At 35.2% G+C, this 244,558-nt stretch overlaps 3 protein-coding genes across 3 annotated transcripts; 1 reads left to right on the plus strand and 2 right to left on the minus strand.

Moving 5' to 3' along the window:
- Positions 1-5,601: 5,601 nt before the first annotated feature.
- On the minus strand, positions 5,602-56,323 carry LOC149787665 (retinol dehydrogenase 7-like). Its single transcript, XM_089973867.1, has 6 exons — positions 55,924-56,323; positions 40,547-40,673; positions 35,967-36,052; positions 31,735-31,917; positions 17,386-17,523; positions 5,602-16,447 (listed from the first exon to the last, which is right to left on the minus strand). Exons 1-6 carry the CDS (start codon positions 56,228-56,230, stop codon positions 16,110-16,112), a joined length of 1,179 nt encoding a protein of 392 aa, XP_089829993.1. The 5' UTR covers positions 56,231-56,323; the 3' UTR covers positions 5,602-16,109.
- A 56-nt stretch (positions 56,324-56,379) lies between these two features.
- Positions 56,380-222,016, plus strand: LOC149787666 (ER membrane protein complex subunit 10-like). Its single transcript, XM_089973868.1, has 7 exons — positions 56,380-56,493; positions 63,124-63,181; positions 69,819-69,934; positions 73,363-73,455; positions 79,272-79,453; positions 92,773-92,869; positions 213,022-222,016. The coding sequence occupies exons 1-7, from the start codon at positions 56,422-56,424 to the stop codon at positions 213,124-213,126; spliced, it is 723 nt and encodes a 240-aa protein (XP_089829994.1). The 5' UTR covers positions 56,380-56,421; the 3' UTR covers positions 213,127-222,016.
- Positions 128,419-195,250, minus strand: LOC149787667 (allatostatin-A receptor-like). Its single transcript, XM_089973866.1, has 3 exons — positions 195,109-195,250; positions 138,475-138,760; positions 128,419-133,326 (listed from the first exon to the last, which is right to left on the minus strand). Exon 3 carries the CDS (start codon positions 133,281-133,283, stop codon positions 131,868-131,870), a length of 1,416 nt encoding a protein of 471 aa, XP_089829992.1. The 5' UTR covers positions 133,284-133,326; positions 138,475-138,760; positions 195,109-195,250; the 3' UTR covers positions 128,419-131,867.
- Positions 222,017-244,558: the final 22,542 nt, after the last annotated feature.

The following is a 244,558-nucleotide window of genomic DNA, read 5'->3' on the forward strand; positions in this document are numbered from 1 at the left end:
CGTAGCACAGAGAACAAATTTTGTGTTTGATTCTGGATCGAATGGATAGCCAGTGTAGGGTACAGAGCAGCGGGGAGGTGTGCTCTGATCGTGGTACTCTAAATATGATCCGAGCAGCTGTGTTTTGAACTTTTTTAAGTTTCTGGAGTAGATATTGAGATGAACCAGACAGAACTGAGTTACAGCAGTCCAATCTTGAAAGTACTAATGAGCACACAAGTGTTTTAGTGGCATCAGCTGAAAGATATATGCGAATGGAACTGATGCATCTCAGCTCAAGATATGCAGCCTTGCATATGTTCATGACATGTTGGTGCAATGTGAGAGCACATTTTATATTCTCATAATTTTTTAAAATTACAAATAATTAATATAAAAGGGACAGCACGAAAGTGAAATGTGACTGATAAAAACCGTATCAACCATCTTGAACTTTGCAATTCATCATAATAGTAGATTTACCCATATTTTATATTTGCATTCTCTCTTTATATCGTGTTATTTCATTCTCTCTTTATATCGTGTTATTTCATTCTCTCTTTATATCGTGTTATTTCATTCTTTCTTTATATCGTGTTATTTCATTCTCTCTTTATATCGTGTTATTTCATTCTCTCTTTATATCGTGTTATTTCATTCTTTCTTTTCAGCTCATATTATGTAACAGAGAAGAAATAAAATTCAAGCGTACACTGACATGAAAGAGCAGTGGGCATGATTCATATTCTGCAGTTCAACATTCCAGTTATACGAACGTGGAAAGAGACGGAACCCCAAACTGGAGTCAGGGGACACTAAAAAAAAAAACGTATCCACAGACGGACAATAACGAACCCCAGACTGGAGTTAGGGTACGCTAAAAATAACGTATCCACAGACGGACAATAGCGAACCCCAGACTGGAGTCAGGGGACACTAAAAATAACGTATCCACAGACGGACAATAACGAACCCCAGACTGAAGTCAGGGGACACACAAAAAAGTATCTATAGACGGACAATAACAAACCCCAGACTGGAGTCAGGGGACACTAAAAAAAAAATTATCCACAGACGGACAATAACGAATTAAAAAAAACCCCGCCTTAACCCCCCCCCCACCCCGGGATATTTTTAGGAGTAGTCTCACTTCGACATAGTCTTCGTACAATTTGTACACCCAGTACAAATAATCTCAAAAATAGACTTGACAAGAACTGTGATAACTATCTGAATACACGCGATGATGTCAGGACAAAACTTAAATGAAGCGACGCGATGCCAAAAGTCTGAGAAGATAAAGCCAAGGAGTTCAGTTGCCAGGGTGCTGACATTTATTATGTGGCGTTGGTTTGGTTATCGTCATCTAGGAGACAATCGACCAAGATGTTATTGCCCGGATCGAGTAAATAATAAAATTAATGTTTGGAGTAACAAAGATCTGAGCAGAAATATAAAATAGAACAACACGAGTCCCCGTATGTAAAATATAACAATTTAATAAATTACATACATAAAATGTAATTGAACATGCAATTTTAAAAACAAGAGAAATTCAAGATAAGACCATTTCTACTTCTGAACTGCTGAGTGTCGAAACCATGTCTGAGTGACAAAAGATTTTTACGATGGCCACTGTGGTAACCATATTGGATGTAAGATCGGCCCAATTTTGGTTCAAGTCTTAAGCATTTATCATACAAAATCCACTGATGAAAACGGAATATTGATATGACCAAACATTCAAGAGGATTAAGAATACAAAGAATTCCAAGACGGCTACCATTAGAAGATTTTCAGATATACTGGATGTTCAGATAGCATCATTTTTTCATTTAGGACCAACTAGACCTTGAGATGAATGGGTGTGCAAAGTTTCATGGCAATCCACCAAGTAGTTTTGGAGGAGTATTGACAACAAACGTGTGGATGTCAGTCATATGATGAACAATATACCATCTCATAAGATTTCTGGTCCGTGACCAGTATAGTTTAATTAATACAATTCAATAAAATATATTTTGCCTCCAGATGAAATAGTTTTATTTAAATATTGTATGGTTCGATAGTCTGTCAGAAAGGAATCTTATTTTGAGTGGATTATGACCATAGCATTCGTTTCCACAATGACTAAATTTTGATCTTAGAATAAACATCATAGGCCTGACAAAATCAAGGGAAATGTCTGTCTCAAGTGATACTAGACAAGTGTCCATACACCACAAATGCCCCCCCCCCCCCCCCGTATAATGTAATTAAAGGCAAGGTTGTAGGGCAAACAGTGATAACTCCATACAATTTTATAGGAAAATCGTGAAAACCAAATGTTACCTTGATCTTCATGAAGGTAAAATTTTAGTGAAATCCCTTATGTCCTTCAGAAGTTACTGAATGGAATTTAAATGAAAAGAGAGAGAGAGAGTCAGTTAACCTATTCAAACAAATAACCACATACTTTTTCCGCAACATGTTTATTCATGATGATAAGCATTCCATTGACTTTTTATAAAGCAGGGCCATATTGCATTGCAGATGTACAGTTTAGAACATATCTGGATTATGACAATGAACAACACCATGAAGCTTCAACAGTGTACAATGATGAATCCAACCAAATGCTAGACAGATGGCAGATATTGTTTAAATTTGCATTCATGATGATGATTTCTGAATAAGTCATAACAGATTTAAATCATACGTATGTTTTCTTTATTATAGTAATATTCTATGGACTTGGAACGAAAATGAATGATTCAGTATTTGTGTTCATTTTTACCGAATATGAATCAATAAAAAAAATGTATAATGCAATTCAATATTTATGTACTTTGCTTTTTTGGTGGGTTTAGGTAAAAGTTAATTAATATTAAAAATACAATAAAAAATGCCAACAAGAACAGTATTAAAACTTTTTTATATATCAAATTACTGTTTTTTTTTTTGGTGTGTGTGTGCATGTGAAATTATATCCTAAGATTTCTTGCCGACACATTAGGAATACCAAACAGAGTCAATGTGGGAAATGTAGGAGTATTATACATGGTAGTAATGATTAATAAATGAGATCATGGCATGAAATTAAACAGTTGTGAATTTAAACCCAAGAAAACTTCACATGTACTAACTTTTGAGGAAGGGTTTTATTACAGATTAGGGCAATAACTTGTATTATCAGGATAAGGTTATACATACACACACAGCCCTCCTGGATGTGTAGGGATAAGGTTATACATACACACACAGCCCTCCTGGATGTGTAGGGATAAGGTTATACATACACACACAGCCCTCCTGGATGTGTAGGGATAAGGTTATACATACACACACAGCCCTCCTGGATGTGTAGGGATAAGGTTATACATACACACACAGCCCTCCTGGATGTGTAGGGATAAGGTTATACATACACACACAGCCCTCCCGGATGTGTAGGTTAATTGATAAACAGTGTTACAGCTTCAAACAAAGTAACATATGTAAAATCTCAATTTTGTTTGGTTTCAATTTGAATCACATAAAAATGCCAAAACTAGCGCTTAAGTAAACACAAAATGCAAGTGTTGTATTTTAAGGCTTACAATTAATTTCATTTTATTAACTATGGAACAAATGTTTTGGCCAAGTAGGAGAAACAGGATGGTAAAAAAATGATGATAATGATTAACATATGATTGAATCATATGGTGTGGGTTAACAGAAATTAAAGGAAAAAAAAAAATGATAAAATGAAATAAATATAATATACAAAACAAATTCTTTTCAGACAATTAGAAACATGTCCCAAAAAGGATACCCCATGCCCCTCTTTCTTTATTATTTTGAGTTGCCAATGATGTTTGAATGCAATTCATTGAAAGTGATGTGGTTAGTTGTGTACTTAAGATTAATCATAAAGTATATACTTATATATATATATATATATATATATATATATATATATATATATATATATATATATATATATATATATATATATATATATATATATATATTATATGACACCAAAAAGGGGCAATAGTCTGGAAAATTTCATCAGACTATGGCTACAAAGTGATATATGCATTATAACCTTGCATCAAAAAAGTTAATCAAGTTCCAAGTCAATTCTTTAAACGTATTGGGACTAGTTGTGTATTATGTATTATGTACAATCAACACAAAAGGAGCATAATCCTGGAGAAAATAATCTGATTGTGACAGAAAAATATGCCCATCATGTCATCAATATCTGCCAAGGTTATAGGCAATTAATAAAAAAAACCCAACAATTATCTGCCCAAACAAGTATGTTCACACATAAAATACATACATTTAAGGGGAATGAACCTGGAAAAATGAGTCGGAGCACATGTGCATGTTCATCTCATTTCGTTAATATCTGATCTGCCATGTTTCAGGACAATAAATCAAAAGCTGTGGGACAACTTGCACGCCCATGACTTATCATACACAAGTATATACATTTCACACAAAAAAGGGGCATAACTCTAGAAAAATGGAATAGAGTTTGATAACATATTCCCGATGTTGACTAAATGTTAATGTCTGGCAAGATTTGGGGTAACTCACTGAAAGCTGTGGGACAGGTGCCAAGTTTTGGGATAACTCAATGAAAGCTGTGGAAGAATTATCATATATATACCATATGTAGTCAACTATAAGTCAAATCCAACTTCATACATAGACTGTGCTCTACTGTTGCATAATGTGGCAGCAGATCAGGATCTATTTTTGTTTCAATGATTACTCCTAACAAACTGCATAGACCCATGTCTGTCAGCTCATATGCCAGGTCTGTGCAGTTTACAGATGGACTCGTGATATAAGCAAGGATATGCGGTAGTATATGCACACGCCACCAAAAAGATGCATAAAATATGTTCATCAGACGGAGATGACAGAATCATAAGCTGATCTCATGTCAATAATAGTCACATATACCTAATGAATGTGTATCCCCAAATTCTGTTCATAACTTTAAACACTTCAATGCTGATAGCAGGGGTCTAACGACAACCATTTTGATGAATTTCATAAAATATGCAAGCAGCTATTTGCTAATGTCAGTGATCCTGTAATCGCCTGGCACTCGCTCTAACTTTTCTATGACAACCATAGTTTGCATGAATCAGCTGATGCATGGTTACAATTCTGGGTGCTTATTTCCTCTTCCTAACCACTGTCTTATCCATTATCTGTAGTGATAATTGTGGATGGACCTGTAGGAAAATTTTGCCACGGCTGGGTAAACAGCCAGGTAAATTTTTCTGGGTTGGGTTTCTCCACTTTCATTTTGTTTGGTTTTTACCCCCTCTTCCACCTCCCATTTTTTTCAACCATAAAACTTTTTTTTTAAATTGATGCTGGGGAGAAGGGCAGACCCAGCAAGATGATTTTTTGTATCTTCAACCTGGTCAGGTCTCTGGGTGGTGCAAAACCCAGGTGGGTCCAGGTCTGGCACCCATCCATTGCTTTTATTTGTCAGTTCATCAAAACATCAAGCTCTGAGGCTTCAAATAAAATGACCGTGCTCATAAACATACAGATGCTTGAACTGAGTGCAATTAAACATTCTCAGGCTCTTCAGTGATAGAGCTGAATCAATGAAAATAATTGGCAAAAGACTGGATAAGATTTATTAAGTACTGATTATAAAAGAATGAAATTCAAAATAAAACTTGAATGTATGCATGATCTTTGTGAATAAAGACTTTGCTCATATAAGTGATACCTTGAACTACTGTCTATTTTTGGGGGAATTTCTGTAGAAACTACAGTGAAACTGCACTAGTAAAATAGAGTCTGCTTAGTTTATACACAGTTCAATGAAAGATGTGGGATACCATAAATTGTACAGACAAGAATTTTGGCATGTCCGTACATATGGGTCCGACAGACATACCAAACATTATATGTCTCTGCCATATTCATGGTGGAAGCATAATTAAAATGAACACTCCTTCACTATAAGGTCTTTCATCAGAGCAAAATTTCTGTTATAAGGCAAGGATGGTCATGAGTCCCAGTTGGAGCAAAATTGTGTTTTATGTTCTTCATAATAGGGCAGTCTTGCTATAAGGTGGTATACTCTATGGCTCTCATAGACAACATTATAATAAGAGAGTACTGTATTATGTATTCCATTATAAGGCTGTATCATTGATGGGTCACAAAGACAGTGTTATAAAGATAGAGTATAGAGCAGTCTTGGATACTCTATGGCTCTCATAGTGTTACAATAAGAGAGTACTGTATTATGTATTCCATTATAAGGCTGTATCCTCGATGGGTCACAAAGACAGTGTTATAAAGATAGAGCAGTCTTGGATACTCTATGGCTCTCATAGTGTTACAATAAGAGAGTACTGTATTATGTATTCCATTATAAGGCTGTATCCTCTATGGGTCTCATAGACAGAGTTATAATGACAGAGTATAGAGCAGTCTCACTACAAGGCAGTATCCTCTATGGCTCTAATAGACAGTGTTATAATGACAGAGTATTGGGCAGTCTTACTATAAGGCAGTATACTCCATGACTCACAGTGTTATAAAGATAGAGTATAGGGCAGTCTTACTATAAGGCAGTATTCTCTAAGGCTCTCATAGACAGTGTTATAATGATAGAGTATAGGGCAGTCTTACTATAAGGCAGTATTCTCAACGACTCACAGTGTTATAGAGTATAGGGCAGTCTTACTATAAGGCAGTACACTCTATGACACACAGTGTTATAATGATAGAGTATAGGGCAGTCTTACTATAAGGCAGTATACTCTATGACACACAGTGTTATAATGATAGAGTATAGGGCAGTCTTACTATAAGGCAGTATACTCTATGACACACAGTGCTATAAAGATAGAGTATAGGGCAGTCTTACTATAAGGCAGTATACTCCATGACTCACTGTGTTATAAAGATAGAGTATAGGGCAGTCTTACTATAAGGCAGTATACTCTATGACACACAGTGTTATAATGATAGAGTACTGTAACTATCATTACAATTACCAAAACTTGCAGCTGAAATAGTCATTAAAAACAAGTAGGTCACCAGAAGGGTCAACAATTAGATAGCCATTATAATAAATTATTTAGTGAAAACCCCATCCATATAGAAGTAGTAGCTTTAAGTACTGAAAACCCCATGCCAATATGATCATAAAGGCATATCAACATTAAGAGTTTTAAGATGGCCAACATAGTGGCCATTTTGGATATCAGAAATGGTACAATGTTCACCCAGGACCAAGTAAACCAAGGTATGCATGTATCTGTAAAGCTTCATGGCAATCCTCCATGTAGTTTAGTCATATTAGTAATAACAAGCTTGATGGCAATCCTCCATGTAGTTTAGTGGTAGTAGTAATAACATGCTTGATGGCAATCCTCCATGTAGTTTAGTGGTAGTAGTAATAACATGCTTGATGGCAATCCTCCATGTAGTTTAGTGGTAGTAGTAATAACAAGCTTGATGGCAATCCTCAATGTAGTTTAGTGGTAGTAGTAATAACAAGCTTGACGGCAATCCTCCATGTAGTTTAGTCATAGTAGTAATAACAAGCTTGATGGCAATCCTCCATGTAATTTAGTCATAGTAGTAATAACAAGCTTGATGGCAATCCTCCATGTAGTTTAGTGGTAGCAGTAATAACAAGCTTGATGGCAATCCTCCATGTAGTTTAGTGGTAGCAGTAATAACATGCTTGATGGCAATCCTCCATGTAGTTTAGTGGTAGCAGTAATAACAAGCTTGATGGCAATCCTCCATGTAGTTTAGTCATAGTAGTAATAACAAGCTTGATGGCAATCCTCCATGTAGTTTAGTGGTAGTAGTAATAACATGCTTGATGGCAATCCTCCATGTAGTTTAGTGGTAGTAGTAATAACAAGCTTGATGGCAATCCTCCATGTAGTTTAGTGGTAGTAGTAATAACAAGTTTGATGGCAATCCTCCATGTAGTTTAGTGGTAGCAGTAATAACAAGCTTGATGGCAATCCTCCATGTAGTTTAGTGGTAGTAGTAATAACAAGCTTGATGGCAATCCTCCATGTAGTTTAGTGGTAGCAGTAATAACAAGCTTGATGGCAATCCTCCATGTAGTTTAGTGGTAGCAGTAATAACAAGCTTGATGGCAATCCTCCATGTAGTTTAGTCATAGTAGTAATAACAAGCTTGATGGCAATCCTCCATGTAGTTTAGTGGTAGTAGTAATAACAAGCTTGATGGCAATCCTCCATGTAGTTTAGTGGTAGTAGTAATAACATGCTTGATGGCAATCCTCCATGTAGTTTAGTGGTAGTAGTAATAACAAGCTTGATGGCAATCCTCCATGTAGTTTAGTGGTAGTAGTAATAACAAGTTTGATGGCAATCCTCCATGTAGTTTAGTGGTAGCAGTAATAACAAGCTTGATGGCAATCCTCCATGTAGTTTAGTGGTAGTAGTAATAACAAGCTTGATGGCAATCCTCCATGTAGTTTAGTCATAATAGTAATAACAAGCTTGATGGCAATCCTCCATGTAGTTTAGTGGTAGCAGTAATAACAAGCTTGATGGCAATCCTCCATGTAGTTTAGTGGTAGCAGTAATAACAAGCTTGATGGTAATCCTCCATGTAGTTTAGTGGTAGTAGTAATAACAAGCTTGATGGCAATCCTCCATGTAGTTTAGTCATAGTAGTAATAACAAGCTTGATGGCAATCCTCCATGTAGTTTAGTCATAGTAGTAATAACAAGCTTGATGGCAATCCTCCATGTAGTTTAGTGGTAGTAGTAATAACATGCTTGATGGCAATCCTCCATGTAGTTTAGTGGTAGTAGTAATAACATGCTTCATGGCAATCCTCCATGTTGTGTTGTTGTTGTGGGGTTTAATGTCATTTTTCAACACACAATAGGCTATGCATGGCGGCCAGTATTAGTGGTGGAGGAAGAACCCGGGAAAACCCTGGGAAGAACTGACCCACGAGAAGCTACTGGCAAGCTTTCTTATGTACCCACTTTAGTCGAACCTGAGACTTGAACCCACGCAGACAGAGGTGAGATGGCAGGGATCTGTAATGGTGAGTGCTTTAGACCACTCAGCCACTCGGGGCCCCTTGACATAATGTAACAAAACAAATAATCAATGAAGAAAATGTAAGAAAAGTATCAACAGACATCTCTATGCAACTTGCTTGATATCTGCACCAGGTTTGGTTGGAATATCTTGAATGGTGCAGTGTTCATGTCTGAAATGGTGGAATCCAATGGAGCCAACCATACCAACAAGTGGTGTTATTTAGAAACAAAAACAGGGGTCACAAAAAAGCTTATGCATTTCTTGTTTACTTAAGAAATTCAAACAGATCTAATTATCACATGCACTTGAGTCATGGATTTACTAATTTCTGCAATAAATATTCCATTTTCCAGCACTATATACTTTGAATCAGTCATTGTTAAGTCAAACTATAGCATGGTTGTCTGTATTTTCCTCATAACTGGCCAGGACATGATTATTTCATGCAGAAATTAAAAAATTCACAACCCGAGTGTGTATGATCATTATCAGACTCCCACCATAAGCCTTGCATACTGTGATTTAAATTTCTCATGTCCGAGTAACGATTCCCCTCTAGAGTTTATTTTGGACACCTGAAGACATTATTTTTCTCGATGTACACCACTACAGAAGACTAAAAAATCCTGAAGAGCAAAATGCACATATGAAGCACTAGTCCAATATGTGTGCCACGTTTAATACAGAAGCCATGAATGGTTTGAGAGTATGCAAAGAGAAATGTTTAATGGCAGAGAGAAATAGCAATAGGTATATCCGCCTATATTATGAATTGGCAGTAGGAAAAAAGTTCTGGTCATACCCCTACATAAATAATGTAGATTTAAATAGATTTATGACTTAGCCAAACATTCACTTACCATACAAAATATGGTATAAGTAAGATTCATGAAATATGTTCATGTTATGATACAAAGGATGACTACCATTATAGTGATGGGATGTAAATAAAATGATAATACATTTTTGTAAATCAGAATATACCTTGTACATAGATAATTGCATTGTTACATTTTATTGCATTGATACAAAAATCTTGATTGAAGTTACAAGTAAATTACATTTATTTGCTTTGTGTGCGTAATATTATTCACATAATGAGTAGCTAGCTGAAAAAGAACAAGAACTGCAAAATGACCCAAAGACCAATTTTTAGGTTTAAAGGGAAGGAGTAGCGTTACCGTGTTGTTCATGAGGTCAACAAAGTCATACACAAAGTCCAAATTTATTCATTACAGGACTACTGTGTTTCTGACATTAATATAGAGGGGATATTTGCCTGAAACCAGTGAATAATGGATATATTTTATTGAGTGGGTGAAGAACTAAGTTTGTCACTCATGAGATAAAATATTTCCTTTATTCACTTGTAGCAAGCAAATTTTCTTTCCATTTTATGCTCAAACGTATTGGTTAGCAATATGTACAACAGACTGAAATAGCTGATTTTTTACTGGATCCCACATGTCAGCAGTATATTGTTTATGTTCTGCTGTGTTTTGTGAATATGTGTACAAAAATATAACCAGTAATATAGTTCTACCCAATTCAACGTAAGAGCACATTAAAAAGAAAAAAGAATCTGCACCTTTTGGATTTAAACTCATTTTGTCTTCAGCAGGAAGCAGTCATACTTACTATTAAAAAGTATGCAGACATCTAAGAATAACTTAAAATTTCTTTATCATAATGTTATCTGTATCTATTGATGGGCAGTGAAAAATATATTTTTTCACTCCAGTGAATTATCAAAGTTATTTTCCTCAGAAAATCCAGTAAATTCATCCATAAAATAAATCCATGTCATAATTTCATATATCTAACATATGCAATAACACCTCATAACAACAGAGATGATGACATGCCATCATGCAAAGGAAAGGCATAACAATTGAAACATTCAAATGTATTATGCGTTTTGGTCAAATAAAATCAGCAATTTTTATCATGCAATGAATATAATCTTATATCTGTGCACATTTTCAATGAAATTTATGAAACTCATCAAATAATTTCAATTGTTCTTCGTCAAGGCTTGCAAATATATAGAAATAATTAGACTTGACTCATAAGTTTCCTTTGAAATAGGCACTCATGATAGATACTCTGTCTTGAAAGTCTAACAATATATATGTATTCTTTAAATATGATCAACAAACAATATTTACCTACCTAGAATTATTATGAAATAGTCTGACCCAAAAAAATCAAACTGTACTTAATAAAATGTAGAACAAATGAAACTGTCAAATAAGAAATGAATAATCAAGAAAATCAACAAATATCTACTGTTAAAACAAGTACACAATTGCATTGATTGATACAGATACAAATAAATATAAAGGAAGCTGCATTTTAACAAGAAACACTAATATGTGAAATATGAGACCCAGATTTCATTACTAACACATCTGGTAAAGTAACATGATTTATAATTCGCTGAATGCCAATTTTTTTTTGCAGCAACTATACCATAAAATTCACTATCAAAACTCTTGAGACATGATGATATCAGGACTTTGTGGGTGATATAATTTTCTGGTTTCTAAAATATATTAAATTGATAACAATTTCATATTAGAGAATGTTAATATTGGTTATAATGTTGTCAATATCTATTGGCAAAACTTTGAAACTCCATTTGCAACAGTAAAATATGATATCGTAAAATATAGGGCTGGAGTGAATGTTATGTAATTTATTTCTAAATGTATCCAAAATAAAAGAGGGATGACCCTTATCTTGAACTCAGTGAGCATAAAACACACCTTGATTTTTTAGGCAAATGGAGAGAAAGCAATGTAAAAATGGGGAGAAAGCAATGTAAAAATGGGGAGAAAGCTATTTAACCAATATTGAAACAAATTCTACAAAGTTTTCTTAAGAACTATATCTGAGACTGACCTATCTATGAAATAGTTGGTGGCATTCAGAGACGAACATAGCAAAATGGCATAGAATGCTGGCAAATTTAACAATTTAAATTCTTAACGTTATTCTGTGAAAATAAACAAAATTCTTTTTAAACATTTTAGGATGTAAAAACTTTATTTTTACAATTCCTTGATAAATATTTATCCAAATTTCGTTATCATAAATTTAAAACAATAACAAACAAAAAAGATATACACTGAAAAATCAAAATATCTGATTTTCCAAGGAATCTGTCCCCATAGTCACAGACCCATCTAAGCATAACAAATTAACCAAAATTAAAAACTACAAATTAAAACCATCTGGGGTAAAAAAATTTAATTTGAAGAAAAAATATTTTCATGAAAACAATATGAGAGTTTTGTAATCTTGCTCAAAAATGATAAAATGTAATTCCAGGAAAAATTATATCCCTGTTTTGATTGGACAGAAATGGAAGTTGGCAAGTCCATCAACCAGGGGCCATAACTTGGCAAACAGATAATGCTGAAAGCTGAACATGTACCTAAGCAACATTGACAATTAAATTCAGCCTACTTCATTTGTTTTAATGGAGTCATTTGCTGAAATAAAAGTGGGTGGACCTGACTATCAGGTACCATAACTCTGTCAAATCGCATTGGATACTGACTAAGGTCTGGTTTGGTGCTTTACAGCAACATGTTGTATTGACTTTAAAAACATTGACACAAACTCTAAACAATGTTTATGCAATCAACGTTGTTGTCATAACCAGAAAAAGTGATACTTATTACCCTACTGACTGCTAATGTGGGTGATACAAGAACATTTATAAATTTGAAAAATTTCAAAAACAATTCCTTTACAAATGAATCTCATTTTTCAACAATACCCTATAAAGGATGATAAATGAATAAACATCAGCTAGCATTAAGTCATTAAACCACCCTTTCATAAATCTGCATACATACATGTATATCTTAAATAATATTTTACATCTAACCCCTCAGCAGCTTGTACCCCTAACCAAGTTTAAAAACAAACATCATCAAAATGCACGAAAATCTTAATCATTTCATTTATTAATCTATAACTTCTAACTTGATTGCCATGAAGCAGTCCATAACAGTATCACCTTCTCTGCATTTCAAACTAAAATGGAACGTCAACACTAACATGGCATCCAGTTTTTCCCCCCGCAAATCTACTTTCTTTTAACAAAAGGCGTGATGTATTTCACAGTGTTCCACAAGCTTTGGCTAATTACGTATTGTTGAGATGTAAAGGCATAATTTTTCCCCCTTTTCTAAATTTTCAAATATTAGAATTAGACGTTGCCTTCATTAGATGATGAAAACATAGTCATTACTGTCTATGTATGTGTAGACATTGCATCCACTCCTTCACTAATATAGACTATTAAAGCAACCAGAAAATGACAGTGAGCAGTCTCCTCATTTGCACTGAAATCTTCCATTTGGTTTGAAACACAAAGATGACAATCTTATGGACTGTTTGGTGACAACTGCGTAAGAATTTATAAATCAATAATATGCATTTTTGATTCCATGAAGCTTTTCATTTTTAAACTGATAAGCAGATACAAACTGCCTGGGGTGGAGGGTGGGTGTGGTGGGGGTATGTGGAAACTATAAGACTTTGTAAGGCCAAGCCTCATACCAAATTTGACTTGCAAAGCTGTAATTGAAAATACAGACATTCTGCTGACACTGTACCCTAGATAAATAAATATTACACCAAACAATATGCCTCAACAGATATGTTTTGAAATAAATCAGAAATCCATAACAACTTAGAGGCAAATGTTAAACATTTCTTTTTTATTGTGCAAAAATGTTGAAAGATTTTGTACAGCTGCCTAGCAGTTTTCCTGTCAACTGATAAATAAGAATTTTGCAAGCATTCTCTTAGAATTAATTAGTTTTCGAGATCCACAATAAACTGCCAAACAGTCTACAACACATAGTACAAGTTTATGTGTATAGCCAAACAGTCTACTACACATAGTACAAGTTTATGTGTATAGCCAAACGTCTACTACACATAATACAAATTTATGTGTATAGCCAAACAGTCTACTACACATAGTACAAGTTTATGTGTATAGCCAAACAGTCTGCTACACATAGTACAAGTTTATGTGTATAGCCAAACAGTCTACTACACATAGTACAAGTTTATGTGTATAGCCAAACAGTCTACTACACATAGTACAAGTTTATGTGTATAGCCAAACAGTCTACTACACATAGTACAAGTTTATGTGTATAGCCAAACAGTCTACTACACATAGTACAAGTTTATGTGTATAGCCAAACAGTCTACTACACATAGTACAAATTTATGTGTATAGCCAAACAGTCTACTACACATAGTACAAGTTTATGTGTATAGCCAAACAGTCTACTACACATAGTACAAGTTTATGTGTATTGTGCAAGACATAAACCACAATCTCTAGTTAGTTGTGAATGAGATTTTTCCTTGAAAACTTATCTATGTCTAGAAAATACCTATCCCTGCCCATACATGAAATTATTAGCATCAAGGTATGCCTTGTATTGATTAAAAAAGCACAGAAAATACAAAAACACTGTACAAAGTCAAACTTTCTCTAGATGCAATGCAAGTGAATGTTTAAATGTTGGTATGATCGTTGGGAAGGAGTCACTTAAATTGATCGGAATGTGACCATCTCCTATTGGCTGTGAGATCATTTTCTGAACGTAATGTTTTCTTCATATGACTAAAAAAATAGAATGATTTAAAATGTAGTCAAATATGAAGAAACAAAAAAAAAATGACCCATAAAAACACTCAAATAAGAAATATATTAAGAAGAGTGCCATAAGTAAAGTTTAAATGCAGTTTGTAGCTATGAGGCTTTTATTTTATTATTGAATGTTCTATTCTCAGATATAAATAATTAAGAGATGAAAACAGCTGGTAATGCAGAAATCATAAAAAAAATTTGAAGTTAAAACATTGGCCAGTAAAATGGGGGGGGGGGGGCTGAAGACTGAAGTGTTACAGCAAATCTTTTGAACATTATATTCATTCTTCCATATTATCAACAAATGAACGAAAAATGCCAAATGATGCAAGCAGACATCACATACCTCAAGCCAATGAAACTGTCTTAATTACAGTAAAACGAGGATCACACACACCATGAAGATAAGTAGATAACAAATACACATGAGCAATGCAGTGTTTGTGAGAAAAGTATATGCATGCTAGTAAAATAACAATGTCTTGGACATAAAATTTGTTCCTCTGATGATTATTTTTTTACTAATTGTTCCTAATACATTGCTTATAAAAAAAATGTGCACATGGCCTTAAAGTTATGAAAACATTGAAATTTGAGAGGGTTATATTGATGCTAATTTACATGAGATCATGACTCCAAAGGTATTGATATTATGGTGTTTTTACTTTTATAAACATACAGCACTAAAAAGTCTTTAATCATATTATTAAGAATTCTGCTTTGTTTATGTCACTTCAAAATTCATATTGACATCTGAAACAATTATTTGAGGAATTATTGTGGTCATTTCCATTTAAATGCATTTTCTACAACTGTAGTATTACCATTTGTGAAACAATATCCATTGGAGATGATTACTATAAAGTCTAATCAATAACCTAAATCTGAGTTGTCTTTCTTGATAAATGAAAATGACCAAGTCAGTGGAGCTACACTTTGTTACTAATTTTAGTAACATCACAGTCTGTTACTATTATTAGTAATATAAAGTACAACTGCTTAAAATGAATGGAGATTAGACCATAAGCATGAAGGGGAAATCACTCTAAGCCAAAATATAAATATATGCACTTATTATTTAGATTTTCCAGTGCTAAAGAAAATATGCAAGAGTTTTCAAGGGACAAAATAGAATATTGTTTGAAACGTGTATTAACCAAGATATATTTAAGAGTCAAAATATGCAACAGAACTTGATGGTCTCTGCTGCAATAAAGTCATCATATATCTTAAACACAATATAGCTTTTAGGTTTTAACTGACTGTCTTAAAATTTTAATGTTGCACAATATCATGGGGCAGTAGTGGTGCAGAAAATAAGTTTGAATGAATTCCTGGTAGGTCATTCCTGAAACAAAACAATAGAAAACAGCTGTTAATGCCTCAGTGCTGCTGGCTGAATATCTCTTGGCATCAGCCCTAAAGATACTGAAATTTTATCCGAAAGCCAAGTTGGTAAAATACTGTATAAGATCGTTAGTGTCTCTGCCCCCACTCCACAAGGGTATCGCTCTCGTGGTCTTTTTGAGAGAAGTCCACTGCGCATGGCGCGCACTATTGGAGTTAAATCATCTGGATATCTATTGGATGTGCTGATTATGGTGTCATAGATTTTATCCAGGTAATCCCTCCCATAGGACTCCTGTGTTGAAGCATCAAGACTATTCCAAACCTCCTCACGCTTATTTATCAACGACTGTTCATGCATACTCGCTGAAAAATAGAAATTTGACACGGGTTAACAAAGAGTACCAAAAACAGTACCAAAAAAACTCATCATGTGGTAAATAGTATGCATACTTCTGTTATTAAGCAAAATAAAATATATTTTGACTTGCATGCTTTCACTGTAATATATACACTGTACATATAGACAACAACAGTATGCCTATGCCATATTCATGGCCATAGTTTAAAAACATGAAGGTTACAAACTGTCAAACACTAAAGAAAATATGGTCGTTCAATGCTGAAATGGTTCAAATTAACCAATCATTGTCTTTGTTTGATGTACAAATTATCCAATCACTGTCTTTGTTAATTTATCAGAGAGCTGGGTCAATCTGAAGCTTTTACCACACAATTTGAAAGGTATTCATAAGTCACAGACTTTAAACTGACAAACTAGAGATCCATAGTGAACCAGAAACAATAAGAAAACTTGCAATCATTTTAGGGTTGGCACATCAGTCTCGGAAAACAATCAAGAACAAGGGACACAAAAGGAGAAGAAACAACCTAAAAGATGAGGTATGGAATCCCAGAGGTATAAACATTGAGAATTATTACAAGTTATCCTTGTCCTTTTCTCATTTATTCACTTAAACTATCTCATTTATTCTCCAGCAATGCTAGTCCTACCGCTGTGGGACAGATTAAAATTTAAAAGCTGAGCTTGATTATGCAAAATTCTCAAGACAGAATTCAAGTTCTTAGGTTTCTTATTTACAGCGTTACGTATTCAGCAATATTAGTTACACTGTTATGTATCAATACAATATATACAATTCAAACATGCACACAGATGGTATAAACCAACAATGTTCAGTTCATAAGGATCACCAATCTTTATTTACAAAACACATCAATATAAATCCAGAAAGGCTATTATGTCGGATCTGGCTATCCAGTTTTCTAAAACCCTGCATTACCTGTACGAAAGCCGGTTGGTTCAATCATGGAAACATAAACTCCCCATTTCTTCATCTCCTGTCGCAGTGTGTCAGAGTAAGCTACGAGAGCATGTTTGGACATGCCATAAGCTCCATTCCCTTCCACTGAGATTCTACCTGAAAAGGCAAAGAACCAAAACGCTATATACCATCACTGTGATAAACACAAGCCAAAAAATTGACAACTTGCATAAACAGCTCTCTTTTATAGCCCATCATTTTAACTGGATCCTGATTATACTGCAACAAACCTATGGACCCACTGCCATTACTATAAAATCTACTTTAAAGAAAATACAAAATGTACATCAAAGCCACACCACAATGTGTTTGCACACCTGCCATTTGGTCTCTAATTAACTGTTGCTACATTCAGTGTCTGAGTGCATATTCCTACAGGCTACTGCATACATGAAATTACACAAGTCTCTAATTAGCCACTTATTGATTTGAAGGCTAGTGTGGCCAGCTGAAATTGCCTCAAGTACTAAAACCCATCCAGCAGGTCAGCCATTTAAACTCTGTAGACACACATCACTGAACATGCAGGTACATCCAACATACTCAGCCAACAATCAAGTTCTACAACACAAAGAGCAATAACTCTTGTCCATTACATCCCCTTGCCAACACCAGGTGTCACTAATTTTTTAGCTGAGCAATATACTAACAAGGATGCTCGCACGGCGGGGTGGTTGGAAGGGTTTTTAAGTAATGTGATTGGGTAAATATTTTTAGAGTACAATAATTTTGTTATTTAAAAATTTGCTCTCTCCTTTAAATACGTTCCCCAATCACATTATGTTAGAATAGAGAATAGGAGGGAATGCTAAGCATCCAACCTCAACCTCAGGTATTCTTTTACGGAATGATGGCTAGATTCCCCATGTTAATAACATAAGCAAAGCAGCCTAGGGTCACTTGATCGGTGACCCCTACATACAGTTAAGAAGCTAATTAATGAAATCTTCTTACCTACAAAATTTCACTGGCGAATCCAGTGAAGCTGATAGGCTGTGTTGATTGTTTTAGTTGGCTCTGGTGGTCATCTGGGTTGCTGTTACCGAACCTACCAGTTTCAGGATTTGCCTCTGTGAAGCTAAATCTCTGAAGAAAAAAACTTCAGAAGGTTGTCTCTGCATGCCAGCCAACAGCTTCTACTATATCTGGAATCAAAATGTTGCATCTGAACGCAAAGCTTGCAGTGATTGCTCTTATGAGAGATAATCTTCATGAGGTGATTTTGATCTTGTGTGACCTTGGAGCATGCTGAGCGTATAACATATTGCAAGGGCTTGAGGGTGATATCCTGTTTCTGGCTTTCACTGCAAGAAAGAGGCACTTGTGTGTGCCACGATTTGTCTGTGCATTTCAAGCAGTGCTTGAGTGTGTGAACAGGATCTTGCATGGCCAATGCATGTCTATGGAAGAGAGTGAGTGAATGACTTTTTGATTAATGACAGACAGTAACCTTTTTTGGCTACAAACACTGGTTGTGTCAAGAGGACCAATGAACCATCCGATCTGAACTGAAGATTGTTCAGGTCAATAGAAAGTGCACGTAGCTCACTCATCCTGCATGCTGAACCTAAAGCTATCATGAATTATGTTCTGTATGATAGTGTGGGCTAAAGGCTCTAATTATTTCATTTGAGCCATGTTAAAACTCAAGACAGATTAAATTTTGGAAAAAAAGTGAAGAATTTTGTTCATTTGAGATGAAAATTGGCTAAAAGATCCGAAAGATATTTACCATACCTGATATAACATCTACCATGATGCCAGATTGTGTCTGATATTATGGAGTGGTTGCCTTTGATAATAATTCGGGCAAACTGTTTCTCCTCCATGAGCCAGAGAAAAAATTGGCCATTTGAAAGATTATGGCACTCAGACATATGATGTTACTGATATGGCACCAGTCCTTGAAAACATGCCACTTTCCCTTGCAAACCTTCAGAGTAGAGGGCTTTCTTGCTGTCGACATTTTCTCCACAATCGAAGGCTTAAATTATTTGTCTCGCAAGGCTGTCCTGACAAGAGACAATCATGAAAAATGAGACAGTCCAGGCAGGGATGGAACATTCATGACCGTGGTTGCTTGAGAAGATTTGTATTGGCCGGAATCTTCCTGGGCAGATATCTCACTAGATCGAGCAGGTCAGTAACCCAGGACTTGTCCCATCTAAGATGAGCTACCAGAATCATCTTGCATTTCTGACCCCATAACTTCTAGATTATTTGTTTTCACCATGAACGTGGGATGGGGGGGGTAGGCAAATGCAACCCCTCCCCAACTGATTGACAAAGCTTCTGGGTTTGAAACTGGAGAGACAAAGGTGTGATTCCACATTATTGCACAAGATCGATCATTGGACGCCCCCAAAGTGCATAGATCTGAATGAAGACCATTTGATACAAAGACCATTCTGTGAAGGACTTGACCTTTCCTGGAAAGAGTATCAGCCAAACCAGTCTGCTGGGAATGTGTCTTATTAGTATATTGATATGGAGATTGTCACAACAATGTAGAAACTGCCAAATCAGAACACATGAATGGATGATTTGGTACCCTGTTTGAGGAGGAAGGTCACAACCAGAGTTGTCGGACACAAAGAAGAATAATTTCCCTGAGAGATGGTTCTTCCAGAAGTGAAAGGTGTTGATAACAGCCTTCATTGCTAAATGGATGATGTGCAGAGGACACTCCCCTGGCTCCCAACATGACGCTGACAGTAGTGATGTCTGATAATAGGTGTGCAAGCCAACTGTACGTACTGGTGTTGGTACATACTTTATTTCCACTTGGAGCTTCTCCTGCTGGTCAGCCAAACAAGGGTGAACCAATGATGCGGGAATGGTCAAATCTCGGGTGTAATCGTGACTGTTTGATTGTGGGGGAAATGAAAATGGGAGCCATTGTGTTAGCAACATCATTTCTAAGGGGGGTGCATAAAAGTAGGGCAGAGTGGGATCAGGTCCACTGCTGCAATGAATAATTTAAGGAGTTGCACGAACTTTCTCAATGAAATCCTAGTCCTGCTGGAAATGGACTTTATGAGTTCAATGATCCTGATTACATAAACACCAGATTCAGGTTGGACAAAAGCTGGGATGGACAGAGGTCAGACTTTTCCCAGTAATTATAAAGCTTAGAAAATCTAAAAGTGAGAGAAGGTCATTTCTGGCTTGAAGTACTGGTAGAATAGAACTTATTATATATATCTGGGGGATATTGTCCAGGTACACTGCTGTCATTGTAGACAAAACTGATCAGTACAGGGTGACAATGCAATCCATAAGTTTGGTAGAAACCGAAGGTCTGATGTTGAGGCCAAAGAGTTGGACTTTGAATTGATAAGTCATTTTGTGGTAAACAAAACAGTAAAATTACTATGATGCAGGGTGAATAGGGATGTGAAAATATGTGTCGTCTGGATCAAGACTGAAGGCATACCTGTCCGGATGGATGGAGAGATGGATTGATCTCCAGCCTGAAAATCTGTTGCAAAATGTATTGGTTGAGGCGACTCAGATTGATGATCAGCCTCAACTTGCTATCCGGATAAGAAACTGTCTGGAATAATCTCCACTGCCTGTTTTTCAATGAGTGACGATCTCATTTTGTAGAAAGGTATCCTTCTCCAGGTCTGAGGGTGCGTCTTTTCTAGAGTGGAAAGGAGGAAAAGGAACGTGGCAGGATAAATGAAATCCAAAGCCTATCCAAAATGGTCTGAATCACCCAATTGTTCTGTGAGAATAGTGTGATCCAGCAAACCTGAAATTACAGGAGGCAACCAACCACAGGGAGGCTGTCTGCGGGCAGTTAGGAGGCTTGAAGGTGAAGAAACTTGATTTCTTGCTGCCTTGGTATGGTTACCTCCTAACTTGGTTAGACTGTTGTCTCCTGGCATTGGTCTGGGATCAATACTGCACCTCTGACTGAAAAGATTCCTTGTCCCTAGTCTGCTTATTGTCCCTTCGCAGTGGTAGAGGCTGATTGTTTCAAAAAGCCTGTGTGGGTTGAGCAGCGAGTTGTAGTGGCAGTTCTGCCTGCCTTTAAACTTCTTCAAATTTTTCTCCAAAGGGTAATGGTTACCCAAATAGGGTTATCTGTAAAGCCAGGGTATGATGTGAAGTGGTCTGTAGACATTCATCAGGTTGAAGTTGGCCAAAGCAGTCAATGCATTTCCCTTTAAATCTAACACTGAAGACATAGTGACTACATTCTGGACTTAAAACAGAGGAGCAGACATGTGAACTTTTTTTTTTTTGGTCTAGGACTAGGAGATCAGTACTGAAGACATCTGAGTGAGTGTTGTACCAGTGAGCCAAGAACATCACTGGTACCTGGCTTCCTGAAAAGAAAGCCTTAGAATTCTCTGAGTCAACAAATCTACCTGGTCATTGAGCACATTAATTTTAGCTGAATGGAGAAGGAGCTGAAAAGATGCATTTCTTCCTCCTGGTGAAAATCTCCCGATGCTTTAACTTTAAAGTCTTGAGTAGCAATTGGAGGTAGAGGGCATTCTGAAGTTGCCAACACCATAAAAATTTCCTCAACTGCAGCCTGAAAGCTAAATTCAATCAGTTCCATGATTGGATTGGAGTATGGTTGATTTGTAGGATCTGTCACACTCACTATGTGTTGAGTCCTGATCTGGTTATGCTTGCAGCTTTGGATAAGCCATAGCAGGTGGCATTGATGACTCAATTCCATCCTATTTGAAAATTACAACAAACACTCCCATGTGGATAAGCAGTGAACATATAGTAGTGCAGCACTGCCAGAACAGCTGTCCGGTTTGCCTGGTGTATTTTTGGCCTGGATACTGGCGGCATAGAAGAAGGTCAAGCTATCACTGGTATTGGATGCTCCAAAAGCCTGGCTTGCTGGACAGATTTCTCACTGAAATCTCTGTCATAGTAAGGGTATGTCACTGATGATATGGCTAAATGGATAAATCTATCATTAAGATCCCCACAAATCCTAGATGGGTGGACCATTTTGTCAAAAAGTCCCCTTGCTGGACAGCCATTGATGGTTGGATGGTTGGTGATGGCAAGGCTGTATTACAAAATGGATCCAATGGATACAGTACAAACTCCATGCATCCAGACTTACAGGCCTGAAGGCTTCTGACATGCAGGGAGGGGGGCTTATGCCCTAGGGACAGCCTTAAATTGGGGGGGGGGATGACACCACCCCAATTAGTCAGAAATGCAAGCTACGAACTTTAGATTGGGGTTGGACCCCAGTGTCTCCCACAGGACTTGCAATGGAGGATGACTTTGGATGTCTTTTCTCAACTTATCACATCTTTCCTTACCTTTGATGCATTCTGGACAATTGCTTTGAACTTTGCATTTCATGCAGTCAGTTGACATTTCTACTTAAACGACACAAGAAGAGAAAACAAAGCATAACTTAGCATTTCAGCATGTTACTAACTCACTAATACTGTAACCCAGACTGCTTCTGTCCATGCAGTACTCATGTACATGTCATTGCTTACATCAGACCTGTTACTAATGGAGTAAGTGAAAATAGTGTTGCATTTTAGATGTCATTAGATTAAGCTCTGAACTTGTGCATTTTATGCATTTAGCTGACATTTCTACTGCAACAACAAAAAAAGAAGAAGAAAAAAAACCAAAGCATAAATTAGCAATTCAGCATGTTATTTTAACTTGCTAATACCATCTCTGTTACTGAGTAAGTGAAAATAGTATCAGCTAACTCATAAACAACATCATGCAGTCAAAGATAGCATGGTATAATGTGGTCTTAAAAAGACAAAATCTATAAAGGTGACAAAGTCACTCAAATTTGTCAGAAATTATAAAAATGATGTACACAACCTGCAGAAGAAAGAAGAATGTCCAACAAAATAAATAAAAAATTAAAGTTAGATGGTCCAAGATGGTTTGGATTATCAGAGGTCAAATTTATAATGTTATCAGGACAGCAGTGAAGCTATACAACTTGCAGCACCTGGATGTGGCAAGGGAAGGTAATAGGCAAGAGTTATTTTCCTTTGTCAATGAGATAGAAAAAGACAATTTTTGCCTTTTATTAGGACTGGATTTGCAAGGTAGCAGACGAATGTTCCTAATGTAATGTGATTGGGGAAAATAGCTGAAGGAGAAACTGCTATTCTGCACTAAAAATTTACTTAACTTCATCCTTTTCATTTTAATATTTATGTCTTAGTTTTTAGCTTACCGGTATTTACAACTATTTTGAAAACTTGTGAGGCATTCTTTTTGAGGAGAATTTTTTGAAATGTTGTGGGGCATGCTCATTGAGGACAATTTGTATGACATTTTTGGAGCATGAGGACAATTTTAAAACTTTTGTGGGGCATGCTCACTGAGGACAAATGTACAACTTCTGTGGGGAATGCTCACTGAGGACAAATGAACAACTTTTTGGGGCATGCTCATTGAGGACAATTTTAAAACTTCTGTGGGGCATGCTCATTGAGGACAATGTATAACTTGTGGGGCATGCTCATTGAGGACAAATGTACAACTTTTTGGGGCAAGCTCATTGAGGACAATTTAAAAACTTTTGTGGGGCATGCTCATTGAGGACAAATGTATAACTTTTTGGGGCATGTTCATTGAGGACAATGTATAACTTTTTGGGGCAAGCTCATTGAGGACAATTTTAAAACTTTTGTGGGGCATGTTCATTGAGGACAAATGTACAACTTTTGTGGGGCATGTTCATTGAGGACAATGTATAACTTTTTGGGGCATGTTCATTGAGGACAAATGTACAACTTTTTGGGGCATGTTCATTGACGACAATTTTGAAACTTTTGTGGGGCATGCTCATTTAGGACAATTTGTAGGACATTTGTGGGGCATGAGGACAATTTTATAACTTTTGTGGGGCATGCTTATTGACGACAATTTTTTTGACAATTGTGGAGCATGCTTATTGACAGCAATATGCAGGACTTTTGTGAGGCATGCTTACTGAGTTAAATTTGTGGGGTGTGCTTATTTTTTGAAGGGCAAACATATTATAAACAATGATATATCTGTGGATATTTATCCAGTGTTAATATGGATTTTAATTTTATGTGACTTGTATAAACTTAACTTTCATATTTCGATCTGAAAATCTGGAAGTCTTCAGTTACATTTCCTATTTTATTAAAGAACATGTATATTCCTTTAATTAATCATGTTTTTATTAAAGAACATGTATATTCCTTTAATTATTCATGTTTTTATTAAAGAAAATGTATATTCCTTTAATTAATCATGTTTTTATTAAAAAACATGTATATTCCTTTAATCAATCATGTTTTTGTTTATGATAAATTTATTTAATCTACTTTGATCTTTACAAACACTGATATCAGAATGGTTGTTGTGTTATAGGATTTAATGCCATTTTTCAGCACAAGATAAGTGATACATGGTGGCCAGTATTAATGGTGGAGGAAGAACCTGGGACAACCCCAGAAAGAACCATCGACCCACAAGAAGCTATTGGCAAACTTTCTCACATACCCACGTTGGCCGAGCCAGAGACTCGAACCCACGCAGACAGAGGCGAGATGGCAGTGATCCGTAATGGTGAGTGCTTTAGACCACTTGGCCACTCTGGGCCCCTGATCACAGAATGGAAAAATAAATGAAACAAATGACATTTTGATCTGAGAGGAATGCATCAGTGTACAGCTCACATAATTTTAAATATTAGCAATGCAGTATTTAAGCATAAAAATCAATATGGTTACATTCCTTTTTCTTCAACATAAAAATATATATTATAAACCAAAGATTTTACTATGTCAGTCTTGATCTGTTAAGGGAATCAAGGTCATCATGGTTACATGTATATTTTGTATATTCTATTAGGTTCTTTAATTAATCCATATTTTTAAATGCCAGAATATATGCTTTGATTGATACACTGTTAATGTAAGAATAATTTTTAGTCAACCTTAATTTATGACACTAATTTTCAATCTTGATCTAGTAATGGGTAAAGGTTTACAATCACATTTCTTAAGATAACAAAATACATTTACCTTCTTTGAATAATGCATTATTTTTATTGTAATAATAATTTTAAACATCAACCTGGACTTCTGACTTCAATTTTCAAGATATTAAAAAAAAAGCAACAACAAAAACACGATCAATTTGTTTACTTGAGCTACTGTTTCATAAAATGAAGTAATTATTTAATTATGAATGTTTGTTGATTAAAATCCAACCTATTAATGACAAATGAAAACTAACAGAATCTATCTTGATTCTAAAATTTACATGGTTTGAGCTTATGTACTGTATATACTCGCGTATAAGCTGAATAATTTAGGAAAAAATAAAGACCTGGAAAAAGGGGTGGGGTCAGCTTATCTGTGGGCCAATGTGTAAACTTGACAGTTTTTAGGTAGTTTTGTTGACAGCTGTAATGGCTGTAAATCTTGGGACACGAAACAATAATTTTTTCCATGTCCTAACACATAGGCATGTAAAAAAAAGGTAACTTTTGGTGACCCGACAATTATTAAACTATTATAAAGTACCATGATTGATTTTGTTATTATTTTGCATGTGCATATTTTCTGATTTCTCCAACATGAAGTTAAATAAAGGTAAATACAGACTTCATAATTTGCAGGCTGGTTGAGTTTACCAGGGAGACCATGCTGAACTATAATGTACAGTACATACACAGTGCAAAGCATGCATAGTGTCACTTAAATCCTTACTTATTCCCAAACATAGATGTAGATTTTGCTTTATTCATTGTTTCAACCAAATTGCATTCTTCCAGGTAACATTTCAGCTAGTCCTTAATAGCTGTTTCATTTATGTTGAATCACGCGCTCATGAGTTACTCATTTTCAATGATATAAGTGATCCTACAAATTGAGGTAATATTTTAAAAAAGGTAAGCACGTTTAATTGTACAAAGCACGTAACCATTATAATTTACATGTTCAAAAACAGTGGTAATAACAAAGGCTAAAATTCTCATATAGATCAACTAAGATCAACATCAATCAATTTTAGTTTTGTGTTTTAGCTGAACAACATCGTATCTTTGCACATAATGGAAAGCTTGATGTTTCGGTGTCTCCTTTGTTGACAGTTGGCAAATTTGTCTTTCATTTTGCGACAGCAGTACAGGCCAGTTAATCATTAAAACCATGAAACTGACTTGTGATAAGATGGAATATTGACTGGTATCTATACCAGTTTTAACATTGGTATATACGGTATAAAAATGCCAGGTGTTCACTCATGCAAGTTTCTTTCATGGGAATGGAGTTATAGCATATGGAGCTACAGCATTTGTATTGATCACTCTTGGGATTGAAATTAATTGTGGATGATTTTATTGTTGTGGTTTATTTTTGTATTTTTGTATTACTGTAGCAGAAAAAAAAATCATTAATTTACGTGAATAATGTTTAAACTTAACATTCTACTAAGTGAAGCGAATTCTTTATACTAAAATAATTATTTCGTCACAACAATAAGTCAGGTGATACAACAGAACATGAAGGACTTTTCTTGTTTAGAAGAAATGAAAATCGAAGACATAATGTAATAATCAGGAGTTCTCTGCAAAAGTTGGAAGATATCATGAAATCAGGAGGTAGGCATAGAGTGACGCCAAAAATCAGGAGTTTTTTCCCCTCCTGGCGTGAAAGTTGACAGGTATGGTGTAAGGTTGCTAACAACAAAGCAAACTACAACTCCACTTTTACAGTATTAGCATAATTTTTGAAGCATTATTTCCAAAACTTTATTACTGTATTTTGGAGATATCATAAAAGTTGAGCGCAATGGTGCCCATGATTCAACTCCAACGGATGTACTTAATTTAGCGCATGATCAAACCTACAATGTCCATGTGGTGGCGCCATTATGTAAATACATTCAGTAGCCTAATTGTGAGCGTTGAATCAAACCGTATTGTTTGCTCATTGTGTTGTCATACTGGGATTACATTTTAATGAATTGAGGTATTTACAATTTCAAAGCAAAGTAAAAACGTAATTACCGGTGCAAAATGTCCAATGCAATAATGCATAAACAAACAATAATCAAGTCAAAAGGGAGAAGTAGTGTTACAGGAACTTGCGATTGCTAAATTCGATCAAATTATACACAAAGCTAATTTAGACAGAAACAATAAGAAAACAGAAAATTAAATAAATTACTTTTCAAACAAGTTTATATCATTTCTTTTTAATAATCATGCATGCCAACCGAGAGAAGTATATATGTATTTTTTTAAAATACAAGTTTGCCTAAATAAATGCATTTAGAACTTACCTCGTGCATCTTGAGATGCCTCAGAGTTGTAAGTCAGCTTATACGTAGGTCTTGTACTTTTTATTGTTTATACCTGTTCAGTTTGGGGGTCGGCTTATATGCTAATGGGCTTATGCACAAGCATATACAGTACTCAAAAACAGCATAAGGGATCATAAATGTAACTTAATTGCATGAAAATAAATTAACAAGGATGATCATCTCAAATCTGTCAATAAAAGTGGGATTTTGGCCCATCTTTATTAATTCCATATCTGTCAGAATCTGGAGTGTAATGTCTGAAGGTTTATAATAACTTATAATAAAAAGTCTTTTATTCAAGTAACAATAATGAAAATGGAGACTCAAACATTTTTTCATCCCACCTATCAACAGAATCTCACATTCATTTCTATGCACATGCAAGGGGAGGTAACCAAATGCATTCTCCCTTTCCTTTTTTTTTTACACTGAAATGGCCTATACAGACTTTAAACAATCCAAACATCTTGATACTAGTGAAAATGTAATCAGTTTGCAATATAATCCATCAGACATTGTGGATTAATTCAACCAGACAGCAAGTGATATTTGAAATGCAGTGTGGATTCATAAAATTAGAGAATAAGTGCTAGATGACAGCAGGAAATGCAGAATAGATTAATTAAGTTAGAAAGCAAGTACTTGATGACAGGAAATGCAGAATAGATTAATTAAGTTAGAAAGCAAGTACTTGATGACAGGAAATGCAGAATAGATTAATTAAGTTAGAAAGCAAGTACTTGATGACAGGAAATGGAGCATGCTTTTATTCATCCACAGAGCAAGTGATAGATTACTGCAGGAAATCTGACAAGGAATAACTCACATGAGAGCAAGTGATAGATGAGAACTGGAAATGCTGCTGGGACTAATTTAAAAAGGCAACAAGTGCTTGATGACAGCAAGAACTGCAGCATGAACTGATTCAAGTAGAGAGCAAGTGCTAGATGATGGCATGAAATGTATTGTTGATTAATTCAGCTAGACAGCAATGCTAGAGAACAACAGGAAAAGCAGCATGTATTCAGCTTGAGAGCAAATGCTATACAAAAGCAGGAAATGCCAAGTAAACAGCAAGTGCCAGGTGAAGATGAGAACAAGAAATGCAGCTGGATTAATTCAAAGTGAAAGCAGATGCTACAGGACAGCAGAAAATACAGCATAGAGTAAATGAGCTAGACAGCAAGCGATAGATGACAACAGCAAATGCAGCATGGATTAAGAGCAGGTGATGACAACAATTAATGCTTAAGTTTGAACACGAAAAATTGCATTGTGATAATATTATATTGAGACATGTGTGTTATGAAACATATGATATTGAGACTTCAGAGCAACTTGGCATACCTTGAATTCTGACACATTTTAGTGGGGTTTTACTATCCTACAGTACAAATGCCTAGAGCTGAAACAGATAACCAAACATTTGTAATTTCTGTGAATATCTCCAAGAAAACAGACATTCAAATGTTATTTGTCTGTCTATTGAGAAGTGACACCTGCAACCAGATTCAGCAGTTGTTGTTGTTGTTGTGGGGTTTAACGCCATTTTTCAGCACGATAGGGTATACATGGCGGCCAGTATTAATGGTGGAGGAAGAACCCGGAAAACCCCGGAAAGAACCACCGACCCACGAGAAGCTACTGGCAGGCTTTCTCACATGCCCACATTGGCTGAATCTTAGACTCGAACCGCCGCAGACAGAGGTGAGATGGCAGTGATCCGTAACGAAGAGCGCTTTAGACCACTCGGCCACTCGGGGCCCCCGATTGATTCAGCAGTTGACCATGCTGACCAATGATTACTGTAGCACTGCTTGGCAGCATTTTGTAAAAGAAACAAAGAAGGCAAAGTGTAAACTATGCAACACTGTATTAGTTTACAAGGGAACAACTTCAAACCAGCTAAAACACATGAAATTTAAACTCCCACTCACCAGGTAATCACAGCATTGCCATTTTCTACTCATTGTCATTTAGGTGCTCTTGAAAAGACAGCATGAAGTATGGCAAGTTGAGGGAGACCATACTATAGAAACAAGAGCATGTATTATGGCCAGTTGAGGGAGACCATACTATAGAAAACACAACATGAAATATGGCAAGTTGAGGTGACCATGTTATAGAAAAGACAGCATGTAGTATGGCCAGTTGAGGGAGACACCATGCTACAGAAAAGACAGCATGTAGTATGGCAAGTTAGGAAGACCATGCTACAGAAAAGAAGTCCTACTGAAGTCTGTACAGCCTTTGCATATTCATCCATTTTATCCACATTTCATGTTCTGCACACTATAAATAACATTCAAGGTTGTGATTCTGAAACCCAACATAGTAAACCAGCTCCAAACAATATTTTAATCATTACTTGTCTCATCACAGTGAAGAAGAACTCACACTTAATGGAAACAAATTATCAAAAGTTGCTCTCTTTTTTTCACTTTAAGTTCAGTTTCAGCACTAAATGAACATTTGTGGTCATGCAAGTTTGAAAATAAACACAGAGGGAAATAACACACTTACAGTCATTGGAATATTAGTCCTTCCTCACTCATACATGCCAACCGCTCAAGAAGTATAAAAATAATCATTGCTATTAAAAGTGGCAAACAAGCATAATTTAGGTGTAAAAAGTGTAATCTATATATTACATGCCAGAATTACAGCATGTATGAAAAAGATACATTTTTACTTCTAACCTGGTTCTCAGCTACTCAAAATCCATATGGATTAGAACCAGAATACAAACACAAAATATACTGAAAAATTAATAATTTTCAGCACTCACTTTGACTAGAATACATGTGTAACTTTCACTGAATGATTGTGAAATTGAATTCTGCAATGATCACAGTCTGGTGCTCAGAGTGCTGTATTACATTACTTTCATATTCTTCTTTTAAAGTTTGAAAAGATCCATCTGCTCTAACATTTCTGTTATATAACATCCACAATTCACACTGTGCGTGTGTGTGATTTGGATTTTTAACGTAGCTTTAACAAGTTTTCAGTCATATCGCTACAATGTCTGCAGTGTGACAGTTTATAGTGGTCTAGCACTGGGGCATCATGCTGCAGACATATAGCATGATGTCCCACCCAGTCACATTATCCTGAATTCAGGCCGACCAGTCCTAACATTAACCTCTTAATGCTGAGTGCCAAGCGAAGCAGCTGTTAGTACCATTTTTGTAAGTCGTTGGTATGACTCGGCTGGGGATTGAACCCACAACCTCCCACATCCGAGGCGGACGCTTTAACCACTAGGCCACCAGAGCGGTGAATTCACACTGGTGCAATTTGCTTAAAAAATATAGACTGGTTCACTAACTAGCTTATCAATAAAATGAATCTGTCACACAAAGTTCACTTTTGAAGAAACCTGTGTTTTCTTGGAAACATACAGTTGTCACAACAATGAGGAAAGTACTCTTACACTATTCTTATGCAGCAGTCACCTTTTTAAGAATATTCTAAAACTTATACAAGTAGAATTAAAGAGATGATAATAAAAATGACAAAATCAACATTTTATTGCTTTATTTTCTTTTTTAATGAAGCAAAAAGCATAATCCAAATAGTCAGAAGAAACCTTGGTTTGGTGGAAAAAAAGCATGATTACACCAAAAGTGTAATGGTTGGCATGTATGCTGACCCCCTGCAAATTAAATATAGACCCATAAATTAATTTAATTATATAATTTAGATGGCACAGTTAGCAGTGTTATCAATGAAGCTTGGCAGGGATTTTGTGTGTGTTTGTGTGTGTGGTCAATAAACATCAAAGTAGACCAAATAAATAAATTTTAAAGAGATATGAATTAAAGCTTTATTGGCAATGATGAGTTTTTGAATTCCATCCAAATACATTCAATGAAATTCAATAAGATGATTCAATATTTAGTTTTCGTTTCAGTTCAACATTTGATAGATTCTATTAGTCGATAATGTCTGTTACAGACATTATATAGTGAGATTTTAACTTACCCAATAAACTTGTAACATTAATGATTCTACCCTTGGCCTGGCGTATTAGGGGTAGCAGTGACCTGGTTAATCTGACAGTACCAAAAACATTTGTATCCATGACTTTTTGGAACACAGCATCTGATGTCATCTCCATTTCTGAGAAATACCAAACTCCTGCATTGTTCACCAACCCCCACAAACCTGCAGAAGAGGAAAGAAGTGAGTGACACAAGTATTTTTACCTGTGTTCAATGTTAGTAAATTTCCAATGTTCTTAATCATACCATGTTATGTAACCTGAAAGTTAGAAAAGATGTCAGCACTATGCAAATCAGGTGAATCTAGTTTTCTTGTTTTTTTCTCGAAATAAGGATGGCGGCAAAACTTCCAACAGGTGAGACATAGTTGAGACAGCATTTCTTCAACGACTTTATCTTTTGGGAAGAGAACTTGCACAAGTTACTGACTTTATCACTGCACAGTTAGGATCAGAAGAAAAACACAACTGTGCTGCATTATTTTATCTCTTATCCAGTGGTGTTTTGTTTTTTTGATCAATTAAATTTTACCCCAATTTATTTATTCCTTGATTATATTTGTAAATAATAAAAATTCTTAATTCACAGTGACTGGTTTCATTCACTTTAACTGGCTAACTTGAGCCCTTGCTTATGTTGGGTATAACTGGCTTAATTGTGCCCTTGCTTATGTTGGGTATAACTGGCTTAATTGTGCCCTTGCTTATGTTGGGTATAACTGGCTTAATTGTGCCCTTGCTTATGCTGAGGTTAACCTTCTTGAACACCATCATCTGTAATTTTGTTAGTCAATAATTGTATGCACATGTAATTATATCCAAAATATTCAAAGAAAACTGGAATGCTATAGATTATTCATTCAGATCCAGGCTGGACAGAACAGATAACCCAAAGCCTCGGACAAAACAAACCTTAATTCAGCCGAGTGAGATTTATATTTTCTCCAGGCTGGACGGAACGGATAACTCAATGCCTTGGACAAAACAAACCTAAATTCAGCCGAGTGAACTTTATATTTTCTCCAGGCTGGACGGAACAGATAACTCAATGCCTTGGACAAAACAAACCTAAATTCAGCCGAGTGAGCTTTATATTTGCTCCAGGCTGGATGGAACAGATAACCCAATGCCTTGGACAAAACAAACCTAAATTCAGCCAAGTGAGCTTTATATTTTCTCCAGGCTGGATGGAACAGATAACCCAATGCCTTGGACAAAACAAACCTAAATTCAGCCAAGTGAGCTTTATATTTTCTCCAGGCTGGATGGAACAGATAACCCAATGCCTTGGAGAAAACAAACCTAAATTCAGCTGGGTGAGCTTTATATTTTCTCCAGGCTGGACAGAACAGATAACCCAATGCCTCGGACAAAATAAACCTAAATTTAGCTGAGTGAGCTTTTTCTTTTCTCCAGGCTGGACAGAACAGATAACCCAATGCCTTGGAGAAAACAAACCTAAATTCAGCCGAGTGAGCTTTATATTTTCTCCAGGCTGGACAGAACAGATAACCCAATGCCTTGGACAAAACAAACCTAAATTCAGCCAAGTGAGCTTTATATTTTCTCCAGGCTGGACGGAACAGACAACCCAATGCCTTGGACAAAACAAACCTTAATTCAGCCAAGTGAGCTTTATATTTTCTCCAGGCTGGACGGAACAGACAACCCAATGCCTTGGACAAAACAAACCTAAATTCAGCCAAGTGAAATATGAAAAATAACTTGACTGCTATCGGTAGAACGATACACTTGTACCACATATCATTACTATACATAGTCTACAATATGGTACATTATCGATACACACTTTAACTTTGGAAGGTCCTTCAGTAGTAAGGTAGTGCTATATGTATTGTCATCTTGGTTGTATTTCCAGTATGCAGAATAGCATAGACTTATCACCTATTCATATGCCATTCTTATCCTTGACAAGATTAAAAAAACCTGTTCCAATCAGACTACCTGTTAGTTGTCAATGATTAATTTAGACTTTTAGGCTATTTCAGGCTGTTCCATTTGCTGAGATGCAGAACTTGTAATAGTTACCACACCCTTTGTTTTGCATAGTATGGATCCCTGGGTTTATCCTTACCCCACCTCCCATGTAATAACTTGGAAACCACTTAAATCTGCACTCATGGGAGCTCCAGTGGCTGATTGGTTGGACATGTGACCAGAAGGTTGCAGGTTTGAATCCCATGAACAGATCAGCCTAGATTAACTATCAAAATGTTTTTTGTTTTACTCTTAGAAATTGAATCTTGAAGTGTTTCAGGAGGAAAGCATAATGGGTTAATATTTTCTTTCTTCCATTAGAAGCACAAAATACAAAATCTGCATTTAAATTAATCTGTGAGTAATGGGACCAAATATATAAAATGCTTTGAAATAAAGCACAATGCATGAGATAACATAAAATTTTGGTCAAGTTCTATCCAAGCTGCTTAATGATTTTGATCCAGTCTGTGGCAACAGTGATCATGTATGTTGGTGGATTAGCTTCACATGAGCACAAACTTGAAATGCCAGGATGTGTTTTGTCAAGTTGGATTCAATTTTTTCAGTGTTTTTTGGGTCTAGAAGCCATTAAATTTTATTTGTTTTGTATTTTGTAACAGCAACCAAATTGATGGTTGATCAGAAGTGTTCGTACAAATCAAAGAGGTTGCCTTGCGAGGATACTTTCTGTCAAGTTAGTTCAAATTCAATTCAATAGATTTTGGAGAAGACATTTTTCAACTGTTTAGGAACAAGAGACTCACTTGAGTTGACTGGTATCATCCGTAAAAACTGGAATGGTTTCATACCAGGATTCTTTCTGCTAAGTTTGGTCAATTCTATTCAGTGGTTCTGTAGAAGTAATTTAAAGGCTTCTTGCATTTTTAGTACCCTAATTTGACAGAGAACTGGAATCATTGGTTCAGTTTGAAAGGTAATCATGCCAGAGTGCTTTCTGTCAATTTTGGGCAAATTTTTTAAAGTGGTTTTTGGAGAAATGGTCTAGTGTTTTTTTTTTAATGTTTAGCATTATTAACCATATCTGATGGCATATAATTTTTTCTTTTAAAAAGAATCTGAAAGTTTTTCACACAAGGACACTTTCTGTGAAATCTGTTCAACTTCTGTTAATCTGTTTGTTTTTTAAATTTAGTAATGGTGGCCATATTTGACATGGGATCATCATCATTTGCACAAATTTGTAAGGTCTTCTTGTAAAGATGCTTTCTGTCAAGTTTGCTCAAATTTTTTCACGGTTTCTCAGAAGAAATTAATCTGGTTTTTCTATCTTTATTAACAGTAGCCCTTTTTCAGGGCATTTTGGCATTTTGAAGAAGTTTTGAGGTGCCTTCCAGCAAGGATACTATCTGTCAAATTTGTTTAAGCTCTATTTGTTATTAGTTTTTAAAAAGGTCATTTAATGATTTTTATATTTTTCATTAAAGGTGGCCATATTTAATGACAAATCAGTATTCTTTGTATAAATCTGATAGGCCTTTATGCCAAAATGTTCTGTGCAAAGTTTGGATGAACACTGGTCAAGAGGTTTTAAGAAGAAACTGAAAATACCAAATACTGACAGGCAAAAAAAAGGTTTATCAAGTTTATAGGAATTTATTCCAGGATGCGAAATTTAGCTGAAACTGGTCTGGCAAGTTTTGTGAAGAAACTGAAAATACCAATAGTATATGGACAGCCACATAATCCCTGTAGGTCCAAAGCACAAGCTCACCCGACCTTATAGCCTGGTGGGCTACTTTTTTTTAAAATTCATGTTCATTCACTGATGTTCTTAAATGTATGGGTTTCATTCTTTTACTTTTTTGTTCTTTCTTTCATTTAATGTTTAATCGTTAATATAATTTTAGACTCTCATACTACAGCATGAAATAGGAAATGATCTAATGAAAATTTCACAGTAGAAACTTTACATTTCAATGGAATTCATCATGTGATTTATCAGGCTAAATCAATGAACGTGAATGGGATCATTTGTAAAAATAGTACAGATTCCATATTGCAACTGCTTTCAATCAATCCAACTTCACAACCCCTTTGCATGGATGTTATGTAACTGTCATGCTTTTTCAATTTACTACACAATGTCTATAGTTTCATTTTCAAAGGGAAATCTAACTGATGACAAGGTTCTGAGGATGACTGATTGATTTTTGTTTCCATGTCTTCTCTGATTGCTATAATTATAACATACCATCACTGGTAACTTTCTCCTGAATCACTTTAGTAACTGCTGCAATGTCCTCCTTTTTTGTGATATCAAGTTTAACTAATGTTACCCTGAAAAGATAAAACAGGTCACAAGTATGTCTGATGTAAAATGACTGATGTAAAAGCATTCAGATGCATTGTAGTATAGACACAAAAACTCTTTTCAGGATAATGTTAAATAACTTTATCTTTCTTTATTTAGGAGTAAATAATGATGATTTAGATAATGCTGTTTCTTCAGTAGACTCTACCAAGCACTGTATTAAGTGAACATAATATTCTTATTTTCCAAGAATGATAACAAAATTTCCAAAATTATTTGTCAACAGTTTAAAAATTACTGAATGCAATCTCTAAAGTGTTCATTACTTACAATAAGCCCTCTCAACAATGCAGATGAAGGATTTAGACAGTATACAAAGTCGAGGACATGGAAAACCAGGAGAAAATCACTGACCAAGGACGAAAGTTCAGAGTTCTGGACTTCTCTACTCAAGAGATTGAATTCTGGATGGCAGCAGTAAAAACAAGCGGCTGAGGCCCATAGAAAAGTGCAGTGTTTCAAAGATAAAAAAATCTTGGACAGCTCAATGCTGTCTAAATCTAGACCAAGTCATTCCTGTATTTTAAGGGAGTTGCCCATCATATTTGTCCAAAAAAGTTATCTAATATGACAGAAAACAGACCTAAAGTGTGCGGACAAAATGTTGCATTTTCATTTTGAAGTTCTCAAAAGACCTTGGTAAATAAATAATATTCAGCCCCCTGAAGGGGCTACTTTTGTACATCCCTCCACTTTATGAATATCATCATATCAAATGTACTAAAAGCTATAAACTTTGTATATAAAGCAAAAAAGGTGATCAATTAACACTAATTAATTAACGCGGCAACATTACTAATTCTGTCCTCCATATTTCATTAGTTACCGATGATCAGTCTTCACTTGTCCTGCATAAATACCATATATATACTTGCTTATAAGAATCAAATTGCAAACTGCACAGACCAAGATCTGCCCATACATAATGTGCTGGCAGATCTGGGTCTGTGCAGATTGTTCGGAATAAACAGTAGAACAAAGAAGACAGACCCTGATCTGCAAGTGCATTATGTTGTAGCAGATCAGGATCTTTGTTGTTTGCAATTTGTCCCTGTCTCTTGCTAATGCAGTACTGGTTAAATATATCCAGTGATACCAATGTAAATGTTTGATAAGTACGCTAAGCTAGGAGATTAGTAACTAATAAAGTCATCAATACAATGTTTCTCACCCTAAAGGAACTGAGATAATCGTGATACATCTACATACCATGACATGAACTCTGTGTGTGTGTGTGTGTGTGATTTGGATTTTTAACAAGTGTGACAGTTTATAGTGATGTCTGGCACTGAGGCATCATGCCACAGACACGTAGCATGATGTCCCACCCAGTCACATTATCCTGACATCAGGCCGACCAGTCCTAACACTAACCTCTTAATGCTGAGCGCCAAGCGAGGCAGCTGTTAGTACCAATTTTGTAAGTCTTTGGTATGACTCAGCCGGGGATTGAACCCATGACCCCCCTGCATCCGAGGCGGACACTCTAACCACTAGGCCACCGGAGCAGTTCATGACATGAACTAATTACATAACTTGAAGCAACTGTGTTTAGGTGGCGCTCTACAGTTTCGCATTTTCCATAGGGTTAGGATTTTAAAGAAAAAGAATTTCCCTAGCTTTCCTCACTGGTTATACTGGCTATTTAAAAAAGACCTTGTATATCTTAGGTATAATTAAAAGAACCTTTAATTCCCTTTAATTTGGTGTATAATTGATGGGTGTACTATAGGTTATAGAGTATACAGCTTGGCCTTACTTCAAATGTGCACCTTTCAAAAAAGTGCTAGCTCTACTTGGTCATTTTCACTTCCTGAACTTAAGAGGTAAACTGTATGAAAAAGAGCTGATAACTAGTCTGGAAAAATTCATTTTCATTATTTTAATAGCTGCTACGTATAGTGTACTTTAGACTAATTCAGGCTGATTTTTTAACACAAGGGAGCAGTCATTTTAGTTAGCAGTGTGCTTAAATCATGTAAAATTTCTAAAGTATAATAGCCAAAGAAATATCATCCACATTACATTACTGTAGCATATAGGTATGCCAACATTCTCTCCATTGTGCATGTTTAAATGCGAACTACTTCACCGTACATACGTCACTCTCTCTAAAGTACATATTAATTGGTGAGCGCCCCCTTACCGATTTAAAAAATAAAAACAATGCCTCTTTGACTTCTGTTTTCAACTTTGAGACACAGGCATTCAGAGACTGGTTTCAACTTTGAGAAACAGGTATTCAGAGACTGGTTTCAACTTTGAGAAACAGGTATTCAGAGACTGGTTTCAACTTTGAGAAACAGGCATTCAGAGACTGGTTTCAACTAAGACCTGGAAAAATCACTGTATTTAAAGAAATTAAATCAAATCAAAACTACGTAGACAAGGTCACACACAATTTGGTTTGGAAGTATACTATTATGAGAGGTAAATACACACAGAAAATGAGCAAATTTAAAACAGTGCCCTGTTATGGGTAAGTAGAGCTATGGTCCTGTTGGGCAAGTGGATTTTGAATGTGGCAAGAAATTTTTTTTTAAAGCCATTTGTTTGTGTCTGAGCATTGAGTAATATCCATAAATTACAACTCCCTAATTATTGGATTTAAAGAATGTATTAGAAAAAAAATCAAAAGCTATAATTTTATGCATATATTGCTACATTATATACTAATTTATAAATCGAGTCCAACCGCAAACAACAAAGACCACATAATACACCAGCAGACTAGGGTCTATGCTGTTTGTTCTATTGATTACTTTTAAAAAACTGCACATATATGGTATATACAGTATATATATTTTTGTACACTGACTAAACTGTACCGGCATATTCCTTTTTTTTGTATTACTTAAATACATCTTTATGTATGTTTTCATCATTGTTTAGCAACCTACTTATTTTTGAATGTTGTGTACATTTTGGTTACTAGGTACATGGTATATTTATGCATATTCATATATACTACTACAAACAGACAGCCTTTATAAAAAGAATCCTTCAGTGCCTATTAATGTAATCTTTAGAAGAAACCAGTCTGAAGGAATGTGGTTTCTTTATATGAAAAAAATTTGGAAAAAAAGGTTTTCTCCTGACAAGAATATCAGCTGGATTTGCTACTGTTTCTAATGCAAATACATCCTCTGATCCCATACCTTTATAACCACCTCTCTGACCCCTACCATTATTAACACCTGTCTGATCCCATACCATTATTAACACCTGTCTGATCCCATACCTTTATTAACACCTGTCTGACCTCATTCTATTATTAACACCTGTGAAAACTTCCAAGAACAGTTTATGATGTATTGTTTACACAAGGTTGACCAAAAGGTTAATCCCCACGACAACACATCTGCATTTATTCCATTGACAAGTTTGCATTACAAAGTTTGATTATCAGACACAAGAACAATCTCTATCATACTTTTTACTGTATTTTTTAAAAATATCTTGCAGGTGTGCAGAAGATATGCAGGGTAAACAGTACTATATATACTTTACTTTACTTATAAATTACATTGTGCATGTGTGAGTGCCAAGTGAGGTGGCTGTTAGTACCTTTCTTGTAAGTCTTTGGTATAACTCGGCCATGGTTTGAACCTGCGACTTCCCGCATCCGAGGCAGATGCTCTAACCAGTTTATAAATTACAGACACTTAGCAAAAACTGGTGTGCAGTACATTGTACAACTATATTCTTGCACTGATTTCCTACCATTTATGAAGTTCGGTTTTGAACTGGGAAACATCTGTGCATTATTGAGCTTAAACTGGGCATGTATGGAATAAAAGAAAAGCAAGACAGTATGTGTATCGGTGTGGTAAGTGCAGCATGTTTTAATGTTGGAAAGAAGTTGGTCTACATTGTTATAATGCAAGCTGAATTGTCATAAAGCTGGTACGGAGCTGTACAGCCCCATGCAGCATAACTATTCTACTTACCTTTAAAATAGCTGTGATGACTACAGATGTTTGTTTCTAATGGTTTTATTCTAATCAGTTTGCTTAGAAATGCTAGAATGGAACAAAAATACCGTACTCTCCAACCTAGCTCCTTTAAATTTGGAACTTTTAGGACAATAATGGGAAAATACATACATTTTGGAGGCCTGGGAATAAGGCCAAATTTAGCCCCCAAAACAGGCAAATTGTGAAAATCCCATTGTTGGCAAATGAAAATGGACAGTAAAGTTTGTGTCATCTACATATTAAACAGGTGGGATTTTTACAAATTTTATTATTAAACTTGAATGCTTTAAAGGAAAAATTAAGTGTTCACCCATTCATTAAAAACTTAAATGGTTAGTGGCTATGACAAAGGGTTACTGAGAACACTTAGCCTTATTATTTTTTCTCACCTTTCAAGGCCTCAATACCACTACTCTATCAAGCACTTTTGCACATTAGACACCCTCACCCCCCCAAAAAAATTCTCACTGCAGAAAATATAACCTCTTAGTGCAGCTATTGGAAAGGGCAATAGCTCCAGGGTTTAATGTATCCAGACAGCCAGCAAACACATGCATTCCTATGGAGTCCAGCTTCTTCACAAGGGCATTTCCAAAACCACTGTCACAGCCTGAAAAAGAAACCACTGTATGTCAAAATTTCACCACTATTCATTTTTTTAATTAAATTTACGATTGTCCTGGAACTTCTTGGATTCAGACATTAAAAATTCCATCTAAGAAGATTACTGATTTTTCCCATTGTGGTTTATTAGCAGATAAGGTGGTGAACAGGCTGTCCTAATTAAGTCTATCAAAATGTGCCATTTACAACATGGTGTACTGAATTTTAGGTAGGCTACAAGGTCTTTGCCCCATCAGCTCTGTAGACCACCTTCTTAATTTATAAATTAGTAGGACTCTAGAAATATCTTTAGTTGAATTTAAAACAAAGAACTCCGTCAGCTTATTACACAGCCAGTCCTGGATCCTCAGCCTCCTGAAATTGAGGATCATGAAAGAAAAACAGTGGTGCATTGGTAGACATTAAATCATGACAATGAAGCAAATCAAGAAAATACTATTACATTAAATTTTCACTTTTGTATATTAACACTCTCTGTTTCTGTTCAATGTAGTTACTTTTCTTGCAAACTACTTACTAGGGCTTTTTATCTTATTATCCATGGACTCTTAGGTTTTCAACAGTAAATTAATTTAAAAAATCAAGAGTCTAATAGATTTTAAATGTCCATGTGATAGCATAATTCTAGAAAATGTAATTCTTTTGGTGGTTGTATTAGTGAGGAAACTATTTTTTTTAATGCAATACTTACCCATCACTAATGTGCAGCTTTTGCTCTTTCATGCTGAAACACCACCATTTATTCGATGTGAATACATCTTCCCACAAGAGTGAAGAATTGTCAGAATGACACAATCACCTCTTGAACCTGGCCTCGGATATGAGTAGAATGATCATTTTTTTCACAGAAGATGAGTCAACCAGGACATCAGAGCTGGCTGGTAGGAGGGCATTCTACAGTAGCGATGGATAAGTATTGCATAATTAAAATTAGTTTTCTCCCTTCCCCAAAACCATTTTTATAATAGCAACTACTTACCTGTTGCTATTCTGCAGCTGAATTTGTCAGTCTACTCATGCAAACAAAATAACAACAAAAAAAACCCCCCAGAGAATATGGAAGGTACTCATTGTTGAGGGAGTGATCCATGCTTTTTATTATACAAGTTTTTCATTTATAGGATATTGGTATCTCTCTAGGCCACATACTGTGCTACAAAAAACAGGCCCAGAGAAAAATGCCCGTGCTTCTTAATGTTAATGAGCAGTGGTAAAATGAGGAGAAGGAACACCAAAATGCTGCCTTCATTATATCCTCCAAGAAGAAGATTTTAAGGCAGACTCATGAGCGAGAAATGGATCTAACCTTGTGGGCTTTAAGTTTCATAAAGGAGAGGGGCTGATGTGATCTTTTAACTGTCACAATCCACTGTGCGACGGCGGTAACCTGTCTTTTTTCCTTTAGAGGCATTAAGATAGAAACATACGGTCCTCACTGCGCATAATTCTATCTTGACCATCTCCAGCATAAACTAAACTGAGACTGGTGATCTCTACAGGCATGGAGCAATTGAAAGTAACTAAATTTTAGCTATAAATCCTGGTTGACAAAGGAGAGAAACAGCATTGTAATTTCCACTGAAATTGAGACAGCCTGTGTTGACTGACAAGGCATGAATCTCACCGTGTCTTCTTGCAGGCACTAGAGCAGTCTTGAGTGTGAGGTCCTAAAATGAGGCAACACTCCAAGGTTCATAAGGGGTCTTGGACAAAGACAACAAAACACAAGAAATATTCCATATGGATGCAAGAAGTCTCTGCAGATCAAATACTGTATAGGACTGACAAGGTGTGAATCTGAACTGACTGCCAGCCCCTTAGAGAATTTAAGAATGTTGAAAAAGGCAACTCTAAAGCCCTTGACAGTGAATACTGAACATCTCTTGTTCTCAACAGTAACAAAAGCAAATCAGCAACAGAAGTTACAGAGGGACAGCTAGGATCAATGAATTACCTACTGCATCAGTTACAAAAGATTCACCACCTGGCATCATAGATATTGGATGTAGAATCTCCTCTGGCCTAAATGATGCAACTGGAAACCTGGACCAGAAACTTGTTCTGGCAGAGAGATTGCTTGAGATAAGCCAAGCATGAACATGGAGAACCTGTAGGCTGTTGTGGAAGAGGGATATTCAGTGTTGCAACAGAAGGTCCCTCCTGTGAGGTAGAGACCCGGGTGAATTGATCAAATGGTCTAAAATATCAATGAACCATGATCACTGGGGTCACCTTGAGGTGATAAGAGTGATTTGGGAAGTGGAAATTCTGACTCTTTGCAGATTTTGAACCAGCAGACGGAACAGTGGGAAGGAATATGCAAATAATCAATCTCACTAAAGGTGTCCACCGCCCATGCTCCCTGATCTGGAAGAGGAGAAACATAAAGGAAGTCTGTTGCTGACCCTGGTTGCAAACTTGTCCACCAGGGGTCTTGCCCACAGCGTGAAAAGGGACTCTTTTATTGAGTGGTGAAGAGACTACACTGTGTAGATGGCTGTTTTCTAATGTTCTTCTTCCCCAGAATGTGTCAGTCTCTGAGGGTGATGTTCTCCCTGATGGCCCAGTGGATGAGGTTCTAGACCCCCATGCAAATAGAAAGGGCATGTGTGCCTCCCTGTCATCAGAGATCATGACACATAGACCCCTTACTCTGTCGATGCCCCCTTGTAATGCTAGAGATACTGCTTTCACTTCTAGGTTGTTGATATGGAAGGACGATTCTGCAGACCCTAAAGAATGCTGCCTCTGGCTCTAAATGAGTGCCCCAACTGGAATATGACATGGCGGCAAACAGGTGGGAGAGGGGCTCAGGTTCAAGCATGGGGATCTGTCCTAATTCATCCACCAGTGCAATCAGTGATGAAAATTGGACAATAGCGATCACGGTTGATAGAGAATCTCTGTTTGGTTTCCACCTTGCAAGAAGGAGAAACTGTAGAGGTTGCATATATATATATATATATATATATATATATCCAGGAGGAACCATGAGCAGCATTCAAGGTTCCCAAAGGGTTAAGTAAAGGCGAGTAAAAAAAAATTTTTTTCTTGCAATACCTCTAATAGTAGGGGAATTCAATCTGTCCTATCCAGTGGAACGCTAAGTTATGGTGAGTCAGGAACTGCATTCCCACATAAACAAAGTCCTACTGTGGAAGAAGTTCCAATTTAATAAGGTTAGGAAGAAACCCAATTGAGTTACTGTGGACCAACGTTGAGCGAGGGATGAGCCAGTCATGATGCTGCATTGTGATATTTTTGCCTGCTGAGAACTTCCAAGAGTCTTCGATCTTGATGGAATGAGAAAGAAGCAACAGGTCTGGCTGAGGCTGCATCCCCAAGATCTTTTTCAAAATGAATGGATATTCTTGGACTGTGTGCAAGATGGTTTCTGACACTATTCCAGAGGTAAGTGCAGGTAGACTTCATTTACTGCCTTAACAAGGGACCAGACCTTATTGGCATCACCCAACTGAGAAGGAGTGAGCCTGGTAGGAGGCATCACTGGTACTGCTGCTATCTTAAATTTATTGGAGTCAATGTAACTAGAAAGGGCATACTCTGACCTGGTGACTGGTTGGGCATCAAAGAGGGCATAGACACTCTCTGTTCTACATCCCATAATTCAGAGTAGTGAGTAGGGGGGAGATGAGATTGTCTGTTTGCCATGGATGTGACACCTTTAAAATTTGATGTGATCTGGTGAGGAGGTGATAGTGGAACATGAACCACAATATTACCTCTAATTAATGTGTGGGTAGGGTTCAGTGGCTGACGGGGACATACATCACCAATCACCCTGAGGGATGTGTGTCACACATATCGTAAATAGTAACTGGAAGAATAGGGAAGATGGAGAATACCAATTTTCCCTAGACTGAGCCTGGTAGGTGCTGGTTACTCAGATGGGTGCAGTGCTACTGAGGCAGCAATGGCTTAAACCTCATGGGGTTCAGTTTTATAAAAGAGAGGTCTCTATCAGTAAGGGACTGATAAGCTCTTTTAATTGTGGTGACAATCCACCTTGAGATACTGATATTTCCTAACTTATCTTTTTCCTTTCCGGGTATTTAGACAGAAATGCAGTGCCCTAACCTATTTTGATCATCTCCAGCACAGATCCAGTTCAGACCAGGAATTTCTATAGGTGATGGAGCTACTGAAGGTAACTGATTTTAAGCTAAAAATCAGTCTATAAAGGAGAGAAATGGATTCATGATTCCCATTAAACTAGATAAAGATGGTGTCAACAGACAATGCATAAATCTCACTGTGATTTTTTGTAGATGTCAGAGCCAGTAGAAACACAGTCTTGAGTGTGAGGTCCTGAAAGGTCTTGAGAATGGCGTACAGTATGTGAATAGACAATGACAATCTCAATGTCTACTGCACATGCTCTCTGTTCTGGGACTGGAGAGACATAAAAGGATTGTCTGTTCTTGAACTTGGTTGCAAAAAAGCTAACCTTGGGTTTTCCCCCCCGTGAGAAAAGGGAAATGAGTGGTGAGGAGTCCATTCTGAGAAAACTGTTTGACCTGGCCTGGACAGACTGTCTGCTAAAGTGTTATTCTTACCTAGAATGGCAAACTCAGAGGGTAATGTTCTCAGAAGTGAAGGATGTTCTAGACCTCCATGCAAAGAGAAGGGGCATGTGTGCCTCCTTGACATCAGAGATGCACTACGATGTGTTTGTCAAAGAAGACATGACAAACTTACCAATTACTCTGGTGATGCACCACTGCAGGGCCAGAAATATGGCTTTCATTTCCAGATCACTGACATGGAGAGGAGATTCATCTGGAGTTCAATAACCCTGGAGAATTACATCCTCTGGCTCTAAGTGAGCACCCTAACCAGAACCTGAGATATTGGTGAACAGATACAAGTGAGGTTCAGGTGCTTACATGGGTATCCCAGTCAGGAATCTGTCCAAATTCATCCACCAAATCAACTGGTGATAAAAGTCTGGTCTTAGATGAATCAGAGATGACTGAGAACCTCTGTGTGGTTTCCACCTTGTAAGAAGGAGAAACTGTGGAGGACACATATACAGAATGAGGTCTGCAGTGCGGATATGTAAAGGCAACCAGATAATGAGAATTTTACTCATTGTGCCTCTAGAAGTGCCAGAATTCGATCTGATCCGGTGGAACCAGACTTAGTTCTGGTTCCTATGAAAATTCATCCCCATGTAAGTGAAGTCCTGAAATGGAATGAGTTCAGACTTCTTGAGATTGGGAAATAGACCCAACTGAGTTTCTGTGGACCAACCAATGGAACAGATCCTGATGAAAAGACTGAACATGAACATTGTGGATCAGCCAGTTGTTGAAATACTAGAAAATTGGGTTCCCAGTAATGAGAGATGGGTCACTACTACTCCCATAATTCTGGTGAAGATTCTGGGTGTGGAAGAGATTCCAAATGGCAGAATCTGAAACTGAAAGACTTTCTGGTTTAAGGTAATGCAACAGAGGATGCATCACAATCTCTCCCCACTCAGTTATTTTGATTATTGTACAAAAAGATTGATTTATTATGAACACCAAAATAGTCACTGTGTGAGTACTAAAGATGAAAGAGGTTATTCTGGGACTCAAGTACCCATCCATTGAAAATAACCCGGGTAATAAAATGAGTCATATGGTACCCATTCAGAGGTATTAATTATCAACAAGTTTTATGCCAATAATTCCAAAGGCAGCACTCACTTTGTTGTCAAGGTGACAATCCTTCTGAAAGAGTCATGAATACATGTACTTTTTCAGTGCCAAGCAGAGGTCTTCCGAAAAATAATTGACCTTAATCCCACAGATTGTTTTCCCATGTGACAACCCTTTGATTGTGCCACAAGTATGGTACAGTCCCAAGTAACAGAGGGTGGTCATTTGATCTTGCCATACAACTGACATGTGAACAGTTGCAGCATTTAATAGATTTCAAAAACTGTATGAATAAAGTGTTACTTACAAAGCTCAAGCCTAAATAAATATCCACATATGACAGTGAGGCCAAGGAAAGGGAGTCAATCGATATTTATTATAACTAGACCATGATGAATAACTAGATGATGATGGAGGATTTTAGAACTTTATCAGGCAATGAATATGAATTATTGAACTTTGTACCTAATGAAATTAAGGAGTGATATTTATATGTTAGTGTGAATATAAAAAATGGGGATTTTTATACATTTAAGACAATTTCCCTTTGATTGGTTACCTGGGTAACTGATCATTAGGATCAATGGGTAATTGGTAGAAGTTGTCTAAAATTCTAACATCTTTAGTGAGTACTGTAGTTTTTGTTGATTTTGCATTTCTTAAGGTAACTATAAGAAGAGGTAAAGTCAACTTCACGGGAACAGCATAATACATATTAATGTTCCTTTGAACTTAATTGTAACAACAGTAGTTTCCCTTGCCATCCATCAGTGAATTGTGTGTGATATTTTTATTGCTTGGAATTTTGTGTTTTGTATCATGTCTAAATTACTTTTGATCTCACATAGTATAGCTTCTAATCCATCTTGACTTAACCACTGAAGCAGAACATACTTTGCAGAAAGAATCAAAATAATATTTACTGTTTTGTGATAACTGAGCTCTTTATTAACCCAGCCATAAATAATTAATTGTTTTAATCTTTTCAGATTTACTTGTGCCTTCAGCTCACACATAGTAAAATCCACAATGACAAACTTCATTTTATGAAGCCAGCTGACCCTGCCAACAGAATCAAAGGGTGACATATCAGCTCCATTGTCTTGCCCTGCATAAGCCAGTTCAGTCACATGATCAGACTACACCTCTCCCTTGATAACTCGCGCACGGGGTCCACAAATATAGACTGCACTATAAGCGAGGGTGCAAGTTAACAAGGGGCCACCAATTTTTTTTAAAAATCACTTTGACAGCAAGAAAACCATGGGGGGGGGCAGCATTAGGGAACTAGGCTGTTTAATGACTGAATCCTCATTTTACAATCACGTCGATAATAATTTTTTATGACGCGCTTTTTCTAATGAAGTTGTTCATTATTCTGCTTAAATAACATTTATTTTCAAAATGTCCAACATGTGAAAGATCGTTCCAACTGGTTTCAACAACCATCATGTGTAGGCAAAAGTTCTGTGTATTACGTCACTGCTTTTTGTTTTCTTGATGAGTCTGGTTCCTGTGGTGGTGTTTAATAGTATCCTGCCAAACTGAGAATCTTTTTTTTCAAAAACATGCGACATTTATTTCGTGAGACAATCATCTACGTTGAAACTCAAATTTTGTATTGTTCAATTAGTACAACATTCATGTCGTGATTTCATTGGAAGTAATAATGAAACTTCTTATCATCCTTGAGCATATCTCTAAGCACCAGTTCAAGAATTCTCTGAAACTTGCTTGCCCACAATGGTCTGTATCTGTGAAATCAAGCTCTTTATTTGACAAAGTATTCATTTCGTTTGGCTGCCTTGTTATATTTGATCACAGTTATGAAAGAGTCGGTTAATTTAAGGTAGTTTATGTTACATACATAGTAACATTTATAACAGTGTTCCATTGATCAAATGAAGTGAGTTCACCTGACATATGACCGAGGCTACTAGATTTTAAGTTTGTAGGATTTTCTTGCCTTTTAACATTATGTTTATTCCACCTTCTTTATTTGATTCAAAAGAAATAATTAACCTGATAATACAAAGGAGGCCAGCTTTTAATTCAGTGCAACAATACAACAAATACTTCCACAAGTCAGTTATCGAAACAAGATTGGCACTTAATCAGGTTTTCAGAGAAATGCTTGCGGACATAGCTGTAATGGTAGACTGACACATTTTACGTTTAATTACAGGAGGACACATTACATTTATGACGATTACACTTAAAAGTAACTAAAAGACAGAACTAGAACACAAATTTCAATTGATATGTCATTTGGAAAGAAAATGTAACAAATTATATGACCAATTTTTAAATTCGACATTTCATAATATTGATTAAAATTTCCATGTCCTATCTACCATTTTCGATGACAAAACCAGCGATATATCAAAGTTACTGTTACCAATTTTGATTGCAATTTTCTTCAAGTTCAACAAATTTGGAGCAATTTTTGGGATATTTTCTGGTTTAAAAAATGGGACCCAAGCCTGAATCCAAGTTATAAGTGGGTTCACGAATTATCAGGGTGCGAGTTATCAAGGAAGTGGTGTTTTACCATAAATATACTAATCCAGTACCAAAATGTGAAAAAATTGGAAATATTAATTTTTCAATGACAATTTTGTGTATGAGGGAGATTACAGTGAGTGAAAAAAAACCTTCCATGTAGGAGGTTGACATTTATGTATATCTTTGTTTGACCCTTAAAAACACATGACCGCTCTGGTGGCGTAGTGGTTAGAGCATCTGTCCCGGATTCGGGAGGTTGTGGGTTGGATCCCTGACCGAGTCATACCAAAGACTTTAAAAAAAGGGTACTAACAGCTGCCTCACTTGGCGCTCAGCATTAAGAGGTTAGTATTAGGACTAGTCAGCCTGGTGTCAAGATAATGTGACTGGGTGGGACATAATGCTACATGTCTGCGGCATGATGCCCCAGTGCTAGACATCACTATAAACTGTCACACTGCAGACATTGTAGCAATATGACTGAAAAATTATTAAAGCTACATTAAAAATCCAAATGATACACACACAAAGAAAACCACATGCTGATAATTACTATAAACAAAAATGATGTACATAGTACATGTATATAGATATATGGGTAAGAAGAAAATTAATGGTTAGAATTACAGTTAGAAAGACAAGAACAGACATACAGATAAACAGATCAAAGGATAGATAGATAAGGGTTTTGGAGTCGGATAGGGAGAGAGAGATTATTTTCTTCGAAATGGTTCATGAGATTATTTGAGAAAACTTTGTCAAGTTTCCATTTTTTGCCTAGATACATTAGCAGACTACATCAACCATAATGAAAGCTAGACTTTTGTCATAATTATAACTACTGTTGCAAGAACACAGTATAAAACATGCGCAACATTTACCATTGCAAACAGAACACAAGAAACCAACCCCCAATTTTGTGGATTTGCCCATGGGCAAGCACTTTGCGAACTTGAGCTTGCCCGAGTAGAATTTAAGTTTGTTAATCACCCCATATCTTTTTCATCCCGGTATCATTTTTATACCAAATCATTTTGTCAGGATCAATTCATCCTTTAATAATTTTCTTTTACATGAATTTATGTATTTTATGTCATGCATAAATTGTAATTTGATTAGTACTCAGTAGTAAGATATTAGTGTTAGTGTTAGGAGTGTTTCAGCCTGGTGTCAGGATAATGTGACTGGGTGGACATGATGCTTCAAGTTTCTGGCATGATGCCCTAATGCTAGACATCACTATAAACTGCCAAACTGCAGACATAGAAATACGACTGCAAAATTGTTAAAGCTAGTTTAAAAATCCAAATCACACACACACACACACATACACACAGATGCATGCACACACTCCATCACGAGATACAAAAGGCCTTTACAATGACCAAATGACGTTTTGAATTTTAAATGTATTTGTCAAAACTGATTTTCCTTCTTTAAATATATAATTATTTTATGTCACACATAATGACAAAATGTGTAATGAATTATGCATTCAATACCCATACTAATAAGTTTCAGAAACTTATCTGAAGGTAGGTAGTATATGTAGATTTGTCCATGTGACTGAATGAAACAATTTCTACACTGAAATTGAATCAGCCCGTTAATGTACATGCAAATGAGTAGACATATCAGTATTTTTTCCATGTTTATTATGATTCTATTTTTTCAGGTCATCTAGTTGTTTTTAAAAGAAATAATGTCTATGAATTGGTAGTCATATTTAGATTAGGAAAATCTGCAGTTTTAATTTGGCAATCAAGTTAATTAAATTGAGTTTCCTTCTTTCAAAATTGTTGCAGATTCTCCGCTTATATGGGATTTCAAATATTCTCAACAAACTTGTAAAAAGTGTCATTCCTTTAAGTGTACAAATTTCAATCCATGTTTTATTTATCTTTTTTCTTAGTCTATCGATTCCAACAATCATTCACACAGTTTTAAACATACATGAAGTCAAATCTACTCAGGCTTGTGTCGGAAACTCTACATGAATATTCTGACAAAATTATTATAGCTTATTCCTACTGACTAAATTTTTTATGAATAAATTGAATGCACTAAGGTCTATTATTTAATGTGTCTGAAAAAGCAAGTCATCTTTAGGGTTACCAAACTTTAATGACAAACAGTTCCAACAGATCTCATTGATTACCAATTAATTAAAAGGTATATCAATCTTTTAATCTGACCTTTTGAGCATTGTTTAACATGTGCAAGAACATTCAGCAATGATTGAGAAACAACTGCAAATGTATACAATTGACTCAGTTACACATTTTTAAATCTCAAAAACATTAAATTAAAGTGCACTACATTGTTTTTATGTACTGTTTATGTCTACCAGCCCAAAAATCTCAACAAACAGTACTTGTTTTCTCAAAATCATAAGTGAAAAAAATAGTAATAAAAAAATCACAAAAAATAAATTTTAAAAAAATAAATACAAGTTTTATGTATGTGCATGTCTGAGTGTGAAAAAATGGTACAATAATTACTTGAAATAAATTTCTTGATCAGGTAACACACCACCATTCACTCATAAAAGTAATTAGCTTCCACTTTCTATCATGGTAACATGGAAGTGCATTGTATAACATTATGACTGTAGTTACAACCATCAGACACTTACATGAAATATGAGACATGAAATTGCAAGGATGCCATGGGAAGAAAGAAAAACTTTACAGGTTTACTTAATCCACAAGGATATGTGCTTTTACCCTCTGGCAAGTAATAACTTAGAATTAGCAATTAAGAGTGTATGTCCAATCCAAAAGCCAAATTATGTGAACAGCTTGTCTTTATTCATGTTTTATTCATGTTAAAGTGAAAAACAAAGGGGACTGGTAACATGTATCTTCTAACTTTTCAAATAAATCTATAAGGACAATTTAACAAGACAACCCAGGTATTTGTTCCCTATAAATGCCTGCTTCTATGAGAATCTTTTAATTACTAATTCATGTACAAAAAAATATTGTTTTTATGATTGCATTTACATAAAATATATATTTTTCTCTAATATTTTCCATGAAAAATTCAATACACTACTACATAATTTTTTATTGTTATTTTTGTTTTATTACATTGTTGAATGGTGCTGATTTATTTGGTGCCATAACAATATTAAATTTTACACAGAGTAAAATAATGATAAAATCACAGACAAATGAAAATGTTTATGCAGAGGGATGCATGCTACAACAGCCTGAGCTGTGAGTAGCCTAAAAATTTAAATGGCAACAAAAAAGTTATAGATGGGGGTGGGGGTCCTATTCTTCTAACAAAAAACAATCACATCTCATCTGTAAAAGATACAAGTCAATATTTGTATTAATTTTTTTTATTATGACATTATCTTCATATTAAAATGTGTGAAGCAAGTTTGGAACTATACTGTAGCAGTAATAATAAAAGCAAACTGGGCTGGTAGTAGTAGCAATGATCTTTATATTCAGTGAAATATAACTGCTACAACAGGAGTCTGATGTTTAATCAATAAATTATAAAATACCTTACAACAAATCACCTTATTTGTAGTACATGTATATGTACTGTATAATATATGTATATTTATAGTACAGATAAGGTGATTTCCTGCAGTCACAGCTTTCGTCATATACTTTATTGATAAAACGTCAGAATCCTATGGTTACAACCTACCAGCTGCTCAAGGGAGAGAACCGACATTCATTTCTGGTTAAAGATGGGCCAGGAGGTATGTTTTAAGACAACTTTATTCCCATGAAACGTAAATAAGTACCAAAATGTTCTTGACACATTCCATATCTAGATACATAAATAAAACCTCCCCACATGCAACCATCCCTGCTCCACACATTTTGTAGATTTTTCAGCAAAAGTTCTCAACTTCTTACAAATAATGTATAGTTTAAAAGAAAAGCCAAAGGTTTCCTTTGTGCAGGTGACTATGTCAACTTTTCCCACTATCCATAAAATTATCCAATCAGAGTTACAAAAAGGAGCCCCATAAAGAGGGGTACCCTCAATGTGCAAACATAGTAAGATGGTGGCACCCAGCCTGATGGAAGTGCCACCTAGTTACATTGTTACTGTTACATCTGAAATGTTGGTGTCTGATTTAGTCCTACAATTTAAGACATATCATATGTTATTTATGTTTTAGTGCTATACCCAAAACATAAATATCAGCATCGAGGTCTTACATGTAGGACTAGCATTAGGGCATAACCGATTAGCATTTTTCTACTGATTTCCGATTCCGGATTTTGGGCATGAAATTTTTCCGATTCCGGATACGATTAAATTAATCGGAAATGCTAAATTAAAAGGTTTTTCAAATCAACTTTTTAAACCGTGTTACACACGTTTTGCATATCACACCGATGTCACAAGGGGAAGGATATGGCAGAACTATAGCAAAATGCAACGAAGTTCAAAGCCACAAAGAATCCATGAAATTTTTTATTTTTTTGCCAGTTCCGACCCATTCTTTGTTCAACAATTAGTTGATCTTGCCGCCAGGCTTTTTTTTCCCCGCCTTAATCATTTATGTCGGCAAGCGGCCAGTTCCATCCTGTACTTTATTCAACAATTAGTTGATCTTGCCGCCATGCTTTAATGTCGCGGTCAAATAAAAATAAAACAGGCTTTTGTTTGGTCCTATAAAGTTGGCCTCTTGCGGAATCATTTTCTTTTAATACCTCATTAGCATGTGTCAATGTATTCAATATTATGCCTTCATTATTGAGGATGTTGACATAAACGGGTAGGACTGTATTATATATTTTAATAAATTTAAATCTTTCGGTCTAACTCAAGTATTATCGTTTCACCCCATTGTGTTAACCATATTGGACTTTTCTGACTTCTTTATTAATGCACTATCGAATGACATGCAGTGTTAGGCACGGTGCTATAGAAATTCAACTTTATTATTTTTATTATCCGAATCGGTCGTTCCTGCCTTGTCCGACTCCGATTAATCGGAAGTTCATACTATCCGGTGGAATCCGATTTCCGGATCAAAAGTTGGTTATGCCCTAACTAGCATAAGTGTCAACCCTTTGAGATGAAAACCTGTACGCTAGACCAATAAAAGCCTTACAAAGACCAAAACAAACTTACACAAAAAAATGTATTCATACATTATATAAGATCAACATTTTTAAACAACAAATGCTATACACAAATTATTATGACACATATTTACATAATTATTTACATTTCTGAAACTTTATTTCATTCTGTTTACTTATAACACTATCATCTTCCTGCTTTGGCTAAGCAAAGAAACTTTGATGGATGCTCCCTTCTTCATTTCAAAATTTCTTTCATGCAGTTTTGTTCCTCCAGATCATATATGCTCAACAATACCATTTTAATGTCTTTACTGTATATTTTACAAAAAGCATGTGAAGATCCTAACTTGGATATGTCTACAATGCCAGGGAAGACTTTAATCCAATCAGCCTGAAACTTACAACCTCGGTCAGTGTTTTCAAGCTTGCGTTTTTTTGAGTTAGGCTCAGCCATCTGATGGATGGAATATTTCAACTAGATGAGAGAAATATATAAAAAATAATTAAAAAATTTAGATTTGACATGTGATAAAGGAAGATCTCCTGATTACAAATATATTACAGATTTATATTTGTCCCTATAAACCCCAAGATATTATGCCAGGAGCTATCCAAAATTTGAAATCTAGAAATAAAAAATGTTACAAAGTAGCAGTCCGCAAGTTTATACCTCGTAAGCTGTTGATCGTTTCTATTAAAATTGCGTATCTGGTGTTTGAAAAGTTATGAATTTGGTGTGCCAATTTTGGTCACAAACTTCATATAAATTGGCAGTGTTACATATTTTCCAGTCACTCAGTATCTGTATTACATCCGTCATTATGTCAATGCATCTTCCTGTTTGCATTACCTATCTGACAAACTTAACTCAAAACTATAACAGCACGATAAAATGCCGGTGCTAAAATCAGCAAAGTATTTATTTTTTATTTAGTATATTATTAAAAATTTTCATAAATCTACTTTATCTCCACACATTAAAGTCGGACGAATTACGGTTACACCAACAACACTGCCACACTACTGTATGTAAAGTATGAAAATTGATGCATTTGATAGTAATAAGTATAAATAATAAAATAATAATGTATAAAATAAGAAAACACACTTACTACACAGGTAGTTAGTCAATATTAGAAACCCAAGTGAGTGTCTAATCTCTGAGTGATAAATGACAAGATCTTCACACACTGGAGTTGAACCATGAATGAAACTCGTTTCATTATCAAAGAAAAGCGCGGTTTTGAGTACGATTTGATTGGTTGTTTCGGCTCACCATAGACTCACTGAATTCTCGTGCTAAAAAAATTATGCCAAGAGTCCTGGATGCACACAAAACAAAAAATTTTTATTACATTTTTTTTAAAGAAAAAAACATTAAATGATTGTATAGCTGTACACTGATGAAAAAGGACAAAACCGTACAAATTACGGGTAAACCGTACAAGTTGATACCTATGGACTACTGTCTGATTGGCATTTTGAATGTCGCTTTTACCATTTTTCAGTCATATCGCTACATTGTCTGCAGTGTGGCAGTTCATAGTGATGCCTAGCACTGGGGCACCTGCTGCAGACATCTAGCATCATGTCCCACCCAGTCACATTCACATTATTTTGACCAGTGCAAGACTGAGTCAAAGATCTTGGTGTCAAAACTGGGGTCAGACTGAGTTAAAAAAAACGACAAACTTTGGTATCAGAACTGGGGGTCAAATTAAAAATTTGAGAGTCTCTGAAGTTCAAACGAGGGTTACAGAGAAACACTACCTGACACCAGGACAACCAGCCTTAACACTAACCGCTTATTGATGAGTGCCAAGCGGGCCAGCTGCTCGTACCATTTTTAGAAGTCGTTGGTATGACTGCTGGGGATCGAACCCGCGACCTCCCGCATCCTAGGCGGACGCTTTAACCATTTAGGCCACCGGAGCGATCACTAATATGTTTTTAAGTAGATAAATATTAGTAAGGTTTTTACAATTATGCACGTTACCAGTTACAAGGACTGTCTTGTTTCCCACTGGAAGGTGGCTAGCTGGTAGGATAGAGTACACCAACAGGCAACCAATGGCAAAAGCCGCTACTCCTCCTGGGCCCTTGATCATGAACTGGCATAACGGCTCACCAAGAAAGAGCACTATTAAACTTAAAACGGAACGAAATCCGAACCGAAATTCATTGGTCAAGAACTTAGATAGCACAGCCATGGCAAATACGACTGTCACACTAGAATATATCACTGAATAGAAGATGACATCGTCGTCCATGAAGAATTCTTCATTATCAATGACTAGGTTCATTCTAGCAGACGTTCTTTAAACCTTCTTAGGAAAAACGGATTAAATAATCTCGCTGCAGGCAATATTTCCTATCAATGTGGCCATCTTTGCTTAACGATGTCAAACTGGTTTTCATTGGCTAGACTTATGATCTTTCTTATAAGCTATGATTTGAATGGTTCATCATCAATATCTTTCCGGTATTTGACATCATGGCCGCCCCCATGATACGGATGATGTTGCTACTATTTGTCGGATTTATGTATTTATCCACTGTTATGACGGTAAGAACTTCGTAGCTAAGGTAGATGTACATAGCGGTGCTATGTTAAAGACTAAAATTAGGCATTAGGGCTTTAATGCTACCTGGAGAGGATAATATTCTCACTTTTATTAGTGGCACTTGTTTTCGAGTTTTCAGTGCAAGTATCAACAAGGGATTTTTTTCTTCAGAATTGTAAAACATATAAAAATGGAATATTTTCTGCATAATTTTAGTCTGCAGAATTAAAAAATGAACACATCTTACAATATTCTTTGAAATTCACATGAACCTTTAAAACACATGTACGGTCCACCATTGATATTATTGGTCTTCGGTCACTGTTGCATATTCTTGACCTGATGTTATTTCACGCTGAAGGTTGCATATTTCCCAAAAAGATTTATATAGAAATGGTTTGCGAACATGCAGATTTTAGAATCAATTGACTTTTTTAATATTCAAAGTGCTTTTGAAGCATTTTCAGTCATAGAGTGTAAGACATAGAATGTTATTTTTGTTTTAGTACCATGTCTTACTACCCCAAAAAAACGGGCTTGTATAGCGTCTGTTGACATCGGAACGAGTAATCAAAGTTTCAGGAATATCTCACACATTTGGCAGCCCATATTAACACTTTTCCACAAATTAATATGTAATTAATATACTTGCTGTGCTGTTTTTATCCTGGTGGAATCAAAATCTGACACTAGCAAATGGACGCATTTTCATGTTCTGTTGACATACATTTGAATTTGTTGAAATGCGACGGTAGTCGAGTAATGCCGATGTGTGTTCAAGTAGGTTAATGTGGGGGATATGTTTCTTGAATGAAGCAAAATATTTCTTACAAGTCCAAAAGACATAATATAATTTTATTCCTTTCATTAAAGAATAATATTTCAACATAACCCGATTTCGGCATTTCAGGCTTTCATCACTTTTCAGCCACCTGAAATGTAGGCCAAAGAAATTTTAAAACAGGTCCATTTCTTTTGTGAGAATTTGAATTTATTAGAGATAGCACATCAGAGTAAGTAAAGTCTGACTAAACATTATGACTTTACTTTGTAGAAGTGCGTTGTTATTTTAGTTGCCAGCAGTGTGAGATATTCCTGAAAATGTTACATTTGTTACCATGTTGGTCGACAACAAAACAAGCTACACAGCGCTGTTAGTTAGGTGGTAAGACCTTGACACCCAAAACATAAATATCGGCATCAAGATCTTTTATGTAGGACTATTCTCCCCCCCCCCCCAGTTTTTGGTGTGTGCATGAAATACTATATTCTTGAGTGAAAGTAATTGTTACTCTTAAAATGGAAAATTTTTCTGCTTAATTTGAGTGAGCAGACTTAAATAAATGAACCCCCCATTATAAAATCTTTTGAAAAAAAAAATCACAGAAAGCATTCAAATACATTTACCATCTACCATTTTTAATATTGTTCTTTGGCTTCTTTGTGCAAGTTCTTGACCTCATTATTTCATGCTGAAATTTGCATATTTATTGCACATGGTTATATAAAAATGTTTTGTGAATATTCAGTTTTAAGAATAAATTTACTTTTTCTATGTTCCATGTACTTCTAAAGTCATTTGGTGACTTTATTATGAAGGGCCCCATAAATTTGTTGCCTGAAATACTATATTCTTGAGTGGTACACAATTTGAAATTATATGTTACCCTTAAAACCAATAGTGCATATTTAATATTCATTACAGTGTTCTTGTGCTTGATCTGAAATCACAATTTGGTAAATTTCAAATGTTGTTATGATAAAATATTTTTAGTAAAATTTCATATCTTTAAAATAAAATCAGTGCTCCCCCACCCCAAAAATTGCACTGTTATGTTTATCAGTATGACACAGGTTATGTAGGTGACGCAAGTGTTAACACATTAACCCCTAGCGACAAGTTAACGTGGCAGGAGGTAGTAGCCTACTGCCGAGCTCTGTAGCGTCAGGGTCATGCATAATACACTAAAGTGGGTGGTATTATAGAAAGGTAGACTGATGTAGCTCTACAATGATACCAAATAATCTGGAATTTATAGTTGCACTACAAAATACAGATGGAAAAACCTCAATTTTTGGAATCTATTTTTTTCTATCCAGAATTGGCCCGTGGTCGGAATCTGATTTTGTGTCCGGATTTTAGACTTTTTGGTCTCAGATCTAAGGCAGACTGGTATGAACTGCAAACAGATGGATGAACCTTTGCAAAAAATAGGATAAGATGAGCATTTGGAATAAAGAATGGTCTCGATACAAAAATAATGGGTCCGTTCAGCAAAAAAAGGACGAAAAAAACCCTCCAACTTTTACCCTTCTGCTCATGCGCGAGCCAAATAGCCAATAACAAACAAGGCTGTTTCTAATACAACTAGGCAGTATGTAATTGAAAGATCACCTGGGATTTGGTGTTTTTGGATGCATTCAGAAATAGTTTCAAAATGTGTTTCCTACTAGACTTTCAGGCAAAAACGACAAAAACCTCCAGGGGTTAATGTGTTAAAAGTGGAATTGGAGAATGAATGAACAGAGTTGAAGAGATATACATCATTATTTTAAAAAAAAAAGAGAAATGCAATAGATCAATTTTCATTGATTCGTTATGACAATATTCATATTGTTATTTATAAAAATGTCACAAACTGGATTCGTTTTCTTTGAAATTCTGCAAAATGGTTTTGTTCTGTATATTTAATTTGTATTGTTCGTTGGCTCTTTTCTTCATGATTATGCCTCGCATGCTGACCTTTTCTCAGCTACTTCCTTTAGTATGCTGAGAGAGGCCTCCCTGAATCTAGCCTCATTATAACGTCTGCTGGAGGCTGTGGCTAAAACATCCTGGCGTGCACTAACTGTTGCCATGGCATTATCAGCAGAAGTTCTGCATATCTGATGTTGCATTGTACTCGTCAATGGTCTTGATTAACCATGGTAAAGACCTTTTAAGGGCTGCTCCTCTAGAAGCAGAGACCCTCTTTGGGAGCCTTGTTCCTGCCGTGGCTTCTAAAGATTTACTCGATCACCAACATTGATCTTTTACATCCACTTGTGGTCCATCACAATCAACCAGGAAACAAGGTCAGGCAAATCATTGTTCAAGCAGGCCCAACCCGAGTCTTCCCAAACGTCCAGTAGGTGCTCACCTAGGCGTTTTTTCAGAGGCTTAGTCAAGCATCATAGATGATGGTTGGGTCCTCTCCATTGTAAATGAGGGTTATTGACTCCAGTTTCGGGAACAACCCCAACTATCAAGGACCCCCAGTTTCTTTTCCCAGTCCAATCTGATGGAATTAAGGGAAGAGATGCATACCTTTTTGCAGAAAGGGGCAGTCAAGAGGGTTTTAAATGATCAGTCTCCTTCTTTCTACTCCCGAATCTTTCTGGTCACCAAGAAAAGTGGGAGATTTCAAATCATTCCTATTCACCAAGAAAAGTGGGAGATTTCAAATCATTCCTGGTCACCAAGAAAAGTGAGAGATTTCAAATCATTCCTGGTCACCAAGAAAAGTGGGATATTTCAAATCATTCCTGGTCACCAAGAAAGATGGGAGATTTCAAATCATTATTGATCTCTCCCCACTCAACCAGTCTTTGTCAGAGGAAGCCTTCAAGATGGAGACAACCTCCTCAATCTGGAATGCTCTTCATCCATTTGATTGGGCAGTCTCGATTGACCTTCAGGATTCCTATTTACACGTCCACATTTTTCCTCCAAACTGCAAATATCTTTGTTTTTGCCTAGACCAGAAAGTTTTTCAATTTCGGTTTGTGCCTTTCGGAATCTCTTCCGCACCCAGAGTCTTCACCCGGGTTATGAGAGTAGTAGTGGCCTACCTTTAAATACAGGGAGCATCAATTCTCCAGTATTTTGACGACTGGCTGATTCACCATATCCATGTTCAGTCCCTTCATCAGGATCTGTTCCACTCTTGGTCCACCATGATTGGGTAGATTGAATCCTGGCTCTTCTACAGACACCACAAGTGAAAACCTTTTTATCCACTCGCCTTTATCTGTCCCTACTCAGAACCTTGAATGCATCTGCTGAATTGACTCAGAAGTCACTTGGGTATTGCCTAATGCATGTAATTAGGAATTGTGTGTGTGCATGGGGAAGTTTTTGAAGAGATACCACGTTTTGATGTACCTCCAGGTTTAAAAAAATTACTCAGTTAGGCAATATGTCCCAGGATACTAGTATAGAGCAAGTCTTTCTCAGGTGTTAAACCAGTTGTGAATTGATGTTTTAGATTATAAACATGGTTGTTCTTTACATTGTAAAGATACACCACTCCCCCCTTTTTATAACTGTGTTAAATTAATTTTTTGTAGCAGATACAAAATATAATCCACGCTAATTCTGTATAAAGTTTATAATGGATAGTATTTATTATATATGTAAACCTGCATCTGCAATACATATTAGCAGTTACATCTCTATGGTCCTGAGCTATGTAACAGAAAGAAGCAAAACAAACAAGTATATTAAGATCCAAAAGTAAATTTATTTCTCTAGGTTACAAAGTGAAACTTTAAGAGGAACTTGCATTATTGTGAATTAGATCCAAAAGTGTCCTAATTGTTCCCTCACAAGTCCAAAACTATAGAATGTTCTGAATGAATTCCAATAGTCTTGAATGTCCTGATGTACTAAGCATCTTGAATGTGCTGATGTACCAGTAAAATGTATTACAGTGATATAATCCAGAATGTCTTTGAATGAGTCCTGAATAATCTCAAAGTAGTGTTTTAGTCCAAAAAGTCAATGAGCACTTTGTAATTTCAGTGAATAATATAATTCATCTCAAATTATATCTGAACATAATAGTAAATGATTTCACAGACTGAACTTTAAACAAGAATGAATAATTGTTTACATATTCTCCTGTATAAACAAACTATCACCTGACCTTTGACAACAGAATGACTTGGATGTGGGTAATTTCAATAGATTTGTAAACAAGGTCAGGTCTGTTTACTTAAATTTTAGTGTGTGTTTGTGTGATTTAGATTTTTAACATAGAATTAACAATTTTTCAGTCATATTGCTATGATGTTTGCACTGAGGCAGTTTATAGTGATGTCTAGCACTGGGGCATCATGCCACAGACATATAGCATCATGTTCCACCCAGTCACATTATTCTGACATCAGGCTGACCAGTCCTAACACTAACCTCTCAATGCTGAGCACCTAGCAAGACAGCTGTTTCTACCTTTTTTAAAAGTCTTTTGTATGACTCAGCTGGGGTTCGAACCCATGACCTCCTGCATCTGAGGCAGATGCTCTGGCCACTAGGCCAGCAGAGACATCTAAATTTTGGTAAACAGCATTAACAGAAATAAGACAATAGTAAGGTAGGAAAAAAATCTACCGTCAATGATGGACAAAGGTCAAGCATATTGTATATATTAAATATACATAAAAATACTTATGACATAATTTAATTTTCTTGAGAAAGTATGGAAAATGATAAAAGTAATATTTTCCTCATGATTTTAATAGTTGTGGTATATCCATACAGTTTATATAATTATCCTTTGTTAAACCCGGATCATCTGGGGCTTGGCCCATGGGTCATAATAGAGAAATTATTGAGATTCACATCCTATAACTACACATACATTTACTTGGCTTGAAAATAAAAATGTATACAACTAGTGACATTGGTCCAAGGGCCCATCCATTAACCAAGGGACTTAGACCTGGTCATAACTTGGAAGCCATTGAGATCCCCATCATGCTTTCACCATAAATACAAGTACTGGGGATGAGAGAAGAAAATTAGGTATAGAACTAAAATTGTTTCACAGGTGTATTCTTACCCTCTTACACATGACTGTATGGTCAATGCATTTTTTTATATAGGGGAGCAAGATGATGTGACATGTGTATGTGTGTGTGTGTTATTAGTTTCTTGCACCTATGTTTGACATTCTTTATAGTTTATGTAATGTTAGAATGTATCATCTTTATTTTTATGTAATGTTAGAATGTATCATCATTATTTTTATGTAATGTTAAAATGTATCATCTTTATTTTTATGTAATGTTAGAATGTATCATCTTTATTTTATGTAATGTATGATCTTTATTTTTTATGTAATGTTAGAATGTATCATCCTTATTTTTTATGTAATGTTAGAATGTATCATCTTTATTTTTATGTAATGTTAGAATGTATCATCTTTATTTTTATGTAATGTTAGAATGTATCATCTTTATTTTTATGTAATGTTAGAATGTATCATCTTTATTTTTTTATGGAATGTTAGAATGTATCATCTTTATTTTTATGTAATGTTAGAATGTATCATCTTTATTTTTTTATGGAATGTTAGAATGTACCATCTTTATTTTTATGTAATGTTGGAATGTATCATAATGGTATGTTATTTATTCATCATTAACAAACAATTAGTACTTCCGAATTATAGCTTTCCACTATAAAATGCATTGAATCTATCGTAAATGTAAGAAGTTCAGTTTTGGATCAGTGTATAATGTTTATAAATGATAGGACTTTATATAAGATAACATGGTCATGTTTATTATTTGGATCTAGTTGAGGTGTGATATGAGATTTGGTTTTAGAAGAATGCAATTAATGAAAGGAACTCTTTCTTTACGTTCAGTATGAAGATGAGTACGAGGGTCAGAGAACACTTATGCTGGAGCATGCTCTGGATGGAGGTAAGTATATACTTCAAATGTGTTTTGGATTTTTAACGTAGATTTAACATTTTTTCAGTCAAATCGATATGATGTCTGCAGTATGGCAGTTTATAGTGATGTCTAGCACTGGGGCATCATGCCACAGACATGTTGCATCATGTCCCACCTAGTCACATGATCCTGACACCAGCCTAACCAGTCCTAACACTAATCTCTTAATGCTGAGTGCCTAGCGAGTCAGCTGCTAGAACCTTTTTTTATAAGTCTTTGATATGACTTGGCTGGGGTTCGAACCTGCGACCTCCTGCATCCTAGGCAGATGCTCTAACCAGTAGGCCACTGGAGTGGTCCATACTTCAAATGCAAAGTACATGTACATCATTTCTTTTAGACTCTGTCTGTTCTTCATGCTTTATTTTCGAATATTGCTGGTAAAAGTGTATTAGTTTTGTTGTAGTATGCTCACAAATTAGTGACCTGCCTTTTGTGAAGTATAAGGGATTTATTGTACTTTACCAAAAGTGTTGGATGCATCCACACCTGCAAACACAGAAACATGTACAGGAAAAAATACACAGCTCATTCATATGTAAAAGACCAAATGTATTATGTATTTCTCTGGCATGTGTGAAAAACATACTCCCTGCATGGCAGTTATTAGGTTCTAGAGTAGGTTTCATTGGAGCTAAATTTACCTCAATGTTTAGCCCCAGTTCACTGAATTTTGATTATATTTGTTTTAAAGTTCATTTCTCAATCTGGCACAGTTCAATATTTTTGGTACAGAGTTGTAGACAAGTAGTTCTCAAACTATTTTTGTGTGGACCATTGAACATTGCTTAGGATTCGGCTGGCATCTTAATGATCTTTCATAACTGTTGTAAACCTTTCCATGGACCACTGGAATGGAGCTCGTGGACCACTATTGGTCCATAGTGGTCCACCTACCATAGTTAGAGAACCTCTGGTATAGACAATTTATGTTTATTTATAACTAATCATATAAAGTCGTGTATACTGTGTATCAAAATCATGGTATAGACTTGACTTTATGATTTGATATATCTGAGTATTTCCCACAAAAATAGGTCAACATGGCCTATATTTCCAGCTTATGGTTAGCTTAAGCATTGTTCTTGAGTCATGACATTTTTAAATTGGATCCATCTTTGTTGGGAATTCACATTTGCCACAGAAGAAAGTAACTGTGATCAACTTTTCATTGACTTTTTTTGTCAATTTTTATGATTAACATTCCATGTTTCAGAGACCTTTGGTCAATCTTTGTGATTAACTGCATTCCATGTTCCAGAGACTTTTGGTCAATTTTTGTGATTAACTCCATGGAAGCTAATCATGTTTGTTACCTCTTGCTTGCCTAATCATTTGATTTATAGTAGATTTAACTTTGTTCGTTTTTGTTTTAGGGTACTTTAGGGGTCAGAATCACTCTAACCTTAATGTTTTTTTCTTCTCCTTGTTTAATGGCTGTTGAAGATTATAAATCCACCTCAGAAGAAATATTTTTAATCAGTTATTGTTGCCTTGTTGTAGAAAATAATTGAGTTTTAATTGGGCCTGTCCATGCTTGTGTCTTTCAGTACCTCTTTAATTTCTGGACAATATCTTCGTTAATTATTATTGCATTTCAAATTTGGTATGGAGTTAGAGATTTGATATTGATTTTTATTTTCCTAAGTCAACATTTGGTGGAGGTATAGTCCCTAGACCAGAGGAGGGCAATGTACTGCTTGATATTTACTGTTTTTTCAAAACATATTCTACAAAAGCAGTAAAAAAAATGTCCATTTTGAAAATTTTCTATACATTTGACCTTTAAAAACTGCATCATTTGAAATAAGTCTTAATATGTTGAAATTGATAAAGTACTACCTCTGTAAGGGTGCAAATTTCTGTCGATCTATAAAGAGCTCATTAATTTGGGCAAGAGAACAATTGATTAGATTTATGGGGACAGGTGCACATTAAATCACTATACTGCAATGATTTTTAATGTCTGTGTCGTGAGAGGACATGGTTCTTAATTAAGCCTTCATTTATTAAACCGTCATACAAACTGGAAGAAAAGGGTTAATTTCAATCTTTGTATCGAGCATGTCAGATTTGAAATTTACCAGACTCATTTATTTGGAAATCTAGAAGTCAGGCTGACCGCAATTTAGGCACCTAGTTATAAAAGGCAGTAGATATATTTACTCCTGATTGGTTATGCTAAATAAAGGGGGTGTTTCCCACACAAATTTTCATGGGTTTTATATGCCCCATCACCAAAAATTTAGTCAGTCTACGTTTTCCTGCAAGAGGAAAAAATATAATAGACTACAAGATTAAATTTATAAAAAATTCTCTTGTAAAACATTTATCCAAGGGACCGGATGTCTGGAAAGTCGATGGACACAATTCTGGCAGTAGAAGCAAACAAAGCTTGAAAGCACAAGGTATCTGCATCAAGCTCATGTAATTTGTTGATACCAATATAATGATTTTCTTGAATTTATTTGCTTATATTTGCATGAATTTAATTGGCAATAACCTCGATTGTTCACTCGATTCTGTGATGAACCAATTCTATCTTTAAAACAGATTGGCTATTTATATATGTATATTTGTGTTTGAAATTCGGTGAATGATTTATTTCAAAAGAGAAGTCTATCTTCCATATGTAACGTATTATCACAGTTGTTTATGTAATTGATTAAATTGTTGTATTTCATTTACGGGGGCTCATGTCATTCTGTTCTATATATCTGCTCAGATATCTGTTTATTCATTCTGTTAGTTTCACACTTTATATTAATATTTACTCGATACGAGCAACAACACAGAGGGTGATCACCCTCTAGATAATGATGACCAAATAAAGCTGACACCTTGTAAGAAGGTACAATCTGCCAGTCAACCCCCCTACAAAGTGGGGGCACATCGCAGCCTCATAATGCTGTCCAGTGGAGCCATGGATTAAACTACTTTATAGTGAAATCCACTTATTATGAGGTACATTATAAGTACTACCTCATAATGCTGTCCTGTGGAGCCATGGATTATTCTACTTTATTGTAAAATCCCCTTATAATGAGTTTCATGATACAGTGCTCCCTCATTATAATGCTATCCAGTGGAGCCATGGATCATACTACTTTATAATGAGGTATATTATATATATATATATATATATATATATATATATATATATATATATATATATATATATATATATATATATATATATATATATATATATATATATATAATTTTACTACTATGAAATAAAACATGATCAGTGGCCATATCTGTCTTATAAAAAGAAACTGTCATGTAATGAAAGGTGCCATAGTAAGGCAGTTCTGAACCTTTTTCAATTTCCTATTTTGTCAGTCAAATTTGCATTGTAATGTCTTTTATTGGATTACTCTTTAAATGGGTTTCTTTGATACAAAAAAGGCCACAAAAAATATGTGTATATGTGGTTTCTTTTGGGGATTACCCATGCTGTAGGTCCTGGCCCATAGTAGATATAAATGTGTTTATTTTGAAGGGGGATGCATGCTTGAGTTACTTTTGTATTTTCAGCTGTCTGTTCAATACAAATATCTCTGACCCTCTTTGACCCACTCTTATGAGTTTGATTTTGTTTCTAATGTTTTTCTTAATGGCAGTTTTAGCACATTATTGGTTATATCATGCCAAGAAAAATGGGAGCTGTTCATGTAAGTGCCTTCCTCTTGGAAGTGGGATGCACGCTTGAGTGACTTTTGTATTTTTAGCTGTCTGACTCAACTGGCAAGGGAAGATATTGAACTACCAGCTGAGCTACCATGACTCCCATCTCATGAAAATTGGTATTTTGATTCATCTTAGGGGAATTGGCTAGACCTTATCCAAACAAAGTCACTGTGACCTAATTTTCACACTTGATGTATGGTTGTTGTATTTTCAGCTATGTATTCATTACAGCTGCAAAATTATTGAACCCTGTTTCAAAAACACTTAGGCCAAACAAAATAATGTGTGATTCTAGTTTCATTGCTTTTAAAATTGGAGTAGGCATTTTGTTTAATAAGTATTATATATATTTAATATGGGGTTTTTTTTGCCATAAGGGGAAAAAAGTGCTATGGTCAGCAAATTGAAACGGGGACAGTCAGCATAACAGAAACAAACATATTTTGTCTGGCCTTATGAAAGTTAGTATGTATATACTGTTATGGTGTTATGTATATCTATAATTTTAGTGGTTCTTGGTTCATGAATGTGTTTGTATTATGTATAGCTTTTATTCATGACTATAAATTGTAATGATCATTTGTAGTCGATATATTAGATTGCTGATGTTTTGTACTGGTGTATAAAATTCCATTTTAAAACATTACAAGTGTGGCTTGCAAAGGATCTATAAATAGATGCCAGGTTTCTAATAATAAAACTTGTTGATAGCTTTGGGGTAATTTCTCAATGGCTGGAGCGCTTGGGTCATGTGGGTTCTTAGAAACATTAAGTTATTTCCTGTATGAGGATTTAGGTCACATGAATATATATTTTAAAAGATTAGGTTGAGTTGTAAGATCTGTCATGTGGGGTATATTATGACATATAGTTGCAATATGCTCTTGAAGGTGTATATAAGGAGAGAATTGAGTAATGAGATTCATTCCTATTTTGGTTTCATTCCTATTTCAGATTCTTATTCCATGTGTTGAAATCAGTTTGCAGTTATGTTTGATTTTATATTTAGATAATTTTAGACAAGACATTTGTTAGGATTATTCATTGGAAATTCAAAGTGCTCATTGGACTAGAATATTATTTTGGGACTGTTGTGAATTATTCAAAGGAATTATGGACAATGCCATTGTGATACATACATTTGAAAATTTAAAATATATTTGGAATATTCAGTTCTTTTGGATGTGAATAAAACTTTTTTGGATTGTTTTGATTGACTTAATAAATTTAAGTTTCTCATCCATTTTATAACAGTTATATAATTTGTTAAATTTTAAAAAACTTGATGGTTTTGCTTCTTTCTTTTACTTAGTTTTAGACCTTAGAGTCATAACAATACATGTCAGAAATAGTTACATGAGTAGGACTAGGTTATTGTGACCTTATATCAGTACACTATTGAAAATTGGTATGTAAATGCATTTCAGAGAAACTCGTCAATACCAAATTTAGGTTACTATCATCTAATTTACATGCTTTATTGATATTTTCAATAATTCATATATTACACTCAGAAGTTTGGACCCATTTTCAGCTGAAGTCATGATAATTGATATGTGGATGCATCTCAGGAAGAGCTACTCACCAGTACTAAAGATATGTCACTGTGATCAAATTTTCAACCATCTTTTGTATGTTCAGACATTCATTTCTTACATCCTCAGTATCTGGAACCCTATATCATCTACAAATAAAAATTGCTACATGGAGGTATTTCAAAGAGTAACTTAGCCATACATATAATAAATATGTATAGGTCACCATCACTTAATTTCCATTCTTAAGTGAAGTAATGTTTAGTATCTTTAGCTGTCTGTTCTGTAAACCTTCATTATCTTGGAATTGTTCTTACCGATACTCATGAAAATTGGTATGTGGATGTATGTTAAGGAGAGCAAGTCATCCATACCAAATCTATGTTACTGTAACCTAATTTTAACAAATGGACATCTTAGTTCTTTGTGCCAATTTGATTGTTAAATCTTCTCTATCTTTAACCTTTGTACCGGTACTATAACTTTTGTTTCAACCCTGTACTGAATAAACTTAGTCTATTGATGTATCTTGATGAGTAGTATGTTCCCCACAATCCAGTCCTAGTCATTGGTTTAGACTTGCATCAACTGGGTAGCAGGTTTAAATCCTGTCCAGACCACCCTGAATCAGTTGCCATGATTACAAGCTTTTTATGGTGGCACTCTATGGTATTGTATTTTGCATAGGGTTAGACTTGTAAAAAAATAATTTCCCAGATTTTCATCATTGGTTATACTGGCTATTTAAAAAAGACCTAGTATATCTTAGATATTGTTAAAAGAACTTTTAATTCCCTTAATTTGGTGTATGATTGATGGGTGTAATTTTGGTTATAATAGTATGTAGCTTGGCTTTACTTCAGATGTGCACCGGTCAAAAAACTGCTAGCTCCACATGGTTGTTTTCACTTACAGGACTTAGAGGTAAATTGTAAAGAAAAGAGTCAATAACATTTTTTACATTTTACATATTTTGTAATTCATTGATTGCATTTTCAGAAGCTGGTATAGTTTGGTCTGGCAAGGTTAATTTTCGCTTTTTTAATAACAGCTAAAAAGGGTACGTTCGACTAAATCAGGCTAATTTTTTGAGCACATGGGAGCAGTCATTTTGGTTTGCTGTTTGCTTAGATCATGTACATTTTCCACAAGTACAATATCCTCTTTACAAGCTTCTTAACTCCTGTTGACTTTGCATTAATCCTCCACACCAGTCATTATACAGTCATCTGCTCCAGCTGTGCCACTTTTGGTGATGCTTATAAGTAAACTCATTGTTTGTTCTTGTTTTTATTAAGTGTTGTCTCCCCTCCTCTTTCTTCTTTTGTTAATTTATGTTTAAAGTAATCTGTTTTGTTTATTGCGTCACATTGTAGGGCCTAATCCAGAATACACAAAGAGGGGTTCCATTATCATTAAATCAGTGAAAAACAACAAGGCTCACTTCAGCTCCATGGGGCCTGTAACCTTTCAGGAGAAAAAAGCATTAAGAGTAAGTTGGAAATACATTGTGATAAATCCTTATAAAATTCCATACACTTTATAATAAAATGTTTTCAAAGATTCTTGTGACTGTCATTGAAAACTTTTAAAGCATACATTTATTTTCTATAAAGAATTATTTATCTTGTCAGTAATTTCTTTGGAACATCGTTTTTATGCACCAGACAATTGGAGACAATATTTAACACAGGCACAGGAAATTGCAAAGAGCTGGCAGATATCATCTATTCCACTTTGATATGCAGACTTAGGTTACCAGTGATTGGTTGGGCACTACAGTTTGTAGATATAACAAGTGTTCTGTGTGAAAGGTATTTGTATTTTCTTTTGCAGTTTTAAATTCAGATTAATAGTTTGCTAATAGCAGAAAAATCAAGTTTTTGTTCTGATAATTTTAATGATAGTGACAGAAATAATGTCATTGAAAGGTTCTGCTACTCTTAACTGGTCAATATTTGGTGACTGGTCATTACATTCCTGTGACTGGAGTGCTGGTCACTCATCCTGTACTGGTTGCTGATCACTGTTCACTAGTCATCATAATAAGACCTATCAGTATGGCAATATGGATTGGACCCCGTTTACCACTCTACCATCACTTCATGTGGAGAATGGAAGTCTGTCTATAGTTTTCAGACTTGTAAGGGGGAATCAGATTAATATCAGAGACTACTGAACACAGGACCCAGAGTAGATATGATGCTGCGGCATGTAAACTGACATTCTCTCGTCAGGTGGCATCACCTAGGAAAGCTGGAGGTGTGTCATCATTTGAACCATCCAGTGGAGATCAGCATCCTCATCGTCCTACTGGAATTCCTTGTAAGCACAGAGCCCCATCTTACCATGAAGTGGAGATTGGGGCTGTGGATCAGAATGCCGTCATGTCATCTCTGTATCTGATGAACATAGTGAGACACAGCCTTTCATTGCGCATAGTTTACCAGACAAAGATGACACTCTGTCTTTTCACATCAACTCAAATTAGCTTAATGTGGAAGAAACCCATTTGACACCTCCTGCCAGGTGCACTACCTCATCTGAGATGGATGAAGAGGAGGAGGAGATCTTACCCTTTGACTCTTGCCCTATTGGAGTTTTGCACAAAGCCATCAGGTTCAGTCTAAGAAAATTCCATTCAGTTTGGACAAGAGTTGAAGGTGACAAATGCAACCAGATTTGATTACTGAAGAAATTTCTTACAGAATTTTTGCTCAGCAACATAGTGGGTGGTCTTTTTTTGTTTAGGATGAGTTCAAAGGTACCCCAAAAGTAGGAGGTAAGTAATTGGCCTTCCTAAGGGAAGAGGGATGGGGGAGCCATAGGACTGAACCCCTTCCCTGCTGTTCATTTATCCAAATGTCCAGATAGGAACTTATCTAGGCCTGTTGTAAGATTACAGGAGAGAGAGAGAGAGACAGACAGACTGTGACATAAAATGTGGGAGTGTGCATTGTTTCATAATAAAGGTAAAACGTGTGGGTTATTGCATTGTTATATAATAGAGGTAAACATGTGGGAGTGTGTACTGTTACATAATAGAAGAAACATGTGGGAGTATGCATTATTGCATAATAGAGATAAACATGTGGGAGTGTGCATTGTTATATAACAGGTAAACATGTGGGATGAGATGAAGTGCTATGCAGACAGGCATGACATGAAGAACTTCTACAATGCCCTGAAAGAAGTGTATGGAGCTACGTCCTCTTTATCATCCCCCTTTCTCAGCGCAGACAGAAACACACTAATTACTGACAAAGAGAAAATTCTTCAACATTGGGCTGAACACTTTGACAGAGTCCTGAATTGTCCTTCATCCATCAACGATGAAGTCATCGGTCATCTCCCCAATTACCCATTAACGAAGCACTGGATGACCCCCAACCTTGCTCAGGACACAGAAAGTGATATGTCTGCTCTCCAGTGGCAAAGCCCCTGGTTCATACCCAATCCCAGCTGAAGTCTACAAGGAAGGGGGCACATCCCTGATGGAAAGGCTCCACCAACTCTTTTTACTGATGTGGCAGCAAGAGACAATCCCTCAGGAATTCAAAGACGATTCCATAATCTACCTGTATAATCGCAAAGGGAACCTCCAGGACTGCGACAACCACTGGGGTATATCCTTGCTCTCAATCACAGGAAAGATGCTCACCAGAATCCTACTGAACCACCTCACTACACACCATGACCAGGGACTTCTGCCAGAAAGCCAGTGTGGATGCAGAAAAGAACGTGGGACCATTGACATGGTGTTTGCTGTGAGGCAGCTACAAGAGAAATGTTAAGAGCAAAATACCGACCTCTTCTCCATGTACATCAACTTGACAAAGGCCTTTGATACTGTTAGCAGAGAAGGCTTGTGGAAAGTAATGGCCAAGTATGGATGCCTAAGAAAATTTATATCCATTGTGCAACATTTCCATGACGGCATGCTGGCACGAATCCAGAAAAATGGAGAGACAGCTGAGCCATTCCCAGTAACCAGTGGCATCAAGCAGGGTTGTGTTCTGGCACCAACACTATTCAGTTCTCTGCTGATACAAGTGTCTCTATCCTGTGTGGCTCCTGGGGTTCTTCAGATGTGACCTTTGAGGAGGAACCTTCTGTCATAGCACAGGGAGTTGCCATCAAAACAGCCCACAGATTCTCCACTTTCATCTCAAATGATCTATCCACCAGGACAGATTTTTGAGCAGAGTTGCCAAGTGCATTGTTCAGGCCAGGATATGCTTTTTGTTCAAGGTTGTTGATGTCAAGTGGAGAGTCTTTTGACAGCATCTTAAGTGTGTTATTGTCTCTTCTGTGAGAGATGTAATTTTTATACACTTTAGGCTACAATTTGCATTAATTAGATGTGAAAGATGCCAGCTGGATGTCCAAAATGTGTATATAGAAATACACATTGTGCTAAACATCAAAGATTTAAGACAAGGCAGCACCCAAGGAGGGTAAGGTGAAGCATCTTTGTATAGCAGGGCAGTTGCAAAGAATAAAGAGGGATGAAATGGGGCAGAGTTTGAAATCTCTCAAATTCCTTTTGGCCAGTAGAGCACTGGTTACTTCAAGGGTCTCTTGCTATTTAATGTATGATATTGCGTACTCTTTTAGTTGATTTCAGCTGGTTTTATATATTTTTAATTAGCAGAACATTGTTGTTTCTTTTTTTGAATGAAACTCATTGTTTGTGTAAATAGTTTTTAAAAAAAATTATTTATCTGAATTTATTTCATAAAAGTACTGATTATACAAGGTTTTTGAAAGTTTGGATATTTTCTTTGTTCATTTTTTTAAACTTTTGTGGATGTCCATACTAGAAATACTTCGATTTATTTTATTTTGATGAATAATAGTATTAACTCAACATTTCTGTATTTATAAAAATTGATCTGATCTTTAGCTTTTCTTTTTTAGCGCCTTGTGGAGGAGAATGGGATCTATCGAATTAGAGTACCCCTGAAGGGGACAGGAGAAAAAGAGGATTATGTTTCTACATTTATTCCAGCTGTAAGTAGCTTGTCTCATTTGCCTGCTGAGATTTACTATGCAACATAAATTAATCAATAGCTGTGACATTTAGACTGGTTCACACTTGTATCAGTTGAGATAAATTCTTTGTTCTGTATAAATGGTTTGCAAAACAGAGTTGTTCAACTTGTTTTATGAATTTTGTTTAAAATGAGTACTCATTTTAATATAGTAAATAAAATCTGTGCATCTCGTTATTTTACATTTTTTTCTGCAGAAATTGTTTTCGGAATATTGAAGATGCCACAGAAAAAAAATGAAAACCAAATAAATATGTATGTATCTTTACAAATGTGGTCACCAAGATTCCATCAGTTTTATACTATGGCAGGCATGTGCAAATTGTGGACTGTGACCTGGTTTTATTGACCTATTTACAAAAAATTGTTTATCTGGCCTGCACCCTAGAGGAAGTTATATGTGCCTGAACTATGCTTTACCACTGTTTATACCAGATGGTAGCTTAACACTCAAGCAGTTTCATCACAGGGTGTAGTGTACAATTTGTTGACACAAATTCTTTTTGTCTGGTGATGACATGTATATTAACAATTTCAGTACATTAAAGGGTCATCTGCTTATAAATGACAATATTTAGGATGATCATTTTTATTTGTTGCTTATGAGTTGGGTGTATTGTGTTGTGTTATGGCCTCATCCATACATCTAGTATTTGCTTATCCAGCCAGAATTTGTGGTTGGAAAGGTTTCATGAAACTCTGGCCAGGCATATTGCATGACTACACCATAAACATGCTCTTTTTATTCAAAGTCATGGCAGGATAGAATGTAATACCTTGACTGGTATCCTTGTTAGGAGTGCAACTTTTGAACCAATAAAGATATTTTAACGAACTTTCTCAAGCATATATCATGACTTGACAGTATGTCCCATATAGTGATGCCTACTGCCTCAAAGGCCAAGATCGCAGCAAAGGGAGATAATTTTACAACTTGTATCCTTCTCTGGAGTATAACCTTTGAACTTCTGAAAAAGTTTAGTCAGTTATATTTCATTTATATATGCCATGTCATGTACTGTAAAGGTGTCCCCTTCTTCATGTAAATATGGCATGTCATGTACCTAAACATATCCCCTGACTCTGGGTGAAAGTCATGGAAAGGGAAAATAAAAATCAGTGGGTATAACTTTTGAACAATAAATTTATCAAGCCATTTATATATCATAATTTGAGGGCTATACCCCATAAATCAAGGTCAAGGTCACAACAGGAAATAATGTAAGGCAGTAGCTTGTTTCCCTCTCCAGGTAGCTATTTTTTTAGGTAGTTGTTTTTTTAGGTAGCTATTTTTTTACCGTAATGGATACTTTGATGAAACTTTACAAGGGTCCACACTTGATAATACAGTAGTCAAACTCTGTTTCTGAAAGGTCAGTATCATTAAAGGGAAAAAGTCATGAGACAGCCATATAATGTGCCATTTGCCATACACATGCTAATCTCAGTGTAAAGGAAACCTGCCCATAAAAGGCCCATGTATGCCCTCTATAGTCAGGGTTCACTAAACATTGAAATTTCCAGTTGGAAATCATAATCTTTAACTTTGCCCAAAAATAAAAAATAATATGATGCTCCCCAATTTAATTAAACTCAGCCAAGACAAGTCTACACAATAATTTCAGATTTACATTTTCAGTTATGAAATCTTTTTATTTATTAAAATTTTTATATATTTTTTCTCTGTCTTTTCATGAATAGCAGGTGTCATAGTATTGTTGTTCATTTCCATTGTGCCACACTTTTGTTTCTGCTCTATTACTTTCATACCATTTTTGATTCAGGAAAGAAATTTGGTATACTTGTACATTATCTTTAGAAAGTGTTACATGCTATAATGGACGATTACCATCCATGAAGGTCAAGGCTCAGCATGATAAAGTTTCTTTCTCACTTTATCTTCTACTCTCTAACTTAGAACTATTTGAAATTAAGGGGCAAAACTTGGTTACATGTATATCTTAACTAGAAGGTGTGTCATATACCATATTGATATTTCTACAAGGTCAAGGTCACAATCTGAGACATGGCATAAGCATAATTTGTATTAGGTTTGTTAGGTACCAAATTTGGGTTCTTATCCTACAGGTCAAGGTTACAGTTCCATTTTTGTAAGTTTTGTATCACACTTTCACTTCTGCTGTATAAACTTGGAACCCCGAGATAAAGGGATGAAACTTTGTTAGTGGTACGTCATCAAATTGGGGTTCTATTCTTGAAGGTCAAGCTTATGGTTCATTATTTTAATTTTTTCATCAGACTTTCCATTTCACAGCTTTATAACCACTGTATAGTTATAAATCAATTTTTGAAAATATGTCAAGTACAACTTTTGAGTTCTGTGATGAGGTCAAGGTCACAACATAGTATTTCAAATTCTTCCTCTTATATTCCCTTCCACTCAATTAGGGCAAAGCCTTGTGAGATGAAGTGATGAAACTTGATATACTTATATATCATCTTTAGAGGATGTGTTTTGAACTGAGGGTTCCTATCTTCAAGGTCAAGGCGGCAGCTGAATGTTTTTATTTTCTATCACCTTTTTTGTCAACTCTATAACCTTAAAGCTGTTTGAGGTTAAATGATGCAGCTTGGTATAATTGTATATCAACTTATATAGTCAGTGTGTTGTGTACCATATTGTAGGTTATATCTTCAAGGTTAGTGATATGGTGCTTTTTTTCCCCAAGGTGCACAATTACATGAATCCCCCTTTAAAATGAGCATGAAAATAGACCACAGCTGTTGTTACCAGGGCATTACATAATATGCAGCAATCAGTAGTATTAATCTAATCATGTAAGTTCTTGATCATGCACTTACTTAGTTGAGTAATAAGACACTTTGAATGATTATCTATTAAAATTATTTTTCAGTATTAAGGTTTATAACATCTTGGATGTTATGCGCAGTTGTAAAATCTAGGCTGTTATATGCATTTCTGATGCATGATATGGTGCCATTGTGTTAACACCTAAAACACTTAATTGCTGAGGGGGCCCCAAGTGGCCGAGTGTTCTAAAGCGTTCAACGTTACGGATCATTGCCATCTCAGCTCTGTAGGCATAGATTTGAGTCTCAGGCTCGGCCAATGTTGGTATGTGAGAAAGCTTGCCAGTAGCTTCTCGTGGGTCGGTGGTTCTTTCCTGGATTTTCCCCAGGTTCTTCCTACACCATTTATACTGGCTGCCATGTATAGCCTATCTTGTGCTGAAAAATGGCATTAAACCCTACAACAACAACAACAACTTAATTGCTGCCACAGTAACTGTACATTTTATCTTTATTAAAAGTTATCACACACATTTGTTGAAAAGTTATCACATAAACATTTGTCGAAACACTCAAAGTTATCACACACAAATTTGTTGAAACACTCTATAATGTGTCCTTTCATAGTTTCTGTTCTCAAATGAAAACTGGCCCCCCTCCTTAAAAATTGAAAATTCCTCCTTTTCAAAATGAAGAGTGGAATTCTTTTTTGTGAAAATCCTGGAAAAATTATTGATGATGTAATATGTTCCAGAAAACTTGTTTTATCCACTTTATAATTTTTGGATTCGTTCGACATGAAGAGATGAAACTCTTCATCAGTATAGACCTTAACCCTTTTCCATACACAAGCACACCCCATCCTCATTTTGGTGAAAGCACCAGTATGCCATTTAAATGTTTTGACTCAACCTGCCATATCTTGACACAAGTGCTTGTGTATGCCTTTTCGTAAACTACTGCCATTTACGTGATCCATTAATAGCACCATCTTTTAGCAACATCCCCCAATTCTCTTTTGTAAAACTTTTTATTTAAGTTTCTGTGAAGCTGTAATATGTACTAGTGAATTTCATGAATTCTAAACAGCTAATTAGAAATAAGAGGACATCAGAAATTCCACCAAAATCCAAGTGGATGCCACTATCATTGCAGTTTGAATCACAGAATCCAGAATGTCAGATTTTTTAGTATCAAAATTACTTTGAAACCTTGTCAGTAATCCTAAAGATTGTTTTAAAAAATAACAAGCTGAGTCCCTATAGCAATGACCAAGATTGGCAATTTTTAAGCCCACCACTGAGTATAATCTATTTGTTCTATGACTCACCAATTGATGTACAAGTAAGCAACACTGCTGAGATTTGTCATTTTATACATTAGAAACAATAAGGACTAACAGAGATTTATGCTTGCTAGATATTTCCAATTGCCCAAGGGTGATGCCTTGATCCAAACCTTCTCCCTAGCCCAGTACACTGAGTCCATATCTGAGTGACATGAAACTGCAGTCTGGAGAGAAGGGGTACTTGACCCAATCATAAGCCCCATACTGAAGGGGCTCCAATGACTAGTGCCCGACACCCAGCCAATGACTAGTGCCCGACACCCAGCCAATGACTAGTGCCCGACACCCAGCCAATGACCAGTGACTGGTGACCAGTCAGTGCTTGGTGCCTGGTGATTTTGGCAGTATACTAAAAACTATTACTTTGAAATTTATGATAAATTTCAGTCAGATTATTCTCTCTTGGGCACATGATCGTAATGTTCTATCTTTAAAATAAAAAGATTTAAAAATTACCCCAATAAGTGTCAAAAAGATTGGTCATTTGCAATACACAATAGTCAGTCAGATCCCGTGTAATCTAGTCATGGCAATGAAGACACCTAAATATAATGTTGAGTATGCTGATGACTAGTAACATAGTTTGTTATATCCTGAGATGTGACTATTTCATTATTTTTACAGTGACTGGATGGATTATCTGGTAGCTCATGTGTTTTAAGTTTTCTCCAATAGTTGGATGGGCTGAGCTATAAGCAAATTTCCACTAGTCCCCCAACATTTTCACCAACCATGATTGAGTGGACAAGCATAAATGTCAAAACCTGCTAAATAATTCAATATTTAATTTGAGAGCTTTAAAGTTGCATAAATCGAAGTACAGTTTTTCTAAGCTAGCAGTATAGGGATACTGCCTATTTGCTGGTGCCATGCTGTTCTATTTATATCACATATTGTCAGCTGTTGCCATGCTGTTTCATTTATATCACATATTGTCAGCTGGTGTCATGCAGTTCTATTTATATCACATATTGTCAGCTGTTGCCATGCTGTTTCATTTATATCACAAACTATCAGCTGTTGCCATTCTGTTCATTTGATGCAGTAGAACTTTGTACAATGTAGCAACAGGCGTGAGTACAGAGTTGTAGATGTAGGTCATTGTTACTTGTGTTGCATTGCAGATGGTGTCAAAGGCCCCATCTTTAAAGTCAGTTTCAAAGTTAAATATTATAGGTTCTCTTTTTTCTTTTATATCATAAAAGCTGTTTGAGGTTCAGGGATAAACCATGGTACACATCTGCATCACAATTTTATTGCATTTGATATAGCACAGTCAAGTTTTTATATTCAAGGGTAAATGTCACTGATTAATTTGTTGCACTTTTCTGTACTTTTACCTAAACACCCTTTGAAAAGAGTTATCAAACTTTGCTACTTTCCTAATATGTCCAGTAACTTTTGTCCTTTTTTGTGTTTGCTTTTTTCTGCTTTTCATGGCACCTTTACACATTATTGGCTCTATCATGCTGTGGAAATGGGAGCTAATCGCCTTTCCCATGGACACTGATGCAGATCACCCAGGCAGCCAAGGCAGGTAATTGACCCAGCAACTAATAATTGTGGACTTGTTTGACCTCACCGTGGTAGTCAGAGGACAAACATCAACCAAATTTGCTTGTTTATTTATATATTTATTTTTCCTTTGATTGCAGTGCTCTGTGTATGAATCTGCCCTATCAGATCAGCTGATTGTGAGTGTTGATCAATCTGGAGAAGTGATTGGGATTTCCATAATGGGTAATCCTACCCATTGTTCAGGTCTTGATGTTCCTGATAGCAACCTTACAAACTGGAACACCGTGGTGGATATTTCACAGACAGTACAGGGACCAGTGTGAGTATATTGTAAATGTTGAAACTGTGATGAACTTAAAATTTTATTGCATGTGGAAATAACTTGTCAGTCTCAAAAATGACTAATTACTTGACTATCTGATAATTATAAGTTATAGTAAGGTTCCTAGTGTTCATTCATTAACAGACCTACAGAGTGGCACACTGTAATTGTAGCTATTGCATATACTGTACAGGCTTCCACAGACCTGCCAACTATCATGATTTTGGCATGAATTTCATGACTCTTGAAACAGGGTTCCCACGCTACTGGAAATAGGGAAAAAGTCGGGAGAACTGATACTTTTTTCCCGACTATGAAAAGTCCTGTAATTTTGCAAATATTGATGAAAGTCGGGAAAAACCCGGGAATTTTCCGCCACCACTTGACACCCGAAACAATCACATAATTGAGTCATAATTAAACTGATCGTGAGTTAAATTTATCGAGTTCTAACCAGAATATTTGGAGGGTGCAGTATGGATTATTTGGTTGCTTGCAATAAACATATATGCTGAGTCAATGCAAATGACCAATGGATTAGATTCGTCTAGTAGACTTTTATTTTCAAAGTCAGATTGAATTCTGTATCTTTCCTTACATGGAAGGTATGAAAACCAATCACAAGAGGCCAACATGGTGGTGGCAAAGCGTAGCCGCTTACTGGATGGCCTAGCAAACTTTAAACGTTTCTAGATCAAGTGATACATGCATGAAATTGATATGTTTTTTGTTTTTATAGGGTTTAATGCCATTTTTAAAGGTTATACATGGTGGCCAGTATTAATAGTGGAGGAAGAACCCGGAAAACCCGCAGAAAGAACCACCAACCCACGAGAAGCTACTGGCAAGCTTTCTCACATATCCACATTAGCCGAATCCGAGACTCGAACCCATGCAGACAGAGGTGAGATGGCAGTGATCCGTAACGGAGAGCGCTTTAGACCACTCGGTCACTCAGGGCCCCTGAAATTGATATGAAAATTACTTATTTTCTCAGAAATTGTGAGTTTTAAAATCATTAAGTCTTTAATCTGCTGAAAGACAAGATAAAACCATGTCGTTGATGAACTGTGACCTGGTGCTCGTGATTTACACTGCTAGTCACATGAGTACTTTACACCAATCTAACCACCCACCTTTTCAAATGTTGTAGAGAAAAAAATTTAAAAAATATTAAATGAAAGTCATATACTGGTTGTAATAAGAATACAAAAAGGAAGAGCACAAAATTCTCCATATTTATATATTCCGAGAACAACATTTGGAGTATGGTTGTATCATGTGACTACCATGTTGACATGTGATCTCTGCTTGATAAATCAGACTGGCCATATTGCTGGTTTTTTCAAAAAAGTATCTGACTTTAATTTAATATAATTGAATTCCTGTACAACAACATTATAAAGGAGTTTGTTGTTGATATCACATGACTATTGTACCTTCAATGTCCTCATTTGAGATTTGTGAAGTTATGTGACTAGTAATGCAAATGAATTTTGTAAAACTTGCTGATCAAATTACTCGACTGAACTGCTGACATAAACAGTCCAAAGTAATGTATTTTATTTCTATAGCCCGATGGATAAACATTACATCTTTTCATAGCTGTGTGCAGAATTGGCCGACATATTGCGAGTCCTGAAAACACAGTGGTGGTATCCCCTGTGTCCAAAATTAATATTATTTTGAACAAAATATTGTGGTAACAATTGCCTCTTTTGAAATGGAAGCATTGCATTATTTTATTTTTGTTAATCAGTCGAATTCGGTATGTGTTTTGCTTCAGATTTGGAGATGGAACCCTTAGATGTGCAGAAATGCCCGACAGCATTGTATATAATAAAAAACAATATGAGCTCCTGTATCAATACATGTTTGGGGACTGGTTTAAGGAATTACAAGAAGACAAGCTGATTTTACAGAAAATTCAGTCCTTGTTTATACAACAGTATATAGTTTTGAAGGTTTTTTGTCAAAACTTAAATCAACCCTTTTGAAAATGTTTTTTAAATGATGTATTTTTAACCAGATCGTCTTAAGGAGATTAGGTCGTCTGAAAATGTTTTTAAAGATTTTACTGGCACAGATAAATTCAGTGTTAAACTCTTTTCGTTACAAGGCAAGATTCTAATTATTTGCGTTTAGTTTTTTTCATACTGTAATAGGAAATGTTACTTTCTTTGAGATGCATATATATATATATATATATATATATATATATATATATATATATATATATATATATATATATATATATATATTGCTTTAAAATTATTTAGAATTAAAGGTTTGAAAGGAAACAAAACATAATTTATGTTCATTATGTTGTTCCCATTTAACAACTTAATGCAGCAAAATAAAGTTAGAATTTGTATTCTGTACACTGACATGATTTTACATGCCAATTTATAGGAATGTAATCATACTTGTTTCCTGTGATACATTTTGTGGTTTTGTACATGATCATCTTTTCTGACTTAGATGTTTTTGGAGAGTCTTCAAAGAGAAACATCTATAGATATAGAAAATGCATGTTTTATAATCTGAAATGTTTTTTAATTCCATTCAGTAATGGTCATATGTGAACCTTGAAAAAAGGAATTTCATCCTGGAAATGACCTGGAAATTTATCTTTAGAAAAGCATGGCAACCATGTTGATAGCGATTCACAGATTCATGCCGCATTTAAAAAAATCATGCACTCCCGAATTCTCAATCGGCTTAAATCAGGAATAAATAGCTTTTATCCCATTAAGCGCTTGTCAATATAGCAGCAGTGGTCACTGATGCCACTAACGGTCCTGTATTGCTAGTTGTAATGTTAGTAGAACTGTAGCAAGTATTGTAAAGCAAGCTTGTAAAGTATATAATCTATATTTACATTTAAACAAACACTAAGTGAAGACAGCTTTTATGAGTGTAGGAATTTTTGAGATATTGAAAGATTAGCATATATCATAATTTGCTTATATTTTTCTGTTAGTGGTTTGATGTTTCATCTTTTGGATTAATACTATTTTGTGATTAAGCTATACTACTATACACATCAAATGTTTTCACCTCCAAGGAGATAAGTATTCCACAAAAAGTGAAGCATAGATTGGAGTACACCAAAAATTCGTGCATTCAGCTGTGAAGCATTGATGTACAAAATGCCTTCTGCAGAGTAGTGTGCCACAAATTTTAGAATTGGAAATGTGCACAGGGGCTTGTAATGTTACTTACAATTTACCTGTCATACATGTACTATATATAATAGTACTACATAGTACGTGTATGAAAGATAAATTGTAAGCAACCTTACAAGCCCATGTGGGCATGTGGCAGAATGATGTGTAAAAGCACATTGCTGTAAAGAAAAAAGCATATAGATATTGGGAAAAGTAAGAGCACCTGCAGCAGAAGTACTGCAAGCTACCAATGCTGAAGCATTGTTTGTGAGTTTTCTTGTTGAATGTAATTTGTCTTTCTCAGTTGGAGATAAACAGAATTGTGAGGAAAAATAAGACAACTTTAGTACCCGTAGGTGCTGAAAAAGAGTTTTTGTCTCGTTAACACCATTCTAAATAGAGTTATGGCCCTTGACAATTAACCTAATATCTTCACATGGGATGTTGCTTGTAACTAGTATAGCTCAAAAACCATTCACATATTGCAATGCAGTTTGGAATGAATATTGTCTCATAGATTTAATGTGCCTGTTGTGAGTTTAGTCTCCTCAATTCCATTTTGGACATAATTATGTCCCATGTCAACCGAATTCTTGTCTTCATATGGAAACTTGGAATGGTGCATGCAGTCTGTATACCTCAAGAATCATATAATATATTGTGATGGAATTTGGTAACAACATTATCTCAAATAAACCTGCATGTGCCTTTTATGGTTTTGTCTGATCTGCACAGTTTTAGACAGAGCTATGGCTCTTGTTACTTAACTTCATATGTTTTTATGGAATGATGGAATGTTACTTGTATAACAGCAGAGCACAAAAATCATTGTACCCATTCTGTTGTTGTTGTTGTAGGGTTTAACGCCATTTTTCAGCACACGATAGGCTATACATGGCGGCCAGTATTAATGGTGGAGGAAGAACCTGGAAAAACCCCGGAAAGAACCACTGACCCTCGAGAAGCTACTGGCGAGCTTTCTCACATACCCACATTAGCCGAATCTGAGACTCAAACCCACGCAGACAGAGGTGAGATGGCAGTGATCCGTAATGGACGGCGCTTTAGACCACTCAGCCACTCCGGGCCCCTGTACCCATTCTGATGTGATTTGATATGAACATTTTTTCATAGACCTAGAATAAAACTTAGAGGTCAACGTCACTCTGAAAACAAATTGTTTCTGTACAACAACTCTGGTTTTCTACCATCTGGGAGAAAAAGGTCAAAGGACAAGATCGCTGTTATTGACAGAAGAAAACTTGTTCCTACACAAAACATTCATTCTACATCACAGACCTATGCCATGCTTTGTGTTAGTCATGTACTGTACATGAAAGAAGAGAAATGTTTTTTTGCATAATAACTTTAGTTCAAGGCCATGTACCATGACCACGGTTTGTGGAGGACATGCACTTAAGATACTAGATGCCTAGTGATTTCATGGTCAAAAGATTGATATAATATACTATTTCTGGGTACTCTTGTTCGCTTCATGAATTTTCTCAAGATCACTTCATTTCATTATCTGTTGCAAATCCCTTTCAAAATAAGATTTTCTCTAGTGGGTTTTGTGTCCTCACTAGTGTCATTTATGGCACAAATGTTGGGGGAGGTAATGCATGTTTATACTTTTGTACAAATAACATTTTGTGTGCAATAATTCTCAAAATAAGCAGCAGATTTGTATAACAACGAGTTTGGGGTTTTTTTGTATTGAAGAGTCAAAAATAAATTTAAACAGTACATTGAGCTGAGAGTGCAGATAATATAGTTGGACAAATATGAATACAAACCTTGAACTGCCAAGCAGTGGATACAGCTGCATCCTTTACCATATTTATTTGTATGCAGCACTTAACCAGCAAAAAATGGATATACCCTGTTGTATAGTAGGTAGACCCTGGTCTATGCATTTCACTTGAAATGATAATTAGGATGGACAGTATAGACCCTAATTCACTGTTTCAGGTGCTGGTAGATCAGGATCTGCATATTTAACTTGAAGTGATAAATAGAATTATAAGTGTAGACCCTTACTGGCTTGTTATATATGAAATGCTAGCAGACAAGTATGTACACAGCTCACTTTAAATAATAATAAAAAGAATGAATAGTATTGTGTGTGTGATTTGGATTTTTACCACAGCTTTAAAAAATTTCAGTCATATTGCTTTGATGTCTGCATTGTGGTAGTTTATAGTGATGTTTAGGACTGGGGCATCTTGCCGCAGACATGTAGCATGATGTCCCACCCAGTCATATTATCCTGACACCAGGCTGACCAGTCCTAACACTAACCTCATAATGCTGAGCACCTAGTGAAGCAGCTGTTAGAACCAATTTTATAAGTCTTTGGTACGACTTGGCCAGGGTTCTAACCTGTGAACTCACGTAGCCAAGATGGACACTCTAATCACTAGGCCACCGGAGCAGTAGAATAGTATTGACCCTGAGTGATGTTTGCTATCTGTATAAGGTACTGGCAGATCAAGGTGTACACAGTTCACTTGAAATGATAAATAAAATGAATTGTATCGACTTTGATTGACTGTTGTTTTAAAAAGTGCTGGTTGATCAGGGTGTACACAGTTCACTTGAAATGATAAATAAAATAAATTGTATAGACTTTGATTGACTGTTGTTTATAAAGTGCTGGTTGATCAAGGTGTACACAGTTCACTTGAAATGATAAATAAAATGAATTGTATAGACTTTGATTGACTGTTGTTTTATAATGTGCTAGTTGATCAGGGTGTGCACAGTTCACTTGAAATGATAAACAGGATGAACAGTATTGAAACTGATAAGCTGGCACATTTGGTTACAGTTTGTCCTTGTCATAGTTTTGTGAGTGTTGTAATTGGAAACATTTTGAAATGTAACTTTTCTCTAGCAGTGTTCACGACATTGGGATATGAAGTCTAACTAACTTACAGTTATTATGAGTACTTAATGGATTTCAGCTTAAATTAAGATTTTTAGCAGATTATGGAAAATGCAGAAATTCATGCACAAATTGGACATTCTTGCAAGTCATTAAGGGTTATTTTCTGCAAGACATGGGTAAAACTGCTACCATATAACAATGTAAGTAGTTTATTCCTTTTACCGATGAAAAACTTTGTGTAAATGATAATCTAATACCAGTCATACCCATAAAGTATTGCAAAAATTACTCACAATGATTTTTAAAGATGGCTGGAATTTCCATTGCATTGGTCATCATCTGCTAAATGTTATCTCTTTGTAACTGAATTTGTTGTTGTTGTTGATGTGGTTTAACGCCATTTTTCAGCACATGATAGGCTATACATGGCGGCCAGTATTAATGGTGGAGGAAGAACCCGGGAAAATCTGGGAAAGAACCACCAACCCATGAGAAGCTACTGGCAAGCTTTCTCACATACCCACATTAGCCGAATCCTAGACTTGAACCCACACAGACAGAGGTGAGATGGCACTGATCTGTAACTGAGAGCGCTTTAGACCACTCGGCCACTCGGGGCCCCCAAATGAATTTGAAGTTCATTTCCTGCTCAGAATAACTATATTCTTGTGTTGTCAAAGTTTGGTGTTTTCATTGTGATGTGGTGTTGTCTTTTTAATTTTGTGTTATCTTTTTAATATGGTGAAGTAGTTGTTAAGAAAACTGGAAGGATATACCAACTATACTTGCTTATAAGTCGAGTCAAACTGCAAACAGCAAAAATCGTGGTCTGTCGTAGCATAATGTGCCTGCCAATCAGGGTCTGTGTTATTTGTTTTGCTGATTACTCATAACAAACTGCACAGACCCAGACCTGCTGGAGCATTGTGTGATAGCAGATCTGTGTCTTTGCATTTTACAGTTGGACTTGTCATATTAGTGAGTATAAACAGTACCATCTTGAACTGTACTTTATAATTAGAATCTAAGATACATGTTGCTATTTATGACCATGTCTATATTTTCCAGAAATAGTATTCCCAAACTTTATTGTTAATCACCATTTTTCTTTCTTAAATTAAGACTGTGAACAATTACGTGGATATATATAAATATGGAGCATACATGCATAACAATCTGTATTTAGCCCTTAAAGGATTGAAAATTCACTTGGTCAACAAGAAGTGGTGAGAGTTCATTTTTAATGATGATGTGAATTTTACTTACTTGTTTGAGTGCTGAATCAGGGCTGACCAGTGTTTTTCTTTAGTTAAAAGGATGTTTTGTCTTTGTGTGGCATTTTAAGGTACAGCAGCACCAATAGGTTATTTACTACTGAGGCAATTGGAGTGATATGCCTTGCTCAGGCCACATTAGCCACCTGTACTGATCTGATGGTGGGATTCAAGCCTGGACCCTTTAGTTAACGAGTTCAGCATGGTAATCATTGGTCCACTATGGCTGCCATCTTGGTTAGTCACCAGTTATTACATATGGGATGGGGGCACAATGGGTCTTTTCAATGTCCGTGAGCCTGCAGAGGTAGAAAAGGATGTTCTGTTGAGATATTGTTGACTTTGTTTATATTAAGTCCAGACTTTCTACTGGAAGTTATTTTGATTAAGCTCATGCAGTTACTTTTCTCTGACTCTTCAGTACTGTTAAATGCTTACAAGAAGGAGAACAGAATGGACTCACTTTGGAATGACTTAAAATATTGTTGACTGTAATACAAAACCTGTTGCTGTTGCATGGTTGGTCCTTTTCCGTGCAGAAAATACACTGACTATATGACTAAAATTCAGACTCCCAGTAGAGTGAATGAGAAGATTCTTGAACAAGAGATTGCCCCTGGTCCAACCTGCAGATAACATGCCATGGACACTGTTTTTCATTCTTTTGCAGTCACAGCCATTACAGATTGTTTAATTTCTGTATTGTAGATAAATTGCCTTTGCCTCTGCTTTACATTGTGATTTAAGTATTCTTTTTATGTGCATCATTTTTATTGTGATGCAATTACCCCAGATAAAGGGAGAAAAAAAATCTGCTTGAATTGAGTTCTTTTAAGAGATTTTAGCATTTTTGTTGTTGTTACGCTTGGTATGGCCTTGCATTCAAGTTCTTACCATACCAGTATTTAGTAAATATCCCTATCCTTGCTGGATTTGGTCTGCAGACTCATATTGATTGTATTTGTTTTATTACAGTAATGAGTCATCTTACTTCACATTTTCTTAAGTAAATTTGGTATATGGACTTGTATTGATTCTGTTTCTTTTTTTTATTATTATTTTTATTACAGTAATGAGTCATCTTATTTCACAATTTATTAACTAAATTTGGTATGTGGGCTTGTATTGATTCTGTTTCTTTTTATTATTATTATTTTTATTACAGTAATGAATCATCATATTTCACATTTTCCTTATGTGACTTGTCTTGGAAAGGCAGGTCGCACACCAGTATTTCCCTTTTTGTTACATGTTTAGTTTTTTGAACACCATTCATTCTCAGCTTAGCAGTGCTTCCATTTGGCATTATGGCATCAGAGATTGTTTTAATTCTCTGAGACAACACCTAGGAAAGTTGAGTTCTTAGTGTTGTCAAATAAGCATTGATTTCGTCCACACAAATACATTTATACATTTGCTTGAATAGAGGGTTTTAAATAAATCTTCCTTATTCTATTTTTTTAAAGCAATACGTAGGAAAGGTGTGTGCATGTGTGTACTAGTAAAGGTACCAATGTACTGTAAAGCTTCTCAAAAACTACATAACTTTGTGGAAACATGACCATGTGCCCCCACTCCCATCATCACCAAGACAAATGTTACAAAAGAAACCTTTGCAATAATATATACTTTGTGCTACGACTACCTGAATCATACATTATGGCGAGGGACCAATGTACTGTAAAGACACAGGTCCCTCTTACACCCAAGTCTTCTCCACAACAAAGGGACATGAGACAAAATGAAAATGCCCTTTCTGTCCTCATAACTTCACACAAGTTTGATAGAGAATAGGCATGCCATCACTTCCATTCCATTGTCTCCTCTCATCTATTGATAATGGTAGCAGAGGAGGACAAGATCTGATCCCGAAGCAACTGAAATGGGTATTTCCATGGGGACCTGGACCTGCCTCCGAGTTTAAATACTAGAAACTTGAAGACTAAAAGCAAGGTTACTAGTAACCTTAGCCTTGCATGCTGATCACTTTTCAGTAATGTTCAACTTGCTGAGGGTGAAATATGTGTTGCAAATTGCCCTCATCATGGCATGTGTTATCCTTGTCCATACCTTGTCAGTGAAACTTCTTCACCTCCACAGGGATGTTGTTTTGTACAGATGCAAGGTCTTACTAGAGCACAGTAAAAATATTCTGAGGGCTGCTCCTATGGAAGCGGAGACTATCTTTGGGATGGGTGGGGTGTCATCCACTCCTATGTCTTCTCAGTATCTTAGAGACCTGCAACACTGGTCCTTCTCCTCTGCTCCTGGCCCATTGAATTGGCCTAAGAAGGAAAATCAACCACAGGATCCTTTGATGAGGATCTTTAAAGCCTTCCAGCCAAAGCAACATCCCCATTTAAGAAAGACAAGGGTGGACAGCCTGAAGGACTTGCTCCATCTCTTGCAGAGTGTTCCTCTTCCATTGGTTCCCATACGTGTGAGGCTTGACTTCTTTTCAGAGACTTGGTATGGCATAATGGTCAATGGCTGCATCCTTTTTATCATAAAGGGGGATACTGGCTTAAATCTTAACTTCTCCATTTTCAAGTTCGGTCTCCCATGATCTTCCATCAGTTCTTCAGAAGGGTTCAGTATAGAGATCTTTCAGCCCATTGGACATCATTAGGTATCCCTATCCTCCATTTAAATGATTGGTTGATCCACAATAGCCGGCTAGAGTCCATCAGACTTAATCTGTCTTACTTTTGGACCATAGTGACCACCCTGGATCTTCACCAATCCTGGAGATATCAGAGCTTACTCATCTCATGATTTCATATACTTGGGGATTAATTTCCCTTTCAAACATGATTAGTTGGTGACCCTCAGGACAGAGCAGTCAAGATCCTGTTCCAGTTGGATGTGGTGAGAGCAATGACCATGTTGTCCGCTTGTCCTTTTCTTTCTCTGCTGGGAACTTTATACTTGACCCCATGTTAGCAAAATGGAAACAGCATAGGGACCCTCTGAATGCTCAGATTTCTCTACATGTGGAATTTTAATATCATCTATTTTGGTGGACAAATAGGAACCAGTTTCTGAGGAGTCCCTGTGAGTGCCCTCGACCCCAACTACTATCAGTTCACAGACACAGTCTTATTGACTTCACTGTGGAAGGATCAACTGGAGTTGAAAGACTGATTCTTTAGGGTTAGTGTTCTGAGAAGAATCTATCCTCCACATGAACAATTTAGAAATGAGGGCAATGTTCCCATTAAGGGATGTATCAGTAAAATAAGAGTTCACTCAATGACAGTCTACTTCAACGACACATCAGTGGTAGAGTACCTCTGGAGACAAGAAGGCACTTATGCCCTATCTCTCTGTGAAGGTTTATAACCTCCTTTGCTGGGTGCCTCTGAAAGGATTACACTCTGAACTAGCCTCATTCCTCGTAAAAATGATAGTTTGGAGGACAATCAGCAAGCTGCCATTTTTCATTTATCTAGTCATCATCCAGAGGACTTGGACAGTGGACACTTTCAGTCTGAAGTGGGATCATTTGTTTGCTTATGCCTCTCATCCTTCAGGATCATTCCTCTGGTACATCACAAATAAGAACTCGACTGCTCAGTTCATTTTATTGGCCCTTCTGTTGCCCCAGTGATAATGGTTCAACAATCTTTGGGGATTAACTCAGTAGGAAACACGTCAGCCCTAGCTGTTCCTCTGTAAGTGCAGTGCCTTATTTCTTCTTTTCCTTTTTGAAGAGAAACAATGCTTGCTAATGCCTAGATGGACTCTACATCTTGCAGTCTCTAGCTAAAACTCCCTATGAACCACTGGGTGAAGTTTCGTTCAAGAATGTTACCTTGTTTTCTTGCTTCCCTTAGCATCTATGTGGCAAAGGACAGAGCTTCATGACCTATCCATAGAACCAGGCAGCATGAGGTTCATTAGAACTATAAGCTCGCTTTCCTCCTTTGCTAGCCAGGTTTTTAGCCAACACCAGCTTCCGTCAGCTGTGCCACTTCCATTTCATGTTCCCAGTCTGGGTCATGTCTGTGCTGGGGTTGAACCAGCTTGATTTTTATTCCCTGTAAGAGCTTTATGCTTATTTTTACAGGTTATAAAGGGGAAAGAAAGGATAGCAAATGTCTTTTCCTCCCCCTTAAAGGATTGACTCATCTTTCAGCTTCCACCATTCAAGATGGATTGCATTTCCTGTCAGGAGAACTTATCTGTCCCTTCCTGAGAGGGACCTTTCATTGATGAATCTCATGAGGTTAAAGTCATTGCTACCTCATGGGCCTATCCATCCAACTCGTTAGTGTCTGAAGAATTGATGATGACTGCAATTTTACAATCTCGCACTACCTTTTTTTTCAGCCATAGCACTTAGGCTCACCAAAGCAAAGGTATATTTACTTTCCCTGGATCCACTGTAGCTTTATCTGATCATGATCTTCTATTCTGCAGACCATTTGTGGGATCATCATACTTCCACCAAACTTCTAGTCTGCAGGCCATTTGTGGGATCATCATACTTCCACCAAACTTCTATTCTGCAGGCCATTTGTGGGATCATCAGAATTTCACTAAACTGATACATTCAGCTATGCAATAACAACAGATTTTGTATATTAAACTGTAGAGTGGGTGGGTGGGTGTAAACTAATTTTAATGATGCATTATTTACCCGTTGCTATTGCCAGATTCCCTCTACTCGCCCAGCATTGATGTACCACTAGTTTAGACTGCATCCAAAAAGAATGAACAACAGTGCACATAAGCATTGTATCTGGGTTTGAACTGGGGTGATCTCATGTTCTTGAATGTTCTGGTTTACTCTAATGGGGAGGCAAATTCTCATCATATTGTTGGGGTATTTTCTGCCTAGAAAAGTATCAGTTATGCAATAGCTATAGGTAAGTATAATTACATCATTAAAATTAAATTATCTGGTGGGTGGAGTTTTAGACATTTTGCAACCACTGTTAATGATTGCATTGAAAATTCAGTTCAACTGCTGACCAAGTTTGTCTCTTTTAAGATGTCACTCTGCTGCACCATATGCATGCCAATCCAGACCATGCCAATTTCATTCTTAATTGTTTACAAAGTGAAGTTGTTAGAACCATAATAAAATATTCATCTACATTTTCTTGATATGCTTTAAAACATATCTCAACTTAGAATTACTTTAAGAAACAGTTTTGGATATTTCTCTGTAGTGATAGTTCAATAGTGCATCAGTGGTGAGACTTGGGGGTCCATTTTTTGCTGTGTAATGTGAAGTGGTAGGTCAATAGTGCATCAGTGGTGACACATGGGGTCCCATTTTCCGCTGTGTAATGTGAAGTGGTAGGTCAATAGTGCATCAGTGGTGACACATGGGGGCCCATTTCTCTGTAGTGATAGGTCAATAGTGCATGAGTGGTGACACATGGGGGGCCCATTTTCTGCTGTGTAATGTGAAGTGGTAGGTCAATAGTGCATCAGTGGTGAGACTTGGGGGCCCATTTCTCTGTAGTGATAGGTCAATAGTGCATGAGTGGTGACACATGGGGGCCCATTTTCTGCTGTGTAATGTGAAGTGGTAGGTCAATAGTGCATCAGTGGTGAGACTTGGGGGCCCATTTCTCTGTAGTGATAGGTCAATAGTGCATGAGTGGTGACACATGGGGGCCCATTTTCTGCTGTGTAATGTGAAGTGGTAGGTCAATAGTGCATCAGTGGTGAGACTTGGGGGCCCATTTCTCTGTAGTGATAGGTCAATAGTGCATGAGTGGTGACACAAGGGGTCCCATTTTCTGTTGTGTAATGTGAAGTGGTAGGTCAATAGTGCATCAGTGGTGAGTCTTGGGGGCCCATTTCTCTGTAGTGATAGGTCAATAGTGCATGAGTGGTGACACATGGGGACCCATTTTCTGCTGTGTAATGTGAAGTGGTAGGTCAATAGGGCATCAGTGGTGACCCTTTTTTGTCCGTTTTCTGCTGTGTAATGTGAAGTGACTTGTCTGCTTTTGTCTGTTTCAGGCCAGACACTCAGACATACATAGAGAGGATGAAAAGAGAAGAACAGGCAAAGGCTCAGGGTCAGCAGGGTGATAATAGGTCCTTTATTGCCAAATATGTGAGTACATATACATTACTATATACAGTATTGTCATTAGTTTTACATACGTTTTGTTTAGAAGTACAAATAATTATAGGGAACTGTAGGAATTATAATTTTCTTCGTTTTCTACAATTCACATATTTTTAGCTAAATTGGTCATACATAGATCAGAAATGCTTGTTCTTTTTTCAATGAGTTTGTCACTTATCACATTTTAAATGGATAAGTCACCATACTGAGCATACATTGAACAGTATGAACTCTCCCCCTCCCACCCACTGAACCAATACCAGAAATAGTTCCTTCTGGTTCCCACTCCTCCTCAAGAAGTATAATCATATGGTTACATAGATAATAGACATAAGTGAGGTTGAGTTATCTCCCATTAGTTCTAGCCAGTAAATGAGTAGCATTTAACTCCCTTCATTACAGCCTGAGTGCATTCAAATGGTGGCAAAGGGACCTATATTGTATTTTTCATTATAAACTTTCTCAATGTTCATTTAACACTGGTATGATCAGGGATTCCAGTCTAGACTACTTTCCTGAGTTCTTGTAGGACATGTTCAATACTCAGTTTCTTATAGTTTTGTGTACATCAGATCCCATTGTGAAATAGCCACTTATAACATGGCATGCTTGTAACATTACCATAGTTAAAGGTGACCTTACTTATAACCTGGCATGCTTGTAACATTACATTAATATAAGGTAACCTGCCTTATAACATGGCATGCTTTTAACATTACCTTGTATAAGGTAACCTGCCTTATAACATGGCATGCTTTTAACATTACCTTGTATAAGGTGACCTGACTTATAACATGGCATGCTTGTAACATTACCATAATTAAAGGTGACCTTACTTATAACCTGGCATGCTTGTAACATTACATTAATATAAGGTAACCTGCCTTATAACATGGCATGCTTTTTACATTACCTTGTATAAGGTGACCAGACTTATAACATGGCATGCTTTTAACATTACCTTGTATAAGGTGACCTGACTTATAACATGGCATGCTTGTAACATTACCATAATTAAAGGTGACCTTACTCATAACCTGGCATGCTTGTAACATTACATTAATATAAGGTGACCAGACTTATAACATGGCATGCTTTTTACATTACCTTGTATAAGGTGACCAGACTTATAACATGGCATGCTTTTAACATTACCTTGTATAAGGTGACCAGACTTATAACATGGCATGCTTTTTACATTACCTTGTATAAGGTGACCTGACTTATAACATGGCATGCTTTTTACATTACCTTGTATAAAGTGACCAGACTTATAACATGTCATGCTTTTTACATTACCATAGTTAAAGTTGACATGACTTATAACATGGTATGCTTTTAACATTACCTTGTGTAAGGTGACATGACTTATAACATGGCATGCTTTTTACATTACCTTGTTTAAGGTGACCTGACTTATAACATGGCATGCTTTTAACATTACCATTTAAAGTTGACATGACTTAAAACATTGCATGCTTGTGCATTACCTTAATATAAGGTGACCTTATTTATAACATGGCATGCTTGTAATGTTACCTTAGTATATGGTGACCTCACTTATAACATTGCATGCTTGTCACATTACCTTAGTATACAGTGTAATTACTTATTATATGAAATGTTTGTCACATTACCATAGTATAATGTGACCTCACTTGTAACATGCTTGTCACATTACCTTAGTATAAGGTGGCCTCACTTGTAACATGACATGCTTGTAACATTACCTCAGTGTACAGTGATCTCACTTATAATATGACTTGCTTTGATATAAGGTGACCTCACTTGTAATGTGCTTGTCACATTACCTTAGGTGACCATGTGCCCCCATTCCCATCATCACCAAAACAAATGTTACAATAGAAACCTTTGCAATAATGTATACTTTGCTGCTACAACTACCTAAATCATACATTATGGCAAGGGACCAATGTACTGTAAAGCTTCTCAAAAATGACATAATATTGTGGAAACACCTAATCTCATCATTAATGGGAAAACATTTTGTCATTTAGGAGTTAAACATTTTTTTAGTGCCCTTCTAAAACTCCCTGACTGTAAATTTGTACATGTATTATGTATATCTATATTGTGTTTTTGGCTTTTGTCCATGACTATTGATTGTGAGGGTCATTTTGTAAACAACTTATTACATAGCTAAGTTTTGTCTATGATTGCAGATTATATTTTAAGATAATTATCACTTGTGTGTAAAAAGTTTTACTTGTATCAGTCTTTTGGACATTAGTTTTCCCCTTGACAATTCCTGTCTTCCTTTTTTTGTGGGGGGCTTTATTAATATTTAAGTAATAGACCTGACCTTTTTACAACTTATATTGTTACAGAAATGAATTTTCGACCCTCATACTGGTCTTTATTTAAATTATCCATTGGAATTACAAAGTGCTCATTGATACTTTTGGACTAATCCATTATTTTGGGATTATTGTGAATTCATTCAAGGACATTCAGGATTATAATATTGTGATACTTCAAGATTGTTAGCACATCAAACTCTTCCAGGCTGTTGGTACATTGATTCAGAACACCAATGGAATGCATTAAGACAAATCTATATTTTTGGATTTGTGATAGAACTTTTTCTGATTTAATTAACAATACTGTAAGTGTTTTTTTAAATTTTCACTTTGCTTTCTAGGGAAAAATATTATTAGTTGAAATTTACTAAACTTATTGGTTTTCATTCTTTTCTGTTACTTAGCTTAAAACCATAGATTGTGACACATGTACACAAATAGTATCCAAAATCCAAAGACTTAATTGATTCTGTAGCTAGATGTAACTGTTAATACTCCAGTTAATTTGGAAGGTTCTTTATTTAATACTTAACCAAATTTTCTTGTGCTGCAAGTTTGAAGTAAAAATAGAAATCAGCTGGTCTTTTCACATTTTATGTTAATTATAAATTATATTACAATAAAATCTGTCTGAAGAGATCATCCCTTAATACCTACAAAAATTATCAGTCAAGACATGTGGTCTCTCAGTATAAGCCATTACATTATGTCCAAAAATAGATTCATTGATGCATCCATTAAGAATCTGGTCATCAATGACAGGAGGTCCAAAAGTGAGGTTTAACTGTACTACAATTTCTCTTTGATTTATTATTGCTCGAAAGATGCATTCAAAATGGGGGAATTGTACATATATTCTTGCATTTTCTAATACAAAGTTGTGTCATACATTAAGCCTCCTCTAACCACCATTGGTTTGTCTGCACTAGTGTTATCTTGATTTGGTTATATCTGTACATATGTCCTTTGTCATAATATTGATCCATACAACCATCCCAGAGAGCATGTTTGCAAGAGTATGTAACAACCACTCAATATGCTGCCATATTTTTAATCATATATGGATGACCTGATTCGATTTTCAGGCCATTACAGCACTTTTTCATTTTTTAAAAACGTTTTGGCCTTGTATCTTGTAAATATGATTAAGGAAAAAAGACAGACTAATTAAATTTCATTGGCAAATATGTTTTCATATGTAGATAACCTGATTAGATTTTCAGGCCATTATAATGAGAGAGTGCTGAAAGTGCTTACCATATATATTCACTTTTAAGTTGATCCATCTGCAGACTGCACAGACCCAGATCTGTTGTCACACAATGCATCAGCAGATCTGTGTCTCTGGACTTGGTTAGGAGGGATCATTAGAACAAACATAGACCATGACCTGTCAGTGCAGTGTGTGATGGCAGATCAGGGTCAGTGCCATTTGCAGTTTAATGAGTTATAAGTGAGTATATATGGTACTGTATGTATATTTGTAGTTTTTTCCTGTTTGCAAGTAGCTGAACTTGATCAGTTGGAGGAATGTTTGGGGGATTATTTTCCCAAGTATTGTCAAATAATGGACATGTTTATCCCCTGCATAGCTTTGATTGGCAGGGGATATAGAAATGGATTCCATCCATACATCCATGTGTCTATGCAGAATATGACTCCAACACCATGAAAGATGTCATTATAAAATTTGTTCTCTATGTTATACCAGTAATCTGTGTTTATTTTATTTTTCTTCACAGTTCTTCAGTTTCAGAATTTTAAATGCATTGGTCTGTTTGTCTGTTCATCCTTCATCTGTTCTTTCATTTCTGGAGCAAAACTCCATTTAAGCCATTTTATGAACCTCTGTATACTTATTAGTTGAGAAATGTAGATGTACCTTTTTCTATTCAAATTCTTCATTTTCGATGTTTTTAACATTTTTCATCAGTTTGTGTTTACATTTGTTTGTTTCTGGAGCTTAACTTCCAACCCGTTTTTGACATTTATTTAAGATTGCTCTATAAAATTTGATAGCCATTTTAGAAAGCAGTGTAGATGTGTCTACAATATTATGTTCATTTTTTTGTCTGTTTTTCTGTTCATTCCTACAATTTTAATTTGCACCTTCACTTCAACAGCATAACTCCAGAATTGTTGAAAATATCTTGGTTAAACTTGGTACACTATAGTATTCACTCCCCAACCCATAGACCCTTGCCCAGAAGAACTGATAAGCAAAATGCACATTTATTTCTAGATAGTATTCATCTATCCCCTCAGGCAGTTCCTCCCCCATTGCGATTTTAAAAACGAAAATCACCAAGGATATTTTAAAAAAATGCACAGAACACAGTAATTTTGTTCATTAATTTATAATTTCTAACCTGAATTTCCATACACTTATTATCTTGTTTATATTTCAAAGCAGGTGGAAATTTTGAGTATAAACAGTGAACCTTGCTGGTTCCAGGAAAAGTCTATTTTTATTGAAGGGGTTGGGCTTCTATGACTATGCATCATCAGCAGACATGCCAACCCTCCCATTTTTTGTGAGAGACTCCCTGAATTCAACTGCACCTCCCGCACTCCCACATTACTGTTTTTCCTCCTGAAAAAAAAATTGGGAAAAATTCATTTTTTTTAACAAAAAATGTTTTGGAAATTTCCCAGCATGTAACCCCGGAAGTGCGCAGAAGTTCTTTGAAAAGTGCACAAACTTGAATCCATATGTTTGGTGATCTCTTCTACAATGTCTAAAAGAAAGGGAAATTCAGATGAAGTTGGAAAGTTAAAAAACATATAAAATTTCTTTCCAAGCTCCTTATAGCCTGGAATTTCCATGCCTGATTCATGGAAGTGATAAACATACAGCGTTTTGCAAGACATGCAATTAAATGTTTCAGCGTTGCCAGTAGTGGGCATGATGATTGTTGTCGACATCTCCAATCACAAAGTAAGTTTTTAATCTTAATATTTTGTTATGGCCTTAATTGTTTGCTGCAAATTGTAATTTGAGTGCCAGCATTAAAATTATGATTATCTTTAGTCAAATTAGGATACACTGATAGATCGGTTAAATCAGGTACAGTTGAATACGACAATGGAATCTATACATCTGAAGATAATAAAAATACTAAGACTTCATTAATATTATTATTATTATTATTATTATTATTATTATTGTTTAGACGTAAACCCGAAAATGTACTTTTTAAAAATTTAGATTAATCATCTCTTTCCTAAGAACTACATCTACTTGCCAAAGGTATATAGTAAGATTGTGAAGAGAAACAAATACTTAATTGTGCCTGAAGTTTTAATAAAAAGTGAGAAACATTAATTGCAATTCATTTTTGTGAATGAATGCAATTTATATTTTGTTATCTTCTGTTTCTGAGTCAGTATTTTAAATTTCATGTACTTTATTTCACAGGCACTTAACATCTGCACAAAGAGAAACACCCAGGATGTGTCAAATTTTATCAAACTTGTGGATTCATCCCATGAAGAAACTGACCAAAGCTGAAGCACTTTTTACCAGGTTTCTTGTAGAACATAATATCCCTCTATCTGCAGCTGATCATGCAGGTGCCCTTTTCAAGGCTATGTTCCTGCATCCATCCCATTCAGCATACAACATTAACAAATATCAGTGTGAATGAACAAAAACAACATGTATTGTTAAGGAACTGGCAGCAGCTTCTACAGAAACTTTAGTTCAGACAATGAAAAGTGGGCCATTTAGCATTGCTACAGACAATGAAAAGTGGGCCATTTAACATTGCTACAGACAATGAAAAGTGGGCCATTTAGCATTGCTACAGACAATGAAAAGTGGGCCATTTAACATTGCTACAGACAATGAAAAGTGGGCCATTTAGCATTGCTACAGACAATGAAAAGTGGGCCATTTAGCATTGCTACAGACAATGAAAAGTGGACCATTTAGCATTGCTACAGACAATGAAAAGTGGGCCATTTAGCATTGCTACAAATAGTAACAATGACCGGGTATATAAGTTAAACCTACTTGATGTTTGCTGTAGTAAAAATGGAAATAGAAGATTGAAACTTCTAACATTATTGGAGTGCACAGAAAAGGGAACAGGGGAAAACATTGCAAAAATGATTGACAACAAATTTTCAGGAAAAAGGCATCCCTTGGAGGAATTGCATTGCATTCACCACAGACAATGCCAAGGAATGAAGAGTGGTACCTATGGATTTTAGCTGCAATAGCAGCCAGAGTTATATGTAATTGGTTGCATTTATCATTGACTCCACTTGGCTTGTGATTGCGCTTGCAAGGAGCTTACTGTTAATGTAGAATAGTTCTTTCATGACATTTATTACTGCATGGAAAAGAGCACCAGTAGGATGCATGCATTCATACATTGCCAAGAAGAAGCAGGTGTTGATATCACTGAGGTGTGCAAGCATGGCAGTACTAGGTGGCTGTCTCTTGGAAAAATGACAAAATGGGTACTCAAGCAGTGGGATCCACTTACAGCCTTCTTTAAGGCATAGTGCAGAGAGGTCTGCTAGTAAAGGAGTCAAAACAAGACAAAGTGTGGAAGCCAGCCACTCTTGGAAGTAGAGAGTCCTGGAAAATTTAAGGTCCAGGACTTTTAAATTGAACCTCCTCTTCTTGGACTTCATCATTCCCTTTTTTGACTGGGTGAATCTTGAGCTGCAATCAGAAGAACCAATGATCCACAAACGGCTGCTCAGATAAAAGAGCTTATCAAGCAGATTATGGCCATATTTGTGAAACATTCTGCCATGATCTACAAGGACACAGAATCTGTTGACTTCGGGATTGGATACAACATCAAGAATGATGAAAAAATAATGATTGGTCAAGCAGCTCAGAGCTTCATGCAGGAAATTAAACTTCCTAAAGAAAAGTCTGACTCATTCTTTACCTCTATAAAAGCCTTCTTTACAACAGCATGTAACAGTCTAAATAAGTTCGGAAATATTTTAGAACCTCATCTTAAAAATATGGTTGTAGCAGATGTGACAAAGAGGCCCTTCATCAGCTTCACAATGCTGGGTTTCTTTACGAAGCGGTTTCCAGCAATCATGCCTGCAGGAGCTTCACTGGATCAGCTGCAGATGCAGTTTTCTCTGTACCAGGTTGAAGAATTACCTCCTGGAACACTGGAGCCTAATTCAGCAGTTGCCATGAACCAAACTTGGATGAAGATTGGTGAGATCAGAGATGGCATGGGTCAAGCAAAATTTGGACTTCTTGCCAAGGTGATGAGCCATATCCTTGCCATCCCTCACAGCAATAATTAAAATCTTCCTGAAAATTTTTCAAAAACTCCCTTGAAGACTCTCGTAGGGGTTGGCAGGTCTGCATCAGCATCCAGTATTTACCATTTCTAGGTTTTATATTTCTTGAAGCAATTGAATAAAATAAAAAAGGCATGCAGTTTAACTCTTATGTACATGGGTTGAAAGGGATGTAATCCCAAAGCTATGGAAATTTATGGAATTATTTTTGAGCTTTTTGAAGTCTTTGAACATTATCATCCCTCTCGTTTGGCAAAAATAGGCTTGCCCATGCAAATATGGATTCCACATTAGTAAAGAAACTACTATATGGTTTGCATTGCAAACAACATGACATTGTTAGGGCCTTCTCCACCCCACCCCCGCCCATGATAGTTGAGATAGTTGAGTTAGGAATGATAAATTAATGAAAGAAATGACTGATTTTTCTTCGTATTTTGTTTGGTATCATTATGGTTTTTTTTTTCATCGGCAGTGGGATACAAAGTACCAGGGGCATATAGGAACACTATAATGGAGTAAATGTACGTTTTACTTTTCATAGTTCTTCTGTTTTCATTTTTTTGTGCTAATGGTCCATTTATCCATCCATCAATCACACTTCAGTTTCTGAAGGAAAACTGGTGATGTCTATCAGTTCTGCCCATGTATAAAATCTTGAACAAATCCTTCCTTCTCCAGATAGGCATTTTGGTGAGGCAGGGTATGCATGTTACTCCATTTTCTGGTAGAAATTATGTTGACTTTTTTTCTCATTGGTTGGAAATAAGGAAGGACAGGCCATTTAATTGTCTATAGAGGGATTTGGGATATTCTTTTGAACCAGATTTTGTTTTCGTTATTTCAAGATGGTTTTTTTTGTGTAAACTAATAAAATGGATATAATTATTATTTTTCTACACATCAGTGCAAGAATATTTTGGTCAAGGTATTTGGGGGCCAGATTTGTTTTCTTAAAAATATCCCAGGCTTCTCCCCCTCTCACAAATTAAATGGTCAGTCCAGTCCCAAAGGTTCTTGGATAGTAAAACATACTGATGCTCAGGTCATATAGAAATTAGGGTGAGACTCAATACATTACACTAATTTCTAATACACCCCCCCCCCCCAATCAATCTCATAATGTACCAAATCATCAAATTATACTATCCTAAAAACTGTCCTTTGTTTAATTTTCCATTCCTTTTTTAGTGGATGTTTTAATGGAATTCATTTTCAAAAGTTTGAATATAGAAATGCATAGAGAGTGTTGATAAAACTACATTGAAAACATTGTCATTTGATTAATTGTCTTAAGCTGTATTGTCAGCAATGGCCCTGCTTACTGTTGTGCTGGATAGAATGTTTACTGCTAATGCACTTAGTGAAATGTTTCAGCTGTTCTTCTAGTGTTAGGGCAATTGTTTAACCCAGACAGCTGGAAAATAGTCCTCAGGAAGGAAACATTCTGGTGGCCATAAATATTTCTTTACTGTTGTTTCCTGTTACAGGAAATGATATATGTCTCTCTTGTTGGAGTCCAATCATGTTTGTCAGATGGATAGTTATTTCATTCCAGTTAAAGCACAGTTGGAGTGATGCTGTAGTGACCATTACTATAAGCCATATGTATCCATTATTGATAGTTCTTTGGGAAGCACATAAACAAAATCACATTTTATATTTTTTATCATACATTGAGAAAAAGAATCACTCTTGTGTTAGTTTAACTCTTATTAGCCCCCCCCCATGTATTGATGGTTGAAAATAACTGTCATTATGTCCATCTGTTTACTCTGTCTCTAATCATTTCAGAACATATGAAAATAAGACAATTCATTTTGTGACTTATTTGCTGTTCTTTGATTGTTGTCTCAAAAAATCATTAATGGCTACATATCATGTAGGTGAGCTAAATGTGATAGCTAAAGTAATTTCAAGTTTTTAAATTGCCTTAAATTTATTCTTCATGTTTTAATCCTGCACAAATCATGAACATTATTATCTATTGTTTAGTGAATTCTTTATTCCATAGTTGCGTTATTTCTGTATATGTACTGGGGGGTGGGAAGCAATTCCTGCACAAGCGTTAGTAAGGTTCACACTTTTACATTAATGGCCCCAGGTGGCTGAGTGGTCTTAATTACTCACCTTTACCAATCACTGCCATTTCACCTTGTCCGCATGGGTTCAAGTCTTGGGCTTAGCCAGTGTAAAATGTCAGAAAGCTTGCCATTAGCTTCCTGTGGGTGAGAGGTCCTTACCAGGGTTTTCCAGGGTTCGGGCCGCTGAGTGGCCAAGTGGTCTAAAGCGCTCTCCGTTATGGATCACTGCCATCTCACCTCTGTCTGCGTGGGTTTCGAGTCTAGAATTCGACTGTCGTGGGTATGTGAAAAAGCTTGCCATTAGCTTCTCGTGGGTCGGTGGTTCTTCCCAGGGTTTTCCCGGGTTCTTCCTCCACCATTAATACTGGCCGCCATGCATAGCCTATCATGTGCTGAAATATGGCGTTAAACCCCACAACAACAACAGTCTTCCTCTACCAGTTATACTGGACACCATGTATAGCTTATCAAGTCCTGAAAAATTGCATTAAACCCCAAGCAACGAAAACAATAACTTTTACATTAAATAATGTATTAAATATGCAAACAGAATTTTACAGGAAAAATAGATTTGGGATTTTTAAATTTTGAAGATTGAACAATGACTTTAAACAGAATTTTCAAATTTGACATTTAGTGTCATATGAAGAATGTTGTTACTTATCACAAGGATTTAAATCTGTGAAAATTGATGATTTTTAATTAAAAAAATATGCTTAAAATATGACAAGCTTTGAATCCATATTCAGCTAAATTTTTAACTAACTGCTCCAGTGGCCTATTGGTTAGAGCATCAGCCTCAGATGTGGAATGTTGCAGATTCGATCCCCGGCCAAGTCATACAAAAGACTTGTAAAAAAGTGGTACTAACAGCTGCCTTGCTAGGTGCTCAGCATTAAGAGGCCTGGTGTCAGGATAATGTGATTGGGTGGGACATCATGCTACATGTCTGCGGCATGATGCCCCAGTACTAATCATCACTATAAATTGCTACACTGCAGACATCATAGCAATATGCCTAATTTTTTTTTAAACTACGTTAAAAATCCAAATCACACACACTCATTTTAACTCTCCTGGTCAAAGACCAGTAAAGTCTTGCAATGATTCAGCTTTAATTGCTGTTGTGTCGTCTTTCATATTGTGTCGATTGTTTGGCATCTGTTAGCAATTGTTTATTATTGCTGCTCCTAAAATTCTTGGAGGAAGCTCATGAAACGTGGCTCACAGATTTGTCCAGAGGTCTGCTTGGTCCAACATTAAAATTGTATCTTGTGAGCTTTCAAAGTATAAGCAGTGGCAGCCATTATGACAATTTTGCTACAGTATCACCATTTCTTCTGAATGGATGGTTGCATTGAAGTGGGGTCTTAATACTAGAAATACATTACCTGTTGCATAACTTGGTTTTTATGGGATGGAACTGCGATATGATGAGACTTCAACCTCCCATAATATGACTTTTCAGAAGTTTCTGAACGTGTTACTATACACCGCACGAGGAGATGGCTAGTTACATTGACATGGGTTTAATAAAAAAGAACTTGATGCATTTTGTAGTTGTTCCTCCAATTACTGCCAATTTATTTGTTTCATTGATAATATTTATCCTGGTTTGCAAGCAATGGCATGTTTGTAATGTTCTGTGTTTTTGGTTTTTATTTGTAAATAAGGATCCAGGAATTTTTCAGTGTTTATTTTTCAGAGACTAAAACTGGGAAGAAATTGGTTTAAAACATAAACAAATCAGAATTGGTAAAAATGGGATAATTTTTTTAATGTGTTGATATTCATTGATTAATTTGCATTTTTGGTCCATTTTTACCTTTTATATTTATAGGGTTGATATTTGTTTCTTGATTTGGCAACACACATTCTTTGATTTGCTATGCTCCACACTGTTTGTTCTTTGTTTACTGGACAGATTTACTGCAATCTCACAGTTGTGAAAAGTAAGGCGTCATTGTTTTAGAAAGTAACAACTCACATAATTGGTTCATATGTGATAAAAGGGTGTAAATCAATAAAATAAAAAAAATATTTTGTTATTTTAAAACACTTGTAATTTATCTGTGAAAATTGGTAAAAGTTGAAAATGTAGAACAGTACATATTTATCAGTACTTTAATCAATTGATTGGGTAATGGGTCTGATTGTTTCCAATAAAGGAATATTGTTTGTTGGGTCTTTAAATTTATTTGTAGCAACCATGAACTCTATAAATTGGTACCCCATGAAAAAGTCAACTTGCAGTACTTAATTTTAAACTAACATTAACTAATATTTAATTTATGAATAAATTAGTAGTTTTTATATGTATTATTCGGTTAAATTGTATCACATTGCCTCCAAACATTTATTTTAGAAATTGTATTTCTTCAGTGCTTTTGTAAATTAAATTGACACACCCTACCTAGAACACTTGCAAAGATTCAGAAGGAAATTTGTTAGTTAAGCTGTAAAGGATTGCTAACGTCAAAAATAAATTCATTGTGACAATTTCCAAAAGTACCTTTTTATCCAGGTAACAAATTACAATACCTTCACTAGTTGCCAGCACCAAAAATCATGTACATTTGCTTAAAAATTATTTTAAACTATGCTAATTTCAAAGAAAAGTAAGTAATCAATATTTGGGAAGATAATTTAAGCATGATATATTTTAATAATAATAATAATAATAATAATAATAATAATGATAATAATTTATTGATGATGATGATGATGATTTTTATTAGTCATTCTAGAAGATGGATGCATGGGTATCTGTATCCTGAGGACAGATTTCTGGTTTTTCTTGGTCGTAACTGTTCCCTATTGATTTTTGGCCTAGATGAACTATAAATAGAGAAATTTTACATTTGGCGATGTATTCAATTTGTTATGTCTATTACTTGTATTTTATATTACCTAATTCTTGCCAATTATCCTGCAAGTCTTCTGTGTGGTGTGTCTTGATGCAATCGTGATCATTGTTAGCACTTCCTAATTTGATGCAAATTGATATTGATTATTGGTCCATTGTAATCAATGAAAGCCTTACCCAGTACTAGCAGCAAGTGAATTGACATCATTGAATGTCCTGCAAAAAGCACTGATTTAATTTCCACCTGGCACCGTTTGCACAAAGAATTAGTTTAATGAACATCTTGGGTTTTTTCTATATCAGGTTGACCCTAATCCCACTCAGCTTGCTCGTGGGAATTAGTATTATGCTGAGCATCATGATGGCTTGAATGCAGTGTGATGATATATGACCTTGTTTGTTAAAAATTTTGTCGACAACAGTAAAAATCCAACCTATTGCTGCCACCAGAAATTAATAATATAAAGAAATTTGAAAATCATCTAAAGGCCACTGATACTCTTACCAGTGTGTTGTTATTGTAAAAACAAGTTTCTTAATACATTTTGAAATTTTTTAATAAAATGGAGGCCATTACTTGGTAAAATTTTGATAAATACGAGTCGTTACAAATTAGACTTTACTGGTTGCACACCAGGCTGTGCTTATGTCCCTCTGTACCCTTCATGTATCATGACACATTCAATCACATCAGTCACAACAGGATTGAAGCCAAATTTGGCACAAGGATTTGCATTAAGAAGACCCAGTTCATTATACGTTTTCATGATTTTTTCTTCAAAATTGTATACATGTATGGCCTCTGCTGGACTTAAAACTTTGCCCATCAGATCTTCTCATTAATTTTTCAACAGACCTTTTAAACCAAATTTGTAAATATATTTAGCATTAGGGAGGTTATGGCCAACAGGTAGTTTTATTTTTACCATATTCTGGCATAGTTGTGTGGAGTTATGGCCCATGTTTAATCTAAAACTGTCCCACTCTGTTTCATTTCAGTAACTTTGGAAGGATGTTGAGCATCAGAAATTGAATTCTATATAAGATATTACACTGTAAAGATATTGACCAGTTTTGTTTTTGCAAAGTAAGTTGAGTTACTGTGGTTTTATTTATTTAAACCAGGTTCAGTTTTCACCATTTTCTGGTCAGTATTTATACACCTTCTGTAATGCATTATTGTGATGTCTTTTATTTGTCCACTACCAATTTTATTTTTGCACAGTATCTCGAGTTTTATTTATCTTTATGGGTATCAGTTGTAAAAAAGGACGCTTTTATGCATTCCTAAATCTGTGGATACCATGGTTAAAGTTGGTATATTTATAGGTATTATATTTCTGTACAAATGCCCAAAATAAAGCAATACAAAAATAGCAAAAATAGGCTCACAACAAATAGTGTTTGCTTAAATGGCTAAAAGCATTACTACCACCATTATGAGTAAAAACACCTGTCATGATCAATCCCTTGCACCATGTATTTGTATTCTTCTGTGTGCTGAAGATGAAATGGAGTTGATGATCTTTCACTTAAACTTCTGGCCATAATGTTACATCATCTGGCCATAATGTTACATCATCTGGCCATAATGTTGCATCATTTGGTCATAATGTTGCATCATCTGGCCATAATGTTACATCATCTGGCCATAATGTTGCATCATCTGGCCATAATGTTACATCATCTGGCCATATTGTTGCATCATCTGGCCATAATGTTGCATCATCAGTGCAATCTGGAAAATATGTTATGTGAATCATGCCATCATTCCAAATGTGAACCAAACACGGGACTAACTACCCCTTGCTCAGTGTAATTGCCTGGCTATGGCACTCTTTGATGTTAAGTAATGGAAAGTGGTGATACTAAAATGTCTGAGAGGTTGATTCTCATAATCCTTGGCTTTAAGAAAGCTGGATTTGGGCAGTTTATCAATTTTGTGATTTTTTATGTGATAAATTTGTGTATATCAAGAGACTTGACTGACATGACATTTATTCATTGGTTTTGTTTTGACCAGATGCTGCAATTAGGATATGCTTTAGCTTTTGATCAATTGAACCATTGCCATACTGCCAAGTTAGGATTATGTGAGAAGTCACCATTGCCATACTGTCAGATTACAATATGACAAGTCACCATTGCCATGCTGTCAAGTTTGGACTATGTGACAAGTCACCATTGCCATACTGTCAGATTACAATATGACAAGTCACCATTGTCATACTTTCAAGTTAGGATTGTGTGACAAGTCACCACTGCCGTACTGTCAGATTACAGTGACAAGTCACCATTGCCATACTGTCTGATTACAGTAACAAATCACCATTGCCATAATGTCAGATTACAATATGACTAGTCAGCATTGCCGTACTGTCAGATTACAGTGGCAAGTCAGCATTGCCATACTGTCAGATGTTATGTATATTTGATTTGATAATATCTGATTTAATTGTTTGTAGTTTGAGAAAAAAATTTTTGATTTAAATTTCATTTTATATCAAAATAATGTAGTTCTGTTTGTTATGAACTTAATACTTTTTTTAGAAAATAGTTTGACCTTGACTGTTCATTTTAGTAAACACCAGGTGTTGACCTAGATCCTGACCTTGATTCAAAATTAGTAGCAACAACGTAAATAAGTTCTTTTTCATTTTGAAATGATTGGTTGTTGTCGAGGTCATGATGGGACTATATGATTTAAGATGCAAACAATTTTTTTATTTTATTTCTTAGAGTAAAATGATTGGTTTTCGTCAGGGTCATGTTAAGTGTACATGATAAAAACGTGATCACTTGACCCTCCCCCCCTTTTTTTTTTGTTCTTTGCATCTCAGGGATTTTTTAAACTGCGTTTTAAAATTCGATATAACCTTTGTTTTGGAGACATAATCAAAGTTGGGCTTTTTCTTTACACTGGAAAGGGGGGCCTCGAGTGGCCAAGTGGTCTAAAGCACTCTCTGTTATGGATCACTGCCATCTCACCGCTGTATGCATAGGTTCGCGTCTCGGATTTGGCCAATATGGGCATGTGAGAAAGCTTGCCAGTTGCTTCTCGAGGGTCGGTGGTTCTTTCTGGGGTTTTCTGGGTTCTTCATCCATCATTAATACAACAACAACAACTACATTGGAAAGTGTTGTGTGTCGTTTGGAGTTATATCAAATTACTTGGATTCAAAAGGATTAAGTCTTTTTTTCCTGGAAAATACATGTGCTCATATGAGATTCTTGAACAAAGACAGCTCTTATACAAATTTACTCAGATTTCCAAAACTGGAGTGATATTTCTTGTTTCTACAAGGAACTGTTGACTTCAACACTACAGGTTACAGCATACATTATCATCTTCAAGCTTGGATTCTTTGTCGGGACTCGAACTTGAAATCATTAGAACATTTTATTATTAGGACTTATAAAATTTTATTCGTGGATTATTCTTGAATTATTTTTGGATTTGGTTCTTAAAACCATAAGTTCATATTTTTTCATTTTTACAGAATTTTTCAGGGGAAATAAATTATTGTATTGTTCAAAACCTGTTGTTTCTGTTTATTTGAGCCTAAACACGTAACATAAGACAGATTGCAATGATATGACAAAGTTACCATTGCCATACTGTCAGATTACCATATGACAAGTCACAATTACCATACTGTCAGATTGCAATGATATGACAAGTCACCATTGCCATACTGTCAAATTACAGGTATATGACAAGTCAGTTTGTTGATGAAATTTATATTACAAACATTAAAGGACTTGTTATGCAAGTAATAGTATTTCATGAATTAAATATATTGAAAATGTGTAAATTTCTGTTCTGGGTATTTCTGTCACCTTGGTTTTTGTATAATACTCTAATTATTTCCTTTTTTCTTTTTTTACATTTTATTCTAATAAATATTTTCCCTTTCGTTAAAATTTAGTATACATTTTTATCCTACAACATTATTCATGCTTTTATTTTGATTTTAAAGAATACATTTTTTATCAGTTGGCAGACCCAAGGCCTTGAGATTAGATAAAGGAGGCCTCAAAATATTTAAAAGGCCTTAACTATAAATAAGGCCCCAAAATATAACAAAACACTTACTAAGCATAGCTGGTGGAATTTGAAAATTAGCTGTCTCCCAAAAAAATGTTATGTGTGATAATAAAGGTAAGCTTTGTTCTGTTCTTTGTTTGCTTCCTTCCTCACTAGGGCCTAGATTTCATGTATAATATTTGAAGGTCTTGTATGTACAACAAATCATGTCAACTTTCCTTTCCTTTCAGTGAAAATTTTTTACACCCAGGCGTGTATAAAAAGATACCTTATACATACCATGCATATTTTTTATTTGCATCATGTACATATACACATACTTACATTTCCAGTGGAGTTAAGATTGACTACAGGAAACAGTAAATAGATGAAGGGAATGAACTTGTGTCTCTTTCCACTGTGACAGCTACAAGATGCTGTTCTGTAGCTGTGGTACCTATTCATAATCTTCTTTGGAAATTGATAATTTGCTTCATTTTTTAGCTTCATTTTTAATTTATATTAATTAAATGAATAAAAGACACATGTATGATTTAGACAGGAAACAGCACAACAAAGATTGCGCAGCTAGCATCTTGAACAGCAGATATGCAGCAATTTAATCACTAGTGATTATATTGGAACAAGTGGGGAATATAATTTAAGTGAAATGATGAACCAACAAGCATAAATTCAGATATTTAAATTAGTTACTGTTGATGAATGTCATTATTATGGTTAACTTACCATTGCTACTTACCATACTATTGTGTGAATCCTTCATCACTCTCTTTCTGTCTCCATTGGTTGGTTTGTAAAATTTACCATCATAGATCTAGTGACATCATTGTGTGGCACATGAAAATCCAGTACACTAGATTTTCATGCATTATCAATTGTTACTTGCGAGAAAGAGAGGGAGATGGAATTCTTTTTATAATAATAATAATAATAATAATAATGATAATAATGATAATAATAATAATGAAGACTATTTAGAGAAGGTAACTCAGTTACAGAACTAATCTACCTTGAGGCTTTCTATCTGTTATGTACAATATATACAGTATATACAACATGATGTGAAGAATCTGGCATGACACTAGATAATTAAGTGATTTTAAAAATCAAAGTTTCAAGCTTGGAACATATGCACAGGTATCTGTGAACACATAAACAATATTATATAAAATATAAAATATCATCCTGCATTGAAAAACTCATCTGTGAAAAGGAAGCAAAATTACAGAAAAACAGGCTGTATTTATTGTATTAGAACTGTTCAATTGTCTAAAGATTTCATCCATTTGAGACATTGATTATGAAAAGAAGAAATAATAGGAGCCTGCCTTATGTCATTGGGAATGTTGTTCCATACCAGTGGACCAGTATATCGAAAACTTTTTTTTAAACAATTCCTTCTTTGGCCTTGGTATAATGTAATTTTTGCTTCTTATGGAAACTGCTGTGGTGGCAATGTGGTTAGAGTGTCCACCTTGGATGGGGGGGAGTCGTGGGTTCGATCCCCGGCCAAGTCATACCAAAGACTTACAGAAATGGTACTAACAGCTGCCTCGCTTGGCGCTCAGCATTAAAAGGTTAGTGTTAGGACTGGTTGACCTGGTGCCAGGATAATGTAACTGGGTGGGACATCATGCTACATGTCTGCGGCATGATACCCCAGTGCTAGACATCACTGTAAATTATCACATTGCAGACATCATAGCGATATGACTGAAAAATTGTTAAAGCTACATTAAAAATCCAAAACACACACACACACACAGACACACACACACTTCTTATGGACCTTAAATTTGGAGTACCATCAGCATCTCTTTGGTGAAAGATATTGCTTAGATGGACCGGAATGGATTTTCTGGATAATTTATACAACAATTTGGCCTTTCTAAAAAATATTCTTTCACGCATTGTTAAAATCTTTATATTATTCATTGCATCCTGGAAATTGTCTATACACTGAAATAAATGGCAGGCCTTCTTTTGGAGTCTTAAAAGTGTTGTTGTTTGAATTAGAGGTATTTAACCCCACATTACATTACAATAGTCCAAATATGGCTGAATATAATTTTTATAAAAGATGACCCTATATTGAAGAGGAATGTACATTTTGATTTTCCTCAGTAGCCACAGATAAGAATTAACCTTTTTTGAAACATGTTTAATGTGAATAGACCAAGTAAGATTGTTATCTCTGAATACACCAAGAATTTTATCATGAAAGGTCATATTAAGGCTCACATTGTCAAATAGAACCTGGAGTATGTCGCTATCTAGTCTTGCTTATTTTTGATGCATTGTAACTAGTACGGTTTTCATTTTTTCATTAGTTATGATCATACTGTTTTCCTTGCACCATACTTGAAGTCTTTTGAGAGCATCTTGCAAGTTATTTTCAAGTACTGTTTTGGTTTTACCCATCTCAGACAGTGTAGTATCATCTGCATAGAGGTCAGTGGAAGAAAGTGAAGTTCCAATCTTAAGAGGTAAATCATTGATAAATTGATTGAAAAACAGAGGTCCAAAGATAGAGCCCTGTGGTACTCCACAATGAAATTTTACTTTGAGAAAGTTGACCATTTAAAAGTACTATTTGCTCTCTATCAGTTAAGTAAGAAGTAAACCAGTTTAGGGAGTTTTCACTGCATTGATAGATTTTTAGTTTTTCAAGCAAAATTTCATGGTCTACAGGATCAAAAGCTTTATGAAAATCAACCATAGTAGTGCCTAACATTTCTTCTTATCTAATGCTTTCAGCCATTTTTCAGTCAAAGGTACAAGTGCAGATTCCCAGAAGTGATTCTGTCAAAAGCCAGACTGATTATCATGAATAAGATCATAAGTATTCAAATAGTTGAGAAAAGAATCATGTACATGTTTTTCTAGTAATTTGGAGAGACAAGGAAGGATAGAGATGGGTCTGTAGTTATTTACATCATCTTTTGCTCCTACTATATGCAGTGGTGTAACCTGGGCAGTTTTCCATGTTTGTGAAAATTTATTAGACCTAATACTTTCATTGCAAATGAAAGCTATTTTCTCTACAATTGTAGGTGGATCTACCTTTAGTAACCTTGGTCCAATCATATCAAGTCCTGTAACTTTACAATCATCCATTTTTTAAAACATATTTCAGCACAAATTCTGGATCATTTTAGGAATTTCAAACTTTATATTGTTTGGTAGGTTTTTAGCTCAAAAATGTTTGAGTTCCGGATGATTAGATGAAGTTCTGGGTTCTTTAAGTTATTGTCCATCCTTTGTTTCTCTGTTGTTCGATTAGTTTATTTCACCATCCTAGTTCAGATAGATAGAGAGACAGAGTGATATGGATCAATCTAACATGTTGACTGGCCAACCAGCACAGTGGGAGAGAAACAAGAGAAGGAGAGGAACCTTCAGACTTTTAATATTTAAAAATAGGTTAATTAACTAAAGAGAACAAATTATTAAGCAGCATACCAAACCAAGGAATTTACAGTATGGCCCCTCATCCTGATAGCCTAAAATCAAGATGGTATCATATGATACTGTAGAAAAGTCTGACATATAATTTTTCTTGCACTTGTGTGGAATAAAGACAAGAAGATGTATAATTAGATATAATTTGTATAATTAGATGATGTAAACATTATGGGGCATACTGAAAGTATACAAACAATATGGGACATACTGAAATTATACAAACAGCAGGTGGCATAATAAAAGTATACAAATAGTATGGGGCATAATAAAAGTATACAAATAGTGTGGGGCATAATAAAAGTATACAAATAGTATGGGGCATAATAAAAGTATACAAATAGTATGGGGCATAATAAAAGTATATAAACAGAATGGAGCATACTGAAAGTATATAAACAGTAGGGGGGGGGGCATAATAAAAATATATAAACAGTATGGGGCATAATAAAATTATTCAAACAGAATCGGGCAGAATGAAAGTATACAAACAGTATAGGGCCTAATACAAGTATACAAACAGTATGGAAAATAATGAAAGTGAGATTAATCAAAGTTGGCACTATCTTGAAACTGTGGTGTTTTGGTTGTTAATGGACTTGGAAGTGAGGTCTTTTGGTTGTTAATGGACTTGGAAGTGAGGTCTTTTGGTTGTTAATGGACTTGGAAGTGAGGTCTTTTGGTTGTTAATGGACTTGGAAGTGAGGTCTTTTGGTTGTTAATGGACTTGGAAGTGAGGTCTTTTGCAAAATGGCTTTGAAGAGTGCTTGTAAATGCTCAGGAATATCTGAAATTGTGAAACAAACACATTTAGTTGAAAACATTAGTTTACTGACATAAATATCAAGAAAGATAATGAAAGATCCAACAGAAAATGTAGAAACCTGATCTTCCAGGGATGTTAATTCAATATTGGGTCACTTACTGGATGTGTTCATGAATACTATCATCTGAGTTGCTTAGATGCTCATAAGTGTACTCTTGGGATTGTAATTGACTCTTGGTGCAGATGAATGGAGACTGTGTTGACTGGCCATTAAGGCTAATTAAAATAGTAGGTCAGGTGCTCAGTGATGGGAAGTATAATTTTCAAACAAGGTTGCCATTAGCACTTTATTGTACCGACTGTGCTTGCTTATAAGTCAAGTCCCACTGCAAGCTGCACTAACCCAGATCTGCCGATGCATAAAGTGCCAGCAGATCTGTGTCTGTGTGGTTTGTTAGGAGTAATCAGTAGAACAAACAGCATTGATCCTGGTCTGCAGGCACATTATGCTACAGCAAATCAGGATATTTGTTGTTCACAGTCATTTTTTATTATTAAGCAAATACATAATATATGGTATGCACGGGTAAGACCAAGCAATGAGCCCTGTGCTGTTCATGTCTAGAGAAGTTGAATCAATCGTAGCTAAGATAATGTTATGTCATTACTGATGATTTGAACATTATCACCAACATACTTTGATATTATAGTAAAAATAAAAGTTTTCAACTAGAATGTTTCTTGCCGTAATACCCCTAAAGTCAGTTAAAACAAGAAAAAAGAATGCTTTTAGAATGCAGTATGATATTCTTTTAGCTAGAATGTATGAACAAATATAATGTATATATAGAACTAGTCCAAAACTGCCAGAATTTTTAGCAGTGCTGAAAATGTCAATTTAGTTTACCATGGCTAAAAATTCCCCATCATTTTTATAGTGAATGACTTGTAATGTCAGTAAAATCAATGAGGAATAGTGTTTTGAAGTCTTGTGGCAAGAGCGAAAAGTGTAAAAAGAATCAAATATTGATTGAGGACAATTTTCCTTAAAACATGAAAAATTCAAGGAGTTAGAAACTCTGGCAAATCAGATTTCTAACTCTTAAGGTTGATATAGAGGAGATGGCTGCACAGCTACCCAATATACAGTACAGTGAAACCCAGATTCTGAGACCACCCCTTCCGCCAACAAAAGTTGGTCTCTCAAGACACTTGGTCTCTTTATACAGTACCCAGAAACCCTTTGATTTAGTCCTAGTTTAGAAAAAATATTGTACAGTTCATTTTTGAGAATGAAGTACTTAATTATGACATTGTGTGGACTTTTGATATGCCACAGTTAACGGTCTTTTCAAGTTTATATGTATAATGCTTGAAATTTAATTTTTTTTTAATGAAAGGTGCCTGAATTTTGTAATGAAATAAACCAAATATACTTGCTTAGTTGAGTCCAGCTGCAAACTGGACAGACCTAGTTCTGTCATTGCATAATGCGACAGCAGATTTGAGTCTGTGCAGTTTCTTAGGAGTAATCAGTAGATCAAACAATGTAGACCCTGATCTGCAGGACCTTGATGTTATGGCAGATCATTATCACTTTGGTTTGTGATTTTATGATTTACAAGCATGTGTACACAGAATATATTTATGAACCATGTTAATTAAGAGAATAAACTGAAATGCGTAATATTAAATTACAGTATGTACTCACTTATAAGACAAGTCAGTCTGCACACAAGAAAGATCAAAATCTGTTGTAGTATGATGCACCTGTAGATGAGGGTCTGTGCTGTTTGTTCTATTGATTACTCCTAACCAATTGCACAGACCCAAATCTACCAGTGCATTATGCAACAGCAGATCCTGGTCTGTTAAGTTTGCAGTTGGACTAATCTTATAAGTGAGTATATAGGGTAAGTTTCCTTTTCATTATCCAACAGATGTAAAACAATACCATCCATTCGGTAAAAAAAAAAAAAATTACATGAATAAAACTGATGAATAATGAACTAATATAATTTAGCTGTTCCAGTTTACAGAAAAGGAATCCATGATGATAAATGAATAAATGTTTAAAGGAAAATTGTAATCAAATTAATACAGAATGTTGGAATGAAATAAATAGAACTTCATTTAATAATTAAATAAGAAATGCTCTGGTTACAAAATATCAAAAAGGATGAAATAAGAAACTAATAAATTTTTGAAAATTTAATAAACTAATGAGATAACATTTGTGAAAAATAAGCAGTATTAAAAAGTGCCTATGTCTCACCAATGCTTTGCAGACAAGATAATAAAAGCAGTATTACACTACATTCAGTGATATAGAAAAATAATTTGGTTATACAACACTAACCAAAAGCATGAGTGGATATCAAATGCAGTATTTTAGAAATCTGATGTTCTGTACAGAACAGTCTTTTTGGAGTGAGGATCTGCCATTTCGGCAGAAAATGCTGTTATTAAAATGTATATATACTACAGGGAATTAAAGTTTATGTACTTGCACATTCATCTACAAGTTCGATAATCTACTTTGATTATCCTACAGTCATGTTATAATAGTTTGGAGAAAGGCACCCATTTGTGGTCCAGTGGCCTAAGGAGCTTGTTTTTTTTTACAGATCACATATATCTCACATCTGCCTTAGGCTCAGCTAGCATGGATACATGATATAGCTTGCTAGTTGCTTCCCATGGGTCAGTGGTTCTTCCTGGAATTTTTCTCGGTTCTTCCTCCACCAGATATACTGGGTGTAATGTAAAGCCTTTCATGTGCTATAAAATGGTGTTGAACCCAAACAACAACTTTGGAAAAAAACAATGTGCAAAAACTTATGAACCTCATTTGTAGTTTTTCTGGCAAGAGATTTTGCAACCACATGTCATTTATTTTCACCCAGTTTATATACTTTTCAGAAAAACAGTCAAAAAGTTATGAAACAGATTATTTGAATAGCAATCAATTAACTGTGATTTCAGTAAAATGGTGCTAAAATTACTATCATTTACACTAAATTGTAGACTTAGCTCCATCTGTTTCTAGTTCTTATATTTATAATTTGGCTGAAATTTATAAAGTAAGAGAAAGAGGAAAATTAAGACAGAAAATACTATTTAAGTGATTAAATCACAAATTGGCCTGGCTCATAGAATCGGTAAATAGAAGTGACTAAATCACAAATCAGTCTGACTTGTAGAATCAGCAAATTAAAAAGTGAGAAAAAATCTCTAAATTTTGAGAGGAATTAGATTTTCTTTTGCAAAATATTCAATGGTTTGTTTCATTTCTTGAAAATGTTCCTGGTGTTACATGATTGAGTGGTTGGTTGGTTGATTTTTGTGGCATTTTCAACACAGTAGTGGATATATCATGCAGAGAAAATGGAAGTGAAGTGCCATTCCCAAGGACAGCTTGGGTGGTTAATGAATCCATGATCTCTTGATTAGGAGTCCCATGCTCTATCAACCTAGCTACCATGACTCCCTTTGAGTAATTTGTCTCTTTTGTTGAGTCTGCTTTAGATGGCTCATTTTTGAGTTATTTGTCTCATTGCTGAGTCTGCTTAAGATGGCTTTCTTTGAGTAATTTGTTTCTCAGTTGAGTCTACTTAAGATGACTCCCTTTGAGTACTTTGTCTCTTTGTTGAGTGTACTTAATATGGCTCCTTTGAGTAATTTGTCTCTTTGTTGAGTCTACTTAAGATGATTCTGAGTAATTTGTCTCTTTGGTGAGTCTCCTTAATATGGCTCTCTTAGAGTAATTTGTACCTTTGTTGAGTCTGCATAAGATGGCTCTGTTTGAGTAATTTATCTCTGTTGACTCTACTTAAGATGGCTCCCTTTGAGTAATTTGTCTCTGTTGAGTCTACACAAGATGGCTCCCTTTGTATAATTTGTGTCTTTGGTAAGTCTTCTTAAGATAGATTGGAATTTATTTCAGCTACAAGTTATGGAATCAAGTTGCAACGTAAGGGACTCTTGGATAATTTTTTGTCTGGAATAATGTTTTACTGAAGCAGAGGTGCTGGTAGAAAAAGTGGCCAATTTATTTTGGTCCATATATTATTGCCTGATAGTGGAATAAAGAATGGCTACCATATTTATTCATCAAATACATGTGCTCAGCTTCAAGCATTGTTGACCCATTTCATTACATAATTTTTGTGCTAATGTATAAAGTTTAATAACACAGTGTGAGCATAGACATTTACATATCAGTAAATTAGTCAATGGCACATGTCTGTTTCAAAGTTTGATTCATGTTATATAGTTATTCATGTGGTATAAATGGCTTTGTATGGTTTCTATAAGTACATTAAAAATATATTTTCATTTTTCAGATAATGCATTCAAATAGATACAATACCAAGATAATTACCTACCTCCTGGCCAGACCAGGTTGTCTGCCATGGTGTATCATTGGCAAGGGTACTTTGTTCCCATATTTTTTTGACATGATATAACCAGTAATGTGTTAAAAGCCCTGTTAAATGACAACCAGCAACAGCCAAGATAATCCATTCAGTGTCTGAGAACATAATTATATGACTTGAATGTTGGTATCAAAGTGCTTTCTGCATGCAAGTGATGAATTAGGAATTCCAACCCTGTCTTGATTGTCATCACCCACATCCTTGTATTTTCATTCAAGTCCTCTCATAATTGTCATCACCCACATCTTTGTATTTTCATTTCAGTCCTCTCATAATTGTCATTACCCACATTGTATTTTCATTCCAGTTCTCATCATTGTCATCACCCACATCCTTGTATTTTCATTCCATTCCTTTTATAATTGTCATCACCCACATACATGTATTGAATTTTCATCCCAGTCCTCTCATTTGGATCATTGTCATCACCCACATTATTTTATTTTCATTCCTTTGAATCCATTATATAGGAATTTTCCTGAACACACCCTGTTCCTAATGTGTTTGGAATCCTTGCATGAATATTCACACACCCTCTTGTTTGCTTGTACCATGCTACCAAATTTAAAAACAAAAAGCATCAAGGATATAAAAAATGCACAAAACTCATTTCATTCATCAATTTATAATTTCTAACCTGATTGTCGTTTGGGCGTTTCTAATACTATCAACTTCTTGGCGTATCAAACCAGACAGAATTTATGATATTACTGAGATTATCAAAGATGGTGAACTGTACATAATAATTTTGATAAGTAGGAAGATAAAATAACGAACTTGCGAAAACAAGATTCACTCAAGTTTGTTTACAAAGATCTTTTACAGGAAGCTAAAAGGCAACACACTGCGAAGCAAGAAACTTGGATGCAAGTATTTAATAAAAATATAAGCAGTGAGGAGTGGTCTGATATATATAACCGGGCAAAATGCTGTACCAAGGATACCAAGTTGATCTCTTTTAACTTTAAATTAATCCATAGAATAATCGCTACTAATGATTTTCTTAAAAGAATTAACATATTTGATGACAACAAATGTACTTTCTGTAAGAGTGAAACTGAAAGTATTGAGCATCTCTTTTATGACTGCAGTATTACTTCACAATTTTGGTACCGTTTTATTGAAGTTTTTGCACCTTTTTGCCCAAATATTGTACATCTGTCCAAAAAAGAAACATTTTTAGGAAGTGAACAACTGGACAGTTTGGGTAATTTTCTGCTTATTTTGGCAAAATATTATATTTATACTTGCAGATTCAATATGAAAAATCCTTCTATTTTTTGCTTTTAAGCATATAGTTGCAATGTATAAGAACATTGAAAAATACACTGCTAAGGTAAATAAAAAAGAGGACCAGTTTCTTCAGAAATGGACTTCAACAATGAACATTCAACTTGTCTCTGACTTGAGGGTAAACAGGAACAAAATACTGTAATATCACAAAAGCCATGTCACCTAGATTGTGTGCCATATGCATGTGTATATGCGTGTGTGTGTGTGTGTGTTTTTCTTTTTTACTTTCTCTGTAGATTATATTTATTATCCCTAGATTGTCTGATAACCAGAAATGTTTGATTGTAAGGTGACCCTGGGATGGTTCCCCGACCCATTGGTCAACTTATTACGGGTTTAATAAAAAAAAAAAAAAAAAAAATAAAGAAAAAAAAAAAAAAGATGGTGAACTGAGTCACATCGGTTGCCTGAAAACTGAGACTTGCCAATGCAAATATGGCAACCCTGTTACTAAAGAAACTCCTATTTAATTTGAAAAGTTGACAAGTATACAGTGTTTGGGTCCCCATGGTGACTCAAGTTAGAAATTATGAATTGATGAATGAAATGACGAAGTTTCATGCATTTTTATTTATCCTTGATGTCTTTTATTTTTAAATTAAGTTGCAATGTACAGACAGGATGGGGTATGAATACTACAGAGAGCATGATGGCACATAAACAGAATCTGGAAAGATGTTCATATAACTTTAAATGCCCATGACAAAATTTGAACATCACTCATTTTATTGGACAAAAGATGATTGTGTGACTACTGGTTCTTGCCATTTTTATTGCATCCATGCCACTATAAAATTGGCTTAGATATAAGAGCCCACTTGTTCATCTGTTCATTTATCCATCCTTTGATTTATCACAATAGTCTGTGTACATAGGTAGTCTTGCAATTTCTGATGGACCGCTGTAAAACTTGATTCGCTTTATGGCCATGCATATACAAATGTACCAAAAATTACTGTGCTTCCTAAAGTTTTGTTAGAGTTATTGCCCTTTTGTCTTTCAGCTGAATGCAGTGTGCAACAGAATCTTTTGAATGCAACTAGTCCTAAAGTTGTTAGTTTAAAGAAAATTTATTCAAGAAAACATCCTCCTATTCCATTATCTGGAATTCATCCATAGATAGCTGAAAGGTTATTGAAAATTGTCCCCCATCACACAACATGTATGGAACTAGCTTTTCATTTTTGATGGATCACTTGGTATGTATTATACCCATCATATATAGATATAAGCACATCGTCAAATCACAGTGATTGCACGATTTGTCTCACCTGTGAATCATAGTTGAAATACTTCTGTCTCATCTGTGAACCATGGTTGAGAAAGAGGAATCACTGTTTTTATGGTGTTGTTGTTGATGTCAATGACATCAGTGTTAAGTTTTTGCATTTAGTTTATTTGACACTGTTGTATGTACACTTTTGAAACTTAATATACTTATTCATCTTGGAAGGTACTACTGAAGATGGGCAAATAGTATGCCACATTGCATGCTCTGGTGATTACACTGAGGTTTTGTCTTGTTTTTAATTTGTATGTGTGTGTTTGTGGATTTGATTTTTAATGAAGCTTAAAAAAAAATCAGTCTTATCGCTACGATGTCTGCATTGTGACAGCTTATAGTGATGTCTAGCACTGGGGCATCATGCCTCAGACATGTAGCATCATGTCCCACCCAGTCTCATTATCCTGACACCAGGCCTACCAGTCCTAACACTAAGCCTTAATGCTGAGTGCCTAGTACCATTTTTATAAGTGTTTGGTACGACTTGGCCGAGGTTCAAACTCATGACCTCCCGCATCCAAGGCGGACGCTCTAACCACTAGGCCACTGGAGCGGTCATGTTTTGGAGTTTAACACCATTTCACAACTCAATATAGGCTATACACTGTGGTTAGTATAATTGGTGTAGGAAGAACCCAGGAAAACCCCGGTAAGAACCACCAACCCATGGGAGTTACTGGCAAGTTTTTCACATACTCACATTGGCAGAGCCTAAGACTTGCCAATAATGGAACCCATGTGGAGGGAGGTGAGATGGCAGTGATCAGTAAAGGCAAATGCTTTGGATAACTCAGCCACCTGGTTCCTCAGTTTTTGCATTTTGCTCCATTTCTATGACACCTTTGTACATGTATGAATCCTTATGGCTATATTCATTTTGGAGGTACTACTCGTTCATGGGCAAATATCTGTCATGGTGACATACTTTTCATATATCAACAAATACCAGTACATTGTTTTTGCATTTAGCTGATTTCATCTGTCACTGTTGAATGCACAGTTAGGAAACTTGATGTGTGTGTAATTTATCGTGTAGCTCTCACCACCAAAAAATGTAGGTGACAGTGACTAACTGTTCACACTTCATTGATCATGTTCAGTTTTTGCATTTAACTCATTCATTGAATACTGCTGTTTGTACAGTTTGAAGGATGTATTTATAATGATATATTAATCAACTCATTGATTTTTTGTTAAGGTCACAGTCACCTACTTTTTCTTGCTCTAGTGATTGGATGAAGTTATGGATTATGCCATGGTTGGCATGTGAGATATTAGCATTTTGCAGAAATTGTTATTGTTAGAGCTGTTGCCCTTTGTTAGTATGAACTGAATGTTGTATTATACAGAGTATTTTGTGTGCATCAAGTCTCACAGTTTTCAGTGAATTGTATTATACAGAGTATTGTGTGTGCATCAAGTTTCAGTTTTCACTGGATTGTATTATACAGAGTATTGTGTGTGCATCAAGTCTCAGTTTTCAATGGATTGTATTATACAGAGTATTGTGTGTGCATCAAGTCTCAGTTTTCAGTGGATTGTATTATAGAGTACTGTGTGTACATCAAGTCTCAGTTTTCAATGGATTGTACTATACAGAGTATTGTGTGTGCATCAAGTCTCAGTTTTCAGTGGATTGTATTATACAGAGTATTGTGTGTGCATCAAGTCTCACAGTTTTCAGTGGATTGTATTATAGAGTATTGTGTGTGCATCAAGTCTTACAGTTTTCAGTGGATTGTATTATACAGAATATTGTGTGTGCATCAAGTCTCACAGTTTTCAATGGATTGTATTATATAGAGTACTGTGTGTGCATCAAGTCTCACAGTTTTCAATGGATTGCCATAAAACTTTGTCTATGTTAATGTCATCATCTGAAGAAGTGCTTGTCCACATATCACTATGTACTCTTCGATTTTTGTTGGGAGCTGTTGTAACCTGGTTGGTAGAGTATTGGACTTATAATCCAAGGGTTGTTGGCTTAATACCTGCCTAAACCAACCCAGATCAATTGCCTCTGTAGCCCCATGATGAATCCATTGATGTGTTAAAAAAGCAGTTGAACCAACAAACTGACATGATCATTACAACCCTTGGGTTATTGCCCTTTTTGTCTGACTGCAATATTCAACATAATATTGTGAATGAAACTTGTTTTGGAGGGTTTTTTTCTGTGTGAAGGATGGTACATATTACAGTCATTATATAAAGATGCATATATTAAAACAAATTATACTTCTGCTATTTTTGTAAGAGTTATTGCCCTTTGTGACTTGCAGCAGGATGTAATATGACAGAATTTTGAAAATTTTCAGTTGATTGGCATGAAACTTAGTATGGCCATCAGTAGATTGACAAATCAGTTTACTTGCACTATTTTCGGAGAAGATAAAGGAACTTTTTGTCTAGAGATTGGAATCGGTCTGAATTACTTAATCAATAATTGGTTCCACTTCACCAACTGATAATTGATTTATAATTGGTCACTAAGAGCAAATTTTAATTTTGTTGGTTATGCAGTTATATCTTTGCTCAAAAGTTCAAAATGTTAATAAATGTACAGGAGTAATCTTTTAAATTAATGACATGTATATGAGAACCTGAGAGAAATATTAAAAAAATTATATTGTGTTGTATTATTTTTGTCCTTCAACTTTGTTAAATGACAGCAACTTTTTATGGCTGATTATTTTTATGTAACTGAAAAACTGTTGCGATCCATCAAATTCTTTTCATTTATATGTGATGAGTCATCTATCATTTAAAGTATAGAAAGACATGGTTTTCGTGTTTGTTATTATATACAAATACTGCAAAAAAAATTTACATTTAAACTGAAACAAATCATCAAAATTTCTTTAAATTTTTTAACTCAACATTGTAACAGCAAAATCATGCAGTCATGACTATGTGTTTCTGATTATTGAAACTTTGCACCTACAGAGTATGGTCTGGTTTTATATTTGTATAATTGTGGTATGAATAAGATCGACTATAGTGGATTGGAAGTCCTCTATAGCTTACCATTTACATAGCATTTTACTAATCTTCATTGACTGCACCGGTAGCCTAGTGGTTAGAACATCCACCTCATAACTCACTTATTTTGAAGGCTCTCAAAACTCACTTATTTCGACTGCAAGAACAAACTTAAAGACCTAATAATATTTCCTACCTGAAATGTTCTCAGCATGTTTTTTTTAAATTTTTTAAAAATGTTTTTTCTAATTTCATGGTGTTTGTTTTTGTAATAATAATATATGTTTTTTATGTTATAGGTGTTGTCTAATGTTGTAAAGTGCTTAGAGCTTCTAGAGATTAGGCGCTATACAAAGTCCTCATTATTATTATTATTATTATTATTATTATTATTATTATTGTTATTATATGTGGGAGGTCTCGGGCTTAAACCCAGGCCAAATCATACCAAAGACTTACAAAAGTGGTACTAACTGCTGTCTCGCTAGGTGCTTAGCATTACAAGGTTAGTGTTTGGACTGGTCAGCCTGGTGTCAGGATAATGTGACTGGGTGGGACATGATGCTACATGTCTGTGGCATGATGCCCCAGTGCTGGACATCACTATAAACTGCCACACTGTAGACATAATAGCAATGACTGAAATTTGTTTAAAGCTACATTAAAAATGCAAAACACACACAGAACATACTAACCTTTGTTTTCTTGCATGCAACTGAAAAGTTGTCTCCCTTTCCACACAATCGCTTATTGAGTTTTACAGTTGATTATCTCATTGGCTTGCACAATCAACTATTGATTGATTATGAATGATAATCCGAACAACACTGTTTTTATCTTTAGACTCCTTTCTATCATGGTGGTAGTTGTTTTTGTGGTTTTGACACCATTTTCAGCACATGATTGACTGTACATGGTGACTAGTATATCTTGTGGAGGAAAAACCCAGGCAAGAACCTCTGACCCATGGGAAGATACTGACAAGCTTTCTCAGATGCCCATGTTAGTCGACCTCAAGACAGATGTTAGATGTCAGTGTAAAGTACTCGGCCAATTGGTCACCCAGGACTCTTCCATTATTATGGTAAGGATGGGATGTGGGAGAGGCAGATGTATATTTACATGAGAGAAGTGCTCACCAATTTCTAGAGAAAGTTACTCATCCTTTGTCACCCATCCTTTTAGAGTAAAAATCCCAACTTAAACCTTGAATATTACTTGTATTAAAGAATGAAACAACATATAATTCAGACTGTGATTTTGGTTAATTTTTTTATAAAAAATTCTTACTAATTCAGTTTATTTAATGTATTTAAATCAGCTGTATGTTACTGTGTTTTTTTATTTAAAAAATGAAAAGATATTTTAATCATTAAATTCTTTGCCGGGTTTTTGCTTGAATGTTAAACAATGCTGTTTTGTAACATGAAGGCTTCAGTTCATGCTGGACCGCTGCGGTGGCCTAGTGGTTAGAACGTCTGCCTTGGAAGCGGGAGGTAAAGTCTATAAAGATTTATAAAAATGGTACAAACAGCTGCCTCGCTAAGCGTTCAGCATTAAGAGGTTAGTGTTTGGACTGGTCGGCCTGGTGTCAGGCTAATGTGACTGGGTGGGACATAATGCTACATGTCTGCGGTATGATGCCCCAGTGCTGGACATCACTGTAAACTGCGTACTGCAGACATCATAGTGATATCACTGAAAAATTGTTAAAGCTATGTTAAAAATCCTAATCACACACATGCACACCCACACACCCACCCACCCACACATACAACACACACACACAGTTCGTGGTAATTTATTATGCACCAGTGCATTCTTGTGACTTACAGGGTAAATTGGTTTTCATGTGCACTTAACATTCAAGCTTAAATGGTCTAATATCCACAGGCAATTAAGTAATTGTCTAATCTTTTAGTTAACAGTCTCATTTGAAAGCTTTTTTTGCCATTTTGGTCTATAGCCACCTGTAATTTCATTGATTTTGTTTCATGAGAAGCATTTAATCATTCTGGGTAATCATATGTTTCATGGTGCTGACTTTTATGTTGCACTGTCTCATATCCTTTGAGTTGTAATTATCGTACGTGTCTCTAAGCAACACAACACCCTAAGCAGATGCTCAATTGATTTATCACAAGAAAAAGTGCATGTTCTCTGTCTTGTGTAAAAGTTGACATACTTTGTATTTATTTTGTCATGATATAGATGTAAACATTTATTACCATATATACTAATTTGTAAGTTGAGTCAAACTGCAAACTATGCAGACCCACACCTGCAGCCTCATACTGTGTTGACATATCTGGGTCTATGTACTTTTGTTAGTATTAATTAGAAAAACATACAACCTAGACCCTGATCTGCCAGTATGTTATGCAATGGCAGATCAGGGTCTGTGTTGTTTGCTGTTTAACTCAACTTATACAGGAGTATATATGGTGTGTTAGCTATGGAATCAGTCAGACAACTCTAATTTATTAGGAGCCAGAATTTGATTCACCAGTCATAAAGATGCTATCATATTTGTTGACCAACTTCCCTGGCAGTCATTGAAGACAGCAGCAGGTGGATTACAAAAAAAATTCCTGTGAAATTGCCAAATTACTGCTGCTTGTTACTTTGTTGTTTTATTTGTAGAAAAAAATTGATTGTAATGGGGTTACTCATCTCTTGGTAAAGGACAATATTAATGTTGATTAAATTGATAGATGTTGACTGCAATGGACTTCACAAGTCACTTATCTCCTAATTAGATGGCTCTTTGTGACAAGCCATCCCATTTCATTGTTATTGGCATTAATCGGACCTCAATCAGATGTCAAAATACCAGGTAACACTTTTATTTTAGCTCTTCTGGTCATAAATCCAGAAGACCTTATAGGATGCCCTGTTGTTTGTGGTCCCCACATCTGTTGTTAGCCCATGTATGTTATCTCTGTTGTTTGCCCATGTGTGCTATCTCTTTTGTTAGCCCATGTGTGCTATCTCTGTTGTTAGCCCATGTGTGCTATCTCTGTTGTTAACCCATGTGTGCTATCTCTGTTGTTAGCCCATGTGTGCTATCTCTGTTGTTAGCCCATGTGTGCTATCTCTCCTTTTCGAAAATCACTTGGATGAATGCCAAGAATCTATATACAGGTTCATCCCAACATCAAGGAATCCTAATGTAAATGCTGCCACTTGGAGAGATGATCACATCAGCTTGGAGTTTTACTAAAAGACTTCTTATGATGTCTAGTTGTTTCAAAATGAAACTGTGCTAATGTGACATCCAATATGGCATGGTGTGAGTTATTTCTACTTGTGAACAGAAAGATATATTGACATTGGGCTTTCACCAAAACTGGTTGGTTCGAAATGAGAAAGGTACAGATATGACTGCCAATATGGCCAACAGGGCAGCCATCTTGAAAATCTTAAAACTATGTCTACTGAATGGATGCTCATTATCAACATGGCATTGTAACTAAAACTCTTCCTATAATGACTACTTGATTATAATTTTAAAGGTGACAATCTGGCATCCAATATGGCCACCATGGCAGTCATCTTGAAAATTTAATTATTGTTACTTCCCCCATGAATAGGTGGTCATACCAACATGGTATTTCACCCGAAGACTTCATATGATATCTGGATGGTCTTAAATGAAACTGGTGCTGATCAGATTTCAGATATTGCTACCTTGATATCCATCTTGAAAAACTTGTCATGGAAGGATGATCTTAATTGACCAAGAATTTCAACCATAAGACTTCTTATGATGTCTAGTTTGTCCTAAATGAAAATGGTGCTGATCTGAAATTTTATATGGTCACCATGGTAGCAGTTGTGAAAATCTTGTGGACATTTTTTAACTTGTGCTATTGCCACACCTCTGAATGGATGGCCATATCAGTATGAGATTTTCATTAAAAGACTTCATGTAATGTCTTCTTGGTCCTAAGTGAAAATTGTGCAAGGCTGATATCTAGCATGGCACTGTTGCAGCCATATTGAAAATCAAACTGCTACGCCAGAAGAATGGAAAATCTTATTAAAATGGTGCTGACTAATCTCTAATATAGCTACCATGGCAGTCATCTTGAAAATCTTAATATCGCTACACCTCTTGAATGGAAAGTAATGATTGACATAGGTTTTTTAACTAGAAGACTTATTTTGATGTCCAGTTGACCCTAAATGAAAATGGGGCCAATTTAATCTCCAATATGGCCACTACATTGGCCATTTTTTAAAAATCTTACCACAGCTTCTGCTGGTTTATGGTCATATCAACATGGGGGTTTTACCAAAAGATTTCTTATGATGTCTAGTTAGCTCTAAAAAAAAAAAATGGTGCTGATCTGACACCCAATATGACCACCATAGGGTCCATCTTGAAAATCTTGTTATTGCTACTGCTGCTAAATGGATGGTTATATTGACATGGGATTTCATGAAGACTTATCATAGTATCTAATTTGTCTTAAATGAAAATCATGCTGATCTCAGCAATATGGCTAATATGTTGACTGTTGTATAAAAAAATAATTTATTATCGCTTAAGAAGTCAATACTCAGCAGTTTAAATGAAGAACTGGTTTTATCTTCAATGAATTCCCGGAAACACTTCTTGGTCAGTGGAGCACCAGTTTCTTCAAGGACCTTTGGTCTCCCATCACACACCCCACAAAGTGAAAATTGAACAAAAGTACTTATTTGATGCTTTATTTTAGCTCAAGTTAATGCTGCAACCTCACTTTGTTTGTATTTAGTGAACATTCAGAAACATTGGAAAATATATCACATTAATTTGTTTTAAAATGAAATTTTTAGCTTGGATCAATCGCTTTTTGGACAAAGTCCCATTAAGTTAGCTTTATCTTATGCACAAGTTAACAAAGAGAACAAGTACAATAAATGCGGCACAATAAACAAAACTGATTGCGCTGCAACCTTTTGTTATTTTGGCATATTTGGAGATTATGTGAGAGGATAGAGGACTTGTCTTCAATGAACAACAGTTTGTGTTACAGATAGAATGGATTAATTCAAAGGTGACTAGGTCTATTAGACACATTATTTCACTGTCATACAATCAATAGATATGTTGCTGACTAATCATTACGGGTCATTATGTTTTCCCAGTTGTTTAAACGTGCTATAGCAAAAAAAGAACACAGCAAAAGAGGTGTGAAAGCTTTTCTCCTTTATTTATAAAACTGGTAACTGAAGGAATGCCCTTGGGTGTGTATTATGGAGTTTACTATTTAATGGGGTCATTTATTTACTGTTTTTATTAGACCCAACAATAAAACAGTTATCTTCATAGCTGATAAATCAATAATCTCCCCAAATTAGAGGACTTTTAAAGTAAGGAAAACAAGACTTTATTTGCTTTAACTACTAAATCTTTGAGTGTTAATTTTGTATACATTGATTTGATCAACATCGTACAAAGTGTATAAGGTATACTTCAGCATATACATCACATTATGTGCACTCCAGTTTTTTTTTTTTTTTTTCTGAAAGCAACATTGTGGTACACATGAGGACTTGTGGATAAATTACATCAGATTTATTTATAGCTTAAAGGTTAATTGATAACCTACGCTATTGGACTCTTCACTATGATTCAGTCATTTTGTGAGTGCACTTGTGCTCTTGTCATCTTTATTTGCAGGCCTTTTGAAAAATCTTAAGAGACCTATGATGAGTCATTAGGTATTTCCCAGTCAGATCTTGACCCCGAAACTGTCTGTCATGGATTGCAGTTTCTAGCTGTTTCATAAGCTGAATCCACAAAAATGGATTCTTTTTATAAGCTGTACTGGTCAAGAGCCAGAAGAGCTCATGGGATGACCTGTTGTCATCGTCCATTGTCTGTCATATGTCTATCCATTAGCACAAGTTTGTCAAGGTAACTTCTCCAAAACTACATGGGGAATTGTCATGAAACTTACACATTTATCCCAAGGCTTAATTGGGTCTAAATGAAAATTGTGCCACTTGGACATCCAATGTGACTATAAGAGTGGACATTTTTTAATTGTGCTATTGCCTCACCTTCCGAATGGATGGTCAGATGTCTGATGATTTCTTATTGGTTTTAGGTGAAAATTGTGCCAAGCTGATATTCAGTATGGTTGTGGGGGGTGGGATGCGGGCAGCCATATTAAAATCAAATTGCTACTCCTCCTGAATGGAAAGTCATTATTGACATGGGCTTTTCACCAAAGAATTAATTTTATGTCAAGTTAATTTGAAATGAAAATGGTGCTGATCTGATCTCCAATATGGCCACTGCATTGTCCATCTTGAAAATCTTCTTATCACAACTTTGCTGGATGGATGGTCATATCAACATGAGGTTTCACCTAGAGATTTCTTATAATGTCTAGTTAGCCCTAAATGAAAATATTGCTGCTCTGACATCCAATATGGCCACCATTGGATCCATCTTGAAAATCTTGTTATTGCTGCTTCTAAGTGGATGGTTATATTGACATGGGATTTCATGAAGACTTATCATAATGTCTAGATGGTCTTAAATAAAAATCATGCTGATCTCAGCAATATGGCTAATGTGGTGACTATTGTAAAAAAATAAATAATGTATTATTGCTTACTAAGTCAGTATTCAGCGGTTTAAATGAATAAATGGATTCATTTTGGATGAATTCCTGGAAATACTTTTTGGTATTTGAGTACCAGTCTCTTCAAGGACCTCTTGTTTTAAAGTTGGGACTGACCCACCCCCGCACAAAATGAATATTGAACATTAATTTTGCTCAGATTAATGCTGCAACCTCACTTTTTTGTATTTAGTCAACATTCAGAAACAATGGAAAATATCTAAAATTATTTTGTTTTAAAATGAAATCTTTAGCTAGGATCAATCACTTTTTGGACAAATTTCCATTACTTTAATTTAGCTTTATTTTTTGCACAAGTTAACAAAGAGAATGAATATAATAAATGTGGCACAATAAACAAAACTGATTGTGCTGTAACCTTTTGTTATTGTGGCATATTTGGAGATTATGTAGGAGGATAGAGGACTTGTCTTCAATGAAGAGCATGCAGTTTATGTTACTGATAGAATGGGTTAATTAAAAGGTGACTAGGTCTAGTAGACATATTGTTTCATTGTCAGACAATCAATAGATATGTTGCTGACTAATAATTATGGATCATTATGTTTTTCTGATTGCTTAAACATGCTATGGCAAAAAAAGAGTACGGCAAAAGAGGTGTGACAGCTTTTCTCCTTTACTTATAAACAACAAAACCTGTAACTGAATGAATGCCCTAAGAACTGTACTATAGACAAATCATCAGTCCCTCATACCTGGTGGTTTGAGTCATAGAGTCATTAGGTGATAGATTTACAACAAAATATGCAAATGGTAGGCCAGATTGATTAGAAAAGATACTAGAGACAACAACTAATTCTTACTATCATCCTCTAAGACTTATTTGTGAACCTGATAAAATATAACCTCACCATCCGACTTTACTGTAAATGCCAGTTTAACATATTTTGAGATAGTAGATCAACTTGCTGTAAATTAATGAATAGTTTTTAGAAAGCATTAGAGTGGAATAAAATACTGTTGTTGGGTGAAATTCTTTTGTTTAGTTTTCTAAAAGACACCTGTTTTAAAATCAGTAATTAGTTTGAGGGGAAATAAGCAAATCATGGAAGGATAATGCTAATGCTAAGCAGCAGCAGCAAATCTGGAACTGAAAATGACAAATTTTCCTGTTCATTAAATAATTAGGTATAGCAAAATTTCTATTTTGTCATATCTCTTTTTAATGTTTTATTTTGTTTTATCTCATTTTAATGTTCTATATTAAATTTCACAACTATATGGACACTGTTATTTAATTATTGTGAAAAAATGTCCAGCAACTTTAAGTTGAACTTCATGAACCCTTGTTTTTCTTTCTGTCTCTCTCTCTTAAATACTTGTATTTGACAGACATGTCCAGTATGTCAAGTTTTTTGATTAGCACATACTTTGAGCAACTGGACATTGGTCATAGGAGATCTCAAATATATTTATATTTGGTGATGTGTGACAAAAAATGTATATATAATCTGTAATTTTAATACCCATTACTGATACTCCTGCCTTTTGAACACATGTTTACATTTTACACTGATTTTGTAGTGTGGTTCACTGGGGGAGTACCATTTAGTTTGTCGGAAGTGTCCAAAAGTTTGAGATTCAGAGTCTCTGGTGAAACACTGTTACCATCACCAACAAATCCATTTGATGAGAAAGATTTTGAAGCAATTGGTTTCCGGACTATATATGTATTAGTTCTTTCTTTCTGGTTATCCTCAAGCTGACTTTGACTAGGAATTCCAATCTCTTTTGCTCGCGAATCACTTTCCTCATTCATCAAGGGACAAGAGTCTCTATTTTTAGGCATTGTGTGGAATCGCTCAATTTTTCCAGAACTGTTAAAGCTGGTTATAAATTGAATTACCCGTTTTGAGCAGCAGAATATTTCCCTGTATGTGTATGAAAATTTTTTACTCAGTGCCATATAGATGATGAAGTTGATGGACGAATTGAACGTTTCCAGGAGATAGGTCACAGACGATATGCATTTGTACAAATTCTTTGCACGGCCTAGTCGTGAATAATCTGACCAGATGTGAGTAGCAATGCTATTCAAAGCACCTGGAAGAATACAGATGAGGAAAATGAAGGACACAGTCAAGAGCATCTTATTGATTCGATGCTGCTCGTGGGAACTGTAATGGTTTCTAGTCCTTCTATCATTTGATCTATGATTTCCATCACTTTCACTCCTGCTCATTTTTCTGCGGGTTGCCCATGACTTGTGAATTGCACGAATAATAAGGGAATTCAGCACAAAAACCAGTATAATCGGTACAAATCTGAACAGGGCATTCATCACATGGCCATAAACCTTGTAAAAGATTTTGTTTTTTCCGAAGTTTGTCAGCACCATTTTTGTGATGGTTTTATTTTTCTGTACTAATTCCACAGTCGTATACTTTAAAGCAAATGGTATGAACATGATTAATGTCACAGAATAGATCATAACAATGGCAATACATATATATTTTTTGCTACATATGTGTTTAACATGCATTGGAATGTATACTGCTATGAACCTTTCTAAAGAAATAAGCGCTGTTAACCAAGAAGTGATTCGAGCTGTGACGACACTTCCATATGCACCCACAAGGGGATAGATCTTGGCTTGAACCATTCTTGCCTCTTCAGGATCTAGTTTAGTTTGAATATTAATCCCACAAAATATCAGACTGTGTATTAGAAACAACATGTCTGATATTGCAAGTGCAGCTAATATAAAATTTGTTGCATTCCTCATTCTGTGATGAAATAGGACAATTAAACTCAACAGGTTTCCTACTGATCCAAAAAAAGAAATCAGCGGAAGGAGAATTACAGCAATAACGAAAACAATGACTTGTAGTTTATCCTGTGGAATATAGTTATCATTCCCACTGCCGTAAAATTTTGTCCAATTTCCACCCTCAGGAATATCTGGTCCATCTATATCATTCATGCTGTGACCGAATTGGTGCAATCCTTTTGCTTTAGAAAATTTTCTGGAAAAGAAAATGTAGGCAGGAAGTTAATAATTTTTAAAAATTTCCGCCATATTGTTGTTTGGTGATAGATTTAATTGCAGAAACTTTACTGTCCAACTGTCGATGATTTGCACACACCTGCAAAACATAAATATTCCCACAAAGCAGTTTATATGTGATTTCTCACCTACATTCAAGTATTAGAGCATTGCTTTTCATCTCTCTCTCTCTCTCTCTCTCTTTATCTCCCTCTCTCTCATTCCATTTAATATGCCTTATTCCAAGAAATGTTAAGTAGTGGGTAGGTGGGTGCATTTTGTTTAAACAGCTTTTTCTCACAAACAGCTGAAGAGACATTAGCTAAATCTGACAGAAAGCATCCTAGAATGAAAGCAAGCCTTATTTGTACAGATAATGCTGATTTCTAATTTGTATAAATAATGTGTTATTAAATGTAGCCATTGTTATGAAAAAATAGAAAAACTTTAAACAGCATCTCAAAAAGTGTTGAAGAAAATCTCACTAAACTTGAAACAAGTTATATTGCCAAGAATGGCTTTTTATGTTTCTTATGACTGATGTGAGCCATCTCTCTGATTTGGTTGCATTACTTAAAAAACATACTGTTCAGCATAATTTGCCAAAATTTGATCGAAAGTATTCTACCATGAAGATTTTCAAATTTTGTACAATGGTGCTGAATGATGCTGAAAAAATCTGGCCCCAAACAGCTTGAAAATATAATCTTGCTCTGATTGGTTGAAAAAAAAAAAAACTTTACCCATTTATGTAGTTGAATTAATAAATTATTTTGAGGTGAAGAGAAAAAAGTATCATGGTGTGAACAAATAATTAAAGCTTCTAAACCCCTTCCCCCAATTAAATGGTCTGTCCCCAATCCCTGGAAGGAGAATACTGTTATATTGGAAAACCACCTTTGACTATTCACATTGTAAGAAGAATAAAGAAGTTGAAGAGATTTTATCACACTGGATTTACTTGTACTGTCTTGCAAATGAGACAAGATGTTTTGGCTGTCTTTTATTCATACATAATCCTCTTGTCATTTCTTATGTTTCTGCTTAAGATTTCACTTGCTTTTATGAAGAAATGAACAAATACTAAGTGACTGAAGAGACTTGATTATTTGGTATCTAATCAGTCTCTTAGTCTCAAGAGTTTTCCATTTGCTTTTTGAGTTCCAGCTCAAGGGTCAGGTCTTGTAGTGCTTCATATGAATGGACTCATTAATTCAAGAAAGATAAAAATGCAAATGTGATAAAATTAGGGTTGTTAACTCTACACTTATCCTCAGTCTATGAGACTGGATTCCTGATTGATGAACAGAACATGTTTATTACCAAGCACAACTCATCTAAAACTTACGATCAAATCTAGGTTGTAAGTTAGAGTGAAAATGGCCGAAGCAGAAGCCACCTTTAAAGGACACGTGCTTCTAAATGGATAATATTTAATAATTCCTTTCCTCCATTTCTGGGGGCCCTGAGTGGCTGAGTGGTCTAAAGCGCTAACCATTACAGATCACTGCCATCTCACCTCTGTCTGCGTGGGTTCGAGTCCAAGGCTTGGCTAGTGTGGGTACGTTGGAAAGCCTGCCAGTAGCTTCTTGTTGGTTGGTGGTTCTTCCCTGGGTTTTCCAGGGTTCTTCCTCCACCATTAATACTGGCCGCCATGTATAGCCTATCTTGTGCTGAAAAATGGCGTTAAACCCTAGAATAACAACAACAACAACAACCTCCATTTCTGTGAGTTGTGGTAGCTCAATTGGTGGAACTTCTGACTTGTAATCTAAGAATTGCAAGTTTGATAACTTCCCAGGTCAGTGCAGGTGACCTACCTCAGTGTGTCTTTGGTAATGGTACTTTAATTGTTCTTAATTCTGTAGCATCATATAGCCATTAATGTTTTTAAAAGTGCTGTTAAAACCAACAAAACTAAATCTTCCATTTCCTTTACATATTTAAGCACTTTTTATGAGCCATTTATTCATAAGGACCAAATTATTTTGTCATTTGAACATATTTTATAGACAGGTTTTGATGTACATAGAGTTATCTTTACAGTAGTAATGGCGTTAGTTATTATAAGGAATGTCTTTTCAAGCGTAAAATATTTTAATATTTTTGGCAGCTTAATGTTTTTTCAACACCTTTAGTCAAACAGTTGTAAAAATAAAATTAAAATAAAAAAATAAAATAAATAAATGAATAAATATACAAAATAAATAAATAAAATTAAAACAATTTAAAAATAAAATAATAAAAATGAAACTGATCAATGGTATGGTTCAAGTACTTGTGTACAAGGCTTGCAGATGCCATGTGGTCATGTTTGACTTTGCACTTGTTGCCTTTTAAGTAAGATAATCCATGAACGTTTAATGCAGTGACAAATTTAGAATTAATTGTGGGTGAGGCTCATTCAGTACAGTGGGAAGCTGTTAAAATTAATTCTCATTCAGTGCATTTGCAGCTATAATAAAACTAACACTTCAAGTCAATAGGCTATGTCAAGTAAGTATTTCCTACTTTGACACTTAAGTCAATAAGCTATGTCAAGTAAGTATTTCCTATTTTGACAGGAATTTATTCATAATGAGCTGATTTTACCAGTCCTTAGGGCATCAATTTTATTTGCTCTGTTCGTTATAGACCAGAAGAGTTTATGGATGTCCATCGTCTGTCCATCCATTGGCACAAGTTGACCATCACTACTCCTAAACAACTTGGAGAATTGCCATTAAACTATATGCATGAATTCCTTTCAAGGTCCAGTTGGTCTAAATGAAAATGATTCCCCTTGGACATTTGCAGTGGATCACCATTTTGACATGTCAACTTCTTTTCTCATATTAAGCCCGAATTCTACTGGATCAGAGTTGAATATTGTTTGAAAGCACTGACTTTATGGCTTTGTTTACAGATCATAAGACAAAACCAGTTTTGCCACATGACCATGAAACACATAACAGTATTTGCAAAAGCCTATGCAACTTGTGCTTCGTGTCTTTGTTTTGTCAAGAGTTTGACATTAGTCACAGTATATGGTTTTCGCATGTTGAAAATTTGTTATTTTGAGATAGTTCTTGCTAGAATGTTTTTGGGGCTGTTGACTTTGTCATGAAGTGAATGAAAGAGCTAGATGAGATTGAGAAGCATGTGGTTCATAAGAATTCCCTGATTTTTAATCAAAGTTTGCACAAGTTACTAAGCAGTGAAAAAACCCGGCCTGCAGCGCAGTACCAGCCATACTGGAGGAAAGAAAATGCTATTTAATGCTGAGGTAGTTGGAGCAATTTAAGTGCCTTGCCCAAGGACACACCATGATAGTCTCCCAGGGCAGATCTGATGGTAGGATTTGAACCTGCTTCCTTCCAGCTGTCTCTCCAACACGCTTATCATAAACGAATTTGGCTTCTAAATTATACTTGGAAATGAAGAGAAGTGGGGTGGCCATTCATTGCTGCCTTAGAGGAGGTCACCAAGATTCTGATGTTATTGCGATGGGTTGCACATGTTGTATTTTGAGATGTTCAGTATTGATGCAAGTCATAGTAGAACTAATGTTACATATAAATTATTCTTTTATTTGGTGATAATACTGCCCGAAGTCCTGGGTTTCTTTTTTACATTTTTTAATGTGATGAATCAGTCACAGTTTGTCTTAAAATTGAATAATTTTTCATATGTAAAATTTGTTGTTTTTGTTTTGTGCTTGATTAATATCACCATGTCTAAATAGTATCATCCAAAGATTAGCAAAGTTTCGCAGTAAAAATGATGAATATTTATTGGGCAATAGTCAGCGAAATATATAGTACAAGAGGGGAAAGTGATTTTCTAGTCATTAGGTTGGATACAGTAAGATAAGAATGTATATGGAAAATGAAAGTAAGAAAGGAGCGCAAGAAACTCTTAACCTAGTTGTGCTAACAATGTTGGAGAGTGCATGTGACCCATGCTGCCATTTTAGTTGGTTTGCTAGCAGAAATATGTCTTAACACAGCCTCAGGTATAAAATAAAATGCAACCACTGACTACCTAAAATTTCCTGCACTGCTTAGATTTTGATATCATACAAGTGAATTGAATTTGCATGACCCCTTTTTGATGCATATTAATAGATTCCAAGACATTTGTTTTCTTGATAAATTGTTACTATAGAATTTTCATGACAAGGAAATACTGTTAGTTTCCCTAAATGTACACACTATAAGTATGCAGAAAAAATTTGCACATATCCACCTGCATCAATATGTGCCATACCCCTTCATATTTTACTGTAAAATATTAGTTTACTTGTGAAAATTGGGGTAAATTATACTATCTACCTAATCAGTGAACTTTACGAAGTTTATACCCTCCCCCAATTGAACAGACATATACAGCACCTGAGCGTAAATAAACTTTTCTTTTTTCTAGCTATCATCATTTGCATGACACATCGTCTAACCAATTATTTTAAGCTAGACTGGTCTTAAAGAGATCAGACTTGCATTTCTCTGGAAAAAGGTTCAGTAATGACTGATTTCATTGCCATATAGTCAAAAAATTTCAAAAATGCCATGCAGGTGACACTAGTGTCCCAGCAATAGTGACAAATATATTACCAGCATCTAAGACTAGTTTTGTCCAAATCATGTTAATTGGTATTTTGTTGTTGTTATCTTCCTTCCCTTTCATATAACATTGTACCTCTACTACTAGATTTAAAGGTGTGAAATACAGATAATCATAAATAGATATATTTACACCATTACATTTTTGAAGATAGAGCTCCTGTCTCAATTTTGTATTTCTAATTTAAAACTTATAACCTTTTGTTAAATGAGAACTGTTAAAACCATTCTAATCATTGATTTGTTGTTTTTTTACATCTTGCAAGTGATATTCATTCAGTGTAAGAAAAGAATGTTTAAACTAATTGGATATGTTCAAAGGAACTTAATGAGCTTCCACTTGGTAACATGTTCTGTGTCTGTAAATAATTTTATGTTGCTTAAGAAATGGTCCAAAGACAATAAAGTAATGATGGTATCAAAATAATGTTACATTCTGGTGCAATCTGGACTGATGAAATGGGAAAGGGAATGTTATCTTTCAAACTACATGTACATAAATAGCCAGAAACAATTAATCTTTTTACCTGTCAATATGCTACCAGTTTATTCCAATCTGCAGTAGTCACTTGTGAAATGAAAATTTCCTTAGAGCAGCACAGCTAGAAGAAAATTACTCCAAGACCATGCATTGTACTTGTCTAGTATGGTTAAGTGTCAATTTTGATGTGGTGTATTAACATAGTCAATGGCTACATATTTTCTAGTTCAGTAAGCACTGTTAGTCAAGCAACCAAGGTGTCTGCTTCCAGATTAGTCTTTGAAAAGTCCATGAAAAGTCTTCTTACATCACTGCTGAATCATAAATAGCTCCTGAAAAAAGACAAATTGTAGCAAAGTACATTAACTGTAATTTGAGAGGTATGAAAAACGAGAACATTTGGATTGTAAGAAATACAAGCTGTGTTATTGGGGAAAACAGCTTAGATTGAATTCTGTTATTTGCTCAAAAAAGTATATTAGTTAGATCTTTGCTTGACTAGGGCCTGATAAGCAGATCCCTGTTGTAATCACACTATGTCCTGATGAGCAGATCATTGTAGTAATCACACTGACTAGGTCCTGATGATCATTGTAATAATCACACTGACTAGGGCCTGATGAGCAGATCATTGTAATAATCACACTGACTAGGTCCTGATGATCATTGTAATAATCACACTGACTAGGGCCTGATGAGCAGATCATTGTAATAATCACACTGACTAGGTCCTGATGATCATTGTAATAATCACACTGACTAGGTCCTGATGATCATTGTAATAATCACACTGACTAGGGCCTGATGAGCAGATCATTGTAATAATCACACTGACTAGGTCCTGATGATCATTGTAATAATCACACTGACCAGGTCCTGATGAGCAGATTATTGTAATAATCACACTGACTAGGTCCTGATGATCATTGTAATAATCACACTGACCAGGTCCTGATGAGCAGATCATTGTAGTAATCACACTGACTAGGTCCTGATGATCATTGTAATAATCACACTGACCAGGTCCTGATGAGCAGATAATTGTAGTAATCACATTGACTAGGTCCTGATGATCATTGTAATAATCACACTGACTAGGGCCTGATGAGCAGATTATTGTAGTAATCACACTGACTATAGCATGATGATCATTGTAGTAATCACATTGACTAAGGTCTGATGAGCAGAGCCCTGTAATAACCACATTGACTAGGGCCTGATAAGTAGTGTCCTAATGTAATCACATTTGCTAGGGCCTGATAGGCATATAATTGTAGTGATCACAATGACTAGGGTCTGATAAGCAGATCCCTGTAATAATCACATTGACCAGGGCCTGACAGACATAGCCCTATAATAACCACATTAACTAGGGCCTGAACCACAATGAATAGGGCCTGATAAGCAGAGCCCTAATGTAATCACATTTACATGGGGCTAATAGGCAGATCATTGTAGTAATCACAATGACTAGGGCCTGATAAGCAGAGCCCTGTAATAAGCACATTGATTAGGGCCTGAACCACATTGACCTGGGCCTGATAAACAGAGCCCTATAATAACCACATAGACTAGGGCCTGAACCACAAAGAATAGGGTCTGATAAGCAGAGCCCTAATGTAATCACATTTACTAGGGCATGTTAGGCAGATCACTGTAGTAATCACAATGACTAGGGCCTGATAAACAGAGCCCTGTAATAAGCACATTGACTAGGGCCTGATAAGCAGAACTCTATTCTAATCACTTTTACCTGGGCATGATAGGCAGAGCCCTGTAATAACCACATTGACTAGTGCCTGAACCACATCAAATAGGGCCTGATAAGCAGAACCCTGTAATAACCATATTGACTAGGGCCTGAATACATTGACTAGGGCCTGATAAGCAGATCATTGCAGTAACCAGAATGACTAGGGCCTGATAAGCAGATCCTTGTAGTAATCACATTGTCCAGGGCCTGATAAGCACACCATTGTAGTAATCACACTGACTAGGGCCTGATAAGCAAATCCATGTATTAAACACAATGACTAGATCCTGATGAGTAGATCCTTGTAGTAATCACATTGACTATGGCCTTATAAGCAGATCCTTGTAGTAATCACATTGACTAGGGCCTGATGAGCAGATCCTTGTAGTAATCACATTGTCCATGGCCTGATGAGCAGATCCTTGTAGTAATCACATTGACTAGGGCCTGATGAGCAGATCCTTTTAGTAATCACATTGACTAGGGCATGATAAGGAGATTCTTGTAGTAATCACATTGACCAGGGCCTGGTGAGCAGAGCCCTATGGTAATCACAATGTCTAGGGTCTGATAAGCAGAGCCCTACAGTAACCACATTAACTAGGCCCTGAATCACATTGACTAGGGCTTATTAAGCAGATCCCTGTAGTAATCATACTGACCAGGGCCTGATGAGCAGAGCCCTATGGTAAACACAATAACTAGGGCCTGATAAGCAGATCACTGTAATAACCAGATTTACTAGGACCTGATAAGCAGATTCCTGTTGTAATCACAATGATCAGGGCCTGATGAGCAGAGACCTCTAGTAATCACATCGACTAGGGCCTGATACAGAGATCCTTGTAGTAATCACATTGACCAGGACATGATAAGCAGATCATTATAGTAATCACATTGACTAGGGCCTGATAAGCAAATCTATTTATTAATCATATTGACTAGGGCCTGATGAGCATATCCTTGTAGTAACCACATTGACTAGGGCCTGGTAAGCCAATCATTATAGTAATGACATTGACTAGGGCCTGGTAAGCAGATCATTATAGTAATCACATTTACTAGGGCCTGGTAAGCAGATCATTGTAGTAATCACATTTACTACAGCCTGATGAGCGGATCCTTTTAGTAATCACATTGACTAGGGCCTGGTAAGCCAATCATTATAGTAATCACATTAACTAGGGTCTGGTAAGCAGATCATTGTAGTAATCACATTTACTAGGGCCTGATGAGCAGATCCTTTTAGTAATCACATTGACTAGGGCATGGTAAGCAGATCATTGTAGTAATCACATTGAGTTGGGCCTCATATGCAGAGCCCTATTATAACCACATTGACTAGGTCCTGGTAAGCCAGTCATTGTAGTAACCACATTGACTAGGCCTTGGTAAGTCAATCATTGTAGTAATCACATTGACTAGGGCCTGGTAAGCAGATCATTGTAGTAATCACATTTACTAGGGCCTGATGAGCAGGTCCTTTTAGTGATCACAATGACTAGGGCATGGTGAGTAGACTCCTATAGTAATCATATTGACCAGGGCCTGATGAGTAGATCCATGTAGTACTCACAATGACTAGGGCCTGATGAGCAGATCCTTGTAGTAATCATATTTTTTTTTGTATTTATTTCAGTCCACCAACAATTTGGTTTTCTGCAAGATAATTTACTATGAATTTTTTGATTTTAACCAACCTTAAAAGAGTTTAATTTCCAGCATTTCCACAGTAGCATTTACAAGAACTGTGGCCCTTGATTGCCTGTCTTCCTGAGTTTTGTTTCTGTAGCTTTATATTGATGAAACCTTGAATGTGTTCAGTTTCCAACATTTAGAGGAGTTGTGGCCCCTGATTTCCCATTCTTTTAACTTAGGCATTGGCAATAAAACTTGACTGCTGATTATTGAATTTCAACCAGGTTTAGAGTGTACCTTCATATTGATAAGGTGTTAAAAGAATTTCTTTGCTAGTATTCAAAATTTGCATTTAGAAGAGTTATGACACTTGATTTCCCATCCTCCTAAGTTTTGTTTCCAGAGCTTTTCTTTGCTAAAGATCATTGATTTCAGCCAAATTTGGTGTGTAGCTTTATATTGATGAAACCATGAATGAGTTCCCAGCATTCCTCATTATTTGTCAGAAGAGGTATGACCCTACATTGTCTGTCCTTTTGACTTGTGTTTCCACGGCATAACTTAACCAAGGAATGTTGGACTTATAGCAGTTTTTCATGCACCTTTATATTGATGAGACCTTGAATAGTTTTGGCTGCTATCATTCCACATCATCGTTTAGATCCTAAATGCCCTTCTCATTACTTGACCAAATACAAATTCCTTCAAGTGCTGTTGATCAGTTTGCAGTGGGTATAGATTGTTGAATTCACCTGTCATTAATAGCCTTTTTTAGCTGTTTATGTTGTTGGCAATGATTAGGCTATGAGGCTTCTAAAATTAGGATGTACAAATGAGAAAATGCTTTTATGTACCATTAGCAATGAATGTTAAATTCTTTCTCAGCTAATTGTTAAACATATATTTATTGCAACTGAATTTTCATATTGGACAGATTATAAAAATATATATACATTATTGATGTTACAATATTTATGGCTGTGGGAATGACCAAATGTAGGACTGTCATATAATAATAGTTTTTTTGTCACAATCACTTTCACTTTCAATTTTCCATATTCCCATGTGCTGAAAAATGACATTAAACCCTACAACAACAACAACATATTCCCTTGTATTCCATCTGCATGTCTGATATGAAGCCCATTGGTACAATTAGATGAAAGTGAAAGGTATCAGAAGTACAGATCCTGCAAGTATTGATTTACCATAAAATATTTTAGATCTTAAAGTTGGTATTTCTCCTTTTACAACTTGAACAAGAACTATATTAGTCAATGAACTTCTGATCTAATCTATAAATTCTCTTTTCCAACTTAATGCAAATATTACTCATGCAAATTAAGACATGTTTAAACTAATTTGATATTCTCAAAATTAGTAAGAGAGTGTTCATAGTGTTTTTGTCTAATGGCTTTTGATTGCTTAATGTTTGGTCTCTACGGTAATAAAATATTGTCACTTTCAAAATAGACATGTAGGGCAAACACACTGATAGAAAATATACACCATCCATAATGACATTTATCAGTCAGTTTTAACCTTTGCAATATGCTATATCTAGATGTTTCATAAATCATATCCATGGATTATTCAAGAACTGAAAATCAGTTGGTGGGGAGGGGGATTTCCTTCTCAGATGTGATTCCTAGAAAAGACACCTCATGTGAAATGAAAATTTCCATAGAGCAAATCTTCTTGAAGAAAATTATTCCAGGACTGTGTGTTGCATTTGTCTTGTATGGTTTGTGTCTCTTTTCAGGTGGAGTGTTAGTTTGGTGTATGGATTACATATTTGTCAGATGTTATAAAGTAGTGTTAATCAGACTACCATGAACCAGTCTGCTTTCAGTTTAGTACATGTAGAAGTCCATTAACATCACAGCTCGGTCATAGGTATCTCTTAAATGTAGGTGGAAAAATAGCAAGAAATGTATCAACACTGTTTTTGATGGATGAGACATGGTAACTTATTGATTTTTTACTGAGGAAAACGGCGCAGATTGCATTTAGTTATTTGTACATGGTCTTGATTTGTTGTTGACAGGCAATGAGGCTGTAGATACTAAGTTTGCTAATAAGACAATACACTAGGTTTCCTTTTTCTTAACCATTAGAAATAAAAAAAATCTTCTTTTACTGCTCTTTACTGTAGTATTAATTAATTCTAATAGCATTTTCATATAAACAATGGGGCCCCGAGTGGCTGAGTGGTCTAAAGTGCTCTCCATTACGGATCACTGCCATCTCACCTCTGTCTGAGTGGGTTCGAGTCTCGGATTCAGCCGATGTGGGTATGTGAGAAAGCTCGCCAGTAGCTTCTCGTGGGTCGGTGGTTCTTTCCGGGGTTTTCCCGGCTTCTTCCTCCACCATTAATACTGGCCGCCATGTATAGCCTATCGTGTGGTGAAAAATGGCAGTAAACCCTACAACAGCAACAGCATATAACCGATCTTGGCATATAAGCTAATTATGAAATTTAAGATTCTGCAGTATTAATAGGTGTGGATAATTTTATGTTTTCATCAGAGATATGAAATAAATGCCATGTTTTAGTGTAGATTTTGACTGAATATTTGGAATTGGTGGAAGTAAAAAAACATTCATGCAGAAAAAATGAGATCAAAAATAGCCTGCAGAAATAATTTAGAAACAGCAAAATTCTGCCAGCAGCCAGATTTTAATGAGAACATTAAAATGGCATATTATTGATCTGTTTTTAGCTATGCTTGTCATAGACTAGAATAGTTTCTGAAATGTCCTTTGTAAATCATCCAGCATATGATATCTGTAATACAAGTTAGTTGTCGCTACTCATCCCAACTACTTGGATGATTGTCATGGAACTTTATACATATATAGTCATCCAATGGTCCAGTTGGATTCTAAATGAAAATGATGCTGTTCGGACATCCAGTATTGATGTCACAGTAGCCATCTTTGAAATCTTCTTGTTGCTACTTCTCTAGATTGTTATATTATCATGGGGTTTTCACTAAAAGGCTTCTTCAAATGTCTAGCTGGGCCTTAACAAAAATGATGCCATCATAATTCCAATATGGACACTATGGCAGCCATCTTGAAAATCTTGCTGTTGCTACTCCTTGTGATTGGATGGTCATATCAACATACTTTTCATTGAAAGACCATGAATGATGTCAAGTTGGTCGTAAATGAAAATGGTGCCAATTTGATGTCCATTATGGCCAACATGGTCTTGACAGTGTTGTAAGCTCTACTCCTGAAGATGGGTTTTTTCACTAGAATAGTTCTTATGATGTCTAGTTTGGTCTAAATGAACATGGATATGCATGGACATTCAAGATGGCCACCACAGTGGCCATGTTGAAAATATTGTTATTGATGCTCTTCCAGAAAGCATGAGGTTATCACTAAAAGATATATTATGAAGTCAGTGTGTGTGTGTGTGTGTGTGTGTGTGTGATTTGGATTTTTAATATAGCTTTGAAATATTTTCAGTCATATCACTATGATGTCTGCACTGTGACATTTTATAGTGATGTCTAGCACTGGGGCATCATGCCGGATACATATAGAAAAATGTCCCACCCAGTCACATTATTCTGAAAACAGGTCAACCAGTCCTAACACTTTCCTCTCAATGCTGAGTGTCTAGTGAGGTAGATGCTAGTATCATCTTTATGACCTGGCTGGGGTTTGAACTTGCAACCTCATGCATCCGAGGTAGATGCTATAACCATTAGGCCACTGGAGTGGTTATTATGATGTCTAATTGGTCCTTAATGAAAATGGTGCTGGTACGATACCGAGTATGGCCACCTTAGCAGTCATCTTGAAAATCTTTCTCTTGCTACTCATCCTGAAAAGAGAGTCATATCTTCTGGTATCTAGTTGGTCTTAAAAAAAAAATTTGTGCCCATTTGATAGCCAATGTATTCCAGACCACTACTAAATTGAAATATTGCTGATTTGACATCCTGTACAGCCACCATAGCAGCCATATTGATAACCTTGTTATTGCTTGTCCTAAATGGAAAGTCTTATCATCATGGGGTTTTCACCTGCATCTGAATGTAAAATGACCTTGTTTATAGATGTTACAAAGAACAAACTGAAAATCTTCTCCTGATTAGATGGTCATATCTGCATGGGTTTCAGTTTTCCCTAAAACAGTGTCTAATTTGCCCAGTATGTCTGCCACAGTGGCTGATTTGATAATATTATTACTCAAGAATATTAGAAATGGTTTCAACAATCAGCAGTTCAAAGGAAAACAGTGGTCTTATCTTGAGTTCTTGGAAATTCTTTTTCGACAATTCAATGTCAGTCAATTCCAGCTATGGGCTCTTGTTTTGTTTTATCTTGGACTTTTGCAAAATGGCTGCAAGAAATGTTTCTGAAAGAAAATGTTTTGTCACTTTATTGTATTTCATTGAAGTTAACTTTTTCCAAAGGTAAATTAATTTGGTTTGTTTGAAGTTGCATTTTTTTATTGTAATTAGGCATGGTATCCTGGAAAATCATGCACTCATGTCATCAGAGCTATCATTGCCACCTAACCCCCGCAGTCTTCTAAAAACGAGATAAGTAATGTAAAGAAATGTACAGTGGAACCTCACTATGAAGACCACTAATTATACCACTGAACATCTTATCCTGCACTTATAGTCATTGATTCCATTAAATTGGTTCTTGTTCCTTGTTCAATAAGTATTTTGTACCGGTTTTTTATGCTTTTGAAAACAATTTTTACTGTTCATTCTAGAATGATCAAATTAGACACATCTCTATTAATACCACACCATTAAAATGAAAGGTCACCATTGACCTACATTTACATTTACAGGCTCTCAGTAAAGTTATGGTTTTGCTTTTAGCTTATGACCAACTAGGTTTGCATGCTATTATATGCATACTGTCCATTCTAAAATGATGAAACTTGGTAAGCAGATGCATCCTGGTAAAGGTTCTGTATCTTTATTGCAAGTAGAGATCTTTGTGACCTGTATTTTATGCCTCAGTGAATTTGTTGAAATTTTGTGTTTAAAGTTCATTTATTAGGCTTGTTTATGTTCCAGTCATGAAATGTGATAATTGTATGCATCTCTGATAGTACTTCATTTAACAAACATAGAAGGTCACTGTGACCTAAATTTTATTCTTTACTTACATATGATAATTATTTGTTTTAGCTAATTACCATAGAGACTCTTCCATGCTGTATACATCCTAGGTTACACGAAGTTCTTTCTGGAATCAGTCTTTTTTTTACTGGTGAACTTTCCATATTGATGACTATACATTCTGTATTGTGATAGCTTTCTATTGCATAATAATTCTGTATGCACATATGAAATATTATAGGAATTAGAGGAGTGGACTGCACATGAGGCCTCATCAATGACTAATCAGTTTCATTAGGGATGCACAACTATGCTTGTACTACTGGTTGTCACTCCAAGGTTACTCAATGCCTATGACTTTCAAGAAGTGTGTGTGTGTGTGATTTGGATTTTTAACATGGCTTTAAAAAAATTCAGTCATATTGCTATGATGTCTACAGTGTGGCAGTTTATCGTGGTGCCTAGCACTGGGGCATCATGCCACAGACATGTAGCATCATGCCCCACCCAATCACATTATCCTGACACCAGGCCAACCAGTCCTAATATTAACCTCTTAAATGCTGAGCACCTAGCGAGGCAGCTGTTAGTACCATTTTTGTAAGTCTTTATTATGACTTGGCCGGGCTTCAAACCTGCAACCTTCCGCATCCGAGGCAGATGCTCTAACCACTAGGCCACTGATGCGGTGACTTTCATGAAGTAAAATTTGGATTCTAGGATGGACATTGATAATAGCTTTTGAAGTAAATTAAAAAATCAGTGATTTAAAATAATACAACCCCCCCGATTAATTTTTTATATTGTCAACCCATTATAGCGCTACATGAAGATCATTTAAAAGAATGTTCCTTTTTTATGTGTTTGCATTTTTTGACCTGTAACAGTAGGCAGGCAGGTAGGTAGGTTGGTTATTTGGTTGGTTGATTGGTAGATCTCTCTTATATCCAGTCACAGTAGATAGGCAGGTGGGTCAATGTTTTCAAGCCACAGATTCTATGTAGTTCACCATCTCTAATAATCTCAACAATTCCATACATTCTGAAGTTAAATCTCTTTGAATACATGTATACAAGAGTTTCTCCATTTATTTGTTCAATTTGTCTTAGAAATAGTAAAAATAGACATTGCAAATACCATATGCATACAAAATAGTTTTTACTGAAATAGACAATTCTAGAAAATAGAAAAGGACTGTGAGAAGTCTGCTTGTTTACATTGAAAGTTTGAAACACAAATACGTTTACAGTGTTAAGGACCTCCTGGCAACAGTCAGGTTAGAAATTATAAATTAATGAATGAAACGACCAAAATTTGTGCATTTTTTGTATCATTGATGCTTTTCATTTTTAAAATCAGTAGTGAGTACAGGCCAATAGGAGATTGTGCGAATACTATAAAACTGCTAAACCAAAGTGTATGTAAGTCATTTGGGGTGTGCGACAAGAGGATAAAAGATGACACTAGCTAGTAGTGTATTATTGTCTAACTTTTATATCACTGTTGAAGGACATTGTAACCAGGACCTAATTAATTCAAAGATTTCAGTCAGCTTATATTTTGCATGCTTTGATGCAAATAAATAAAACCCTAATAGGAAGGATAAAAGCAATGATTTGGAATAAAAAGAAAAATCATAATGCTAGATGGCATTTAGACTGTCTGAAATCCTCAAAGAACTTTTTGCACTGGTAGAGTTTCTATCAAAGCAAATACCATTCCCAGCCATGTTAATAAAATGAGTACCATTGATTTGCCATCTTGACTTAATTTAATAGCAATTCAAATATTTTCTCATTTATTTTTCCCGATGGTAAAAGGATGAAAATGAAAAAACTTTATGATCCCTTTTTTTGTGTGCCATAAAATGATCTTTTGCATCCATAATATGTCCGTTGATGAACAGAAAAACCATAAATTTAATTAGCCCATTGTTCTGCAATTACTTCCTAAGGACTTTTGGTTGGTATGAAATACAACCACGACTGCTGAACCTGGAGATGTGAAAATTCTCATAACTGTTTGACATAAATAAAACCCTTGGGTAGATAATTTCTTTCGGTGTGTTATGTGTTTAGGCTTTTACAGAACGTCATAAGAAAAAAGTGAAGACAACAAGCTTTGTAAAATGTAACAAATAATTTATTTCCCTGGAAAAACAAGTTAAAAATGAGAAAAAGAACTTATGGTTCTACAAATGAGATCCAGATATAATCCAAGAATAATCCAAGAATTAAAAACTAAGAGTCCTAGTAATAAAAAGACTTAATGAAACTTAGTTCAATCCTGTTGAAATCCAAAATGGAAGGCAATGATGTATGTTGTGGTCAGCATTGTACTGATGTGTCAACAGTTCTTTATTGAATCACAGAAAATAATATTCCAGTGTTTGAATTCTGTGTAAATTTTGATAACTGTCCTTGTCCAAGAATTAATTTAGGGCACAAGTATTTCCAGGGAAAAATAGTCTCTTGGAATCCAAAAATTTGAAGAAAAATAAAATAATTAGCCCCAAAACTGGTCACAGCATAAAACACTTTAACTTCTCAAGTGTTATGGCAAGAATGACAATTATTTCTTAAAACACCAACAATAAATCTAGCTACAATGCAAAACAAATGTCCAGAAGTGGTTCAGTCCTCTGGAAAAACCTAATTGATACATGTTATTTGTCACATGCTCCAAGTATGGCCTCAATTCCATTTTATGAATCTTACTCTGAGAAAGAATATTTTTTTTTAAATTAAAAAGTTGTTTGCTACAACTCTTACTGGTTTCTGAATCAAAGTCAGGAGCTAGGTCAGCATTAGATACAAAGTTTCTGATAGTAGTTGTTTGTGTCAAAAACAGTCAGAACTAAACAATATCAAATCCAGTAAATAAAGTTATATTACAATATCATGTAATGGAATTAAAAAAATTTACAACTAACAAACAAACAAATTAAATCAAATATAAATTAAATCAAATATACATAACAAGTCAGCAATCAACATTGAACTTGTTTTGCACTTGATATCTATATGTGTTGGAGCCAGTCGCAGCAGTCTAAGTACAACTGACAAACCCAATTTATTGCTTAAGGAATTGTATCTGCTGAATGCATATGGCAAAGTTTTGATTTTCTTTTGCCAAATATAGTTTGTATTGCTAATAATGGTAGCAACCTATATATTGTACCAAAATTAGCAACGATGTATAGATCTAATGACTTTTCAGGTCAGTTATCTATGTCAAGTGAGGAAATGCAAATTAAGGTAAAGTAATAGATAATTTAGTAGTCATCTTGTTAGGGTATTGTTCAGCTGATGATAATACTTGAGACAGTAATCAAATATCCTTTTAGAAATAAAATCACCACAGTAACTCCTCAAATAATGCTTGAAATGTTAATATAAATTCTCTAATGACTTAAAGAAGAGAGATTGTGAAAAAAATAAAAAGATTATTTAGAGGTGCAGACACATAGCTTAATGCCATTCCACTGGTCAGAAATAGACCAAATCTTGATGCATGTCTCAATATAAATTTTTATTATATTTTACCCTCTAATGAGGAAAACTTGATGCATATCTATTCATGAAAAAATACTTGGTGAACTGCAAACAGGGTAGACCCAAATTTGCCATCACATAAAAAATACAATCAGATCAGGGTCATTTACTAATTATGTCAGATGAAAAGCAGAGACCCTGATCTTCAGAACATTATACTCTAGCAAATCTGGGTCTGTGCTGTTTGCAGTTGAGTATGTGTTATACAGAATGATAAAATTAGACAGGACCTAAGTGATTACAATTTTCAAAATTCAGCACTGTCTTTAATTAATTTTCCAAGAGCAATGGTGGCTCAGTGGTTAAGGTGTTGGACTTGTGACTAGATGGGTGTAGGTTCAATTCCCATCATTAGACATGTCCAGATCAACTACTGTGGTGTGTTCTTGAGCAAGGCAGTATATCCTACATGCTTTGGCACAGTATGACCTGCAGTGTGTTACTGTGCCATAAAATACCCAAAGCCAGTCAAAACCATTTATTCACTTCCAAGCTGGCAGTCTTTAAATAATAAAATATGAAATTAATGGATTGAGTAACAGATCCAAGCAGAGACTTAGAATAGAACAACATGAGATGTCATATGTAAAATATAACAATTTAATCCATTACATAAACAAAATGGAATTGAACATGAGATTTGAATGATAATGATACTTTGTCTTGGAAATAAAATTACCATATTTATAAGAAATGCAAATAGCTGTTCTCTTATACTGATAAAACAAATTTCATCATAGAGTCAAGTGAATGACCAAACTCGTTTGCTCAGCATGCCTGTATAACCTGGTTGCTTCTGGTCCCTTCCAAAGTCAATGTTGGTGACAGATCAGAGTTGCCATAATCCTTTTCCTCTTCTCTCAATCTCTCCAGTCTCTTCAAGTCATCAGCCATATTTGATTGTCTGCTGTCTTTTTCCACTGCATGTTGCATATATGGAACTATTTTTCCCCCTTAAAATAAATATATAAATATACAACCTAAATATTTGTCAGACTTTTGTAATTTCAGGGATAGAACAATAATTCCTTCTCTTGTTACATCAGATATCATCTTATCGTAATTCAACAGAACTAAGGCTATTATAGGGCAGTTTAAAGCTGATACACATGACAATATTTACCATAAATATAACATATTTCCCTAGCAGATAGCTACATTCCTAACTGGAACCATGATGTAGTTTGACATCTTTAGTAATTAGTACCATGCCCTTGTGGCTTTAAATCACTAACTGGACTATGACCGCTCAGGTGGTACAGTGGTTAGAGCATCCGTCTTGGATGCAGGAGGTCGTGGGTTCGATTCCCAGCTGAGTCAGACCAAAGACTTGCAAAAATGGTCCTAACAGCTGCCTCGCTTGGCACTCAGCATTAAGAAGTTCATGTTAGGACTGGTCGGCCTGGGATCAGGATAATGTGACTGGGTGGGACATCATGCTACATGTCTGTGGCATGATGCCCCACTGCTAGACATCACTATAAACTGTCACACTGCAGACATCATAGCGATATGACTGACAAATTGTTAAAGCTATGTTAAAAATCCAAATCACACACACACACACACTAAATGGACTATGTCGGTCAGCATGCACTGATTTCTTGATTAAAGGAATTCACAACTTAATTACATGAATGAATTAATGGACTCATGTCTAGTATTAATTACATGACTTGTTAACTAGCAATTCAATGGCAGATCATTTCCAGACATAGTAAAAGCATTTCCTAGCTTACATGATTTATATAATTTAAGACAGATGAATTCACTCCTTCTCACAATTCTTTTTATATTAAATGCATGAAAACCCTAGGATACATGACAAGGTAATATTGTAATGTTGTAATATTAGAAACATGTCATATAACCTTCAAAACAAATGAATGCAAACACATAACTATCGAACTCAAGGAAAATTGATGTATGAATTTAAAATGAATATATGCAACAGATAATTACAAACATATCAATGAACATGTATGTGATTGAGACAAACCTTGTGCATTCTGAGGCTTGCTTTCTTTTCTATGAAGTCGAGTCTCTCTTTTCCATGTCACTCAGCTTCCAGACACCTGTCCCTTGGACAATTTATAATGGGAGAAAACTTTCTGCTCCCCCGGAGTCAAGACTTCCCATTCTGTAGAAAAACTTGGACTCACTAGTTATGCTATGGTATTTCTTAATTCTGGAAAAACTCAATTTATGACACTTATTTCCAAGTGACACAAATTGTCTTTTGATTGTCTCCATATTGTTGTTTCCCACTACTTAACGCCAAGTTAACATATCTGTTGGACAGTTATCCCAATGGATTCTAATTAAAAATCAGTTATGCCCAAAACAAAGATTAAACCATTGCAGGTTAGCGATTTATCGCAGGCCTAGCCTATATGTCTATGTTAATTGTTATGTGTCATGCTGACCAGGACAAGGTTGAATCATGTATTTGTTGCAAAAAAAATTTTTTTTAAAAATTCACTTGCTTGTTATTCATTACATATGCCTTGCAGACTACACCAGTTGCCTAACTGGTAAGAGCATCTGCCTCGGATGTTGGAGGTTGTGGGTTCGAAACCCAGCTGAGTCATACCAAAGACTTATAAAAATGGTACGTTAAAGCTATGTTAAAAATCCAAATATCTTTCACTCACACACATACACACACCTCATGAAAGTTTACTGTACAATAGTTTTATAGCATTTTATTGAGTATACAGCTTTTTCACTATCATTTGTTTTATTAAAGATTTTCAGAACAATTACATCAGATTACTCCTTTCATTAAAAAAATTTCTGTTTCCATTAAATATTTTTAAAGATTTTAAATATCTTTGATACAGTTAGAAATAAAGAAGAATTTACAATTTCCATTTGGTGGATAACGTTACAAAACTATCGTATACACTTGTGTATAAGATAATTCCAACTGCACACTACTGACCCAGACCTGACATTGCACATTGCAATGGCAGATCTTGGTCTATGCAGTTTGTTAGGACAGATCAAGCAACATTGACCTTGATCTGTTTGCACGTATTGTGACTGCAGATCTGGGTCAATTTCATTTGACATTGGACAGGACTTTAACATGAGTGGGGCCCCGAGTGGCTGAGTGGTCTAAAGCGCTCGCCGTTCCGGATCACTGCCATCTCACCTCTGTCTGCGTGGGTTCGAGTCCAAGGCTCGGCTAGCGTGGGTATGTGGGAAAGCCTGCCAGTAGCTTCTCGTGGGTCGGTGGTTCTTCCCTGTGTTTTCCAGGGTTCTTCCTCCACCAGTTATACTGGCCGCCATGTATAGCCTATCTTGTGCTGAAAAATGGCGTTAAACCCTAGAACAACAACAACAACAACATCAACATGAGCATATATGGTAACTAGAGATTAAAGAATACAAAATTAATTATTTTCAGCATCTTTTAAATTGAGAACTGATTTAGAACTAATCTGATAAGCTTGTCAAGTTAACTAATTGGTTTTTCAGCCTGATAAATGTATTTGAATCATCTGAATGCAAAAACTCATTTTAGTTTATTGATTTGTAATGGGCATAGTCTGGCAGGCCTTTTGGGGGGAAAAATTAAACATTTTTATTTCCACTCCCTTTTTTATTTTATGACACAAGGGGAGGTCAGTGTTAGTGAGAATTTCTCCATGAAGCAAAAAGACACATATAAAAGCAATAAACATTCTAGAGAAAAGAACTGAAAGTAGTGTCTGAAATGAAGCCCATGCTTGAAAATCTAGTTGAAGAAATGAAGAGTATGTCTTGTTGTAAGAAGCAGAAAATGGCATAATTAACAGCATTCCTTTTATTTTTGGAAAGAACTAAGGAGTATAATGGCTAATTTAGTCATGCTAAATTTGGATTTCATGCAGAATCTGTAAGTTTTTGGCTTGAAGTACTGGCACCTATGCTGATTGGGGTTTGGATGGGTTTGAGCATGATAGGAAATCACTTCTATGTGTCGGTATTTGATAAACTACAAAGCTTAAACAGTAATTACTCCAGAGTTTTGCAGTCAAAATAGTAAAGCTGTTTTGTGATAGCTGACCTTATTACTTCCATGAACCATGCAAAAAAAATGTTTTATAACTGAATGTTTTGATTATATCTGACACTTCTGATAAGAACTTGATAGCAGTAAGTTCTAAAAAATGAAGATAGAAAAGTATAGATAGGTATAACAGATAAGGTTTTATTTGAAATGGATGTTTTTAACAAGCAAGGAATAACATTCTTGTTTCAGTGTTTGATAAATTGAAAACTTACACAGTAATTCCTCAGATGTTTTGTAATGGTTGAATACATGTAATGAAATTAGTGACGCTGTTTTGTGATAACTGACATTTCCCTCGTGCTTTAGCGATATGGTATAAAAATAAAGCTTTATAATTGAGTGTTTTGATTATATCTGACGCTATTTAGAATTTGATGATAACTTCATAAAAAAAGTTAGGAAAAAATGAAGATAGAGAAGTAAAGACAGGTAGAATGAATTAGGTTATTCTTCAAAATGGTCACGTGTCCTTAAGGTATTCAGAGAACTGTGACGGTTTAATGACAGGATGCCAGTATATACTTTAATTTCCATCTAATCAGTTTGGCAAATGAGATGCATTTTTTTGAAATTTTTTGTCTTTTAATAGCATTTTACATTTGGTATATATAGCTGAGACAAATTTCACTACAAGAATGCGTATCTATGAAAACGTAGCTTAGGTTTGAGTGAAATGGTGCCAGTCTGATATCCAATATGGCCACCATTGTGACCATCTTGAAAATCTTGTTTTAGTTCCTCCTTCTGAAAGGATGGTTATATTATCATATGGTTTTCACTGAAAGACTTATGATGTCTAGTGGGACCTAAATGATAATGGTATACTGATCTGATGTCCAGAAAGACTTATGATGTCTGGTGGGACCTAAATGATAATGGTATACTGATCTGATGTCAGAAAGACTTATGATGTCTGGTGTGACCTAAATGATAATGGTATACTAAACAGACATACAGAACAACTTATGATGTCTGGTGTGACCTAAATGATAATGGTATACTAAACAGACATACAGAACAACTTATGATGTCTGGTGTGACCTAAATGATAATGGTATACTGATCTGATGTCAGAAAGACTTATGATGTCTGGTGGGACCTAAATGATAATGGTATACTGATCTGATGTCAGAAAGACTTATGATGTCTGGTGTGACCTAAATGATAATGGTATACTAAACAGACATACAGAACAACTTATGATGTCTGGTGGGACCTAAATGATAATGGTATACTGATCTGATGTCAGAAAGACTTATGATGTCTGGTGTGACCCAAATGATAATGGTATACTGATCAGACATCCAGAAAGACTTATGATGTCTGGTGTGACCTAAATGATAATGGTATACTGATCTGATGTCAGAAAGACTTATGATGTCTGGTGTGACCCAAATGATAATGGTATACTGATCTGACGTCCAGAAAGACTTATGATGTCTGGTGTGACCCAAATGATAATGGTATACTGATCTGACGTCCAGAGAGACTTATGATGTCTGGTGGGACCCATATGATAATGGTATACTGATCTGACGTCGACGTCCAGAAAGACTTATGATGTCTGGTGGGACCTAAATAATAATTGTATACTGATCTGACGTCCAGAAAGACTTATGATGTCTGATGTGACCTAAATGATAATTGTATACTGATCTGACGTCCAGAAAGACTTATGATGCCTGGTGGGACCTAAATGATAATGGTATACTGATCTGACGTCCAGAAAGACTTATGATGTCTGATGTGACCTAAATGATAATTGTATACTGATCTGACGTCCAGAAAGACTTATGATGCCTGGTGGGACCTAAATGATAATGGTATACTGATCTGACGTCCAGAACGACTTATGATGTCTGGTGTGACCTAAATGATAATTGTATACTGATCTGATGTCAGAAAGACTTATGTCTGGTGGGACCTAAATGATAATTGTATACTGATCAGACATCCAGAATGACTTATGATATCTGGTGGGACCTAATTGATAATGGTAAACTGATCTGATGTCCAGAAAGACATGTCTGGTGGGACCTAAATGATAATGGTATACTGATCTGACATCCAAAATGGCTATCACAGTGGCCAGCCTGAAAATCTTGATACGGTTACTCCTCTGTGAGTGATTAATATCGGCTTTTCACAAAAAGACTTCTTGTGATATTGCTACTCATGAAAGGAAAGTAATATTGACATAGGGTTTCCAGTAAAAGACTCATTATTGATATCTAGTTAGTGTGATCATGTTCTAATATGGCTAACATTGTGGCCATTTTGAAAATCAGAAATTATTATTATTGCTACTCATCTTGATTGGATGGTCATATTGACATGGGTTTTTCACCAGAAGATTTCTAAAGATTTCTAGTTGTTCCTAAATAAAAATGGTGCCAATCTTACATCCAATATGCTGCCACAATGGCAAAATTTAAAATCTTGTTACTGCTCAGAAATATCAGATATGGTTTCAACACTTCGCAGTTAAAAAAGAAGAAATGACATCATTTTTAACATTAAAGTTAAAAGATATGTTTAGAGTACCAGCTTGAGTAATAATTCAACTCGATTAAGTTTTAAAAGTTTAGATTTGTCCTATAGTTTCCACATATTTAAATTTGTCCTGTAGTTTCCCCATGTTTAAAATGTTAGATTTGTCATGTTGCTTATGTTTAACTTTGTTCTGTAGTTTCCACATGTTTAAAATGTTTGATTTGTCATGTAGGTTCCACATGTTTAAATTTGTCCTGTAGTTTCTACATGTTTAAAATTTTAGATTTGTCATTTAAATTCCACATGTTTAAATTTGTCCTGTAGTTTCCACATTTAAATTTAGATTTGTCATGTAGTTTCCACATATTTAAAATTTTAGATTTGTCCTGTTGTTTCTGCATGTTTAAATTTGTCCTGTACATGTAGTTTCAACATGTTTAAAAGTTTAAATTTGTCCTGTAGTTTCCACATTTAAAATTTAGATTTGTCATGTAGTTTCCACACATTTAAAATGTTAGATTTGTCATGTAGTTTCCACCTGTTTAAAATGTTAGATTTGTCATGTAGTTTCCACATGTTTAAATTCAATGGGAATTCTTGATGCATCAGACAGATGATACATGTATTTAGGTTTACTTTACTTATTTTGATTTCTGGGTTACAAGTTATAAAATTTAAATATGTTCTCAATGTTAAGCTGTTTCATATCTTGATAATGGTTTTTAAGAAGTGTGAAGAACTTGGAAATGTTTGGTGAGTAGATGGCGATAGAATGTGGTGTTTGACTGAAGGTAATGGACATGTTGTATTATATGAACTATTTGTGGCAAATTTTTAAAAAAAATTAAACTTAAAGATAGATTTATGTTTCTTTTTTTTTTTTTCCTTTTCGCTTTCATTTCTTGCACAATTAAAAAAGCATTCTTACATTGTTTAAATGCAAATAATGTTGAGGGAAAGAACATTTTTGTAAAATATATGATTCTACACTTGTTTACAAATTCCAAGCAGCAGCACCCTGTTTTTGGAATTAAAACACAACTGAATATTTGGCAGTGTAGAAAGACACCTTATTACGTGTGTTTAGTCACTTTAAAAACACCATAGAGATTCTCAAAGAAAGAGAAAACTAAATTTACCTCTCATTACTTTGCAAGCTATTATTCTTCATCAAGATGAATGAAGCCATTGATCTCAAAATATATTATAAACTACACCATGGATTAATATACCATAAAATGGGTTAATATTGATAGTAATCAAAGAAGATAACAATCCTCACTTAGACTGACTTGTTAGGCTCATTGCAGCTGTCATTATATGAGGAAAAGCCAAATCGGGCCCTGGGGAAAGAAAAATAGGACATGAAGTAGAAACATGGTGCACAGAATTGTGTATGGGGTTGCTGATGGTGTTGTCAGCATCACAAAAAATAATTAAAATTTAATAGTGAAAACAAAACTGGCTGGTTCACATTTTAATGGTAGACAAAACTAAAATTTATTTTTTCAGGAAGAATGGTGATAAATCTAACATAATTTTTTTATGTTATGCCGATTATGGCATCATAAACTCAATGATTTCAATACTTATGTGAATATCGATGTTTTGGTATATTTAATTTGTATTTGTTAGTTTTTTCTCCATGATTAATGTTACGTATAATTGTATTTTTGACTTAAACTTGTCCAGGATCAAGTTCATTGTGTACCTGACCAGTAACTTTTTTATTGCATAAACAAATAATGCAAATGTAATATTTCTCTTTGAAATGTGGGTTAAATATTGGGATCATTATCAATGTAAACATATTTACCTTAGTCTAGGACATTGAGGACATTGGTATTCCTCAGTGGGAAAAAAACATGTTGTAATAATAATAATAATAATGAGGACTTTGTATTGTGCCTAATCTTTAGAAGCTCTAAGTGCTTTACAACATTAGACAACACCTATAAGATAAAAAACATATAATAATATTATTACAAAAACAAACACCATGAAATTAGAAAAACATTAAAAAATAAAAAAAACATGTTGAGAATATTTCAGGTAGGAAACATTATTAGGTCTTTAACTTTGTTCTTGCAGTCGAAAATAAGTGAGTTTTGAGAGCCCTCTTGAATGTGATCACTGTCTTTGTGTTTAAGTTCAGTGGGCAATTCATTCCACGTCGCTGGGCCTTGGTATGCAAAAGAATGCTGTCCATATGACTTTGTTTTCATAGTGGGAATAATGAGCATACGATTGTCAGAAGAGGAGCGTAAGTATCTTGCTGGTGTGTACACATGGGTGAGATCGGATAGGTATGTTGGACTAGAGTCCGACAGTGAAACGTAGCACAGAGAACAAATTTTGTGTTTGATTCTGGATCGAATGGATAGCCAGTGTAGGGTACAGAGCAGCAGGGAGGTGTGCTCTGATCGTGGTACTCTAAGTATGATCTGAGCAGCTGTGTACCTGATGTTTGCTTTTTATTAAAATTTTAGAAGCAGATTTTATCTTGTTGACAAGTTTTCTAGAAAAGAACTTTTGAATCTCATCCTGGTTTCACTTTTTTGTATTAGTTATTTATATAATATTATTTACCTGAGAAATTACTCATTCTTGCATTAACAGCTGAGGCTGAATCAATCTTATTATTGTGTTCAGTATTTCATATGGGAGCAATCATTTATTCAAATTATTATTCACTGGAAATACAAAGTGCTCATCGATAATATTCTTGGACTGGAAGATTAATTTGGAATTATAGTGACTTCAGAGAAGAACATTTTTGGATTATATTATGGTGATATATAAAAAAATGCTGTTAGCACATCATCACTCTTCAGGCCATGGGCACATTATAATGTTTGAGACTACAGACACATTAACACATTATTGGAACCTATTTGGAATACCACTGGAATTCATTTGGAACTTTATACATTTGGACATGTGATACAACTATTTAGGATTATTTGGGATTTAATACAATACTGTATGTTCTTTCTAAGTTTTTACTTTGTTTTCTAGAGAAATAAATTAGTTGTTGAATTTTTTAAAACTTGTTGGTTTTGACTTTTTTCAGTTATTTAGTTTAAGACCATATAGTTATAATAATCAGTTATGGCTATTTTTTAAATGCTAATTTTGTATTACATTCTTTTCTCTGTTTTTCTGACATTTAGTATTGAATAGTTAGATTGTCAAAATTACCTACTGCATTACCTTCCTTGTCTAATTCTCAGTTTGCAGTTGTATGTAAATTCATAGTAAAACTAACTGTCTTTTGCAGATGATCTATTGTGAGAACACCACATTCTCTTTATTTTTTAAAGACAGGGTTAAACTTTCTATATAGGCCCATAACTTCTGAAAAATTTGAACAGTTATTTTGAACACTTCTATGTTGAGAATTTATACTTTACATTTGAAGTGGGATGATATAAATGTGGTGTCACAAATTTGTTATAGGAACAAAGAAACAGCACATTGTTCCCTCACTATTATGCCACCCATTACAATTCTCTCCCATCTTTAATACGGTTATGGTCATGAATCCCATTTGGTTTGTTGAATTTTGTTTTGTCATTGTTAATTGATCAATTTCACTTTCTTTTAGTTTTTATCTGATGATGACCAATTATTATAATGTGATTTTCACATTATTAAATACACATGTTCTCAATTTAATGTACCTTATATCCTCACTTATAAATTGAGTCCAACTGCAAATGTGAAAGATCCTGATCTGCCATAGCATAATGTACCTGCAGATCAGGGTCTGTGTTGTTTGTTCTCTTGATTACTCGTAACAAACTGCACTGACCCAGATCTGCCAGCGCATTTACGATTGCAGATTTGGATCTGTGCAATTAGCAGCAGGACTCACAAGAAAGTATATGTGGTATGTATACTATCAGGACTATTTTAACCGTATTAAAATGTACCTCTGTATAATGCATCCTCACTTATTCTTCACCTGAACAGTATTATAAAGAGGGAGTAACAAATTGTTCACTATATGGTTGGATCAGTTCAGAAATCATTATTAGCTAGGTTGGTAGAGACAGCAGGGGACTTCCTCAAATGAAGGAAACTCTGGATTACATAAATCTGAGATTAACTGCCAATTATCAGAATAAATGTGATAAACATCTGCACCCATTGATGTTAAAAGCTTGTAATGAAATACTCAAATGACCTTTTCACTGGGTCAGAAAGACCACAATGTTTTTTAAGTAAATTAAATCATTCAGGATAAGGTGCACATTCATAATTACCCATTTTAATTGAGAAAGGCCTCTTACAATGCATAGGAATAGATAATTTACCTAAATTAATTATTTCCAGAAGCTAAAATAATGACCTCACAAAACAAAGTGTATCAACCTCATGGGAAAATATTTATACATGCTTAAGCACATTCAATTTGCAGGTATAAAATTGTGGTTGGTTTAGATAATACATGTTGGGTACCAAATTTCAATGAGTTTGCATGATAAATTTCATGAATTTGTTTGATAAATTTCATGAAATTGCATGATAAATTTCATGAATTTGCATGATAAATTTCATGAATTTGCATGATAAATTTCATGAAATTGCATGATAAATTTCATGAATTTGCATGATATTGACATTAACTACATACTTGTTTGAGCAAAACGGCTTAACGCATTATGCAGTAATTAGGTTGATTAGATAAGTCCTTGTTATTAGTACTTAGCATAAATGCAACGATCTAAATAAAAAATTACTATATCCTTTTGCATTTTGTACCAGACAACTGAGTTTAATTCTACGGCCTTAAGATTTTAATTAGTAAAGGCTGCTGTCAAAACACAAAGCTCGCAGCACTTGTGGATTCAACTCTGAAGCAAAGCCAATGATTGTACACCAATCTTTCTTGTCACAAGGCTTCCATCTGTTGGATGAATCAAAAACAGTTGCTGAAGTTGAATTCACTCTTTCCACTGACACGCTGTTCAAAAATGGGAAACTTGAAGTATAATCACCTGATACTAAGGGCCTGCCTGATAATAACAATTTCATTGAAGTAAGATCTCCCACCACTAAGGGCCTGCCTGATAATAAGTCCATTGAAGTAAAATCTCCTAGCACTAAGGGCCACCCTGATAATAAAAAGTCCATTGAAGTAAAATCTCCTACCGCTAAGGGCTTGGCTGATAATAAAGAGTCCATTGAAGTAAAATCTCCTACCACTAAGGACCTGTCTGATAATAAGAAGTCCTCTGTTTTTCAAACAGATTTTATGCCATGTGAACTCTCAGTACATTTCTGACTACACCTTCATCAGTGTTATTAGAATACTGTTGTACCCTTTGATATGTTTGCAAAGCACATGGCAGGGAGGGGCAGCTGTCTTTTTTTAAAGGAATTGATACCACTGTTTGTACCAGTCATATGCAACTTGAGGCTTATATGTCACGGCTATCACTCAGTTAAGTGAACGGGAGGACAGTAAAGATGGATTCTTGGATAACGGTCTTGATCAACCTAATGACATTTACCAATAAGCAAGTTCGAGCAAAGTGGATTATCTCCACACATAACAGATTGTCACAACAGATGGACACAAGTAAAATGAGTTTTTCAAAGAAGGTAGAGCTGATATGTTATACGTATGAAATGTGATTAGATTGTCACAACAGATGGACACAAGTAAAATGAGTTTTTCAAAGAAGGTAGAGCTGATATGTTATATGTATGAAATGTGATTTAAGTAGTAACATTATGTTCTTGTGGTCCATCTGCTTTGTACTTGATCAACAAAATTAAAAATGCAGCAAAACTATTTCTAATTTCTATCAATTTATAAATCACCTAACATTTAATAATTCAAAAAGAAAGATATATATATATATATATATATATATATATATATATATATATATATATATATATATATATATATATATATATATATATATCTTTGTATTGGTATATAACAGTGTCTAGCAGAGGATAATACAGTGCTTTATGTTTCATGCTTTCATGTTGAAATAGTGAACAATGTTATTCAAGATAATGTGTACTTAAAAAAGATGCGAAAAGATTGATATTTTATTTTCTTGAATATATAATGTTTTTCCATGGTTCCTAATTTCACAGGTATAATACAGTAGTAAAGAAGGACAACAAACAGTAAATTTTGTGTTTATTTCTTTAGCATCAGACAGCATTATTATATTTGTAAAAGTTTTAAAATTTATGAAATTCTGCATGCAGATTAAACTGTAATTAATCCATTTTTATTGTTTCTCATCTTTCAGAAATATACTGTTATATACTGGTATATTTGTCAGCACTATAAATACTGGTATATAGTTATGTATGTTAAGTCCCAGGTGTGCCTGGTCATGATAATTAGTAAACATGAATATATATTAGCAAGTGACTGTGTTCCCTATAGTCTTTGAAAACCTTTCATGCCTACTAATATAGCACATAGTGGAGAGATGTCCTGACAGATCCTAGTATCTCATTTATAAATGATGTCATCAAATTAATCATCCGTTGATTGTAGTCTTGGTAGCAAATTAGGGACTATCTCCAAGTGTTTTTCAAAGTCTGTATCTTCAGAATTATTGACATTTGTATAAGGCGAGTATTAAACTGGAAATCTATTGTTCTCATGTCTATTGATTTCAGTCCATGTGAATGCTAACATGCATATGGATTGTACCATGATCTGTTATCAAGATATTCTTATAACAATTAATTATTCTCTGTGAATACCACTTCCATTATTTATAAGGATGGTTTTGTTTTTCTTTAAAATAATCATGTATGACAAAAGTAGTGAGACACAGCTGTAACAAAATCTGAACATTAATCTTACACTAACCTAGATCAGGTAGGAAATCAGCCAGTTATTTGTATTGTAAGGGACAGTAGTAACAAGATCAGGTAGGAAATCAGCCAGTTATTTGTATTGTAAGGGACAGTAGTAACAAGATCAGGTAGGAAATCAGCCAGTTATTTGTATTGTAAGGGACAGTAGTAACAAGATCAGGTAGGAAATTAGCCAGTTATTTGTATTGTAAGGGACAGTAGTAACAAGATCAGGTAGGAAATCAGCCAGTTATTTGTATTGTAAGGGACAGTAGTAACAAGATCAGGTAGGAAATTAGCCAGTTATTTGTATTGTAAGGGACAGTAGTAACAAGATCAGGTAGGAAATCAGCCAGTTATTTGTATTGTAAGGGACAGTAGTAACAAGATCAGGTAGGAAATTAGCCAGTTATTTGTATTGTAAGGGACAGTAGTAACAAGATCAGGTAGGAAATCAGCCAGTTATTTGTATTGTAAGGGACAGTAGTAACAAGATCAGGTAGGAAATTAGCCAGTTATTTGTATTGTAAGGGACAGTAGTAACAAGATCAGGTAGGAAATCAGCCAGTTATTTGTATTGTAAGGGACAGTAGTAACAAGATCAGGTAGGAAATTAGCCAGTTATTTGTATTGTAAGGGACAGTAGTAACAAGATCAGGTAGGAAATCAGCCAGTTATTTGTATTGTAAGGGACAGTAGTAACAAGATCAGGTAGGAAATCAGCCAGTTATTTGTATTGTAAGGGACAGTAGTAACAAGATCAGGTAGGAAATTAGCCAGTTATTTGTATTGTAAGGGACAGTAGTAACAAGATCAGGTAGGAAATTAGCCAGTTATTTGTATTGTAAGGGACAGTAGTAACAAGATCAGGTAGGAAATCAGCCAGTTATTTGTATTGTAAGGGACAGTAGTAACAAGATCAGGTAGGAAATTAGCCAGTTATTTGTATTGTAAGGGACAGTAGTAACAAGATCAGGTAGGAAATCAGCCAGTTATTTGTATTGTAAGGGACAGTAGTAACAAGATCAGGTAGGAAATCAGCCAGTTATTTGTATTGTAAGGGACAGTAGTAACAAGATCAGGTAGGAAATCAGCCAGTTATTTGTATTGTAAGGGACAGTAGTAACAAGATCAGGTAGGAAATTAGCCAGTTATTTGTATTGTAAGGGACAGTAGTAACAAGATCAGGTAGGAAATCAGCCAGTTATTTGTATTGTAAGGGACAGTAGTAACAAGATCAGGTAGGAAATCAGCCAGTTATTTGTATTGTAAGGGACAGTAGTAACAAGATCAGGTAGGAAATTAGCCAGTTATTTGTATTGTAAGGGACAGTAGTAACAAGATCAGGTAGGAAATTAGCCAGTTATTTGTATTGTAAGGGACAGTAGTAACAAGCTCAGGTAGGAAATTAGCCAGTTATTTGTATTGTAAGGGACAGTAGTAACAAGATCAGGTAGGAAATTAGCCAGTTATTTGTATTGTAAGGGACAGTAGTAACAAGATCAGGTAGGAAATTAGCCAGTTATTTGTATTGTAAGGGACAGTAGTAACAAGATCAGGTAGGAAATCAGCCAGTTATTTGTATTGTAAGGGACAGTAGTAACAAGATCAGGTAGGAAATCAGCCAGTTATTTGTATTGTAAGGGACAGTAGTAACAAGATCAGGTAGGAAATCAGCCAGTTATTTGTATTGTAAGGGACAGTAGTAACAAGATCAGGTAGGAAATCAGCCAGTTATTTGTATTGTAAGGGACAGTAGTAACAAGATCAGGTAGGAAATTAGCCAGTTATTTGTATTGTAAGGGACAGTAGTAACAAGATCAGGTAGGAAATCAGCCAGTTATTTGTATTGTAAGGGACAGTCGTAACAAGATCAGGTAGGAAATTAGCCAGTTATTTGTATTGTAAGGGACAGTAGTAACAAGATCAGGTAGGAAATCAGCCAGTTATTTGTATTGTAAGGGACAGTAGTAACAAGATCAGGTAGGAAATTAGCCAGTTATTTGTATTGTAAGGGACAGTAGTAACAAGATCAGGTAGGAAATCAGCCAGTTATTTGTATTGTAAGGGACAGTAGTAACAAGATCAGGTAGGAAATCAGCCAGTTATTTGTATTGTAAGGGACAGTAGTAACAAGATCAGGTAGGAAATCAGCCAGTTATTTGTATTGTAAGGGACAGTAGTAACAAGATCAGGTAGGAAATCAGCCAGTTATTTGTATTGTAAGGGACAGTAGTAACAAGATCAGGTAGGAAATCAGCCAGTTATTTGTATTGTAAGGGACAGTAGTAATAAGATAGGTAGGAAATCAGCCAGTTATTTGTATTGCTAGGGACAGTAGTTGTCCAGTAGAGAAACTTCTTGCTTATATTCTGGGATCTAATCTGTCCATGAAAAAATGTTTAACCTTAAAGTTCATAGTCTGAAACATGTTCTGAATATTGGCTTTTAATTATAAGTCCAATGGATGTTTGTTGGAACAAGTTCAGGTAGGTACCGTATATACTTGCTTATAAGTTGAGTCAAACTGCAAAAAGCAAAGATCCTGATCAGCATTAGCATTGATATGGTTTCTCTTGTCATAATGCCCAGCAAACTGATTCAGAAAAGTTTCTGAAACAATAAAATGTATCCAGTTTTTGTTACCTTACTCTTAGTACACAGGCCATATATCAGAGTAAATTTACATCGTAAACAGATTCAAGATCAAAAAGGAAATATTAATCATGTGAAGTATGTCATGGTAACCTGTGTTTGTTTGCACGTGTTTACAAATCAGTCTCGTCTGAAAAATGGACTTAAATGTCAATAGCAAGAATGCCAATTCAGTATATGAATATAAATCAAAGAAATAAAGTTCTCATTTCACTCCAGTGTGTACAGTGGTGACTGAGAAATGAATCCTTCCATACAGTGATAACACAATTAAAAAAGTAGTTCATGATGACTGGATTCAAGGGGAAAATCTCCCCTTTAGTTCATACAGAAAGGGGGGAGGTCTCAGATCTGAATATGTGAGGAGTTTAATGAAGAATTAATGGTAGGGCTTGAAATTCCCTGTTTTTGTGTATTGTGTTCGGTTGATTTAAATATCAATAATGGTAATTTTATGGCTTAGAATAGATCATAATGACTCGTGTAGAATGCAGATATCACATTTCAAAGAGATAACAAATCAGTAGCAACAAAAAAATAAATCAAAATTGTCACAAACTCATCAGATCTTCTTTATGCAGGTGAGAGAAACATGATGTTATCATGACATTCAAATAGATGTTGCTACTTTGTTAATGTAAAATGCTTTGAACTACCTACAATCGGCCATTTAATTTCTTTGATTTAGCTAGACAATAATGGCAAAAAGAACTTTATCACGACTTTTTAATAAAAAGGGTGCTAAAAATGGTTGTAGCTTAAAATGAAGTCATAATCAACCCAAAATCTTCAAAATAAAAAATGTAAAAGTACATCCAAGATTACTAATTACCTATGTGGGGATACTTTTAACATTCCATGCATGTGGGAACATTTTCTCTGACGAATGGACCTGGTCACCCCATCATGAAACATTATTCAACATAGATCTAACTAGAAAGCATTCTGATCAATCTAAAGGCTTCGTTTTTTTATATTCGAGTAAGATTTATTACTGTATATACTTGCTTATGACTGATCAATCTAAAGGCTTCATTTTATATATCTGAGTAAGATTTATTACTGTATGTACTTGCATACTTTATATACTTGCTTACTTTATATACTTACTTATGACTGATCTGCTGATACATAATGACCCCATGATCAAAACTGTACCAGTGCGTAACAGTATGTGTTTGTGTGATTTGGATTTTTAATGTAGCTTTAACAGTTTTTTAGTCATATTGCTACGATGTCTGCAGTGTGGCAGTTTATAGTGATGTCTAGCACTGATCATCATGCTCCAGACGTATGGCATCATGTTCCACCCAGTCATAATATCCCGACACCATGCTGACTAGTCCTAACACTAACCACTAGACCACCAGAGCGATCCAGCCTTTAGTAACATTTATTGCATTGCATAGTGACCCCATGACCAAAACCGTACCATTGTATAACAGTATGGGTTGAAAGAAACCAAGGTGAAGCACGGTGTTATAACTTTATTTCCTCTTAACAACACTTATTATTTAAGAAATTTCCCACTATATCCCTTGTCAGTATATATTGATAATGGTGTTCTTGATATAGCATGATTTTGATGTGTATTATAGTTCTCATTATAATGAAGTTCGGTAGTTATGGACCCCAGTTATGGACCCCAGCAGTGTAACAAGGTAGATTTGTAAAAGGAGATACAAGAAATATAGACAATGATTTGGTCAGATCATTATAAGAATCAACAGTTTCCAAGGAAATCCCCCATTTCCATTAACTAGTCATGTTTAGAAACTTGTACAAGTAAGGAAATCCCCCATTTCCATTAGCGAGTCATGTTTAGAAACTCGTACAAGTAAGGAATCCCCCCATTTCCATTAACTAGCCATGTTTAGAAACTTGTACATGTAAGAGGAAATTCCCAATTTCCATTAAATAGCCATAGTTAGAAACTTGCGCAAGTAAGGAAATCTCCCATTTCCATTATTACTTCTATATTTTGTCATTCCAATATTCAGGTTGTGGGAAATGTTTACTAGAATAGTTTTTAAAATATTTTCTCAACAATTACAGTTTAATTAATTTTTAGGACTTAGAATTTAGACTTGGATGAAAAAAGTAAACAAAGGTAGATAATCATTAACATCTTTACAGGATTTGACAAATAACAGGATCTATTTCCTGCCATAAATTACGCAGTGTAAGTTGAATTCTGTTAAAAAATCACTTCATTATTTGCTCCCATATTGCATACGCTTGGGCTGGGATGAATTAAATGAGAGTGAAGAAAGCTTTTAACATAAATATTGAACTAATTGCTCATTATCGGTGTAAAATAAATGATCTTTCAAAAGCTTCACCAATTAGGGTGTCTGACTCTTTGATGGAAACCTCTTAAAATGTAGTAGAAAAAAAGGAAAATGTATGTATCTTTTAACAGGTGGGGGCAGAAAAGAAATCCAGAGTAATAATAGCTCACTTTTATTTGCATCATAAATAGCAAGGGTATCTTTTAAATTGGTGTGCCATATTTTTCATTATCAATATGCCTGTCATTTCTCCCATCTGCACATATCCATTAGGGTGTAATTTTAATGTTTTTTTCTCTGTACAGTTTTAGTTGAATATGGTAAGCCCTATTCTGTCAGTCGATTATGTAATGACATATCAGGGTCTATTCTGATAGCAGATTAGTGTACATTAAACTTTGGTAAATATGTTACATAGCGTATGCGCTTGTGCCCAAGTCTGATTCAGATGCAAACAACATACACCCTGATCTACCATTACATAGTGTGTTGGCAGATCAGGGTCTTTGTTGTTCTACTGATTAAAGGGAGTCTGCTGCCTCTGTGTGTCCATGGGAAATGCACTAAACTCCCATATCACTGACCTGATATAATGATATAGCGAATACATGTGATGGCTGTAATGTGTTTAAAAATGCCATTAAAACCAACAAAGCTAGAAAAAATTACACTGGTAGTTTTAACAAACTGCATTGACCCAGAACTTTGTGTGAATTATGCAATGGCAGATTTGGGGTCTGTGGTTGTACTATGCTTTGATGCAGATATATAAGGTATGTTATTACAGCCAAGATATTGTCCTTGTGATGTGTATGGAAGTATTTTTTTGGGTGTGAAATATGGAACTTCAGTAGCTTCTGTTTCCACCAGTAGCCTGTCAGAATGCAAGTAAGATACAGTGAGTCTTGTCTACATGGACACTTAAAGGAATGGACATTTTGTCCTTAGTGGATAGGTTCCTTTATATAGGGCAGTGGTTGTTAACCCTTTTGGGTGACAACCCAGATTATGCTTTCGTGGTGCTAGCCTTGCCACCTGTCAGGTGCTTAAAAATTAGTTGGATAGGAAAAATTCCAAATGATTTAGGCTTATCTTAGTAAAATAGTATGGGGTCCCAATTTTAGACCATGACCCATAGAGTTAAGAACCACAGAGGATAAATATTGAAGTGAAATTAATGAGTTTTGTTCATATTGTCTGTGAGCATGTATCCTTTGTATGTAGCTGTCACCTGTGGCAGGTGTCATTGTACTTAGGTATACATTGACCAAAAACTCAAAAGTCTGAAGAAGAAATCAAAATAATGACCACTTTTCCCCAATTTTGTTTCTTTATGTCCACACTACAATAGCAGGAGGGACAGAGTGTTCACTGCTCTCTGTCCATATATCAAACTGTAAATCTGCATTTACTCTACTTCTATTTCACCATTTTGTTTTAGGGAGCATTAGCACTAAAACCATTAAATTGAGCCATAAAATTTTAGACACTTGATCAATGTCATATATTAAATTAGATTTTCAGGCCATTTATTCAGTTATTCAATTTTAACACATTGTGAAACTTGTCTTGTTTGCAAAATGTGCTTGTGGTAGACTTATGAAATTTGATGGACACATTTGTGTTAATATGTTGATTACCTAATTTGATTTTCATGCTATTACAGTAAGATTTATGGTGTTGGCACGTTGTTAAATTTTTTTGCCTCACATTGCAGTTGTTTTTCAGGATTTTTTAAAACATTTTTTAGACATTTATGATAAAGACCTGTTCAGCACAATAAAATAAAAACCAATTTAGGTAGAATAGTAAACTTTGGTATGCATGTTCTCTATGCAGGATGTTAAAGGATTTTCATTCTGTTATAGCAATTTATAACATTTTTGTCAACTTTATATATTTTGAAATTTGTTTTCATGTACATGTACTTGTTTTTGTTTAGTGGGAACAATGTGTTGATACTACAAACACTAATTTAGTTATTTTTCACCCCATTTTGTTCTGACAAAGCACCATCTCTCAAGGAGCCTTGACAATATGTCACCCTACTTCCAATTAAAAAACATAATTACCATATTGACAGTTCGTATCAATGACACTGATGCTTGAATTTTTTTAAGGATTTCAGTTTTCTCTACCTCTCACAGACTTGGAGTCACTAATTTCTAACACAGTTCCTCCATTAATTGAGTCCATGATTAAGCACACAGGTACGTGACTTTTTTGTCATATAGCTTAATCAAAGATGCCATCAAGGAAGTTCCACTTACATCTGATGAATTGCGGCTTTAGCAACTGATGTTTAACATCCGAGTTGTATCATTTATCAGCCGCATGTTTTTCCCAAAACTGCAGATTGTCACATCCTTTAAGTGATCAATAGATTGATATTGATTATGGAGAAAGAATTGCTTATTGGCACACATACTGTCTGCTTTGATAGACAACTGTTTTGTGGAATTTAAGTTAAATAACACAGGTAATGGGTAGATCTGGGTCAAAGTTAAAAAGCAAATGTATAGAGTACTCCCTCATTATAATACTATCCATGGGAGACCGAGTATACTGTGTTATAGTTAGGCTACCTTTAAATAATGTACATGATACAATGATCCCTCATTATAACACAATCCATGGGACTCATGGAGTATAATGCAAATATAGTGTGGCTACCTTTAAATAAAGTGCATGATAAAATGCTCCCTCATTATAACACTATCCATGGGGCCCTTGGTGTATACTGTCTTATAGTGTGACTACAGTGAAGTACATGATACAACAGTCCTTCATTATAAAACTGTCCATGGGAGACCGATTATACTGCCGTATAGTGTGGCTACCTTTAAATATGCACATGATAAAATGATCCTTCATTATAACACTATCCATACAGTGTTCATTGTAAATCTGTCCATGTAAGCCAGATTATTCCACCTTTTAGTAAGACCACCTTATAATGAAGTACATGATGCAGTACTCTCTCATTATAATGTTGCCAATGGAGTATAATTCCTTAACATGAGACTGCATTATAATGGAGTACATGATATATACAATTTTACTATCACTTCATGAAATGAGATCCATGACAATAGTTGCCATATAATAGGAACTGTGTTATAATGAAGGTCCATATTACGAGAGAGTGATGCAGTTTTCTGTATTAGAGCACTCTCACACCATCCTGTCTGTACTATAGCAGTCTCACACCATCCTGTCTGTACTATAGCACTCTCACACCATTCTTTCTGTACTATAGCACTCTCACACCATCCTGTCTGTACTATAGCACTCTCACACCATTCTGTCTGTACTATAGCACTCTCACACCTTTCTGTCTGTACTATAGCACTCTCACACCATACTGTCTGTACTATAGCACTCTCACACCATCCTGTCTGTACTATAGCACTCTCACACCATCCTGTCTGTACTATCCTACTGATTTAAAAAATACAAGGTATCATGGATATCAAAATGCACAAAACTTAGTCATTTCATTCATTGACTTATAAGTTCTAATCTGATTGTTGCCAGGGGCTCCCAAAACTGTCAACTTGTTCATGTTTCCAATCAAAAGTGAGTTTCTTTAGCAACACGTTCACCATATTTGTTTGGGCAAGTCTTTGTTTTCAAGCAACAGATGTGATGTAGTTCACCATCTTTAAAAATCCCAATAATTCCATAAATTTTGGATTTACACCTCTCAGAACACATGTATAAAAGAATTTCTCTTTTTTGTTTGTTCAGTTTGTTTTAGAAATATTAAAACTAGACATTGCAAATATTGGATGCAGATGACACAGTTTTTACTGAAATTGACTATTCCAGAAACCAGAAATGGATAGCTTGTTGCTTTTTCTACTGATTACTCCTAACAAAAACTGTGCAGAACCAGATCTGCTGGTGCATTATGTGACAGCAGATTTGGGTCTGTGCAGTTTGGAGTTGGACTCAACTTGTAGATGAATATATACGTTATTACTTCTCCAAAACTGTTGAATAGAATCTGATCAAAGTTGGCAGAAGGTATCCACACACACACACAAAAAAACTAAAACATTTTTGGCAGCTAATCTGGCAACCAAAATGAAAACAGTAACAGAAACACAGTTAAATGACCTCTTTTCAAAAAAATACTCAGCTGAATTTGACTAAATTTGACATATTGCATCCTGACATAGAGGGCTTTCAGATTTTTATATATGATGCCATTCCAGTGGTAGAAGTAGAAAAAAACAAACATTTCCATAACTTGATCTATGAAATCAACAACAGCTCAATTCAATTTTAACTTTGACACAAAGCATCCTAGCACAGGGGCCTTTCAATATTGAATAAATTATGATGACATGAACCGCTCCAGTGGCCTTGTGGTTAGAGCGTCTGCCTCGGATGTGGGATGTTGTGGGTTCGATCCCCAGCCGAGTCACACCAAAGACTTACAAAAATGGTATTAACAGCTGCCTCGCTTGGCACTCAGCATTAAGAGGTTAGTGTTAGGACTGGTCAGCCTGGTGTCAGGATAATGTGACTGGGTGGGACATCATGCTACATGTATGTGGCATGATGCCCCAGTGCTAGACATCACTATAGACTGCCACACTGCGGACATTGTAGCAATATGACGTGACAATTGCTAAAGCTACTTTAAAAATCCAAATCACACACACACACACACATGATGACATGCAATCAGATATGGATATAGATAGAAAAACTGAAGAAATCTTAAAACAATTTTATTTGTAATATATGCAGTTAGCATCATTGAAAGAAATTACAAAAGAAAGCTGAGGCAGATTTATTGGCTATTTTTAGCAATTGGTGATGAGGCAGATGCCAGCCAGGTGCTCAGTCTCTTTCCCACTTGAGTCTCTTCTTATATTTTACAGTAGATTAGATCTATTTAAAGGATAAGACCATCAGCTTGACAAATTTAATTTTGTTCAAAATTCACTCCTTTTCAGGACAAGACTTATAATATGGCCCTTTGTCAGCCATGTGCCATTCATTGTCTGTCAACAGCTGCTTATTACCACACTGTTTTTGTGATCTAATATCATTAGAGCTTTGAATAATGGTTTATGTCAGCAAAATCTAGGATGTGTTTGAAAATGAATGAAGGTGGCACTCTACAGTTTCGTATTTTGCATAGGTTAGAATTTTAAAGAAAAAGAAATTCCCTGGGTTTCCTCACTGGTTATACTGGCTATTTAAGAAAGACCTTGTATACCATTGGTATTGTTCAGAGAACCTTTAATTCCTTTTATTTTGGTGTATGATATATGGGTTATAGAATATACAGCTTGGCCTTACTCCAGATGTGCACCTTTCAAAAACTGCTAACTCCGCTTGGTCATTTTCATTTCCTTGACTTCAGAGATAAATTGTAAAAAAAGAACCAATAACATTTTTACATTCATATATTTGGTAATTCATTCATCACACTGTCTGAAGCTGGTATTGATACCGATCCGGTGGCCTGGTGGTTAGAGCATCTGCCTCAAATGTGGGAGTTAGTGGGTTCCATCCCTGGCCAAGTCATACCAAAACTTACAAAAATGGTACTAACAGCTGCCTTGTTTAGTGCTCAGCATTAGGAGGTTAGTGTTAGGATTGGTCGGCCTGGTGTCAGGATAATGTGACTGGGTGGGACATCATGCTTCATGTCTGCGACATGATGCCCCAGTACTAGGCATCACTATAAACTGTCACACTGCAGACATCATAGCAATATGATTGAAAAGCTATGTTAGGAATCCAAATCACACACACACACGTGCACACACACAAAGCTGGTATTGTCTCATCTGGCAAAGTTCATTTTTCCTTTTTTAATAACTGCTGAAGTGTCCTTTATATTAATTCAGGCAAAATTTTGTAGTACAAGTGAGCAGTCATTTTAATTTGCTGTGTGCTTAGATCATGTACAGTTTCCACAAGTACAGTATCCAGAGAAATTTCTGCCAGAGTACATGAAAGTATCATAGAGGTATTCCAACATTATCTCCATTGTGCATGTTGCAAATGTAAACAACTTCACCTTACACCAACCATTTTCTCAGAAGTTCATAATATTTGTAGAACACACCCAGAGAAATATGCTTGTTAATGAGATAATCATGCATCTGATTGATTAACCTTGTACCACTCTGGAGGCAGTGTTTGATTGATTAACCTTGTACCACCCTGGAGGCAGTGTGTTTGATTGATTAACCTGGTACCACTCTGGAGGCAGTGTGTTTGCTTGATTAACCTTGTACCACAATGGAGGCAGTGTGTTTGATTGATTAATCTTGTACCACTCTGGAGGCAGTGTGTTTGCTTGATTAACCTTGTACCACTCTGGAGGCAGTGTGTTTGCTTGATTAACCTTGTACCACTCTGGAGGCAGTGTGTTTGATTGATTAACCTTGTACCACTCTGGAGGCATTGTGTTTGTTTAATTAACCTTGTACCACTCTGGAGGCAGTGTGTTTGATGAGTTTTGGTTAGACTTGGAATACATGTATATGCTTATGTTATTAAGATATCAGATGAGTTTGATAATAATGAAGATCCATGTATACTGATTGACTTAGTTTGTTAGTCTTGGAGGCCACATTTCTGAACCAATTTTGATCAAACTTGGAATGTACCGGTATGCTTATGTCATCAAGATCTTGTACAATTTCTGTAATTAGCAAGATCCATATATACTAATGAGGTGATCTTAAATTTGATTGTCTGAGAATTTTACCAACCAGGAGGACATATTTCTGATCAGACTTGAAATGAATGCTTATATCATCAAGATTTTGATAATAAGTGAGATGTTGTCTTGCATCTGATTGGCTGATCTTTTTGCCCCACAGGAAGCCATATTTTGATCCAGTTTTGACCAAAATTTATATAAGCTTATATCATCAAGATCTTGGACAATTTTTTGATGATGAGCAACATACATATTAATGAGGTGATCTTGCATTTGATTGGCTTGCTTATTACCACTATAGAAGCCATATCTTTGATCTGACTGGTTTACATTATCAAGATATATAATGTTTTTATTATGAAGAAGATTTATGCATATTAATGATGTTAAGTATATTTAATTTTTGTCATTGATTGTTAGCTGTACTTTAGATAATGTAAACAGAATGTTTACATAGCTAACATTTGTTCATGATTGTAAGTTATGAATAAAATGCTTACATAGCGCATTTGAGTTTGGAACATTCTAGGTCCAGTCTTGTTTACAATTAGATTGGAGTTTTCTTTTGCAATGGTTCACATCTAGGTCAAGTGAAAATATTTATAAATAGGGATATGAATAGCAAATTATCCATTCCTGTTTTAGATTAGTCTGTGAGATATAGTTTGAGAGGAATTATATATTTAAAATATTAATTGGAATTACTAAAGTACTCATTCATATTTGGATTTATACACACTGCTTTGTTTTATTGTAAACTTATTCAAAGACATTAAAGATTGTATCATGGTGTTATATTTAGGACTTTTGGAGATTTAATTCACAATATTGCAAGTGTTTCTTGAAATTTCACTTGTAGAGAAATAAATTGCATGGTAATTTTACTTAAATTGTTGGTTTCACTTTCTTTCTGTTACAATGTTTAAGACCTTGAGTTGTAACAAGTAGGTGGTCTTTACTATGATTGGCAGTTTGTTTCTATTTCAAAGACTGTATTTATGACTCAAACTTAATCAGACTTGTATAATAGGCTAATATTGGATGATATTTATTACAAATAAAACCTAGGCTTTTGAGGTGGTCTTGTATCTGATATGGAAATTATTTTATCACTCTATTGACTTATTTTTGTTTATATAGGATTTTGATCAAACTTGGCAAACAGGCTTAAGTTATCAAGATCTTAGGTGAGTAGGATTTTTAGTGAAATGCATGTATGTTATTTGATGTGATCTTGCTTCAGATTGGTTGAGATTGTCAGCAATTGATTAGCTTTATTCTGATCAGACTTTGATCAAACCTGTTGAATAGTCTTATACTATCAGACCACTCCAGTGGCCTAAGTGGTTTGAGCATCTGCTTTGGATGCAGGAGGTTGTAGTTTTGAACCCTGACTCAGTCATACCAAAGACTTTAAAAAATGGTACTCGTACTTGGTGCTAAGTATTAGAAGGTTATTGTTAGGACTTGTCAACATGGTGTCAGGATAGGGTGACTAGGTTGGACATAATGCTACATGTTTGCAGCATGATCCCACAGTGCTAGACATTACAATAAACTGCCACACTGCAGACATCATAGCAATATGACTGGAAAATTGTTAAAGCTGTTTAAAAAATCCAAAACACACATACATTTATATTATCAAGTTGTTGGATGAGTTTGATCCAGGTGTATTAATAAGCTAATCCTGCATCAGATTAGCTGAACTTAATACCACTGCAGATATCCAATTCCAGTCACTGTAAGCTTATATTATCTTTGCTCTAGACTGGTTTAGTAATTATTAAGTGAGATAAACACACATTAATGAGATGAATTGCATCTGATTGACTAAGACTGCTACATGTTGAGATTTAGATACACCCATTTTCATCCAGTTTCGGGGCCCTGAGTGGCCGAGTGGTCTAAAGCGCTCTTCGTTACGGATCACTGCCATCTCACCTCTGTCTGCGGCGGTTCGAGTCTAAGATTCAGCCAATGTGGGCATGTGAGAAAGCTTGCCAGTAGCTTCTCGTGGGTCGGTGGTTCTTTCCGGGTTTTCTGGGTGCTTCCTCCACCATTAATACTGGCCGCCATGTATAGCCTATCGTGCTGAAAAATGGCGTTAAACCCCACAACAACAACAACAACATCATCCAGTTTCAATAAAACAAAGTAAATATGTTTATATTGACATCCAAAATGACTTAGATTATAGGACTGTTCATATTAATTATGACTTAGATTATGGAACTGTTAATTTTAACTATGACTTAGATTATGAGACTGTTAATTTTAATTAGGACTTAGATGATGGGACTGTTCATTTTAATTATTAGATTTTAAGACTGTTTATATTAATTATGGGTTAGATTATGGGACTGATTATATTAATTATGGGTTAGATTACAGGATTGTTTATATTAATTATGATTTAGATTATAAGGCTTCATTTTAATTACGACTTAGATTATAGGACTGTTTATATTAATTATGACTTAGATTATAGGACTGTTTATATTAATTATGACTTAGATTATGGGACTGTTTATATTATTTATGACTATAGGACTGTTTATATTAATTATGACTTAGATTATGGGACTGTTTATATTAATTATGACTTAGATTATAGGACTGTTTATATTAATTATGACTTACATTATAGGACTTAATATTAATTATGACTTCGATTATACGACTGTTTATATTAATTATGACTTAGATTATGGGGCTGTTTATATTAATTTTGACTATAGGACTGTTTATATTAATTATGACTTAGATTATGGGGCTGTTTATATTATTTATGACTATAGGACTGTTTATATTAATTATGACTTAGATTATGGGACTGTTTATATTAATTATGACTTAGATTATAGGACTGTTCATATTAATTATGACTTAGATTATAGGACTGTTTATATTATTTATGACTATAGGACTGTTTATATTAATTATGACTTAGATTATGGGACTGTTTATATTAATTATGACTTAGATTATAGGACTGTTTATATTAATTATGACTTACATTATAGGGCTGTTAATATTAATTATGACTTCGATTATGCGACTGTTTATATTAATTATGACTTAGATTATGGGGCTGTTTATATTAATTTTGACTATAGGACTGTTTATATTAATTATGACTTCGATTATAGGACTGTTTATGTTAATTATGACTTCGATTATAGGACTGTTCATATTAATTATGACTATAGGACTGTTTATATTAATTATGACTTCGATTATACGACTGTTTATATTAATTATGACTTAGATTATGGGGCTGTTTATATTAATTATGACATTATCTTTGGAACAAGATTTTATCAGGCTATAATAAAAACCATAAAATCAGCATGATATAATGTTTGGGAAGTAGTTGACATAGGTTGTATTCTTAGAGTACTACATCTTAGCCTGCTCACATAGGTTGTATTCTTAGAGTACTACATCTTAGCCTGCTCACATAGGTTGTATTCTTACAGTGGTACATCTTAGCCTGCTCACATAGGTTGTATTCTTAGAGTACTACATCTTAGCCTGCTCACATAGGTTGTATTATTACAGCACTACATCTTAGCCTGCTCACATAGGTTGTATTCTTACAGTGGTACATCTTAGGCTGCTCATATAGGTTGTATTCTTACAGTGGTACATCTTAGGCTGCTCATATAGGTTGTATTCTTAGAGTACTACATCTTAGCCTGTTCACATAGGTTGTATTCTTAGAGTACTACATCTTAGCCTGCTCACATAGGTTGTATTATTACAGTACTACATCTTAGGCTGCTCACATAGGTTGTATTCTTAGAGTACTACATCTTAGCCTGCTCACATAGGTTGTATTCTTACAGTGGTACATCTTAGCCTGCTCACATAGGTTGTATTATTACAGTACTACATCTTAGCCTGCTCACATAGGTTGTATTCTTACAGTGGTACATCTTAGGCTGCTCACATAGGTTGTATTATTACAGTACTACATCTTAGCCTGCTCACATAGGTTGTATTCTTAGAGTACTACATCTTAGCCTGTTCACATAGGTTGTATTATTACAGTACTACATCTTAGCCTGCTCACATAGGTTGCATTATTACAGTACTACATCTTAGCCTGTTCACATAGGTTGTATTATTACAGTACTACATCTTAGCCTGCTCACATAGGTTGTATTCTTACAGTGGTACATCTTAGCCTGCTCACATAGGTTGTATTATTACAGTACTACATCTTAGCTTGCTCACATAGGTTGTATTCTTAGAGTACTACATCTTAGCCTGCTCACATAGGTTGTATTATTACAGTACTACATCTTAGCCTGCTCACATAGGTTGTATTCTTAGAGTACTACATCTTAGCCTGTTCACATAGGTTGTATTATTACAGTACTACATCTTAGCCTGCTCACATAGGTTGCATTATTACAGTACTACATCTTAGCCTGTTCACATAGGTTGTATTATTACAGTACTACATCTTAGCCTGCTCACATAGGTTGTATTCTTAGAGTACTACATCTTAGCCTGCTCACATAGGTTGTATTCTTAGAGTACTACATCTTAGCCTGCTCACATAGGTTGTATTCTTAGAGTACTACATCTTAGTCTGCTCACATAGGTTGTATTCTTAGAGTACTACATCTTAGCCTGTTCACATAGGTTGTATTCTTACAGTGGTACATCTTAGGCTGCTCACATTGGTTGTATTCTTAGAGTACTACATCTTAGCTTGCTCACATAGGTTGTATTCTTAGAGTACTACATCTTAGCCTGCTCACATAGGTTGTATTATTACAGTACTAGATCTTAACCTGCTCACATAGGTTGTATTATTACAGTACTACATCTTAGCCTGCTCACTTAGGTTGTATTCTTACAGTGGTACATCTTAGCCTGTTCACATAGGTTGTATTATTACAGTACTACATCTTAGCCTGCTCACATAGGTTGTATTATTACAGCACTACATCTTAGCCTGCTCACATAGGTTGTATTCTTACAGTGGTACATCTTAGGCTGCTCATATAGGTTGTATTCTTAGAGTACTACATCTTAGCCTGTTCACATAGGTTGTATTCTTAGAGTACTACATCTTAGCCTGCTCACATAGGTTGTATTATTACAGTACTACATCTTAGGCTGCTCACATAGGTTGTATTCTTAGAGTACTACATCTTAGCCTGCTCACATAGGTTGTATTCTTACAGTGGTACATCTTAGCCTGCTCACATAGGTTGTATTATTACAGTACTACATCTTAGCCTGCTCACATAGGTTGTATTCTTACAGTGGTACATCTTAGGCTGCTCACATAGGTTGTATTCTTAGAGTACTACATCTTAGCTTGCTCACATAGGTTGTATTCTTAGAGTACTACATCTTAGCCTGCTCACATAGGTTGTATTATTACAGTACTACATCTTAGCCTGCTCAAATAGGTTGTATTCTTAGAGTACTACATCTTAGCCTGTTCACATAGGTTGTATTATTACAGTACTACATCTTAGCCTGCTCACAAAGGTTGCATTATTACAGTACTACATCTTAGCCTGTTCACATAGGTTGTATTCTTAGAGTACTACATCTTAGCCTGCTCAGATAGGTTGTATTCTTAGAGTACTACATCTTAGCCTGCTCACATAGGTTGTATTCTAAGAGTACTACATCTTAGCCTGCTCACATAGGTTGTATTCTTAGAGTACTACATCTTAGCCTGTTCACATAGGTTGTATTATTACAGTACTACATCTTAGCCTGCTCACATAGGTTGTATTATTACAGTACTACATCTTAGCCTGCTCACATAGGTTGTATTCTTACAGTGGTACATCTTAGGCTGCTCACATTGGTTGTATTCTTAGAGTACTACATCTTAGCTTGCTCACATAGGTTGTATTCTTAGAGTACTACATCTTAGCCTGCTCACATAGGTTGTATTATTACAGTACTAGATCTTAACCTGCTCACATAGGTTGTATTATTACAGTACTACATCTTAGCCTGCTCACTTAGGTTGTATTATTACAGTACTACATCTTAGCCTGCTCACATAGGTTGTATTATTACAGTACTACATCTTAGCCTGCTCACATAGGTTGTATTCTTACAGTGGTACATCTTAGGCTGCTCACATAGGTTGTATTCTTAGAGTACTAAATCTTAGCTTGCTCACATAGGTTGTATTCTTAGAGTACTACATCTTAGCCTGCTCACATAGGTTGTATTATTACAGCACTACATCTTAGCCTGCTCACATAGGTTGTATTATTACAGCACTACATCGTAACCAGCTCACATAGGTTGTATTCTTAGAGTACTACATCTTAGCCTGCTCACATAGGTTGTATTATTACAGCACTACATCGTAACCAGCTCACATAGGTTGTATTCTTAGAGTACTACATCTTAGCCTGTTCACATAGGTTGTATTATTACAGTACTACATCTTAGCCTGCTCACATAGGTTGTATTCTTAGAGTACTACATCTTAGCCTGCTCACATAGGTTGTATTCTTAGAGTACTACATCTTAGCCTGTTCACATAGGTTGTATTATTACAGTACTACATCTTAGCCTGCTCACATAGGTTGTATTATTACAGTACTACATCTTAGCCTGCTCACATAGGTTGTATTCTTACAGTGGTACATCTTAGGCTGCTCACATTGGTTGTATTCTTAGAGTACTACATCTTAGCTTGCTCACATAGGTTGTATTCTTAGAGTACTACATCTTAGCCTGTTCACATAGGTTGTATTATTACAGTACTACATCTTAGCCTGCTCACATAGGTTGTATTATTACAGCACTACATCTTATCCTGCTCACATAGGTTGTATTATTACAGCACTACATCTTAGCCTGCTCACATAGGTTGTATTATTACAGTACTAGATCTTAACCTGCTCACATAGGTTGTATTATTACAGTACTACATCTTAGCCTGCTCACATAGGTTGTATTATTACAGCACTACATCTTAGCCTGCTCACATAGGTTGTATTATTACAGCACTACATCGTAACCAGCTCACATAGGTTGTATTCTTAGAGTACTACATCTTAGCCTGCTCACATAGGTTGTATTATTACAGCACTACATCGTAACCAGCTCACATAGGTTGTATTCTTAGAGTACTACATCTTAGCCTGTTCACATAGGTTGTATTATTACAGTACTACATCTTAGCCTGCTCACATAGGTTGTATTCTTAGAGTACTACATCTTAGCCTGCTCACATAGGTTGTATTCTTAGAGTACTACATCTTAGCCTGTTCACATAGGTTGTATTATTACAGTACTACATCTTAGCCTGCTCACATAGGTTGTATTATTACAGTACTACATCTTAGCCTGCTCACATAGGTTGTATTCTTACAGTGGTACATCTTAGGCTGCTCACATTGGTTGTATTCTTAGAGTACTACATCTTAGCTTGCTCACATAGGTTGTATTCTTAGAGTACTACATCTTAGCCTGTTCACATAGGTTGTATTATTACAGTACTACATCTTAGCCTGCTCACATAGGTTGTATTATTACAGCACTACATCTTATCCTGCTCACATAGGTTGTATTATTACAGCACTACATCTTAGCCTGCTCACATAGGTTGTATTATTACAGTACTAGATCTTAACCTGCTCACATAGGTTGTATTATTACAGTACTACATCTTAGCCTGCTCACATAGGTTGTATTATTACAGCACTACATCTTAGCCTGCTCACATAGGTTGTATTCTTAGAGTACTAGATCTTAGCCTACTCACATAGGTTGTATTCTTAGAGTACTACATCTTAGCCTGTTCACATAGGTTGTATTATTACAGTACTACATCTTAGCCTGCTCACATAGGTTGTATTATTACAGTACTACATCTTAGCCTGCTCACATAGGTTGTATTCTTACAGTGGTACATCTTAGGTTGCTCACATAGGTTGTATTCTTAGAGTACTACATCTTAGCTTGCTCACATAGGTTGTATTCTTAGAGTACTACATCTTAGCCTGCTCACATAGGTTGTATTATTACAGCACTACATCTTAGCCTGTTCACATAGGTTGTATTATTACAGTACTACATCTTAGCCTGCTCACATAGGTTGTATTATTACAGTACTACATCTTAGCCTGCTCACATAGGTTGTATTCTTACAGTGGTACATCTTAGGCTGCTCACATAGCTTGTATTCTTAGAGTACTACATCTTAGCTTGCTCAGATAGGTTGTATTCTTAGAATACTACATCTTAGCCTGCTCACATAGGTTGTATTATTACAGTACTAGATCTTAACCTGCTCACATAGGTTGCATTATTACAGTACTACATCTTAGCCTGCTCAGTGCACAACTACATGTACCGGTATTATCCTCCGCCAGCTATACTGGCCACCATGTATGACCTATCATGTACTGAATAACTGCATTAAACCCCTGGAAACAACTTTAAGTCAGGTGTGCATTGTCAAACCCACATGGGACTCATGTTTATTGTTTTCATTTTTTTCTTCTTCTTCTCACTTATAATTGTTCCATGACAAGCTTGCAATTTGGAGTTAGAAACTAAAATCTATCTTTTCACTTGATAGCTTCAAAGATAAATCTAATTTGGGCCTCAGGGTACATGTATATAGATGAAGAATAGTTTGTGTATTCATTCACATGGAGACATATGCTTATATATCAAGCTTTGCATATGGAAATGTGTAAATTCTATTCTTATTGATTTAAGGATTGTCCTTACTTGGTATCCATATATTGAATCATGACAAATTTTATGTCAAGCCATTTTCAGACTGACTCCTTGAGTGACTTTTTGTCCTGGTAGCTTTCATACCATTGATGTTAATCATTTCTAAATATGGCATTATTTGGATTTGTCCTTAAGTACATCAAGGTGTGTAGAGTTAACTTGATACCAGCAGATTGCAGATTTATTATTTCCAATTTTAGTTGATAATGGTTTATTAAAAGTACAGCCTTTATCAGAATTTAAATAAATACAGACTTTAACAGTTTATAAAATCACCAGTGATTTGGTCACAAGTTTTTCTTTTTATCATTTTGGCAATTTCATTGAAGAAAGTCTTCATTAAAATTTTGTATAGGGTTCATTTATTTGATAAAGTTGTCACTCATCAGTCTTTTTCAAGGTCATGGATGCTGGTCTCAATGACATAGCTGACATCGTTGATAAAGGCTGTCTGATAATGGAGTTTTGGACAGAACATTTACTGTGACACTCTGAATTGATTAATAACTGAAACAATGCTGATTTGATTGATCCAGACATCCTCATGATGTCAAGACAATCAGCAGTAGTATAGTTGCTATTAATGATATAGCTGTTTACCTCTGTCTGTTAACATTGCTTGTCAGGCCCATAACTTTGCAATGGTTGGAGAGATTTGAGATTTAAATGAAAGTTTGTCTGGGTATTGAGTATGACTAGATGGTGTATTGCATATGATAGCCGCTCCCCATGTGACATGGTCATTGCAAGAGAAAATTAATTCTGTGACTGCTATCATTTTCTAGACTTTGGTTGAAATTGAAGACATTTAATAGGAACTTTGGTTGCAATTGAAGACATTTAATAGGAACTTTGGATGCACTTGAAGACATTTAATAGGAACTTTACCCATTTATGCATCATGACTAGATGGAGTGTCTTGTGCCATAACCATGTCCCTTGCATCAAGGCCAAGGTCAAGGTCAGGGAAATATAATTCTGTGACATGTAGCCTTGACCAGAGATTAACCTTTGAATCACTGAAGATATTTTAATGAAACTTTGCCTAAATGTATATTATGACTACACAGTGTGTTGTGTACTACAGCCACTCCTTCTGTCATAAGGTTAAGGTCACATAATAGGAACATGTAATTATGTGTCAACTTGGTATCACTGTCCACAGTATAACTCTGAACTTCTGAAGATATTTTAATGATGTTACATATCATGTGGAGATGGTATGCTACATGCCATAACCATGCCCTTGACTAAAGGTCAAGGCCAGCCATGTATATATTATGACTAGACACTGTGCCTCAAGAGTAAGGTCATGGCAAGAAAAAATGTAAATTCTATTATTTCTATCCTGGTCAGGAGTATTACTTTGAACCACGGCAAACATCACAGTGTAGCTAAGGTCAAATGAGTCTCGTTACTAGATTGCATGTCACAAACCATAGCCATGCCCCCCACCCCAGGTCAGTTAAACTTGACCAATTATATATTGTGATCTGACTGTTTTATGTACCATAGCCATACTTCTCAAGGTCTAGGTTACACTAGAGGATATTGTGAGTCAGTGACTTGTTTCCTGATCCAGCTTGCCTCTTTCTAACCCTTATGGATAAACACAGTATAACGTAATAGTCGGCTGTGTTACCTTCATAAAATAAAGTATTCATTATTATTATTATTATTATTTTGTAATACTCTAGTTTATTTCTTTTGTCAGTAACGTGAGTTCTAGTAAACATTTGATTGCCAAAACTTGCAGATATTTTGCCATTTATAATTAGTGGCATTAGATTTTGCCACTGTTTTCAGTATCAGAGAATTTTCCTATGTACTGCAAACAAAATAATTTCTTCACACCTTAGAATTTTATGAATACATGACTGGAATATTTAAGGCTTTTTCTCTATTCCTAAAATTATCATCTGAGCCCATGTACACATTGGACATGAGTTGAATATATGGCCTTATGCTCCTGGGATGACAGTGTGGTATTTTATTTCTTTTTCTCAACTATATCAAGATCACTGCAGTCTGACCAAGAAAAATAAAATAAAAACTATTGTATGATAACTTCATTTCAACTAAATATACGATTATTAAATAGCAAAAGTATGTTGCACTCGTCATGAGACAAAGAAACCTGATTTAATGATTTCACACACCCTTTTCCAAAATTTTATGAAAGATTTTTTTTCTCCAAAAATATTGTTTCCGTTTAATTACATTTTGCAAGTGAATGGATGATTAAACAAAATGAATTAAATTCTACAATTCAAGAGCCAAACTCTTAGCAGAAAGGGTGAAGGTTGCAATCTTACCAGAGGATCAAACCAGGTGGGCAACCATGGCATTGTCCTTGTGCAATGCACTTTATTCCAATTGCTTCAGCACACAGTATCAGTATATGTGTCCTTCTTGGTCATTACATTGTATTTGAGCATATGATGACAGCAGAAACTGTATAATATTATAATAATAGGAGTACCTAGATTCATTACAAGTACAAATAGGTATAAATAGTTAATCAACTGCCACTGGAATAAGCAGGGTTTTTTTGTTTCATTTCTAAAACTTCACCAAAAATTGACCAAGTCCATTAGTTCAAGATTGTTTTATGAATTATACCCTAAAACAATGTAAAGTTAAGTTACTCATCCTAACATCAGTGACTACTATGGTTTAAATGGATAGACACTATTGTGTGAGGACAACTGTGCATGTGCTCTCATGTACATTTACAGTGGTTGTGTCAAAATTGTTTTGAAATGTTTATTTGACTTGGACATTTTCTGATAAGTTTAAAAACTAACCAAAATTAAATTGTTTTAGTGGCAGTTGATTAAATATTTATACCCATTTGTAATCAAAATGCTGTAATCTAGGTATTCCTTTCAGTTAAAATTAATTGCAGTGTACAGTTTCTCCTATTCTCATTTGAAGTCCTAATCATCAACTCTCACTTTAGAACAAGCAATTAATGTTTTTTTTTTTTTTTCAGTTTTCAAAATATCACCTGAAAATTGACTGACCACATTATTCACATTTAACTTAGAATTAATCACCGTACAGATTTACAGTACATATAGTTTGATGCTACTTTTCCTGATTTCTGTGAACATTTTGGTGTGAAGACGGTGGAGATCAGAACTTATCACGGCCATTTCTGTCAGCTCGTGAAATAACTTAAGAAGTAATTGTTGGAATACAGATCAATTTTGATGTGTCTGGTGATTCGCCTCCAGTGGAGTGCACCTTATATGTTATGACAGCAAAGGCCAACAATGATCTGATTTTGATATTTTCTTCTCCTTCCATGGCTATATTGTTCGATGTGAAGAAAAGTAGTTTTTAGACTATAGTTCTCAATGGCAATGAGTTAAATCCAAGGTCAACTTCATGAAAAAGCAGAGGATGTTCTGATTGAAGAGAGTGGGTGTGGTTTCCTGTACATTTACAGAAGTTGTTTCAAAAAGGTTTTGAAACGATTTTTTTCTTGGTCATTTTCTGGTGAAGTTTTACGAACAGAAAAATTCACTTGTTTCTTTCAGTGGCACTTGTTACTTATAATACTGTAATCTAAGTACATGTATTCTCCATTAAAATTAATTCATTGTATAGTTTCTGCTGTGCTCGTTTGTTGCCACATAGTCATACTACATGACATAAGGATTCACGGGGGGGTGGGGGTCGGGGGTGGTGGTGGTGATCAGTTGTATGGAGAAAACACAATGCTTTGTGGCTTTAAGAAATTATTGATTGACCGTTATTATCAGCTCAAAACAAGACAGCAAATGAAAACTTGTATTCCCCAAAATATAAAGTTACTAAAATAATTCAGGAAGTGGTTCCTTTTTTAAATCTTGAACAATTTATACAGTCATAAAACATTCAAGAGAAGTCAGTTTGTAAATTTTTTGTTTATTTTAGATACATCATAAATAAAGTAACTGTATCAAACTCACTTCTGTTCAGTGGAGATAAGAGTACCCCCACAATTACCTGAAGACACTTTTTCTATAGCTCAGCAGGGGGTTGGGGGTGTACTAGCATGCAAAGAATGAGTACTGTTCATGGGCATTAATTATGAAAGATGTACAAACACAGATAACCAGTCCACTCAGTTGTAGTATCTGTACCTGCAGTTTTTATTGTCAGTTAATTCGGTGAACAAAAAGAGAAAAGTGAAAACTGAAAATATTTGCAGAAATCTGGATGACATTATTTTTAACCCAAAATTTAGATATTCAAAATTCACAAAATTGCAACTATTTTTTGTTTGTTAAAAATATCTGCGTTTTCTGCATGCATTTTACATGCCTTAAAAAGTTCATATATTTTCAGTAGAAGGGATTTTTTCATTGCTTCAAAATGACACTGGTATATTTATCATTAGTTAATTCAAGTGCCATTTTGACACTGGGGCTAAAACTTCCTTACTTGGTACATTAAACCCATTTTTGAGAGACCACTGCTTCAGCTGAGTCTCGTATTCGGCCAGTGTGGGTATGTGAGAAAGCTTGCCAGTAGCATCTCGAGGGTCGGTGGTTCTTTCCGGGGATTTACCGGGTTCTTCCTCCACCATAAATACTGGCTGCCATGTATAGCCTATCATGTGCTGAAAAATGGCATTAAACCCTACAACAACAACAACAACAACAACAGCTGCTTCAGCCAGTATCACAAAGGTCCTTCAAGACAACTTGTATCTTAGTAGAGGTCATCACATTTTGTCAAGAATCCTCTCAAGACCAAAATGTCATGCAGAAACTATATGGACCCCTTAAAACAATTTTTTTCTAGTCCCAAATTCGCCTTGAAATTTAAATAGTTTTTTTCTAGTCCCAGATTCCTTTTGAAACTTGAATTGCTTTCTAGTCCTAAATTTAAATTGTTTTTTTAGTCTCAAATTCCCTTGGAAACTTAAATCATTCTCTAGTCCTAGATTCCCCTTGAAATTTAAAGTTTTCTTTTCCCATATTCCCCTTAAATCACTTTCTAGTACCAAATTAACCTTGAAATTTAAATTGTTTTCGCCCAAATTCCCGTTGAAACTTAAATCATTGTCAAGTCCAGATTCACCCGAATTTTTTTCCCCTTCTAGTCCCAGATTACCTTGAAATTTAATTTGTTTTCTAGTCTCGAATTCCTTTTCAATTAATAAAATTTAATAAATATACTGAAAATCTCTGTAACTAATATTTAAGTTTGGTCCCAGGGCCTTTCTGATATTTTAGTTTAGTCCCAGGATATTTTTAATATTTTAGATTGGTTCCAGGGCATTTCTCATATTTTAGTTTGGTCTCAATGCATTTCTAATATTTTAGATTGTTCTCAATGCATTTCTAATATTTTAGTTTGGTCTTAGTGCATTTCTAATATTTTAGTTTGGTCTTAGTGCATTTTTAATATTTTAATTTGGTCTCAATGCATTTCTAATATTTTAATTTGGTCTCAATGCAATTTTAATATTTTAGTTTGGTCTCAATGCATTTCTAATATTTTAGTTTGGTCTCAATGCATTTTTAATATTTTAATTTGGTCTCAATGCATTTCTAATATTTTAATTTGGTCTCAATGCATTTCTAATATTTTAGTTTGGTCTCAATGCATTTCTAATGTTTTAGTTTGGTCTCAATGCATTTTTAATATTTAGTTTGGCCTCAATGCATTTTTAATAGCTTGGTCCATAGCATTTCAGTCCTGAGATGTTTTACTCAGTATAACTAAATATGATTCCATACATGATGAATTGGGTATAGGATCCAGTAAATCTTGTACCTGAAGCCCACAGGCTACCAGAAAGTAGAGTTTGGTCCACTATATATCAATGTCAGGTTGCACAAATAGTACAATAAATTGTTCTGTATTTTGTTTAAATCACAGATACAAAAATATATTGCTAAGATAATAATTATTAATGATATTTAAGAAAGTCAGTAAATAGTTTTGAAGCTTACAATTTCATATTGAACTGATTTAATTCCTTGCCTTCTTTTAAGGGCTATTGAATTTAAGCTATTTTTCTTGGTCGCCCACTACCATGTAATTTTGAAGTACACTGGACCTTGTGTAGCATGAATGACAGATTATTCTCTCAGTTAATTTTTAATTCTATCTCATTATTCTCTCAGTTAATTTTTAATTCTGTCTCTTAAATAAGAAGGAGATAGTTGTGTGCATTTGACATTAATGAAAAAAATTAAGGTACCATATATATTCACTTAGAAGTCAGGTTAAACTGCAAACAATAAAGATCCTAATCAGCCATAGCATAATGCACCTGCAAATTAGGGTCTGTATTTTTTTCTTCTTTTTGGTTACTTCTAACAAACTGCACAGACCCAGATCTGCCAGTACATTATGCGATGGCAGATCTGGGTCTGTGCAGTTGCTTTGTCTTATAAGCAAGTACATATGGTGCTGCACTGAGTCTTCAAACTATTGCTTTCACTTTTAAAATGGATGGTATCTTTAAATAATGATATTTGATTCAAGCCTGCTGTGTTAAAACCCACGTTATCTTATCTGGTATTTCTAGGCTACATTTTCTTAGGCTTCTTGTGGAACCTCATTGTTACAAAAACTAATGGAAAATGATATTTTATGTGCTTTTAATGAGGCTAATACAGCATTTTCTGTTCAATATTGAAAATGTCGGTTGGAATCAGTGCCATGCAACCTTTCAGCTGTTATTAGCCTTCTGTTCTCTAATGGTACCACAGGAAGTTCTCACAGTACCATACCTAAATATTATACACTTTGGTAATGGTTTTACTTTTTGTTCATTTTCAATAGCTTTATCAGGCCCAGGCAATGGGAGCTAAGTGGGAATAGAAATCAGTTTGGCAAGGACATCCCAAGACAACTGGCCCATTTTGTGCTCTTCCATAGTTAAAACTGTATAAATATTTGTATTGGCAATTTCAACATGATCATTTTTTAGAATCCGGTAGTGATAAAATTGAAATATTTGTTGGTGCCAAAAGATTACTATTGAAAATATTGAAAACGATTATTAGGATATTTTGGGCAATTTACATTAGTATTGTGCCAATGTCAGATAGATTAATGCTTGCAAAAAGCTTAATGCTTGCGAAAAGCAACACACACACACACATGGTGATACAGAGAGAAAATGTTTCTAATTGATTGAATGATCTGTATTATAGCATTGGATAAAATATTATTATTTTAAATATTGCAGCAAACAGGTGTTTTATTCAAAATACACAAAGTAATTTCACATGTGAAATAACGCATATGCATTTGAATCTAGACAGAAGTCAAACAGCTATGTGTTTTATAGGTTTCACTATCATAAAAGTTAATTTCAGTAAGTACTCATCTCAAAATATTTTGACAGTGTAAAACGTTTATGAAGTCAGATTTACTGTCAGTATCTCAGAAAAAGCCCCAGAGAAAACAGGTTGTTTAAAAATACATGTTTAATGCAATTCTTGTATTACTGGCAGCACATATAGAGTTATTGGCAGCACACACATATTGGCAGCATATAAACAGCATATTGCTTACATTACAGAGTGAACACTATGGTTTGAAGAGGTGAACACTGGCATGAAGATACCTGACCATGTGTTCAGGTATACATTTATGATAGTTGTTTCAAAATGGTTCTGAAATGTTTTTGACATGGTTTTTTTCTGGTGAAGGTTTAGAAACAACACAAAATTTCATCCTTTGAGTGCCATTTATTTAAATATTGTATCTATTTGTAATTACAATACTGTAACCTAGAGATTCCTAGAAGTTAAAATTAATTACAAAATATACAGTGTCTGTTGTCCTCTTTTGAAGTCATAATTTTGGTCAAAATACATGGAATAGTGACCAAGAAAAAGACGTAAACCTCAAGAACAGTTTGTATGTAGTTCAGGTGTACTGGCATAGAGAAGGATTTTCCATGTCCTCAGATTCTTGTTCAATTATGATCTAGTTGATAACGTCCTATTCCAAGCACACTATAATGGAAGGTCAACTTGAATTACTGTAATGCTATTACCGTTTATGTCATTTCTTTCCTTTAATATCAATCACAATGCTGGATTGATCATACCACTTCTCTGTTGATGTCATGTCCGATTTTTGATTGATTATTTTACCATAATTTGGCTGCCTATCTGTATCACAAGAAATCATTCTTTCATCTGTGGTGTATGAAATATTAAAGGTAGTTTAACACAGATTATACTTCAAACATTTTATTTATTACTGTATCACCTTTAATTTATCAAAGATATTTGCATTTTTCTAAATTCATTATGTTTGATTCTTTTGAATATTGGTTTTGCGTAGTAATAATATTTTTAAAATGCCCATTGTGTTATATATGAATTGGAAAAGACTGTTTTGTTTAATAAAATTTGGATTTTGAATCAGATCACAACTTTTGGTCGACAAGTTTAATAAGTTTGGCTTTGCATACTGGTAGAGTTAAAAAAAAGAAGACAAAAAAAAAACAGGAGGTTATTTTAGTGATCACAAAAATGAGTTCCGTGCTTTTTTTAAAAATTATCCACCAAAATAATATTTACTGAAACTGAAATATTAAAATGCATTGGAGCAGTCCTCTATATGTTTGATGATATTGCTTTGATAGTCTCAGTTTTTAATGTTTATAATAAAGATACAAATGTAACTATTGAATGTATTGGAAATGTTTCTTCTTTCTCTAGGCCCCACATTCTTTGGCACTGATACATTCAGCTGAATAATGGATCAATCAATTTGCTGTCATTCATACAGTGTAGTGCTTGACTTGGACTGGCATCTGACAATAGTCCAGTTTGGTCACCCTGGTAGGAGTGAATTCATTCTGCACTGTTGGGATGGACAGACCAAAAGAAACCTAAATAGGTCATCTAATTAATTTTTGCCATATGCCATTTTAAAATTTTAAGTTTGTTTTTTTTAATCATATTTTTTAGAACAATGTATGTGCAAAAGCAATGAACTGCATTTTTGCATTGTTCGAGATTTTGTGTATTTCTAACATTTTCCATTTTCACTGCAAATGTATCTACTTCACATGCACTGGTAAAAAAACAATTTTTTTTGTATTGCTCGACACTTGACAATCTTCTGCAACTTGTATGTGCTTCAAAAGACTAAAATCAAAAATTAGACTTGCTGAAGAATTCTTTGTCATTTATGGGAAGTTTAATGCTAACTGTGGTTCATTTTATACTAAAGACATTTTGAAATCGAAGGTATTAGCATTAAATTTTAGCCATGGTGACCACAGTTGTTCTCTCTGAAAATCAAAGTCAAATAAACTATAATAGGGTTGTAATTACAACTGATCCAAAAATGGAACATTCAAAATAAAGCATATACACAAAAGCAAAGTGTGCTGTAGGTGTAGTTATGTGTAACTTATCATTTTGCCCACAAAATGCAAAAGAATTAGCTGACAAGGGTTTAATTTAGACCTGTCTAAGAACTTGCTTGTTCAGTTTGGGACCCCATTCTTAAGTTTTAGAGATGAAATTGAAAAAATCCTAAAGCAAGAAGCTATGTTAGTAACATCAAATTATGACTATACTGCAAGAAGTAATTGACTTAAGTATTGAATAAGTTGTCATGACTAAAAGACCATTCAACAAATGTAGACTGGAAAATAGCTAGTGTCAGCTGATCTCATTTGAAAATTTGAGCAAATATTGTTTTCTTCAGCAACATGCTGAGGCTAAATCTGCAGAAATATTACAGATATAAGTTCTGACAAAAACCTAATCTCTGCCAGTTTTAATTAAACACCATTTTTATATTTTCCTGAAAGCCAAATATTTTGCTGCAATTTTGAAACCCAAGATAACCATTAGTACTGCACAATATATCAGACATCATGGGTATGGCTGCCGATAATGTCATATAAGAAATAATGTCACTTTTCACCTTCTTTATTTAGTGAAATATATGAGGCCTTTGATCATGAAATTTTCACCATTTGCTTAAAAGTTCTGTGCCAATCAGCTGAATATCTCCCCATCCCCACCAAAACTTCCTCGTGATTTTAATGAAACCGTTTTGTTCATGAAAAGGTGGAGCATATTTCATGTACTCCTTTACTAATTACAGCAATCATCTTTAGAGATCATAAGTCTCGTAAAGAAAAAATGTCCATTTACCAGTATTCAACTCTTGCCTTTTTACAGTGATGAGAAATATTTAATGAAATCCATTCAGAGCTGTATAATTGTTAGCTGACATAATTGTGTTTCAGACATTAGCAGGAATTGCCAGTTAAAAGTTAATGAATAATTTGTTCACAGTATATTGAATATTATATTTAATATTTACAGGAAATAACAATTGCCATATTTCATGTTTTCTTCATATAACTTAGTTCCCATGTAAATAGATAACTTATAAGCACGAACATATATTATTTTTCACTGTAGTAGTGTCAGTACAATTGACAAAATTTTCAGAAAAATAATTTTTTTTCAAGTTAAGCAGTGAAAATAAAGATGACACTATTATTTTGTTTATTATAAAATATAGTGATATGAAGTATACTAGCACACTGTAAGTCTTCCATGATTACCTCATGATTGATGATAAGCCCATTTATTTACAAAACTGTTACTATTTTCTTCTATTGATGAAAATTTGCCAATATTTACCCCATATAAGCCCCACATTGCCAAAATTGTACAAGTGGATCCCTAAATCACAGAATTTATACTCTGTGAGTTGACCAGTCATTTATGAAGCTTGATAATAAGCAGAACATACAAGAATTACTATATTCGTAATTTATGAATTACAGTATATAAATTAAACCAGAACATAAATTACACAGAAAATATATAGAATTTACCTTCATAGAATTAACACAGTTGTCATCTTTACTTTGGTCATCACCTTTAGACTGTATGATGATGCAGAGGTGATGTGTTTACAAGCTCTCTGATAGTAAAACTATTCCAATGTCAGGCTTCAGTGTGAATATTCACCCCTACTTCTTTCTGTTGCTGCTGGCTGCTACCGATGCTTTATCAGTTTGAAGAATGACTGTATTACAGGACAACAGTTATTACTGTAAAGCTGAAGAGCATGTTTTTTACTGTTACTTTTGTAGGGTACCCTTATCAGTCTAATAGTAGCTTCTTTCTCTCAGGAGTCATTAGACATAACATAACCAGTCTGTGTAAAATACTCTTTGATGACCAGCATCACCTTAACAATTATACATCCTGTATCAAATATTCAATAATTTTTAATGAAATTGCTATCTTTTGTTAGCATACTTAGGTTTGTGTATTAGGTTTGTATAAGCTTGCTGATTTATTAAAATATATTTGTTAACAATTAGAGTGTAGCCTCATTTGTGAATTCTTTTAAAAAAAATTTAAAACATTTCATAGACTTTGCAGATTTAAATGGAATTGGTAATATGGAGAATTTTATGGTCTTGCATGAAATTCCCTTAAATTTTTATTGATATTTCTCATTGGTCTCTGCCAGTGAATATAAAAATTTTAAATTTTAAAATACATTTCAATGACTATAATTACATGGACAAATAATCCACCTGTTGGTAACTGTAGGTTGCATTTAGATATGTATGTCTTTATGAAAGGAAGGAAAACGTAATTATAAAACAACATGCCAGGATTTTTTTAAATTGGAATTTGTTTAAAATACAGCTTAACAATAATAAATTTATTGATTTTTAGGTGGAATTTGTACATACTTTGTCGGGTTTTATTTGGTTACTTAGCAACTATTCCTATATTTATATTAGTGCAATATTATTTCATTGCCTTTGAGAACACCGATGTATACCATAAAAGATTCTGTATAGTCATTAGAAAATTAATTGTAGATTCTAAAACGCATCAGTGGCAGATTGAGAAATTATAATGGTGGCATAAACCAGTTGGCATGGGACATCTATGGGACAGATACCCTGTTAGAGGCCCAGGGGTCTAAGCCCTGGAAACTCCTGCATTTTAAGCTTTTTTAGGGGATAATTTTAACATCTAGCTGAAAAGGAAACTTGCTTTAGGAAATAGAAAATGTTCCAGTTGTTTCTTACTCAATTTATTGGGGGGGGGGGGAGGTGCAAATCACTTCAGCCCCAGCCCATCCCCCATTATGTCCCTCTTCAAAAGTCACATATGTTGACATAATTTTGTATGTTCATCCTACTTACACTTTTGAATATTCAAGAAAAAAGTATGTTCAAACTTTTTTATTTTTATTACATATAATGATAGTTTCATAGTGTGTTGTACATGTATATAGTAGTATCATAGATTGTGTTATATAGATATCGAAACAAGAAATCGTGTTATGTTACACAAAGTAACTTTCAGGAGTTACTCGAGTGTAATTTATTCAACAGCGATAGTTGCTTAATCAGTTGTTTACCAACTTTGCTTACAGTGATATATACTACAAAATGCAAGAAGAAACATTTAGCAGTGATAGCCATCTTTGATCCTACGTCTGTTGTCTCTCAGGAAGCTACACCAGCAATGCTTTTTGCTGGGTTGTTTCCTTCATAAGTTGTATTTACGTGACATGCACATCATCTTAAGCCCCAAAACAGAACAGATAAAACAGATTACCAAATATACTTACCTATGTACAATTCAGATCCTGCTGCAAACTATATAGATCCATGTCTTGTGCTGCAGTATGTTCTGGCAGATCTGGGTCTATGCAATTTATTGTAAGTAATCAGTCGAACAACACAAGCCATGATCTACTGGAACAGTTTGCATTTGGACCCAATTTGTAGGTGAGTACATATGGTACAGGTTAATATACAATTGCATCTAATTGGCTGAGCGTGCTGCTTCTCTAGAGACAATATGTCTCTTTCAGTTTGATCAAACTTTATAACTTTGTTGAAACATTTAATTATGAGAAATGTTTATGCATATTACATCTATATCTCTGAGAAGAATTTTTAATATACTATAGTAAATTTAGAAAACTGACATGACAAAGTTTGGGGCATAATTTTCATTGGTTGTATTCTTTTATACTACATAAGCCTGCTTTGTGGAATGGTCAGCTGATAATGTATGTAACCAGGTGAGCAACACCAGATCACTTAGGCCTCTTGTTTTAGGTTTGTCTGATTTCATAAAAACCAGTTCATTCTAGTAAAAATATTGAAATGTTCTCCTTGATCTGCTTTCTTGTAAAATGTATAGCCCAACAGCCGATTTGAAACTATCAATATTTAAGATGTTCTTGATAAAAATGGCAATAGGTTCAAAATCGTTTATAGTATAATAAAAAGAAAGTTAATGAAATTTGCTACTAACACATGGTGTACCAAAATTAAATTTATTACTCCAAGGAACAAAATAATATTAGATGATCACTAATTTTCTTAAATCTTTGGATAATATTAGATGGACATTTTCTCATAAAACATTAGATGAGCATTATTCAATCATAATTATTTCCTCCAATTTTAGCATTCCTCTACTCTAAAGGTCATATTGTTTTAAGTTTAATCTGTTTTCAAGGTCATGCTATTATAGCTTGATCTGGGTTCAAGGTCATATTGACTATTTCTCACCATTATATGCCTTTTTATGATATTTAAGCTTACTTGGCTGTACAGTTCAACCTTATACACACACACACACACACACATGCACACACATGCACACACACACACACACACACACACACACACACAGAGGGAATAGTAAACTTCCTTCTACTGATTTTCTTCATATTTTTGAGAATTATGTATGACTTGTCTTCTAAGGACACCATTTCCACTATTGCCACGGCAACAGAAGAACTGGTCTTTTAATGGTCAGATATTTAGTAATCCAGAACTGCTCAGTGTACCTAGTTTTCCTTGCACTTAGTGAATCAATTAATCCCTGCATTGGCCACATTAATGATCAGTGCACATCAAACACTTGCACCTGTGCATACGTTTTTAATATTACAATCAAACATGATTATTTTAATTATGTGGACAAATAAACTCATCATCAAAAGGAATGTGCAATTTTCTACTGCACAGTATTTGTTCTAAATGTAAACCCATTCTGGTGTTCAAAGGACAAGGATGCTTAACGGATATTTGTCTATGAGGTAGATTTTGAACCAAATAAATGTTTTATTGAGAAGACAAAATCTTTTGAGATACTTTGCATTTATTATACCCAAAATTTCAAAATGGACGTCATAAAGTATGATTCCAGCAAAAAATTTAATGTAACTTAAGCATCAAAGTGAGTAATTCTGTTTAATTTGTATATGCTGGTATTTAGCTGAGTGTATCATGTAACATCATTGTTCATTGTTCATCATTCAGTCATTAAAGTTTCTGGATTACTAAACTTGTCAGGCACATAACTTTTGTAACTCTCAGGATTTTCATGAAACTTTGCCCACAAGTATATCCTGATTAGGTTGTGCTTCTCATACCATAGACATGCCCCCTGTCAAAAGGTCAATGTCATTGCAAGAGAGAATATGCTTCCATTAGTGTGTCCTTGTTTGGAATATAACCTTTAACCAATGCATGCATTTTAATGAAACTTGGCCTAAAAATATGTCATGAGTATACATTTTGTGTACCATAGTCATGCCATCAAATGTAATCATGTGACTTGTATCATCATCCAGAGTAAAACTTTTGAACCACTAAGATATTCTAATGAAACATTGACAAACATATGTCATGACTAGTTGGTGTGTTGCATAATATAATCATACCTTCTAACTAAAGGTTAAGGTCATGGTAAGGGAGAATGTAATTCTATGAATGCTATCATTATCCTTAGTATAACTTTTGAACCACTGGAGATATTTTAATGAAACTTTAACCAATTTTATATCACGACTAGACAATGTGTATTCTTATCCATGACCCTGCCTCATACTCAAGGTCACTGCAAGTGAAAATGATTTTCCCCATCTTTAAGCAAATATTACAACAGAATACATGGGGATACCTAAAAAAACTGTTTTCCAGAGAATTCAATAATAAAACACTTTTATTTCAGTAATATATTATTGGGGTACTGGACTGTACTCTCGATGTAAAACTTTTTTGCCAAAATGTTAAGTGAGATTTCAAAATTGTATGCTTGTATGGTAATGCACCAGACCAATTATACCTAATGTTATGTACTTTATAACTCAGTGGTCAGAATGTGGGGTCGGAAAGGTTTCGGAATCCAAACCCCAAAACTAATTTTCTTTTTTCTGTTTTCTAACCTGTCATAATTGCCACATTTGTAACTCATCACACACTGGGAGGTGAATTTGAGCTAATCTAAATAGAGCTATAATTTTATACAGTACACATTATAATAATGCAACCAGTTATGCTAATACTGATATGCATGTAAATTATGAATCCTGATCAGCCTTGTTCTTTATATATATATATATAAATTTACCATTGGATCCTAAAAGATGTTTTAGAAGATTTTGTTGAAAGATGACGACTGCATTACTCACATAGTAGTAATTAGTAGACATTTTATCTGCTAATTTGCTGCATTTCTCTTGCTGTTGTCAGTGTGTATAATAATGATGAATATTGGGAAAATTTAGCTGGTATTTATAGGTTTTTAAATATTTTAGTACCTTATCATTTGCACCGAAATAGTAAATGTGACATACAATTTCATCCAGAAAAACTAGAGACTTAATGCATCCTTTTGGTGCCTTAGTCATTGCCACACAAAATATTTTTTGGAATTTAATTTGTTTCCTTTGCTAAATTCATAAAGAATTTGTGCCAGCAGTTACATATTTTGATTTGCAAAATACCCATCCTATCAAACCTGTCTAACTTTTTGTATCTTAATTTCATTTCATAATGTCCAAAAAATGATTTCTTAAACACTGTGATTTTGTTATGATGTAGAAAAATAATGTTTCAAATGAATAAATTTTGTTATTTAGTGGAGGGAATGTTCTTATACTTTTAGTCGGTGAGTGAACATAAATAGTTGTCAATATATCTGATATTCACTTCTGAGAATTAAACACAGATTTTGACTTATCTGTTATAAATTACTATGGTAAACTAAAAACAATTCTCCTTAACATCCATATCTCTTTGACATTTAATTGTGAAACTAAATGCTTCACTTCAAAGATAGTAAATTAAATGCTTTGTATTTTATTCATTGATTAATCTTTAAATGTTCCATGTCTTTCTGTCAGTATTTCCAAAATAATGATTTCCTAATCAACAAAAATGACTACTGTTACCTGATCACTCTAAAAAAGCAATCTCCCACACACACACACACACACACACACACAGACACACACACTCTCTCTCTCTCTCACAGAGGAGATTAAACAATATGCCTTAAGAAGCTCATCCTTTTTTCATCATTACTGTAAAATCCATACCAGCCTTAACAGTGATCAATAAAGCAGCAGATTTAGAGTCTGTACAAGGTTCATTAAATACATTTGATGCAAAGTGTGCTAGAAAACAGGTACCATCAGTATATACATATATAAAGTTCACTTGTTATTAATACCATGTAAACTCATTTATAACTCAAATCCAAGTAACAGACCCTGATCTGCTGTTGCAGAATGCGTTAGATTAGGGTCTTTACTGTTTACTCTAATGATTGAGATGAGATTGTGCAGTTTGCATTTGAACTTGACTTATAATAATAAGTAAAAAATCTTAGCCATAAATGTTTTTCGTATAAATGTTTCTATCTATCAGTAATAGTAAGCAACTGTTGGGTAATAAGGAAGTATCCTATATGCATAACATTGATGTCATTTGAGGAAAGACCAATGGATACAGTTTGTGTTTTGTCAGGTCATAAATCTATAATACTGCGTCATATTAAATTATATAGGATTTGGCTTGCATGTTGCTATTGCCAGGAAAGAGAATAATTCTATGAGTACTGTTCAACCTTCAATGCAATAGCTGGATGGTACTGATAAAACTGAATGGTATTTGTTTCTAAATAAAATTATTTGCCTAAATTTTTTATTATTATTTTCTTCTGATAATCTATGTGAATTATATATATATATATATATATATATATATATATATATATATATATATATATATATATATATATATATATAGAGGAACATTTATCCAGTTTGTTTTGCTTCACCTTTTTTTTTAGAAGGTAATTTTTTGGTAATTAAAAGTAAACACCAGAACTATTCTTCAGGACAGTTTATACAAATTTTAAAAATGTAAGTATTTGAGTGTATGCAGGTTTTACCATATTCTATCTTTTCTTAAAGTTAACAATAAATAATTTACTTTTAATATTAGTAGTACAAAACCTGTTACTATTGCATAGCTGTTACTCGTCTGGGTTGAAAATACCCCCATTGTATGACAAGAATTCTTCCTCCCATTGGATGAACCCGAAGATTCTAGAACATGACATTGCCCCATGTCCATTCTGTTGATATTTTGCCCATGTGCTCTGTCCATTTTTTTTCTGCTGTCAAAGCAGTTATGGGCTGCTTAATTTTCTGTTGAGGAGAAATTGCCTTTGCTTTGTGTTTTACATTGCAACCCAAGATTTATTTTCATGTTTTCATCATATAGAATCTTAAAAAGAATTTTTTCTATATGAATTGAGCTCTCGAGATCTGTTTGCGTTTAAGTCAGGTTAGGTTTTGTATAACCATGCATTTAAGTTCCTACGACACAGGGTTGTTAGCATAACTTATTATTTCTAGCTTGGGTATGTATTTGGTAAATATCTCAATCCTTGACCCATTTTGGTCTATGAATTTGTATTGACTCTTTTTGTTGTGCATGTTTTATTAACAAATCCTCATATTTTGCATTTGCTTTTAATGTGGCATGCTATTTTTATCTCAGAAGAGCAGGTTGCACACCAGTTTTTCCCTTTATGTACTGTATTAAGTTACCAAACACCAGTTTTTCCCTTTATGTACTGTATTAAGTTACCAAACACCAGTTTTTCCCTTTATGTACTGTATTAAGTTACCAAACACCAGTTCAGTCTTGTAAATAGTATTGAATAGATTTACTTTTTAATATTCTTGTTATTAACAGTGATACCAGATGAGGGTTTTTGCAATTTTAGTTGTTGCTAGTTCTTGAATTAGACTGGTTCATGTGATTTTTTTTTTGTTTTAAAGTATCTTAGTATTATTTGGTTGTTTTATTGCATTATCTCTTAACACATTAACAACTGGAGCTTTTTGTCATTTTTGCCTGAAAATAGAGTAGGAAACACATTTTGAAAGCTATTTCTGAATAGACTCGAAAACACCAAATCCCCATTCATCTTTCAATAACATATTGCCTATTTGTGTTAGAAACATCGTTTTTTGCTGACTCTTTGACTCGCGCATGAGCAGAAGGGTAAAAGTTTAGATTTCTTTTTTTTTGTTGCTAAACGGAGCCATTATTTTTGTATGGAGACCACTCTTTATTCCAAATGCCCATCTTATCCTACTTTTTGCAAAGGCTCATCTGTCTGTTTGCAGTTCATACCAGTTTGCCTTAGATCTGAGACCAAAAACTCTAAAATCCGGACACAAAATTGGATTCCGACCACTGTATCAGTGATTGTTTTAATTCTCAGAATCAACACTTAAAAAAGTTAGTTTCTGCTGTTATTAAATTAGCAGAATTACACTTGTACATTTATACATTTACTTACATACAAGTTTTTGAATAAATCTTTTTATAGCAATCTCTTGAAGCTAAGCAGGGTGTGGATTGGTATGGCACAGGAAAGCCCCCTGTTGAAGGTAATAAATGTACATTTTATTAGGGATAGTATGTTCGCTCCATGTCACTAGTTATGGATTCTGGTCTGTCTTGCCCCGAAGTATCCCATGCATCAGACAGACATTTGGTTGCATGGTCCTGCCTTCTAGAAGCGAGAACAGCATGAAAATGTTCTTGCAGTCCTTGTCATTTCATTCTGATACAGAATAAGACATGATTAAACTATTTCTTATTTGGTGGTGGACCATCCCACAATGTTAACTCTGAGTGGATGTTTTTTTTTCTCTCCTTCTTTTCAAAAAGAAACAATGCTTTGTTTCTGCTATCAAGGGCAATTCAAAAAGAAACAATACTTTGTTTCTGCTATCAAGGGCAATAATAATAAAAATAATTATAAGAATAATAATGATGATGATTTCATTTAGAGAAAGTAATTCAGTTACAGAACTAACCTACCTGGAGGCCTTCTAGCTGTTATATACATAATGTACTGTATATACAACACCATGTGATAAAGTTGGCTTGAAACTGAAGAATTAATGATCTAAAAATCAAAGTTTCAAGCCTGGAACATATGCACAGGTGTCTGTGAACATATAAACATATGTAATATATCATCCTATATTGAAAATGCAACTGTCAAAAAGATGCAGAAGTGTAGAAAAACAGGAGGTTATTTATATAACTAGAACATTAATCAGTTGCCGATTTCATCCATTTGAGACAGCGATTATAAAAAGAAGAAATTCTTGGAGCCTGTCTTATGTCACTGGGTTCATTGTTCTGTATCAGTGGACTATTATGTTAAAAACTTTTTTCAAAACAGTTCTTTCTTTGGCCTTGTTATAATGTAACTTAGAACAGACCTGAGAAAATTTGGAGTACCATTGGCATCATTTTCATGAAAGATATTGCTTAGGTAGACTGGAATTGCTTTTCTATAGACACTTTATTCATAAATTTGGACTTTCTAAGAAACATTCTTTCTTGTATTGTTAAAATTGTTATATTATTCATTACATCCTGGGAATTATCTATACATTGATCCCGGATTAAATGGCATGCCCTGTTTTGGAGTTTTAAAGGTTACTTTTGAATTTAGATGTATTACCCCAAATTACATTACAGTAATCCAGATATAGCTGGATATAACTACAGTATCATAAAAGATTACCCTGAAATGGAATTCATGTTTTGATTTTCCTCATTAGCCAAAGAAAAGAATTTACCTCCTTTGAAATATAATTAATTTGAATAGATCAGGTTCAGTTGTTATCCACAAATACACCTAGAATTTTATGACAGGTATTAAAGTTCACATTGTCAAATAGAACTTAAGAGTTTGTTGCTATCTAGCCATGCTTATTTTTGTTTTAACTAGTAGGGGTTTTGTTTTTTTCTGTATTTATTATAGCTGTTTTTCTTGCACCATACTTTAAATCTATTAAGAGCATCGTACATGTTATTTTCGAGTAGTTTTGGTTGTACCATCTCTAATTTGCTTATCAAAGTAAAGGTATATTTTCCATGGGTCTGATTGTGGTAGCTCAAAAAGTGACTCATGTGGATAGGGGCTGTCCATTTAGTATGTCCACATGGAGGAGGAGTTAGCCCAAATGCATATGCTTGCATATGGGGGGGGGGTCTACTGATAATGTTTGTACACATAGGGAACGGGGTAGGGGTGGGTGAAACCTTGATAATTTGTCTAATACGTAACCTGTTTGACTAGGTTGAGTTGGCATTTGAATTTTAGTGGACATTATAAAAACTTTTTCAAGTTACACAGCTTATTTCTTTGATGCAGCCAGACATTCAACGTTGGTGGACTATCTGTTTTATCAAACACGTTAATATTATTAATCCTTGATCGTTTCTGTGTGGATTAAATATAGGCCATTATATAGAATTCAGGGGATGGGGTGGGGGATGCATCAAGTGTATGTACACAGGTGGGTTTTAAAAAAACAAAGTATGCATATGTACAGGGAGGGGGAGGGGTCAAGCTTTCCAGGTTTTTTCATATGTACTAAATGGATGGCTCCATACCATTTGGCAGTAGTCTTCAGTTCATCAGGGTAGTGATCATCAGCCTCCCACCAAACCCACCATTTCAGCTATGCAATAGCAACAGGTTTTGTATTACTGATATTAAAATGTACTTTCTTAGGGGATAAAACTAAGTTTTACAATGTCCCACCAGTTTAGGCTGCATCCTAAAAAGAATGGACACTGGGCGTGGGCAAGATATTTGCGAGGAGGACCAGGGCAATCACATGTACTAGAATCTTCATGTTCACCCTAATTGGAGGTTGAATTCTCTCCGTAGATAAGGGTATTTTTCACCTAGGAAAGTACCAGATAGATAATAGTAACAATGAAGTTCTGCTGAAATTACTAATACTTCTACAGATAGTTGCCACTAAACTGGTTTTCTTCCTTTTTATCTGCAGCTTGCCAGTATTTTTAAGTCAAGCATCACTAGTCCGTGATAGTAATATATGTATGAAAAATGAGTAGTTTTAATTAGACAGAAATTTTGGCAATATTATCATGTATCAAGAAAAGTACACTTCACATTTTGTAATAAGGAACTGGTTCAGATTTTACACCTTTTCTTCCTTCATGTTTTATGTTGCTGCATATCCAAATGTTCAATCATAAAGTTTACATTTAATGTAGTCTGGCATGAAAAATATCCTTGTAAAACTTATATAAATCTTTGATAATTATCCATAACATGAAAATCTGAGTTGATTTGGCTGTATACACAATATTTTCAGCAAGAGGAAAGAACAGTTAAACATTTATTGTGTTTGAAATAACAAGGAAAAAGTCTTGAAGACTAGTGGAAGAAAATTTGATGCCAGGGCAGTACTGTCCTTACTTACTTACAAGTCTTGACCAACTGTAAACAACACAGACCCTGATCTGCCTTTGCCCATTGCATTGGCTGATCAGGGGTCTATGTTTTTTGTTCTACTGGTTACTCCTAGCAAAATATATATACCCAAATCAGCTGGTGCATTATGCCATGGCAGACCTGGGTCTGACCATTTGCAGTTGGACACAACTTAAAGGTGGGTATAGATGGTAATCCTTCATATTATTAGTTCTATGCAAAAAAAAAGCTCCGCTGGCCTAGTAGTTAGACTGTCCGCCTCAGAAGCAGGAGGTCATGGGTTCAAACCCTGACCAAGTCATACCAAAGACTTACAAAAATGGTACTAACAGCTGCCTCACTAGGCGCTCAGCATTAAGAGGTTATTGTTAGGACTGGTCGGCCTGGTGTCAGGATAATGTGACAGGGTGAGACATCATGATAAATGTCTGCAGCATGATACCCCAGTGCTAGACACCACTATAACCTGCCACACTGCAGACATTGTAGTGATACGACTAAAAAATTGTTAAAGCTACATCTAAAATTCTAATCACACACACAGTTCTATGCAATAACTGAGGAACTGTGAATTAAAACCAAGGTTTACTTAGCAGGAGATATAATGCTGTCATCAGTAAAAAAAAAAAAATAATGCTGGCTTAGTGAGACTGCATAACTTTTGTCTTAGTCTTGAAATAAATGTGTTAAAAAAGACAAAGATTATAAATAACAAGCACAACTTCCCCAGCATTCATTGGTTAACAACTGTTGTTTCTTTTTATGTTTTGTGGGATTGGTGAATAGTTCCTAGATTTTACACTTTAGACATGTGGTAAGCCTTACATTGATCTTAAAGATATTAAAATATCTGCAAAATATGGCCTCAAGTTCATGGAATTTGAACTTTATCATCAGTATCAGGATTAACACTTTCCATAATTTAATTTAATAATGCATAAGACAAGTCTGAAGATGAGTCCAGCTGCAAACTGCATAGACCCAGATCTGCGATTGCATTAATCACAGGCATAGATGGATCCATGCTGTTTGTTAGGAGTAATCAGTAGAACAAACAACATACCGGTAGACCCTAATCTGCAGGCGCAGTATGCTCTGACAGATTAGGATCTTTGTTGTTTGCATTTTTTTACTCGACTTGTATTTGAGTTCATATGGTATATTTCTTGTAGGAAAAAGAAAAATAAAAAATCTGAAAATGTACCAAGGTCTGACTGATTACTGAAGTCAATAATCTGACATTCTGTAATACAATAAAAGAAAAAAGATTCTATTAAAATTGTGTACAAGTCATCTGCCGATTTGAGAGGAATATTGTGAGGAATATCATTGCTGCTGCATGCACAGTGTTGAAGTTATGTTTACCAAATTATTGGAATTATTCTTAGGTATTGCTTTAGAAGGATTTATGATCTGTTGGATACACTCTTTACTAATGGAATAGGTCTACCACAAGCATGAACGAGATGATCTGTTTGATAACGTCTTGAAAGAACTGCCTAGTACATTGTTTATGTCTTGGAATCCATTTTGTACATAAACATCCAAGGGGAACTTGGTATTTTACAAATAAATACATGAAACTGCTGCATTATGATCAAATATATATATATATATATGTTGACTATATCAGTAGTGCTAATTGTTTACTCTAAATGTGTGTTTTATTTGCCTGCTTGAAAGATTTCATCATACAATATGTCTTATCAGACAGCTTGTAAAATGATTGAAATACATATGGCACTGTGAACTCTTCAGAACAAAAAATTAATTCCTTGCAAACCAGTTCTGTTTTAATTTTGGGAAGCTTTATAATAAGGAAACTTTTAGTTTTGTCTTTCCTGAGAATGAAAAAAATATACTGATCACTTTTTTCACAGGTACATTAAAAATATATACTGATAATTTAGCCCAAAAAAACCAACCCATTTTCAGCAATATACAAAATGACCATCATATTATGTTTTACACACACTTAGGTTGAAACAAATTTTCTGTATTATTGGTCAGAAACTAGTTTGGATTAAATGTAACTGGATGGTTTTTTCAACCTCATATTTCTTCCATACATCTGACACCATACTCTGCACTTTTTTAGAGTCATCTTGTGTACATACCTGGCACAAGTAAGCAAGGCAGATATTCTTTTAAAGAAAAAGAGCCAGGATGTGAAAATAGTCAAATGAGGGGCAAGTGGGCCAGGTTAGAAATTATGATTGAAAAAGAAAAAGAAAGCTTAACCTTGATATTATAAGTGAAAAAAATTACTGATTTAAAGCCAATAATGTGCTTTCAGGTGAATATTGGATATTTTTTAACTGTTACCAGACAGATATCTGCTCTGAAGGATGAAAATGGTGGCACAAAAATTTGCCAAGACTGCTCTTATGTAACAGTAGATAGTCTGTTTTCTATCTCATCTGCCCTTTAGTACCATATGTATTCACTTGTAAGTCCAGTCCAAAAATAGTTTGTTCTGCCATCACACAATTCGCTGGCAAATCAAAGTCAACATTGTTTGTTATACTGATAACTCTTAACAAACTATATCGGCCTAGATTTTCTGGTGCATTATGCAACAGCAGATCTTAGTCTGTGGAGTTCATAGTTGGATTTGACTTATAAAGCAAGTATAGTCAGTATTAAATCTATCAGCCACCTGTGCTCTGTGAAAACATGATTTGCTTTGCTAAACCCTTTTGCTTGATATTAAAAATTATGTGAGTATGGTAAATACATTATCAGCTATACCATAAAAGCAAATATTGACCAATACTTTTTGCTGTACAAACAACAAATACAAGGTGATGATACAGACTCGTATGAATGCAGTCAGGCCATGAGATGTGCAGATCGTTTTGTATCCTTCATATTACTGGCAAAACAAAGTTGAAGTTTCCTTTTATACATGTTAAAAAAATTTATTGTAAATATCGACTTTATTTACTGATATTATAATACACATCTAATTGCTAGGGTCATCCTATAGTATAAAGTTTAAAATTTTTAGTTGATCTGAGTACTATAGTTTGTAATCTGACAAATGTTATCAACATTATCAATGTTGTCCCAAATCTGATAAAAATTAACCCCAAAAAATCCATTAATCCTGTGCAGTTGTATTGGATTCACTTAACTCACAATTGTAAAGACAGCTAAAAATATGAAAGAATTGAAAAAACAATGTGTGCGTACGTGCTTTGGATTTTTAACTTAGCTTTAAAAAAATTCAGTCATATCGCTACAGTGTCTGCAGCATTACAGTTTATAGTGATGTCTAGCACTGGGGCATCATGCCACAGACACATAGCATCATGTCCCACATTATCCTGACACCAGGCCAACCACTCTTAGCGAGGCAGCTGTTAGTAACATTTTTTATTAATTTTTGGTATGACTCGGACGGAGTTCAATCCCGTGACCTCCTGCATCTAAGTGGACGCTCTAACCACTAGGCCACCAGAGCGGTCTAACCCCCCCCCCCCATTTGTAAAAGATACATGTTCCATGGAATTTAAATAAACTGCATATGCAGGTGTTTATATTATGTACAAGTGTGTTATACATATTGAACTCATTTGAAATACAATAAAAGATTTGCCATGTAAATCATCATTTGTTTACTTGGATAAAATTATATTTCCGAGTTTTAAGTTTGCCTTTATATTTCAAGTTCTCAATGTTACTTTTATTTTGTCACTAGTCAGTATACTGAGCTACCCTCTATAAATAAAGTATTATTAGTATTAATATTATTATTATTAGTAGTAGTAAAGACTTTGATCTGCAAGAGCATCGTACAACAACATATTTAGCTCCTGATACATAAATTGATTAATCCATGGTAGAATACATACTGTAATTGATAAATGCTTGTTTGTATTGATGTTTTAATTATTGTCAATTTTTTGAAGTTGCATCTGAAGCTGTTATTATTATCCACACAGAGAGAAAGAGAGCAATTTTATGCTTAAGATGAAACCATGTTTATTAGTACTGAAAAACTGGTGACCATTATTAGGGATTACCTATATAATGTTTATTCTTAGTGTGGAATTTTTGTCTAAAACAACGGTATAAAAGCCCAAAGTATTGTGGCAAATACTCTGATGCATCTGCTGGTTTGTTCAATATTTGTGGCACATGCAAGTGCAGTGGTTGCCCATCCAAGTTATGTGGTGGTTTTCTTTTTACTTCAAAGAACACACTAAAATATCTGAGCTGTCAAGAGTACCAATTCAGTTAGAAGATGCCCAGGTGGGCAAGTGGTCTTAGGTGTTTGCCTTTACAGATCACATACACATCTCACCTATCCGCATCGGTTCAAGTTCCAGCTTGACCAATGTGGGTATGTGAATAAACTTGCCAGTAGCTTTGAGTCCCATAGGTCAGTGTTTCTTGTCAGGGTCTTCTCAGCCTCTTACTCCACTGCCATATATAGCCTACCATGTGCTGAAAAATGGCATTAAACCCTCAAAAGCTAAAAACAAAACTGATTTAGTCAAAACACACTAAAATTTCTGAGTTGGCAAAAGTACTTTAGTTAAAATACACTAAACATCTGAGCTGTTAAGAGTACTCGTTTTGGTTACTGTGTGAATTCACCTTTATTTAAGCATTACAAACTTTTGTGGGGGGTAGGGTTTGGGGGGAGGGGTTTTAATGCCTACTTCAGCACATGACAGGCCATACATGTACAAGATGGCCAGTATATATGATAGATCATGACCCATAGATATGATGGATCAAGACCCAATGGAGAATGGAAAAGCACTGGCAAGCTTTTTCACATACCTGTGTTGGTTGAGCTGATTTCTTGACAACTACAAAACACAAATTTAAATATCCCATGTAAAATGCCTTTGTTTAATTAAGTGTTGAAATTGTTAATTCTGTCATAGGCATCATAAAGCCATAAAATTTAAAAAAAAACAACAAAATATTACTTTTAAAAAAAAATCACAAGAATTGATGTTCCCCTATCCTCACAACTTCACAAGTGCTTAAGCTGGAAAAAACAATGTTCATTTGGACAATCAATGCAAAATGAAGAAAACAGTTCTGAAAATGCTGCATTTAGCATATGTTAAGACATGATAGGTTTTTCTCCTCCCATTGCAGTAATGATAACATCAGTTTCAAGTTAATATGCTTAAGTTTTATTTTCAACTTTCGAAGGCAGATATGGTATGGGGTACATCATGTCAGATATAGTAGTGGCACATCAGTTAGAAACATTATGGGATAGATCAAGACAGATACAGTTTGAGGTACATTATTTTGCTCAAGTTGTAAATGAGACACTGCATTCTCCTGAATCCCTGATAATATAACACGCCATTCATAAACTTGTACAACAGTAAGATTGAGATTGGTTATCACCTTTCTGGTATTTTTAGCTGTTTTCAACCTCTTTTATCAGATGTGGTAAGATTCATGAGTAATGGGCCAACCATTTAACTTTTGGAGGGGGAGAGGTAGGATTCTTTTCTGAAAGTCCTGACCCCAATTAGCTTGGAGAAAAATCTTGCTCTAATTTGTTGAAAAAAATATCCATTGGATTAGTTTTAAAAATAATGATATAGCAGCCAATGAAAAAAAAAATCATTGCTGGAAAGAAAATCCCAGCCCCACCTCCCACCCCTTGTGTCCATTGTTTGTCAATTTGAGCTTCAAATGTAACACCTGCATTGAGTCAATATGGAAAAACAACAATCAGATCTAAGAATAAGCTACATTTTCATGCTGCATAGTTTGTCAGGGAAACAAAAGTTGTCTCAACATTATTTTACAAGAATGCTCTAGTTAATGATTTAATGTTTTGTAAGTAAGCTTGCTGCTTGAAAATAGAGCACACTTATATACACACAAATACACATACATGCATATAACACAGGAGAGCAACTTAAATTTCCCATGTAGTGCAATCAACATGGCAAGTAAAATCTAACAAAGTGGCTGTCTTTTTATGACTTTATTTAGTTTTGTTTTTGTTGGTTAGAACAGCACTTTTAACATATAATTGGCTCTGTCATACCAAGGAAGTGGAAGCTGTGTGGCTCTCCCAAAGCCACACAGGCAGCTGGCCTGGCTTGGTCTGGGTGGATATCAAGCCCACACCCATTGGATTACAAGTACAGCATTCTACCAACTGATCTACTGTAGTTCCATGTCATTTTGTTTTTGAAATTTCTATTTTGAGATACAACTGCAATGGATTTGGAAAAAGACAAACCAGTTGTTTTCTTACAGCTCCTCATTACAATGCCATTTCTGTCTGAGACAGGTTTGGTCATGGATTCCACTTGATTATGTAGGAGTGCAATTATTTGTATCATGTACTTCATTATAAGGTGGTTTTACTATATGGCAGTGTACTGTATGGCTCCCATGGACACCGTTATAATGAGGGAGTACTGTATCATGTACTTCATTATAAGGTGGTTTCTGTATATGGCAGTATACTATGGATCCCATGGACATCTGTATTATGACAGAGTGCTGTTTTTATGATCATAGTAATGTATCAACCAGAGCCATGACCCAGAGGTGATATCCAGTAAACTGTCACATTACAGTGTATTTTTCTTTCATGCTGGTATAGATGTGCTTTATTTTTGAAAATGTTTTAAAACACAGTTTTCATAAAAGTGGCTGGTATGTGCTGAATTAGAAATGATGAACACCGTAAAACTTTACATGCATAGAGTATGCAATCAGGTTGATGTAAAATTGTATTTAATGATGTTGGAGAAGAAATGTGACAAACAAAAGAGTTGAAGGCTGTTGCCCCCAATACTCTGTATAGAAAAATTCTGTGATATTTTGCAGTAAAAAAGATCAAAGACTATCAGTTAATTATTAAACTGCCTAAAAACAAGGCAGATTACTACATGTATGGCTTGAGACTAGTTTTAAATATGTTGTTTGTTTTTGTGAAATGGTTTCTTCCTGTAGCCCATAGTTGATATCTGTGACCTTTTGTACAGGGTTACAATATCTAGTCTGTTTCATCTCAGAAAGATGACAGTGGTGTCATACAACTACAATTACATTTTCTTTCTTTTTTGTTATTTTGTTAAAGAAATATAATAATCTTTTTCTACTCTTTTCAGTGGATGTACATAGTGCCATTTGTGATAATTGTGTTCTTGATGCAGAACATGGATCAACAGGGTGGGCAAGAAGGTGCTGGAGGAGGAGGAGGAGGAGGAAGATAAAATACCAAATAGTTATGTTTTATTCAGCTCTGGTACAATAATGTAGAAACTTTCTGAGCCCTGGTCAGTTTTAAACTTTCTGACCATATAACATCAACTCAAGCTGAAAAACTGCCAAGTCAGATATAACAAATATGAGTTTTTTCTGTTATTTTAATTATCTCAGCATAAGTATTACATGAATTAGATCTTTGTGAACTTTGTAACTGATACCAATTGGTCATCAGCTAAATATGTACGGGCAATACTCTGCATATTAGTTCTTTGTTACGCTGAAAATTATTTCTTGCAAATTCAGTTTCTTTGTTAATTTACAAAGGCAGCCCACTTCTAAATTAGAAAGGTATCATGATGTAGGATATCAATTCACAGGAGAAAAAGTCACATTTTGAATTTTGTAATGTTGCAGTTTTTTATCTAACACAGCTTAATTAAGTGCAAATTCTTCATTGAGATATTAACATAATAACCAAACTATCATCCATATGATTAGTAAAACATTTTTTAAGATATTGATCTCCACATTTGTTTTACAATGTTTCTCTCCAACAGGGGGCTTTAATAAACCTCAGTGATCTCAATGGTATGTGTTTGTTTGACAGTTTGCCCTAAATCTTAGTGTTATATATTTGTTTTACAATTTTTCCTCAAGACTTCAGATGCTGAACAATTTCACTTTTCCTGTGTAGACATCAGTATGTTGCTAGATTAATAGTGGGGGCCCCGAGTGGCCGAGTGGTCTAAAGCGCTCTCCGTTACGGATCACTGCCATCTCACCTCTGTCTGCATGGGTTCGAGTCTCGGATTCGGCCAATGTGGATATATGAGAAAGCTTGCCGGTAGCTTCGCGAGGGTCGGTGGTTCTTTCCGGGGATTTCCCGGGTTCTTCCTCCACCATTAATACTAGCCGCCATGTATAGCCTATCGTGTGCTGAAAAATGGCGTTAAACCCTACAACAACAACAACAGATTAATAGTGATAATCCTTGAATGTGACTTTATGACCTGTGACCTTTTGTCCTATGGCTTTGTGTCAGTTTACAAGATTGAGCTCATAAATGACATTTTCTTTCACCCTGATGTTTGACAGCATCACTGTAATTGGAATAAAGTCATCATGCGGAAATGGTTCATTTTTATTCATGAATATTTGGGAATTTACAGTTCTTATATTCCTCAGTCATTGAAATTTAGCTTGTGAAGGGTGAAATCGATATTTTTTATAATTCTTAGAATTCTGTAATTTTTGCTTGAGTCTGAATAAAGTTACAGAATATCATTTATGACAGTCTTTGTTTTGTAAATTTCGAAAATATGGAACCAGGCCTGCAATAATTAATGGTCGATTTTGAGTTTTCTAAAGGAAGTGTTTCAGATTAAATGGGTTATCATACAGTTTTATGACAAATGCATGAACACTGTACTTCAGACTAAAACAAAATGTAATTTTATGTTTGTTAGATCCAGTTGTCATACCCAACCAAAGCATTTATGACAATAATCAGAAAATACTGACAAATATAATTTATAACAATGTTTTCTGTACATCAGTTTCACCTCAGTTTCATTTTTATGACATAATTAGCAAAGTTTCATTTGATTCTTTCTGTCAAAAAGTATTCATTAAGTTATTCAATTGTAATTTATTCTGTATCTGAAAGTTCATTCACTGATTCATTCAACATTGAAGAAACATTTTACAGTTTTAATTTACATTTTCAATTCATCAAGGCAGTTAATAGTGAAACACAAGAATGTGTCACAGTGTGGAGTACAAAATAAATCCAGATAACTCTCAGAGAAGAGAAGATGATTTTAATTAGCAACATTTGTAGTGTAAGGGCTTCAGCAAGAATAATGTCAACACCAACAGATGAGAACATGATACAGAGGGTGAAGGCCTTAAGATGTATGCCATGTTAAGTGTGTTCTTTCATCCAGGGCCATGTCATTATTACAGTGGTCATTCTATTTCTTGCAGTCCCATCTTTCTCTCTCTCTCTCTCTCTCAAGTCTTGCCTTCCACCAATAAATTATTATGTCCAATTGTTTTGTTATTTAATTTCCATATTTATTTGCCACTTGCCCCATGTGCCTTTTGTGGAGTCTAATTTGTGCACAAACATCAACCTGATAGTTGTATATGACCTTGATTGACTGCCAGTACTATCTAGGCACTCTTGATTAGCAACTGCTCTGATCTCCAGAGGCACTGACTTCCTTTTCATTTTGATGCCAATTTTCCACAATTGTTAAGATGTTATACTTTTGGGAGTTTCTTTAATTTGCTATTTCTCTCATTTTATCACACACCTTCTACCCAGAGTTTGTGTCTTGCAGAACATCATTTCTTATTATGGTGCTTACATATTTTGTCAGATTAACATGACAAATTGCCAGGTAGAGAAATTGGATTTGGCATACTGTTATGAATGAACTCTTTATATATGTTTCAGGAGAGCCATTATTAGGTTTTAGCCTCATTAACTATAGAAACCTAGAAGCAGATCAAGTTATTTCTAGTACTCACTTGTACCAGGTGCTGTACTATCAGTGTATGCTTCATTAGCATTATAAATGGAGCATTATAGAATTTAATAGTTTTATAGTCTGTAGATGGAAGTGTTTTTTATGTAGGACTATTTTCCAGAGCAAGACTGACCTGAAGGAAACATTATTGATACATTTCATCCATTTGTAAAAAAAAAATTAAAAAAATGAATGAAACATGCCAAAACATTGGTTGTTGTTGTTGTTGTAGGGTTTAACGCCATTTTTCAGCACGCGATAGGCTGTACATGGCGGCCAGTATTAATGCTGGAGGAAGAACCCGGGAAAACCCCGGAAAGAACCACCGCCAAAACATTGGCAAAGTTTCAAATGACAACCTACTTCTAATGTTTATTGCATCAGCCAAGAAAAGATATCCAAGTCCTTTGGATCATTGATAAGATTTATCATGTTTTAAGACATTAATCTGACAAAATGCTTCATTTATAGCTAAGATCTCCCAGTTAGATGCATAGCCACAGAATCAAGTTAAATAAACAAGGTATTTGGCCATGATTTGCTAATAATGTTATAGGGCATCATATGGATCCCTGTTAAATTAATGAGGCCCAAATGTTCCATATTTGTCAGAATGACTTCACATTGGATAGATTTTGGAGTATATGTGCTAACAAAACAGTGAAATGTATACTTCTGAATGATATGTATGTACTGCAGATTTTGCTGAGGAGTTTTGGATAGTGTGATACATGTCCACAAATGTGCAGTGCTTGTATTTACTAATAATTATGTTGTATTTCTTTTTTATTCAGCAAGTGTTGTAGACAGTATTCAAGATGTATATCTCTAATACCACTCCATGTATTTTTATTTATTTTGTAGTCCTAGGAAAATGTTCATTGTTTTTAAATTGTGGTGTTATTATGGTTATATTACTTATGAACTGTATAATTAATTGTATACATAAATAGAAGTTGCTAAATATATCAGGTAAAATATTGATCAATCTTTTTACAACTGTATTCATATATTGTGTATGTAACTAAATTGGAATGATGGAACCATTTTCCAGAGATTCTGTTTCTTAAGTTGTGCTTAATACTTTTTTTTGTCTTTAGCATGTTTGGAAATAGAGTGAATTCCATATTTTACCAGGTGGCAAGTTTTGCAAAGAACCAATTATTACCAATATAATATACCTATTTCATGAATATTTTTGCTGCTCTAGTTTCTTTGATAAATACTTTAAAGATTTATACTTGCAATTTTTTTATGTACAGTACTTGCAGATTTTTTTATATTTTTAACCAGTTTAAAACATAATATATGTTTCATACTGGGATAAGAGTTTTAAACATACTGACCCCTAGGACCTGGATTTTTTTGAAATTTCAATTTTCCCAATTTAGTTTCCAGTAAGTATCACCTGCAGATATAATTTGTTGTCATAGTAAATCTTTAACATGTCATTGGTTCCGACTTAACAAACTAGGCATTAACATTGTTTGTGGACCTTGGAGAAAAGATGGAAAAAGTATTAAGAATGTAAAAGTTAAAAATTCCTCTAATCAAGAACAACATAAGATTTGTTCACATTTATTAAACATTCAAAAATTCAGATTGCTGTTGGTTTTGAATGTTTTCTTCAACTTTGTTGAAGGTTTTTGTATTTTAATTTCATGAGGTTGCAGGCAAAGAAAAACAATTTTTTTCAGGACTGAGTCATTTAAATGATGACCATAAATGATTTATGCAGTGAAACCACTCAAGACTGAAATACATCGGGGAACAAATATAAAGGTCTAGGTTCACTTCATCTTCTAAATGACCCTAAAATCTGGCAACATATATATTTTCATGGATAGACCTATCACTGTCATATAATTTTACAAAAATTACTGATAGGTACGTGTCAATGTCACAACATCATGCAATGAAATGCTAGTGGCATGCTGGAAAAAGGCAATTTTAGCCACAAATATATCCTTTTGGACAATAAATACAATAAGCACAGGCATTGCTCAATGTAATAAAATATATTTTGTCAAGTGGTAGTGAAGACTAATCATGACATAATGTAAAAAAATAAAGTTGGACCATACATGCACTCTATATTAGAAGTAGACATATTTGTTTTTCATTTGTTCTTCAGAAGATCATCCAAGTACCCACTGAAAATGGAGTATTTAATCAAGAAATATTAAAAATGTGGTCATCATGTTATATGCTAATACATTCATGTGCTATAGAAGTTGAGATTTATGAAGTATAAATCAAATTTTTGACAGCAGTTTCTGTGGAATGATTAATTCTGTTAAGTAAGTATTTAAATATTCAGTTTATGTATTTTTGTTCTTTATGCATTTTACAATGGAAATCAACTGGATAAACTTGTCTTTGGCCCTTGTAGTGATATTGATAATTATATCCTTGGGTTCAGATGTGAGATGAATAAGTACTCTTTGCAAACTATTTTCTATATCAAAATGGATGATGTGCAGTCTTACAAAGGAATATATATACTTAACCCATTATCATACACCAGTAAACAACTTTTTTTAATCTAAAAGTTTTCCAAAAGTATAGATTTGTCCCTTAACCTTTTACAATATTCCATATGGCCACTATGTTGGTATACGTGACATGTATCAAACATGTGATTAAAGAAGACTCATAAATTTAATTCAATTTTTAATATTCAGATTTAATTTGTGACAAATTCAACTGGTTTGTAAAAATAAAGTTATAAATTATTTTGTCATTAAAAATGAAAACATGCAGACATTATCATTAAATTCATTAACAAGTTTACTATGGAATTTCTGTACACTTCTTACTGATGGAAACTATTGAAGCACCAGTACAGCAAAAAAAGTACCATGGTACATACCACTGGAAATAAATACCATGGTCAACTGCATACCACTGGAAATAAATACCATGGTCAACTAGTATATCAGTAATACTGCACACCTCTACCCAGAATACATGAATGTTATAGTGAACTAAAATTTTTAGTAAGTGACTCAAACTGAGTATGTTTGAGTGAAACTTATTATTCTAGAAAGACTTTTTGCCTCAAGGCCTCAATACTATATATGGCCTAAGTGATTAGAGCATCGCCTCAGATGCAGTTAGCGCCTCAGATGGGGTCAGTCAGAAGTTCGAACCCTGGCTTAGTCATACCAAAGACATAAAAATGGTACTCGTAGTTGCCTCGCTTGACGCTGAGCAATAAGAGGTTGGTGCTAGGACTGGTTGGCCTGGTGTCAGGATAATGTCACTGGGTGAAACATGATGCTACATTTCTGCGGCATGATGCTCTAGTGCTAGACATAACTATAAATTGCCACTGCAGATGTCAAAGCAGTATGACTGAAAACTTGTTAAAGTTATATTAACAATCTAAATCACACACACACACACACTATATATATATATATATATATATACACACACACACACACACACACACACACACACACACACACAGAGTATATATGAGAGTAGTTGTGCCAGTGATGTACAGGTAATGGTTAGCACATTTCATGCTTGGAAGCCAGAATTGAAACTCCCAGCATCAGTATTTTATCTTTTAAATGAAGGTAAATTTACCATATACTTACATTTGCATAATTATATTTGTAGATAGTATGCTATAAGTAACATGTAAAATATGAACAGGTAATACTTCAAATATTACTAAAAAACATCCCCCATTGACATTTACCAACAGCGGTTAATGTGATATCTCGCATGAGTAAGGAAATCCAAACTGGTAAACAATGGAACATATATGCACTTACCATTTAAATTTTTAGAGTGGTGGGTGTAGCTGGGATTTTCTTTTGAACCAGGATCAGTGGCTTTGTGAGTCTTTGAGGTGCCATGGGGCAGTGTTCTTTAGTGGCACCCCTACATTGCTTCAGAGAACAGTTTTTGTCAGTTTCCAACCTCCCTTCCCACAATACACATTTTGTGAAGAATTGCCCCCATTACAAAGGTGAAGGTGAAATACTATTAAAATTTTAGCTGCAAAAAAAAAAAAAAGAAGCTTCTGATGGTGCCCCCACCCCCACCCCATTTGCTGGTGCGGGGGGTAATTGTTCCCTCTGCCATGCATTGCCAATGACAAGGATATTATTTTTCATTTACCTGAAGATAATCTAAACTCAAAAAATCAAACACTAGGACATATATAATGCAAAATATGAATGCAGTTCTTACCCATCTCGGTTATATCCTTTAATAATGATGATTACGATGAAGTATTTTCTGCTTGTATTGCTTTTAAGGAGAAAGAAAAGCATCAGTAACTGTATTAATTCAGCACAATAGTCAAGTTTTAATGTAAGATGCCTTTGGGGATGAGGGGAAAGCTAAGAGGCAACTAAAAGATGGATATATTACATCAACAGAACCTTGGTTTTAAAGATTAATATGTTGGAGAGCATCAGTTTTTCCTTTTCTGAAATGAATGAATGGGCTCAGAATTATTCACACCCCTATTCTATCAAGTATTTTGTTGTCTGATGTCTCATTAATTGGTTTGTCCTCTTTCATCTACAAGTTTGTCCCTCTCTTTGCCCATGTGATGGTTCGTATTTAGATCCATATTCAGGTTATCCATATCATTCCATTCTCTGTTGATCAGCCTACTAAGCCTTTTTTTAATCTGTCCGGACATTGTGTTTGTCCCCCTGTCGTAACAACCATGTGTCTCATCAAAAAATTTCTGCTCATGACTTAAGATATTTTTTGTGTGTTAAAACTGTAATACATCATAAAAGTTTACTTTTTTCATATTTGTACAGGCTGTTTTGTGATTTAGAGAAACATTATTAAATTTTATTTCTATGAAGGAAATTAAAAGGAGCTAGAAATTTGTAAAGAGAGTTGTTATTCTCATATGCATACCTCTTTACTTTGGTAACTACCAAACACTGGACATAATATACAACAGTTACATATTTTGCTAATAACTATATATGAATTTTGAATGCACATCATTAAAAAAAACCAACTTCAAACACTCTTTAACATTGTGGTGATTGTTTCCAATCTAGTCCAAGCTCAGCACAAATAGGAAACAGCATCTAGCCAGGTATGTTATTTAATAATGCAGTGCAGATGAGAAGCAAATAAAATCAAAGCAAATGTGTGTATGTACAGGTGTTATTTCATGATAAGGACACATTTTATTGCTTGATCAAAATGAATGTTACTGCATTGACATATGATAGGTATGTGTCCCTATGATAATTTACATCCAAGAAATATATACCTAATTAAATTACCTTACCCTACCCTTAAAACCACAGTGAAAAGCAACTTCTATTGTGGCAAAACACTTAATAAAGAAATATACTAAAGAAACTGTTAATATCCTCTTTCCATCTCACCCCCCCACTACTGTGTAACTTGATACATATTAGTATTCACCATTATTTTCCAATACAGATAACAGCAACAGTAATAATGATGAATTAGGGTATCTGATGTGAAGTTCTTATGAGAAGGAAAAATATACTATTTTTTCTGTAATAGTAACCCCAGTAGATTTAAGTCATCTAAAAACATAGCAAAACTAACTACACTTCATTACTACAGGAAGTCTTTGGTATAACTTGAATAATTTCATCAAGAAAACTATTAGTAAAAAGTGCAAGAAACTTGATAATGAATGCAAAAATGTTTGCCATATTTAAACAATACTTTAAAACTAATACAATATAGAAAAGAGAATATAAACTTATTCTACTTGTGTACAACTCACATTTGGGACCAAGAATTTAGTTCAGCTTTCAGGGTATAGGGGCTTCACTTCGCCGAGTTTAAGTGTACTGAAACTAAGAGAAAATTTTTGGACCATAAACAATTCATTTTCATGGGGTTTTGGTTTAGCGAGGTTTGTTTTGAGAGGTTTCACTGTAGCAAGCACATTATCTTCATTTCATGTACACTTTCCATCATGTACATCAGGGGCTTTAAACATGTGGCTTGAAATGAGTCCATCAAATTATTCCTGCAAACCAAAATGACAACCAGAATTTGTAAAATAATTAATAATGCAGACTTTTTCTTCAGAGACAGCTAGTTTTGATAGTTTGATTGTTACATCATTTACTTCTTGTCTCCAACATTTCAGCTGGTTACCTTTATTTTTATGAGCCACTTTTGTTGCACAAAAAGGTTTCATTAATGCAGCCTTGGGCCAATGTATTAGTCCTCATGTGGCCCTTGTGATGATTTGAGTTGGAGGTCCCTGATATGGATCAATACTGTTATTGTAATAAACAGTGTTATCATTTGTGTTAATGTATTTGTATGATAAAGCTTCGTAACAGAAAAGTGATCCTGAATAAATTAGTTTCCACGATCATCACTTCTGTTTATTTATGAAATGACCTCTCGGAGAGCTTGCAAACTCCACATGCTTGTGAAGTCCACAAACCATCTAAATATGAATGGGGAAAAAAAATGGTATGACTTTATATGTAAATTTGGCAAAATTTAAGATAGTGCCTGGCAATCAGTTTTAATTAATATGCAAATAAAATCCCGTAGCCTTCTGTTTTAGTTGCCATTTCCTTGAATACCATAAATACTGTATATTAAGTGAACCGTATTTATATATCAGAATGTATTGCATTTCTAATAATCAATCTTTTAATACATTTATGAGGAAAAAAATACTGATTAGCATAGCAATACCAAGAGAGTAATATTAATTATGTTGCACTACTCCCAAGGGAAAGTGAGGGGGAAAGGGAGATTGTTGTTGTTTTGGGTTTAACATGATTTTTCAGCACATGATAGGCTATACAAGTCATTGGTGGAGGAAGAATCCAATAAAAACCCAGGCAATAACGACTGAACCATAGAAATATATTGGCAAGCTTTCTCACATGACCACATTGGCCAAGCTCAAGACTTGAACCCACGCAGACAGAGTGAGATGGCAGTGATTGATAGGCAAGCACTTCAGACCATTGGGTCACCCTGGTTGTTTTTGTTCTGGTTCTTGTTATTTGGGTACATCAAAATAAATGAAACTGTTGAACCAAATACTCTCAAACTTAAATGGAGATTTCCTCGAGAGAATCCCAAAAATACTAGGTTTTTGTGACTGAACCTCCATTTTCAAAGTCATCTATGGACTTTAAAGGTTTTTATAAGAATTCACATACTGTATAATAACAAGAAACTGCATAGAAAGTGGAGTCAGTTTTGTCCAATCAAATTTAGAAGAAATTGGTGCTATCAAAAGAAGTTGGGATGATTTTGTTGATGGTGTAGTTTTACACATAACTAGCACAAATTAATATTTAAGAATGGAATTATATTTGTTTTGTTTATTTACCACACAACTGCTGTGTTATTTACATTAAAATACCCACATTGTCATTTTCACATAGGCAACAAATATAATACCACATGATATTATTACAAAAGAGATATATCTTGCAAAGGAAAGGCTAACAACCATAGCATCTGCATGTATTTCAGCCATTTCACTTCACTATTCTGCATGGTTAAATAAAATCAGTGTTTTTAATCATGTGACAAATAGAATTTTACACTGGTACTCATTTCAAAATAAAATTTATGAAACTTGTCAAATAATTTCAATATTTTTTCCTCAACAAAGTTATATATTATCTGATTTGCTTCATAAATTTCCTTTCAAATGGGTAAGATCCTCTTTATATCATGTGAACTTACAAAATATGATGACATTGAAAAAATCAAACTGTTTGAAATGAAAATGTTTAATATTGTTCCTCTCTGTCATAATGCATATTTATTTGCAATAGGTGAATCAAATGGCTGATGTAGCAGTAGAATCATGCACAGGACACCAGTTTGTCTAAAGACATTACCAATGTAAGTTTTGCATTATTTCTGATTGAGATGTACAAGCCAGACAATATTCATACTGTTTAGCAAAACTGTATGTTGATAATTAAGGCAATAATAAATGTCTAGCTAATGCTGATGAGAATCAGGTAGACTATGATTGCTTCAAACATCTAATATCTCTAATTAACTAATTTGCACTTCCCCTTTTGACATTGGGATACTCTATATGACTATGATAATTACATATTCCAGCAGGCTTTTTTGCCATGTCATGTGATGTACAAAATCTAGTATGTATTGCCTTCACTCATAGAAATTTTTCTCCTTTTGTGTTGTTTGGTAGAGTATAATGCCCTCACTGACAGTTCCCTAGAGAGAAGACAAAAAATGAATGTTGATTTTAAAGTGGGCAAAGTGAATGTGCCCATCACTGCAAGATAGATATGGGTATCAGTGGTTTGCACTGTGATAGGAACAGCAAGTCTTTCCAAAGTACATGCATCTATAAAACAAAAAAAGGATGAATTCCAAAGAATTTTCTTCATTCTGCCATTAAAAAAACTGTCTTTCAATCTGTGCAAACTGACATAAATGAAACTCCAAGTCAATTAGAAAGTTGTACCACAGCTCAGCAGGGGAACAGCAGCACAGATGCATCAACAGTACTGATTTGCATCATAATTGGTGACAGCGGGAATGTGAGTGAACACACAAGTCTTTTCACAATACAGCATATATGAGTTTGTACGAATTTTATGACCTGACTGACATAATAAATAGCCTGTAAATCTGTGTAACTGATGCAAATTAATCTGTATAGTAAAAAGAATGTGTATATCACAGTTCAGTTTAAAATGTGGAGCAGAAAAATGATGGAACCGGCAGTACAAGATTTTCACAAAAAGACAGACAAAAGATGCATTGAAGTTTCAGGCAATGCAGCTCTTGAGATAATTAGAAGAAATATGTACATCAGAAATGTATGTGAAGAGAATAAACTTAGGCAAAAGAATTCAAGGAAGTAATTCATTTCAGTAAAGTCTGATCCTAGAAAATTTTGGAAAACCATAAAGTGCCTTTAATGTGAAAAGAAAATTGTTTGCTGTATTTCATGTGCAAAAAGTTGCTAACAGGGTACTGGTGGTAAACATTTGAAAGTGGAAATATCTGGGCCCTGGCCAAATTAGATAAGACTTAGGATGATGATGCTGATACAATTTTTGATTGTCATACAGAATAGTCATAAGCTGTCTGAAATATGTGGAATGTCTAATTGGGGAGAACTCAAGGGCTTCAGTTGGATAGTTAGTGAAATGATTAAACATTTGGACACAAATGGCACGTTTTTAACATTGTCAATGATAACATTTTCCATAGATACATGTATATTTCCTAAAGCATGGGGTGAAAGTGTAATATGCCAATTATTTATGAAATATTTGATAAAAGAGACAGACTGATAACTGGACAGAGGAGAAGCAATTATGTTTTTCTTTATTTTTGCTGACTTTCACGGCACTTTCAGTATATTGGTTGTATCACACTGAGGAAATTGAAACAAAGTTCCTTGCAAAAGGACACACCGAAGCTGCCATCAGCCATCCTGGGCTGGCATGGGTGGGTATCCAACCTGTGATTCTTAGATTACAAGTCTGATGCTCTACAAAATTTGCCACTGTGGCTCAAAAAGCAACAAGAAGCACAAATGTGTTTTTTGTTTGATAGCTGTCACAGTACTTAACATCTTAAGACTTCAAAATTATATCAGTAAACAAGGAGGTAGGTTTTGTTGTCTATTAGTAGAATTGGCTCATGCATTTGATGAATGATTGAAACATACTTTTAAAAAGCTAGGTGCAAAGAATGGTCTGGGTGGAAGATTTCTACACATTTTCTTTTCAATGCACAAGTCTTGTTCATTAGTTAAACTGATCTCTCGTCAAGATTAGACTTGTCCATGATAGTGGTGTCATGCAGGTGGTCATATGTTCAACATTTTGACTCGGGACCAATTATATATTGTAAGAGTGTTGTAGTGAAAATTTCATGTCAGTGTCACCATTCCTTTAAGAGGAGTGAGAACAAATATTTTTAGATGGCCACCAAAGCTGCCATTTTAGAGGTTCAGTATCAGTTTAATGCCGGTCTAACTACATATGGCAAGAACTGTTCCAGTTAAAAAAAAAAACCCAAAAAAACAATTCAGCCATCTGTCTGAAGTGTTTGGGGTTTTCGGGGGGGGGGGGGGGGAGGGAGCATAGGAACACAAGTAGGTTACTTATTGCTGATGCAACTGGAGTAAAGTGCCATTGCCCAAGGACATGCCATGGTAACCAAACTGGGCTGATCCAATGACAGGATGTAAACTTGCACCCTTTCCATTACATATCCAGTGTGCTAACCACTGCACCATCATGGTTCTTGTTCTGGAGTAGTATTCAAAGAATTTCAAGATAACTACTTTAGCAGTCATACTGAGGTCATGTCCACACCATATTCATTCAGGACCAATTACATATTACTATCAAGACAGCCTTGAACAAGTCATAAAAAGTCTTTAATTGCAAACCCTATTTTGATATGACATTTACTGGGATGAGAATGTTCCAAATGCCTTATCAGGACATTAGACCTCAAATCAACAAGTGTTGCTTCTATAAAAGTATGTTTCATGTAAGTAGTTTGATGAAAAATGACTCTGAACTGACCGTGATCAATATGCAGCTGTCCTGGAAGGACATCTGAGTTTAAATGGCTGAAGGAATCTGAAGTTGTCAGCCTGAAACAATTTTCACAAATATGTGATCTTTGATCCAAAATTGACAGAACTAATATTTAGCCAAGAACCCCCTTGGAAGTTCTGAGAAAAATTTTTTTGCTGTAAACATAACTTACCACACAGAAACCACAACTCGCAAAACCATCTCCAGTAACGTTCACCAACTGTCAAATCAGTTAGGTCCTGCTGCTATGTAAAGCGTCTTGTATTGGTTGGGATAGAAGCTACAGTTAAGCTGCCAAATCATGTAGAAACCAGTATAACAATTTCAGATGGAGTGACCTTGACCTGTATTCTTTTGACCTTCAAATCAGTATTGAGCTGTCTCTACCTTTCCAATCATGTTTCACCTACGAAGTTTCACAAGAATCAGGTAATGGAAAGAAAATTTAAATTTATCAGGCAGAAGTCAAAAATACAATTTAAGCTGCATTGAGTTTGGCCTCATGAACTGTATCCTCTAATGATGTGAAACTTAATGGTAACTTGTAAGTGATCAGAAATTATATTAATGAGTACATGCACCTAGGTGGAAAACATTATTAATAATAAATTTTAGTTATTTAGCCACCATACCTTTAACCAGCATCAATCGGTCTTTTGATCCAACCTGAACTACCCACAAGCAGCAGGGAAGTTGTACAGATCAGACTGTCAGACCAAAATAAAGCCTCCTACGAGAACTTTCTCCGTAGAAGCCTCAGATTTCAAAAATAAGCCTTCCCACGAAAAATAATTTGCGTAAATTCGTTCCCGATTGCAATTTTTGTGAGCAAAATCAATGATTCTGGACAAGTAAAAAACGAAGATTTTAGGGGGGGGGGGGAAATTTATTCTGGTGTCGACGAAGTTTGCGAAGTTTGGCTGCTAATCCTAATTTTACCTCGCATTAAAACAATATAGTTGAAAATAATATGAGTCGGAAAGCTAGTACAGTTGGAGAGCCTCATTCTGCCAGATTAGCGCGAGAGCAATTAGCGGCATTAAAGAAGCTTATCCCGACAAAACAATTATTTAAGAGAAATGTTCGTGGTTACGAAGATGTACAACATGGAATTGCCGAGGTATCATCGAAATGGTTGAAGCCAGTTACCGGAACAATCGAGCAAGTTGTATTTGGCGACGAAAAAGATCCGGATACGAAGAAAAAGGGAATTTTTCCTATGTTGAAAGGTATTGAGGAACAATCACGAACATTACCCGAGCGATTAGCAATAGCAGCAGCAGCACAAGGGCGACAAAATGCAATTGCTTATAAAACAGGTAGTAAGGGAAAAACCGTATTAGGAAAACCGGGAGTAAAAAAAGGGAAGTTTAGTATCGAGAATTTAAGAGAAAATTTCACCGATGAGGGATGGGAAATAATATCACGACCACTCTCGACACTGTATTCCATAGATCGAATTGGTCAATTTGCGGAAGATATGTTTAGTACTCGAAATGAATATTTGACTGAAATAGGAAAGGGAAAATATAAAACCCGTAATAGTTGGTATGGTATGTTATATAAAGTTTATGCGGAAAAAACACAGGCGAGTGAAAGGGATCCATTTTTTAGAAGATTTTTAGAAGCAGCAGATGATAGATATAATCGTAATAAGCAACTAGCGGAAGATATAAAACAGCATACGAAGGAAAGAAAACAACAGGAGAAGGAAGAAAAAGCTAAAACACGGAAGAGAAAAGTAATACCACAGGAAGATATTCAACCACAGGAACTGATAGTTCAACCACAGGAACCGATAGTTCAACCACAGGAACCGATAGTTCAACCACAGGAATTAGGAGCTAGACCAAAAGAAAAAATTCCACCTCAGAAAAAAGAGAGAAAATCAAGAAGGAAAAAAGAAGATATTCAACCACAGGCACCGATAGTTAAACCAGCACAACCTAAGGCACAACTTTCCGAAGATATAAGGATGAAGGAAGAATATGAACTTCATCCAATACAACTTGATACTAGTGTAACCGCTGATAATTATTTGAACACGAACATATTGCATTTACTTAGAAACTATGATTCAAAAATTCAGATGGCTGCGGATGATTCTATTGAAAATAGAAGATTTATTTTGAGAAGATTTATTGCTGATAAAGTCGAAGAAGTTGATTGGCTGGCGATAATTTATTTTGGCACTTTAGGAAAACCAATAGACTATTCTGATAAAAATTTTGAAAAATTTATATCGGATGTTGGTGATTACAAATTAATGAAGCTAAGGGAAAGTCTATCATCTACAAGGAAGAGTGATATATTAATCCCGGGTTTTCCCCCCCCTTCCTTTCAACTCCCCTTAGAATCACCATTAACGTTGTCATCAGGGACATCGTCAGGAGAAGTATTCGAGGAAGCGTTATCGCCATCGCAATTTCCAAAACCAAAGACAGGAAGCGGATATACAATTTGCCCTGACAGTGTTGTCAACGATGTATCTCGCCTTGAGGTATTAATCGGAGGAAAACGAGCCGGAAATAACTCTCGCGAAGTAATCAATGAAGCCTCAGATATTTGTCAGCGGTTATTCCGCGGTGGCATCATTAATTCTCACATTTACAAGGAACTCGTCGATGAGCTCATCGATTAAAACAACACAATTGAAATAACATGATTGTTCACAAACATCAGCGCAGACCCAAACAGGTCCGCATAGTAAACTCTAGATTGCCCGTGTACAAATATATTCACGGCAATGGATTCGGCGATATCATTGGAAGTCTCGTTACGCGAATAATACCTAAAATCGGACCCGCGATCAAACAATTCGGGTTAAAAGCAATAGGAAAGATTGGCGAGACTGCCATTTCTGGTATCGGTAATTTGGCCAGCAAGGGTTTCAATGTTGTCAAAAGTAAAATATTAAATTTAATGCGCAAAAAACAACCCGTCAAATTACCTAGCACCAGAGAAATGCCACCTGAAATCAGCAAAGCCATAAACGACGCGGCAAATAAAAAAATAAACGATCTAGCGCAGGAAGTTGCTAAGACAAATCTAGCGCAGGAAGTTGCTAACACAAATCTAGCAAAGGAAGTTGCTAAAACAAATCTCGTAAATACAAGCTTCATTTCAGGCAGCGGTCTTCGTTTTAGATGATGTTTTTAATAATAAATGTTCGCACAAGTGTCAAATGAAGTGTTTGACATGGACGAGCCTGTAGGCAGAGACACATCCGTGCGAGATTTCCAGTATTTTTCATACGACGCAGTGACACCAGATGCACCTAATCGCATTGAAATTCAAGTTCACGACACAACGAGATATTTTCTTCCATCAGAGGCATATATCGAATTTGGTGGCGAACTAAGGAGAGCTAATGATACCGATTATCCAGCAGATTCCAAAGTTGGATTTGTCAATAACGGAATTATGGCTTTATTCAAGAGCGTCACCTACACGATTGATGGAAGAGAAATTGAATCAATTACAGATAACGCTGATGTCGCAACGACGGTGATAGGTATGGCCAGATACTCGGATGATTTTACCAGGTCAGCTGGTCCTAGTATGATGTTCGCCAAGGATACTAACGACAGCGCAGATCATATCCAGTATAATCTCGCTATACCGAATGATGCAGCTGGTGCTAATCCAGCCACCCAGATGGCGGTAATGATCGACACCAATCCCAATTACAATCTCGGATTTGCCACGCGGAAAACAATGCTGGTTGGTCCTAGTTTAAGATTCTCCTGTGCAATTCCACTATCCCACATTTTTGGATTTTGTAGACACTTCAGAAAAGTTATCTACGGAGCGAAACATACTATTTCGTTTATTCGAGACCCCGCGAGTAATGATAGAGCTATCTGGAGAGACAATGCTACTGTTCCTGATGCAGGCAAGGTAATCCTAAACAAATTTACCTTGTGGATGCCAGCAATAACTCCATCGATACTTGTGGAAGAAAAATTATTGTCATTTATGAACCAAGGTGGTAAATCCGTTATGTCCTGGTTAACAACAACAACCGACTTTACCGACATTAATATCAACGGAATATTTACCTGGCGAATTGCATCACAGCAGGGCTTTTCTGCACCTAGGCATATCTTTATAGTTCTCCAAAACACAAATAGATACGATCAAACTCACAGTCATATGATATTTGACAATTTCGCAGCAACAAACGTATCACTGAGAATAAACGGCCAACAAGAACCATCCGAGGAAATATCAATTAATTTTCCCACCTATTCGACGGCCCGTGCATATCATCGCTTGCTAAGTTTCATGGGACGCGATCAAAATATCGATACAGGATTACAAATATCACAGATAGATTTTAATACTCGCTATCCTATCTATTACTTCTCCTTGGAACATCTCGACCTGGTAAAACAATCCGTCGTTGATATCCATTTCAAAGCCAGAATTGACACAGGTGGACAAGTAGCAAGAGCCATCGCGGTGATTCTCGGTGATAGAACAATGATCCTGGAAGGCATCAGTGGTAGAATGAGAATTATTGACGCTCCTGTCGAAAACATGTGACAAATTCCAAATTTAGATTAAGCGATTATTAATATGCCATACGAACACGTCAGTGTAACTCTGACCCCAGGTCAGACGAAAAAACTCCAAACAGCGATATCAAAGCGATGCGGTATGAAATTAACACTGAAAAACGATCAGATTCACGGTGGGCCTAACAAACTGTCGCTAACTAGAGGTCAACGTGAACGATTTACCAAGGCCAAATCAGCAAATTCTGGCGTTCATGTGAGCCTTTCCATAGGCGCCATCAGAGATATGGTCAAAACAGGCGGTATTTTCCCTGCTGCTCTATTGGGGCTAGCGAAAATGGCTCTTCCGGCGATTGGAAAGGCATTCGGATTAGGCGCGCTCGGAGGTTTAGGTTCTGAATTAGGCTCCACAGTAATGCGAAAAGTTACCGGAGGGAGATACAGTAAAAAAAAGGGGAACGGCCTTTATCTAAGACGCCCCCCATACGGATCCGGCCTAAGATTAGCACGGCCTATTCAAATTTAGATTTACTTAGCGAAACAAAGAATAAAAAAATAAAATTTTTCAGAGGTGTATTTATGCGAGATCAACTACCAGACAAACCAAACTCTACCGAGACAGGAATAATTAATCTCGATAAAAATACCGGCCCTGGCACACACTGGGTTGCCTACGCGATTAATCCTCGCGAAGTCGTTTATTTTGATTCGTACGGATTAGCACCGCCAAATGAATTTATCAACTATGTGTCTTCGCTGAAACTTCCGGTTTGGTATTCGACACTTCCAACGCAGACATTAGCGGATCCACCAATATGCGGCCCTGAATCAATTAACGTCCTCGATGCAATTTCAAAATCATCCGGTCCGTATCATAAAATTGTATTTGAATATGTCATAGATAAATATCATGGTTGATATTTACGGTAGATTTATCTACAGGAAGGAAAAAGCAGAAGTGACTGACGTCGATCTATCAAAGTTCGCAACCAAGAGCGATATTAACAATCTTCTATCGCTGTCAGAGGTGGACCCTGGCGAAGTTGCTGTTTTTCAAAATACCGAAGGAAGATTACAAACCAGCAACGTGAAAATAACTGATATAATCAAGCGAGAAGAATATAATGATCATATCAGTCAATTTACTCGTCAATCAGAATTAGTGTTGAAATCTATAGCTGATATTACTGATCTATTAGCGGTATTGCCACTAAAGGCTAATATCGCGGATGTAGAAAAATCCGACAAAGAGCTATCAGCGGCGATGCTTCTAAAGGCCGATAAAGCATTACACGACGATCTTCAGGACAGAATGATAAAAAGATTTACCAAGCTAACTAACGATCTTAAAAAACTAGACGATACATCAAAAAATCTCAATAAAAAACTCGACGAGGATATAAAAAAATTCATCGAAACCTCCTCAACTACACACAGCGATCTCATCGAGAAAACAAAGAAAATAAACGAAGATATCGCCCAAATCAACAAAGATATTGAATCGGCACGCGCATTAATTTTTCAAAAAGCCGATAGAACATCACACAGCGATCTCATCGAGAGAGTAAAATCCATTAACGAGGAAATTACCAAAATAAATATCTCGTTAGGTCAGAGAGCAACAATCGACGATATCAACAAGGAAATTAATAAACTCAGCGATGTTGTTGTTCCCGAATTTACTAAGGGGTTTAACGCGATGCGTGAATCGACAGATGAGAAAATAAAAAAAATCAACGAGGATCTTCTCGACGCATCTACAAAAATTAACGATATCAACACAAAAATATCGTCAATGAATCTTGGAAGATTATCGCGTATTTCGATACCAGCGGAAGTAGAAACAAAAAATATACAATGCCGTGTTCCATTTATGGTAGAGACACAAGAGGGCGCATGGACACCCGAGAATAACATATTTAAATTTACCCCGCCAATTAATGGAGTATATCGAATATTTCTTCAAGCTATGATAAAATTTTAAATAAAAGCCTCACATGGCACTTTCGACGAAAATTTTAATTACTTTATGGCCGCAGGTTACGAGGTCACATTTGTGCTAGAACCACCAGATAGAACCAACATGGGACCAGTGTATTATACTATATTTTTCGAATTTTTATCCGAATATACGCAATAATCCGTAATTGTTATCGTAAGATACTAATAAATGACCGCATCGGACTACCGATACAATCAGGCGAGGTCATGGCAGGATTCGCTAAAAAAGCTCCTAGACGAGTATCAGATAAAAATAAAGAAATACCAGCGTAGATTAGTTACCATTGACGTCGCCGTGTACGCGGTATCCGCGGTAGTCGCTGGTGCTGGAATAATTTTATCCGCGGTAACAACGATAGCGCCGATCGTAGCAACGATAATAATCTCGTCAACAACGACAATCGCTGGTGTTCTCAATATCGTAGCGAAAAAGATGTCCTCGTGCACGAGTGAAAAGTTATCATTGTACAAAAACAAATTATCCCAGGTCAACGACGCGTATTCGAAATTATCATCGTTGCTTTCCGAGAGTCTCAATGACGGCGTTATCTCCGATCCAGAATTTTCGGTAATGATCGGTATTTACTCCGAGATTGAACAAATGAATATTAATAATGTCCGAGCTAGCCCAGATCGTGACAAACACGACACCGCCGACAACAACACTAATATCATTAAGCTCAACCAAGCCTGAATTTAGCATCAATTTTCCAACACCAATTAGCGTCAAAGAAATTGCGTTAACACAATTGCGTGTCTACAATAGCTGGCCTAATGTTAGATCGACGTCATTCGGTAAATTATCATCGAATAATTCGCTTGTTTTTGCCAACAAAACCAAACCCGATGGAACACCTGATTGGATATATGTCGGTGTACCAACAGGCAGTTACGAAATTGATCAGCTGGATAAGGAATTTACTACCAGAATATCAAATATAACCGGCGATGCTACTCCGGGAATAAAAATATCTGCGCACGAACCAACGCTGTCATCGATGATAGAAGTGAAATCACCTTACATGGTAGATATTTACCAATCATCGATTAGGACCATATTAGGTTGGCCCGAGGTTCCACCCCCCCCAAAACCAATTCCCGCAGAACCAAAAAAAGAAGATTTTATCAGTGACAAAAAAGATTATCACGGCATCATTCCAGGTTACAAGGGTCGTTTTTCCGAATTTGAAAAAGATCCAATTTCTAAATATTTAATATCCGACCCTACTTTAGTTATCCATACGCTATCACCATTAATATTATTGAAGAAAGATATATCACAAATTGGATCGCAAATTTTCGCTATAAAAGAAATTGACAAATGGTTTAAGGAAATTAATGACGAGCACGAAAAACAACTAAAATTATTAAAACAATTTTTTCATGAATGTATCTTTGATGTGTCAGGCTCGTGTAGCGAAGTTATCATGTGCGTGGAGCGATTAAATCAATTAGCATTTGATATGGAAAAAATAAACGAATTAGCGATTAAAATAATATCTTCCGTTAGATTTGGTGATTTTTTGGATATCACTACTAAAATGGCATTTATGAGAGAAAACAAATTAACCGAGGAAACGCTACCAAATTACAAATTTCCCGGTTATAAAGTTACTGAGATGAGAAAATCCGTCGTTGATACCATTGATGAATTATTTCCGAAATTACATGAAGCGTGGACTAGAAAAAAATTACAATCAGAATTAATTCTCAAACACAATAACGATCCTGCCGGGCAAGGGCGGCATATCTCGCCAGGTATCGTTAATATAACGGAAGTTATCGCGATTTATCTTCACGCGGATGTTGTCGAGGGGAGTTACAATGCTGATTCGTCAGAGTCAAATCAAGCACAGCAGGGATTTATCTTGTATTCGTTTTCACCTAGCGCATCTCCGGGTTTTTTGATAATAAAAGAACCAGTAAATCCGTTTTACCTAAGATGTCATAATCGATTATTGTCGAGGATAAATTTCAAACTAACGGATCAGAAAGGAAATTTGCTTGATATACGCGGAGAAACGATAAGTATCAATCTGCTGGTAAAATCGTGAGAGTCTCTGACTCTTGAATTTTCAAATCTGTCCACCAGGGAAAAATGGGCCAAAAAAATAAATAAAAACCGGGGAAATTTTCAAAATTAGTAAAAATTTTTAATTTTTGTTTTTTTTTGTTCACGGAAATATTCAGGAGGATTCAGGAATTTCCTTGGCCTTGCTCTCATCGACAAGTTTTTTCAGTTGTCTGACGCGTGAGCTTGTAATTTTTCTTGATTCATATGCGTCTGATAAAATCAACCTAGCTTTTTCCACCAGCGTCGATAATTTAACAAAATATTCGATTTGACCATCGCTGACTGTAGCTAGCGACTGATACATCGCGATTTGGATTTCTTTATTAATTTGTATTCGGATGGTAGCGTGTATTTGTATTCAAGTTTCCCTTGAACAATCGTCTCGAATTCGGATCGAATTTTATTCGTGTCCAACTCCGATGGAAGATTTATATTTTTTTTTCTCAGGTCATCGATGGCTTCGATGATATTGCTTATGGTTTGTTCATTCATGTTATATAATTCTGTAAATATTCAATTATTCTTCGTCGCTTTCCGAATCAAATATTATTGGGATATAGGAAAATTCGATCCAAGTGCCAAGATTATAGGAAAATGTTGCTTTATATTTTTTTTCTGCCGCTCGCCGCACTGAGATTGAATTAATATCATAATATTTCGCAGCTGCAGTCATCGACGTGAATATCATCTCCTCGCCTGTTTCTTTATTTATCGATTTGACCGCCTTCGCATACTTCGGATATTTACCAGAATTACCAAAGATGCAATTTTCCTTCTGAGATACTGCGCGTAGATTGGATAGTTTATTATTGAGTTTGTTTCCGTCGATATGGTCAATAACAAGACCATTCCTGATAGGTCCTTTGTGACATTCGAACACGAATCTGTGACATGAATAATTTGTTTTTCTTCTTTTTTTATTCTCGCTGACAGTAAATAACAGATAACCCGAATTATTAACAAAACCAACAGGATTTTTCGTTTTGATATTTCTGACGGTACCATCCGATGACGCCTCGTATCCCTCGATAGTTGGATGAGATCTATACTCGTGTGTGATTGTCATTGCAGGAATCGTCGATTTCATTTCCATATACAATATTCCATTTGTTTAAATCATAATTTGCCTTGAATCGATTAATATAATCTTCTTCGCATGTTATCACCGACGAGGATTTCTTTTTGTAATATCTGAGCAATTCCCGATAATTTTTCCCTCCACAGGACAAACACAATCGAGTTTTTCCTCGCGTGCCAACTTGGCAAACTAAACACCGTTGTGGTCCTTTACTGCCTCGTCGAATTGCATATATGTGAGCGCCACAATATTCGCCTCTGCAGGATTTGTCGCATGATTTTGTTGATCCGATTGGTATCCACGAACATTTATTCATTATAATTTAGATATTTGTCTAAAATATAATAATGGATGCATTTGATCTTGATGAGGCAGAATATATCATTCCTGAGGTTGATCGTGCCAAAAAAGAATTTTTCGATGATGGAGCGGTTCACACTTGGTCGACATGGAAAACTAACTCTGTTGATGCTACGATGAATCTGGAGCGGGCCAAGAAGATAATCGAGCATATAAAATCCGAACACAAGGAAGAACGATTTATCTTCGGAATAAAATTTATTGCACAAATGCCTGACGACACTTGGATTATTCGCGATAAACGAGATCCAATACGTGGCAGTAAGAAAAATGTTGTTCTTGATAAAAATTCGAAGCCAGGATTATTATTGGGAATTGACGGTCCTTATTATGCTAGGGCGTATCCATCTAGCGCTGTTGTTTATGGAATTTATCGGCTAAATAATAATCCCGACATGAAAAATCTACCTGCGATGAAAGAATCGCCGATGATAAATTGCGTTGCCGAGCGTGTTATCGAGCACATGAAAAACGCTCGTCGTGGATCTGGTCTGACCCAGTTGAGATTGAATAAAATTAACTCATGGGCGAAGACAGTTGTTGATGGCGCATCAATTGACGATGTTGCTGTGTTGAGTAAGAAACTTAAATTTCCTATCACGGTGAAAACGCTATCGGGAGAAATATTATATTCGTCGCCGTATAGATCTCGAGGAGTTCCAATCGAAATTATTGATCATAATTCACATGCGTGGTCGCAGTCGGTAATGATATTCCCGCGAGATCGGGTTGTTAAATTTTATCCCGTGGAAGGCGCAAAAGACAATTCCGATGCCATGTTCAGATATATCAAAATATTAGCCGCGTCTGATCCAATATCAGTTTGGTTATTCTCGAGCGAAGAAAAATACGATCAATTTATATTGCCGCGCGGAGATATTTACCGAGATGAAAAATTGCATGAATCGATGAGAAATATCGCGGTGAAATATTCGTCAAATCCCGATCAGTTATTAACGAATTGTTTTACTGTTCCATCTGTTGCTGCTCACGCTGCCAGAGAAAGAAATTCGTGGAAACCTACAAGGAATGAATTTCTCACTGATATTCAACTTAGTTGTATCGAATACGGCCATGGCGGATTGTGGAATACCAAGTATTATTTCGAAGACATGATATCCGTTGATATGAGCGCGTGCTATCCTGGAAGTTTCCTTGGATATGGCGATTGTGCGGATTATTTTGCTAAATTTGGCCATCCCACCAGCGAGATGACAAGAGTGGCAATTAACGGACCGTTGCCTGATTTTGTCATGACCGGATTCGCTTATGTAACGTCGTTCGAGTTTGCTGAAAATTTACATAAAATTTGTTATATTTGGTTTGGTCGGCATTTATCGCAGCGCCGTTGGGTCCCTACGGTGCTATTGAGGTATATGCTGGATTCGTCAATGTTAATATCGTTGACGGTTAGCGAGGCGATTATATCCTACAGAAAACAAACTAAGGTGTGGCTACCGACGGACTGTGAAAACGCGAAAGATATCGGAAGAAAAATAATTGGCAAATTTACTCAAGGAGGATCCGTTGATCATAAACATCGACACGCTAGGTTATTTATCAACGATGTCGAAATGGACTTTATTATTGCCGATACGGTATCACGAGGAATATTCTGCAACAGAGAGAATATTATCATTGACGGAGAAAAGTTGGGTACCGTAATTAGTTACCTTGACGGAGAATCAGCGCAGTATACGCATTTGAGGTCTTCGATGCTCGCTTATGTGAGTATAAATTTACTGTCGATGATAAACAAATTTTCTGATATCGCGGTAAGGGTCGCAACGGACTCGTTTTATATCGATAAGAAATACCAGTGTAGGCTGGAAAATTTAATCGCCGATGGCTCTTGGGGAACTTGGAGGATAAAAAACGAGGATATCCTAGATTATTGCGAAGACGCTGATGTCGAAGATTGCGATAAATTTCATCGAGATAAATGCGAGGAAATATCGACGGCTGCATCCGCATTCGACCCGATTTCACGTAACAAATTCGTTTACATGAATGGTCCTGGTGGCAGCGGTAAAACAACGCGAGCGATAAATTTATTTGCGAAATCTGATATGATAGTGTTGACTCCAACTCACAGATTAGCGCGAGAAATAAGGCAACGCGGCGTTGATTCTGGTACTTATCATAGTTATTTCAAATACAGCGGTGGATTATGGGATTCGGCTCGTATGGGAAATAAATATATCAACAGAATTATAATATTTGATGAAATTTGCACAGTAAATTTAGTTGTATTAAAATCGTTCCTGACCTGGTTGGAGGAGAAAAATACAGCCGTGATAATGTGCGGAGATCATGGCCAGCCTGATCCTATTGATGGAGAATCTCCTCACGAATGGCTCAGGAACTTCGTTGATTATTATGAGGAAATCGACGCCGATTATAGATCCGATGATATTTTACTGACTGAATTTAAGAAAATAATTCGATTACAACCGAATAAGTTTCAATGCGATGTGATGAGAAGAATAATCGACGAGACTCCGATGGATATTTTTCTAAATTTGTGGCGTCCCGATCATTTGATTGTTGCTAGTAGGAAAATTGTTCGTGATATTATTCAGGAAATGTTATTCAAGTTGCATTGCGAGAAATTTCCAACATTGCAGGTGCCGTTATGTTACAGGCCCGCTGATACCAGGAAACAAAATATCAGTGTTACTTTACCCTGCGGAGAGGAAAATATCTTGGTACTGAACGATATTATTCTTGTTGATATTAATCTTGTTAATGACGCGATAAACGCAGAAAGATCGCCATGGAAATTAGGCTACGCAACAACGATACACTCATCGCAGGGATTAACCGTGGATGGCCAAGTTTGGATTGTCGATGATAGAATTTCCTGGTCAAATTTAGTGTATTTAGCCGTGTCAAGAGTAAGAAAATTATCTCAGTTAGGTAGAATTCGGTTTCACATTAATGACGCTGGCGGTAGTTGAGTATCTTTCGGTATTATTTGTAATTCTTCCTTGGTAAATCCGCGCTGTGGCGCTAGTGAATCTAGAAAATAAATTGCTGGTCTTCCTGACGATCTTGTTACGGCTGATATTTTATGTGTTGTTACGCTCCAGGTTGGATCGGTTGCTCTTTTTCTTCCTCCTTCAGCCTCGCCTTCTTTATATAAATACCTGACCGTGACGCTACCTAGCACAGGCGGAATTGTGGAATCTAGCTTTAGTGGTATATTCGATTTTGTAATTGCAATTGCGGGTTTCATTGCTATTGTTCGAGTCGTCTCATTATTTAACGCGTTGATTACATGAGGCAATCTTGATACCCAATCATGAGATCGATTATCTTGAATAAATTCGCGCGCGTACTGATATCCGAATAATCGTTCTGCAAGAGTTTTATTGAATCTTTCGACGATAGCCTGATTGTGATGAACACCTACAATACCGCGACGGATTTTAACATTATTCTTTTTCATCAATGAAGTAACCGCGCCGAGAAATTCTCGACCTGGATCAACCTGGAGAAGCTTCGGCCATGTTAATGGAGATCGTGAATAAATTTCGCTAAACGCCTTAGCAATCTCTGTTGCTGTTTTATTCGATAACGGTTCCGCTTCCTTGTATCTGCTAGCAATATCAACAACCGTCAACACATACTTGTATGTGACTCCGTCGACGGTATCGTGAGGAAGAAACATTAAATCAGCCTGATGAACTTCATTAGGGACGCTGACAGAGAAACTCGCGTACGGTATTTTCTTAGGCGGAGGAAGATATATTTGCCAGACTGCCTGTTTCGATAGCCACGATTTAGCAACGGATTGTTTTACTTTAGCGGCCTTGGCGAGTTTGGCTATTGCTGATTTTCCTCGCCAAAAACCTCGCGGAGAATAATATATTTGCTCCATTATTATTTACCAGCGCCGAGTACTAATTTACCTTTCATTGCGCCTTTTATCAACCAAGTTGCCAATTTTTCTTTGAAACTTTTGTCAGGAATCGCGTCTATTGCATGAATTAGCCTAATATCAGCGAGATGCCTTTGTTGTAAATCTCCGCTGCGATACGCAAGATCGTGATAGTAACACGCGTTATCGATGGCGTTTACTGGATCCTCGCCGGGATTCGGTTGATTATTATCGTTGAGTCTTATATCGAGCCTCGTACCAGGTCCGCAGTAATTGTATCCTGGCAGATGCTTTTCTCCGGGATATTTCGCCCAGGGCAGCCCAGGTAGATTTTTCATGGAGGCGGCAATGTCTCCTCCGGTTCTTCTATTTTTTTTTTTACAAATTTAAACTTGCGTGTCTTACAAACTTCGCATTCTCCTGCAATTGCGTTCCTGTTGTTGCGTATGACGATTTCGGTTGGATTTATCGTAGCTGTGTGAGTGCGACACTTAACACAATATAGATCCATGTATTCTAGTAACATGAATGTAATTGATTTTTCAGCCACGAAGCGACGCGAGCAGGTGAAACACAACGCGGTGTTACCAAATTCGATAAGAATGATAATTATTGGCCCGTCTGGTTCTGGAAAAACGCAGTTGTTGCTAAATTTGATAATGCGATGGCTAAAATGGGATAAGTTGTATTTGGTTGCACCGTCCGTTGATGATTAGCGTTGTTATCAAGTACTAAAGGAATTTAGCGACAATACCGACGAAGGCACAATTGAATTCATCACAGACATCAATGAAACTCCATCAGTGGAAAATTTAGATGGCGATGTTAATAATCTTGTCGTATTCGATGATGTAATGCTGGATAAGCAAACTAATCCGGCTAGGATATTTTCGCGTGGCCGACACAAGAACACCGATGTGATTTACGTGACGCAGCGATATACGCAAATTCCAAAGGTAATTAGGGACAATTGTAATATCTTATCAGTTTTCAATGGCGTTGATACTCACACGCTGAGAAATATTCATCAGACCTGGTGTAACGGCGACATGGACATAAATAAATTCAAAAATTTCTTCAGCCGCGCCCAGGCAACACCGCACGGTTTCATCACGATTAATCTTCATGATCCGCGTAGTAGATATCGAATCGGTCTTGATCAAATTTATTCATGAGACTCGCAGCCAAATCCTTTGTGCAAAAAAAACACCAGAATAAATTCCCCCCCCCCCCCTAAAATCTTCGTTTTTTACTTGTCCGGAATCATCGAATTTGCTCACAAAAATTGCAATCGGTGACGAATTTACGCAAATTAATTTTCGTGGGAAGGCTTATTTTTGAAATCTGAGGCTTCTACGGAGAAAGTTCTCGTAGGAGGCTTTATTTTGGTCTGACAGTCTGGTCTGTACAACTTCCCTGCTGCTACCCACAGAATGGTAATGACATTGATGAAGCAAATTTCTGTTTTGTCAGGGTTGACTTTTAAGAATTAAAATGGTTCTGAACAGAGAGTACTGTGATATGTTACCTTTGTGCAAAAGGATTGTTTCACATTCAAACAAGTACCAACATGTCCCCATACACATCTTTCAGTTTTCAATATTTTTTTCTATATACCTGTGCATCCGATTTAAAATACTTTTTTTGTAGCTAGCTCACCATCACAATTGGTGGTCAAAAATATCATGCTCCTGTATATATACATTGGAACCCCACTATAACACAATAATTGGGGTCCCAAAAATTGGATTGCGTTAATATTGGGGTTGCGATAATATGGGGTTTTACAGTATTTTACTTTTTTTTTCAGAGAACAACTCATTGGCACATATACGTGTATTCATATCTAATGTGTACGATGAATAGGATATCTACACCGTTTACTATTGTGCCATCGTGGCATGCAGTTCATCTATAATGCATGTAATTCCATTGAAAAACTGCACACATATTTACAATATTTAATAAAAAAAATTATGAAAAGAGTATCAACACCATTTACTTGCCGTCTGATATCGTACCATCGGGGCTTGCAATTAATCCATAATATATGTAATTCCATTGGCAAAATTGCATACATATTTAAATTATTCAATAATTTTGTCACACATCATTATGTGTCTGAATTCAATGTGAAAAATTAACAGCAAAATTAGGTTAAGAAAGACGAAGCACGTGTATGTTTCATTTCGTTCCAGGGTCTATGAATGATGTCTATACAAATTTCATACTGCTAAAATTTTCTCATGTGCATTTCCGCGTACATTTATCCATTGCAAATTTCCAATAATTAAAGCTTGTACGCCTATTCGTATGAACGACTACAGCAAGAATAATTAACAATCAACACATGCTTTCAGTGTGCATATAACTTTTACTTCAGATTTTGTGAATATCGAAAAAAACGTGAAAACTACTATATTAATCACTGCTCAAAGTGCAGAGAATGACTTGCATTTGTGAACTTGCTTTTCCATAACTGTAAAATATTTTTACAAAAAAATAGTTAATTAATAATGAGTTCATAAACAAACACCATACCATAGTAAAACCCGAGAACTAAGTGCAGTAGGCCTACGATGGTCACGAGTCATGTTTATAAATTTTTAAGCTGAACACATGTACAATTTGATACCCTTCAATTTCCAGCTAATAAAGACAACATTATTTACTGGTCAACTGATTGATTCTAATAACACCGCCAAGTCCAGCAAATATCATGGCGGCTTTCATTTTTTTTTTGTTTATTAAATTGTGAGAATCTTTTATCAACCACTGCATTGTCTGCTGCTTGGTTGTGTATGCAGTTAAAGAAGAAACATGTTGGCTATTGTTTGAGCAACGACTGTATACAGAATTAATTGAAGACGATCACAAAGATGACTTACTGGCTTTACTCATGGGATCAGTAATAAGTAACATTTCCAATAATGTTTATTTTGGCATGACACTTCAAGAACCTGGTGAAATTGTTAAATTTCAGAAGCCAAGCCACGATCATATTAGATTCTAATTTGTACGCGAACTCTTCCCCAAAATGATAATAAACACTTTACACACTATTTCTCGTACCTTAAAAAAAGTATTTTTCCGGGTACGAGAAAAATAACGTACATGTATTTAAAATTTCAGGAACCACGCCACAATTGTATTATATTTGAATTCATAACGATCTCTTCCCCAAAATGATAACAAAATTTTTTTTTGCAAAGTTCAGAGAACAATCTGCATTTGTGAACTTGCTTTTCCATAACGATAAAATATTTTTATAAAAAAAAGGAAATTAATAAAGAGTTTATAAGAAAACCCCATACACAAGTAAAACCTGAGAACTAAGTGCAGATGGCCTGCAATGGTCACAAGTCACTTTTATAAAAAAATTTTACAGTTGAACACATGTACAATTTCATACCCTTTCAATTTGCAGCTAATAAAGTGGACATTATTTACTGGTCAACTGACTGCATCTAATAACACTGCCAATCCCAGCAAACATCTTGGTGGCTTTTGTTTCTTGATGTTTATTAAACTGTGAGAATCTTTTATCAACCACCACATTGTCTGCTGCTTGGTTGTGTATGCAGCTAAAGAAGAAACACGTCGGCTATTGCTTGAGCAATGACTATACAGAATTAGTTGAAGACAATCACAAAGACTTACTGACTTTAATCATGGACCAGTAATAAGTAACATTTCCGATAATGTTTATTTTGATGTAACACTTCAAGAACCTGGTGATACTGTTAAATTTCAGAAGCTATGCCATGATCGTATTATATTAAAATTCATATGCGAACTCTTCCCCAAAATGATAATAAACGTTTTACACACTATTTCTCGTACTTTAAAAAGATGTTCTTTCTCAGTACGAGAAAAATACACATACATGTATTTAAAAAATTTCAAGAACCAGGCCACAATCATATTAAATTCGAATTCATACATGATCTCTTCCCCATAATGATAATACATTTTTATACACTATTTCATCTACTTTGAACAAAAAATATATTTTCATGAATATACAAAATTTCAGGAGCCATGCCACAACCACGTTATATCCAAATTTGCTTTATAGCGGGGTTGCACTGTAGTTTATCTCTTTATACATATCTAAACTCCTGCTCCACCCCTTTCCAACATACTAGAACTATCAAGCTTGATGGTGGTGTGTGTGTTTTGGTTATCGATATAAAAACTGTTCTCTGCTGCTAATTAGAGGTGAAGCTAAAGAACATTGACCTTGGGAACCCTCAGTTTGTCACTCATGGAATCTTTATTACGGAAGAAGTAATATCTCACAGTTAATAATCAAAAAATGTACTGAAATGTATATTCATTTATGTTAATGTTCATAAAATAAGTTGGGGCCCCGAGTGGCCAAGTGGTCTAAAGCGCTCTCTGTCACGGATCACTGCC

Source organism: Sinohyriopsis cumingii, chromosome 11 (assembly GCF_028554795.1).
Source record: "Sinohyriopsis cumingii isolate HCF-2022 chromosome 11, ASM2855479v2, whole genome shotgun sequence".
In the NCBI taxonomy this organism is placed as follows: Eukaryota; Metazoa; Mollusca; class Bivalvia; order Unionida; family Unionidae; genus Sinohyriopsis; species Sinohyriopsis cumingii.

Bases quoted from the DNA above. Each gene is read 5' to 3' on its own strand.
- LOC149787666 (XM_089973868.1), top strand. From the start codon at position 56,422: ATGGCCGCCCCCATGATACGGATGATGTTGCTACTATTTGTCGGATTT. The intron at 63,182-69,818 runs GTAAGTATATAC...GTCACATTGTAG, and splicing joins GGAGCATGCTCTGGATGGAG to GGCCTAATCCAGAATACACA. The intron at 79,454-92,772 runs GTGAGTATATTG...TGTCTGTTTCAG, and splicing joins CAGACAGTACAGGGACCAGT to GCCAGACACTCAGACATACA.
- LOC149787667 (XM_089973866.1), bottom strand. From the start codon at position 133,283: ATGAATGATATAGATGGACCAGATATTCCTGAGGGTGGAAATTGGACA.
- LOC149787665 (XM_089973867.1), bottom strand. From the start codon at position 56,230: ATGAACCTAGTCATTGATAATGAAGAATTCTTCATGGACGACGATGTC. The intron at 40,674-55,923 runs GTAACGTGCATA...TTTCTTTTTCAG, and splicing joins CAAGACAGTCCTTGTAACTG to GCTGTGACAGTGGTTTTGGA. The intron at 36,053-40,546 runs GTTATATTTTCT...TTATCTTTTCAG, and splicing joins TCCAATAGCTGCACTAAGAG to GGTAACATTAGTTAAACTTG.